The 288,358-nt window shown below is 42.5% G+C and overlaps 10 protein-coding genes and 2 pseudogenes across 12 annotated transcripts; 2 read left to right on the plus strand and 10 right to left on the minus strand.

Annotated features, from left to right (window-relative positions):
- Positions 1–10,843: 10,843 nt before the first annotated feature.
- On the minus strand, positions 10,844–203,938 carry LOC132882584 (zinc-binding protein A33-like). Of its 2 annotated transcripts, none has more exons than XM_060915679.1 (7): positions 203,826–203,938; positions 12,960–13,543; positions 12,789–12,869; positions 12,430–12,663; positions 12,187–12,334; positions 11,947–11,973; positions 10,844–11,846 (listed from the first exon to the last, which is right to left on the minus strand). In XM_060915679.1, the coding sequence occupies exons 1-7, from the start codon at positions 203,911–203,913 to the stop codon at positions 11,317–11,319; spliced, it is 1,692 nt and encodes a 563-aa protein (XP_060771662.1). In that variant the 5' UTR covers positions 203,914–203,938; the 3' UTR covers positions 10,844–11,316. The 2 variants fall into 2 exon arrangements, with proteins under 2 accessions (XP_060771662.1, XP_060771666.1); XM_060915683.1 differs by lacking the exon at positions 203,826–203,938 and adding an exon at positions 23,834–24,020.
- On the minus strand, positions 34,146–47,556 carry LOC132882600 (E3 ubiquitin-protein ligase TRIM39-like; annotated as a pseudogene).
- On the minus strand, positions 48,682–69,693 carry LOC132882544 (E3 ubiquitin-protein ligase TRIM39-like). 2 transcript variants are annotated; one of them, XM_060915647.1, is made up of 7 exons: positions 69,582–69,693; positions 61,128–61,711; positions 60,951–61,046; positions 54,814–55,047; positions 54,553–54,718; positions 54,333–54,359; positions 48,682–54,231 (listed from the first exon to the last, which is right to left on the minus strand). In XM_060915647.1, the coding sequence occupies exons 2-7, from the start codon at positions 61,707–61,709 to the stop codon at positions 53,681–53,683; spliced, it is 1,656 nt and encodes a 551-aa protein (XP_060771630.1). In that variant the 5' UTR covers positions 61,710–61,711; positions 69,582–69,693; the 3' UTR covers positions 48,682–53,680. The 2 variants fall into 2 exon arrangements, with proteins under 2 accessions (XP_060771630.1, XP_060771627.1); XM_060915644.1 differs by lacking the exon at positions 69,582–69,693 and having other exon boundaries at positions 61,128–61,727.
- Positions 75,299–84,852, plus strand: LOC132882557 (zinc finger homeobox protein 3-like). Its single transcript, XM_060915652.1, has 13 exons — positions 75,299–75,552; positions 77,511–77,535; positions 79,869–80,060; positions 80,176–80,266; positions 80,813–80,922; positions 81,176–81,286; positions 81,448–81,504; positions 81,598–81,666; positions 81,923–82,084; positions 83,007–83,063; positions 83,474–83,697; positions 84,320–84,479; positions 84,590–84,852. Exons 3-13 carry the CDS (start codon positions 79,871–79,873, stop codon positions 84,733–84,735), a joined length of 1,377 nt encoding a protein of 458 aa, XP_060771635.1. The 5' UTR covers positions 75,299–75,552; positions 77,511–77,535; positions 79,869–79,870; the 3' UTR covers positions 84,736–84,852.
- Positions 98,846–100,603, minus strand: LOC132890095 (uncharacterized). Its single transcript, XM_060926890.1, has 4 exons — positions 100,554–100,603; positions 99,746–99,932; positions 99,428–99,670; positions 98,846–99,027 (listed from the first exon to the last, which is right to left on the minus strand). The coding sequence occupies exons 1-4, from the start codon at positions 100,596–100,598 to the stop codon at positions 98,846–98,848; spliced, it is 657 nt and encodes a 218-aa protein (XP_060782873.1). The 5' UTR covers positions 100,599–100,603.
- On the minus strand, positions 123,449–144,635 carry LOC132882563 (E3 ubiquitin-protein ligase TRIM39-like). The gene is made up of 11 exons (XM_060915658.1): positions 144,518–144,635; positions 132,879–133,462; positions 132,689–132,784; positions 132,345–132,578; positions 132,132–132,249; positions 131,294–131,688; positions 129,165–129,260; positions 128,820–129,053; positions 128,574–128,724; positions 128,089–128,115; positions 123,449–124,321 (listed from the first exon to the last, which is right to left on the minus strand). The coding sequence occupies exons 2-11, from the start codon at positions 133,458–133,460 to the stop codon at positions 123,747–123,749; spliced, it is 2,508 nt and encodes an 835-aa protein (XP_060771641.1). The 5' UTR covers positions 133,461–133,462; positions 144,518–144,635; the 3' UTR covers positions 123,449–123,746.
- On the minus strand, positions 153,185–168,433 carry LOC132882570 (E3 ubiquitin-protein ligase TRIM39-like). Its single transcript, XM_060915665.1, has 7 exons — positions 168,270–168,433; positions 155,400–155,983; positions 155,194–155,289; positions 154,852–155,085; positions 154,609–154,756; positions 154,454–154,480; positions 153,185–154,352 (listed from the first exon to the last, which is right to left on the minus strand). The coding sequence occupies exons 1-7, from the start codon at positions 168,271–168,273 to the stop codon at positions 153,808–153,810; spliced, it is 1,638 nt and encodes a 545-aa protein (XP_060771648.1). The 5' UTR covers positions 168,274–168,433; the 3' UTR covers positions 153,185–153,807.
- LOC132882579 (E3 ubiquitin-protein ligase TRIM39-like) lies at positions 179,082–182,217 on the minus strand. Its single transcript, XM_060915673.1, has 6 exons — positions 181,621–182,217; positions 181,415–181,510; positions 181,073–181,306; positions 180,827–180,977; positions 180,675–180,701; positions 179,082–180,573 (listed from the first exon to the last, which is right to left on the minus strand). Exons 1-6 carry the CDS (start codon positions 182,200–182,202, stop codon positions 180,029–180,031), a joined length of 1,635 nt encoding a protein of 544 aa, XP_060771656.1. The 5' UTR covers positions 182,203–182,217; the 3' UTR covers positions 179,082–180,028.
- Positions 196,826–199,540, minus strand: LOC132889568 (E3 ubiquitin-protein ligase TRIM39-like). The gene is made up of 6 exons (XM_060926215.1): positions 198,941–199,540; positions 198,733–198,828; positions 198,392–198,625; positions 198,149–198,296; positions 197,992–198,018; positions 196,826–197,890 (listed from the first exon to the last, which is right to left on the minus strand). The coding sequence occupies exons 1-6, from the start codon at positions 199,538–199,540 to the stop codon at positions 197,346–197,348; spliced, it is 1,650 nt and encodes a 549-aa protein (XP_060782198.1). The 3' UTR covers positions 196,826–197,345.
- Positions 203,939–210,445: 6,507 nt separating the features above from the next.
- LOC132882609 (E3 ubiquitin-protein ligase TRIM39-like) lies at positions 210,446–215,291 on the minus strand. The gene is made up of 6 exons (XM_060915698.1): positions 214,692–215,291; positions 214,484–214,579; positions 214,144–214,377; positions 213,901–214,048; positions 213,749–213,775; positions 210,446–213,647 (listed from the first exon to the last, which is right to left on the minus strand). Exons 1-6 carry the CDS (start codon positions 215,289–215,291, stop codon positions 213,103–213,105), a joined length of 1,650 nt encoding a protein of 549 aa, XP_060771681.1. The 3' UTR covers positions 210,446–213,102.
- A 30,600-nt stretch (positions 215,292–245,891) lies between these two features.
- On the plus strand, positions 245,892–249,864 carry LOC132889574 (E3 ubiquitin-protein ligase TRIM39-like; annotated as a pseudogene).
- Positions 249,865–284,199: 34,335 nt separating this feature from the next.
- LOC132882614 (E3 ubiquitin-protein ligase TRIM21-like) lies at positions 284,200–287,055 on the minus strand. The gene is made up of 6 exons (XM_060915704.1): positions 286,459–287,055; positions 286,254–286,349; positions 285,912–286,145; positions 285,669–285,816; positions 285,517–285,543; positions 284,200–285,415 (listed from the first exon to the last, which is right to left on the minus strand). Exons 1-6 carry the CDS (start codon positions 287,038–287,040, stop codon positions 284,871–284,873), a joined length of 1,632 nt encoding a protein of 543 aa, XP_060771687.1. The 5' UTR covers positions 287,041–287,055; the 3' UTR covers positions 284,200–284,870.
- Between the last annotated feature and the right edge of the window lie 1,303 nt (positions 287,056–288,358).

Below are 288,358 nucleotides of genomic sequence, written 5' to 3' on the forward strand. Positions count from 1 at the left end.
GGATGAATTATAAGTGCGTGCCAAGTGTTAAAACTGCCTGGTATTGTCCTGACTGTAGAAAACTTCCCCAGTTCAAGAAAACTAAAGGTGTGAAAAATTGAACCCTGCAAGATTGCATGTATGAAATGTAATATCTTTATTCAAACCATCTGACACTTTGCACTGCATATATGTGCATCAGAAATGACCCAATATTGTTAACATTAATATATCATTCTAACATTTTGTACCTGTAAAATAAATGAACATCTTCAGTCTGTTACTTGCTGTGTTTTTTTCCTTTTAATTGAAAGGCACAACAGAACCACATAAATTTCCTAGACAACAACAGACCGTAATAATCTTGCCAATAGTTGGGATTTCATTTTCTGATGTCAACAAATAATCAATAGGTACTGTACCAGACAATATGGTGTACTTATTTCTCACTAACCCTATTACTTGCTCGACATGTATGCGAACATGAGAAATATTCCTTGTGTTTTCAACATCAAGTGCAGACAGTTGGGATCTACCCTTTGTGAAGGCAGGAATTTTAACCTGTGCACACTTTAGCCCGACACTGTCTGCAATGTCAAAACCCCTGTCTGCCAAAATTAGATCCCCAGGCAACAATTTCTCTAAAATTCCACTATTTTCAGTAATATGCTTGTCACTTGCACGCCCACCTCAGCCCTTTGACAAAAATGACACTGAACCCTGTGGTGTTACCCCAGTGAGATATTTTACAGTGTTGTGGTGTTTATATGAAGACCAGGTTTTTGCTCTTGCTGACAAATTTGATGGTCGTTCGATAAATATCTCAAAGCAATCTATAATGACACAGACTTTTACACCAAAATGTTTTCTAAACTCCATTGGCATAGATAACCGCAAATGTTCTCTCTCTGGCCAGTAAATAAAGGATTTCAATCTTTCATACATTACATGAATCACAGTGACAAAAGTCCTAGAAACAGTTGCTTGTGAAACACCAAACCTGTAACCCAAGTCTTGTACAGGAAAGTTGTGTCTTAATTTCATTAGAACCAGTAACATGTTTTGAACTTTACTTAGTGTTGATCTGGAGCTCTCTGGAATAAAAGGCGAAATAAATTCAAACAAAACAAGCAAAGTCTTAAAACTTGAAAGTCATGTGTAATAGTTCACTTTGACGTTATTGTCACGGAAAGAGTCCAGCGTTATTTTTGAATCGTCAACCATGGATTTCAGTTCTAAATTTTCGCTGAGCAGTCTTTGACACTCTGTTGCAGTTTTCTGGCAAATGTCAAGATTACATATAGAGGCTGCAGTGTCTTTTGTGCTTTCTGTACCCACATCCACTGTTTCTTCCTTGCATGTACTTGGTGTGGACTCGGCAAAGTGTTGAGGCTCTTTTATGAATGAAGCCAGCTGTAGAAGTGCACCAGCTGCTTCAAACTGCTCCTTCTTTGCTTTCCTGGCTTTAGCCCTCTCATACCTGGTGACCTTTTTCATGGTTGCTTTTGGATCTGGACTAACACTTTCTGCAGCCAGTTTTCATGAAGGTGCCCAATCAGGGTTGGTTGTGTCATACAAGTCACTTGATGTTCCTGAAAAATTAATAAATTGGTGTTAAAAAAAGAAAAGGAAAAAAAAAAAGACAATTTGCTAATCATGAGACATACTGATCTGAGCCTGTTTTTTTAATTATCAATCACTTGGCACACTCGTGTATTTTACTTACTGAAACTGTCTTACTACTATTATGAATACTGTGCAATATTACTTTGCATCTGGTGGCTGAGTAGAAGGCCTATATTTCTCTATGGTTTAATATGATTTAGCCTAACCAAACTCCAAAGCCTGAAACTGACTTCATCAAACTTTAAAGGCTGTCTGATATATACAACTTTATATATTCTAGCATTAAATAGACTGTTGAATGTTATGCAACTGTAATAAGTTGATTAAACACAAATCAGATCATACAGAATAGACCTAAAATGTTTTTCAAAAATGACCCTTGTGTGAGTGATATTAGTGTACATTACAATGTAAACGTACACTCAGCGGCTCCAGTTAGGCATTCTCTAGAGATTGTTTACACAATGTTTTGGTTTCCAAAAACAAAAAAACACAATTGATTGTTTATTTAAACAACTTACCACTTATAAAATGATCGGAGCAGACTCTGCTGTGTTTGGAAGGCTGAAAATCCTTATGGTTGATTCTCGCAAGCCATTGATTCCTCCTTTGTATGCTGAGTTTCTTTGTCTGCTCGCCTTCGTGCTCCCGTACAGTGGGAATTACATAAAAGCTCCGCTTGACTTCATCATTTGACCTATTATGACAGCCATGAATACAACAAGTTTGCACCATTGCTAGCTTTAAATAGTAGTAATGTAACTATAAATGTAAATAATATATAAATGAATGTAACTTGCGCGCTACAATGTGTGCTCAGTGACCCGTACGGTAAGCTAGCCCTCCAAGATGGCCGCCACCAGGGAATCCCCGACTCTGTGACGTCATGTGAAAACTATCTATATGTTGTTGGCACTTACAAGCATTTTCTTCTGTGTGAGGATTTCTGGAAGCTTATAGAAGAGGTTGTCATCAATTCCAGATACCTCCAAGCCTGAGACTGAGGCTACATCCACACGACAACGGCAACGAGATTTTATTTAAAAAAAATATCGCGTCCACATGGGCAACGGATCAGTAAAATATCAGGTACATATGGCAACGCAACGCTTGCTGAAAATGATGCAATACACATGCCACACCTCTACGTGCGCTGTAAGACAGTCCCATCGGAGACACCAGAACAATAGAAGTAGGACGCATGCGCATAAACCCCTTCTTCTACCCGGCGTGAAGCACTCTCAGGAACAAACACACAACAACAAGAAGAAGATGGCTGTGACTACGCGAGGAAATCGTGCCTTCTGTGTGTACAAATTAGTTTTATTAGTGTGCATAGTTTTATATAACTTAATTTTCTTATTGTGTGTGAACATTTTGAAAAGCATTTTTATATAATTTATATAACTTTTTATATTGTGTTTGAACATTTTGAAAAGCAGTCTTATCCAATAAAAAAAAGAAATTCAAGAAATGGTTCAGTTACTTGTTTATTTAAAAGAAAAGCTGTATACAAAAGTGAATGCAATGCAGTGGTTCATACAAAACAGCGAGAGTGCTGCTTGTTCTAGTCATGTGGTTGTGACGTCATCGTAAACAAATCTGTTCTACTCATCCAGACGACTTCGCAATGGCGCCGTTGCCAGATTTTTCCACTCTGGAACCCGTTCTCGTTTTGGAGCAACCAAAACACCGCTGCTGTGTGGACGCCAGGCTGAAACGATAAACAATTTTATCAGATTCACCTGAATCCGTTGCTGTGTGGACAGCCTCTGAGTATGTTGGCACTACCTTTTCCCGCTTCATGGTTTGCAAGAGAAAATGAGTTTGTCTCCCAGCAAGATTGAGCTTTCACATAAGCTGCTCTGAGCAAAATGTGGCTGAGCTTCCAGGATCTAAGAAGGCATATGTTTGAATTACTTGGTCTCTCTTCATGGACTTGACTTGAACTGGCAGGACAGGAAGCAGACAGCAATCCCTTCCAGCCTCTGTATGACCACAAGTTTTTGGAGATGCGATGAGCACTTGGGCCCTGGACTCCTTAACCAGTTCTGGAGATGCATTAGCTGTATCTCTCCTGTCGATGTGAAGTATAGTGGGATGTCTTTGCCCGCAGGTCCTACAGTTCCTACTCCTGTGCCCAGCGCATAAGCAGCCAAAGCAAAGTTCTTTCTCCTTTAGAAAACTCATCTTGTCTCCATGTTTCATCTGTTTAAATTGTTGACACTACTCCAACAAATGATCTTGAATGCAACAGACACAAGCTGGCATCGCTACAGAGTCATGTTCTAATGACACATTTCTCCATTCACTGGCATTCTCCACTGATTCCATGGGTGTAATTGTTGTAGCAAAGCTGTTTCCTTTGATTCCATTTCCTAAATATGACTTTGGTCTATTGGTAGCCTTTAATCCAGTTATTCCAGAAGTTAAGTCACTTATGTCACTGTACAAAGGATCCGATAGTATTCTAACATGTCTTTCAATGAACTTCACCATGTCTTTAAACAGGGCTCTATGTTCAGTTGTTTCCAGGATGTCAAACGCAATGGTTCTCCACCACTCTCTGAGCTTGAATGGCAGTTTAGACACGATCGCCCTCATATTGCTTGGCATATCCAACTCTTGCATGTACTGGAGCTATGCCATCGTGTTACAACAGCCACGCAAAGAGAGTAAGCCTGCAGGGTGTTGACATCTTCAGTCTTTATCACAGGCCAGGACAAGGCTCTTTCAATGTAGGCCACAGCTATCTTGTACTTACTGCAAAAATGTTCCTGCAGTAGCTGCTTTGCTTTGGCATAACCAAACTCAGGCATCATGTGTAAACAGCTATGGACCAGTTCCCTTGGCTGACCCCTATTAAACTGTTCAAGCAGTGGCAATCCTAGAGTGACTTACTCCCCGGGCGAAACCCCCTGCTGGTGCCCCCCCGCCCGTCTTGTTTTTTTTTTTCGGGGTTTTTTTGGGGGGGGACCTTTTTTTTTTTGTTTTTTTGGAACCGTTTTTTTTTTTCGCGCTCGTGCCGCCCCGCGTTGGGCTCTGTATTACCCAACAGAATGTTAACAGCTTTACATGGTCATTTAAACATTTCTCGTCGTGTGTTGTATGTCACGGGTACGGTCCGTTATAAATTTGCTGTTACCAGAATGGCAATGATCAAGTCATAATGTATTACTTAAGACTCTGTGTAATGTCATAGTAGTGTAGTACTATGGCAGTAAAGTCTTTTTGATGACTAGTACAACGTTCCGCTGGCGGGATTGTGCATATTATGGGGTTACGACAAGCACACACACTGATGATGTCACCTGCGCAACTTTGGTATTGGGCTTCCCCATCCAAAATGTTCACCCCCCCCCCCCCCCCCCCGCCCGTCTTGTTTTTTTTGGGGGGGGGATTTTTTGGGGGACCTTTTTTTTGGGGGGGACCTTTTTTTTCGCACCCGCACTCGTGCCCCCCCCCGCGATGCCGCACTGGGCGGCTGCCACCGCCCCCAGGACTGCCCCTGTGCTCAAGATAGTATAGGCAGTCACCCTTACTGGCCTTTTCCTCCACCCCTTGTTCAAAAGCTCTCATGAAGGAGATATACTGGAGAGGATTTCCATCAAACAAAGGGATCTCTCTTGCTGGCAATGATGATTTGTTGTTGTTGGATGAGGGCTGATGTTATTTAATTTTGCCTATGCATTACTGTGAAAAGGTCTCCAAATTGCCTTTGATCTATTGACTGAATGTTAGGCTGGGAAAGTTCCAGAGTCGGTGTCAATGTTTCCTGTTCCAATGCATGGTAGCTCTGTCTATTTGAATTAGTCCACTCCTTTAGTTTAGTTGCAAGGTGTTTGCTAGCTCCCTGAGGCAGCATTCCAGTTGATAATGGGTTATTGGCTTGTAGTGACAACTCCTGGGGTTTGCTCTGAGGTACAGGATTGAACTCCTTTGCCATTGGGTCCAATTTATTTATAAGTGCCAATTTTCTAATTTCTCTCTCCAAATAAGAATTAATTGCATTAGACACCTTTGACCAACTATCAGAGGCCTCTAACACTGCAAGTTTAGCTGCAGACTTGGCAATCATGGGTTCCAGTTCCTGTTTTGTCCTTTTTTCTCCTTATCTGCTGCTCTTATTCCTCCAGTGCATGCTTTTCCCTTAAAGCTGCTATACGGGCAAGCAGCACTGCCTTGTCTGCCTCCACTTTCATTCTTGCAGAGGAAGTAGTGCTTGATCTCCCACTGCAAGCACTCTTCCTGCTTGAATATTGACTGACTACATTTGAAATACTGTCCTCTGCGTAAATACCATCATTGATATTATGGTCATCAGCACCATTAATTGCATTTTGTTCAGCACCTGATACCCACAATTGCACCTTTAAAATAATTTCATTATTTTTCAACATTTTGGCTTTGAACCACACATCATGTTTCTCTTGTTCAACCTCAGGTAACATACCCATCACAGAATTTGACAAGATCATTAAAAGCACATTGAACCTGTGATTTATCTCCCTTTTGTAAGCTCGTGCATCTTTAATTTTAAATTGCTTATTTAACTTAAGGCCAATTTATGCTGACAACCCAGTCCTCGCAGATAGCGTCGCAGACAGTGTCTGCGTAGCCACTCCACCTTCGCAGACGCTCTGCGCGCACCTCCCAAAAATTGTGACCACCGCAGAAGCCTCGCAGACAGCGCCGCAGACAAGAGGGCTCTGATTGGTCCACTCTACATCCGCTGTACACGCACTTCTGCTTCCCTACTTTCCCGGTTTGGTTTGTTTTCACGACCGGCATTTTTAAAAACACAAGCGAAGATGGAGCAGCATGAAGAGCGGTTAATTGAGGAAGTGAGGAAGTACGTACATCTATACGACTCCAGTTCTAGTCATTATAAAAAAAAAAGTTCTAGTCATTATAAGTAACCGGAGGATAAACACTCCACTAACCACACCCACCAACTACTCCTAGAGACTTCGCGCCCCCTTGCGTTGTGCCGGTGAATAACATCACGCACACCTACCCGCTCAACGATAAATTACAACTGTCTGCGAAAAGCTATCTGCGAAAGCCTTGTCGCAAGAGCATGCAGAGGCCTTTAGTCCTCCCATCCTTCTGCAGTCATTCAAGTTTTTCAACAAATGCGTGAGCAGTTAATTTAACAACATATTTTTCTTTATCTTTTTGTGTATCAACACCATTTGCTGATGGCTCAGTAGGCCTTTTCAGTTTCATGCGTCTCCATACAGTTGTGGTCAGAAGTTTACATACAGTGACATGAATGTCATCTTGGATATGAATGTTGTGGCAATATTTGGGCTTTCATTAATTTCTTTGAACTGTTCTTTTTCTGTGGCATAATGTACAGCATACATCTTTATTATTATTATTATTATTATTATTATCTCATCTTATCTCATTATCTGTAGCCGCTTTATCCTGTTCTACAGGGTCGCAGGCAAGCTGGATCCTATCCCAGCTGACTATGGGCGAAAGGCGGAGTACACCCTGGACAAGTCGCCAGGTCATCACAGGGCTGACACATAGACACAGACAACCATTCACACTCACATTAACACCTACGGTCAATTTAGAGTCCCCAGTTAACCTAGCCTGCATGTCTTTGGACTGTAGGGGAAACCGGAGCACCCAGAGGAAACCCACGCGGACACGGAGAGAACATGCAAACTCTGCACAGAAAGGCCCTTGCCGGCCACGGGGCTCGAACCCGGACCTTCTTGCTGTGAGGCGACAGCACTAACCACTACACCACCATGCCGCCCAATAATAATAATAATAATAATAAAAACACTAGAATTTGGTGCATAAGTTTTAATTTTCTTTGGGTTTTCTGAAATCAACACAGGATCAAAATTATACATGCAGGGTCAGAAATTTATAGAAAGAGGATTGCAGATATACACAACTCTGGAATGTCTCTTGGAGCCATTTCTGCAAATTCCAAGATCAGTTCAAACAATTGTATCCAAGTTATTGTGAGGTGTAGTCACTTTGCCAAGCCACTTTGCTTCAAGAAAACCCAAACTGTCACCCTCAGCTGAAAAGAAATTGATTTGGATGGTCAGGAACAACCTGGGAACCACCATGGCACAGCCCTGCCATGAACTGGAAGCTGATAGATCACTGTCTACAGTTCAGATCACCATGGACTAAGAGGCTGCTTTCCAAGAAATAACCCCCTGCTCCAAAATTGACACCTTCAAGTTTAGCTAAAGGTTGAAGCTGACCACAATGACAAAGAAAAAGCCTTCTGGAAGAAAGATGTGTGGTCAGATGAGACAAAGATTGAGTTGTTTGGCCACAATGACCACCATGTACAGAGGGACAATGTACCAGCTGGTGGTGGTGGTAGGATCATCATGCTCTGGAGCTGTTTTGCTGCCAGTGGAACTTATTCATTGCACAAAGTGGATGGAATAATGAAGGACTACCTCAGAATTCTTTAGCATAAACCATCATAAACTTGAACATGACCTGGTAGTTACAACAGGACAATGAACCCAAACACACATCAGAGCTGGTTGTGGAGGATAAAGCAGGTTAATATTAAGCTTAAAACAAGTCCTGACTTCAACATTATTGAAAATATATGGACTGTGCTTTTAAGTCGAGTCCATGCCAAGAAAAAAAAAACAAATTTAATTGAGCTCTACCAATTCTATCAAGAGTCATGAAATATCCAACCAGAATTCTGCCAGAAGCTTGTTCATGGTAAACAAAAATGTTTGGTCAGGGTGAATCCTGAAAAGAGACATTTTACCCAAATATTAGGTGTGCTGTATGTATATTTTTGACCCTGTGTTGATTTCAGAAAACCCAAAGAAAATTAAAACTTGTGCACCAAATTCTAGTTTTTTTTTTGAAAGCTGTTCAATGTTAGAAGGTGGAGACTGATACAAGTGCAGACTTTTTATTTACATTCAATGAAACACAGACAAATAAAACAAGACAATAAGCAGGAACCTGAATTATATACAAGGAACAATCAATAACATTGGTGACGACCATGCAAATAAGGCATGAGGAGAGACAGCTGAGGGTGATTAGTGAGTCATGTGATGTGCTGGGATTGATGGGTAGTGCAGTTTTGCACTCTTTGACACTATCATGATAATCAAAATGTTAATTTTCAGAGCTGTCTTACAGCTGACACATGCTGTGAGTTAGGAATCAACTGAATATAACTCCTTTGCAAATGTGGATGGAATTGTTTTAGTCACATCAAACTAAACGTCATTTACAATGTGGTGCTTTTCTTATTTTGTCCGCTCCCTTTCTCTAAACAAATTCAAATATACATAATCATTTTGGAAAAAAAGAAAGATTTCAGAAACAAAATGAATGACTTGACATTATGTCCAAAAAAAACATTTTCACAATATAAAAAAACAGCCAAATAAAAACCATTTTAAATGATCAGATGAAACAGGATTTAAAACTTGGACCAACTCCATGTGATAAAATAAAATAAATGCTCAGATTAGATTTGATTAACAAGACAGATGATCCTGGGCTGCCAACTCTCATGCAATGAGCGTGAGACACACACATTTAATTGTCTTCACACGCTCACACGCCATACCTCCGATTTCTCACGCTAGAAAAAAATCTAGTTTATCTATCTGATCTAGGCTACCCATTGCGTCATGCCAACCACTTGCGATTGATCAATTACGCCTTACACACAGCTAAACAGGCAGAGAGGTGTTCCCTTCTGTACACACTTCCCTATGGTAGGTGGCACATCTAATGATGCTGCACTCGCCGGAAGTTGGATAATTGCCTACCATCAATTTAGAGGAAGAGGAGAGAGAAGGTATCCGAGTTGAAGACGGGTGTCTCAGACAGGTTTGTACATATGCATGCCAATGTGTGGTGTTACTGGCGTAATTATGAACTTATATAAAGTTTCTGAATCGTTTTAGCCTATAAGTGTTGTGAGAATATTTAATGCCATATCGAGAGCTGTGTACTAGGCATGCTAAATCATTATAGGCCTACTGCCGTGGCACAGCCTCTATCGTCCCCAACAAGCAGCACGGGAGAGCACCTCCTTAGCACATGTTTATTAAGGTGCATTTTTAGTTTGTTTACTGTATGTTATCATACTTTATGACTTTATTTGAAGCCATACTGGAAATGTTGTAAAATAAAGCAAGTAAGAGATAATATTACAAATGCAAGAAGAGCCATTAGCCACCATACTTATTGTTTATTTACAGGGTATTTATTTTTAATTATTTATGATGTATGTAATTGCTCAGTTAAAGTAAATAAAGCATGGTCACCTGTAATATCAAAGAACTTGAACTTGTGAATAATTAAAAAAAAAAGACAGAGAACAATATACTGAGAAGACAGGGTTTCAAAGAGGGCAAGACAGGTAGAGAATATTTGTCAGATAACAGGCCCTGACGAATGCTCTATTACTAATAAGAAACATAGATAAGAAATAAATTAATAAGAAATATATTAATATAGCTTATTTAAGTATGACCAAAATTTTTAAGCCCAACTTTGTGTGCACAGTCCCACGTATGGCCAAGGTTCAGCTTTTTGTGTTTCAATACTGTTCAAACTTAATCATTTTAATGTTTCTTGTAGCACATGCACATTTTGCTTACTGTTTAAGCATTTTATTTGTTCTTTTGCTGTTGATATTTTTCCCCATGACAATTTTCTGCTGAACCCAGTGGTGGGGAAAGCCCTTAAATGCATAATGAATAGTCAGTGAGGGACAATCTTATTTTTTGCAACAGTTATTAAAAACTTAACATTTAGTTTCAATTCAGAAGGTGTTTAGGCTTAGCTGATGAAATATTTTCAAACATGATCTTGCCTTTAAATCTGAAACACAGGTCTATAGGGCTACAGGAACATTGGCAGTCATCTGTAGTTTTCTAGTGTGGGGGCTTTTAAGCCAAAACTTGGTGCTTTTGTTGGCCACAAGCTGAAGGCCTGGCAAGTCAGGGTGTGCAAGAATGTAGGTATGGCACAGCAGGCCACTCCAAAAATCCACCAGAATGCAGGAACATTTACTAAATCCAAAATCTCAACCCCCCCTCCATTGTCCATCTCCAGCTGGACGACCCACAAACAAAACACCAGAATGCAGGGGGACAAGTGAATATCAAACTGAATACAAAATTCCCACTTACTGCATGGTGTGCGGAAAAAATTTTGCCGTCGACGACCCCCCCCCCCCAAAAAAAAAAATCTCACTCCAAGGAATTTCGAAAAGTTGGCCTATGATCCATAGGTGCTAAAGAAGGCAACTGAACTTGCTGGAAATCTTTGAAGATGTTTCACCTCTCATCCGAAAGGCTTCTTCTGTTCTGTCTGACCAGTGGGGAGTTTCAGGTATTTATCCTCTAGTGGACCAAAAACAACCAGAAGGAGAGTCATTGACGCCACATGGGTCATCAACCCTCTCAGTCATCCTGTAGGTTGTTCGGATCACTGGAGGCCAGGTGTGAATGGTGTTAGCAGCCTAGAGGGTTGTTAGTGTGATCTGAGGGTTACTGGTTCTCTCTGCCATCATGTGAGTCATTGAATTCAGCTGAGTCTCAGTATGAATGTATATTCAGTCTTCTGGGAAGTGTGCCAAGGACTGCATTGTAGGTGGCTGATAAGTGCTGTCTCAGACCACCTCCTCTATTCAGTCATGCTCATTCCAGGTTGACAAAAATGGCTTTTTTAGCAGATGACCAGTGGTGCTGAATTTTTGCCTCCATCATTGAGACAGGGACAGAAGTACGGATAAAGTTTCTCAGTGAAATTCTGACCAGTGAAAGAGTAGATGTGAGATTTTGCATCAACATCATAGAAGGAGATCAGACCCTCCTCATAATCCACAAACACCCCCACCTTCTTAGGAGTTTGTTTCATGGAGAGGGAGACAGGAGGAGAGTCCCAAGCTTGATATTCAGTCTCATTCCTCAGACACACACACCAGTAACCATTTTCATGACTGGCTGTAATCTCCCCTTTCCTGTTAATGGACTCTCTGGCCACTCCTAAATCCCATGCAGTCTTCCCTCTGACCTGCACCTCATAGTAAAATCTCCCTGAGAAGAATCCCTCCTTTCCCAGCACACAGACACAATGATTAAACCTTTCTGGGTTATCAGGGACATTCTGTCTCTTGTGTCCATGTTTCACTTGTTTCCGATCATCAGACAGGATGAGTTTAGAATGAGCTGTATCAGGATCCAGAGTCACATGCACTGAGAGACAGAAACACAGTGAACATGAGTTTATCATTGCACAGTGTGGAAGAGTGAAGAAATATATATTTAGTCATGTGATTAATAAGTGCTTACAAACCTGCATATTGTTGAATTCTCTTCAGTTCTGTTGGGAAAATTATTTTGGATAATGTTATTTGCTGTTACAGTTTTATTTGGTAAGATTAAATGCCTGACTATTCTAAAATTACAAGCACAAACATTGTAGTGATTTAAAAAAAAATTATTTTATCAGTGATTTTTATACATTTCTGCAACAATCTGCTGATACAATACATTCTATACCAACACAAGGATGTACTGATGGGTAAATACTGACCAGCCTCTTCAACCTTCTGCAGTTGCTCACTGAGAGTTTCCTGAAGTTGAGACAGAGCTCTCCTCAGAGTCTCCTCACTCAGATAAGACTTAATTTTGATGCCAGTCCAGTCCTGGGTGTGTGGAGGGCTGCACAGTGACGGGTAAATCTACAGTACAGCAGGAGAGAGGAGAAATCCCTCAGCATGGGGACTGCTGTCCTGTCATGTGCTGCATTGCTATTGAGAAACAGAGGGACTCTGACCTGTAGGAGATGGAAGTGATCCTCAGTGTGTGACAGCTGCTCCAACTCAGTGTTTCTCCTCTTTAGCTCAGTGATTTCCTGCTCCAGCTCTTTAACGAACTCTTCAGCCTGCATCTCTGCTGCTTTCTGCTTCTCCTTCATCACCTTAAGCAGCTCAGCCTGGCTTCTCTCAATGCAGCGCATCAGAGAACTGAAGATCTCCACCATGTCTGCTTTCTCTTTCTCTGTGTTTTTCTAACAGGAGACAAATCAAGGTAAATCATTTTATTTCATGCAATTAGATCATGATTTTCCAAATGTGTTTTTATAAAGGAGCTGTTTTGTAGGTTAGTGAAGAGACTCAGTTTATTGAGTTGTACAGAGTGTTTGATTTCCTCAATCTTCGTCAGTCGCTCCTGGGTCATGTGTTGAACTTCGGTTTGAGTCTTTCCCAACTTAGTCTGGGAAAAATATACATTATATATAAAGTGTTATAAAAAATAAAGGTCATATTTGTGTTAAATATGCATCATTCATTTTTAGTCCCTCACCTTCTTCACTCCACTCTCCTCCTCTATACGAACAGTGTTGTGAGTACTGTGTTCTATCTCAATACAGAACTTACACACACACATCTGGTCATCTCTACAGAACCATTCCAGGGGTCTCTCATGTTTCTGGCAGGTGTAGTCCTCCAGGTTCTCCACAGGATCCATCAGTTTGTGTTTCTTTAAAGAAGAAACTCTCTCATGACGTTCCAAGTGAATCTTGCAATAAGACGTCATACAGATCAGGCAGGACTTCACGGCTGCATATTTCTTCTCACAGCAGACATCACAGGGCACCAGAGATCGTGTGGGATTTTCCACAGTGCTGCTGGATTTCACCTGAACTGCCTTCTTAAACGGAGCATCAAGGGCAGAGATGAACATATTCACACATAGCTCTGGTCTTTTGGCAAAATTAGTTTTACACACTGGACACTGACAGTGTGAACTGCTGTCCCAGAACTCTTTGAGACAGATCATACAGAAGTTGTGTCCACATGGAGTCGTGACTGGATCAGTGAACACATCCAGACAGATGGAGCAATGGAGCTGATCTTCACACAGGACACTGCTGGAGGAAGCCATGACTAACACAGGAGACATGATGAGAGAGGATTTAGACCACAGAAAACTTTACACAATGTTCGTGGACATTGAATTGAACTGAATATAATCCATAACACCAGTAATGATCTCAAATCTCTCTCACTGCACTTGTGTGACATTTTCTTCAATATGTCCTTTAGTGTAAAGGCATTTTTTATATTCATCCCTTTCTTTCAAAACAACTTTAAATTTAAAATGCAAATTTCAGCAGCATTTGTAAATACTTTGAACACTATTTTAATTAACAAATAAAAATGCATTATTGTCACAGTATATTAAATGTCATGACGCACTCCACTGCCCTCCAAAATATTTGGAACCCCTTGTAAAAAGAGTTAGAAAAAAAAATCCACCCTTTGGTGAAATGAGAAAAACCCAACCATTTACTGAAATAAACTGATTCCGAGAAAAAAAAATCCATCAAGAAATAATTATTTTAAACAAAAAAACACATGTACCACTATTGCTCATACATTATATCATAGTGAACACAATGTAATTGAAGCATGTTTCTGTCAGTAACAAAGCTGAAAATTTGAGTTTAGTTCGGCATCCAAACATGGCTGCTACGGCCTACATTTTGCAAGCACCACAGCACCCCTCCTCTCCGGAAAGCATACCTGTTTTCCATCCTCCCAGTAATTAGCACCTCTACTTAAACACAGCAAACACTCACAGACATTGTGAAGTATCCTTCTTTGTCTCCATACCTGATCATACCAAGCCGTTTACTTAGTTCCTGACAGCCCGTGACTTTGACCCTGTTTTCTGTTGATTTCTGACGTGGAACTCTTATTTCTGATAATCTGTTCGCACATCAACCAACCCCTGTTCGACCCTGACTTCGTCCTTTGGCTCAAGAACTGGTTACCAGTTTGTGATGCAGCCACTCTCCCCTGCGTCTGCATCCATAAGTGCCTGCACCCTGACAGGATACTTCACCAACATGGATGCAGTAGAGGAGGCGAAGCAGACTGCTATCAATGCTCAAGGACAATTATTAGGAGAACACCAACAGAAGTTAAGTGAATTAAACACCAGAATGTCACAACTAACAGCTGTTGTCTTGCAGTCCCTTATGACACACCCTGCGTCCTCCACGATAGTACATTGACCTAAGAAGTTCTCTGGGGAGGTTTCTGAGTGTAAGGGTTTTTCTTCTGCAGTGTTTGCTATACTTCACAACACTCATAGACGCCACAGAGGAACAGAAAATATCACAGTTCATCAATCTCCTCATTGGGAAGGCTATGAAGTGGGCTTGTGCTGTTTGGGAGCATGGTGGTGAGCACACTACTTCTTATGATTGTTTCATTGAATTGTTCAAATGAGTATTTGATCATCAGCCAGAGGGAATCAAAGTGGGGGAGAGACAACTCACGACCTGGTGGGGAGAAAGGAGAGTGGCTGAATACGCCTTTGATTTCTGCTTGTTAGCGAAAGGCAGTGGGTGGACTGAACCAGCATTAAAGGCAACCTTCCGCCAGGTCCTCAGCCCTGATGTTTTCACAGGGCTGGCATGCCATGACCAACAACTCACCCTCAATTCCCTCATTGACTTAGCTATCAGACTGGATTACCTGCTCTGGAACTGGCCCTCTTTGCAGTACTCTCCAGTCCTTCCACAGTCCCCTATGCCAACAGAGATCTCCAATACTCACATGCCCCATTTCAAGAGGGACAGGAGGCATTGTGAGGGGTTGTGCTTTTACTGCGGTGAACATGGTCATGTCTTGGCAAAGTGCCCAGTTTGACCATCAAAACCCCAAAGGTAGGATCTCTCCCATAAAGAAACCAACTCCACCAGCCTGGTGAGTTCCAAACCCACTTCAGTACAACAATTTAAGATTCAAGTATGGTTAAAACTCCCAGTCTTGACCCATGTTCTTTCTGTCCTAATTGACTCCAGGGTAGAAGGCAATTTCATCAACCTCAAAGTCGTCCAGAGACTCAACCTAACCATGGAGGACCTCCAAAGACCAGCAAGTCTTAAAGCCATAGATGGCAGACCCATTGGGGAAGGGCTCATCATGGCTTGCACCTTCCCCATAGCACTTCAGGTCAGAGCCCTCCATGTTGAGCATATATTCCTGTTCATCACCTGTAGATCACACTGTAGTTCTGGGTTTCCCCTGGCTACAACTCCATGACCCACTCATTTCCTAACAGCAAAGAGAGATTTTTGAGATAGTCACAGTCATGCTTTTATGAATGTTTCTAACTTTCACAGATCACACTGGCTTCCATTTTGGTAGAGAATCCCTCAACCAGAGGTATCGAACATGTTCCTGCCTGCTACAATGAACTTGAGGAAGTGTTCAGTAAAGGTAAAGCCAGTGGTCTGCCCCCTCACTGACCCGATAATTGTGCCATTGATCTCCTCCTTGGCACAACACCACCACAAAATCGCATCTATCCACTTTCCATCACTGAACAAGCTGCCATGGAGGAATATGTCCAGGAAGCTTTGCAACAGGGATATATCCATCCATCCACATCCCCGGCATCTGCAAGCTTCTTTTTTTGTTGAGAAGAAAGGGTGGAGGAGCTCCGCCCCTGCATTGATTACAGAGGACTAAACCAGATTATGGTCAAGTATCCTTACCCACTTCCACTAGTACCCTCTGCTCTAGAGCAACTAAAAACCACTAGCATGTTTACTAAACTGGACCTCAGAAGTGCGTGCAACCTGGTTAGAATGTGTGAGGTGGACAAATGGAAGACAGCGTTCAGCATGATGTCTGGTCACTTTGAATATCTGGTGATGCCATATGGACTTTGTTGCACTCCGAGTGTCTTCCAGTGCCTCATTAATGACGTCCTCAGAGACATGCTGTGATGATATGTTATAGCATACATCAAATCAAATCAAATCAAGTTTATTTGTATAGCGCTTTTAACAATAAACATTGTCGCAAAGCAGCTTTACAGAATTTGAACGACTTAAAACATGAGCTAATTTTATCCCTAATCTATCCCCAATGAGCAAGCCTGTGGCGACGGTGGCAAGGAAAAACTCCCTCAGACGACATGAGGAAGAAACCTCGAGAGGAACCAGACTCAAAAGGGAACCCATCCTCATTTGGGCAACAACAGACAGCCTGACTATAATATTAACAGTTTTAACAGATATAACCCTCAACTGTCCTCATGGGGCCGTCCTTCACAGGAGCGGTGCGATAAAACTCCGAACAGACACAGGGCACCAGGATGGATCAAGCAGGTCCGAGGGGCAGAAGAGGCCAGCATCTCAAGCCCAGGATCAACATGTAACTCAGAGGGACAGATTGGGGGGGGGGAGAGAGAAAGAAAACACGATACATCAATGACATCTTGATTTATTCCCCCAATGAAGCCACTCATCACAAGCATGTCAAGTTGGTGTTGACCTGGCTCCTAGAGAACCACCTTTCTGTCAAGGCAGAAAAATGCGAGTTTCACATGATTTAGATTTCATTTCTTGGGTACATCATCAGTATGCAGGATGTAAGCATGGATGCCAGTAAGGTCTCTGTGGTTACCACCTGGTCCACACCAACCATTGTTAAAGGACTGTAACATTTCTGATGATTCACCAATTTCTATTGCCGTTTCAGCTGGGATTTCAGCACAATTGTCTCACCTCTCACTGCCTTGCCTAAGAAGGGTCCCAACCACCTCCAATGGAACCAAGCCATGGAGGAGGCCTTTGAAAAACTCAAGATGAATTTCACATCAGCCCCATTCTCAGGCACCCAGATCCAACCATCCCCTAGACGCCTCAGAAACCAGTGTGGGAGAGGTGTTGTCCCAGCGCTTCAGGGAAAAACCCAAATTACACCTCATGGCATTTTTTCCAAGATACTCACACCAGCTGAATAGAATTATGATATTGGAAATTGGGAACTTCTTGCCATCAAACTGGCCCTTGAGGAATGGAAACATTGGTTAGAGGGGGTAGCACATATGTTCACAATCCTTACTGATCATAAGAAGCTTGAGTACCTGAAAACCACTAAATGACTAAACCCCCAGCAAGCTAGGTGGGCACTCTTCTTCACCAGGTTCCGATTCTCCAGTTCATACTGTCCTGGTTCAAAAAACACTAAGGCCGATGCTGTCTCCAGAATTCACACCGGCTCTAATAATAATCCAGAACCCACTCCCATCCTACCTCTGGAATGCTTTGTCAAAGAATTACTTGGGACATTGACAAAGATATAGCTCAAACCCAACCACACAATCCTCCAGAAGCCTGTCCTCCCATTCTCATGTATGTTCCTTCACAGTTCAGAGGCCGACTCATTACCTGGGCTCAGTCATCCCTGGCCACAGGTCATCCCAGTAGTCAGCACACCTACGGTATCAACTCATTTGTAAAAAGTATTCATGGGAGAACATGGTCTCTGAAATTAACAAGTTTGTTTTCTCCTGTTCTACCTGTGCCAAAGCCAAAGTGCCCCAGGCTCCATCTGCTAGCAAGCTCTACTCGCTGCCTATACCCCAAAGGCCCTGGTCACATATAGCCATAGATGTCATCACAGACCTATCCAAGTCTCAAGGCAATACAGTCATTGTGGTGGAAATCAATCAATTCTCAAAAGCTTTGAAACTCATTCCCCTGCCTGTCCTACCCACAGTTTTTGAAACAGCTGAACACCTTTTCACTCATGTCTTCTGATATTATGGGATCCCAGAGAACATAGTTAGTGACCAGGGTCCCCCTTCTGTCAGTAACAACGCCGAAAATCTGAGTTCAGAGCAGCATCCAAACAGGGCCGCTATGGGTTAAATTTTCCAAGCGCCACAGCACCACTACTCTCTGGAATACTAAGGCACACCTGTTTCCCACCCTCCCAGTAATTAGCCCCTCTACTTAAGCACAGCAAACCCCCATTGCGAAATATTGGTCTCTGTCTCTGTACCTGATCATAACAAGCCGTTGACTTAGTTCCTGACTGCCCATGACTTTGACTATGTTTTCTGATGATTTCCAACCTCAAACTCTCATCTTATGTCTGATAATCTGTTCGCACATTGACTCACCCCTGCTCAACCCTAACTTTGGCTTTTGGCTCACAAATTGGATTTGGTTACCAGTTTGTGATTCACCCACTCTCTCCTACCCCTGTATCCATAATTGCTTGCACCCTGACATTTTCCCATTTAAATTGTACAGTTTTGAGTTGATTGGAGTGGAGAGGAACTTTCACACTGTAATCCATGACTTCCTGATTAACTGGGGAGCAAATATGAGGTGACACAGAGGCCAAATTCCCTTAATCATATATCAACATGGGAAAGATAACACACAAAAGTTAATTTGTCCATTTATTTTAATCATGTCGATCTGAAAACTGTGCTTCCAAGATTTGAGCAACATGTTAAGTGCTCAACCAGAGAGGAAAACACACTGGACTGTGCATATTCTAATATCACCCAAGGATACAGAGCCTCACCCCTTCTGCATCTTGGACATTGTGATCACCAGTCACTTTTGCTAACCCCAACTTACTGCCCCATCACCAACAAACAGCCGCCCACCATCAGAACAATTAAAACCTGGCCTGAGGGAGCATCTCTAGAGCTGCAGGACTGCTTTCAATGCACTGACTGCAGTCTGTTTTTCACTCAGGACCTAGAAGAATATACATCAACTGTACTCTTCTCCATCAGGAGCTGTGTTAAAACCATCACAATCAATAAAAGCATCCATGTGTTGTATACCCAAACAGGAAACCATGGATGACAAAGGAGGTCCAGCTTCTCCTGAGAGACTGTAATGCAGCCTTCACAACTGGAAACAGAGAACTGTACAGTGTTGTGAGACACAACTTCAAGAGAGGCATAAACACAGTGAAGGCTGCACCCAAAGAGAAGATTGAGGGTCACTTCACCTCCAGGGATCCAGCATGCATATGGCAGGGCATTCAGCACATGACCAACTTCAGGAGCAACAGAGACCCACTGACAGGAAACAGTGCCCCGTTTGCTGAGGAGCTGAACTGCTTCTTTGCCCGATTTGTGAAAGGACCAGACAATGTAGCTTCACCCCAGCTGGAGACTGCTGACCCCCTGCTTACCCTGCAGACACAAGAGGTTAAGCAAATCCTGAGAACTGTTAACGTCAAGAAGGCAGCAGGTCCAGATGGCATTCCAGGCAGGGTGCTCAGGGACTGTTCTCATCAGCTTGCAGAAGTTTTCACCAACATCTTTAACCTCTCCCTGGCACATGCTACTGTACCAGCCTGTCTGAAAAATGTCACTATCATTCCAGTGCCCAAACAGACCAACATCAGCTCCCTCAATGACTACAGACCAGTCGCACTCACACCTATCATATCCAAGTGCTTTGAGAAATTAGTCCTGTGGCATATCAAAGCCACCCACTCCCCATATTAGATCAGCACCAGTATGCATATAGGCCAAATACTGTAGATCCACAGAGGATGCCATGAACACAGCTCTCCAGAATACACTGACCCACCTGGAGCAGAAGGGGACATATGTAAGAATGCTTTTTGTTGATTAAAGCTCTATGTTCAGTATTATTCTACCCAGCAGACTGGTCCGCAAACTGCTGGGCCTGGGCCTCGGCAATAAACTGTTTATGCATAAAGGACTTTCTTGACAACCACTCACAGATGGTGAGACTTGGTCCTTATGTCTCCCGAGTCTCATCATTGGCACCAGAGCACCACAAGGGTGTATCCTAAGTCCCCTCCTCTACTCCCTCTACACGCATGACTGCACTCCTGTTCACCCCACAAATACAAATTTAAATTTTGCTGATGACACAACAGTCATGGGACTAATCTTTAATGGTGATGAGGCAGCTTAAAGGGATGGGTTCTGCAAGCTGACTGAATGGTGTGCAGATAACATGTCACTAAACATCAAAAAGACAAAGGAACTTCTTAAAGACTTCAGACGGCATCAGGAATAGGCCCTGCCATTCAAAATAAGAGGAGTGGAGGTGGTGAGGGTCTCCAGTTTTAAGTTTCTGGGTACCCACATCAGTGAGGACTTCAAGTGGACGGTTAACTCCAGTGCTCTGATCAAAAAGGCTCAACAAAGACGATACTTCCTAAGGAGTCTGAGGAACACCAACCTCTCTGCAAAGCTGCTGGAGTCATTCTACCACTGCTCAGTTGAGAGCATCCTGGCATATTGCATAACGGCCTGATATGGAAATTGTTCATCAGAAGACAGATCAGCTCTTCGGAGGGTTATTAATATGGCACAAAAATCATTGGACTTTTCTGCAATTACAGCTGCAAGTCTCTATTAGCTTAGCACATCTAACCACTAGGATTTTTGCCCATTCCTCAAGGCAAAACTGCTCCAACTCCTTCAACTTAGATGGGTTGTGTCGGTGTACAGCAAGTTATTCCACAGATTCTCAATTGGATTGAAGTCTGAGTTTTGATTAGGCTATTCCAAGATATTTAAATGTTTCCCTTTAAACCAATCCAGTGTAGCTTTAGCAGTATGTTTCAGGTCATTGTCTTGCTGAAATGTGAACCTTCATCCCAGTCTCAAACCTCTGGCCGACTCAAATAGGTTTTCCTCCAGAATTGTCCTGTATTTAGTGCCATCCATCTTTCCTTCAGTCCTGACCAGCTTTCCTGTTCCTGCAGATGAAAAATATCCCCACAGCATGATGCTGCCACCACCATGCTTCACTTTTGGAATGGTGTTCTCAGGGTGTTGGGTTTGTGCCACACAAGGCTTTTCCCATGATGGCCAAAAAGATCAATTTTAGTCTCGTTTGACTAGAGAATCTTTTTCCATGTGTTTGGGGAGTCTGCCACATGCTGTTGGGCAAACTCCAAATGTGTTTTCTTAAGCAATGACTTTTCTGGCCACTGTTCCATAAAACTCCACTCTGTGGAGTGTATGGCTTAAAGTGGTCCATGGGACAGATACTCCCATCTCCGCTGTGGATCTTTGCAGCTCCTTCAGTGTGATCTTTGGTATTTTTGTTGTGCCTCTGATTAATGCCCTCCTTGCCCGGTCTGTGAGTTTTGGTGGGCGGCCTTATCTTGTCAGGTTTGTAGTGGTGCCATATTTTGCTATAATGGATTTAATGGTGCTCCATGGGATATTCAAAGTTTGGGATATTTTTTATAACCCAACTCTGATCTATGCTTCTCCACAACTTTGTCTCTGACCTGTTTGGAGGCTCCTTGGTTTTCATGTTGTTTGCTTAGTAGTGTTGCAGGTTGATTTATACAGATATCATGTGACAGATCATGTGACACTTTGAACACACACATGGATTTTAATCAACTAATTATGTGACTTATGAAGTGAATTGGTTGGACCAGCTCTTATTTAGGGGTTTCATACAAAAGGGGGTGAATACCTATGCGCACTCCAGATTTCTGTTTTTTTCATCTTAATTATTGTTTGTGTCACAATAAAACAACAATTTGCACCTTTAAAGTGGTATGCATTTTGTGTAAATCAAATGGTGCTAACTCCCCAACAATCCATTTTAAAGTTAATAATCCATTTGTTTCTTGTAATACAACAAAACAATACAAAGACCAAGAGGGATGAATACTTTTGCAAGACACTGTATCAGTGAACTGAACTCGCACCCCTCCACTGCCACCACAACAACTTTACCTCAATTCCAATCATTATACACTAATGTGCAATAACTGCATAAGTCACTTTAAGTTGTTTTATATACTTTAAATTATTTTATATTCGATTTAATTTTTTGTTATTACTTAGTTAATTGATAGCTTCATTTAATGGGTGTAAGTGAGTGAATGGACTGATTAGTAGAGTGAATGGGGTACAGTTTTCCTTTGTTTTAAGACCAAATTTCATTGTATGTTAATATGCACTGATAATAAAGGGCATTCTGATTCTGAAATTTTCGATGAAATGTGGTCAGATCTTCATCTAAAACCTTAAGCTAGATCAAGAGAACAAAATTAAATAAATGATGCAAAAATATTTTCGTTCTTACATTCATTTTCTGAGCAAACATTATCTTAAATTAAATATCTTGTCTGGAAAAAAGTAGAAACCTCTAGGAGTTAATTTCATGTAGTAAATGAAGTCAGGTATTTCAGTGAAGGGGATGGTGATCAGGTGTGAGTTTGACAGGCCATCCCATGTTTCAAGAACAAAAATTTGGGTCTTCACCGTAATTCATCCAATAAAATTCTGTTAATTTTGGTGCTAATTCATCTGTAAACAGTTGGTGCGAACACTAATAAATGGAGTGACATTCCCTCTTCTGATAAAAGGCTGGAAACTGTACAACTATGCAAAGTCAATGAAAATCCCATGACAGATCTCAAAATCCAATGAAGGTCTCCAATGACACCATACAGAGGAAAATATACAAGATATTTTCAAAGACATAAAGCAATAGAAGAGAACAAGGCAAGTGACTATTCTGCACTCAAACGAACCAAATCAACAGATGTATCTGGTCACACCATCCTAATTTTGAGACACGAATCCACATCCTCAGGTTTCCTATTGATTTGCACAGGCTGTGATTTCAGCTGTGTTCTTGTTAACTGCAGTTTATTCTCATTATTGTTATTTATATGCATTTAATAGCTGTGCATATTTCATATTAGTGGACAGTTTGTAATTCAGTATTTCAGTCAGTGTTTTTTTTATTTGTTAGGCTAGGGTAAATTACACTTACTCTGGATTATGTGGATGCATTTATATAGTGGCCCATTTTCATATTAATCTGATTAATTTTGCACTTGAATAAACATGCACAAAGAATTGAATAAATTGATATTTTCCAATGAAAATACCTATGAGGTTGTTTGAAGTTGATTTTTATGAAGATGATTTATTTTCTGTTACCTGAGATTGTAAATTATTATCCAGTCTATGCAATGGATAATTATTAGTATAACATTATTATGCAAAATTAATATGCATTTCTGTGTTTTCTTCCAGGTGATAAACACCTATAGTGTAGTGTTGAGTCACGACTTAATGTCCAACATAAAATATGGGTCCTGAAGGAAAACCAGTTGAGAGCCACTGAACTAACTAGGAATGAAACCCGACAGGACTTTCCTGAACTCCTAGTGAACAGATCTTAACTAGTTGTTCAAACCTCTTTCTGAAATAATCTCCAGAAACACAGCAAAACTTCCAGGTCTTTAATGTGAGCTTAAACCCTGTTCTTTAAGATGAAAGCCCTGTGTGTGTTATCCTGAAAAGGAACTGTAATGAAACAGTAATCGAGTGGAAAAACAACACAAACAGGAAGTAGTGTCATCTGTAGCACTGCTTACCAATTTCTATTTTTCTCCTGTTTTTTCTCTTTTTCCTCTTGTTCCTGTTCTCTTAGTGTTTACCTACAGTGGCTTTAATCCTTCAAAACACAAAAGAAGCTTCAAACTGGAGATTGTGTCCTGCTGAAAGGATCAGAATAAGAATTAGAATCAGAATCACTTTATTGTCTGTCACGACAGAAAATCATCTTTGGCCTGGCTCAACAACATACAAAAACAACCAGACAACTGACATACAAAGTATATGTTCTTAAAAAACAGAATGAAAGTAGCTAGTTAAATAAATAAATAAATAAATAAAACAGGAGAATAAAATGATAATACTGATAGTACAATTTATGTGCTGATTAGCCTTGTGTTTTATATAGTAGTGGATGTTGTAGAAGCAGAGAGATGGTATTGTTTATTTAATGTTTTTATGGCAGTGGGAATGAATAAGTTACAGAAAATGTTTTTCTTGGCGAAGGGGACTTTGTAGCAGTGACCTGATGATAGCAACTGGAAAGACTTGTGCAGGGGGAGTGTGGGATCTGCTATGTGGTTAGCCTTCCTTTTAACTGCTTGTGTATGGAGTACAGATAATTGAGTTTGGTTTTCACCAGTTATTTTACTTGCTTGATTAATAATCCCCACTCTTGGTAAATTCTTTATAGGCGGCATGGTGATGTAAGTGGTTAGCACAGTTGCCTCACAGCAAGAAGGTTCTGGGTTTGAGCCCAGCGGCCGGCGGAGGCCTGTGGGGGAGTTTACATGTTCTCTCTGTGTCTGCGTGGGTTTCCTCCAGGTGCTCTGGTTTCCCCCAACATGCGGTTAGGTTAATATGGGACAGCCGTGGGCTGAGGTGCCTTTGAGCGAGGCACCTAACTCCCAACTGCTCCCCAGGCGCTGTTAGCATGGCTGCTCTGGGTATGTACGTGTTCACTGCCTCAGATGGGTTAAATGCAGAGAGGAATTTCACAAGTGTGTAATGAATAAAGTTACTTCTTTCTTTCTTTCTTTCTTTCTTTCTTTCTTTCTTTCTTTCTTTCTTTCTAATCCGAGAAAGCTTTGACTAGTTCTTAACAGAGATAAAATTGAACCAGGATAAGATATTGAAAGTAAGTACTGAATCAATGAGTGCTTTGTACATAACTGTTAAAATGTCCTTCCTGATGTTGAAGCCCCTCAATTTCCTCAGCAGGAACAGGCATGGTTGTGCCTTTTTGTACACTGAGTCGATATGTCCCCCCACAACACAACTCCTTGGTCTTGAGATGTTGAGCTCCAAAGAACTTTCCTCTATCCAGGTCATCAAGTTGTCCACCTGTTTGCGCTATGCAGAGAGAGAGTTCTCATCCATGAATGTGGACAAGCAGGGTCATGTTATCCGCATATTTAAAAAGTGAGAAGTCATTTTATTGCAAGTTATGTTGTTTTTGATCTGGTTATGTTATTATCTGGTTTTGGCCATGAAAAGTATTTGAGATTGAGTTTCGATTCACCTGAGTGACATCACAATAGATACACCCACTGTTTGGCCACGATGTCATCATGTTGTTCTCATGATGTAATTACATGTTTGAACTACTAGATGGCGGAAATTCACCCAGTGAACTCAGGTGTTTTATACTGTCTCCATCTCTGTAATAAAATCTGCACTGTAGACATTTTCAGACTGTATTTTTTATGAATGGTATTAATTTTGTCATAGGACTGTGCTGGAGAGATGTGGCGTACATTAAAATAATAATCTCACTGTTGGGCTTCACAAGAGAAGAGAAACATTTAAATTACATTCAAGCTTTTATTAGTAAAAACTTCATTAGCACTAATACAGCACGTTGGTATTTTTGTTTTATACTCTCTCATGACGGTCCTGACAAATGTTCAGTGAAAACTGCCAGAAAGCTGAAGTCCTTTTATTTAACTCACACCAACCATAATATGAGTGGAAAAAAAATGTGTTTATATTCATCCATCCATCCATTACCTGTAGCCACTTATCCTGTACAGGGTCGCAGGCAAGCTGGAGCCTATCCCAGCTGACAATGGGTGACAGCAGGGTACAGCCTGGACATCGCAGGGCTGACACATAGAAGCAAACAAACATTCACACTCATATTCACACCTACGGTCAATTTAGAGCCACCAATGAGCCTAACCTGCATGTCTTTGAACTGTTGGGGAAACCAGAGAATCCAGAGGAAACTGCAAACTCCACACAGAAAGGCCCTCGTCAGCCACTGGGCTCGAACCCAGAACCTTCTTGCTGTGAGGCAAAAGTGCAAACCACTACACCATCATATATATAAGTATTGTTCTCACAGTTAATGAGCCCATTACAATCAGACAAAATGTTTAATATAGATTGTGTATTCCAGATGTCCAGATCTGTTTCAGATGTAGATTATGCTGTTTGCCGATTGCCCAACCACTGTCTTTTTCCTGTTTCTGATGTTGCTCGACCTGTTGGATTTGTTGCACACTTTTCTAAGAAAGCTTTTATGTTCCTGCACTTCACGTTGTATTCATGTGACATTTTCTAAAACCTGCTCTGAAGTTTAAACACATTTTTATCTAATTCCTGTCTCACCAAACAACTGGGCACAACTCGAAATTCACAGTGTAAATCTCAAGATTACTCAAATTTATTTTAATTTGCATTAAAAATCCAACTCTATTTAAAGCATGATAAAGGGTTATATCTGCTTTAATGATCTCGGCAGGGAATAAAAGTCTGGTGTTGTGCTGATGTCGTGAAGCAGAGTCACTGTTACCACCCTGAAGTTTATTTTCCTATAAGAACATGTTCAGAAGTGTTTTATACCACAGCAAACAACAAATTATTACAGAGAGAATTATTAATGCTAAGGGAATGATTCATTCTTCTGTTACCATTTTTCAAAAGCCAAAACATATTTTCATTCCATATCCTTTGAGAATAGTGAACTTCATATTATAGCGTACGTGTGCCGTCTTTGGTATAACGTCTCTATACACTGACAGCCAGCTAAACTCTCTCCAAAACATCAAGACTCTGAAGACCATTTTCTGACGTCCACAGGTTTATTGGCGTGCAAGGAAAAAGTGTGAAACTGAAACATACAAAACATAGCCTAATCAGTGCTATGCTAAGTCTGGTTACGTGACAGTAACCTCATAAACTTGAATCTCATTCATGAATAAACATTACGTTTACAAAGCGTAAAGTGTCTTATATTCATTCCACTTAAACTTAAGCTTCTAAGTACATCAACTGCGCTAGCAAGTTCACGCATTGCGTATCCTCATTTAACCCGTGACATAGCAGCGTATACTTAGCATTAGCAAATGCGTATTCAAGATATCAAACTCCGTGTAAAATGACACTAAAGTCAAACTAAGAATGCATGACGGTAGATAAAGATTAGAACAGTAAATACTACATACCTACGATACTGCCTTGGGCATAAGAAATGAACAATACAGCTGGAGAATAGCTTAAACAGGAGGAGGTTCACACACGTGTGAGACTTGCTTAATGTGTTTACAATTTCGAAACTACGGATGCTGCCATAAGACAAATAGCGCATAGGAAATTAAAGTGGCCATACAGAATGGAGAAAAATCAGAGAAAAGCTTATGCACTGTTCATGAAACATAAAATTGATATTTAGTGACTTATGCAAAGTTTGTATTTTTATGTAACCTTTGACCCATTCATCCTTTTACCTTACTTAATTTTTATAACAAAACACTCCCCGCCTGACATGAATACATGTCACTCAATAAACAGTCCATGTTCACCATTTACTTTTATCTGGAGACAAAAGAAGCATGAACTCATTGATTGGTCTAAGGAAAATGGAAGTCCCTTCTGGTTTGATGATCTTTACTTCGACCTGGCGCACTCTCTCATCTTTGCTAGGGAAAGTCTGCATTACCAGTCCAAGAGGCCATTCATTTCTTTGTGCTTGGCTGTTCCTGAGCAGAACAACATGTCCTGGCTGAATGTTTGGATGCGAGGAATGCTGGAGACGGCCTCTGACTCTTAGAAGGCCCTCAGAGTCAACAAAGATATCCAGATTTCTGAGAGGACTTGTTTTTGGCATCTTCTCTTGCTTTTGGATGCACTTTATCTCTTGGCTGTAGACTTCCTGTTGTACTGCTTGGATGATCACAGCTGAAGCTTTGCTGCATTCTTCAACAGTGAATTCAGCTTTGCAGTAATGCCAGCCCTTACATGAGCTCTTCTCTTCTGGAGTTGTCTTGAAATGGCGGGCTATGTGAATGAGATGAGTGACTGCTCGTGTTAGTGGCTTCCAAGTAGAAAATTTAGCAAAGCGCTGAGAACCAAGCTGCTCAGATGAGGCTGCAGTGCTAAAGGCAGACACTAAAGGTCGGATGTCTGGGTCTGTGCTCAGGTCAACAAGGTCATAAGTGCTCTCAGAGGTGCCGGGTTCTGGTCTGGACAGGAATTCCGTCCCACTTAGCCAATTGGTGTTCTTCAGGTGACCTGCGCATACAGACTGCGTTGCATGATCTGCAGGGTTCTGGTGAGTTGGCACGTAGCGCCACTGATCTGGACGGGAGGATTTTTGGATGCGTAACACTCTGTTGCTGACATAGAAACGTCTGGTCTAATTGTAAATATAGCCTAAGACCACCTTGCTGTCTGAGAAGTAGCTTACAGCATCGAGTTGAAGATCTAGTTCTGCTGAGACCAGGTCTGCTAACTCAACAGTGAGCACTGCTGCGCAAAGTTCAAGTCTCGGCACAGTGTGCTCAGGGCGAGGAGCGAGCTTGGCTTTTCCCATTACAAATCCAATCTGCTTGTTCCCATCAGCATCTGTGACTTTTAGGTAGGACACTGCGGCAATGGCTTTGACAGACACATCACAGAAAACGCACAATTCTCTTCTTGCAGCTGCCGATGGCGAAGTTTCAGTGTAGCGTCTGAGGATGGAAAGTTCTGACAGCTCTGATAGGGAAGCTCTCCATGATGTCCAGGTGTCCTGCATTGCTTGAGGTAGTGGAGCATCCCAGTCACCATTCTCAGCGGTGAGTTCTCGCAGGATAGCCTTGCCTTGGATTGTGACAGGCGCAACATACCCAAGCGGGTCATAGAGGCTATTAATTGTGGACAAGACACCCCGTTGGGCGTATGACTTCATCTCGTCAGAGATGTTGAACAGAAAACAGTCTGTCTGGAGGTTCCAAATGAGTCCGAGGCGGTGTTGCAGCGGCACCATGTCTGCATCAAGGTAGAGGTCTTTGAGGTCACTTGTGTGGTCACTGGCTGGAAAGGCTTCCATCACCTTTTTGTTGTTGGCTGCGATCTTGTGCAGTCTCAGATTCGATTTGGAGAGAATGTCCTGTGTGTTTTTTAGCAGGCTGATGGTAGCTTCAACAGTGGGCAGGGACTTCAGCCCATCGTCAACACAGAAGTCACACATCATAAAGTGCTTCACATCTGGGTTGACATGAAACTCGCTAGTTTGGACAGACTTGTGTAGGCCATGAATAGCTACCGCTGGTGAGGGGCTATTGCCAAAAACATGGACCCTCATGCGGTAGTCCACTATGGTGTTGGAGAAGTCATTGTCCTGAAACCAAAGGAAACGTAAGAAGTTACAGTCTTCTTCTCTTACTAAGAAGCAATAGAACATCTGTTCTGTGTCAGCTGTAAAGGCAATGGCCTCTCTTCTGAAGCAGATCAATACCCCGAGCAGTGTGTTGTTTAGATCAGGTCCCATTAGCAGCACATCGTTGAGTGACACGCTGTTGTATTGGGCGCTGGAGTCGAACAGCACGTGTATCTTCTTCGGTTTCTTTGGATGATACACCCCAAATGTTGGTAAGTACCATCGTTCTTCATTCTCACTGAGAGGCGGGGATAACTCAGCATGGCCATTCTGTAACATCTTGTCCATGAAGCTGAGAAAGTGGTCTCTCATTTCAGGCTTCTTCTCAAGGTTGTGTTTAAGAGACATGAGGCGCTTCATTGCTTGTGGCCTTTTGTCTGGGAGCCGTGGGCGTGGACTCTTGAAGGGTAACGGTGCTACCCAGTTGCTGTTTGAGTCTTTTCATAGCCCTTCATCCATTATCTTCATGAATGTGGCGTCTTGAATGGAAGGGGCCACCTGGTTGTCGTCCTTGGTCCGCCTGAACACGATGCACCCCAGGTGGTCAGTTTCACAGGGAAACTGGTCTGCAGGACATGTTGAAGGATGACTAGTTATCTGGATGTCACTGAATTTCTCCTTAACATGAAACACATTGGGGCATGGAGCAAAGAGAGTGGGATGTCTCAGCTCTGTGGTGTTTGTGTGGAATGTGCGGATTGTCAGTGGTTTGTGGACATTACCTAAGCACACATTTCCAACAATGACCCAGCCCAAGTCCAATTTCTGTGCCTAGGGCTGGTTGTGAGAGCCATTTACCTGTTTGTGAACTTTATGCACTCTGATAATGTCCCGTCCCAGGAGAAGCATAATGGGGGCTTGCAGGTCAATGTCAGGGATGAGGTGTGCGACCTTAGATGAGTGTGGTGGAGAGCCACTTCAGGAGTCATAATTTCCTCTCTGTTGTTCAGAATGTCATTGCACTCTATGAGGCTTGGCAATGGGATGCAGAGAGTTCTGTCCAGAGATTCCACTTCATAGCCACTGGCCCTCCTGCCTGTGGATTCCTTTACTCCAGCACATGTCCTTAGGGTGTATGGAGTGCTTGGGCTTTTGTCACCGAACACTTCAAAGAACTGTGAGCAAACTAGTGACCTATTACTCTGCTCATCCAATATCATGTAGAGTTTCACTGCCTTTTCTCTAACGAGGCATATCTTAGAGCAGGAACGGTCCGATAGCTCCCCGCCACAGACTTCTGTGCATTTGTTGGTGACCTGAGATGGTGGCGAAGTTTCTTCCTCCTCCCCGCCGTGCTCAGGAGCAGTGGCCACCTCTTGCACCCAGGGTGCGGGTCCAGGGTGAAGTGCTGTGTTGTGCTTTTCACTTTTACATTCAGCACACTGAACATTGATATTGCAGTTCTTCACAATGCGAGATGAAGAAGAGCAACATTTAAAGCACACATTGTTTTCTTTGAGCAGTGTTTTGTGCTCTTCAATGGGCTTTTGTCTGAATGCCCGACACTTGCACAGAGGATGGGTTTTTTTATGCAACAGACATAGCTTGTCATAGTCATCTGGTCTTGTTGGGGGCTCACCAGTGTCAGAGGTGGCTCCACAAGATACTTCTGTTTTGTGGACGCCGACGGAGACCTCTTGCTTTCTGGTTGGCTTCCAAGGGGCTTTCTCAGTCTTGACAGCCATGTCTGATTGAGTCATGAAGCTGAAACTTGGATCATTCATAATGTGAGCCTGCTGGGTGACAAAATCAACAAAGAAGGCAAAGGGAGGATAAGGTACCTGGTTCTGCCACTTGTAGGATGCACCAGCTGATACCCACTTCTCCTGGAGGTGAGGCGGTAGTTTCTGAACTATTGGATTGATGCCTCTCGCTGTATCCAGGAAAGAAAGGCCAGGCAGATCGCCCTCCACTTTAGCAGACTGAAGCTCCATTAGTAGATCACTCAGTTTCATTAGCTTGGGTCCATCTCGGCCAGTTATCTTAGGAAAGCTGTCGAGGCGTTTGAACAGAGCATTTTCAATCGCTTCAGCTGATCCGTAGGTGTGCTCGAGCCTGTCCCATGCCATAGCCAGTCCTGCCTCTGGGCGATGGATGTGTATTGCTCTTATCTGTTCAACTTGCTCTTCTGACTCTTTCCCAAGCCACTTCAAAAAAAGATCCAGCTCCTCGCTTGGTGTCAGGTTTAAGCCACTGGTTGCGGTTTGGAAGGAACGTCTCCATGCTCTGTAGGTTTGAGGCTTGTCATTAAACTGGAGTAAGCCTGTAGCCACCAGCTCACAGCGAGTGAGATATCTTACAAAGTCATTCATGTGTGAGCTGGCATTATCACAGTTCGGTGACATATGATAGTGTGAAGGAGAAGGGTGCCCATCATAATTTCTAGGTGTGAACTGGTGCACAGGAATGGCATGCTCATCCTTGAACTTGATGTGAGGGGCGCAAATGTCTCTGTAATACCTTGTGACTGGCTCATGGGTACCTTCATCCGCATCAGTGCAAGGCTGCCAGGAGGTAAGATTAGGTGAAGCAGGATTATTTTGTTGTGGGACGAAAGGTCTGGTGTCAGCTTTGAGATGTGGGGGTGGTGGTGCTGACCTTTCTTGTTGCATCACTGTTTTCACTTGACTGCAGTTCTGGTTCTCTTTCTCTCAGTTGATCAATCACATATTGCTCTGCACACTGTGAAGCCACCAAGGGAAGAGAGTCTGTGTTCAGCTCACAACTGTGTGAATCGTTACTGGCATCCACAGCAGCTTCCAGTACTTCTGCTTCTGCAGTGGCTGCAGCTGCTTTAGCTGCTTCGGCTCTTGCTCTGGCTGCTGCAGACCCTGTCGATGACGCACTGGATCGTATTGAGCACCGAGCCTGAGAGTGTGTCCTTAGCGATACACTGTGCAAACATTCCTCTGAAATTACTGTCTTTACGGCACCCTCTGCTGGCCTGTCTGTCTGCAGACATTCATCACTCGCCTTTGTCTCCACAGCACACGCTGATCCTTCCCCGATCATCGTCTAGTGGCTACATGTGACAAGTTAACGGTTAGCTGCCAGCTTGTACTGCGTTATCTTGCCTGCTTGATAGCCGTAGTTTCACTGTGCCATCTTCAGTATAACGTCTCTATACACTGACAGCCAGCTAAACTCTCTCCAAAACATCAAGACTCTGAAGACCGTTTTCTGACGTCCACAAGTTTATTGACATGCAAGGAAAGTGTGAAACTGAAACATACAAAACATAGCCTAATCAGTGCTATGCTAAGTCTGGTTACGTGACAGCAACCTCATAAACTTGAATCTCATTCATGAATAAACATTACTTTGACAAAGCATAAACTGTCTTATATTCATTCCACTTAAACTTAAGCTTCTAAGTACATCAACTGCGCTAGCAAGTTCACGCATTGCGTATCCTCATTTAACCCGTGACATAGCAGCATATACTTAGCATTAGCAAATCCGTATTCAAGATATCAAACGCCGTGTAAAATGACACTAAAGTCAAACTAAGAATGCATGACGGTAGATAAAGATTAGAACAGTAAATACATACCTACGATACTGCCTTGGGCATAAGAAATGAACAATACGGCTGGAGAATAGCTTAAACAGGAGGAGGTTCACACACGTGTGAGACTTGCTTAATGTGTTTACAATTTCGAAACTACGGATGCTGCCATAAGACAAATAGTGCATAGGAAATTAAAGTGACCATACGGAATGGAGAAAAATCAGAGAAAAGCTTATGCACTGTTCATGAAACATAAAATTGATATTTAGTGACTTATGCAAAGCTTGTATTTTTATGTAACCTTTGACCCATTCATCCTTTTACTTTACTTAATTCTTATAACAAAACAATATGTATGGGTATGATTTGTGTGTTTGTGTCCATGATTAACACTGCTGTGAATTTCAAGCTCGCCTCCCTTAAAGTGGCATTCCACCATTGGATGTATTTTTTTGGCATAAAATACAATATATTTTATGACAACATGACTAGACAGAGAAATCTTTTAGCTTCAAAATGATATATCAAACATAATGTTTTGACAACGACAAGTATATTAATTTTGCGACCAAAGTCACCTACCCTTTTAATTTCCGCGCGGTAGTGAAACGTGATGTCATCGGCAGGTTCCCCTTCTTGTGTACCACGTCACATGTGACGTGGCACAGATTATCAGCAATGGCGGATAGAATGCGATTTCCACTTGCCGATTGCTGTGCCGATATTCACCATTGACCGTCTCCTTTGGGCATCACTTGCTATTTTCCTTCGCTTCTTTTCCGAAGCTGATAATCGCGTTCTATCTGCCATTGCTGATAATCTGTGCCACGTCACACGTGACGTGGTACACAAGAAGGGGAACCTGCCGATGACATCATGTTTCACTACCGCGCGGAAATTAAAAGGGTAGATGACTTTGGTCGCAAAATTAATATACTTGTCGTTGTCAAAAAATTATGTTTGATATATCATTTTGAAGCTAAAAGATTTCTCTGTCTAGTCATGTTGTCATAAAATATATTGTATTTTATGCCAAAAAATACATCCAATGGTGGAATGGCACTTTAAACCATGAAATAATTTCACAATTTTGATCACTGACAAACCTGAAATTCAGATTCCCACTGTCTGTCTGTTGCCTCATGTTGCTTTATAATCTCACAGATCAGTGTCAGATGTTAGAAGGTGGAGACTGATGCAAGTGCAGACTTTTTATTTACATTCAATGAAACACAAAGAAACAAATAAAACAAGACAAGTAACAAACCCTAACATTGATGACGACCACCAAAGCTTGACAGTGAGACACTGAAAACTAGAACTTAAACAATGATTATAAGCTTTTTAATTATAGTATTCAGGCTAGAAAATATTCAAGAGTTAAGCAATGATATTTGGAAACTTAGATGAGCATCAGCATGTACAATTTTCACAGCACGGCAAGCAAGCGTCTGATATGTTTACTTAAATAGTGGAGCTAACAATGCATTAGGAGAGACAGGTGAGAGTGATCAGTGAGTCATGTGATGTGCTGGGGCTGATGGGTAGTGTAGTTCTGCACCCTTTGGCATTATCATGATCATCAAAGTGTTAATTTTCAGAGCTGTCTTACAGCTGATACACACTGAGTCAGGAATCAACCGAATATAACTATCCTGTGCAACTGTGGATGGAATTGTTTTCGACACTTCAGACTCAAGGTCCTTTATCATGTGGTGCTTTTCTTATTTTGTCCACTTCTTTTCTCTACACAAATTCAAATATACAAGATCATTTTGAAAAAAAAAAACATTTAAGAAACAATTTTTCAGAAACACATCTTCACAAGAAAAATACAGCAAAATATAGGCCATTTAAAATGCTAAGACGAAACAGGATTCAAAGCTTGTACCAACTGCAAGACAGCATAAACACTAAAATAAAATAAAAAATACTAAGCTTAGATCTGATTAACAGGGCAGATGATCAGTGGTGCTGAATTTTTTACCTCCGGCATTATTGCAGGGACACAAGAATGGATAAAGTTTCTCAGTGAAATTCTGACCAGTGAAAGAGTAGATGTGAGATTTTGCGTCAACATCATAGAAGGAGATCAGACCCTCCTCATAATCCACAAACACCCCCACCTTCTGAGGAGCCCGTTTCAAGGAGAGGGAGACAGAGGGAGAGTCACAAGCCTCATATTCAGTCTCATTCCTCAGCCTCACACACCACTGTCTATATTTAGGACTTACTGTAATCTTCCCTTTCCTGTTAATGGACTCTCTGGCCACTCCTAAATCCCATCCAGTCTTCCCTCTGACCTGCACCTCATAGTAAAATCTCCCTGAGGAGAATCCCTCCTTTCCCAAAACATAGAAACCTTGATCAAACCTCTCTGGGTTATCAGGGAGATTCTGTCTCTTGTCTCCATGTTTCACTTGTTTCCCATCATCAGACAGGATGAGTTTACGATGAGCTGTATCAGGATCCAGAGTCACATCCACTGAGAGACAGAAACATAGTGAACATCAGTTTTATCATTGCAGTGTGGAACAGTGAAGAAATATATATTTAGTCATGTGATGAATAAGAGCTCACAAACCTGCATACTGTTGAATTCTCTTCAGTTCTGTTGGGAAAATATTTTTGGATCATGTTATTGTCTATTCAAATTTTATTTGGCTTTATTAAGGCGAGATTATTTGAAACTATAGGCACCAACACTGTAGTGATTAAAAAATTTTACTGTTACTAGAATTTGTATACATTTTTACAATAGTCTTCTGATACAATCCCTTCCACACCCAAACAATATGTACTGATGGGTAAATACTGACCAGCCTCTTCAATCTTCTTTTCAAACGTTTCCTGAAGCTGAGACAGAGTTCTCCTCAGAGTCATCACACTCAGATGAGAGTTAATCGTGATGCCAGTCCAGTCCCGGGTGTGTGGAGGGCTGCACAGTGACGGGTAAATCTACAGTACAGCAGGAGAGAGGAGAAATCCCTCAGCATGGGGACTGCTGTCCTGTCATGTGCTGCATTGCTATTGAGAAACAGAGGGACTCTGACCTGTAGGAGGTGGAGGTGATCCTCAGTGTGTGAGATCTGCTCCAGCTCAGTGTTTCTCCTCTTTAGCTCAGTGATTTCCTGCTCCAGCTCTTTAATGAACTCTTCAGCCTGCATCTCTGCTGCTTTCTGCTTCTCCTCCATCACCTTAAGCAGCTCAGCCTGACTTCTCTCAATGCAGCGCATCAGAGCACTGAAGACCTTCACACTGTCTGCTTTCTCCTTCTCTGTGTTTTTCTAACAGGAGAGAAATCGAGGTAAATGATTTTATTTCATATAATTAGATCATGATTTTCCAAATGTGTTTTTATAAAGGAGCTATTTTGTAGGCGAGTTAAGAGACTCACTTTATTGAGTTCTACAGAGTGTTCGAGTTCCTCAATCTTCTTCACTCGCTCCTGGATCATCTGCTGAACTTCTGCTTGTGTCTTTCCCAACTTAGTCTGAGAAAAATATACATCATATATCAAGTGTTATAAAAAATAAAGGTCATATTTGTGTTAAATATGCATAAAAAATTTTTAGTCCCTCACCTTCTTCTCTTCACTCTCCTCCTCTATAGGAACAGTGTTGTGAGTTTTGTGGTCTGTCTGAGTACAGAACTGACACACACACGTCTGGTCGTCTCTACAGAACAGCTCCAGGGGTCTCTCATGTTTCTGGCAGATGTAGTCCTCCAGGTTCTCCACAGGATTCATCAGTTTGTGCTTCATGAGTTTAGGTGTAGTTTTATGAGGACTCAGATGAGTGTTACAGAAAGAAACCCCACAGTCCAGACAGGACTTCAGAGCCTCCAGCTTTTCCTCAGTGCAGGAGTCACACAGAACCTTCTTAGTCTTAGTGGGAACTTGATCTGCAGCGCTGCTGGATTTCACCTGAACTGACTTCTTAAATGGAGCCGCAAGTTCAGAGATGAACGTATTCACACGTAATTCTGGACGTTTAGGGAATTCCTCCTTACACACTGGACACTGACAGTGTGAACTGCTGTCCCAGAACTCTTTGAGACAGATCATACAGAAGTTGTGTCCACATGGAGTAGAGACCGGATTAGTGAACACATCCAGACAGATGGCGCACTGGAGCTGATCTTCAGATAGGACACTGCTGGAGGAAGCCATGACTGACACAGGAGACATGATGAGAGAGGATTTAGACAACATAAAACTTTACACATTGCAATCCTTATGCACTTAATTACCAAGAATCTACGACCTGACTGTTACTGTTGTACTTTGTATGAGTATGTCAGTGAGTAGTCAGGAAAATTTGGACGTACTCCACCGCCGTCTTTCCTGACCTTTGACTCAGATACGCACATATGACAAATACACACTTATGCTGCAAAAATTTAAATACGTATTTCCGCCACAGTAGAATTGCTTCAACTGTTCCTGATTCTTACATTTGTACATCACTAGAATCACCCCTTGGATGTTGAAATAACCAGCTTCACTTCAGTCCAACATCTTCTTTCTATTTTTCCCAGGGGAATTCTGCTTCTTCATTTATTTGGGCCCAAGCTGACTTATGTGATCGAGTAGCATAGCATGTTTGCACAATAAAGATGTCATAGATCATCCAGGTCCCTTCGACTACTATTAAATCCCTACAGAGTATTTGGACTCCCTGCACTCTTTGATAGAATGTGGAGAAAAATGACACACATTATGTGTCGTACTCTAGTTTACACATGTTGTGTCAATCAGTCAGCTGTTTGACACATAGTTATGTGCAGTATGTTTAAAACACAACCTGCAAATCTGTTCACAGCTTTCAATACAGTGTATGTTGACATTGTATGATTTGCTTTACACAGCACGTCATGTGTTCATATGACACATTTACACACCGTCATGTTCACCTTCCCGATACATTTACAGTTTTAAAATCACTCAGACAGAAAATGTGTCAAACTTAACAAAAAACAACAAAAATCAGTCCCCATAAATTCTAAATCAGCAAATACTTTTGATGAAAATCAAATTTTCTTATGGACTTGTGGCTCAAGTTCATTACGGGGATTTAAAATGAAAACTTTAAGCTTTCATGGACCAGGCTGAAGACAAAGTTTTCTGTTGTCACACCATTTGATTGTTCGAGCCTGGCACATTTCGCACGGCCGCACGCCCTTGGGACAAGTGACCAGTGGTCACTGTTGCTGATTTGGAGCACAATCAGCGCATACTCATATAAGGACACTGTTTTCACAAACACTTTGCAAAGTATTGTTTCAGTAGCCGCCACTGCTGTTTGTATTATCACATTTGTCTTTAGCTCTGATTAATAACTCTGGTCTGTTTAATGATTGTTATATTTTGTTTATTTTTGTAACTCTCATCTTGAATCGTGTTTTTGAATCTGTATAGCACAATCGTAAATAAATACATCTTCCTGCACTTACATCCGCCTCACTGCCATCTACCTAACATCATAGTGCATCTACCATGGATGTAGCGGAAGAATACAGGCACCCCGTGCAGTCCCACGCAAAGGTCACGTTGTTGAAGATGGAATCTGTTATTTTACTTCAGCGGCTAAGCCTGAACATTCTGGCTTAATATGACAGGGTAGAGCAGCCACCCAATGGATTTTTCCTGCAGTGCCATTTCTTTCACGAGGGCTTGGTGGAGCCCAAACCTCTCTTTTCTTTGTACTTTTGTCAGTGAAATAAAAGGTTTGCATAAATTAACATATCACAGATTATTTTGTTTTTATTGCATTTTGGAATATATCCCAACTTTCCTGGAAATGGGGTTAGTAGAATGGCCCTCAGAGAGTGCAGACCTCTGCCAAGGACAATAGTTCAGACTCCTATGATGTGCAAATCTTTGAATGTAACCATGATATACTTCTGTATATATTTCCATTCCTTGATCTGGATCTGCTCCAAAATTTAAGTTTCTTCTTTGGCCCTTGCTGCACCTTTCGACAAACCTTTGTGGAGATCATTTGAGTAATTTAGAAGAAATTGACAAATGAAAATCCGCAAATTTGCCCGAGCTCACAATGTTAAAACGATCAAAAAACATTCTTGGATCCTATATTTCCATGTACATCTGTTGAGGTGTTTTTTGTGAAATCCAGCTGACTGACAGACAGACAAACAGACAGCAGCGAAAACACAACTGTTTTTGTGGAGGTAACGAGTAGACTTGTGTACGGCTTCTGACTAAGCATGTATGATTAAACACCTTGGTATACAATAGCTGAATAATAAATATATTGAAACAATACTTTGTCTTTAACTTAAACAGCTCCAGTGCGATGAGTGAAACAGGTGGTACCATGTTACCATGTGAGCCCATGGACACCAAACAACTCCAAAAGGCCAAGAGAAAATACATGGTTATTTTGTGCAAATAAACATTTTACAACAAACGTTTCATGCTGGCGGCACGGTGGTGTAGTGGTTAGCGCTGTCGCCTCACAGCAAGAAGGTCCGGGTTCGAGCCCCGTGGCCGGCGAGGGCCTTTCTGTGCGGAGTTTGCATGTTCTCCCCATGTCCGCGTGGGTTTTCTCCGGGTGCTCCGGTTTCCCCCACAGTCCAAAGACATGCAGGTTAGGCTAACTGGTGACTCTAAATTGACCGTAGGTGTGAATGGTTGTCTGTGTCTATGTGTCAGCCCTGTGATGACCTGGCGACTTGTCCAGGGTGTACCCCGCCTTTCGCCCGTAGTCAGCTGGGATAGGCTCCAGCTTGCCTGCGACCCTGTAGAAGGATAAAGCGGCTAGAGATAATGAGATGAGACGTTTCATGCTGTGGGGGAAAAAAAATCATTATGTTGAATTGTACCTTTGAAGTAGCCCAGTGATCGTAGAAGAATGTATTATTTGTCTGAATTTTCATTAAAATATTCATATAAAATATGCAGGGACGGCCGCCATGCCCGTAACCATGGTAACCCTTTCACAACCAGTTTGAAACACACCAATCTCTGTACTCGGCGCCATGTTCTATCTCTGCCCCTTCCTCTGACTTCCTGTAACAGTATTGGATAGAGACGATACCGGATACCAGGTACAGTGATGTCACGACTGCTTTAAAGGTCCCATGGCATGAAATTTTCACTTTCTGAGCTTTTTTAATGTTAAAATGAGTTCCTCTGACCTTCTTAAGTCACCCCAGTGGCTAGAAATTTCATAATGTGTAAACCAAACTATGCCCAATATTTGAGAATGGCGCGTCAAAACGGCGCGTTGAGAAGCTCTTCCCTTGCCGACGTCAGCAAGGGAGATGATCCCCACGCCCCCCCTCTGGATTCCCACCCACCGTATGGATTGCCCGCCCAGTTGTAGTGAGTAGACCATAGAGGACACAACAACATGGCACCACCTAAGCGAGCGAAACATGGAAGTTGTGCTGTACATGGATGTGACAACACAGAAAAGAGTCTGTTTTTACTGCCGACAGGAGAGCCCCTGAAGACGCAGTGGCTTAATTTTATTTACTTCAATAATACGCCGTCGAGTCTACCTAAGACGGTGTATGTTTGTCGGAAGCCTTTTACTGATGAATGTTTCCACAACTTGGGCAGGTTTTGCACATCAACTGTTACTGAAGCCTGGGTCTGTGCCAAGCATCCCTGCCACATCAGCCTCAAACACCGAACAAGTAAGTGTATAACTGGTCGTTTTGCCGTGTTTTAAAATCGGTGCCACGTTAGCCTAGCAATGGCTACATTAGCTGTGCAGCTAACCGCTTCCTGCAGTTAGCCAGGTACTCTGCACTACAAAACCAAAAAGCATGCAGCATGCTTTGTTAAACTGAGTTTAGTCTGGAAATTGACTGTAACTTATGAGCTTATGTTTTACCGTGTTTTAAAATCGGTGCGTTAGCCTTGCAATGGCTACATTAGCTGTGCAGCTAACTGCTTCCTGCAGTTAGCCAGGTACTCTGTGCTACAAAACCAAAAAGCATGCAGCATGCTCTGTTAAACTGAGTTTAGTCTGGAAATTGACTGTAACTTATGAGCTTATGTTTTGCCGTGTTTTAAAATCGGTGTGTTAGCCTTGCAATGGCTACATTAGCTGTGCAGCTAACCACTTCCTGCAGTTAGCCAGGTACTCTGCGCTACAAAACCAAAAAGCATGCAGCATGCTCTGTTATAATAGCCAATCAAAACAGTTTTTACAAAGACACCCACATTCTTTTTTTAAGTCACTCGTTCATTTTATTTGTTTGTTTGTTCAGTAAAAACCGAAACATTTGTTGAATTTATTTTATTTCCTCGCGTCGCACCTTAATGACGTCAGCGCGCGGTATTTTTCCCTTCGCGGTTTGTTCCTTCTCTCTCGCCATAGTAAGACACCCACATCCGCTTGTTCTGACCCACTGGAGGTAGCGTCACAGTGCTGTTAGCCAATCAGAGGTAACACGTTTACATGTCATGAATATTAATGATAAGACCCGCCCCCACCCTCTACCCTTCCCCGCCTCCTGCTTCTCATTAGCAAAACGACGCACTGGGAAAAGCGCTGAAATGGGGCTTTCTCCCAGGAGGCTATATCTACGTGCCGAGGGTTCATTTTGAGAAAGGCTGCGGATATAACATCCGGAAGCCTCCACGAGCCCGTTTAAAGCATCAACAAACCACCATGCCATGGGACCTTTAAATCAGTGAGGGAAACGAAATTTCGTCCTCTCTAGCCTTGGACTCATGCTCTAGCATGGACTCCACGCGTGAAAGAGGGAAGCCAATGCATTGATGCTACAGAAGGACGGAGAACAAAGAACCAGCTATTGATACCAGACTTTAGCCAAAGTCCAATGTGCTTGACCTTCGCGGGGTTGTAATAATAACTGAACCGGTTAGTTACTGCAGCCTACGCAGTGTTTCAAAGAGAAAAGGCAACCGAATCCCTTTTCACTTTTTCAACGTCGACAAATTCGAGCTGACGAGCTGAAGGAACAAAACCATCTTCTACAGGGAGCCGCACCCCGCGCTATCCCAGATAACAGAAAGCTCACTTCCAAAACCGTCTTCTTCCCAGATCTGCGTCCCGCGCTATCTCGGATCAGAAGGCTCACTTCCAATCACTAATAAGAGTGATCACCCCGAGTAAGGAACAAAACCGACTTCTTCCTGAATCTGCGTTCCATGCTATCTTCAGAGAAGGCACACTTCCAATCGCTAACGAGTAAGGCTAGCATCTGGGCAAAATTTGTTTGTTTTTACTTGTAGCTAGTTAATATGAATAGTGTTGTCTATTTGAATCATTTATGACTTAAATTTACACATTTTGATTCACATGAAGGTCGGTCTTAGACCGTGTGTTGTTGATTTACTTTGTTTACTATCTGTATTTAGCTAGATTGTTCATGCTCTCTCTCCCTTTCTCTCTTTTTAACCAAGGCTAGTTTAAACCACAGAGCCTTTGTTCATTTTTTGCACATTGTGTTGAACAACCCCCCCTTGGGTGCGGCTGCATTCCATTCGTTTTACACACACACACAGACACTCTGACACACATACTCTCTCTCTCACACACACACAACCACGTGATTTCCTATGCTGTAACACTGGCTATAGCTGATTACTTCTGATCACCATTAGTGCCTTAATTATCATACACACTACTGATTCTTATTTGTATATATTGTATCATTTGTATTGAATTATTCCTTGGCTGCTATTGTTGCTATATCTGATCAGCATTAGTTTGCAAATTCATGTCAGCTATTTCAATAAATGGTATCTTTTGAATAAACTGTGTCCTGTTTATTGCTACAATATTCACTGAAGTGCCAACCTCTATCAAGAAAAGAACTCTAATTTTTAGCGAGTGAGGAGCTTGAACTAGTAAAACAGTTTAAGTACCTCGGGGTGACATTGGACCCAACCCTAACATTTAAAACTTACATCAAGAAGGTCTCAAAATACCATCAAGTTTAATCTGCAGAATTTTAAACAAATTAGACCTTTCTTAACAACCGGTGCCACCAAGGCGTACCTGCACTGTATGATCTTGTCTCACATCAACTACTGCTTCTCAAATTGGTCCTTCACAGGTGTCATGACTCTCAGACCAATTGAACAACTTTACAAGAGAGCCCTAAAGGTATTTGATAAAAGAACATATTCGTACCATTATTGCAACATCCTGGAAAAATATAACTTTTTTTTTAGTTTTGACAATTTTAAGCTTTTTAAACATGTATGTGTGATCTATAAATCCCTATACGGATTGTACCCGCCTCCCCTGGAAGAGTTCAGAAAAAAACAGCCAGATAGGAGCATAGGGACCAGAGCTGTCAAAAGAGGGGACTGTGGAGGTGCAATTTAGACGCACAACATTTACCCAAAACGTTATCAGTTCAGGGATGTTTGGAATGGAATAAGCTACCCATTAATATCAGAGAGTGTCCGTCTTTTGGGACTTTTAAAGTACAACTTACAGATTGGATCTTAGACAAACAAACCTGTGAGCATCTGTAATCATGTTCAGTCTGGGATCTCCCTTGTGCAGGTAACTGTATGTTGCACACACGGGAGTTTGCTAATATGTTTTTATAACTGATATATGTGCAGTCATGTATACACATACATTATATATGTGTATGCGTCACGGGCGATTGCTCTAAGACAACGAGGGAGGCTCAGCCTCCTCTAAAAATGACAAACATCGTGTAGGATGAATTGCGCTAGGCTTATGTTATAGCCGACCTTATAACATTGCTATTTCAGATCCAGAATCATAGAAATATATGTGCTCAACCCAACTACAGTGCGAAATCATTCCGATATAACTTTCCCCAGTTCGCCTAATGTGTGCGTGAGTTTTTCCCTCTCGTGACAGCGCGATGCAGCCCAGCCTCAGTGGACTTCAGTGGCATTTGGGAGCTATGCGCTTGTCAATCTCAAAACGCAAGATGGGTATTGGACAAATACTGCGAAAATGCCCGCCCACGGAGTCCCATGGACTCCCAGCCTCAGTGGACTTCAATGGCATTTGGGAGCTATGCGCTTTTCAATCTCAAAATGCAAGACAGTTATTGGACAAATACTGCGAAAATGCCCACCCACGGACTCCCAGCCTCACAGTGGGAGGGACATGGCAAAGCTTTCCGCGAGGAGACTGGTGATTGGTGAAAGCGGCCGGATATTTTCTTTGATTGACAGCCCGTTTCAACTATAGACAGGCATCGGTGAATTTCAGTTCAGTCCCATGCGGATTCGCAAGTGCTGTGGTGTATTGTAAGAGATCAGCTTACATTTCAATTTCACTCATTACATACAGTTTCTACCAGCTTTTTTAGTTTGTATATATTTTCATTGTAAATGAAGTGTAAACATAGTGTTGTCAAGTTTGCTATCTTAGTTCCAGAAATTTCGTTTGAGTGACTGAACTTGAACTTGAGGGGGCTAGTCAGCTAGCAAGAAAGCTGCGCACGGATGCCAAGCATTGCTGATTTAATTTTGGCGAAGCCATTTGCCAGTCTTCCTTTCGAGGAAAAAATTAAAATTAAAGAGCAGGGTAGACCAACGCCTCAAATTGACTTGGTGAAAAAGGTAGGGAATAATACTCGTTCCTTTCAGCTCTCCTGGTACGAGAAAGTGAATTGGCTAACAGCAAGTGACCCACATCAACAACAGTAAATAGGCTACTTTAGTAATATGTCATGGATGGACCAAAAATATAGAATCTATTTAAAATGTTTATGCTGAGTATATTATATTGGAATATATATTTTTCTGGATATGAATTAAAAACACAGCTACAATTTGGAAAACATTTTTAAACAAAAACACAGCCGAGAACATTTCACACTACAGACCTGGATTAAAAGTGAAGGGTTATCAAAATTGTCAATAAAACGTTTCTCAGTCAAAATAAGTAAAATATAGGGAAAGTGTCATTGAATGAAATGTGTGGCACCCAGCTCTATGTTTGGCTCCCCAAGGTCAGTGCTTGTGCCTATTCCAGAACACTCTGCTGTTACTGCTGACATTCCTGACAAAGAGCTGCTTTCAATAATGATCAATTTTTAAACAACATGCCACAATTTTAAAATATAAAATGTTAAAATATACCCCCCCAACACCACCATCATGTATATTGGACAGTAGGCTAATGGGCCAAAAGAACCTGTTATTTCACAGTTTGTGACCCTGCCAACAATCAGCCAGATCAGAGGCAAGAGTATGGGCAAAATTGATGTGTTTTTTCTTTTTTCTTTTAAAATCTGGAAATATCGTAACCGACCAGCCTCCCCTGTTTGAAAGACTATCAGCCGCCACTGGTATGCATGTGTATGATTGTACATTGTACACATTTATATGGTTTTGGCTTTTTATGCCTCCGCCACCGTAAAGTGCAGGAGGCATTATGTTTTCGGGTTGTCCGTGCATGCGTGCGTCCGTCCGTCCGTCCGTCCGTCCCGAAACCTTGTGATCCATCCGTGCGTGCATGCGTCCGTCCCGAAACCTTGTGAACGCGATATCTCAAAGGCTAATGAAAGGAATTTCATCAAACTTTCAGCATTTGTGCACTTTGGGACAAACATGAACTGATTGGCTTTTGAGATCAAAAGGTCTAAGGTCAAGGTCACTGTGAGGTCAAATGTCTGTCCGGGAACCTTGTGAACACAATATCTCCAAGGCTAATACAAGTAATTTCACCAGGTCAAGATTACTGTGAGGTCAAATGTCCATCCCCAAATCACAACTTAATAAGACGTGTAGTCTACCAGGCGGAGGCATCCCCATCGACGCCATTGGCGTTGAGTTCTCATCTCATCTCGTTATCTCTAGCCGTTTTATCCTTCTACAGGGTCGCAGGCAAGCTGGAGCCTATCCCAGCTGACTATGGGCGAAAGGCGGGGTACACCCTGGACAAGTCGCCAGGTCATCACAGGGCTGACACATAGACACAGACAACCATTCACACTCACATTCACACCTACGGTCAATTTAGAGTCACCAGTTAACCTAACTTGCATGTCTTTGGACTGTGGAGGAAACCGGAGCACCCAGAGGAAACCCACGCGGACATGGGGAGAACATGCAAACTCCGCACAGAAAGGCCCTCACCGGCCACGGGGCTCGAACCCGGACCTTCTTGCTGTGAGGCGACAGCGCTAACCACTACACCACCGTGCCACCCGCGTTGAGTTCTATCTAGTTTATTTATTGGTCTATTGTGATTTTTTTTTATGAACTTGTATTGTTAAGTGTTTTATGTTTCTTGTTTGGGGACTATGGATGGAATTTAGCATTTTTGCTAATTCCAGTGTATTTACACTGCATATCTCATGTATGCAGTGTTCATTTAATATGCATTGCCTTGTCTCATCTCATCTCATTATCTCTAGCCGCTTTATCCTTCTACAGGGTCGCAGGCAAGCTGGAGCCTATCCCAGCTGACTACGGGCGAAAGGCGGGGTACACCCTGGACAAGTCGCCAGGTCATCACAGGGCTGACACATAGACACAGACAACCATTCACACTCACACCTACGGTCAATTTAGAGTCACCAGTTAACCTAACCTGCATGTCTTTGGACTGTGGGGGAAACCGGAGCACCCGGAGGAAACCCACGCGGACCCGGGGAGAACATGCAAACTCCGCACAGAAAGGCCCTCGCCGGCCCCGGGGCTTGAACCCAGGACCTTCTTGCTGTGAGGCGACAGCGCTAACCACTACACCACCATGCCGCCCATTGCCCCGTCTAAATAAACAAATAAATTAAATTAAATTGCCTTCACCCATTTTGTGATATGAATATTATAGACCTAGAGTAAATGTATTACATTAGAGCTATAATACTCACTAAAACTATAGCAACATCACTGAGTTATTCCATTGATTTAATAGTTTAGCTATAAGCTAATGGTTAATGAATTTATGAGACTGATCCCTTTTTATACGAGACTGATTTGATAAGCCCATTGCACCTCCAAATAGAAACTAAAATCCATAAACATGAGGCGTGTCTCATTCTGTGAGATCAGTTCTACATTTCAGCATTAGTTTGGAGTTGCTGAGTCACATGACTTGGAAGATTTTGTTTTACTTGTCATTGATACAGTAATTTATTGACGGTTCCTCAGTAAATCAGGTGTGTTTAAGACTGAGGGCTCAGAGGTCAGCGAACCGTCCTCTCAATATCCAACCTCAAACCATCTTCACCTCAGTGAATGAAACCTGACAGGAATTTCCTGAACTCCTAGTGAACAGATCTTAACTAGTTGTTCAAACCTCTTCCTGAAATAATCTCCAGAAACACAGCAAAACTTCCAGGTGTTTAATGTGAGCTAAAACCCTGTTCTTTAAGATGAAAGCCCTGTGTGTTTGATCCTGAAGAGGAACTGAACTGTCATGGAACAGAAATCAAGTGAAAAACAACACAAACAGGAAGTAGTGTCATCTGTAGCACTTTACTAATTTCTATTTCTCTTCTTGTTCCTGTTTTCTTAGTGTTTACCTGCAGTGGTTTTAATCCCTCGAAGAAACAGACAGAAGCTTCAAACTGGAGATTGTGTCCTGATGAAAGGGTCTGGTTTTGGTCATGAGACGGATTTGAGACCGAGTTTTGAGTCACCTGAGTGATGTCATATAAGACACACACACTGTTTGGCTTTTTCTTATGATGCAGTTACACGGTTTAACCACTAGATGGTGGAAATTCACCCAGTGAACTCCATTGTTTTAAACTGTCTCCATCTCTGTAATAAAATCTGTACTGTGGACATTTTCAGTCTGGATTTTTTGCTAATTATTACCTCCGCCAAGGAGGTTATGTTTTCGGTAGCGTTGGTTTGTTTGTTGGTTTGTCTGTTAGCAACATTAAGGAAAAAGTTATGAACGGATTGCTCTGAAATTTTTTTCCAGAGGTGTGACTGGGCACAAGTAACAATCCATTAAATTTTGGCGGTGATCCGGATCACCTTCTGGATCCAGGATTTTTTTAAAGGATTCTTTTTCATTGCGAGATGAGATGCTGGGCGGAGGTCTGCGCTCTCCAAGTGCTTTTCTAGTATTAATTTTATTATAGGAGTGTGCTGGAGAAATGTGGTGTACATTAAAATAATCTCAGTGTTGGGCTTCACGAGGAGAGAGTCACGTTTACGTTATATGAAAGTATTTATAAGTAAAATATTAATTAGCATTAATACAGAATTTTGGTCTTTTATTATATACTGTCTTATGACAGTCCTGACAGATGTTGAGTGAATAATGCCAGAAATCTGAAGAGGTTTTATTTAACTCACACCGACCATAATATGGGTGGGGGAAAGTGTTTATATTCATATTTATAAATATTATTCTCACAGGTAATGACCCCATTATAATCAGGCAAAATAAGATGTTTGCCAATTGCCCGACCACTGTCTTTTTCTTGTGTCTGATTTTGCTTGACAGATTGGATTTCTTGCACACTTTTCTAATACAGCTTTTATCTTCCTGCCCTGCACATTGTGTTTGTGTGACATTTTCTAAAACCTGATCTTCAGTTAAAACGCATTTTTTTATCCGATTCCTGTCTCACCAAACAACTGGGCACAACTCAAAATTCAAAATGCAAATCTCAGGATTATTTTAAACACTTCACATTTATTTTAATTTATATTAAAAATGCACCTCTCTATTTAAAACATGATAAAGGGTTATATCTGCTTTAATGATCTGAACAGGGAATAAAAGTCTTGGTGTTGTGCTGATGTCATGAAGCGGAGTCACTGTTACCACCCTGAAGTTTATTTTCCTATAAGAACAGGTTCAGAAATGTTTTATACCACAGCAAACACACAATTATTACATTTACAGAGAGAACTATTAATGCAAAGGGAATGATTCATTCTTCTGTTACCATTTTAAAAAAGTCAAAACATATTTTCATTCCATATCCTTTGAGAATGGTGAACTCCATATTATACTGTACGTATGGGTATGATTTGTGTCTTTGTGTCCATGATCAACACTGCCATGATTTTCAAGCCTGCCTCCCTTAAACCATAAAATAATTTCACAATTTTGATCACTGACAAACCTGAAATTCAGATTCCCACTGTCTGTCCGTTGCCTCATGTTGCTTTATAATCTCACAGATCAGTGTCAGATGTTAGAAGGTGGAGACTGATGCAAGTGCAGACTTTTTATTTACATTCAGTGAAACACAAACAACTAAAACAAGACAAGTAACAAACCCTAACATTGATGACGACCACAAAAGCTTGACAGTGAGACACTGAAAACTAGAACTTAAAGTGCACCTGACAGCAAAATTATGTTCTAAAATAGGTTTCTGTAATAAAACTACAAACACCACTGATCACTTTCATGATAGAACTAACCACCAACAGAACGAAACTTTGTGCGCAGCTGCATCAATCTGGCCAAGCACCAAGCCGCTGTCAGTGGCCGCCATATTTGTCGTGACGTCACATGCAGAACGACTGCTCGGCCTTCTATGCAGCTATGGCCGACGAAACAGAGCGATTTTCTGATCAGTCTTCAGAAACTGAGGCCCTTTTTGAGGTTGACACTGGACATGTCGGATTATTAATACAGAATAATACAGTATTATTCTGCAGCAATTTCCTGGTTGCCACTGACGGTGGGATTGGTGAGGTACACATCCCGGCTGCTGCCTGAGCGGGATTTGTTTACCTTACACATCCTGCCATCAATGGCAACGCGATAATGATTACGTAGGTCATTTCACTTGTTTGTGTTAATCACTTCCTATTAAACAGAGTTAGTATGTTGAATTCTCTCAAGATTTCTCTCAAGAGACAATACTGTGAAATATCCATGCAAGTAGTAAGATTGCCCATATCTTATATGACAACATCCTATTTGTATGCATTGGATTGGTTTTCATTGATATAATTACCAAAAATCGCCTTAGGTTTGCATACAAACCTAGCCTGGGAAATCCCATGCTGCTTTGCACAATCGTTCCGATCTGAAAAGACAGCATGGAAACTATGGTCTAAAGGCTCGCCTGAGTTAGGGAGCCAATCAGAGAGTGGGGAGGGGTGGAAAGACGGTGACGGGTACTACTCGACAACGGAAGCTTGTAGTTTATTTGGGACTGTTTACGGATCACATTTAACATGGCGGCGAGCGATACAAACCAAACTTTCGATCAAGCTTTAGACACTGTTCTGAATAGTTTAGAGAGAAAGTTTGTTTTAAAAAAAGAACAGCGTTTGGCGTTACAGTCCATTTTTGTTTTGCCTTCTCTTTCCTTCTCTTCTTCGCCTCTTCATCTTCTTTGTCGCTCTAACTACGTCACCGGGTACAACTGCCATGATTGGCCATGGGCTACGTATACGCCAAATGATAGACATTCGCAACGTCCAATAAACGGCCATTGACAATCGTAAACCACACCTCCCCTACGAGAAATTCAGTAGGCGGATTCCAGACCATATTTCACTTGTGATATGGTCTGGTGTTAACCAGACTAATACAAACCCTTCGATTCACGTCAAATTTGAAGATTCAGTAATTTGCTAACTATTGTGTTATTATGAATATTCATAATACTAAATGTTATTTTTCATTGAAAAATAGGCTGTATCTTAGGTGGTAAATGATAATAGGATAAAATACTTCTATCATATAAAATTGACAATGTTACCGCACTGATTTCCTTTTAAAAAAATATGCTCTCTTGAAAGTTCATGGTCTTTTAGATTTGGGCCGTTTTCTCACATTTTTATTTGATAAGAATAAAAACTTCTATGAACTGATGAAATTCAATTGCATGTTAGGCCTATAAGGTCCTAGCCTGGGCCCGCCCATCCTAAGTGTGACGCAACACGGGGGCCTGTTGCAAGCTTAGTCTGGCCAGGCAAGCTATCTACAGCTCTTCCAAGCTCCCGAAAAATCGGGAGCCAATCAACTTTGAGCATCTCCAACAGCCCTGGGTAGAGGTGTGTTCAAGGCAGTGACGTAGTAGAACTGCGACCGGAAGCCATAGACTGTTTACAGAATCATGCTGTATTGAAAGCATTCAACGGGAAGTTCTCATTGAAAACGGAGCAAAGAGCAGCCCTGGAGGTATTTATTGAAAGGAAGGACGTTTTCGCCTTGCTCCCGACCGGCTTCGGTAAGAGTTTAATCTACCAGTTAGCCCCGCTGGTAGCCAAATCAATGGGGCTCAGCGAGAATCCTATCGTCGCGTCACATACGTCAGAGGAAAGAGTGATGTGATTGGTTTAAGCTTCGTCACAGCCTTTTCTGGCTTTGACCAGTAGCAAACTGAGGCATTTCAGGGAGGCGGGTCAACCACGCGCTTTGGGAAACGGTTGGGCTTAATATCTTTGCCAGACCAAATGCTCGCAGAGCTTTGAAGTCGCGTTAGCCAGACTAATAAGGTCCAGCCAACACGGTATTGCAGCAGAACTGTGGCAGAACTCTGAATCATGAACAAATTCACCTATTGCTATTATTTAGTAGTAAATATCTCATTACAAGATGGAGATCCACACCGAAAAACCATCAATCAACAGCTAATCAAACAAGTGTCACAAGTCTGTCAGAGGCCCACATGTCATTGGGAGTCCACATGTCCCGTGTCCGGCGCACTTGTTTTGCCCACTCTTCGTGTCTGATGGGATCCTTGGGAAAGGTATACAGACTATACCCGGCTTCCCTGGCGTTGGAGCAAAACCCAGCCACACAACGAGCAGGCATATTCACCAAAATCCACAAGTCAGATGCAAAAATATTCACTTGCAAAAGCACTGGTGAACAACGAGAAGCTGAGAAAATGTCTGTCAGCGGTTCTGCATGTGACGTCATATCCGCCTTCTTCCTCGGCCGTGGGTTGGCTTGCCGTGATATCAATTTATCTGCGTGGCGGACCATTCAAAACGATGTTTCTTACTATTCTGTCGCGCGATGTGTGAAGTAAATCTGTCATTTTATTCAACTCAATATGGCAGAAATTTACGGAAGCCGCGAGAGGCCCTTCATATAATCTTTTTTTATTCACCTTGTTATCCCGAGATAACGACATAATTAATTCAGGATGTCGAGAAAACAACACAACTAATTCGAGATCTCGAGAAAACAAAACTTATTCCGTGATCTCGAAAAAACAAAACAATTATTTCATGATCTTGAGAAAACAGCTGAGATTTCTAGCAGAGCTGCGCCCCCCTGTGGGTCAGACAATGAAGACTTAGAAATTGGCAGACATGTAACAGAGCAGAAATGGCTTTTTACGATGCCTTGAGAGAGAGGGGGGCCAGTCTTCTGCGGAGGTGCCGTGGACTAATTTTGAAATTATCCCTTATTAAAAGACTTAATGCAATCTCTCCCTGTGTCAACCCCTGATCAAAATATTGCCTTATTAGGTGAACGATTATTCCAGACATTCTAATGACCAAAGTTGCGTCTATACAGAATGAGAAATAGCCCCAAAGTCAGCATATCACAAGTCTCTTGGCGTTCCTGAATGAATCATTTCTCAGCTGTTTACTCGAGATCATGAAATAATGGTTTTGTTTTCTCGAGATCTCGAAATTGGTGGCACGGTGGTGTAGTGGTTAGCACTGTCGCCTCACAGCAAGAAGGTTACGGGTTCGAACCTCACGGCCGACAGGGGCCTTTCTGTGTGGAGTTTGCATGTTCTCCCCGTGTCCGCATGGGTTTCCTCCGGGTGCTCCGGTTTCCCCCACAGTTTAAAGACATGCAGATTTGGTATAATGGGGCCGCTGTAATTGGCGCAAGCTGTTGTGGTTTCCCATGCCATGATGTATGTACATATATATAGATCTTCCTATGGCAAAAGCTAAATAAATAACGGTTTTGTTTTCTCGAGATCTCGAAATAACGGTTTTGTTTTCTCGAGATCTCGAATTAGTTGTGTTGTTTTCTCACGATCCTGAATTAATTATGTCATTATCTCGGAATAACGATTTTGTTTTCTCGAGATCTCGGAATAATGGTTTTGTTTTCTCGAGATCTCGAATTAGTTGTGTTGTTTTCTCGAGATCCTGAATTAATTATATCGCTTTCTCAGGATAACAAGGTGAATAAAAAAAAAGGATTATATGAAGGGCCTCCCTCGGCTTCCGTAGAAATTAACAAATTAACATGTTTTTTGGTGTCAGGTGCACTTTAAACAGTGATTATAAGCTTTTTAATGAAAGTAGTCAGGATAGAAAATATTCAAGAGTTAAGCAATGATATTTGGAAACTTAGATGAGCATCAGCATGCACAATTTTCACAGCACGGCAAGCGAGCGTCTGATATGTTTACTTAAATAGTGGAGCTAACAATGCATTAGGAGAGACAGGTGAGAGTGATTAGTGAGTCATGTGATGTGCTGGGGCTGATGGGTAGTGTAGTTCTGCACCCTTTGGCACTATCATGATCATCAAAGTGTTAATTTTCAGAGCTGTCTTACAGCTGATACACGCTGTGAGTCAGGAATCAACCGAATAGAACTATCCTGTGCAACTGTGGATGGAATTGTTTGACACTTCAGACTCAAGGTCCTTTATCATGTAGTGCTTTTCTTATTTTGTCCACTTCCTTTCTCGACACAAATTCAAATATACAAGATCATTTTGAAAAAAAAAATTAACATTTCAGAGACAATTTTTCAGAAACACATCTTCACAAGAAAAAGACAGCAAAATATAGACCATTTAAAATGCTAAGATGAAATAGGATTCAAATTTGCAAGACAGCATAAACACTAAAATAAAAAAAATACTAAGCTTGGATCTGATGAACAGGGCAGATGATCAGTGGTGCCGAATTTTTACCTCCATCACTGAGACCGGGGCTGAAGAATGGATAAAGTTTCTCAGTGAAATTCTGACCAGTGAAAGAGTAGATATGGGATTTTGCATCAACATCATAGAAGGAGATCAGGTCCTCCTCATAATCCACAAACACCCCCACCTTCTGAGGAGCCTGTTTCAAGGAGAGGGAGACACGAGGAGAGCCACAAGCTTTATATTCAGTCTCATTCCTCAGACACACACACCAGTATCCATCTTCAGGACTGACTGTAATCTTCCCTTTCCTGTTAATGGACTCTCTGGCCACTCCTAAAGTCCACTTAGTCTTCCCTCTGACCTGCACCTCATAGTAAAATCTCCCTGAGGGGAATCCCTCCTTTCCCAGCACACAGGGACAAAGATCAAACCTCTCTGGGTTATCAGGGAGATCCTGTTCTGTGTCTCCATGTTTCACTCGTTTCCCATCATCAGACAGGATGAGTGCAAGATGAGTTGTATCAGGATCCAGAGTCACATCCACTGAGAGACAGAAACACAGTGAACATCAGTTTTATCATCGCACAGTGTGGAACAGTGAAGAAATATATATTTAGTCATGTGATCAATAAAAGCTCACAAACCTGCATATTGTTGAATTCTCTTCAGTTCTGTTGGGAAAATAATTTTGGACAACATTATTTGCTGTTACGGATTTATTTGGTGAGATTAAATGCTTGATTATTATAAACTATAAGGACTAGCATAGTTTCAGTAAAAAAAAGGTTTGCGTCATCAGGATTTTTATATATTTCTGCGACAATCTTCTCCTACAATACATTCTACACCAAAACAAAGACGTACTGAAGGGTAAATACTGAACAGTCTCTTCAACCTTCCGCATTTCCTCACTGAGAGTTTCCTGAAGCTGAGACAGAGCTCTCCTCAGAGTCTCCTCACTCAGATGAGGGTTAATTGTGATGTCAGTCCAGTCCTGGGTGTGTGGAGGGCTGCACAGTGACGGGTAAATCTACAGTACAGCAGGAGAGAGGAGAAATCCCTCAGCATGGGGACTGCTGTCCTGTCATGTGCTGCATTGCTATTGAGAAACAGACGGACTCTGACCTGTAGGAGGTGGAGGTGATCCTCAGTGTGTGAGAGCTGCTCCAGCTCAGTGTTTCTCCTCTTTAGCTCAGTGATTTCCTGCTCCAGCTCTTTAATGAACTCTTCAGCCTGCATCTCTGCTGCTTTCTGCTTCTCCTCCATCACCATAAGCAGCTCAGTCTGACTTCTCTCAATGCAGCGCATCAGAGCACTGAAGACCTCCACAGTGTCTGCTTTCTCCTTCTCTGTGTTTTTCTAACAGGAGAGAAATTGAGGTAAATGATTTTATTTCATGTGATGAGATCATGATTTTCCAAATGTGTTTTTATAAAGGACCTATTTTGTAGGTGAGTTTAAGGGGAACTGAAGGCAAATTTTTTATCAAAATTCTGTTTATCTCATTTTATTAAAATATATGAATGCATTTTTATAGCTATTTTGTCACTGCTATAGCAAGTTCTGAGTATTTGAAATATGCTCTGTAATACATCAGTCCATATGTCAAAGCAATGGCTGTAAACGAGATTCGTTGAGACCTGTGCGAGACATCGTAGGATGGAAGTAAAACGTACAGCAGAAATCAAATTGACCAACATCTGCCAATGTTCCGTGTCCGAAATCGATCACTCTTTCACTGCTCCCTACTGCCTATACAGGGAGTTACTATATAGAGGACTATATAGATGGAGCAGAAGCTGAAGGAGAACAGCATGAGGGAGGTCTGGGAAGGTGTGAAAACCATCACAGGCCAGAACACAAAGACCAGAGTCGTTGAGGGGACAGTGGAGAGGGCGAATGAGCTGAATGACTTCTTCAACCAGTTCAACCAGCCCATGTCCTTCCCACCCTCCCCCTCACTGCAGCCATCTCTCCTTCCCTCAACACACCTCCCCCCAGTCATCACAGCAGCCCCCTCCTCCCCCACCTCAACACAGACTCCTCCATGCATTACTGCAGACCAGGTCAGAGGTCAACTGAGGAAGTTTCACCCCAGGAAAGCAGCAGGCCCGGACAAGGCATGTCCCCAACTACTGAAGACCTGTGCTGATGAACTGGGTGAATCACTCCAATGCATCTTCAACCTCAGCCTGCAGCTGGGGAGAGTGCCCGCCCTCTGGAAGACATCATGCATTGTTCCAGTTCCCAAGAAGAATCGGCCCAGTGAGCTGAACGACTTCCGACCGGTGGAACTTACTTCACATCTGATGAAGATGTTGGAGCGGCTCTTCCTCAGCCTCCTCAGATCCCAGGTGCAACATGCCCAGGACTGTCTGCAGTTTGCGTACCGGGCAGGTGTTGGTGTGGAAGACGCCATCCTCTACCTGCTACACCGAACCCACTCGCATCTGGATAAGGGAAATGGCACAGTGAGGATCCTCTTCTTGGACTTCTTGAGTGCGTTCAACACCATCCAGTGCCTTATGCTTCAGGACAAACTGAACAGGATGCGAGTGGACCCCTGCCTGGTCACCTGGATCTCCAGCTACCTCACCGACAGGCTGCAGTACGTCAGGCTGAAGGACATCACGTCTGACACTGTGATTAACAGCACCGGAGCACCCCAGGGCATGGTGCTGGGCCCTCTTCTCTTCACCCTTTACACCGTGGACTTCTGCTACAACTCGGAGCTGTGTCACATTCAGAAGTTCGCCGATGACACAGCCATCGTGGGGTGTATCAGGGACAACAGAGAGGAGGAGTATAGGAGTCTGGTGAGGGACTTTGCCGTTTGGTGCAACAGGAACCATATGCGGCTCAACACCTCGAAGACCAAGGAGCTGGTCATTGACTTTAGGAGGTACAGACCAAGGTCATGATCAGTTCTGATCGAGGGAGTCGAGGTGGAGGCTGTGGATTCCTACAAGTACAACCCAGATTCCAAAAAAAGTTGGGACAAAGAACAAATTGTAAATAAAAACAGAATGCAATAATTTACAAATCTCAAAAACTGATATTGTATTCACAATAGAACATAGACAACATATCAAATGTCGAAAGTGAGACATTTTGAAATTTCATGCCAAATATTGGCTCATTTGAAATGTCATGACAGCAACACATCTCAAAAAAGTTGGGACAGGGGCAATAAGTGGCTGGAAAAGTTTAAGGTACAAAAAAGGAACAGCTGAAGGACCAAATTGCAACTCATTAGGTCAATTGTCAATGGGTCATTAACATGACTGGGTATAAAAAGAGCATCTTGGAGTGGCAACAGCTCTCAGAAGTAAAGATGGGAAGAGGATCACCAATCCCCCTAATTCTGCACTGACAAATAGTGGAGCAATATCAGAAAGGAGTTCAACAGTGTAAAATTGCAAAGAGTTTGAAGATATCATCATCTACAGTGCATAATATCATCAAAAGATTCAGAGAATCTGGAAGAATCTCTGTGCGTAAGGGTCAAGGCCGGAAAACCATACTGGGTGCCCGTGATCTTCGGGCCCTTAGACGGCACTGCATCACATACAGGCATGCTTCTGTATTGGAAATCACAAAATGGGCTCAGGAATATTTCCAGAGAACATTATCTGTGAACACAATTCACCGTGCCAGCCGCCATTGCCAGCTAAAACTCTATAGTTCAAAGAAGAAGCTGTATCGAAACATGATCCAGAAGCGCAGACGTCTTCTCTGGGCCAAGGCTCATTTAAAATGGACTGTGGCAAAGTGGAAAACTGTTCTGTGGTCAGACGAGTCAAAATTTGAAGTTCTTTATGGAAATCAGGGATGCCGTGTCATTCGGACTAAGGAGGAGAAGGACGACCCAAGTTGTTATCAGCGCTCAGTTCAGAAGCCTGCATCTCTGATGGTATGGGGTTGCATTAGTGCGTGTGGCATGGGCAGCTTACACATCTGGAAAGACACCATCAATGCTGAAAGGTATATCCAGGTTCTAGAGCAACATATGCTCCCATCCAGACAACGTCTCTTTCAGGGAAGACCTTGCATTTTCCAACATGACAATGCCAAACCACATACTGCATCAATTACAGCATCATGGCTGCAGAGAAGAAGGGTCCGGGTACTGAACTGGCCAGCCTGCAGTCCAGATCTTTCACCCATAGAAAACATTTGGTGCATCATAAAATGGAAGATATGACAAAAAAAGACCCAAGACAGTTGAGCAACTAGAATCCTACATTAGACAAGAATGGGTTAACATTCCTATCCCTAAACTTGAGCAACTTGTCTCCTCAGTCCCCAGACGTTTACAGACTGTTGTAAAGAGAAAAGGGGATGTCTCACAGTGGGAAACATGGCCTTGTCCCAACTTTTTTGAGATGTGTTGTTGTCATGAAATTTAAAATCACCTAATTTTTCTCTTTAAATGATACATTTTCTCAGTTTAAACATTTGATATGTCATCTGTGTTCTATTCTGAATAAAATATGGAATTTTGAAACTTCCACATCATTGCATTCCATTTTTATTTACAATTTGTACTTTGTCCCAATTCTTTTGGAATCGGGGTTGTACCTCAGGCTGTGGCTGGACAGCAAGCTGGACTGGACTTGCAACACCAACCATATGTACAGGAAGGGACAGAGTAGGCTGTACTTCCTGAGGAGGCTGCGGTCCTTTAACATCTGCAGGAAACTCCTGTGGATGTTCTATCAGTCCATGGTTGCCAATATCCTGTTCTACACTGTGGTGTGCTGGGGGGGCAGCACATCCAAGAAGGACACATCCAGGCTGGACAAACTGATCAGGCGGGCCGGCTCTGTGGTCGGCATGAAGCTGGACTCTCTGGTGACGGTGGCAGAGAAGAGGACTATGGACAAACTACTGAGCATCATGGAGGATGCCAGTTACCCTCTGCACATCGTCATCAGCAACCAGAGGAGCCTGTTCAGTGACAGAATGCTCCTTCCCAAGAGCAGGATGAACAGACTTAAAAACTCCTTTGTCCCTCACGCCATCAGACTGTACAACTCCTCTCTGGGGGGGAGGAGGGGTAACAAGACAACAGAGGATGGGAAGGAGCAGTAGCCTAGCCTGACAAAAAGTAATACTGGACAATGTGCAATATAATGTGCAATACCTCTCCTGCTGGACTTTTTTCATATCTTTTTTTATATTTGTATATGTAAATACTTAATTTAATTTATCTAGAAGTTCTCTCTATTTTCTATTCTTTGTTTATCCTGTAATGATGCTGCTGGAATTTTAATTTCCCTGAGGGAACCCTCCCAAAGGGATCAATAAAGTTCTATCTAATCTAATCTAATCTAATCTAATCTAATCTAATCTAATCTAATCTAATCTAATCTAAGTGTATGAATCACAGACAGGGACAGCTGTAGCAGAGGAGATTGAGGGGGTCCTGGAGGAGTTTGGCGTAAAAGAGAAGGTTGTGGCAGCCACTGTGGATAATGCAGCAAATATGGATGTAGCTGTGAAAAAGCTGAATATTATCAAGTTTTCATGTTTCGCGCACACGCTAAACCTTGCAGCTCACAAGCTGTACACCTGCAGTACAATTTCCAACTGGGTGGCAAGGATTCGTTCTGTGGTTATATGGATGAAGAGATCCCACATGGCAAAAGTAGTCCCCAAGGAGAAGCAACAACTCTTCAGTAAGAGTATTTTAAATACTGTAATCAAAGCCAGCCAAAATGTAAATGAACAGATTAGGGTCAATCTAAAATTATAATGATAATTTAAATGTTGTTTATACTAATTTTATCATGTCGTTTATGTGTGTGTGTGTGTGTGTGTGTGTGTGTGTGTGTGTGTGCGCCTTTCAGAGCTGCCCCAGCACATGCTCCTCTTAGATGTGAGGACAAGATGGAACTCTCTGTTTTTGATGATGGACAGGTTCTGTGAGCAATTTTCTGCCATCCAAGCTGCAGCTATAGACCCAAGGCTAAGAAAGCCCATGGAGAAGGAGAAATTGGAAGCATTACACATCTGCACTTGCAGTCTGTAGCGAAAAAAGTCCGACCTGTGGCCGGATACCCATCATTCAGAAGCTGCACAAACATTACACAGTGCAGGCAGATGACTCTGCATTCACCAGGGGCATCAAGGAAAACATTTGGAATGATCTTTCTAAATGTTACAAGGATGATGACATCATCCTGGAGCATTCCTGGAGGAAGCAACTGTATTAGACCCCAGATTTAAATCCAGAATGGATGGGGATGAAATCTGGGACAAGATCAGGACAGCAGCAGTGGCAGCAAACACACAGGCAGCAGCAACAGAACAGCTGTCAGAGCTGGGAGAGACACAGAGGCAGGCAGAAGAAGATGAAAAAGAATATAATGTCTATATGCCACATAAAGCAGCAAAAAAAAAAAAAAAAAGACAGCCCAAGAAGAACTTTTTGCAGAAGAGGACAGCGAGCTTCTGTCCTTGCAGCAGCAGCCCTCTGTCTGCGTTGCCCAGAGAGTAGATCAAGAAGTTCAACTATATAGAAGCCTTCCTCCCATTCCAACCAAGGACAGCCCCACTCTCTGGTGGTGGATGAAGAGGGACACATTGCCAATGTTATCAGCTTTAGCTGAGAAGCATCTTTGTGTCCAAGCATCCTCTACCCCATCTGAGAGGGTGTTCTCCACAGCTGGAGATACCTTAAATCCAGAAAGATCTCGGATCCTTCCTGAGAAGGCAAACATGCTAATTTTTCTGCACAAAAATTGTTAATTTGCCACTCAGGGCCAAATGGAGCCAGCAGAGATGATGCAGAAGTCATGTTAATAATGACCCCAGACACACACACAAACACACACACACACACACACACACACACACACAGTCATGCTAATTTTTAATGTAAACAAATCCATTTCTACTATATTTTATTTCTTAACCCAATGAGAACTGATAAGAGAATTGATAAGGAATCGAATTGATAAGTGATATCAATAATGGAATCGGAATTGCTAAATTCTTATCAATTCCCATCCCTAGCTGACACATTTCGAAGTCTCGTGAAGATCGCACGGATAAGTGATGCCTGCCATGGACCAACCAAACTAAATTCAACATGGCTGAAAACGGAATAGGCCGATAAGTAGAATATTTAATTGCAATTACTTGCCAATCCAAGTAACGATGTAAGGTTACTAAAACCAAAAATGTAATTGAAGAACACGTTAATTAAGAAATAAAGCAAGTTTAAAAATGACTTCATTTCCCTTTAAGAGACTCACGTTATTGAGTTCGACAGCGTGTTTAATTTCTTCAATCTTCTTCAGTCGCTCCTGGATCATCTGCTGAACTTCGGCTTGTGTATTTCCCAACTCAGTCTGAGAAAAATATACATCATATATAAAGTTTTATAAACAATAGAGGTGATAAATATGCATCATTCATTTTCAGTCCCTCACCTTCTTCTCTCCACTCTCCTCCTCTATAGGAACAGTGTTATGAGTTCTGTGTTCTCCCTCAGTACAGAACTGACACACACACGTCTGTTCATCTCTACAGAACAGCTCCAGGGGTCTCTCATGCTTCAAGCAGATGTAGTCCTCCAGGTTCTCCACAGGATTCATCAGTTTGTGCTTCTTTAATGAAGAAACTCTCTCATGAGGTTCCAGGTGAGTCTTGCAGTAAGATGTCATACAGATCAGGCAGGACTTCACGGCTGCACATTTCTTTTCACAGCAGACGTCACAGAGCACCACAGATTGTGTGGGTTTTTCTGCAGCGCTGCTGGATTTCACCTGAACTGCCTTCTTAAATGGAGCAGCAAGTTCAGAGATGAACGTATTCACACACAACTCCGGTCTTTTGGCAAAATTCGTTTGACACACTGGACACTGACAGTGTGAACTGCTGTCCCAGTACTCTTTGAGACAGATCATACAGAAGTTGTGTCCACATGGAGTCGAGACTGGATCAGTGAACACATCCAGACAGATGGAGCACTGGAGCTGATCTTCACTCAGGACACTGCTGGAGGAAGCCATGGCTGACACAAGTGACATGATGAGAGAAGATTTAGACAACAGAAAACTTTACACAATGTTCATGGACACTGAATTGAATAGACTCCATAACACCAGTAATGATCTCAAATCTCTCTCCTGAATGATTCACTTCTCACTGCACTTGTGTGACATTTTCTTCAATATGTCCTTTAATGTAAATGCATTTTTCATATCCATCCCTTTCTTGCAAAACAACTTGAAATTTAAAATGCAGAGAGGATTTAGACAAACAGAAAACTTTACACACTGCAATCATTACGCACTTAATTACCAAGAATCTACGACCCGACTGTTACTGTAGTACTTTGTATGAGTATGTCAGCGAGTAGTAAGGAAAATTTGGACGTACTCCACTGCCGTCTTTCCTGACCTTTGACCTGGATATGCACATATGACAAATACACACTTATGCTGCAAAAATTAAAATATGTATTTCCGCCACAGCAGAATTGCTTCAACTGTTCCTGATTCTTACATTTGTACATCACTAGACTCACCCCTTGGATGCTAAAATAACCAGCTTCGCTTCAGTCCAACATCATCTTTCTATTTTTCCCAGGGGAATTCTGCTTCTTTGTTTATTAGGGCCCAAGCTGACTTATTTGATCGAGTAGTTTAGTATGTTTGCCAATACAAAGGTCATACAACCCCGATTCCAAAAAAGTTGGGACAAAGTACAAATTGTAAATAAAAATGGAATGCAATAATTTACAAATCTCAAAAACTGATATTGTATTCACAATAGAACATAGACAACATATCAAATGTCGAAAGTGAGACATTTTGAAATTTCATGCCAAATATTGGCTCATTTTTAATTTCATGACAGCAACATCTCAAAAAAGTTGGGACAGGGGCAATAAGAGGCTGGAAAAGTTAAAGGTACAAAAAAGGAACAGCCGGAGGACCAAATTGCAACTCATTAGGTCAATTGGCAATAGGTCATTAACATGACTGGGTATAAAAAGAGCATCTTGGAGTGGCAGCGGCTCTCAGAAGTAAAGATGGGAAGAGGATCACCAATCCCCCTAATTCTGCACCAACAAATAGTGGAGCAATATCAGAAAGGAGTTCGACAGTGTAAAATTGCAAAGAGTTTGAACATATTATGCACTGTAGATGATATCATGAAAAGATTCAGAGAATCTGGAAGAATCTCTGTGCGTAAGGGTCAAGGCCAGAAAACCATACCGGGTGCCCATGATCTTCGGGCCCTTAGACGGCACGGCATCACATACAGGCATGCTTCTGTATTGGAAATCACAAAATGTGCTCAGGAATATTTCCAGAGAACATTATCTGTGAACACAATTCACTGTGCCATCCGCCGTTGCCAGCTAAAACTTTATAGTTCAAAGAAGAAGCCGTATCTAAACATGATCCAGAAGCGCAGACGTCTTCTCTGGGCCAAGGCTCATTTAAAATGGACTGTGGCAAAGTGGAAAACTGTTCTGTGGTCAGACGAATCAAAATTTGAAGTTCTTTATGGAAATCAGGGACGCCGTGTCATTCGGACTAAAGAGGAGAAGGACGACCCAAGTTGTTATCAGCGCTCAGTTCAGAAGCCTGCATCTCTGATGGTATGGGGTTGCATTAGTGCATGTGGCATGGGCAGCTTACACATCTGGAAAGACACCATCAATGCTGAAAGGTATATCCAGGTTCTAGAGCAACATATGCTCCCATCCAGACGACGTCTCTTTCAGGGAAAACCTTGCATTTTCCAACATGACAATGCCAAACCACATACTGCATCAATTACAGCATCATGGCTGCGTAGAAGAAGGGTCTGGGTACTGAACTGGCCAGCCTGCAGTCCAGATCTTTCACCCATAGAAAACATTTGGCGCATCATAAAACGGAAGATATGACAAAAAAGACCCAAGACAGTTGAGCAACTAGAATCCTACATTAGACAAGAATGGGTTAACATTCCTATCCCTAAACTTGAGCAACTTGTCTCCTCAGTCCCCAGACATTTACAGACTGTTGTAAAGAGAAAAGGGGATGTCTCACAGTGGTCCTTGTCCCAACTTTTTTGAGATGTGTTATGAAATTTTAAATCACCTAATTTTTCTCTTTAAATGATACATTATCTCAGTTTAAACATTTGATATGTCATATATGTTCTATTCTGAATAAAATATGGAATTTTGAAACTTCCACATCATTGCATTCCTTTTTTATTTACAATTTGTACTTTGTCCCAACTTTTTTGGAATCGGGGTTATAGATCATCCCGGTTCCTTCGACTATTAAATCCCTACAGAGTATTTGGACTCCCTGCACTCTTTGATAGAATGTGGAGAAAAATGACACATAGTTATGTGCAGTATGTTTAAAACACAAGCTGTGAATCTGTTCACAGCTTTCAATATAGTGTATGTTGACATTGTATGATTTGCTTTACACAGCACCTCATGTGTTCATATGACACATTTACACACTGTCATGTTCACCTTCCTGATACATTTACTGTTTTAATACCACTAACACAGAAAATGTCTCAAACTTGACAAAAAAAAACAACAACAAAAATCAGTCCCCATATATTCTAAATCAGCAAATACTTTTGATGAAAATCAAATTTTCTTATGGACTTGTGGCTGAAGTTCATTGTGGAGATTTAAAATGAAAACTTTCAGCTTTCATGGACCAGGCTGAAGACAAAGTTCTCTCTTGTCACACCTTTAGTTGTTCAAGCCTGGCACATTTTGCACGGCCGCACGCCCTTGGGACAAGTGACCAGTGGACACACCTGTTGCTGATTTGGAGCACAATCAGCGAACACTCATATAAGGACACTGTTTTCACAAACACTTTGCAAAGTATTGTTTCAGTAGTTGCCATTGTTGTTTGTATTATCACATTTGTCTTTAGCTCTGATTAATAACTCTGGTCTGTTTAATGATTATGGTTTTTTTTATTTTTGTAACTCTCATCTTACCTCGTGTTTTTGAATCTGTATAGCACAATCATAAATAAATACGTCTTCCTGCACTTACATCCGCCTCACTGCCACCTACCTGACATCATAGTTCATCTACCATGGATGTAGCAGAAGAGTACAGGCACCCCATGCAGTCCCACACAAATGTCACATTGTTGAAGACGGAATCTATTATTTTACTTCAGCGGCTAAGGCTGAACATTCTGGCTCAATATGACAGGGTACAGCAGCCACCCAATGGATTTTTCCTGCAGTGCCATTTCTTTTATGAGGGCTTGGTGGAGCCCAAATCTCTGGAGTGCATGTGGGTAAACTACTGAAACTCTTTTCTTTGTACTTTTGTCAGTGAAATAAAGGTTTGCAGAAATTAACATATCACAGATTTTTTGTTGTTGTTGTTTTTATTGCATTTTGGAATATACCCCAACTTTTCTGGAAATGGGGTTAGTAGAATGGCCCTCAGAAAGTGCAGACCTCTGCCAAGGACAATAGTTTAGACTTCTATGATGTGCAAATCTTTAAATGTAACCATTATATACATTTGTATATGTCCATTCTTTGATCTGGATCTGCTCCAAAATTTAAGTTTCTTCTTTGGCCCTTGTTGCACCTTTCAACGAACCTTCATGGAGATCATTTGAGTAATTTAGAAGAAATTGACGAAGGAAAATCCGTAAATTTGCCCGAGCTCACAATGTTAACAAGATCAAAAAACATTCCTGGAGCCTAGATTTCATATACATCTGCTGAGGTGGTTTTTGTGAAATCCAGCTGTCTGCCAGACAGAGAGCACCAAAAACACAACTGCTTTTGTAGAGGTAACAAGTAGACTTGTGTACAGCTTCCGAATAAGCTTGTATGATTAAACACCTTGGTACACAATAGCTGAATAATAAATAAAATGTCTCATCTCATTATTTCTAGCTGCTTTATCCTGTTCTACAGGGTCACAGGAAGGCGGGGTACAGGTGGCCGGGTCAGGCGAAAGGCGGGATACACCCTGGACAAGTCGCCAGGTCATCACAGGGCTGACACATAGACACAGACAACCATTCACACCTACGGTCAATTTAGAGTCACCAGTTAACTTAACCTGCATGTCTTTGGACTGTGGGGGAAACTGGAGCACCCGGAGGAAACCTACGCGGACAACATGCAAACTCCGCACAGAAAGGCCCTCGCCGGCCACAAGGCTGGAACCCGGACCTTCTTGCTGTGAGGCGACAGCGCTAACCACTACACCACCGTGCCGCCCTAATAAATAAATGTAAACAATACTTTGTTTTTAACTTAAACAGCTCCAGTGCAATGAGTGAAACAGGTGGTACCATGCTTAGTGTGAGCCCATGGACACCATCTCATCTCATTATCTCTAGCCGCTTTATCCTTCTACAGGGTCGCAGGCAAGCTGGAGCCTATCCCAGCTGACTAAGGGCAAAAGGCGGGGTACACCCTGGACAAGTCGCCAGGTCATCACAGGGCTGACACAGACACAGACAACCATTCACACTCACACCTACGGTCAATTTAGAGTCACCAGTTAACCTAACCTGCATGTCTTTGGACTGTGGGGGAAACCGGAGCACCCGGAGGAAACCCACGCGGACACGGGGAGAACATGCAAACTCCACACAGAAAGGCCCTCGCCGGCCATGGGGCTCGAACCTGGACCTTCTTGCTGTGAGGCGACAGCGCTAACCACTACACCACCGTGCCGCCCCCACGGACACCAAACAACTCCAAAAGTCCAAGAGAAAAAACATGGTTATTTTGTGCAAATGAACATTTTACAACAAATGTTTCATGCTGTGGGGGAAAAAAATCATTACGTTGAATTGTACCTTTGAAGTAGCCCAGTGATCGTAGAAGAATGTATTATTTGTCTGAATTTTCATTAAAATATTCATATAAAATAGAAAGTGCACTAAAATCCATAAACATGAGGCGTGTCTCATTCTGTGAGATCAGTTCTACATTTCAGCATTAGTTTGGAGTTACTGAGTCACATGACTTGGAAGATTTTGTTTTACTTATCATTGATACAGTAATTTATTGACAGTTCCTCAGTAAAACGGGTGTGTTTAAGAGTGAGGGCTCAGAGGTGAGCGAACCATCCTTTCAGTATCCAACCTCAAACCATCTTCACCTCAGTGAATGAAACCTGACAGGACTTTCCTGCAGAGTGCGAATTACCCCACCATAATTGGGGGGTACCATCATGGTCCACTATCATATCAATCGCCGACCCCCCCCGGTCCTGTCCCGTCTCGTCTATGGAAGTCGGTGTCAGTAACTCAACACAATAACTCTGAACAATAATTTTTAATGTCATTAAGAAGCATGACAAACCATACAGTACTACCACAGAAGAAAAACAGCAGTACAACCTGATAACCTTCTTTGTCAGAACAAACTGGGTATCAACACTACAAATGTGTCACATACAGTATATACACACATGCAGAACAGTCCTGCTGAATGTCTTGCTCTCTTACGTCCTGCTGTGCCTCTCCTGTCTGCTGGGAACCCACTTTCTTTATTCACATGAACAGTGTATAAAACCTAACTGCACCTACACTTGTACTGTAATTGTCTGTAGATCTTAGTGCTAATATTTACTACTTACTCTTTTAGCACCAAAAAAATGCCTGATGTCTGGCCCTTTTCTTTTCCTCATGTTTGGCCTACTGTCTCTGTGAATAAACTCAAACAGGGTACTCAGATGAAACTATGACCATCTTAAAAATAATACAAAAGGAATGTAAGTAAAAACAATAGAAAACATCCATGTACTCGGCTATTTTGCCTAGGCTAGCCTACTACCTGGCTCTTTTTATGTTGCCCCCAGTCCCCAGAGGTTCTGATTGTAATTTTACATAGGCTTAGCTAGGCCTACATCAGAACTTCTTGTGCTTAATCACACACACAGGATGGGCCTATGTGCCAAATGAATTTCAGAAGGGCACAATTTATTCATGATAAAATGAGAATGGAAACATATGGAGTTCTTCTCCTTTGAAATGAGAATCGTTTCTATACCACACTGTAATAAGCTTGATTTAAATAGAGACTTAGCTTATCTTGCTAACTAACGTTGGTAACTAACATTAATGTCCGTCCACTGTAGCCTTCTGGCCTCAGTGGGTAAGTAATTCAATGTATAAAGATGTGACATGAGCTGAAAGAACAAATCACTTTAATAAATGAAAGTTGTAAAATAACACATTTTCAACAGGCTAAAAGTTGGTTAGCAACTAACATTACCAATGCACGTCTTCTGCTGCAAACCACAGACTGTATAAATTGCTGCAAACCCATGGACTGTATCTGATGAATCAACCGAATACGGTGTGGACTAGAAGCTATTGCTTCTAGCGCAGGGCTTTTCAAAGTGTGGGGCGAGTCTCCCCTAGGGGGCGCCAGAGTTCTTCCGGGGGGGGGGGGAGGGGGGGGTGGCACAACGTGAGGAAAAATAAACCAGAATAAGTTACTATTGCGGACATTTAGCGAACTTCAGCTAGCCTTTGCCAGAGACAAAATGGATGGATTTTTAGTACCTAAAGCTACAGTGAGTGAGGAGACAGAGTCTGGGCCAAGCAAAAAAAGAAGGAAGTATGACCACGATTATTTAAAGTTTGGATTTTCATGGACTGGATCTGAAGATGCTCCACTGCCACAGTGTGTTGTCTGCCAAGAGGTGCTAGCTAACGATGCTATGAGATGTTTAAAATGTGTAAAACAAGATGTTTAAAAAAAAAGCACAGATGTTTAAAATGTGTAAAAAAAAAAAGAGGTTTTCAAAAAGCACAGATGTTTAAAATGTGTAAAAGAAAAAAATAAAAATGTGTACAACACCCATCTCATCTCATTATCTCTAGCCGCTTTATCCTTCTACAGGGTCGCAGGCAAGCTGGAGCCTATCCCAACTGACTACAGGCGAAAGGCGGGGTACACCCTGGACACGTCGCCAGGTCATCACAGGGCTGACACATAGACACAGACAACCATTCACACTCACATTCACACCTACGGTCAATTTAGAGTCACCAGTTAACCTAACCTGCATGTCTTTGGACTGTGGGGGAAACCGGAGCACCCGGAGGAAACCCACGCGGACACGGGGAGAACATGCGAACTCCACACAGAAAGGCCCTCGCCGGCCCCGGGGCTCGAACCCAGGACCTTCTTGCTGTGAGGCGACAGCGCTAACCACTACACCACCGTGCCGCCCGTGTACAACACCCATTTTTTAAAATACAAATGGAACATTAAGTATAGCAACAACAAAAATTGTAAGGGGGGGGGGCGCTGTTGTTTATTTGCTCTCTGCGGGGGGGAGGGGGGTTTGACTCTCCCACACTTTGAGAACCCCTGCTCTAGCGCGTTCTAGCGCTGCGGTGACTAAAAATGGTACGGTCCACAATAGGGGTGTCTGTCTGAAATCTATTTACATTAAAATGTTCCTACAATAAGAATGCCGAATGGGAGTTGGTTTGAATTATATATTCCTTTTCACAATATCAGAAAAAATATCGGACCCCCCCAAAACTTATATTTTTGTCTCTTTGGGGGGTACTGGGTCTTCATTGGGGGGTATAGTACCCCCCGTAATTCGAACTATGCTTTCCTGAACTCCTAGTGAAAAGATCTTAACTAGTTGTTCAAACCTCTTCCTGAAATAATCTCCAGAAACACAGCAAAACTTCCAGGTGTTTAATGTGAGCTAAAACCCTGTTCTTTAAGATGAAAGCCCTGTGTGTTTGATCCTGAAGAGGAACTGAACTGTAATGGAACAGAAATCAAGTGAAAAACAACACAAACAGGAAGTAGAGTCATCTGTAGCACTCTTTACTAATTTCTATTTCTCTTTTCCCTCTTGTTCCTGTTTTCTTAGTGTTTACCTGCAGTGGTTTTAATCCCTTGAAGAAACAGACAGAAGCTTCGAACTGGAGATTGTGTCCTGCTGAAAGGGTCTGGTTTTGGTCATGAGACGGATTTGAGCTTGGTTTCGATTCACATGAGTGACGTCATATAAAACTGTTTGGCTTGTTCTTATGGTGCAGTTACACGGTTTAGCCACTAGATGGTGGAAATTCACCATGGTGAACTCCAGTGTTTTAAAATGCCTCCATCTCTAAAATCTGCACTGTGGACATTTTCAGTCTGGATTTTTTACTAATCTCTCTCTCTCTCTCATTATCTCTAGCCGCTTTATCCTTCTACAGGGTCGCAGGCAAGCTGGAGCCTATCCCAGCTGACTACGGGCGAAAGGCGGGGTACACCCTGGACAAGTCGCCAGGTCATCACAGGGCTGACACATAGACACAGACAACCATTCACACTCACGGTCAATTTAGAGTCACCAGTTAACCTAACCTGCATGTCTTTGGACTGTGGGGGAAACCGGAGCACCCGGAGGAAACCCACACGGACACGGAGAGAACATGCAAACTCCGCACAGAAAGGCCCTCGCCGGCCACGGGGCTCAAACCCGGACCTTCTTGCTGTGAGGCGACAGCGCTAACCACTACACCACCGTGCCACCCGGATTTTTTACTAATTATATTAATTTTATTATAGGAGTGTGCTGGAGAAATGTGGTCAAATAATAATCTCAGTGTTGACACAACGATTAAACCTCTCTAGGTTATCAGGGAGATTCTGTTCTGTGTCTCCATGTTTCACTTGTTTCCCATCATCAGATAGGATGAGTTCAGGATGAGCTGTATCAGGATCCAGAGTCACATCCACTGAGAGACAGAAACACAGTGAACATCAGTTTTATCATTGCACAGTGTGGAACAGTGAAGAATTATATATTTACTCATGTGATCAATAAGAGCTCACAAACCTGAATTCTCTTCAGGTCTGTTTGGAAAATAATTTTGGACAACATTATTTGCTGTTACAGTTTTATTTGGTGAGATTAGATGCTTGATTATTATAAACTACAAGCAGAAACATTGTGATTAAAAAAAAAAAAGGCTTCTGTTATCAGGATTTTATACATTTCTGCAACAATCTTCTGTTACACCTCATTCTACACCCAAACAATATGTACTCATGGGTAAATACTGAGCAGTCTCTTCAATCTTCTTTTCAACCTTTTCCTGAAGCTGAGACAGAGCTCTCCTCAGAGTCTCCTCACTCAGATGAGGGTTAATTGTGACGTCAGTCCAGTCCTGGGTGTGTGGAGGGCAGCACAGTGACGGGTAAATCTACAGTACAGCAGGAGAGAGGAGAAATCCCTCAGCATGGGGACTGCTGTCCTGTCATGTGCTGCATTGCTATTGAGAAACAGAGGGACTCTGACCTGTAGGAGGTGGAGGTGATCCTCAGTGTGTGAGAGCTGCTCCAGCTCAGTGTTTCTCCTCTTTAGCTCAGTGATTTCCTGCTCCAGCTCTTTAATGAACTCTTCAGCCTGCATCTCTGCTGCTTTCTGCTTCTCCTCCATCACCTTAAGCAGCTCAGCCTGACTTCTCTCAATGCAGCACATCAGAGCACTGAAGACCTTCACACTGTCTGCTTTCTCCTTCTCTCTGTTTTTCTAACAGGAGACAAATTGAGAAATTATTTTATTTCATGTGATTAGATCATTATTCTCTGAATGCATTTTTATAAAGGAGCTATTTTGTAGGTTAGTTAAGAGACTGACTTTATTGAGTTCTACAGAGTGTCTGATTTCCTCAACCTTCTTCAGTCACTTCTGGATCATCTACTGAACTCCTGCTTGTGTCTTTCCCAACTTAGTCTGAGAGAAAGATACATCATATATAAAGTGTCATAAAAAAATAAAGGTCATATTTGTGTTAAATATGCATCAAAACTTTTCAGTCCCTCACCTTCTTCTCTTCACTCTCTTCCTCTATAGGAACAGTGTTATGAGGTCTATGCTCTCCCTCAGTATAGAACTGACACATGTCTGGTCATCTCTACAGAACCGCTCCAGGGGTCTCTCATGTTTCTGGCAGATGTAGTCCTCCAGGTTCTCCACAGGATCCATCAGTTTGTGCTTCATGAGTTTAAGATTAGTTTTATGAGGCATCAGATGAGTGTTACAGAAAGAAACCCCACAGTGCAGACAGGACTTTAGAGCCTCCAGGTTTTCCTCAGTGCAGGAGTCACACAGACCTTCTTAGTCTTAGCAGGAACCTGGTCTGCAGCGCTGCTGGATTTCACCTGAACTGACTTCTTAAATGGAGCAGTCAGTCCAGAGATGAACGTATTCACACATAGTTCTGGTCGTTTAGGGAATTCCTCCTTACACATTGGACACTGGCAGTGTGAACTGCTGTCCCAGAACTCATTGAGACAGATCATACAGAAGTTGTGTCCACATGGAGTAGAGACTGGATTAGTGAACACATCCAGACAGATGGAGCACTGGAGCTGATCTTCACTCAGGACACTGCTGGAGGAAACCATGGCTGACACAGGAGACATGATGAGAGTGGACTTTGACAACAGAAAACTTTACACATTGCAATCCTTATGCACTTAATTACCAAGAATCTACGACCCGACTGTTACTGTAGTACTTTGTATGAGTATGTGAGCGAGTAGTAAGGACAATTTGGACGTACTCCACTGCCGTCTTTCCTGACCTTTGACCCATATATGCACAGATGACAAATACACACTTATGCCACAAAAATTTAAATATATTTTTCTGCCACAGAAGAATTGTTGAAACTGTTCCTAATTCTTACATTTGTACGTCACTAGAGTCACCCCTTGCATGCTGAAATAGCCAGCTTCGCTTCGGTCCAACATCTTTATTTTCCCAGGGGAATTCTGCTTCTTCATTTATTAGGGCCCATGATGACTTATGTGATCAAGTAATATCGTATGTTTGCACACAACAGATGTTGCAGATCATCCGGGTCCCTTTGATGACTATTAAATCCTTACAGAGTATTTGGACTCCCTGCACTCTGAGAAAGAAGGTGTAGAAAAATGACACAATGTGTAGTACTCCAGTTTACATATTTTGTGTCAGTATGTCAACTGTTTGACACATAGCTATGTGCAGTATGTTTAAAACACAACCTGTGAATCTGTTCATAGCTTTCAATACAACGTGTTGACATTATGTGATTTGCGTAATGTGATTTCCTTTACACAGCACATCATGTGTTCATATTACACATCTTCATGTTCACCTTCCTGATACATTTACTGTTTTACATTCACTAACACAGGCAATGTGACAAACTTAACCAAAAAAAAATATCCCCATTTCATTTAAATCAGCAAATACATTTTGATGAAAATCAGATTTTCTTATGGACTTGTGTCTGAAGTTCGTTGTTGAGATTTCAAATGAAAATTATCAGCTTTCATTGGCCAGGCTGAAGACAAAGTTGTCTGTGATTGGTTGGTGCAATCGTAACCCACACCCCTTGTAATTTTGGAGTATAAGGCACTGAGCTCTATATAAAATCTGGAGACCTCATAGGCTCGTCAGAGTGAAGCCAGCTGGCCGCCATCTTACAACTCCCATCATGGAGCGGAACTGTCATTTAGACTACTGGAAGCTACACAAAATTGGACGAGTTAAGCTAGTATCTCACTGGGCTGCGACAGTTTGCGACAAATTGCGAACGTCATTTGCGAGAGAGTTTCAAAAGTGTCTTGAAACATTCGCGGGGCTTCTCAATTTCCTCGCATGAGTCGCAACGTGTCGCTCCTTGGTCGCTGAAATTTTGAACATGTTCAAAAAATTCATGCGACAAAATTTCTCTCAAAATAGCCGCAAATATGTCGCTGGTGTCGCAAAGCCGTCGCGAGCCCTTCTCAAGTCAGTTTCCATGAGGCTTCCTCTACTTTCCTGCCTGCCAAGGGAAAGCCAGGCTGCGACAGTCTGCGACTAGTTGGAGACACAACAATTGCGGTAAAATTATGCGAATATCAATTCAGTGTGATTCCAAGTGAAAATTGTCGCTAATTCGCATATTTTATCACAATTGTTTTGTCTTCAATGAGTCGCAGGCTGTCGCAGCCCAGTGAGATACTGGCTTTATTTATGTAGTTGGTGAGAAAAATTAGAAGAAAAATGCTTACATGTGCAGCAGTGAACTGTACAAATCGTCAGGTCAAAGGTTGTGGACAGACATTTCACCTGTGAGTATTGATAGCTAGTGTGTGATCATTTTTACACATGTGTGCACAGCGCCATTTGCATGGACCCCCCCATAGCAAGAACAACAACAAAAAAATCTGTCTCATCATCTTGTCTGTTTTTGTTGAAAATCTGACACTGATATCTGGAATGAACACTGTGAATAAAAGTTGCACATTGTTAGCCAAATTATATTTCTCACTGCATTTGTTCACCACATTAAAGGCTACCCCATTTGCTAAACACTGTGTGGTCTTAAAAAGAAAAAGCATCAAAACTGAATCATTTTTGTGTCTAAAATGACAGTGAATTATGTGGCCAATAAATACTGTTAAGACATGGCTGTGAGAATTAAGTGAAAATGGCAAATAACATGAGAAAATAATCCTGTTTCAACACCTGTCCTAAATAGAAAGGAAGTATTGTACAGTGTTGATATAATAATTAAAGTGTGTATATATATATATATATATATATATATATATATATATATATATATATATATATATATATATAAAGGAAGAAGAAATATATGAAAGCGAAAGGTACACTATACAGTGGTATGCAAATGTTTGGGCACCCCTGGTCAGAATTGCTGTTACTGTGAACAGTTAAGCAAGTTGAAGATGAAATGATCTCCAAAAGGCATAAAGTTAAAGATGCCTCATTCCTTTTATATTTTAAGCAAAAACTTTTTTTTTTATTTTCATCTTATACATTTTCAAAATGACAAAAAAGGAAAAGGGCCCGAAGCAAAAGTTTGGGCACCCTGCATGGTCAGTACTTAGTAACACCCCCTCTGGCAAGTATCACAGCTTGTAAACACTTTTTATAGCCGGCTAATAATCTTTCAGTTCTTACCTGGGGGATTTTCACACATTTTGTCCTTGCAAAAGGCTTCCAGTTCTACAAGTTTCTTGGGCTGTCTTGCATGCACTGCTCTTTTGAGATCTATCCACAGATTTTCAATGATGTTTAGGGCCAGGGCAAAACCTTCAGCTTGGGCCTCTTGAGGGATTCCATTGCAGATTTTGAGGTGTGTTTTGGATCATCGTCTTATTGTAGGACCCGTCCTCTTTTTAACTTCAACTTTTTTACAGATGGTGTGATGTTTGCTTCCAGAATTTGCCAGTATTTATTCGAATCCATGCTTCCCTCGACCAATGAAATGTGCCCTGTGCCACTGGCTGCAACACAACCCCAAAGCATGATCGATCCACACCCATGCTTCAGAGTCGGAGAGGTGTTCTTTTCCTGGAATTTGGCACCCTTTTTTCTCCAAACATACCTTTACACATTGTGGCCAAAAAGTTCTATTTTGATTTCATCAGTCCACAGGACTTGTTTCCAAAATGCATCAGGCTTGCTTAGATGTTCATTTGCAAACTTCAGACGCTGAATTTTGTGGCTCGGATGCAGGAACAGTTTTCTTCTGATGAATCTTCCATGAAGGTCATATTTGTTCAGGTGTCGCTGCATAGTCCCAGCTAGCATGTATATAGTGGACCACTGGTGGCTTTTGGACGGCAAGCCGTCGGTGGTATGCCAGCCGTGGTCCGAAGTCGGGCCGCTGGCTAGCACAAATCACAGCTCGGGGCGTGAGTGGCTTTTGGTTGGCGCCCCGCGATGGTGCGCGAGGATTCGAATCCACTGCGCAAGACAGTGGCGGCTCGCCATCCTTGGACCGCTGAAGGACCGCTACCCATAGACGACAACGGACGGAAGAACCAGCCACAACTTAATAGGACTAGGTAAGTACACCATCTTCTTATCTCTTCTAAAATTATCATATACAAAAACTATAGTAAACGTAATGCTAGCCTACACTTCAAAACTTCGTGAACTGTTGTGGTATGACATTTCTGACAGCAAGACAGAGACAAACTCATTCATTAGGACTCGTTCAGAAAACGGACATGATGGCTTACCATAGTTTGACATAATTAGCCAACGAAGGATAAATAAAGTAGCCTACATATCACCCTAGTATATGCACCTGGGGTGAAGTGTTTTTATTCACATATGAGAAAGGGGGGAAATTACTTTGGCTATCCGAAAGTGTACTCGCCTGTATTAAGACACCCTCTGCCCCTTGGCTGTGCCTAGAAATTCTGTCCACGAAACTTTACTTAATTACACTAAACTTCACCTCAATAATGGTAACCTCTACCTCAGTAACTCTCCTTTACCTCAGTAAGGCTAAACTTTACCTCATTATTGCTAACCTTTATGAAATAACACTTTTTTTGCCTCAGTAACACTAACATTTACCTCAGTAATGCTGTGTTATCTTAATGCTAACTTTTATTTAATAACACTAATTTTTACCTCAGTAACACTAACCTTTACTCAATAACACCAACATTTACCTCAGTAATGCTAAGTGTTATCTTAATAATGCTAACCTTTATTTAATAACACTAATTTTTACCTCAGTAACACTAACCTTTACTCAATAACACCAACATTTACCTCAGTAATGCTTAATAATGCTAACCTTTATTTAATAACACTAACTTTTACCTCAGTAACACTAACCTTTACTCAATAACACCAACATTTACCTCAGTAATGCTAAGTGTTATCTTAATAATGCTAACCTTTATTTAATAACACTAACTTTTACCTCAGTAACACTAACCTTTACTCAATAACACCAACATTTACCTCAGTAATGCTAAGTGTTATCTTAATAATGCTAACCTTTATTTAATAACACTAATTTTTACCTCAGTAACACTAACCTTTACTCAATAACACCAACATTTACCTCAGTAACGCTAATCTCTAATTTATTAACACTAAACTTACTAATTCTTCATTACCCTAACTGACAATCAGTTTTGCATGTAGATTGATGTAGCCTTTGCTAGGCAAACCTGTCCGACTTTTTAAAAATGAAGGCAACTTTATTGGTTAATAGATGACAGATGGGGTTTAACATTTGTCCTGTGACAAAAAAAAAAGTTTCAGGTCAGCACAGCAACTTTCCTCGCCTTGGCTGTCCATGGTTGTTAGCCTAGCTATCATAGCTATCGCCCCGATATTGTTTTGTTTCTGGAGTTCATGTCTGCATCCGCTGGTGTTTTGAGGCAGCTACTGCAACTGATGTGTAGACAACATCGGGGTTCCCGCGGGGTCTTAAAAACCCTTAAAACATTGAATTGAAGCGTTTGGAAATGATACAAATGCCAGCCAGTGTCAGTGTATTGCCAGCAGTGATTTGTTCTACAGGCTACTAGACGTGAACGAGTATAAAATTATAAAGAAGGAAGAACAGGACTAGGCATGTAAACCTGTTCACTTTACCACAGAAATTTTAAGGAATAATAGGGCTGTGACTTTACTCACTCCTTACACCAACTCTTCTTCAATGTCGTGCACCGAAATATCACAGTATCACAGTATCAATATTTCAGGTAGGCCTTCTTCTACCAGCAGTTATGCAGTAAGCTGTAACCAAAACACGACATATGTATTTGACAGAATTTAAAATATACGCCACTCAACATGATCCCAAATGCTGATTCACATATTTAATGTTTATGAACGTAGTAAAAAGAAACGTATAAAAAACATTTTGTGAACCTAGGTGATGAGAGAGAGAGAGAGAGAGAGTGTGTGAGAGAGAGAGAGAGAGAGAGAGAGAATGTTGATGCAGCTTTGTAATAAGACAGATGGTGATATGTTGTCTCTTTTCCCTTTACAGGTCACCAAGAGTACAAGTCTGTAAGGTAATTTGGGGTAATTTAAGGTAATAGGCAACACTTGTGGCGCAATGTCTAGTTACTGGAGTAAGAGAAGAAGGATTGCTAAAGGCGTTGAATCAGACTTACTGAGTATAGGCCTAACTTCTTCAGCAGAGTGTGGGGGGGAAGGGGTGTCATATGAAGTGACTGAGGTCCAATTTACTCATGGGGGCAGTGGGGTAGAACCCCTACCAGGACATAGTGCCCATTCAGGACAGAGCAGTGGTGGAGTTAGTGAGCAGGTCCATTCAGGACAGAGCAGTGGTGGAGTGAGTGAGCAGGTCCATTCAGGACAGAGCAGTGGTGGAGTGAGTGAGCAGGTCCATTCAGGACAGAGCAGTGGTGGAGTGAGTGAGGATGAACAGTCCAGTGAACATGCACATGACAGTGATGGCAGTGAGGAAATCTGTTCTTCAGGCGAAGACACACGAAGTCACCTTGCTCAATGGGCAGTTAGGAGAAGGATAAGCCATGCTGCTTTGGCAGATTTATTATCTTTTCTCTCTGGAAAATTGCATGGCTTGCCAAAAAATCCTAGAACGTTACTAAAAACAAAAACCACGTATCATGTTAAAAATATTTCAGGCGGTAGCTACCATCATTTTGGCTTCGATCATGGCATTTCCTCTCATCTTGCTAACAAAAAAACTCCTTTGACTTGCCCGTCTTTAACAATCCAAGTGAACATAGATGGCCTGCCCCTCTATAAAAGCTCAAATGCACAGTTCTGGCCTATTTTAGGGCTCATTGAGTGTTTTGAGAATCGGGTACAGACAAACAGGGAGCCATTTGTTATCGGGATCTACTTTGGAAATCAGAAACCTACAACACTAGAGTTTCTAGATGAGTTTGTCAGTGACGCACGTGTTCTTGAGAGAGATGGCTTTTTTTACCAGGGTGCTTCTATCGCTATAGCATTGTCAGCAGTGGTCTGTGACGCGCCTGCACGGGCATTTATCCGAAGGTCAAAGGGACACACTGGGTTCTACAGTTGTCACAAATGCCATCAAAAGGGAGTGACATACCAAGGAAGAATGACCTTTCCACAATCAGATGCACCACCTAGACTGGACAGCGAAACATTTGATGAGTTTAGTGATGAGCAGCATTTCACAGGATTTAGTCCATTCAATCTTTTGTCAGTTGGAATAGTCACACAGTTTCCTCATGACTATATGCATGTGGTGTGCTTAGGGGTAGTGCGGAAACTGTTATACTTCTGGATGAGGAAGCCATTGCACACTCGAGTAGGTACAGCTGTCGTGCAGGAGGTGTCAACTACGCTTTTGGGTTATCGCTCATATTTCCCCATTGAATTCAACCGGAAGCCCCGAACTCTTACTGATTTTGAGAGGTGGAAAGCTACTGAGCTTCGCTCATTCCTGCTATACACTGGGCCAGCTTGCTTAAAGGGCAGAGTACCAGCAGCAATTTACAACAACTTCATGTTGCTGTCTGTGGCCATGACTATTTTACTTAGTGTATCTTTAGTGGGAGATTATGCTGACTATGCACACAGTCTACTCTTGGCATTTGTGAAACACTGCAACCAACTGTATGGTAGGGAGTACATTGGGTACAATATGCATGCCTTACTCCACCTCAGTGAGGAAACAAAGACATATGGAGCATTAGACAACATATCCTGCTTCCCTTTCGAAAATTTCCTCGGCCAGCTAAAAACAACGATCCGGAAACCCAACAAGCCCCTAGAGCAGGTCATTCGTCGCTTGTCTGAAAAAAGGTTTAAGTCCAGTGAGTGTCTAAGTATCGAGTCAGGCCTAACAATGGAACATTACAGTGGCCCTGTACCACCGCATCTTACTGCCATAAAACAATTTAAAAGAATGCATGTTCAGAGGGTCATCATTCAGGTCTCAACAAGTGACAGTTGTGTGGAGTTAGCGGGGGGAAGGATAGTGGTCATCGAAAACATCATAGTTGACAACAAGGCAGAAGTGCACATAGTGTTTAGGTCCTTCTCAAAGCTCTGCAACCTCTTTGACTACCCACTCGAGTCATCTGAAGTTGGCATCTACCATCTGTCTGCCCTGACACCTCAACTGCATCACACTCTAGCTGCACACATAGAGAGAAAATATGTCCTCCTTCCAGTTAAGGATGGCTTTGCTGGGCTACCAATGTTGCATCAGTAGGATTGCTGTTTTTTATGTTGGTGTAAGTGTTCAAATCACAATTTTGTTCAGGTGATATATTCAGGTTTCCCATCTCATTTAGGAAATGCTGTAGCTGTAGGAATTGATTATTAAGATGCCTTGGCAAGCCCACTTAAGTGTAACTATTTCTTCTTTCCACAGAAATGTATGTAGTCGTTTCCTTCCCCGCGGAGGGCTTGTTTTTTGTGGTGCCTGTTTCATGGCTCATAGAAGATAAATGTTACTGGCCTCCCTTTAAAACGCTGGACAAGGTAAAAAAGGCTGCCCTACAAAATGAAACCCCTGACCCCAACTGTTGGACACTTCATCCAGTTGAGGTGCTTAAAGTTAAAGGTAGGCTCGGTTGTATATTTAAATATCATAATGCAGCATTTTGATTTGGGAGAAAAGGAGACAATTCAACTATTTGAATTTTGCTTGTTTGCTATTGTTGTTTTTTTTTATGTAGACACATACGAAAAGGCCCACGGCCACTACCTTAAAGCAAAAAGAGGAGAGAAGCTGGAGACAGATGAGGAGACCATGAAAAGAAAAAGAAAGTAAGATAATATTTGCATCATACTAGTCACTAATATATAAACGGAGGTAGATTGACTGAATTACATAGGCAGCATGTGATCTAGACAGGTTTGACACAATCTACCAAATAACTACTGAATTACTCACAAATATATCAAAATATGCATAAATACTAAGTCAACTCAATCAATACAACAATATTTAATTACTTTGGTCATTTATGCAAAGAAATACTGGATTCGCTTAGATGAGGTAACAAACTTCTCAAAGTGAGGTGAAGCTGAATCATGGCATCTGAGTAAGTAACCAACATGCAGGAGCCTCCTGTTCGATGTTCTACATTGACCTACATTGCTTGGCAGACATGAGGTCATATCCTGAAACTAGAAATATCAACATAAGGGTTCTTCAAGGTGAACTAAGGAAGTGGACTATATAAGCCAGACTACTTGTCTGGTTTATATAGCCTTTTCTATATTTTTAACTAACCATAAATATTATTTGTACCAATGATATTGCCCTCAGTGTCACATTCTTTAACATTTTGTAACTTGTGTAATCTCTAGGCCAAACATGAAATTCATCCAATCCAGTGATGAAGAAGATGACCGTCCCTATTTCCCTCCGGCTCCAAAAATTCGGCGACTGCCAGAGAAAATTTCTGTACCAAATTCAGGTTAGTGATATCTCTGAAAAGAAATTCATTTTTCTTTTTTCATGGTCTCTGTTACTTTTCATTTTGTGTTGCCTTACATTTCATGCACCCACATTTGACACAGGCCTTCTGCATATCTTCCTTTGTTTATTTTTTATGTTGCATTTGGACAAAAGTGTCAGTTAAGTATAATGTCATACCATTGCATTAAGTGTAATCATAGCATTGTATCATCTCACTAAACACGCCTTTTCATTTCCAATCTATTCAACAGAGTTTACCAGTCAGGCACCACAGGTCCCAACCACCACCACCCTGCCTCTACCACCACCACCACAACTCCCACCTCTACCACCACTACCGCAGCGCCCACCCAGCCATGAAGGTAAATGGGTCAATGTCATTGTCAATGTCATTTATTGTGCTCTGATATCAGGTGGTACAACCACTGCTAATGCTCATAAATTAATTAGTAATTGGTAATTAATGTACTGCAATGAATATGCTTCTTAGATAACCATTTAAGTCTTAATCTCTTTCAAACAGTGTACAGTCAATCACACAGAACCCCTTCAGTCACCAGGACCAGTACTTACCCTGCAGGTAATATTGGCCACTGTGTACTTAGTACCATGATTTGGTCTTCTAATTACCATGAATACTTGTATATCATGTGTCTTTTCACTCTGTTTGCAGTGTTGTCCAACCAAGCAGCCAGTCCCCCGTTGGAAACCTCACATCTTTTTCTGACATCCAGCCATGGAGGTATACACATAATACATTGGCTATTGAAAGTCTACACCCCTGTTCAAATGCCAGGTGTTCATGATGTAAAAAAAAATGACAAAAAGAAACTATTTAACGTCATGACAACCTGGCACTTGAACAGGGGTATGTAAACTCATATGTGTACTTTATAAGTTGCTTTGGGTTTGGACAAAAGTTGCAGTAATAATCAATAATAATCATTGCCGTAATAATCTCACTAAACACGCCTTTTCATTTCCAATCTGTTCAACAGAGTTTACCAGTCAGGCACCACAGCTCCCCACCACCACCACCCTGCCTCTACCACCACCATCACCTCTACCACCACTACCACAGCTTCCAACGATTTCACCTCTGCCAGCACCACCACAGCTTCCATCGAAGTCACCTCTTTTTCGAACATCCAGCCATGGAGGTAAATACATAATACAGTGCCTATTGAAAATGTACACACCCCTGTTCAAATGCCAGGTGTTCATGATGTAAAAAAATGACAAAAAAGACAAACTATTTTATGTCATGAACCTGGCATTTGAACAGGGGTATGTAAACTTATCATACCCACTGTACACTGCGTTCCAAATTATTATGCAAATGACATTTTTCACTGGTTTTCCTAAATAAATAACTAGATGACAAGTCATCATAATTTTCAAGTCATCAACCGTTAGAGTACAAAGCAAATATTTTTGAACGAACCTTCCAATGATAACGGTATTTTTTTAAAAATTGAAAAACTGAAAATGCACTGTTCCAAATTATTATGCAAAGCAGAGTTTCAAAAGATGTTGTTCTTGTAAAGAACTGAAAATGGCCATTTATGAAATTTGAAGCATTAGCAGGTGATAATTACTGGAATCAAAACCTAGTTCAATCAAAAAATCTTACAGTTCAAGTTGCATTACTGGATGTGTAGCTGATTCAGAGCGCACACAGGTTTGTGCAGATAAAGGCACATTAAGAAAGGTTCTTCCAGATAAATACATCAGAACAAGAGAGTAAATGATAAAATACTATTACAAAGCAACAAACAAGTCACTTTTGAAGCTGCGAGTTGGAAGGTTCGTTCAAAAACATTTGCTTTGTACTCTAACGGTTGATGACTTGGAAAATTATGATGACTTGTCATTTAGTTATTTATTTTGGAAAACCAGTGAAAAATGTCATTTGCATAATAATTTGGAACGCAGTGTATGTTACTTTGTTCATTTTCTATTTTATAAGTTGCTTTGGACAAAAGTATCAGTTAAGTATAATGCCATAACATTGCATTCAGTGTAATCATAGCATTGCACCATCTCACTATTTACTAACCACATTTCCAATCTGTTCAACAGAGTTTACCAGTCAGGCACAGCATCATCCATCAAATCAGCAAATCAGCATCCAGCAAGGTAGAACTGAATTATCATTCATCTGGCACCAATATTAAAGGAGAAGCAGACTAACCCCTTAAGATACAGCCCCTGTTATAAATTAGCTGAATAGCTGTTACCAGAATGGCAATGACCAAGTCGTAATGTATTACTAAAGGCCCTATGCACTGTCATAGTGGTACTATGGCAGTAAAGTTTTTCTCAGTGGCCATTACAGCGTCCTTTTGGTGGAATGGCGTGTGTTAAGGGGCTATGAAAGTTTTGTTTGTTTTTGTTTTGAGAAGGACACCATACATTCATCCTTGATTATGTCAATTTCAGTAACACCGATGTTGATGTTGTTTGAAAGCTGTGTAAATGGAAACTAAGTATCTGAATTACTACATCTATACTTATACCATTTCTAATCTGTTGTCTTTGATTCATAGATTTTTGCAGACTTGTTCTGCAGCACCTCCGGACGATTGAGGAGGAGGTTAAGGAGGTTAAGCAGCAGGTGGCTGCAAATACGGCCATTCTGCAGAAGCTAGGGGGTGCTGGTGTGGCAGACCTTTGCCTCGTCCAGGAAACCAACATGCCCCTCAGTAACCTGGAGGAACTGGAGGAGCTGGAGAGGCAGCTTGGGTCTGACATTGACCTGAAAAACCAACTGGTAAGTCTGGGTTTTAAAATGTTGCAATATGAATTTGAAGGCATACAAGTCTTAACCTGGCTCTCGTGATGAATGTTGCTCTGAGTTGCTCCACAAACATTTATCTGTAACTATGGCCGTAGTGCGCTTAGCCAAAGTTCCTGTCTTAAAATACCGTCTCTGGCTTAGCTCTCCAAATGTTTTATTAAAAATCCTTGCACATGATTGGAAAAAACACTTGTCTGACAATTAAAGCACTACTGTAACATTTCTGGAAATTAGTTCATTTTACACCTCTCCCTGAATTAAGTGATTTGTCGACAATGTTACATCTATGAAAGCCCTGCGAGCCGGATTGGTCAGGCTGCCTGGGTAAATCTGAAAATCCACCCAGATCCACGAGTAGCTCATAAAGCTGTGCGGAAACACACAGATCTGGCGAGAGCCAGGTGATCCCACTGATTGAGCATTGCTAAAATTGATCCCATTCCCAAGGGGAGCGATGTGTGCACAATAAATCATATATATGTTTCCAATTTTCAACATCATACCCACTGTATTTGAAGGTTACAGATGAACTATCAAACAGCTAAGATGTTTGACTGAATGTTATGCCATTGTAATTTTGGTCTTTGTATTCCAGGTGAACATACTTGCTGTTTTGGGGGGGAAAACCACCAAAGACGCGGTGAAGAGGATGTTGGGCCGTATTTTGAGGAAGTCCCTGGCGCTTCAAATAAATTGGACTGGTGCTGGAGGAAAGGTGGCGTTCAAGTCTTTACACCTGAAGAATGTGTTACACAGTAAGCTAAAAAAAAAACCTTTTTTTTTTACATTTTGAATCATTATTGTGAAGTATTTACAACCCCTGGCAAAAGCATTTTTTTCTTACTTGCTCCTTGTTTTACAACAGGAGCTGTTAGGAGAGTGGTGCACACAGCAACAGAAGAGGACCTGCAAAAAGAAGTTGCGAAGTACCTAAAGGGGGCAGCTGACCGAGAGGGAGGGAGAAAAGACAGGCAGAAAAAAGTGGGCAATGGGGAGATGGGGAATATTTGAACTAGTCATTTTATATTTATGTATTATATATTTATTATAAATTGTTCATATTTATTTATTTACTTACTTCAAACTGTAAAAACATAAAAAAAATATTGAACCTGGCTGATCTTTAAATGTGATGTTGTTAATTGTTATTTATTTGTTTGTTTATTTATTTATTTAAAACCGTAGACACATTGAAAAAACAAAAATGTATTGAACCTGGCTGGTCTTTAAATGTGATATTATAAATTATTAATTGTTATTTAGTTATTTATTTATTCATATAAAAACCGTTAACACATTAAAAATAAACAAAATGTATTGAACCTTATGTGTGGTCAGTCTGTGGGATAATATGTTTACATGTATACATTTATATTAATTTAGATCATAAATTGAATTCCATTTATATTCATTTTAATGCCTTGTTTGAATTATATGGCCATAATAAGGCTATTAAAAAAATGGTGGGTAACAATCGGTAAAAAGGCGGCCCTTTATCTGAAACCGCTTTTGAGCCGCCGGCGGACCGCCAAAGAACCGATGAGCAAAACGCCAGTGGGCCACTGGTGGGAGCCGCCGTTGGACCGACAACTCTGCCACTGGTGGGCCGCCAGTGGGCCACTGACCTATTGCTATCTGGGGTAGAACAGTGCACCACCACTCCAGGGTCTGCTAAATCTTTCTGAAGGTCTTTTGCAGTCAAACGGGTTTTTATTTGCCTTTCTAGCAATCCAACGAGCAGTTCTTTCAGAAAGTTTTCTTCATCTTCCAGACCTCACCTTGATCTCCACTGTTTCTGTTAACTGCCATTTCTTAATAACATTACAATCTGAGGAAACAGCTACCTGAAAACACTTTGCTACATTCTTGTAGCCTTCTCCTGCTTTGTGAGTATCAATTATTTTATTATTCAGAATGCAAGGGAGTTGCTTAGAGGAGCCCATGGCTGTTGATTTTAGGGACAGGTTTGAGGAGTCAGAGAATTTATACAGCTTTGAAATCTGCATCATCTGACCTTTCCTAATGAAGAATTTGAACAAGCCACAGCTCAATAAGCTAATTAAGGTCTGGAACCTTGGGAAAAGTTACCTGAGAACTGAAATGTATTGGGGTGCCCAAACTTTCGCATGGTGTTCCTTTTCTTTTTTCACTCTCCAATTGTACAAAACAAAAATAATACACAAATCTTGAAGAAAACACTGAAAAGAAATGTGTTGTCTTTACCTTGATGCCTTTTGGTGATCAGTTCATCTTCTGCTCACTTCACTATTCACAGTAACAGACATTTTCATTAAGGGTGCCCAAACTTTTGCATACCACTGTATAAGAGAAAAACTTAAATAATCTCCATAAAAATAATTATAGTAGAGTGGCGGCTACAATTATCGACTGTCCATAATTATCAACACCTTTTCAGATTTACCAATAAAAAACAATTTTACAAAGGCAAGTTTCAGTTACAACTGTTATTGGTTAATTAATCAACTGGAAGACACCCCCCCGCCCCGCTCTTTGATCTTGTCATCTGATGACACAGATCATTACCTAAGATGGAAATTTTTTTAGCACGATCAGCAATCTGAGGAAAACCCGGATGTTATCATCGCAGGTAAGCATGGTGGAAAGATCATGGACATGTTTTTACTGATCAAATTCAACAATATTTCATGATCTCCTTGTCGAAACCTACTTTGTTTCTTACTCTTATTTGAGAGTCACCATTTTGTATCTAAACGCACGTTTGAGAAGTCACGTGAGGTGTCGATAATAGTGATCACTTTCACTGGTGTCCACCATTATCGACACCCTGTGGAATTAAGGGACATATACAACCATTATGGATCGATCTTTGTGTCACATTGTTGAAGATGAAGTACTTTAAAAAAAATAAAAGTCCTGTGATTTATAATTTTTTTTCTGATTCATAACAGAATGGAATGATTATAGAGTATTTGGAATCTGATTGCAATAAATAGAATTAGACCAGAATTAAATTCCTAGCGCATAAAAAAATGACATGCTTGAAATATTCAGATTTTTCTATTCCATTCAGAAATATATGTTTGCAGTTTGCTGTAAATATCTACCACATATTACAATATCAGTAGACATTTTATATTTTGGTTCGAGGAATGACATGCAACCTTTGACTTGGATTTTCATGTGGTTAATGTCAGTTGCCTGTTGACATTTATTGGTAAACTACAAAAGTAGAAATTAATACAAACAACAACGAATGATTAACAAAATGTGATCTACGAAAATACTTCGAAAGTGGGTAGAAAGTGGAACAAAGATTTTCTGACACAGGTTCAGCATTATCATTTCATTTGTTTACAAACATTAGAATTACTTCCTCATTTATGTAAACACCGACATCAATATATTTATATAAAATATATTTTGTACTACATATAAGTCTCATCTCATTATCTCTAGCCGCTTTATCCTGTTCTATAGGGTCGCAGGCAAGCTGGAGCCTATCCCAGCTGACTACGGGTGAAAGGCGGGGTACACCCTGGACAAGTCGCCAGGTCATCACAGGGCTGACACATAGACACAGACAACCATTCACACTCACATTCACACCTACGCTCAATTTAGAGCCACCAGTTAACCTAACCTGCATGTCTTTGGACTGTGGGGGAAACCGGAGCACCCAGAGGAAACCCACGCGGACACGGGGAGAACATGCAAACTCCGCACAGAAAGGCCCTCGCCGGCCACGGGGCTCAAACCCAGACCTTCTTGCTGTGAGGTGACAGCGCTAACCACTACACCACCATGCCGCCCTACATATAAGTCTATGTAAAACAAATTAACTTAATACCACATACCGATTATTTAAAAAAAATTTTAATAAATAATCATCTGGGTGTCAATTGTGGAACAGTGCCGATAACTGTGGACAAAGGTGTCGATAATTGTGGAATGGTGTCATGTGATATGATACTCTAAGTAATTGGGAATCAACTCATTTTTTTCCAGTGGAAGTTTGAGTAATTATTCATGCACAATTTATGTATTGAAAGTCTTTTCTACTTTTGCAATGGCCAAAAGATCGTTAATTGTAGCTGCCGCTCTAGTAAAAAAAAAAAGAGCTATTCAAAAAAAAAAAAAAAGATCAGAGATTGAACTGGAAAAGGAAAAAACTAACAGTGAAAGGAAGTGCTGTAAAGATATGTAAGGCATGTGGGTAAAGTTGAGAAAATAAGAGGAGGTAATGAAATAGGGAGCATATGTAACCTACTTTGCAAAATTTGCCAAGTCTGGTTTCTCAGTATTAACCCTTTATTTACATCCAAAACAAATTATTTTTACTTGTTGTAATGTCAGCAATCACCATTTTCACAAAAAAGGTAAATGCTAAATATCATATGTAAAAACCATATATACGTATCACTTAAGTCCATTATAACATCTGTATTTTTTTAATTACGTTTACTGGGGGACTTCAATGCTCACGTGGGCGATGACAGTGACACCTGGAGGGGCGTGGTTGGGAGGAACGGCCTCCCCGATCTGAACCCGAGTGGTGTTTTGTTATTGGACTTCTGTGCTAGTCACAGTTTGTCCATAACGAACACCATGTTCGAGCATAGGGGTGTCCATAAGTGCACGTGGCACCAGGACACCTTAGGTCGGAGGTCGATGATCGACTTTGTAGTCGTGTCATCTGATCTCCGACCCTATGTCTTGGACACTCGGGTGAAGAGAGGGGCTGAGTTGTCAACTGATCACCACCTGGTGGTGAGTTGGATCCGCTGGCGGAGGAGGAAGCTGGACAGACCTGGCAGGCCCAAACGTATGGTGAGGGTCTGCTGGGAACGTCTGGCCGAGCACTCTGTTGGGGAGGTCTTTAACTCCCACCTCCGGGAGAGCTTTACCCAGCTTCCGAGGGAGGCGGGGGACATTGAGTCTGAGTGGACCATGTTCTCTACCTCCATTGTGGACGCAGCTGTTCGGAGCTGTGGCCGCAAGGTCTCCGGTGCCTGTCGTGGCGGCAATCCCCGAACCCGGTGGTGGACACCGGAAGTAAGGGATGCCGTCAAGCTGAAGAAGGAGTCCTATCGGGCCATGTTGACCTCCGGGACTCCTGAGGCAGCCGACGGGTATCGGCAGGCCAGGCGTGCTGCAGCTCGGGCAGTTGCGGAGGCAAAAACTCGGAACTGGGAGGAGTTCGGGGAGGCCATGGAGAAGGACTATCGGTCGGCCTCGAAGAAATTCTGGCAAACCGTCCGGCGCCTCAGGAGGGGGAAGCAGTACTCTGCCAACACTGTTTACAGTGCGGGTGGGGAGCTGTTGACCTCGACTGGGGACATTGTCGGGCGGTGGAAGGAATACTTTGAGGATCTCCTCAATCCCACCGTCATGTCTTCCACTGAGGAGACTGAGGCTGATGACTCAGAGGTGGACTCGTCCATTACCCAAGCCGAAGTCACTGAGGTGGTTTGCAAGCTCCTCGGTGGCAAGGCACCGGGGGTGGATGAGATCCGCCCTGAGTATCTCAAGTCTCTGGATGTTGTGGGGCTGTCTTGGTTGACACGCCTCTGCAACATCGCGTGGCGGTCGGGGACAGTGCCTCTGGAGTGGCAGACTGGGGTGGTGGTCCCTCTTTTTAAGAAAGGGGACCGGAGAGTGTGCTCCAATTATAGGGGAATCACACTTCTCAGCCTCCCAGGGAAAGTTTACTCCAGGGTACTGGAGAGGAGAATTCGACCGATAGTCGAACCTCGGATCCAGGAGGAACAATGCGGTTTTCGTCCTGGTCGCGGAACACTGGACCAGCTCTATACCCTTCATAGGGTGCTCGAGGGTTCATGGGAGTTTGCCCAACCAGTCCACATGTGCTTTGTGGATCTGGAGAAGGCATTCGACCGTGTCCCCCGTGGTATTCTGTGGGGGGTGCTTCGGGAGTATGGGGTTCGGGGCTCTTTGCTAAGGGCTGTCCGGTCCCTGTACGAACGGAGCAGGAGTCTGGTTCGCATTGCCGGCAGTAAGTCAGACCTGTTCCCAGTGCATGTTGGACTCCGTCAGGGCTGCCCTTTGTCACCGGTTCTGTTCATAATTTTTATGGACAGAATTTCTAGGCGCAGCCAGGGGCCGGAAGGAATCCTGTTTGGGAACCACAGGATTTCATCTCTGCTTTTTGCGGATGATGTTGTCCTGTTGGCTTCTTCAAACCAGGACCTTCAGCATGCACTGGGGCGGTTTGCAGTCGAGTGTGAAGCGGCTGGGATGAGAATCAGCACCTCCAAGTCCGAGGCCATGGTTCTCGACCGGAAAAGGGTGGCTTGCCCTCTCCAGGTTGGTGGAGAAGTCCTGCCTCAAGTGGAGGAGTTTAAGTATCTCGGGATCTTGTTCACGAGTGAGGGAAGGAGGGAGCGTGAGATCGACAGGCGGATCGGTGCAGCCTCCGCAGTGATGCGGTCGCTTTACCGGTCCGTCGTGGTGAAGAAGGAGCTGAGCCAAAAGGCGAAGCTCTCAATTTACCGGTCGATCTACGTTCCGACTCTCACCTATGGTCATGAGCTTTGGGTAATGACAGAAAGAACAAGATCGCGGATACAAGCGGCTGAAATGAGTTTCCTTCGCAGGGTGGCTGGGCGCTCCCTTAGAGATAGGGTGAGAAGCACAGTCACTCGGGAGGAGCTCGGAGTAGAGCCGCTGCTCCTCCACATCGAGAGGAACCAGCTGAGGTGGCTCGGGCATCTTTTTCGGATGCCTCCTGGACGCCTCCCTGGGGAGGTGTTCCAGGCATGTCCCCCCGGGAGGAGGCCCCGGGGAAGACCCAGGACACGCTGGAGGGACTATGTCTCTCGGCTGGCCTGGGAACGCCTCGGTGTTCTTCCCGAGGAGCTGGCCGAGGTGTCTGGGGAAAGGGAAGTTTGGGCTTCCATGCTTAGACTGCTGCCTCCGCGACCCGGTCCTGGATAAGCGGAAGAAGACGAGACGAGACGAGACGAGACGTTTACTAACTTTGTGAATAGAAATCATATATTTACATGATATTATCAAGTTAAGTTTAAAATGAGACTTTTAAGTACATAGAGAACATAAAAAAGCCAGAAATATTTTACACTATTGCTACAGAACCTGAGAATATTTATAACTTATCTACATTCCAGAACTCAGCTCACAATCTCTCATTTCAGAAATTTCTGAGATACATTTATTACTAAGCTGCTAGCAGTGTCTGGTTTGTTTTTTTGTTTGGTTTTTTTTATGTCCAAACTACATCAAGAAGTAACACTTTGCCTAAGGATTCAAACACAAAACATGAAGATAAAAGCAGTTATTGGTAACACATTATGACCAGAACAGCCACTGGACTATTTTCAAAAGTAAACAATGTCACTTTCACAACTAGACAATGTCAGTTTCCTCTGTATCTGCTGGACTGTCTGTTGTTCTGTATGGACAGTGCATGGACAGATAAGCATCAGACATTTCAGTAACTCTATAACTAACAGGTTCACTAGTTATCTACAATTTATAAGAAAGAGTTATATTCTTAATTATGGCAGACATCTGAGACAAGCATGCAAACATACAGATAGGCTAAGATAGACACACAAAGAAGCAACTACTGTAACTTGCTGAAATATTTTTGCAACAAATCTCAGAGTTATGGGACCCCAACAGAAAATCAGTCACCTTGTTCAACACTTTTTTCATCAATCTTGAAACAAACATCCATCTATCCATTATCTCTAGCCGCTTTATCCTGTTCTACAGGGTCGCAGGCAAGCTGGAGCCTATCCCAGCTGACTACGGGCGAAAGGCGGGATACACCCTGGACAAGTCACCAGGTCATCACAGGGCTGACACATAGACACAGACAACCATTCACACTCAATTTAGAGCCAACAATTAGCCTAACCTGCATGCCTTTGGGAGCACCCGGAGGAAATCCACGTGGACAACATGCAAACTCCACACAGAAAGGCCCTCGTCGGCCACGGGGCTCGAACCCAGAACCTTCTTGCTGTGAGGCAACAGTGCTAACCACTACACCACTGTGCCGCCCACTGAAAGAAACATACTTTTAGATAAAGAGTAACAAACTCCTAAAAGCAAAATGTTATGTCAGTTGAATAGACTGAGCGCACACCACCTCTGAGGTTCTAACTGATCCCACTCAGTAGTTTAGGTCCTTTTAGGGTTAAATGGGTATCTAATGCATGAACTGGGGTGGCATGGTGGTGTAGTGGTTAGCACTGTTGCGTCACAGCAAGAAGGTCCTGGGTTCGAGCCCAGCGGCCGGCCTTTCTGTGTGGAGTTTGCATGCTGTCCACATGGGTTTCCTCCGGGTGCTCCAGTTTCCTCCAAAGGCATGCAGGTGAGGCTAATTGGTGTCTCTAAACTGACCATGAGTGTGAATGGTTGTCTATGTGTTAGCCCTGCGATGACCTGGTGACTTGTCCAGGGTGTACCCCACCTCTCACCCATAGTCAGCTGGGCTAGGCTCCAGCTTGCCTGTGACCCTGTAAGACAGGATAAGTGTCTACAGATAATGGATGGATGGATGGATGAACCATGCTTTTGACCTGAGTAAAAAGGTTGTGTGCCACAAATAACACATATTATGGATATAATAACTGCATATTAATGAAGTAATACTTTTATACCAATTTCCTATATGTGGTTCAGGCCTGGTGGCATGGTGGTGTAGTGGTTAGCGCTGTCGCCTCACAGCAAGAAGGTCCGGGTTCGAGCCCCGTGGCCGGCGAGGGCCTTTCTGTGCGGAGTTTGCATGTTCTCCCCGTGTCCGCGTGGGTTTCCTCTGGGTGCTTTGGTTTCCCCCACAGTCCAAAGACATGCAGGTTAGGTTAACTGGTGACTCTAAATTGACCGTAGGTGTGAATGTGAGTGTGAATGGTTGTCTGTGTCTATGTGTCAGCCCTGTGATGACCTGGCGACTTGTCCAGGGTGTACCCCGCCTTTCGCCCATAGTCAGCTGGGATAGGCTCCAGCTTGCCTGCGACCCTGTAGAACAGGATAAAGCGGCTAGAGATAATGAGAGGAGATGAGATGGTTCAGGCCTGGAATTTCATCATTTTAGGGGCAAAGCCACTTGGCCTTTTGTGCTGTCAATTTTTTGAGGGCACGAAGGCCAAAAACCAGGGCACCAAGGCCATAAAATAAAACAAACAATGAATTTAAGTTCACGTCTATAATGAATTTAATTTAAGGACTAATGACTCTTCTGAGGAAGATTGGAGTCTCAGTCAAAACTATCAAGCAGGTAAAGAAACATCTACACTATTATGTCTGAAGATAAGAAAATATTGAACACATCTAAACTTATCAATCCATCACTCACTTCAAAAATTGTAAAAAAAAAAAAAATAAAAAAAAAAAAACCTTATTAAACCTATATCCTCCCATAATTTTTGTTCAATTGACACCAAATGTGCAAGAGCATCTTCAGACTGTACTACTACGCAGATTTTTGATTAATCAAAATTGAGCCTGGAGTCCATCAAAATGTTTGACTGTAAATGGAACATATACTAGCATGCAGGCTACTGATTAACCCATAAGAGCCCAGACCGATTTCTCAATCAAGGAAAATTATTGAGGAAATAAAATGAACTAAATAGACGACAAAGAAAACATTTCTGACCTTTTATTTTTTAAAATAGCACTTTCATGTCTCAAGATCTGAAATATTAAATTGCAAATTTGCAGAACACTGCAACACAACTTGTCTTGGGTTTTGAGCCGATCACAGCAGGGCAGCACTGTGGCCTGAGGTAAAACATGATAGTTTAAGTTTGTTTAAATTACAAAAATGAGTACATCCAATGACTGTTAACTCGAAAGTTCATTCTATGCAAACAGTTTGAGTGAATACCACTTTTAAAGATTAGTTTTATTGCATTATTTAAACAGTATGAGTATATGAAGAGTATATGAGACAGTCATTGGGTTACTCATTTCTGTAATTTAAACAAACTTAAACTATCCTGTTTTACCTCAGGCCACAGTGCTGCCCTGCTGTGATTGGCTCAAAACTCAAGACAAGTTGAGTTGACGGCTACAGAGGAAGTTGCGCCATTTTCTAATTTACACAGAGCAATTTAAGGTGTATGCACTTTTGACAGCAAGCTAATTAGCATGTTAGCGGCTACAATCGGTACTCGGCACGTTAAAAGTGGGTCAGTAACGACATAACGTTACTGTACAAGCAATGCTTATTTAACGGTAACAAACTTAAGCCCTATATGTTGAAATTCCTCTCTTATTCGCTCGTTAATTTATCACACAGTCTTACCTCAGTCAACTTCTTCCCTCCTTCTGTGAAAATTCAACGTCTCAGACGCGGACACAAGTGGGCGGTGGATGCGTTTGATTAAGTCTCCTGATTGGCTGGTGATAGATTGGTGGGCGGGGGATGCGTTTGATTAAGTCTCCTGGTTGGCTGGTGATAGATTGGTGTCATTATAGCACGTCGGAGCGGTTCATGCCAGGCTCGAGTCCGATCCACCACTGATGAGTTGCCCAATAAGAATCCAGAATGTCATCAAAAGACGTAATTTTTTCTCAATAGACACAGGTGATGTTAAAGTAGTTCTAGAATTTTAGAACCCACAATTGATGAAAATGTAGTATAAGGGTATATATTCAATGTATGCAAATTAAAAATAAAAAATTTCCCCATCAAAGGGGTGTATTTGAGCGACAAAACCGAGCTTCTGGGAAGCATTTCCTGGAAATCCCAGTTGGGAGTCACGTGATCGATGACGTAGTAAATTGACCAGGATGGCAGCATCCAGTATAAACACAAGCGAAATGAGTGAATTAGTCCGGGAGCCATGGGGTCGGACCCGGAATTTTTGGTTAAAGTTTTTTTTTTTTTTTGCTTTATCTTATAGATTTGAGGTAGCTCTTCAAGATTTAAGAGGGTGCCCGGTGATATCCCTTGGGCAATTTAATATATTAACCCTTTAATGCCCTATATGCCCAAATAATGGAAGAAAATACAAAAAAAAAATAATATCAGTGTAAATACTGATATTAAATGCACCAAGTTGGCTGTATCTGATAGGTATTCACATTTTTTTCTATATTTGTCATTCAAATACATCAAATGTGGATTAATTAACCCTTTCATAACTTTTCCAAATTAGCGATTTTTATACAAGTATTACATAAACTCTACAGTTAATACAAAATAATGATCAATATCTATGTAAGAACTATACAGCATGCAAAAGAACTATATACAGCATGCACACACACACACACACTAATGACCAATAACTATGTAAAAGAACTATATACAGCATGCATACACTCACACCAATGATCCACTATGTAAACGAACTATATACAGCATGCATACACTCACACCAATGATCCACTATGTAAACGAACTATATACAGCATGTATACACTCACACCAGTGATCCACTATGTAAAAGAACTACAGCATGCAATAGAACTATATACAGCATGCATACACTCACACCAGTGATCCACTATGTAAAAGAACTACTGTATATACAGCATGAAATAGAAATATATACAGCATGCATATACATTCACACCAGTGATCCACTATGTAAAACTACAGTATGCAATATATCAAGCATGCAAAATGGCATATACAGCATGCGCACACACACACAAGAATAGCAAAAGATACTGATTTTCAATTAACCAAATTGGCTGTACAGTATTCACGCTTTACTGTCATTCAAATTAGTCAAACGTGTAATTGACCCTTTCATAAATTTGCAAAATTAACAATTTTGATACAAGAACTACAGTACATAAAGCATGTACGTGCATGCATGCATGCACACGCACACACATACACACGCACACACACTAATGAGCAATAATTATGTAAAATAATTACATACAGTATGCAAACACACACACAAAACACAAAAACTATTTAAGGAAATAACTAAGAGTTCAGATGAAAAAAAAACCCTCTAAACCCTTTTTCTGAAATTCTGTGGTGCTAAATCTCTACTCTGGAGCATCCTACTTGAAAGCAAGCACAAAAAAATTGTGCAAGACACACTATTGACAGAACAACTGCATTTAGAGTTGCAGGGATTTTTACTCTTGCAGCTACATCTGATCATCTTCAAAATGTAATCCGGTGCCAGTTTGATATTTCCAGGTACACTTGTTGGGATCAGTGCTTTGTTCTGTGTGTCTTTAGTCCATCCAAATTCCTCAGGATTTAGTTCAAGTGGATGATTATCCAGAGTTCTCCATAATATTGCTTGAAAATGTGCTCTTTTCACATTTTCAAGAAATGCCTCTGTTGCTGGTGGAAGAGCAGCCAGGTTTGGTGAGGATAAATAACCTTTTCCATTCTTTTTCCCCCATACCACCAACCTTGTGTGTGACATGCTGTTACTGCCTCGAATGCCATAACACGCTGAGACAAAGTCAGTGGCTTCAATAGCGACTTGCTGGAATGGCACATTAATGTTTCCAATTGACGATAAATGATGACAATGGAGTGTATGCCTAATAATTTAAGGCTCGCATTAACAACCAAAGTAATAGAGTAATAAAGGGCTTTTTGGTATAAGCCCCGCCCCCAATTGCATGGCCACACCCCCAACCATGGCTGGAACCCCACCCCCAGGCCTTAAACTCATCCTATTATGTTAACAAACACAAAAATAAGTATGATATATAGACTTTGGTGAACATAAAGTGAAGAATGTCAAAATGTCAGAATTTAGGCTATGACTGCAGCACATCCAACAATAAAGGGCCAATATCCGGAATTGCCCAAGGGATATCACCGGGCACCCTCTCTTATCTTAATGAGTAGACCTTGGACAACAACAAACAGCAAAAAAAAAAACTTTAACCGACGAAGCCAGGTTCAGCCAAATTTGGGCCTTTGGCTCCCGGACTAAATCAGACAGCGATTATTCAGACGAAATTGCGTCTGAAGACGAAAGTGAATCGTGTTCCAGTCGAGGTGAGTCGATGCACAACATTTTTTCTACTAAATCAGAGGTCTGGGCCGAAATGTGCGTCGTGATCGGCAGTATATTTGGGGCGAACCGATGGCGTTCAAGCGGCCTTTCCAACAACACGGAAATGACTGCAGCTGTCAATTTTCGTGGGTTGAAACGTCAACAAATTCACTGTTACATCCAACAATATACTATATGGACACATCGAATGCCAACTGCCTCTATTAATATCGTATTTTGAAACAATGGACGCGTTATAAGTGTGCCAACACGATCTAAAGTCGGTAGAAACAGTGTCCCGCTGTGAGTGAGTGCTGTTTGTTTGTATGTATAATAGGGCCTATAATAGGCTAGATTATGATGGATGGAGACTGGTAGTGGTAATAATGTATACATGGTAGGCCTTTAGGCCTATGTGAAATAATAGCTCACGTGACTCAGACAATGACATTTTTGGCTAGGGCCTACTCTCCTAGGCCTTTCTTTTGCATCAACAGATTTTAGTGAAGATGAGATGGATCTGATTCTGAACGAGTTGAACCCTTATGCACTGGAACCATTGGCAGATCCCACAGCATCCCCACAACAAGACAACCATCCAGAAAAGCACGAGTATGCCCACAGAGTTGGAAATACAGACTGGTAATATACTGTTATTTAGGGTTTCAGTTATCCTTTTTTAATTCAAAAAATGATGATAAGGATTAAATAAGCAGACAAATTATATCATTTTTAATGTGGGCCTAACTAAATTTATAGGCCATAAACAGTGCTTTTAAAGACTAATAAATCTCAACCAAATAGAATAATGAAAGACAATATACATATATGTTAACTATATCAATTTCAATAAGGGTATACAACAATACACATAATTTTCAGGTGTACATGTACCCATTGTGCAGCAATGGAGGACCCAGATGAATGTTGTTGCTGCCAAGAATTAAATAGAGTATTTGACAAACTGGAGGAGCATGCATCAGAAAATAATATCGAGCCTCCTACATGCATATTAAACCACCCTGGCTTTGAAGGTATATGCCTTGACCCCTGGTCTCTGGAACAGTCATACAGATACTACAAGAAGGACGATTATATAGAGCCAGATTCATCACAGCCTGAGTGAGTAATTATGTACATAAATGTAATTTTCACAATTCAGGTTAGAAGATATTAGCCCTGAATATTGAAAGGTGGATAATTATTAATAGTATATCGAGAAAAAAAATTAAATGTGGATTATTGAAAAATTTAAATTTCAAGATTCAATGCTCATAATTATTTGCTTTGACACAGATGTAACAATACTCGTCATTTCAGCAAAACAGTTGCATGTAGATACATAAGCAATACACTGACTTGGCAAATAAATTTACTTTCAGAAAATATAGGTATACAAGTTATCGACGCTTCACGGAATGGATCCATGGCAAGCTAGGAAAAGGTAATAGGGTGCCAATACCATCGTGTGCCGTATCAAAAATAAGGGCTACCTATCCTGATGCTGGAAACATGTATAAGGGATTCAAGCTTCCACACCTTCCATAAAACAAGAATATTATTCATGGCAAAATTGACTGTATATATCTGTGTATAAAGTATGATTAATTTTCAACTGATGTTTCATTTATCATAAATCTTGTCTTGTGTTGCTTGACTGCATCTTCTTTAGAAATTCTGATGGCTGTGCTTGACAAAGGTGGTGGCTTTGATGGATCTTCTAAGTATTTATTGTCATTGATGGCACGTTTATGGACTGCATTCATTAGTCGAGTGACATAACCTGAAATTCAAAATGCATGATTATTTCAATAATATTGAAATTTCATAAATCAGTGATATTTTCATTTTTATTTACCGTAGGTTGCTTTCTCAAACACTTTACATAGTGTGTGACTGCCTTTTTTGAATTTGGGGTAGACAATGTTGTACCTGTCATCACCACCTTTGGTCTTGGCTTGAACTCTAGCTGAATTCTCATTGTGATGAAGAATAGCTATTTGGTACCTGTGTGAATTCAAATTAAAATTTTGTGTAAAGCTGAAAAGGATTTTAAGTTGGAAACAAAGCTACACAGGCCAAACAAGGGCACATTTTCCGAATGATTATTTTTGATATTGTCAGTCCAAGACATCAGGCATGATATCGACACCACAAAATTATACTAACCTAGCACGAATAGCATGATAGCTGAACTGTAACATCTTGGGAGCCATATGATTGAGTAATGAATGAAATGATTCAACTCCAGAGGTGATACTGTTAGGGGTCAGTTGTCTGATATCCTTCATCATATTTTTTGAGAAAGCTATCTCTTTCAACTTGGTGTAGGCCTTTGTACCTGGAATGAAACACTTATATCTCACTTATCGAATACAGAGAAATTGATCATTCTATTTGGTTGACAGGTAGAGAGTTAACAGAAGAGACAAGCTGATTATAAAATTTACAGGAATAACAAGAGTTATCACATACAGTGTGCATCCCTCCTGAAAGCACCAGAAAAGCAAGATCGTGACCCAGTGAAGAAAGCAGGACAATATAAAAAAGTGCACAGACACCAGAAGCTAGAATTAAAGTGGTTATAAAGCATATATACATGTAATGAATAGGCATGATATCACACAGATTACCGTAATATGTCAGGTATCTTCACACTATCCTGTAATAGACAGTAAATCAACAGTTTATGACAATTATGAATAGATAACCATATGCAATGTAACCATGTTATTACTTACTAGGTTTGAACCATTCTCTCTCCTCTATCTCCCCATGGAGACATTTGTCAAACTTTGGATCATCATGGGTGTGGATGTTTATCACATGGTTTTCCAAAGCCTTCCATGCTGCCACTGAGACATCAGGGTCCCCCTTACCCTTGTTGACACACCAGTATAGATGCTTGGAAATGGCTGGCTTCCATTTTTTAACCAAGTCACACCCTCTCTCCTTTCCAAGTGCTGTCAGCTTTTTGCCCATTCCTGAAAATATTGCTATATCTATGAGAGAATATTCTGGCATCTCTTTGACGAACTGCACTGAAATCAAATACATACCTTTATCGATGTGCCATATGTCAACACTGTGTCTAATAGTTGGATGGTGATCTCTCATCATCTTTCTTATAGACACATGTCTATCAGTTACAAGTTCCTTGACTGCGACACCCTCTTCTTCTAATTGGGCTAATGCTCGGGTGAGGCCTTCCTTCTCCATTGCCGTGCTCGATCCAGCTTCGTTTGACTGAAATTACGATAAGTGATGATGAAAATATTGACTTAATAAATCAACTTTTCAGAAGCTCGAAGCTTACCTGTACTAGCTGTGACGCAACAATTTTGCGTGTTGACTTTTCGATTATTGTATAGGTTCCATATTTTGCTGAATGCCCTGAAGTGCAAGAGATATAGTAAATAATATCTCATCTCATCTCATGATCTCTAGCCGCTTTATCCTTCTACAGGGTCGCAGGCAAGCTGGAGCCTATCCCAGCTGACTACGGGTGAAAGGCGGGGTACACCCTGGACAAGTCGCCAGGTCATCACAGGGCTGACACATAGACACAGACAACCATTCACACCTACGGTCAATTTAGAGTCACCAGTTAACCTAACCTGCATGTCTTTGGACTGTGGGGGAAACCGGAGCACCCGGAGGAAACCCATGCGGACACGGGGAGAACATGCAAACTCCACACAGAAAGGCCCTTGCCGGCCACGGGGCTCGAACCCAGGACCTTGCTGTGAGGCGACAGCGCTAACCACTACACCACCGTGCCGCCCTATATTAAGATATTATTTTAGAATAACATACTTGTTGCCACTTTTTGTTTATGCCTGTAATCAACAATTTGATCCCACTTACCAGGACTGTCTGCTCGACCATCACCCATCGCAATAATTTCACCATTCTTCTTTTTTATTTCTTTGACAATCTCTTCATGCTCTTTCGTCATCACATCATTGACAGCAGGTACGAGATACTTCGACTGGTGTTTCATATATGTGTCGTAAGAAATATTCTGGACATTCATGTGGTTCAAAAACCTCAGTGCCTTGGAAGGTGAAAGTCCAGCAAAAAGTAATGCAGCGCTAAGGGTGATGTTACCGGCTTTGACATTTCCAATGGACGGCTGGCTGGACCAAGTTCGTCTGTACCCACAGAAAACAGATTGACAGTCTTGCCTCACTGTAATGGCGGTACCATTTACACTTATAGATTGTTCAGATTCTGTGAGGCACATAGGGCACTGTTTGAATAAGGACAATAAATTACTTTCGCTGACTAGATAAAACTTTTCTCCAATGCTACTTGGTCCTATATCCATCTCGTCTCTGAAAATATAAAACAGTCGAAAATAATTTATATGTAGGCCCTATTATGAGGAACAAAATTGCAATATTTTCTGATTTGGATTTTGCTAATCTCGAATTAGGAAACGTATAGTCCTACTTACATATCTTCATGATCATCATCTGTGCTTGGTTGATAATTAGGATCAATTGTTGGATCATCTAATAAAATTTCATCTTCAATATCACTTTGCAACAGTCATGGATTGCTACAAAACTCCGATCCAATGACTCTTTCAGGGAGGATTGTCGTGTTTGAGTCGCAACATCTCTCACTCATGGCTTGGCTGTCAAACCAAAACATTGAAAATAGTGAATTTTTAGAATTTTTCTGGGTACCTCAGTTTTTATTATAGGCCTACCTAAAAACTGTGAAACATTAATACCCTAAGGCGTACCTTTACTTCGCTTGTAGACCCTTGTCCTGGCTGGCTTGAAATTAACTTGTGATGAAAAATCAGCAGTGGACGACAAAGGCTCTTCCTCAATGCCAGCAGAGGAACTTGTGCTTGGAGTTTGCACATTTTCTTCTTGAGATGGAGAAATTAGCGAGTTGATGAGCTAGAAAATAAAAGAAATTTGAAGAAAATAAGCACTAGTGTCTAGACACAATGCTAGAAAGCTTTTGTGGCACAATTTGAATTGAAATTGACAAATTCTGACAGATCATGACAGCGGTAGAAATCGGCACAAAAACAATTGACTTCGTAAACTGATGACCAAATATTAATAACAGAACAAAAGTAGAAAGAAAGACTAACCTTACGACGATTGATTTTCTCGATGGCACTTCTTTTTTTTTAGGGTCTTGTTGACGTTGTCACCGGCGACTGGTGAGTGGTGGTGGAGCTCGGACTGTCATCATCAAGTCTCCGCTTGAAAACGGTGGGAATCGCACCATCCTTTAAAATCCCTTTCTTTTTGTATCCCAAGGCAATGGCAACAGAGTTTTTTGGCTCAAAACTCTCAGACGTGAAGTGGTCTGAACATAACACAGCGGAATTCCAAGCAGGAGTATCGTACCGACTGAGTGGTTCTCGCCAGTCTGCCCTCGTCCGCTTTACTTGCCGGTTCCACTCAGCGAGATCGTATCCATTATTCTTATCAGGATCAGGGAACTGATGCAGAGATACTCCGTCTTTGTTGGTTTTAGAACAGCCGTACGCGACACACTCTTTTACCATCGTATACAGTGGAAATAATCCGTAGATCCGCGATTTGTCACTCACAGTCACAGTATGTACAGGAAGTGAGCTGTCTAGCTTGTCAATTTACTACGTCATCGGTCACGTGATCGCGGCGCGATGTTTTGCTCGTGGGCTATCGCAGAAAATCCTCTATAAAATCATTACGGATAAACATTTTTTAGTGATTTTTTTGTAATATACTACAAATATTAGTATTCATCATTACATGCAAAGGCGATTTTCAAATTCTAAAACTACTTTAAAGCCTATTGGCAGTCACGAGGCAGACTACAAAACCGCAGGGCATCAAGGCCACTGTGGCCTTACGGCAGATTTTTTTTCCAAGGGCACAAGGCCAAATTGAGAGGGCACAAGGGCCATGGCCCTCATGGCCTTTGTGAAATTCCTGCCCTGGGTTCCCCTGCATAATCAACTATGAAACAGCAGCCGACAAACATTACAACAAGTCCAGATTTATGAATTTATATCTGAACTTGTATATTATTACCAAAAACAAGACTTGGCAAATTTTGCAAAGTAGCCTCCAAATATAAACAAATACCGCCTGACTAAAAAAAAAGGGGGAGGAGTCAGGAGATACTTTTCTTGGGGCACATTTGATCGAATACCATGGTTTAACACATAAGCCAAATACACACGATGGGAGTGGTAATATGGCAGCCAGATGGCCAGTGGGGAATAGACCTTGTGCACCTATGTCATACAGTGGTGCTTGAAAGTTTGTGAACCCTTTAGAATTTTCTATATTTCTGCATAAATATGACCTAAAACATCATCAGATTTTCACACAAGTCCTAAAAGTAGATAAAGAGAACCCAGTTAAACAAATGAGACAAAAATATTATACTTAGTCATTTATTTATTGTGGAAAATGATCCAATATTACACATCTGTGAGTGGCAAAAGTATGTGAACCTTTGCTTTCAGTATCTGGTGTGACCCCCTTGTGCAGCAATAACTGCAACTAAACATTTGCGGTAACTGTTGATCAGTCCTGCACACCGGCTTGGAGGGATTTTAGCCCATTCCTCCGTACAGAACAGCTTCAACTCTGGGATGTTGGTGGGGTTCCTCACATGAACTGCTCGCTTCAGGTCCATCCACAACATTTCGATTGGATTAAGGTCAGGACTTTAACTTGGCCATTCCAAAACATTAACTTTATTCTTCTTTAACCATTCTTTGGTAGAATGACTTGTGTGCTTAGGGTCGTTGTCTTGCTGCATGACCCACCTTCTCTTGAGATTCAGTTCATGGACAGATGTCCTGACATTTTCCTTTAGAATTCGCTGGTATAATTCAGAATTCATTGTTCCATCAATGATGGCAAGCCGTCCTGGCCCAGATGCAGCAAAACAGGCCCAAACCATGATACTACCACCACCATGTTTCACAGATGGGATAAGGTTCTTATGCTGGAATGCAGTGTTTTCCTTTCTCCAAACATCACGCTTCTCATTTAAACCAAAAATTCTATTTTAGTCTCATCCATCCACAAAACATTTTTCCAATAGCCTTCTGGCTTGTCCACGTGATCTTTAGCAAACTGCAGACGAGCAGCAATGTTCTTTTTGGAGAGCAGTGGCTTTCTCCTTGCAACCCTGCCATGCACACCATTGTTGTTCAGTGTTCTCCTGATGGTAGGCTCATGAACATTAATATTAGCCAATGTGAGAGAGGCCTTCAGTTGCTTAGAAGTTACCCTGGGGTCCTTTGTGACCTCGCCGACTATTACACACCTTGCTCTTGGAGTGATCTTTGTTGGTGGACCACTCCTGGGGAGGGTAACAATGGTCTTGAATTTCCTCCATTTGTACACAATCTGTCTGACTGTGGATTGGTGGAGTCCAAACTCTTTAGAGATGGTTTTGTAACCTTTTCCAGCCTGATGAGCATCAACAACGCTTTTTCTGAGGTCCTCAGAAATCTCCTTTGTTCGTGCCATGATACATTTCCACAAACGTGTTGTGAAGATCAGACTTTGATAGAACCTTGTTCTTTAAATAAAACAGGGTGCCCACTCACACCTGATTGTCATCCCATTGATTGAAAACACCTGATTCTAATTTCACCTTCAAATTAACTGCTAATCCTAGAGGTTCACATACTTTTGCCACTCACAGATATGTAATATTGGATCATTTTCCTCAATACATAAATAACCAAGTATAATATTTTGTCTCATTTGTTTAACTGGGTTCTCTTGATCTACTTTTAGGACTTGGGTGAAAATCTGATGATGTTTTAGGTCATATTTATGCAGAAATATAGAAAATTCTAAAGGGTTCACAAACTTTCAAGCACCACTGTAGGTCAGAGGTCAAGTTTGTTTATCCGCCATATTGGGTATCAAGCCGCGGCTCACTTCACACGCAGAAATTTTTGGAGAGTGATTAACATTTTCAGTCAGAATGGCTTGTTGTGTGGCAGTAGGGTGCTCTAACAGAAAAAGCACGAAGGGTTTATCGTTTTACCGGTTCCCCGCTGATCAAGATCAAGACTGATCAATTTTTATGTTTCCTAAATCACTGACTCGTGGCATTCTACATTGCCATTACTAAAACTAGTAGTAGATCTAGTAATATCTATACATAATAGTTAGTACTACTACTAATTAAAAAACAGTATCATGCTACCAGTTCATTTTTACCACTATAAATAAATTTTATATATGTGTGTGTGTGTGTGTGTGTGTGTGTGTGTGTGTGTGTGAGATCCAATTACATGAAATATAATTCCTCAAAATTTGATTTAAATAGTTGAAAATTAATATTAGAAACACTAAAGCTGTGCCATACTCAAAAGGAAATAGCTTACAAGTTTCAACAGCAAAAAGTGTTGCTGCTACGTTTGAGCAGACTTCTCCCAGACCTGCCATACATGTGCAGTAGGGTGGTCCCCAAAAACAAACTTCAACTTTTTAAAGGTGCTACTTCATTTTCTTGTTCCACTTGGGGAAAAAATAAATTGGGTAAAATTTCAAGTGATTTGAATAATATTAACCACTGCCACATGAGCCCTGTTTTTTGCATGCCAGGTGGATGGCACATGTCATCTATGCAATCAAGATGTTTTTGTTTAGAAACCAGTTTCAGTTATCTACTGAGGAACTCTCTGGCCTGAAACACTTCACAGCTTTCACTGGAGCACTGTATGTCAAGGCCTGGTTCAGTGCTCCATCTGCAAATCGCTGCTCCAGCTGGTGATTTGTCATTCCTGAAGGGACTGGTCTCCTATCCTGATTCTGATATTGCGAAAGCCACCAGCAAGAAGTTTCCCAGACACCTCTGGTATCTGAGTGAGGACCTAGCCGAACTTGCCCTATTTGACAGCAGCATCACAGATGATGAAAAGTGTGGGATCGTGGCTGCTCTGAAAGATGAAGCAGATGATGATCAGCCATGTGCAACAGTGGACACAGAGGCGAAGGAAGCCATTGCAAACAAAACTGTGGCAGATTTTGTTACATCTGCCTCGGGTCACATTTTTGAGGCATTCAACATTGACACCGACTTCCTTGTCAAGGACCCTTCAGAGTGGGAGGAGAACCCATCATTCCAGTCATCAAAGAAGGCCCTGCATGGTATTGCTGTGGTCAATGACTTTGCTGAGAGAGGAGTGACACTAATCCAGGACTATAATCAAATCCTGACAAAAGATGAGCAGCAGCGGCAATACCTGTTGCAAGTAGTGGAATGGCATCGGCGTCAGTTCCCGGAAGCCAAGAAATAGTAACAAAATACCACCCATTATGACTGTTTGATCTAAACAAATATGTGAACAGTGGCACATAATATTGTTTTTATTTGTCTTGGACTCCTGTTTGTCATTTTTCAATATGTATTGCTTAGGTGAACATGCACATAGCTTTTTGTTGGTTTTCGCAAATATGCTCAAATAGTACAAATTTCAACCCATGCATGTGTAACCGGTCGTTTATTGCTCTGCATTGTGATTGGTCTGGGGTGGGTATAAAAAGTGATGCCGACACAGCTGATTCCTTTCGTGCACTTTACTGCAAAACCAACATGTACACACACGGCATGGGTGAGCTCCTTCCCCAACTCCTCTTCCCCAGGGTGACAGAGACAGGGAACGTAATCCAAGCACTATATTTACACAGTATAAAGTAAAATAAACCCAAACAAATACATTACAGGCTTCCCAGATAATTTGCAACACTTTAGGGAGCAACCAAAGCTAAATAAATGTCCAGGGATCGCCTAGCCTCCCATTCAAATACAGTGGGAGTTAGCTAGCTAATCTAGCTAACTCCGTTAGCATTAGTGCTAGCGGGACCTAGCATAAGAAAAATTAGCTAACATGCTAAGGGTCACAACAGTAATTTATAGTAGGGCTGTGCGATATGGGAAAAAATGAATATCCCGATACATTTTCTCCATTTCACGATATACGATATATATCTCGATATATTTAAGTCTCCTCTAAAGGACCCCATGAAATCTAACCTTTACTCTTTACTGTTTTCACTACAATCCCTGCAGATTAAATAACATTCTTGGTTAACTTTACAGGTGGTTTTCAACAACACATTTTAAATTTTCATGTTGGTGATTAATCACAATTGAGTTGAAATAAGACTATTTTTATTCAACAAAGATGTGGCACAAACTGCAAGAACAATCTTGAAAATTGAAACAAAGGGGCAACACAATACAGAGCTGCTCAGAGCTCAAATCAATAAAGTGCAAGCTCAACACTGAGAAAGACATTTAGCCTAAATAAGAAAAGTGCTCATTCATTAAATTATTTTAAAAAATAGATCTCCAAGCTATTAACCTGACTACTGAGAACCACTGGAACATTCACAATAGAGAGAGAGAGATTGAGGGAGAGAAGAGAGAGATCTGCAAAGCATCATTTTTCTCTTTGCACACTTTTGAACTGAATGTTTTCTGGCTCTGCCTCTCAGATGTGTATAATTCCGGTATTGCCTTCTCTGTAAAATGTCTGCAACCAGGCAACTCATGTTTGGGATCGAGTGTGTTTAGTAATTTTTGGAAGCCTGGTTTTTCCACTATACTAACTGGGATCATGTCTTCAGCAATGAAGTTAGTGACTGCATCCGTTATAGCTCTCCATCTCTAACTCGGTTTCTCATATGGGGGGCTTTGGAGAACGAGGCCGCTATGGTCGTTTGTTTAGCTTGTGGGGGGTTTTAGCTCATGGGCAAGTAGTTCGGAGTTTAAGAGACTTCATACTGTACCGGGTGAGTTTCAGGTGATGGAACATATTTGTAGTGCTGCTGCCTTTCGTGATGACAGGTTTGGGGTTTTTTTTCACACTTTACAAACTGCCATTTGCTGTTCCACGTCCTCCTCGCGATATCCAAAAAATGCCAGATGACTGACCCCTTGCTAGTTCTTTTAGGAAGTAATCTGTCGCTGAAATTGCCAGAGTTTACACGGTAGCCTATGCAACACCAGCGATTGCACGAACTGAGTCAGCGCTGTAAACCGGAACCAAGAAATCTTCCCGCCAGCAGTGTTGCCAGATACTGCTAACGTTTTCCAGCTCAAAATATGTTCAAAACCCGCCAAAATGCACTTAAAACCGCTCAATCTGGAAACACAACCGAAACTAGAAAATCTTCCCGGAAGTTCCTTTCAGCACCGAGATGTCGCCCGGGATTGGTTGGCGAGTGCGTGACGTTATTGTTTTCTTTACCCTTAGGCAGCCTCTCACATTACTGCCTGAGGGACAGGGAGAAAACCACCGGGAAATGTTTTAAACAAACACGAAACAAACGCAAGTCGGAAGATGACCATAAAATACTCGATAGTTACGATATAATAATTTTATGTATCGCACACAGAATTTTCGCGATATATCGAGTATATTCGATATATCGCACAGCCCTAATTTATAGACGATAAAATTCACAAAACAATCGAAAATAATGACACACCTGCAAAACCAAAATGTGCACACACAGCATGGGTGAGCTCCTTCCCCAACTCCTATAAAGAGTAAAAAAGAAAACACTAAATAATCGCGATTGCTAATTGCTAATCAGTGGAATTACACAGTCAGTAGGTAGGCTAGTTAATTAGTCACAGGCGCATGTTACACCATGTAATGAAGGAACAACAAAATACATGAAAACAGACAAGATATCACTACAATACATTAAGGGGGTGTACAGAAATAAATAATATACAGAATCATAGTTATAAAAGTAGTGGATGGCAGTACAGAAAGGAGATAGTTATAAGATGAAGAAAAGTGACTCAGACAGAAAACACACCTCTTCCCCAGGGTGACAGAGACAGGGAAGAGGTGAAGGGGGCGGGGCAATATGAATAAGGAAAAAGGAAATATTAGAGGGGGGTAGAAGGAGGGGGCAGGAAGCTCCATAGGCACCCAGAAGAAAAAGAAGAAGAAAATACTGTATGTACATGCTGTTAGGGTTTTGCTGGGATTCGAACCTGGTTCGTTGGTGTGATGATCCAGCAAACCCCCACTAGGCCACCAGGGGAATGACTCAAATGCAGAGGCGTGAGGCGGAAGTAGAAAAAGTAACAAAAGGTTTATTTATACTATGTACACTATATACAATCCAGGGCAAAACAAAAAAACAAAAACAAAGAGTATAATTCAAAAAGAAAAAGGCAAAAATGCAAAAGCTCAGAAGATCCACAAAACACAGTACAAAGGAAACTGGAGATAAACATAACAGCACAAAGACTCCGTGACAAGAGGACTGAACTCAGGGGTATAAATACACAAACTAATTAAGGACACAGGTGAAGATAATTAGGACTAACAGGCAATTAACAAAAACACAAAACACAGGAACAGTGGCGGCCTCTAGAGGCCAAAATAAACAAGACACGAAAAGGAAATAACAGCGGCCTCTAGAGGCCAAAACAGTCCAAGTCCTAACAGGACCCCCCCCCTCTAGGAGCGTCTCCTGACGTTCCCAGGGCGATCCGGATGGGCCGAATGGAAGTCCCGACACAGTTCTTTATCTAGGACATCCCGAGCAGGAACCCAGCAGCGCTCCTCAGGACCATAGCCCTCCCAGTCCACCAGATATTGTAACCCGCCGCGGACCCGGCGGGAGTCAAGCAGGCGATGCACAGTGAACACAGTCTGCCCCTGGAAGATGCGGGGGGGTGGGGGGTTCCTAGGGGCAGGGGCATACGTAGACGTCAGTACAGGCCGCAACAGGGAAACATGGAAAGTGGGGTTGATCCTCAGAGTCCGGGGCAACTGGAGCCGGTAGGAGACAGGGTTCACCCTTCGCACCACCTTGAAGGGGCCAATGTAGCGAGGAGCAAGCTTGCGGTTCTCCACCCGCAGCGGAAGGTCCTTAGTGGACAGCCAAACCCGCTGCCCAGGGCGGAAAGTGTGTGCAGGTCTTCTATGGCGGTTGGCCTGAGTCTGGTTGGTTCTGGAGGTCTGTATGAGGGTCTTCCTGACCTTGCTCCAGGTCTTGCGACACCGTCTCACATATTGGTTGACCGAGGGCACCCCCGCGTCCTCCTCCTGGTCCGGGAACAGAGGTGGCTGGAACCCGAATTGGCACTGGAATGGCGACAGCTTGGTGGCCGATGACTGCAGGGTGTTGTGGGCGTACTCTGCCCATGGCAGCCAGGTGCTCCATGATGTCGGGTTATCCATAGCCAGGCCTCGCAGGGTGGTTTCCAGGTCCTGGTTGAGCCTCTCCGTCTGACCATTGGACTGTGGGTGAAACCCAGAGGAGAGGCTGGCAGTGGCTCCGATGACCTTGCAGAACCCGTGCCACACTCGGGAGGAGAACTGGGGCCCTCGGTCTGAGACGATGTCCTGTGGAAGACCAAAGACTCGGAAGACATGATTAAATATAAGTTTCGCTGTTTCAAGAGCAGAGGGGAGTTTGCACAGAGGTATGAAGCGGCAGGCCTTGGAGAATCTGTCAACAATGACCAAAATGACCATGTTACCTTGTGACTCAGGGAGACCCGTGATGAAGTCGACTGCCACGTGGGACCAGGGACGCCGGGGAATGGTCAGAGGATGCAGGAGACCCTGGGGACGCTGTCGTGGGTTCTTGGTTCTGGTGCAAACCTCACAGGACAGGACAAATGACCTTACTTCCTGCTCCATGTTAGGCCACCAGAAGCGTCTTTTCAGGAAGTCCAGGGTCCTCCGAGCTCCCGGGTGGGCGGTGAGAGGGGAAGAGTGACCCCACTGGAGAACCTTGGCCCGGGCTTGATGTGGGACGTACAAGAGGCCCGGTGGCCCCATCCCAGGACCGGGGTCCTGGCGTTGGGCTCGTCGAACAGCCTCCTCAATACCCCAGTGGACAGGGGCCACAATCCGGGACACCGGGATAATAGGCCCGACTTCATTCTCCCTGTTAGTGGCAGAGAACAGCCTGGACAGTGCGTCAGGTTTGGTGTTCTTGGAGCCGGGACGGTACGAGAGGGTGAAGTCAAACCGACTGAAAAACAGGGCCCACCTAGCCTGTCGAGGGTTCAGTCTCTTGGCTTGCTGGAGGTACTCCAGGTTCTTGTGGTCAGTCCAAACCAGGAATGGATGTTGCACTCCCTCCAGCCAGTGCCTCCACTCCTCAAGGGCCAGTTTGACCGCTAGCAGTTCTCGATCCCCCACATCGTACCGGGACTCCGCAGGACTCAGGCGGTGGGAGAAGTAAGCGCAGGGGTGCAGCTTTCCTTCCGAACGTTGAGAGAGTACCGCGCCGACACCACTGTCCGAGGCGTCCACCTCCACGATGAATGGTTGGGAGGTGTCCGGGAGGACCAGAATGGGTGCCGTGCAGAAGCGGGCCTTGAGGTCTTTGAACGCCTTTTCTGCCTGAGGAGACCAGCCATAAGATCCACCTGTCCCTTTGGTGAGGTCTGACATGGGTGCTGCCACAGAACTGAAGTTCCTGATGAACTTGCGGTAGAAGTTAGCGAATCCTAAGAACCGCTGAACCTCCTTAACGGACTTGGGAGTAGGCCAGTCCCGGACGGCCAGGGTCTTGGCAGGGTCCATTTGGAGTTGGCCTGTCCGTACAATAAATCCCAGAAAGGAGACCTCGGGAACATGAAATTCGCATTTCTGGGCCTTGGCGAACAGATTGTTCTGTAGCAGCCTCTGGAGAACCTGGCGGACATGGTGGCGGTGCTCCTGCATGGTCTTGGAAAAGATAAGGATGTCATCGAGGTAGACAAAGACGTACAGGTTAATCATGTCCCTTAAGACGTCATTGATTAGGGCCTGAAAAACAGCTGGTGCGTTGGTGAGTCCGAAGGGCATCACCTGGTATTCGTAGTGCCCAGACGGGGTGTTAAAGGCAGTCTTCCACTCGTCTCCCTGTCGGATACGGATGAGGTGGTATGTGTTCCGTAGGTCCAACTTGGTGAAGACGGTGGCGCCTTGGAGCAGGTCGAAAGCAGTGGACATCAGCGGAAGGGGATATCGGTTAAGCACAGTGATCTTGTTCAGGCCCCTGTAGTCAATACATGGTCGAAGCCCCCCATCCTTCTTGCCGACAAAGAAGAAGCCAGCACCAGCAGGTGAGGTGGAGGGTCGAATGAACCCAGAGACCAGGGCGTCTTTGAGGTATTCCTCCATAGCCTTGCATTCTGGCTGAGAGAGGGAAAACAGTCTGCCACGAGGAGGGGTAGTCCCAGGGAGCAAGTCGATGGCACAGTCGTAGGCCCGGTGCGGAGGAAGAACGGCGGCCCTGCTCTTGCTGAATACTTCCTTGAGATCCCAGTACTCTGTGGGAACTTGAGATAACTCGGTGAGATCAGGGGGCTCGGCAGGAGACACAGGAGAGCTAGAGAGCAGACAAGAGGCATGGCATGCAGGGCCCCATTCCACAACCTGGCTTGTTACCCAGTCTATGCGAGGGTTGTGGCGAATAAGCCAAGGAAGGCCTAGAATAACTGGGAACTCAGGTGAAGGAATCAGGTGCAGGGATATTTCTTCCTTGTGACCTTGAGACTGGAGGAAGACTGGAGAAGTAACTTGGGTGACTCTTCCATCACCTAACGCTTGGCCATCGAGGGCAGACACAGACAGAGGGACTTCAAGAGGTGCAGTAGGTATATTGATGCTTTGGGCGAAGTGAATATCCATAAAGTTCCCAGCCGCCCCTGAGTCTATCAAAGCTTGACAAGAGTGGACAGACTCACCCCAGGAGATGGAGACCGGGATGTAGATTCCTTGACCAGGGAGTCCGGGAGAGAGGGTAGGCCCCGTCACAACCCTCCCTCGGCTGGACGGGGCAGTCCTTTTCCCAAGAGTTCGGGACATGATGCTCGGAAGTGACCAGGCTTGCCACAGTAGATGCAGCACTTGTCCCTCCTTCTGCGCTCCCTCTCAGATGCGGAGAGGCGAGTACGACCCACTTGCATGGGTTCTGGACAGTCACTGAAGGAGGTAGATGGTCTCCAGGTAGAGGTAGGGAGGCTGGGGGGGCTCAAGGCTTGGTGGCGTTCTCTCATCCTGTTGTCCAGACGAATAGCATGTGAGATGAGGGTTTCGAGGTCACTTGGGCATCCAATAGGGGCCAGACCGTCCTTGATGGGGTCAGACAGACCATGGTGGAAGGCTGACACCAGGGCAGTCTCGTTCCATCCACTTACTGCTGCGAGTGTTCGGAACGAGATGGCGTAATCTGCGACGCTTCCTCCTTGCCGGATGGACATGAGCTTTCGGGCTGCGTCGGTACTGATGTCTGCCTGATCGAAGACCCGAAGCATCTCTTCAGAAAACAGCTGGAAATCAAAGCACTCAGGTCCCTGTCTTTGCCAGATAGCAGTAGCCCAGGCTCGCGCCTTACCAGCTAATAAGGTGATCACAAAGGCAATCTTGCGGCGATCCGTAGTGTAGGTGGTAGGCTGAAGCTCCAAGGTGAGTTGACACTGGGTAAGGAACTCTCGGCACTCACTGTGCTTGCTGTCATACCTCTGTGGTGCAGGAAGGCTGGGTTCGCGAGGTGAAGAAGGCAGCATGGCAGGAGGCACTGGAGCAGGAGTGGGAGTTGGATCAGGAGCAGGAACTGGATCAGGAGATGCAGGCAGAGATGTCAGCTGTGCCAGGGTTTTCCCAATTTGCTGAAGCAGTTCCTCGTGGCGAGCAAGGGCCTCACGTTGGCTGGTGAGCGTACGTCCATGAGCGTCCATGGTCGCTCCGAAGCGTGTCAAATCTGCCATAATTCCCTGAAGGTTGGCCGGGTAGACAGTTGAAGCAGCCTCTGCTGAGTCGGTCATGACGGAGTCTTTCTGTTAGGGTTTTGCTGGGATTCGAACCTGGTTCGTTGGTGTGATGATCCAGCAAACCCCCACTAGGCCACCAGGGGAATGACTCAAATGCAGAGGCGTGAGGCGGAAGTAGAAAAAGTAACAAAAGGTTTATTTATACTATGTACACTATATACAATCCAGGGCAAAACAAAAAAACAAAAACAAAGAGTATAATTCAAAAAGAAAAAGGCAAAAATGCAAAAGCTCAGAAGATCCACAAAACACAGTACAAAGGAAACTGGAGATAAACATAACAGCACAAAGACTCCGTGACAAGAGGACTGAACTCAGGGGTATAAATACACAAACTAATTAAGGACACAGGTGAAGATAATTAGGACTAACAGGCAATTAACAAAAACACAAAACACAGGAACAGTGGCGGCCTCTAGAGGCCAAAATAAACAAGACACGAAAAGGAAATAACAGCGGCCTCTAGAGGCCAAAACAGTCCAAGTCCTAACACATGCAGGGTGTGTTAAAATAAAAACATCTTTGTGTAATTATAAATACTAGAGTAAATGTAGTCTATACAAAATGCACACTGTTACACTCAACCCCCCCCCCCCCCCCAGAATTACACAAAGATTTAAAAAAAAAAACATGTCAAAGATAACAATACCTATGAATTCTGTCCAACAGCCATTACAAATGCCAGCGCGGCAGCTACCTAAAAAGGTCAGGCGTGAACCGGGGTTGATCAAGTCCCAGAACACCCACTGGGTAGGCGAGGTGCCATATACACCTCAGCAGTAAGGCTAAGATGAACCAGACTATGACAGGTAAGCAAGAACTTCAATAAATCCAAGAACAGTCTGCTTTTAACAAGGTTCAAAATTCCCTTGTAGGACTTAAGTTGGTGCTAAATGCTAAAAAAAACTAAATTCATGGTCTTCACACGTTCACACACACTTTGTAATGACACTATTTGTACTATGAATGGAACACAGTTAGAAAAAAGTATCCTATAAATACCTAGGAATATGGTTGGATGATAAACTGTCGTTTAGTACACATATTGAGTGTCTCTTAAAAAAACTCAGACCCAAATTAGGATTTTATTTTAGACAAAGAAAGTGTTTTCCATATAAAGCAAAAAAAAGGTTGGTAGAGAGCACCTTCTTATCAGTATTAGACTATGGTGATATGATTTATATGCATTCCTCACAATTGCTATTGAAAAAATTGGATGTTTTATATCATTCTGCCTTGCGTTTTATCACAGGAACAGCAAATAGGACTCACCACTGCTTGCTATATGAAATGGTTTAATGGTCCTCTCTCTCTCTCAGGAGAAAGTTTCACTTGTTGATTTTTACTTTGAAAGCATTAATGGGTAAATTACCACAGTACATCTCAAATCTGCTTTCTTATCACACTAGTATTTATAGTACAAGGTCTACAAATAAGATACTATTAATCACACCCTCAAGAAGAACTGAATTGGGCAAGACCTCTTTTTCGTACTATGCATCATACGTTTGGAACGAACTTCAGAACACTGTGCTCCTCAATTTTCCCAACTTGAAAGAACAGGACTTGCTCCACAAGTGTCAAACCCTAAGTGCTGCCCTGACCCACGACAGCCAGCAGGACTTTAATGGCACAGAACTTGCAAAGGAAATGCAGAATTTCCCACCATTGCCCTCAAAGAATATGACAAACATGGAACTTTTGACCTTCCTGCAAGAGAAGAAGCTGGCAGAAATTTACCCCAACATGTGGGTTGCTTTGAGAATCTCTGCCACTCTTCCTGTTACTGTGGCTGCTGCTGAAAGAAGCTTCTCTAAGCTCAAACTAATAAAAACTTATCTGAGATCTATGATGCAAGACCACCTCAGTGGACTTGCCATTATAAGCATCAACCATGTGGTCTCAAATCAGTTATCATATGATGTTGTAGATGACTTTGCTGCAAGAAAGACTAGGAGGGTAAAGCTGTAGCAGGTTATGTGAGATTGAGGACGCGCTGGTGTTGTTCAAGTTCAACTTTTATTGTCAATTTCCTCACCTGCACCAGTCATACAAAGGAGCTGAAATTACATTTTTCCACTCTCCCATACGTGAACAGAGACAGGACAGACATCAAAGTGCTGAGAAAAAAAATAGGAAAGCAGCACAACATAACATATAGTAAACTAGTATTTCCCTTGTACTATATTCAATATCAACATATACACATATAGTTACATATCAACAGTTTTTTCCCTCTGTTCTACATTTAATTTTTCAATAGTTGAAGTTGAAGGCAGTACCAAAAAACACCACTAGAGGTCTTTTTAATATCACAACTTTATATTTTTTTATTTTTATTTAAATCCTTGCATTTTTCATGCACACTGGTTTCTTTAATATCTTATTTTGTGCAATGACTTATTTATATTGCATTTACGAATTAAAACACTTGTTTACATTTTTTATTTTGGGAGTACTGTAAATGTAATACTTTATGTAAGCCATTATATTATGTTTCATATATCTCATCTCATCTCATTATCTCTAGCCGCTTAATCCTTCTACAGGGTCGCAGGCAAGCTGGAGCCTATCCCAGCTGACTACGGGCGAAAGGCGGGGTACACCCTGGACAAGTCGCCAGGTCATCACAGGGCTGACACATAGACACAGACAACCATTCACACTCACATTCACACCTACGGTCAATTTAGAGTCACCAGTTAACCTAACCTGCATGTCTTTGGACTGTGGGGGAAACCGGAGCACCCGGAGGAAACCCACGCGGACACGGGGAGAACATGCAAACTCCACACAGAAAGGCCCTCGCCGGCCCCGGGGCTCGAACCCAGGACCTTCTTGCTGTGAGGCGACAGCGCTAACCACTACACCACCGTGCCGCCTGTTTCATATATTCAGTTCATATTTTGTATTTGTTTCTTTAATTCAGTATTAAATATTTTGAATGTGCAATTTCTTTATTTAATGCCTTTAATTAAGTATTTTGAACGTGCAATTTTTTTTTTGTTTAAATAAAAGAATGTTTTAAGACAAAGCTATTCCATTTCTTGTTAGTATAGATACACTATCAGTGGCTTTAACTGGTGTTGGGGTAGTCTGAGAAATCCCATGCTGCTTTGCACAATCGTTCCGATTTGAAAAGACAGCACGGAAACTATGGTCTAAAGGCCCGGTCCCACTGGCCGATGGACACAAAACGTATGCAAAAAGGACACAGCGGACGAGCAAAATTTCGGGGGTGGCTCTATCCGTTTTCATCCGCTCCAGAAATGGACAAAATTGGCGAAAATTTGCGAAAACAGAACGGAAAAGAACGGACGTGGGTAGTATATAGCGGGGATGTTAAACGCATGTTCATAGGAAGCCTAGCGGATGAAAGCGGATGGAAGTGGATGACAGCTCTGAAGGGGTTACCGGTGATAACTGAGAAGCGGACGCATAGCAGAAAGAGCGGATGCATAGCGGATGAAGGGGATGCATCACGTACGCCTAACGGAAACAAAGGGGATGTTGCGCGGATGTATATCGGATGCAGACCGTTCACTGCGCATGCGGGGGTTATGAATTGCGTCTGTTCCGCGGATATAAAGGGATGCAGCACGCACGCCGTCAGCATAAAGCGGAAAGACGTGCTGGCGGCTACATCGATACATCCCTACTACTAGATGATTTTCTCCCCCTTTTTATACAAAATATCGATTGTCCGCTAGGTGTCCTTCTACATACTCTAAACATACTCCAGACATCCTAAATATACGAGATACATCCCAGATATAAACGCTTTGTCTGTTTTGAATACTTTATATACGAGATGCATACGCTTACATCCTTTCTATTTCCGTGCTACTAACGATGAATAGACGTTTCATGTACCTTATCTTTCCTCCCTCTTTCCGTTTTCAGCTGCAGCGGATGCGAGTTGCGAGGATGCCCAGAGGATGCAGAGAGGATACAGCAGACGTTTAACAGATGATGATGGACATAGAACGTTTGTTGCTCGTATATGTCGCGGATTTACATCGTACACGGCGGAAAGTTCATCCGTTCTAAAAGTTTTGTGCAGCTCAAAACTTTTTGCGCAGATGAAATCACAGTGGACGGATGCTCGATGGATAGAGCGTATGAAGCACGTATGCAATGAGTACACAACGGATGCATAGCGTTTTCCAACGGATGGCAAAGATTTTTTTACGTTTTACATCCTCTTTGCATCCGTAAGTGCAGTGGGACCGGGCCTTAAAGGCTCGCCTGAGTTAGGGAGCCAATCAGAGAGTGGGGAGGGGTGGAAAGACGGTGACGCGTACTACTCGACAAACGGAAGCTTGTAGTTTATTTGGGACTGTTTACGGATCACATTTAACATGGAGGCGAGCGATACGAACCAAACTTTCGATCAAGCTTTAGACACTGTTCTGAATAGTTTAGAGCGAAAGTTTGTTTTTAAAAAAAAGAACAGCGTTTGGCGTTACAGTCTTTCGTTGACACGAAGACAGATGCCTTTGCCTTGCTCCCGACAGGGTTTGGTAAAAGTCTCATTTACCAGCTAGCCCAGTTAGTAGCTAAGCAGATGGGGTTTAGCCAAAGTCTCGCCACTGACTGCCTTGGTGGAAGACCAGGTAAAGGAGGCAGGCGATCTCGGGATTTCTGCGGCACAGCTTGGTCCAGAGCAGGAAAATGCTATCAAGAGTTTCTTCTTCGTCGCTCTAACTACGTCACCGGGTACAACTGCCATGATTGGCCATGGGCTACATATACGCCAAATGATAGACATTCGCAACGTCCAATAAACGGCCGTTGACAATCGTAAACCACACCTCCCCTACGAGAAATTCAATAGGCGGATTCCAGACCATATATCACTTGTGATATGGTCTGGTGTTAACCAAACTAGTGTTGGGGAGGGGGCGCCACCTAAAATCTTGCCTAGGGTGTCAAACTGGTAAGGGCCGGGCCTGTAGTTAGCTAGCTAATCTAGCTAACTCCTTTAGCATTAATGCTAGCGGGACCTAGCATAAGAAAAATTAGCTAACATGCTAAGGGTCACAACAGTAATTTATAGACGATAAAATTCAGAAAATAATGGCATACCTGCAAAACCAACATGTACACACACAGCATGGGTGAGCTCCTTCCCCAACTCCTATAAAGAGAAGAAAACACTAAATAATCGCGATTGCTAATCGCTAACCAGTGTAATTACACAGTCAGTAGGTAGGCTAGTTAATTAGTCACAGGCGCATGTTACACCATGTAATGAAGGAACAACAAAATACATGAAAACAGACAAGATATCACTACAATACATTAAGGGGGTGTACAGAAATAAATAATATACAGAATCATAGTTATAAAAGTAGTGGATGGCAGTACAGAAAGGAGATAGTTATAAGATGAAGAAAAGTGACTCAGACAGAAAACACACCTCTTCCCCAGGGTGACAGAGACAGGGAAGAGGTGAAGGGGGCGGGGCAATATGAATAAGGAAAAAGGAAATATTAGAGGGGGGTAGAAGGAGGGGGGCAGGAAGCTCCATAGGCACCCAGAAGAAAAAGAAAATACTGTATGTACATGCATGGTGTGTTAAAATAAAAATATCTTTGTGTAATTATAAATACTAGAGTAAATGTAGTCTATACAAAATGCACACTGTTACACTCAGACAGAGTGTGTTGGTAAACTGGGATGTATGGATGCTGTCAGTCCCCCACTCGCTTGCTCACTGGAGTTTGTTGACGGTGTAGTGGCTGCTGCTTTATGTCCCAGGGCTCCCTCATGCCTGTGTTACCTTCTGGCTCTCCCGTTTTAGTTATGCTGTCATAGTTAGTTGCTGGAATCCCTGGTTAAGGTTTTTTTATTTGCTATTTGTGCATAAACCAACAGTTCAGACACATTGGAATTTTTGTGCAGGGCTCTCTCAGTCAACAGATTAGAAAATAAAACACTGTAATAAAAATATAAAATATAGAAACACTGTAGTGGTTAGCGCTGTCGCCTCACAGCAAGAAGGTCCTGGGTTCAAGCCCCGGGGCCGGCGAGGGCCTTTCTGTGCGGAGTTTGCATGTTCTCCCCGTGTCCGCATGGGTTTCCTCCGGGTGCTCCGGTTTCCCCCACAGTCCAAAGACATGCAGGTTAGGTTAACTGGTGACTCTAAATTGAGCGTAGGTGTGAATGTGAGTGTGAATGGTTGTCTGTGTCTATGTGTCAGCCCTGTGATGACCTGGCGACTTGTCCAGGGTGTACCCCGCCTTTCGCCCGTAGTCAGCTGGGATAGGCTCCAGCTTGCCTGCAACCCTGTAGAAGGATAAAGCGGCTAGAGATAATGAGATGAGATGAGATGAGATATAGAAACACTATACAATACGTTGGGGGGGGAGAAAGAAAAAAGTTATATGCACAAAATTTTAAGGGCGGCACGGTGGTGTAGTGGTTAGCGCTGTCGCCTCACAGCAAGAAGGTCTGGGTTCGAGCCCTTTGGCCGGCGAGGGCCTTTCTGTGCGGAGTTTGCATGTTGTCCACGTGGGTTTCCTCCGGGTGCTCCGGTTTCCCCCACAGTCCAAAGACATGCAGGTTAGGTTAACTGGCGACTCTAAAGTGAGTGTGAATGGTTATCTGTGTCTATGTGTCAGCCCTGTGATGACCTGGCAACTTGTCCAGGGTGAACCCCGCCTTTTGCCTGTAGTCAGCTGGGATAGGTTCCAGCTTGCCTGCAACCCTGTAGGACAGGATAAAGCGGCTAGAGATGACGAAATGAGTATTAAGTAGGAGAGGGCAAATGTTAAATAACAGTAATAAAATAAAAGGCTAGTCCTGAGTGCTGTTCCTGGATTATTAAAAGAAGGGAAAGTTATATGGAGATATTGCACATTTTGGGATGGAAAAGAAAGTTATGTGGGGATATTGCACAGTTAAAATTTTGCACATTCATCAAAGGGTATGACACATAATCCTGTTTCACAGATAATATATCACATATTGCATATGACAAGTGAAGTGAGGTAGTAATGGTTATTGTTGCACTTATTCAATAATTTTGTTTTGCCATCAGTCTGGCTGTGGCAGGGAAGAAGCTGTTGAAGAACCGTGTTCTATGAGTGATGATGCTGTCCGATCTGCTGTCTCTCAGGTTGTACGTGCAGTGCAGTGTTTGTGTCTGAGCAGAGAGTGAGCTGGGTGGAGTGAGTCTCTGATGATTCCCTCTGCTCTTTTCTGACAGCACTGCACATACATAGTCCATGGAAGGAAGTTTTGTCTCTATGATCCTCTCCGCAGTCTTTATGATTCTTTGCAGAGCCTTCCTCTCTGCCTGTGCAGTGTTACCACACCAGACAGTGATGCCTGCGGTGAAGATGCTCTCTATCAGTCCTCTGTAGGCCAGAGTGAGAGGGCGATGGTTCAGACCAGCTTGTACTCAGTGCAATACATATACTGGTCCTACTTATTCAGAGGACATTGGGCATACCTAACAACCTGTGTCTTCTCTCTCTCTCCCATGTCACATTTATTTTAATTTGTATGAAAAATGCAACTCTCTATTTAAAACACGATAAAGGGTTATATCTGCTTTAATGATCTCAGCAGGGAACAAAACACTTGGTGTTGTGCTGATGTCATGAAGCATAGTCACTGTTACCACCCTGAAGTTTATTTTCCTATTAGAACATGTTCAGAAATGTTTTATACCACAGCAAACAACCAATTATTACCTTTACAGAGAGAACTATTAAATGTTAAGAGACTTATTCTTCTGTGACCATTTTTCAAAAGTCAAAACATATTTTCATTCCATATCCTTTGAGAATGGTGAACTCCATATTATACTGTATGTATGGGTATGATTTGCGTCTTTGTGTCCATGATTAAAGGTCCCATGGCATGGTGGTTTGTTGATGCTTTAAACGGGCTCGTGGAGGTTTCCGGATGTTATATCCGCAGCCTTTCTCGAAATGAACCCTCGGCACGTAAATATAGCCTCCTGGGAGAAAGCCCCATTTCAGCGCTTTTCCCAGTGCATCGTTTTGCTAATGAGAAGCAGGAGGCGAGGAAGGGTAGAGGGTGGGGGCGGGCCATGGGGGGAGGGGGAGGGGCTTGACCAAGCTGCGCACACATACTCGCTGCTATCAGCGCCTGTAGCCACGCTGCTAAGACAAAACCCCGTTCTCCCTCGGACTCCTTTCGTAAACTCAACGTGACACAGAGAACTGAGAGAGTGTTCGGAGTGGTAGTTTACGAACGTATAATACCCTAGGCTTGAACACGCACTCCATAACCAAAGAGGATAGAAGCAGCAACTACAGCAACATATCGCTTATCCAACAGAAGACATGCATTGCGGAGCAATAGTCAAACATAAGCTCATAAGTTAGTCAATTTCCAGACTAAACTCAGTTTAACAGAGCATGCTGCATGCTCTTTAGTTTTGTAGCGCAGATTACCTGGCTAACTGCAGGAAGCGGTTAGCTGCACAGCTAATGTAGCCATTGCTAGGCTAACGCACCGATTTTAAAACATGGCAAAACGACCAGTTATACACTTACTTGTTCGGTGTTTGTTGCTGATGCAGCAGGGATGCTTGGTACGGACCCAGGCTTCAGTGACAGTTGATGTGCAAAACCTGCCCTGTACTGTCCCAAGTTGTGGAAACATTCCTCAGGAAAATGCTTCCGACAAACATACACCGTCTTAGGTAGACTCGACGGCGTATTATTGAAGTAAATAAAATTAAGCCACTGCGTCTTCAGGGGCTCTCCCATCGGCAGTAAAAACAGACTCTTTTCTGTGTTGTCACATCCATGTACAGCGCAATTTCCATGTTTCGCTCGCTTAGGTGATGCCATGTTGTTGTGTCCTCTATGGTCTCCTCACTACAACTGGGCGGGCAATCCATACAGTGGGTGGGAATCCAGAGGGGGGGCGTGGGGATCATCTCCCTTGCTGACGTAGTAAAGGGAAGAGCTTATCAACGCGCCGTTTTGACGCGCCATTCTCAAATGTTGGGCATAGTTTGGTTTACACATTATGAAATTTCTAGCCACTGGGACGACTTAAGAAGGTCAGAGGAACTCATTTTAACGTTAAAAAACCTCAGAAAGTGAAAATTTCATGCCATGGGACCTTTAACACTGCCATGATTTTTAAGACGGTCTCCCTTAAATCATGAAATAATTTGACAATTTTTAATCCCTGATGCATCTGAAATTCAGATTCTCACTGAAGCAACAAAACAAACAAACAAGGTGCTTTATAATCTCACAGATCAATGTCAGATGGTGTCAATGTCAAAAGGTGGAGACTGATGCAAGTACAGACTTTTTATTTTACACTCAATGAAACACAAACAAAATAAGCAGGACCTGAACTTGACACAAGGAACAACCCATAACATTGCTGACAACCACTCTAACAAGGCTTTAGGACAGACAGGTGAGGGTGATTAGTGAGGCATGTGATGTTCTAGGGCTGATGGGTAGTGTAGTTCTGGATCCTTTGGCACTACCATGATCATCAAAGTGTTAATCTTCAGAGCTGTCTTACAGCTGATACACTCTTTGAGTTAGGAATCAACCAAATACAACTATCCTGTGCAACTGTGGATGGAATTGTTTTAGTCACATTAAACTCACAGTCCTTTATCATGGGGTGCTTTTCTTATTGTGCCCCCTCTCTTTCTCTACACTGATTCAAATATACAAGATCATTTTGAAGAAAAAACATTTCAGAAACAAAATGAATGGCCTGCCATTATGCCCAACATAATATTTTCGCAATATAAAAAGACAGCAAAATATACACCATTTAAAACGATCAGATGAAACAGGATTTAAAAAAAAAAGATTAAATTTGATTAACAAGACAGATGACCCATAGGTGCTAAAGAAGGCAACTGAACTTGCTTGAAATCCTTGAAAACGTTTCACCTCTCATCCAGAAGGCTTCTTCTGTTCTGTCTTACTAGTGGGGAGTTCCAGGTATTTATCCTCTAGTGGCCCAGAAGTAACCGTAAGGAGTCGTTGAGGTCACATGGGTCTTTGACCCTCTCAGTCATCCTGTAGGTTGTTTGGGTCACTGGAGGCCGGGTCTGAATGGCGTGAGCAGCCTAGAGGGTCGTTAGGGTGATCTGTGGGTTATTGGTTCTCTTTGCAATCATGTGAGTCATTGAATTCAGCTGAGTTTTGGTGTGGATGTGTATTCAGTTTTCTGAGAAACGTGCCAAGAACTGCATTGTAGGTGGCTAATAAGTGGTGTCTCAGACCACCTCCTCTATTCAGTCATGGTCATTCCAGGTTCACAAATATGGTTTCTTTGACAGATGACCAGTGGTGCTGAATTTTTGCCTCCATCATTGTGACAGGGACAGAAGTATGGATAAAGTTTCTCAGTAAAATTCTGACCAGTGAATGAGTAGATATGAGATTTTGCATCAACATCATAGAAGGAGATCAGACCCTCCTCATAATCCACAAACACCCCCACCTTCTGAGGAATTTGTTTCATGGAGAGGGAGACAGGAGGAGAGTCCCAAGCTTGATATTTAGTCTCAGTCCTCAGACACACACACCAGTAACCATTTTCATGACTGGCTGTGATCTCCCCTTTCCTGTTAATGGACTCTTTGGCCACTCCTAAATCCCATGCAGTCTTCCCTCTGACCTGCACCTCATAGTAAAATCTCCCTGAGGAGAATCCCTCCTTTCCCAACACACAGATACAATGATTAAACCTCTCTGGGTTATCATCAGGGACAGTCTGGTTATTGTTTCCATGTTTCACTTGTTTCCCATCATCAGACAGCATGAGTTTAGGATGAGCTGTATCAGGATCCAGAGTCACATCCACTGAGAGACAGAAACACAGTGAACATCAGTTTTATCATTGCACAGTGTGGAACAGTGAAGAATTATATATTTACAGTGGTGCTTGAAAGTTTGTGAACCCTTTAGAATTTTCTGTATTTCTGCCTAAATATGGCCTAAAACAACATCAGATTTTTACACAAGTCCTAAAAGTAAATAAAGAGAACCCAGTTAAACAAATGAGACAAAAATATTATACTTGGTCATTTATTTATTGAAGAAAATGATCCAACATTACACATCTATGAATGGCAAAAGTATGTGAACCTTTGCTTTTAGTATCTGGTGTGACCCCCTTGTGCAGCAATAACTGCAACTAAGGCCCTGTCCACACGGCAACGGATTCAGGTGACTCCGATACAATTGCTTATCGTTTAGGCCTGGCGTCCACACGGCGCCGGCGTTTTGGGTGCCCAAAACGCAATCTTTTTGAGAACGGGTTCCAGAGTGGAAAGATCTGGCAACGTTGCCGTTGTGAAGTCGTCTGGATGAGTAAAACGGATTTGTTTACGATGACGTCACAACCACATGACTGAATGCTTCACGCCGGGTAGAAGTGTAACGAATATCACCAGGAAAAAGCCTTACAGAGCACTAGTGAGAGTGAAACACGAGCTTGGATATTATTATTATTATTATTATTATGTTCAGTGTTAGTTCACAGTAGTAATGCAAGAAGCAGAATAGTGACAGTAATAGTGAAGCAAAAACATGCAATTGTACAAACACTGCAGCTCTACAGCAAAATATTCATTTATGAAATGGTCTGATTCTTAACACCAGTAGTGCCAATGATCTCATTGCGATGCGATGCGAGTTGTCAAGAAATCCTATAACTTGGTTCATGAAACGCGCTTACAAAATATTTTCACTGTGAATATTTATTGTGTAATGCCTGGTGCAAAGTGAGAGAGAGAGAGAATAGCCCTTAGGGCAGAGTCAATCCCGCCAGCAAAAATAAGGGGAAAAAAGGAGCGATCTCACCTCTTCAGATGATGGTTTAAGTCCTACAGTACATTCCTCAAAAAAGGGCGTAGAAAAGCAAATTAATCCATCAACGTGTATCATTCAATTTATTCCGGACAATTAAAGACGCCGCCTTCCGCGTACGTCATCCTCGTCGCCATTTTGGAAAGGTCAAAGCGGAGAATAAAGATTAGCTGCGTTTAACTGTACCAACAGGTTTACCGTCCAAAGGAGATCACATGGGATTACCTTTCACAGGTGAGAAACAGCAAATTAATCCATCAACGTGTAGTATTCAATTTATTCCGGACCATTAAAGACGCCGCCTTCCGCGTACGTCATCCTCGCCGCCATATTGGAAAGGTCAAAGCGGAGAATAAAGATTAGCTGCGTTTAACTGTACCAACAGGTTTACCGTCCAAACGAGATCACATGGGATTACCTTTCACAGGTGAGACTGGAAAAATACTTTTCATTGTATTTGGTCATTATAATGTAATTTTACGAACAGATTTTCCTGACTTTGTGGCTAATATGAAGTCTCGCGCATAATAGTTTATGCGCATGCGTCCTTACTTCTATTCCCATACGAAAAAGAACAGTAAAGAACTTATAAGAGTTTACCACTGTCTTAGTAGTAAATCCTTATAAATATAAGGATAAATCCTTATAAGGATTTATAAATAAATATATATGCCATGTATGATTTACTCCTGAAAGTGGCCCATTTTGCATTTTCCTCATACAAATTTTTTATGAAAATCTAGTATGTATGAAGTGAACATTGTGCATGGTTTTTACAGATAATGTGTATGATGAATTACACCGTCTTTGTATGCTTCATGTAATGTTTGTAGTTTTAAATTATATTTTACAGTTTAAAATGTATATGCCTTTTATATGTAAATCCACATATGTTTGTGTTGGATTTACATATAAAAGGCATGTACATTTTAAACTGTAAAATATAATTTAAAACTACAAACATTACATGAAGCATACAAAGACAGTGTAATTCATCATACACATTATCTGTAAAAACCATGCACAATGTTCACTTCATACATACTAGATTTTCATAAAAAATTTGTATGAGGAAAATGCAAAATGGGCCACTTTCAGGAGTAAATCATACATGGCATATATATTTATTTATATTTATAAGGATTTACTACTAAGACAGTGGTAAACTCTTAAGTTCTTTACTGTTCTTTTTCGTATGGGTTGTTCTGGTGTGTCCGAAGGGACCGTCTTACAGCGCCCCTAGAGGTGTGGCATGTGTATTGCATCGTTTTCAGCAAGCGTTGCGTTGCCATATGGACCTGATTTCTACTGATCGTTGCCCATTTGGAGGCGATATTTTTTTTAAATAACATCACGTTGCCGTTGTCGTGTGGATGTGGCCTAAATGTTTGTGGTAACTGTTGATCAGTCCTGCACACCGGCTTGGAGGAATTTTAGCCCGTTCCTCCGTACAGAACAGCTTCAACTCTGGGATGTTGGTGGGTTTCCTCACATGAACTGCTCACTTCAGGTCCTTCTACAACATTTTGATTGGATTAAGGTCAGGACTTTGACTTGGCCATTCCAAAACATTAACTTTATTCTTCTTTAACCATTCTTTGGTAGAACGACTTGTGTGCTTAGGGTCGTTGTCTTGCTGCATGATCCACCTTCTCTTGAGATTCAGTACACGGACAGATGTCCTGACGTTTTCCTTTAGAATTCGCTGGTATAATTCAGAATTCATTGTTCCATCAATGACGGCGAGCCGTCCTGGCCCAGATGCAGCAAAACAGGCCCAAACCATGATACTACCACCACCATGTTTCACAGATGGGATAAGGTTCTTATGCTGGAATGCAGTGTTTTCCTTCCTCCAAACATAACACTTCTCATTTAAACCAAAAAGTTCTATTTTGGTCTCATCTGTCCACAAAACATTTTTCTAATAGCCTTCTGGCTTGTCCACATGATCTTTAGCAAACTGCAGACGAGCAGCAATGTTCTTTTTGGAGAGCCGTGGCTTTCTCCTTGCAACCCTGCCATGCACACCATTGTTGTTCAGTGTTCTCCTGGTGGTGGACTCATGAACATTAACATTAGCCAGTGTGAGAGAGGCCTTCAGTTGCTTAGAAGTTACCCTGGGGTCCTTTGTGACCTCGCCGACTATTACACGCCTTGCTGTTGGAGTGATCTTTGTTGGTCGACCACTCCTGGGGAGGGTAACAATGGTCTTGAATTTCCTCCATTTGTACACAATCTGTCTGACTGTGGATTGGTGGAGTCCAAACTCTTTAGAGATGGTTTTGTAACCTTTTCCAGCCTGATGAGCATCAACAACGCTTTTTCTGAGGTCCTCAGAAATCTCCTTTGTTCGTGCCATGATGCACTTCCACAAACATGTGTTGTGAAGATCAGACTTTGATAGATCCCTATTCTTTAAATAAAACAGGGTGCCCACTCACACCTGATTGTCATCCCATTGATTGAAAACACCTGACTCTAATTTCACCTTCAAATTAACTGCTAATCCTAGAGGTTCACATACTTTTGCCACTCACAGATATGTAATATTGGATCATTTTCCTCAATAAATAAATGACTAAGTACAATATTTTTGTCTCATTTGTTTAACTGGGTTCTCTTTATCTACTTTTAGGACGTGTGTGAAAATCTGATGATGTTTTAGGTCATATTTATGCAGAAATATAGAAAATTCTAAAGGGTTCACAAACTTTCAAGCACCACTGTAGTCATGTGATTAATAAAAGCTCACAAACCTGCATATTGTTGAATTCTCTTCAGTTCTGTTGGGAAAATAATTTTGGACAAGGTTATTTGCTGTTAGGTTTTTTTTTTCTGAGATTAAATGCTTATTATTATAAAACTACAAGCACAGTCATTTAAAAAAATGTTTCTATTTTCAGCATTTTTAGCGGAGCTCCTGCATGGGCTGAGCCCCATAGGCAGAAGAGTCTGGATACATAAAGAAACCCATCAAGTTGTTTTTTGATGGTTTCGGTCCTGTGTGTGCCTGCCTGCCACTATACCAGTCATACACAGCACTTAGTGGCCAGTGTTAGCTGGTAAAGAAATAAAACAAAAGAGGCTGGAGAGTACATGAGAAAATTCTACAACCCAGAAACAGATGGGAGCTCCGCTTTTAGGCAGTGCCTAAATCTATATATTATACATTTCTGTGACAATCTGCTGATACAATACATTCTACAGCCAAACAAGGATATACTGATGGGTAAATACTGACCTATCTCTTCAGCTTTCTGTATTTCCTTACTGAAAGTTTCTTGAAGCTGAGACAGAGCTCTCCTCAGAGTCTCCAAACTCAGATGAGCGTTAATTGTGACATCGTCAGTCCAGTCCTGGATGTGTGGAGGGCTGCACATTGACGGGTAAATCTACAGTACAGCAGGAGAGAGGAGAAATCCCTCAGCATGGGAACTGCTGTCCTGTCATGTGCTGCATTGCTATTGAGAAACAGAGGGACTCTGACCTGTAGGAAGTGGAGGTGATCCTCAGTGCATGAGAGCTGCTCCAGCTCAGTGTTTCTCCTCTTTAGCTCAGTAATTTCCTGCTCTAACTTTTTAATTAACACTTCCGCCTGCCTCTCTGCTGCTTTCTGCTTCTCCTCCATCACCTTAAGCAGCTCAGTCTCGCTTCTCTCAATGCAGCGCATCAGAACACTGAAGATCTCCACAATGTCTGCTTTCTCCTTCTCTGTGTTTTTCTAACAAGAGACAAATTGAGAAATTATTTTATTTCATGTGATTAGATCATGATTTTCCGAATGTGTTTTTATCAAGGAGCTATTTTTTTGTAGGCGAGTTAAGAGGCTCACTTTATTGAGTTCTACAGCATGTTTGATTTCCTCAATCTTCTTCACTCGCTCCTGGATCATCTGCTGAACTTCCACTTGTGCCTTTCTCAACTCAGTCTGCGGGGGGGAGAAGAGACATCATAAACAGTGTCTTGCAAAAATATTTAACTCCCTTTGTGTTTGTCCTGTTTTGTCGCATTACAAGCTGGAGCTAAAATGGATTTTTGGAGGGATGTATTAAGCTAATAGAGGCATACCCCAAGAGACTTGCAGCTGTAATTGCAGAAAAAGTTGGCTCAACAAAGTATTGACTTCGGGGGGTGAATACCTATGCACACTCCAGATTTCTGTTTGTTCATCTTAATTATTGTTTGTGTCACAATAAGTCAGTGTTCACCTTTAAAAATTGGTAGGCATGGTAAATCAAATGGTGCTATCTAGCCACTGGGATTTTTGCCCATTCCTCAAGGCAAAACTGCTCCAACTCCTTCAAGTTAAATGGGTTGCACTGGTGTACAGCAATCTTCAAGTTATGCCACAGATTCTCAGTTGGATTGAGGTCTGGCCTTTGATTCGGCTATTCCAAGACATTTAATTGTTTCCCTTTAAACCACTCTAGTGTAGCTTTAGCAGTAGATTGAGGGTCATTGTCCTGCTGGAACGTGAACCTTCATCCCAGTCTCAAAACTCTGGCTCACTCAAACAGGTTTTCCTCCAGAATTGCCCTGTATTTAGTGCCATCCATCTTTCCTTCAGTCCTGACCAGCTTTCCTGTCCCTGCAGATGAAAAATATCCCCACAGCATGATGCTGCCACCACCATGCTTCACTATAGGAATGGTGTTTTCAGGGTGATGGATTTGCACCACACATGTAATTTCCCATGATGGCTAAAAAGATCAATCATAGTCTCATTTGGCCAGCGAATCTTCTTCCACGTGTTTGGGGAGTCTGCCACATGCTGTTGGGCAAACTCCAAACGTGTTTTCTTAAGCAATGTTTTTTTTCTGGCCACTCTTCCATAAAGCCCCACTCTGTGGAGTGTATGGCTTAAAGTAGTCCTATGGACAGCTACTCCCATCTCTGCTGTGGATCTCTGCAGCTCCTTCAGTGTCGTCTTTGTTGCATCTCTGATTAATGCTCTCCTTACCCCGTCTGTGAGTTTTGGTGGGCGGGGCCTTCTCTAGACAGGTTTGTAATAGTGCCATATTCTTTCCATTTTGCTATAATGGATTTAATGGTGGGTGGCAAGGTGGTGTAGTGGTTAGCACTGTCGCCTCACAGCAAGAAGGTCCTGAGTTTGAGCCCAGCAGCTGACAACGGCCTTTCTGCGTGGAGTTTGCATGTTCTCCCTGTGTCTGCGTGGGTTTCCCCCACAGTCCAAAGACATGCAGGTTAGGCTAATTGGTGGCTCTAAATTGACTGTAGGTGTGAATGTGAGTGGTTGTTTGTTTCTGTGTCAGCCCTGCAATAACCTGGCGACTTGTCCAGGGTGTACCCCACCTCTCGCCCATAGTCAGCTGGGATAGGCTCCAGCTTGCCTCCAACCCTACACAGGATAAGCGATTACAGATAATGGATGGATGGATTTAATGGTGCTCTGTGGGATATTCAAAATTTAGGATATTTTTTATAACCTAACCCTGATCTATACTTTTCCACAACCATGACCTGTTTGGAGGCTCCTTGGTTTCTGTATTGCTTGCTTAATAGTGTTGCAGAGTCAGGGTCCTTCTAAAACAGGTTGATTTATACAGAGATCATGTGACACCTTGATTGCACACAGGTGGATCTTAATCAACTAATTATGTGACTTATGAAATGAATTGGTTGGACCAGCTCTTATTTAGGGGTTTCATACGAAAGGGGGTGAAAACCAGAAGTCTGGAATGTGCATAGGTATTTTTCATCTTGATTATTGTTTGTGTCACAATAAAAAAAAAATTTTCACCTGTAAAGTGGCAGGCATGTTGTGTAACTTAAAAATGGTACTAACCCCCCAAAATCTATTTTAATTCCAGCTTGTTATGTGACAAAACAGGACAAACACCAAAGGGGATGAATACTTTTGCAAGACACTGTATAAAGTCTTATTAAAAAAAAAAAAAGTAATTTGTTTTAAGTATGCATCATTCATTTTTAGTCCCTCACCTTCTTCTCTCCACTCTCCTTCTCTATATGAACAGTGTCATGAGTTTTGTGCTCTCCCTCAAGACAGAACTGACACACACACATCTGGTCGTCTCTACAGTACAGCTCCAGGGGTCTCTCATGCTTCAGGCAGATGTACTCCTCCAGGTTCTCTACAGGATCCACCAGTTTGTGTTTCTTTAATAAAGAAACCCTCTCATGAAGTTCCAGGTGAATCTTGCAGTAAGACGTCATGCAGATCAAGCAGGTTTTCACGGCCGCACGTTTCTTCTCACTGCAGACATCACAGGGCACCAGAGACTGTGTGGGTTCTTTTGCAGTGCTGCTGGATTTCGCTGTGGCCTCTGGGTCATGACAATAAGGACTCACTCTATCAGGATCCAGATTCACATCCACTGAGAGACAGAAACAGTGTGTACATCAGTTTTATCATTGCACACTGTGGAACAAGGAAAGGATTTAGCTCATTTACCTTCATCCAAATGCATTAATCGTCAAGATGTAATGCAGTCAATATCTGTATCCATTGTTTCGTGTTTCAGATATTTGTAACTGCAAACCCAAAGTGGGTGTGGCCTAAACTTTGAAAATTAAATATAAACCCTACCAATGAGAAACAATTAAACTGAGAATAATATAAGTGTTGGGCTTCACAAGAGAATAATTATTAATGCTAAGAGAATGATTAATTTTCAGTTCTCGCTTTTCAAAACATAATTTCATTCCATATCCTTTGAGAAAGATTAACTCCATATTATACTGTATATATGGCTATGTTTTGTGTGTTTGTGTCTATGATCAACATTCCCATGATTTTGAACTTTCTGCATTTCCTCACTGAGAGTTTCCTGAAGCTGAGACAGAGCTCTCCTCAGAGTCTCCTCACTCAGATGAGGGTCAATTATAATGTCAGTCCAGTCCTGGGTGTGTGGAGGGCTGCACAGTGACGGGTAAATCTACAAAACAACAGGAGAGAAGAGAAATCCCTCAGCATGGGGACTGCTGTCCTGTCATGTGCTGCATTGCTATTGAGAAACAGAGGGACTCTGACCTGTAGGAAGTAGAGGTGGTCCTCAGTGCGTGAGAGCTGCTCCAGCTCAGTGTTTCTCCTCTTTAGCTCAGTGATTTCCTGCTCCAGCTCTTTAATGAACTCTTCAGCCTGCATCCATGCCGTTTTCTGCTTCTCCTTCATCATTTTAAGCAGCTCAGTCTGGCTTTTCTCAATGCAGCACATCAGAGCACTGAAGGTCTCCATAACGTCTGCTTTCTCCTTTTCTGTGTTTTTCTAACAGGAGACAAGTCAAGGTAAATTATTTTATTTCATGTGATTAGATCATGATTCTCTGGATGTGTTTTTATCAAGGAAATATGTTGTAGGAGAGTTAAGAGACTCACTTTATTGAGCTCAACAGTGTCTTTGATTTCCTCAATCCTCTTCACTCGCTCCTGGGTCATCTGCTGAACTTCAGTTTGTATCTTTCCCAACTCAGTCTGAGAAAAATATACATCATGCATAATGTCTTATTTAAAAAAAAATAAAAAATCATGTGTGTTAAATATGCATCATTCATTTTTGGTCCCTCACCTTCTTGTCTTCACTCTCCTCCTTTATAGAAACAGTGTTGTGAGTGTTGTGGTTTGTCTCAGTACAGAACTGACACACACACGTCTGTTCATCTCTACAGAACAGCTCCAGGGGTCTCTCATGTTTCTGGCAGATGTAGTACTCCAGGTTCTCCACAGGATCCATCAGTTTGTGTTTCTTTAATGAAGAAACTCTTTCGTGACGTTCCAGGTGAGTCTTGCAATAAGACGTCATACAGATCAGGCAGGACTTCACGGCTACAAGTTTCTTCTCACAGCAGATGTCACAGAGCACCACAGATTGTGTGGGGTTTTCTGCAGCACTGCTGGATTTCACCTGAACTGCCTTCTTAAATGGAGCATCAAGGGCAGAGATGGACGTATTCACACATATCTCCGGTCTTTCGGCAAAATTCGTTTTACATGCTGGACACTGACATTGTGAACTGCTGTCCCAGAACTCTGTGAGACAGATCATACAGAAGTTGTGTCCACATGGAGTCGTGACTGGATCAGTGAACGCCTCCAGACAGATGGAACACTGGAGCTGATCTTCACACAGTAGACTGCTGGAGGAAGCCATGACTGACACAGGAGACATGATAAGAGAGGATTTAGACAACAGAAAACTTTACACAATGTTCATGGACACTGAATATAATCCACAACACCAGTAATGATCTCAAATCTCTCTAACTGTAACTGTGTGACATTTTCTTCAATATGTCCTTTAGTGTAAATGCATTTTTCATATTCATCCCTTTCTTCCGAAACAACTTGAAATTTAAAATGCAGTTTTCAAGAGCATTTGTAAATACTTTAAACACTATTTTAATTAACAAATAAAAATGCATTATTGTCACAGTGTCATTAAGCACTACAGTTTGTGGCACCCTTTGTAAAGATTTATAAAAAGAGTTCGAGAAAAACAAAAACACCTTTTAGAGAAATGAGAAAAACCCAACCTTTAACAAATGTTGCCAGGCAAAACAAACCTCACCCGGTAGCACTTATGATGAATATGAAGATATAAAATAAATAAATTTTTTTATTTATATATCCATCCATCCCCTATAGGTCCATGTGGCTACTGCTTATAAATATAGTTTTCTGACCCCATGTCCATCCAGTAAATATCACATATACATTTTTTTTTACTCGATGAGGCAGTAGCCACAAAAATTAAGTCTCATCTCATTCCGCTTTATCCTTCTACAGGGTCGCAGGCAAGCTGGAGCCTATCCCAGCTGACTACAGGCGAAAGGCGGGGTACACCCTGGACAAGTCGCCAGGTCATCACAGGGCTGACACATAGACACAGACAACCATTCACACTCACATTCACGGTCAATTTAGAGTCACCAGTTAACCTAACCTGCATGTCTTTGGACTGGGGGAAACCAGAGTACCCGGAGGAAACCCACGCGGACAACATGCAAACTCCACACAGAAAGGCCCTCGCCGGCCACGGGGCTTGAACCCAGACCTTCTTGCTGTGAGGCGACAGCGCTAACCACTACACCACCGTGCCGCCCACAAAAATTAAGTGTAATCCAAAAATGAACAATTTAAAATTCACAGAAGTAAAATATACCAAGTGTCTGTTCTTTATATTATTCTACCTCTTACAGTTTTCAAAACTGAAACCTCCAAACCGAGGCTGACATTTACACGCTGTCACCATGATCCAAACTCTTCTTTCCTGGAAATGGCCTGGTGCTATAGCTCAGTGGAAAATAAACACCACTTACTCAGTGTTGGGAGTAACGCGTTACAAAAGTAACGAATTACTGTAATGCATTGCTTTTTGCAGTAACGCGGTAATGTAAGGCATTACAGAAAAAAATTGGTAATATTTTACTCGGTACAAATGTCAGTAAAGCGCGTTACAATGCATTTTTAACCTGGAATGAAGTGGTGGGCTTTTTTTTTTCCTTCATACAAATTCGCCAAAATCACGCGAGATCAGCAGATGTGAAACGTCCGCGCAAAATGTTTCACTTCCTTTTCCTTTAGGCTAGTCAGACAGAAGAGAGAGAGATGAGTGAACCTGCAGCTGATCTAACGTCGGATAGCACATTCTCCAGATGGGCATACGCCCATTACTTTAAGTTTGTGAAAAATAAGGATGTGAAGAACATCGTAGTCAAATGCACTTTGTGTGCTAAACCTGAAGAACTGTCCACTTCCCGAAATAGCACCAGTAATTTAACTAAACATTTACAGAGGTGCCATCGTAACATGAAGTTAGCAAGGAAGCAAGCGGAGGATGAGAGTGGCGATAAAATCACAAAGCAGCCAAAATTAACGTTCTGCCGCTCTGAGATGCTCCTTCAGCCTCAAGAGGTTAGGAGACTTGTGGCGGAGTATGGTGTTGAAGATATGCTGACAGTTTGTTTATATTTTTGTCCTGTATAACTGAGTTTTTTTTCTGGTCGGAAGTCAGACTAAAGTGATTGAGCTGCCTTTCCTTCGAGGGCTAATAGGCCTAAGCACTTCAATATCATTAAAAGCACTTTGATTTTGTTATTTCTAATTCCGTTTTTCGAAATGTGACTGGGTCGCCTCATATAGCTAATAGGCATTGTCTAGCCGTGATTTAAAAGGCTTGTGGGTTTTTTTTTTTTCAGGCCAGTTTTATTGTAGGCTACGATTTGCCATAATATGTTCATTTTTGTTAAATTTCTGAAATGGAGTCATATCCCTTAGGGCTAATCTTTTTTTTTTTTTATGAAGCATAAACTATGCTTAATGCTGTAAACTTAAACAATAAAGGCATAGAAATGCTAATTTTGTATCCTGTCATATCTTTAGACATTACAATACAATACAGTTCAATTAATGTTCATATGAATAGGCCTAAAGTTACAGTATTTCTATCACAATTTGCCAGACTTTCACCTTTCGTCTGTTCTTGCAATGATTGTTCCTCGTATTGTGCCATGAGCCGTCACTGTGGCTATTATATTCTAGTGTTTTTAACCATAAGCCGAGCTCAGTCAGATACCGCATCACCTTCCACTGGATGTGTGATGAGCTAATTGAGCGTCTTGAGCTACATTTAGATTGCCAAATCCATACTTCCAGTTATTTTGGTGAGAGTAACTTAAAAGTAATGCAATAGTAGTGTAATGCCTTACATTTTAAATACAGTAATATTGTAATGTAACTAACTACTTTAAAATGACAGTAACAAGTAATAAATAATGCAAAACAGTTTTGAAGTAACTTGCCCAACACTGCACTTACTTGATATCGAATCAGTGGCCTTGACAAACCATGAAGTGAATTTCGTTTATCTTTTTATCTGCCGATTATCTTCCGATACTACGAAGTTATAATGAGGTTTCTCTTATTTCATTTCTAGTTCTGAAGTTTATTAAGAAATAGAACAGGTAATTGAACTTGATCAGGGTAGGTGCTCATTGGTTACAAACGCTGTGTACTAAATCACTCTTGTTCACTACACCCTACTTACTATCTAGGGAATTACTATAATTATAAAACTTTTGTTACGGTCTTTTTTTTTCTTCTTTGCCACGGCACTACTTTTCGTGATGCATTGTGAGATGCTTTGAGTGCACTATATAGGATGTAATAATGCTCAGTATACATTTGGACAGCACTAAAAAATGGCGACCTGACTATATAGTCCACTATGTAGCGAGTAGGGAGTGATTTGGGACACGGGAACTTTCGCTATTGTTACACTCATTCTTATACTCATTTTTCTGTACCATTATAATACTTATGTAATAACTGTAATACTTATGCGCATGCGCAGTGTGCTATTGTTACACTCATTCTTACAACACAATGAGAACGCGAGATTAACTGTTCATATTGTGAAATCACGATTCACCGTTCTGGTGATGTGCATGCGCAGTGCGCGATTGTTACACACTCACCATACATTTGGAGCAGTAGCCACAAAAACCTTGACCAGATGACCCCCAAATGTTGGAGGTTCTATTTGAGACCAATGCCCATCTATCCTGAAAGTTTCATGAAGATTGATCTAGCCGTTTTCCTGTAATATCGTTTACAATAAAACAAAGGAACAAAGAAAACCGACTGAAAACAATACCTTGCCCCGTGGTGGACTCCACCCCAGGGCGAGGTAATTAAAATAAACTCATTCCGGAAAAAACAAATCCATCAAGAAATAATTCATTTCAACAAAACACACATGTGCCACTATTCCTCGCACCCCTGTACATTACATTATAGTGAACATAATGTAATTGATACATGTTTGTCAGGAACAATGCTGAAAATCTGAGTTCGGAGCAGCATCCAAACATGGCCACTACGGACTACATTTCTTTATGATGCGCAGGCGATCATATATTCATGCAGCCTGCGCACTATAAATATAAAATTATTCTTATACTTATTATTATTCCCAAGTGCCACAGCGACCCCCCTCTCCAGATTACACACCTGTTTCCCCATCCTCCTACCAATTAGCACCTCTACTTAAACACACTTGCTTGACCCTGGCTTTGTCTTTTGGCTCACGAATTGGGTTTAGTTACCAGTTTGCGAAGCACCCACTCTCCCCTGTGCCTGCGTCCATAAGTGCCTGCACCCTGACAGGATACTTCAACATGGATGCAGCAGAGGAGGTGAAGCAGACTGCTCTCAATGTTCAGGAACAATTGCTAGGAGAACACCAAAAGATGTTAAGTGAATTAAACACCAGGATGTCCCACTCTAACCCGCGCCTGCACCCTGACACTTTTTAGAAATTGTACAGTTTTGAGTTGATTGGAGTGTATAGGAACTTTCCCGTTGTAATCCATGACTTCCTGATTAACTGGGGAACAAATATGAGGTGACACAGAGGCCAAATTCCCTTAGTCATCCATCAACATGGGAAAGATAAGAGAACACACTAACCAAATGAGGGAAAAGTGTGTTGACTTTCAGAAGTCAGGGAATGGTTATTTAAAAAAAAAAAGCTACTGGCCTGAAAATGTCCATTTCTACTGTTAGGGCAATAATAAAAAGAAAAAAAAAAGTGGAAACCAACTTGAACTGTTACAAACTTGACTGGAAGAGGACCCAAGTTTATTTTGCCCCCACATACAGTGAGGAGAGTAGGAGAGGCAAAAAAAATCCCCAAGGATCACTGCTGGTGAATTACAAGAAAAAGTAAATTCTTGGGGTTTCCAAGTCTCCAAAACCATCATCGGATGCCACTTCCATGTCAGCAGAGTATCTGGAAGGTCTACCAGAGGGGGAAGGGCGGGGGAGGGGAAAAAAGCCTTTTCTGCCAGTTAACCACAAATGTAAGCACCTGGAGTTTGCAAAATGCTACTACAACTTTGACTGGAACCATGTTCTGTGGTCTGATGGAACAAAAGGTTTTGGTAATAAACACTCTGCCAGGAAACTAAAACTGGGCCATCGCTGGATCTTCCAGCAGGACAATGGTCCATTTGTCCAAATCAACACAAAAATGGTTCACTGAGCACAGAATCAAGCTTCTGTCATGGCCATCTCAGTCCCATGACCTGAACCCCATTGAAAACCTGTGGGATGAGCTGAAGAGGAGAGAGCACAAGAGAGGGCTGAGGACCTGAGATGATCTGGAGAGACTGTGTGAAGAGGCATCGTCTCAGATATTCTGCCCTGTATCTCCAACCTTATAAAATGTTATAGGAGAAAACTCAGTGCTGCTTTACTGTCAAAATGAGCTTCTACAAAGTATTGTGTGTGTGTGTGGGGGGGACATGAAGGCACATAAAACGTGATCCACTAGTCACTGATACAAATCGGGACCATGCAGGGAAAAAAATCGATATGGGTGCATTTCAGCATCCCTTTCTGATTCCAGTGCAAGACCATCGGGGTCTCCGTAGATCATCGTAACAGGCAGCATGTCGGAGGTGGAGAAGAGAGCGGAAACAAAAGCGAGGATGCCGTGCAGGTGTGCTTGCTTGACTAAAGAAGAACCCCCATAGGCCACAGCCCTCCAGTCTCTTCCTCCCCAATGTTAGGTCTCTAAAGAACAAAATGGATGAGCTGAGACTTTGCTTATCATCACGGGCACACATCCAGGACAGTTGTGTGATGATCACCACTGAGACCTGGCTATATCCAAGAATCCTGGACATGGCTATTGAGCTAGCAGGCCTCTCAACTCACTGCAGCAACAGAAACAAGGACTCTGGTAAGAGTCATGAAGGTGGACTGTGTCTTTATATGAACAATAACTGGTACATGAACACTGCTGTCATTGACAGACACTGCTCACCTGACCTAGAGTTTCTATCAGTTATGTGCAGACCTTTTTATCTGCCACTGGAGTTTCCTGCTACTGTTGTTACAGCTGTGTATATTCCACCAGATGCCAATGCTAACATAGCACTCAGCCACATGCTATCAGCAATAAACAAACAACAGCATGCATGTCCCAAAGGGGTTTTTATTGTGGCCGTTGATTTTAATCATGTCAATCTGAAAACTGTGCTTCCAAGGTTTGAGCAACATGTTAAGTGCTCAACCAGAGAGGAAAACACACTGGACTGTGCATATTCTAATATCACCCAATGATACAGAGCCTCACCCCTTCTGCATCTTGGGCATTGTGATCACCAGTCACTTTTTCTAACCATAACTTACTGCCCCATCACCAAGAAACAGCCGCCCACCATCAGAACAATTAAAACCTGGCCTGAGGGACCATCTCTACAGCTGCAGGACTGCTTTCAATGCACTGACTGCAGTCTGTTTTTCACTCAGAACCTAGAAGAATATACATCAACTGTACTCTTCTCCATCAGGAGCTGTGTTGAATCCATCACAATCAATAAAAGCATCCATGTACTGTATAACCAAACAGGAAACCATGGATGACAAAGGAGGTCCAGCTTCTCCTGAGAAACTGTAATGCAGCCTTCACAACTGGAAACAAAGAACTGTACAGTGTTCCGAGATACAGCCTCAAGACTGTAGGGATCTGGCATGTATGTGGCAGGGCATTCAGCACATGACCAATTTCAGGAGCAAAAGAGACCCACTGACAGGAAACAGTGCCTCGTTGACTGAGGAGCTGACTGCTTCTTTGCCTGATTTGAGAAAGGACCAGACAATGTAGCTTTACCACAGGTGGACACTGCTGACCCCCTGCTTACCCTGCAGACACAAGAGGTTAAGCGAAACCTGAGAACTGTTAATGTCAAGAAAGCAGCAGGTCCAGATGGGATTCCAAGCAGGGTGCTCAGGGACTGTGCTGATCAACCTGCAGAAGTTTTCACCAACATCTTTAACCTCTCCCTGGCACATGCTACTGTACCAGCCTGTCTGTAAGCCGCCACTATCATTCCAGTGCCCAAACAGACCAACATCAGCTCCCTCAATGACTACAGACCAGTCACACTCACCCATCATATCCAAGTACTTCGAGAAACTAGTTCTGTGGCATGCCAAAACCACCCTCTCCCCTACATTAGATTAGCACCAGTATGCATATAGGCCAAATAGATCCACAGAAGATGCCATAAACACAGCTCTCCACACAACACTGACCCACCTGGAGCAGAAGGGGACATATGTAAGAATGCTTTTTGGTGATTACAGCTCTGCATTCAATACTATTGTACCCAGCAGACTGGTCAGCAAACTGTGTTTATGGATCAAGGACTTTCTTAACAACAGAACACCACAAGGGTGTGTGCTCTCCCCCCCCCCCCTTTACTCCCTCTACACACATGACTGCACTCCTGTTCACCCCATAAATACAATTATAAAATTTGCTGACAACACAATAGTAGTGGGACTGATCTTTAATGGTGATGAGACAGCTTATAGAGATGAGGTCTGCAAGCTGACCAAATGTCGTGCAAATAACCTGGCAGTAAACATCAAAAAGACAAAGGAGCTTCTTATAGACTTCAGACAGCATCAGTAGGAGCCCCTGACACTGGAAATAAGGGAAGAAGGTGGAGAGGGTCTCCAGTTTTAAGTTCCTGGGTACTCACATCAGTGAGGACCTCAGGTGGACAGTTAACTCCAGTGCTCTGGTCAAAAAGATTCAACAAAGACTACACTTCCTGAGGACTCTGAGGAACACCAACCTCTGCTAAGCTACTCGAGTCATTCTACCACTGCTCGGTCAAGAACATATGGACAGATTGCGTAATGGCCCGGTATGGAAATTGTTCAGTAGCAAATAGAGCAGCTCTTCAGAGGGTTATTGATATGGCACAAAAAAAAAAATAAAAATAAATAAATAAAAACCATCGGCCTCCCCTTGCTCCCTCCAGAGGACATCCACAGATCTCACTGCCTCAGCAGAGCCTGCAACATCAGTAATAACAATACACATCCATGTCATGATCTGTTCTCACTACTGCCATCTGAAAGATGCTACAGAGCCTTAAAGGCCCACACTTCCAGATTCAGGAACACCTTCTACCCAACAGCTATCAGTGAACTGAACTTGCATCCCTCCACTGCCACCACAACATCTTTATTATACCTTAATTGCAATCATAATACACTAACGTGCAATAACTGCATAAGTCACTCTCAGTTGTTTTACATACTTTAAATTATTTTATATTCTATTTAAATTTTATTTTTTAGTTATTACTTAGTTAATTGATAGCTTCTTTTAACGTGTGTGAGTGAATGGACTGATGAATTCAGTGAATGGGGTACAGTTTTCCTTTGTTACCTCACCCAGGACGGAGTCCACTAGGGGGCGAGGTATTGTTTTCAGTCGGGTTTCTTTGTTTGTTGACAATATTATGGGAAAATGGCTGGACCAATCTTCATGAAACTTTCAGGATAGATGGACATTGGTCTCAAATAGAACCTCCAACATTTTGAGGGTCATCCAGTCAAGGTCACCAAAAAGGTCAAAATTGTTTTTGTTGTGGCTACTGCCTCATATAGAGGTGCTAGCCACTATGCTATCGTGCTGTAAGAATGTAAGAGTGGAACAATCGCGCACTGTGCATGCGCATCCAGGTGTTCCTATTAAAATGGCCGGTGAGGGTATACAATTCGGTTCACCATTCAAAATAAATGGACTAGATTAAAGAAAATCACCTTCAGACATGTTTATGCTTATTACAGAGGGAAAGTGCGTTCCACTGAGCTCTAGCGACGGGCCATTTCCGGGAAATAAGAGTTTGGGTCATGGTGACAGCGTGTGTATGTCAGCCTCGGTTCGGAGGTTTCAGTTTCAAAAACCCTAAGAGGTAAGAGTCGAATAATATAAAGTACAGACACTTGGTATATTTTACTTCTGTGATGTTTAAAATTGTTCATTTTTGGATTACGCTTCATTTTTGTGGCTACTGATTCACAGAGTAAATGCTGTATTTACTGTATGGACATGGGATCAGAAAACTATTTTATTTATTTATAAGCAGTAGCCACATGGACCCACAGGATACCTATTTTTTTCACAATATCTTCCTTCATATTCATCATAAGTGCTACCAGGCGAGGTTTGTTTTGCCTGGCAACACTTGTTTTATGAGAGACACCAAGTTTCATTGAATGGTAATATGCAATGACACTAAAGGGCATTCTGATTCTGATTCTGATTCTGAAATTTTCAATGAAATGTGGTCAGATCTTCATCTAAACCCTTCATCTAGATCAAGAGAACCGAATTAAACAAAGGATGCAAAAACATAGTTGTTATATTCATTTACTGAGCAAACATTCTCAAATTAAATCTCTTTTCTGAGAAAAAAAATTATAAACCTATAGGAGTTAATTTAATGTAGTAAATTAAGTCAGGTGTATCAGTGAAGGGGATGGTGATCAGGTGTGAGTTTAACAAGCCATCCCATATTTCAAGAACAAAAATTTGGGTCTTCACCAGACTTTGTTGCTTTTAGAGTGACAATCAATCATGTCCTATAGCACATGACCCAATTTGAGAATTATTTTAATTAATAATTAAAATGCATTATTGTCCTACATTGGGGGAAAAATCCACATTGCTCAATGCAAATGATAAAGCATAAAACAGTGTGGAAATTATAATAAAGAGAATTATTGTTTAAAAAAAAAAGTCAAAAGGAATGCTCTCCATAGCCCATGAAAAATTCGGTTATGTCATGCTGTACATCCAATGAAATTCTGTCAATTTTGGTGCTAATTCATCTGTAAAAGGTTGGTGAGAACATTGATAAATGGAGTGACATTCCCTTTTCTGATAAAAGGCTGGAAACTGTACAACTATGCAGTCAATGAAAATCCCATGACAGATCTCAAAATCCAATGAAGGTCTCCAATGACACCATACATAGGAAAATATACAAGATACTTTCAAAGATATAAAGCAACAGAAGAGAACACACATTAAAGCAAGTGACTATTCTGCACTCAAACTAACTGAATCAACAGATGTACTGTATCTGATCACACCGTCCTGATTTTGAGACACAAGCCCACATCCTCAGGTTTCCCATTGATTTGCACAGGCTGCGATTTCAGCTCTGTTCTTGTTAGCTGCAGTTTCTCATCTCATTATCTCTAGCCGCTTTATCCTGTTCTACAGGGTCGCGCAAGCTGGAGCCTTTCCCAGCTGACTACGGGCGAAAGGCGGGGTACACCCTGGACAAGTCGCCAGGTCATCACAGGGCTGACATATAGACACAGACAACCATTCACACTCACAGTCAATTTAGAGTCACCAGTTAACCTAACCTGCATGTCTTTGGACTGTGGGGGAAACCGGAGCACCCGGAGGAAACCCACGCGGACATGGGGAGAACATGCAAACTCCGCACAGAAAGGCCCTTGCCGGCCACAGGGCTCGAACCCGGACCTTCTTGCTGTGAGGCAACAGCGCTAACCACTACACCACCATGCCGCCTCAGTTTATTCTCATTATTGTTATTTATATGCATTTAATAGTTGTGCATATTTCATATTAGTGGACAGTTTGTAATTCAGTATTTGTTAGACTAGGGTAAATTACATTTACTTTGGATTGTATGGATGCATTTATATAGTGGCTCATTTTCACATTAGTCAAGTCAAGTTTATTTGCACTGCACTTTTAACAATAAACACTGTCGCAAAGCAGCTTTACAGAATTTGAACAACTTAAAACATGAGCCAATTTTATCCCTAATCTATCCCCAATGAGCAAGACGGTGGCAAGGAAAAACTCCCTCCTTCAGATGACATGAGGAAGAAACCTAGAGAGGAACCAGACTCAAAAGGGAACCCATCCTCATTTGGGCAACAACAGACAACATGACTATAACATTAACAGTCCTAACATAAAGTCAACTTCGTTGATGTTATAAACTTTTCATGGATGGAAACTTGAGTGCAAAATTAATCTGATTGATTAACTTTGCACTTGAATAAACATGCACTGGACTGAATAAATCAAATTTATTAATCCAATAATAAATTATTATTATCCAGCTTTATAAGGCCAATGCAACTGATAATTATTAGTATAATAACATTATTATGTAAAATTAATATGCATTTCTCTGTTTACTTCCAGGTGTTTAATGTGAACTAAAACCCTGTTCTTTAAGATGAAAGCCCTGTGTGTTTGATCCTGAAGAGGAACTGAACTGTAATGTAACATAAATCAAGTGAAAAACAACACAAACAGGAAGTAGTGTCATCTGTAGTACTGCTTACCAATTTCTCTTTCCTTCCTGTTTGCCTCTTGTTCCAGGTCTATTAGTGTTTACCTGCAGTAGTTTTAAAACCTCAAAGAAAGTCAGAAGCTTCAAATTGTGTCCTACTGAAAGGATCTGGCTTATGCAAAGGATTCGCACTTAAGTGGCAAGTTCCTGAGTGACGTCATAATGGATACGCCCACTGTTTGGCTTTTTCTCATGATGTAATTACAGGATTGAGTCACTAGATGGAGGAAATTCACCCAGTGCCATCTCTGCAATAAAATCTTCACTGTGTATTTTCAGTGGGGAAGCCATGGTATAATGGTTAGAGAAGTAGCTTTGGCAGTAAAAGAGTGCTGGTTCAATTCCCTAGACTAGTAGGAATAGCATGTCACGATGGCTGGATTTTCAGACTGTATTTTTTTTTTACTAATGATATTAATTTTGTCATCGGAGTGTGCTGGAGATATGTGGTGTACATTAAAATACTAATGGGCGGCACGGTGGTGTAGTGGTTAGTGCTGTCGCCTCACAGCAAGAAGGTCCGGGTTCGAGCCCCGTGGCCGGTGAGGGCCTTTCTGTGTGGAGTTTGCATGTTCTCCCCGTGTCTGCGTGGGTTTCCTCCGGGTGCTCCGGTTTCCCCCACAGTCCAAAGACATGCAGGTTAGGTTAACTGGTGACTCTAAATTGACCATAGGTGTGAATGTGAGTGTGAATGGTTGTCTGTGTCTATGTGTCAGCCCTGTGATGACCTGGCGACTTGTCCAGGGTGTACCCCACCTTTCGCCCGTAGTCAGCTGGGATAGGCTCCAGCTTGCCTGCGACCCTGTAGAACAGGATAAAGCGGCTAGAGATAATGAGATGAGATGAGATCTTAATTAAGGAACGAGCACATCAGAGGGACAGCACATGTGGAGAGCTTGGGAATGAAGCTAAGAGAGATGGGACTGAGATGGTATGGGCACATCCTGAGAAGAGATGCAGAACATGTTGGAAGGAGAATGTTGAGGATGGAGCTGCCAGGCAAACGAAAATGAGGAAGGCCAAAGAGGAGATACATGGATGTGGTGAGAGAGGATGTGAAAGTGGCAGGTGTGGTAGAGAAGGATGCAGAAGACAGGAAACAATGGAGATGAAAGATCCGCTGTGGCGACCCCTAATCGGGAGCAGCCAGAAGAAGAAGAAGAAGATTGTTAAAATCTTAATAAGCATTCAGACAACATGTTGGTATTTTTCTTTGATACTATCTCTCTCAAGGGGCGGCACGGTGGTGTAGTGGTTAGCACGGTCACCTCACAGCAAGAAGGTCCTGGGTTCACGGCAGGCGAGGGCCTTTCTGTGTGGAGTTTGCATGCTCTCCCCGTGTCCGTGTGGGTTTCCTCCGGGTGCTCCGGTTTCCCCCAAAGGCATGTAGGTTAGGCTAATTGGTGGCTCTAAATTGACCATAGGTGTGAATCTGAGCCTGAATCTTGTCTATGTGTTAGCCCTGCAATGACCTGGCGACTTGTCCAGGGTGTACCCCGCCTTTCGCCCATAGTCAGCTGGGATAGGCTCCAGCTTGCCTATGACCCTGTAGGACAGGGTAAGTGGCTACAGATAATGGCTGGATGGACTATCTTTCTCATGACAATCCTGACAGATGTTCAGTGAAAAATGTCAGAAAACTGAAGGTGTTTTATTTAGGGCGGCACGGTGGTGTAAGTGGTTAGCACGGTTGCCTCACAGCAAGAAGGTTCTGGGTTCACGGCAGGTGAGGGCCTTTCTGTGTGGAGTTTGCATGTTCTCCCCGTGTCTGCGTGGGTTTCTGGCGGGTGCTCTGGTTTCCCCTACAGTTCAAAGACATGCAGTTAGGTTAATATGGGATGGCCTTGGGCTGAGGTGCCCTTGAGTGAGGCACCTAACTCCCAATTGCTCCCCGGGCGCTGTTAGCATGGCTGCCCACTGCGCTGGGTGTGTGTGTGCTCATTGCTCACGTGTGTATGCATGTGTGTGTTCACTGCTTCAGATGGGTTAAATGCAGAGAGGAATTTCACAAGCATGTGATGAATAAAGTTGTGCTGCTTCTTCTTCTTCTTCTTCTTAACTCAGACTGATCATAATATAGGTTGGAAAACATTTATTTATTTTCATATTCTTGCAGTTAATGACCCCATTATAATCAGACAAAATAAGATATTTAAAATAAATTGTGTATTCCAGATGTCCAGATCTTTTTCAGATGTAGTTTATGCTGTTTACTGATTGCCTGACCATTTTCTGTTTCCTGTTTCTGATTTTGCTCTACTGATAGGATTTGTTGCAGACTTTTCTAATAATAATTGCTGGTCACTGTATTAGACACGCTGAGCTCACTGTATCAGCACTTGTGCTCTGGCAACCATCAAAGTGTAGGGGTAGAGGTAGACCTCCAACCAACCATATTGACAAATTGTGCAGAGACACAGGTCTTCAGGAGGTTACAGAAATAAGGGCGGCAATGCAAGAAAGGATGCAGTGGAGTAAGCAGTCAAGATTGGTTTGAGCGGGAGCTCAGGCTAAGTAAGTAAGTTTTCTAATAAAGCTTTTGTTGGGAAGCATGTCAGTCAGGGAAAGCTGCACATACTGACAACTGGGCAGGCTGGAGGAGCATCAGCTGATTAGTGGATGTGTGTGACGCAGCTCTTTGACAAGGGCGGTGTTCTTTTTGATGTGAGTTTTCCTTACAGCAGAAAATCACTAACGTGGACCAAATGTGTCTCACTGATGGCCAAAAATTGACCTTGTCCTCTCCAGCAGAAACCTACGGTATATTGCCACAAATTATGTCTAATATATACCTGTAAAATTTTTCTCACTAATCTTCAACAGCAAAAAAAGTTACATACATACACTTTGCTTTTTCATGCCTGCTTTGACATTCTGTCTGTATCTTCTCATTTTCAGAGGTTTTTTTTTTTTGGACACCAACTCTGGTGCTTGGTGCACCACACTTCCTTCTCTGCTCCTTTTCATCTTTTAATTATACTTCATGTGCTAAACTTTGGAAAAAAGAATATTCGATTCATAGTGATACGTATTTGTAGTGTCCGTAGGCCCTTCATACTCTAACAATAAATGAATGTGAAAAGACATTGCTTTTTATTCAAGGATGCTTTCATGTTCTGATTTTTGAATGAATTTATTTTTTATTTCAAACATGTATAAAAAAAACATATGTAACTATTTGTACATACAAAAGAAAGAAAATGAGAAATTAAAAAAAATAATAAATAAAATAACATAAAGAGCTAAGACATTACAAAACACCGCACATTGTTCGAAAAAGGAGTGGGAAGAAGTACAATACTTTTTTAATTTCCCACCCCTTTTTAACTACCCCAAAATCCAAACTACATTAATACACCTATAAAAATATATACCATATATATACACTTCATGAATATCTATATAAATATATCTCATCTCATTATCTCTAGCCGCTTTATCCTTCTACAGGGTCACAGGCAAGCTGGAGCCTATCCCAGCTGACTACGGGCGAAAGGCGGGGTACACCCTGGACAAGTCGCCAGGTCATCACAGGGCTGACACATAGACACAGACAACCATTCACATATATAAATATATAATTACAAAAATAAATATATACTACATACCATATATACACTTCATAAATATCTATATAAATATATAATTACAAAAATAAATATCTATTACATACCTATCCCTGTAAATATAAATATATAAACTATCCCCATAAATAAATATAAACCATATATACCATATACTAAGTTAGTTCTAATATAACAATCAACCCTATTCTATTTATCCCTCATCATCCTCCGTTAACATACTTCCTCTTCTATATACTTGTTTAAAAATATTTTTTGTACCTTTTTTTAAACAGATTTATATTTGCACTTTGTTTTATTTCTGTCTCCAGTCTGTTCCATAAAGTCACCCCACAGCTCGATACGCACGTTTTTCATATTTGTTCGAATTGATTAACTAACAATATTCAGGTCGACAATGTTTAAAAGCAGTACTATCCCAATACTTTGTACAGTACTAGCAAGATCAGAATTCTCGGCCTGTGGTGTTTTGAACTGTAATTAAATCTTCCAAATATAATGAAAAAAGTTCCTTGTGTATTTGTTTCTGTGTCACATACAGAGAAAATGAACGATTTTTCCTGATTACTTCAATAAATTGCCTATAGGGGCGGCACGGTGGTGTAGTGGTTAGCGCTGTCGCCTCACAGCAAGAAGGTCCTGGGTTCGAGCCCCGGGGCCGGCGAGGGCCCTTCTGTGTGGAGTTTGCATGTTCTCCCCGTGTCCGCATGGGTTTCCTCCGGGTGCTCCGGTTTCCCCCACAGTCCAAAGACATGCAGGTTAGGTTAACTGGTGACTCTAAATTGACCGTAGGTGTGAATGTGAGTGTGAATGGTTGTCTGTGTCTATGTGTCAGCCCTGTGATGACCTGGCGACTTGTCCAGGGTGTACCCCGCCTTTCGCCCGTAGTCAGCTGGGATAGGCTCCAGCTTACCTGCGACCCTGTAGAAGGATAAAGCGGCTAGAGATAATGAGATGAATGAGATGAAATTGCCTATAGCTTTTTATGTAATTGACGCTTTGTATGAGATAACACGGGGCCTACGGACACTACAGGCGGCTTACAGACACTACAAGTGAGTTAACTGTCCTGCATTTTGCAATTCAGCAAGACATTCCAAGTACCATATAGACAAATTGTGTTGTTACTAAAGACCCTTCATAGTTATTGTACTGAGCTCATTGTGTCTCTCAGCATTGTGTACACAGGGGGGCCTATGGAGATTTTTTGTCATTTTGACATACCATTTTGAATCATACCTCAGTAGTATTAGGAAGTTATAGTGTGAACATGTTTGTTTTTTTTTCCCATCTGGATAGGTTGTAGATGAGAAATTCATTATAAACTAAATATTAAATGCAAATTTGACATCATGAGCTTGATAAATTTGACAGAAAATATCTCAACAGTAAATCTGTCACATTGCAGACATTTCATGCGTGGTCCAACAAGATGTACACTACCGTTCAAAAGTTTGGGGTCACCCAGACAATTTTGTGTTTTCCATGAAAAGTCACACTTTTATTTACCACCATAAGTTGTAAAATGAATAGAAAATATAGTCAAGACATTTTTCTGGCCATTTTGAGCATTTAATCGACCCCACAAATGTGATGCTCCAGAAACTCAATCTGCTCAAAGGAAGGTCAGTTTTATAGCTTCTCTAAAGAGCTAAACTGTTTTCAGCTGTGCTAACATGATTGTACAAGGGTTTTCTAATCATCCATTAGCCTTCTGAGGCAATGAGCAAACACATTGTACCATTAGAACACTGGAGTGAGAGTTGCTGGAAATGGGCCTCTATACACCTATGGAGATATTGCACCAAAAACCAGACATTTGCAGCTAGAATAGTCATTTACCACATTAGCAATGTATAGAGTGGATTTCTGATTAGTTTAAAGTGATCTTCATTGAAAAGAACAGTGCTTTTCTTTCAAAAATAAGGACATTTCAAAGTGACCCCAACAAAATGCAACAAAATGGTGTACTTCAGCCTAAAAGATGAATAAATATGATACACTAGCCCAAACAGTGCATCCAAGAAGTTGAAATCATATTATATTACAATACAGAAGATGTACAACTTTCCTCATTGAAAAAATGAGACAAAAAAATGAATGAAAGTTAGCAATTTTGACACACATTCATTGCCATAAAATTTTTATTATTGCAGATATCAATGTGCGGTTTTCGACATCTGATAGTCCTTGCGTTACTTTATCTGAAAACACTCAAACACAACAGTTATTCTGTTTCTATAATTCTGAAATGCGTGCATAACATTATCAAACAGGAAATGGCTGACATTAGTGATTTTCTGCTGTTAGCTGACTGCATGCATCTAGAAGTAGCCTCTGAGGACTTTGGTTTGTCTTGGACCTTTTTGTTTTGGATTATCATCGTCTTCACAAATTAAACTTGAACGGTGAGAACCACTGGAGCTTTGTCTGGCCACTCTTGAGAGAGAGGACTGGGCTGTCCCAGAGCACGTTTGCGGTAAGCTGCTCTCCTGTGGCTTTCACAACTTTAGTGGGAAACATCACGACACACATTCCTGATATAGATTCAAGTTCATGTTTAACGCAGACATGAGAGGGAAAGTTACATCCAGGTCCGAGCTAAAAATCCTTCAACTTTGATAGGTAGGTTAGCTTTGTATCCCTTTGTTTTTGAAGCGTCTCGGTCGGTGTTTAGTATTCCGGGGATGATCTGGCTATGTAACACTTATGTTCCTGCATTTCACATTGTGTTCGTGTGACATTTTCAAAAACCTGTTCTTCAGTTAAAATATTTTTTTTATCTGATTCCTGTCTCACCAAACAACTGCGGACAACTCGGAACTCAACATGCAAATCTCAGGATTATTTTAAAGACTTCATTTATTTAATTCACATTGAAAATGCAGCTCTCAATTAAAAACATAATAAAGAATTATATCTGCTTTAATGATCTAAGCAGGGAATAAAACACTTGGTGTTGTGCTGATGTCATGAAGCGGAGTCACTGTTACCACCCTGAAGTTTATTTTCAAATAAGAACATGTTCAGAAGCGTTTTATCCAACAGCAAACAACCAATTACTGCATTTAGAGAGAATTATTAACGCTAAGATTATGATTCATGCTTCTGTGAACATTGTTCAAAAGTCAAAACATATTTTCATTCCATATCCTTTGAGAAAGATTAACTCCATATTATACTGTATGTATGGGTATGATTTGTGTCTTTGTGTCCATGATTAACACTGCCATGATTTTCAAGACTGTCTCCTTTAAACCATGAGATAATTTAAAAAAAAATGCAACAGAAATATTTCAGAAATAAAATGTATGGCCTGCCATGATGCCCAACATAATATTTTGGCAGAAAAACCCCCCCCAGCAAAATATATACCATTTGAAATGAGGAGATCTAAGAGCATTTAAAGCTTGGAACAATTCCATCTGATGCAAGACAGCATGAACACTAAAATAAAACTAGACAGGGACACTCTAACGAGTGCAAACCCCGCCTTTTCCCTATTAAAATACATTGGGTGAAAATTTCGAAGTTCTGCCATGACCTTGACCTTTGACCTCCAAAATTTAGTGGTTTCCTTCCTGGGTGATTGGCAACACATGTACAAAATTTGGTCCAAATTGATCCATTGGTTCTTGAGATATCTTGCAGACACACAGACAGACAGACACACACACACAGACTGACGCAGGTGAAAATAATAACCCCTCCGACTACTGTCAGCGGGGTTAACAAGTGTTGCCAGGCAAAACAAACCTCGCCCGGTAGCATTTATGATAAATATGAAGGAAGAGCTCATCTCATCTCCTCTAGCCGCTTTATCCTTCTACAGGGTCGCAGGCAAGCTGGAGCCTATCCCAGCTGACTACGGGCGAAAGGCGGGGTACACCCTGGACAAGTCGCCAGGTCATCACAGGGCTGACACATAGACACAGACAACCATTCACACTCACATTCACACCTACGGTCAATTTAGAGTCACCAGTTAACCTAACCTGCATGTCTTTGGACTATGGGGGAAACCGGAGCACCCGGAGGAAACCCACGCGGACACGGGGAGAACATGCAAACTCCGCACAGAAAGGCCCTCGCCGGCCACGGGGCTCAAACCCGGACCTTCTTGCTGTGAGGCGACAGCGCTAACCACTACACCACCGTGCCGCCCATGAAGGAAGATCTCATCTCATCTCATTATCTCTAGCCGCTTTATCCTGTTCTACAGGGTCGCAGGCAAGCTGGAGCCTATCCCAGCTGACTACGGGCGAAAGGCGGGGTACACCCTGGACAAGTCGCCAGGTCATCACAGGGCTGACACAGACACAGACAACCATTCGCACTCACATTCACACCTACGGTCAATTTAGAGTCACCAGTTAACCTAACCTGCATGTCTTTGGACTGTGGGGGAAACCGAAGCACCCGGAGGAAACCCACACGGACACGGGGAGAACATGCAAACTCGGCACAGAAAGGCCCTCGCCGGCCACGGGGCTCGAACTCAGGACCTTCTTGCTGTGAGGCGACAGCGCTAACCACTACACCACCGTGCCGCCCATGAAGGAAGATATCATGAAAAAAATAGGTCCCCTATGGGTCCATGTGGCTCCTGCTTATAAATAAAACAGTTTTCTGATCCCATGTCCATACAGTAAATACAGCAATATATTTACTCTGGGCGGCACGGTGGTGTGGTGGTTAGCGCTCTCGCCTCACAGCAAGAAGGTCCGGGTTCAAGCCCCGTGGCTGGCGAGGGGCTTTCTGTGCGGAGTTTGCATGTTCACCCCGTGTCCGTGTGGGTTTCCTCCGGGTGCTCCGGTTTCCCCCACAGTCCAAAGACATGCAGGTTAGGTTAACTGGTGACTCTAAATTGACCGTAGGTGTGAATGTGAGTGCGAATGGTTGTCTGTGTCTATGTGTCAGCCCTGTGATGACCTGGCGACTTGTCCAGGGTGTACCCCGCCTTTCGCCCGTAGTCAGCTGGGATAGGCTCCAGCTTGCCTGCGACCCTGTAGGACAGGATAAAGCGGCTACAGATAATGAGATGAGATGAGATATTTACTCTGTGAATCAGTAGCCACAAAAATGAAGCGTAATCCAAAAATGAACAATTTAAAAATCACAAAAGTAAAATATACCAAGTGTCTGTACTTTATATTATTCTACTCTTACAGTTTTCAAAACTGAAACCTCTGAACCGAGGCTGACATACACACGCTGTCACCATGACCCAAACTCTTATGAGCTAGAGCTCAGTGTAACACACTTTCCCTCTGTAATAAGCATAAACATGTCTGAAAGCGTTTTCTTTAGTCTCGTCCATTTATTTTGAATGGTGAACCGAATTGTATACACTCACCGGACATTTTAATAGGAACACGTGTATGCGCATGTACAGTACAGTGCGTGACTATTACACTCACATTCTTACAGCACGATGGCGTAGTGGCTAGCGCCTCTATATGAGGCAGTAGACACAACAAAAACAATTTTGACCTTTTTGGTGACCTTGACCAGATGACCCTCAAAATGTTGGAGGTTCTATTTGAAACCAATGTCCATCTATCCTGAAAGTTTCATGAAGATTGATCCAGCCATTTTCCCATAATATTGTGAACAAAAAAAACAAAAGAAACACGACCGAAAACGATACCTCGCCCCCTGGAGGAATCCGTCCCAGGCGAGGTAATAAAAGCGATGATTAGATCTGATGAACAGGGCAGATGATCAGTGGTGCTGAATTTTTACCTCCATCATTGAGACTGGGGCTGAATAATGGATAAAGTTTCTCAGTGAAATTCTGACCGGTGAAAGAGTAGATGTGAGATTTTGCATCAACATCATAGAAGGAGATCAGACCCTCCTCATAATCCACAAACACCCCCACCTTCTGAGGAGCCTGTTTCAAGGAGCGGGGGACAGAGGGAGAGTCCAGAGCCTCATATTCAGTCTCATTCCTCAGCCACACACTCCAGTACCCATCTTTAGGACTGACTGTAAGATCCCCTTTCCTGTTAATGGACTCTCTGGCCACTCCTAAATCCCACTCAGTCTTCCCTCTGACCTGCACCTCATAGTAAAATCTCCCTGAGGAGAATCCCTCCTTTCCCAGCACACAGACACAACGATCAAACCTCTCTGGGTTATCAGGGAGATTCTGTCTCTTGTCTCCATGTTTCACTTGTTTCCCATCATCAGACAGGATGAGTTCAGGATGAGCTGTATCAGGATCCAGAGTCACATCCACTGAGAGACAGAAACACAGTGAACATCAGTTTTATCATTGCACAGTGTGGAACAGTGAAGAAATATATATTTAGTCATGTGACCAATAAGAGCTCACAAACCTGCATATTGTTGAATTCTCTTCAGGTCTGTTTGGAAAATAATTTGACAATATTTGTGAGTAAATGTTGAGAGATTTAATTAAATATTTTGCTTTTTATAAATTAAAACAAAATACTGGAAATATATGGAATGTGTCTGTGTAATAAACACTTACTAATCTCTTCAACCTTCTCCATTTCCTCACTGAGAGTTTCCTGAAGCTGAGACAGAGCTCTCCTCAGAGTCTCCTCACTCAGATGAGGGTTAATTGTGATGTCAGTCCAGTCCTGGGTGTGTGGAGGGCTGCACAGTGACGGGTAAATCTGCAGTACAGCAGGAGAGAGGAGAAATCCCTCAGCATGGGGACTGCTGTCCTGTCATGTGCTGCATTGCTATTGAGAAACAGAGGGACTCTGACCTGTAGGAGGTGGAGGTGATCCTCAGTGTGTGAGAGCTGCTCCAGCTCAGTGTTTCTCCTCTTTAGCTCAGTGATTTCCTGCTCCAGCTCTTTAACGAACTCTTCAGCCTGCATCTCTGCTGCTTTCTGCTTCTCCTCCATCACCTTAAGCAGCTCAGCCTGACTTCTCTCAATGCAGCGCATCAGAGCACTGAAGACCTTCACACTGTCTGCTTTCTCCTTCTCTGTGTTTTTCTAACAGGAGACAAATTGAGAAATTATTTTATTTCATGTGATTAGATCATTATTCTCAGAATGTGTTTTTATAAAGGAGCTATTCTGTAGGTGAGTTAAGAGACTGACTTTATTGAGTTCTACAGTGTGTTTGATTTCCTCGATCTTCTTCACTCGCTCCTGGATCATCTGCTGAACTTCTGCTTGTGTCTTTCCCAACTCAGTCTGAGAGAAAGATACACACAATGCATCAACTTTTTTTTAAGGTTCATATTTCATGCATGAAATTAATTTGCAAACTTTATACAATACATCAAAACTTTTCAGTCCCTCACTTTCTTCTCTTCACTCTCCTCCTCTATAGGAACAGTGTTGTGAGTTTTGTGGTTGGTCTCAGTACAGAACTGACACACACATGTCTGGTCATCTCTACAGAACAGCTCCAGGGGTCTCTCATGCTTCAGGCAGATGTAGTCCTCCAGGTTCTCCACAGGATCCATCAGTTTGTGCTTCTTTAATGAAGAAACTCTCTCATGAGGTTCCAGGTGAGTCTTGCAGTAAGACGTCATACAGATCAGGCAGGACTTCAAGGCTGCACATTTCTTTTCACAGCAGACGTCACAGAGCACCACAGATTGTGTGGGTTTTTCTGCAGCACTGCTGGATTTCACCTGAACTGCCTTCTTAAATGGAGCAGCAAGTTCAGAGATGAACGTATTCACACATAACTCCGGTCTTTTGGCAAAATTAGTTTGACACACTGGACACTGACAGTGTGAACTGCTGTCCCAGAACTCTGTGAGACAGATCATACAGAAGTTGTGTCCACATGGAGTCGTGACTGGATCAGTGAACACATCCAGACAGATGGAGCACTGGAGCTGATCTTCACTCAGGACACTGCTGGAGGAAGCCATGACTGACACAGGAGACATGATGAGAGTGGATTTAGACAACACAAAACTTTACACAGTGTTCATGGACACTGAATTGAATATAATCCATAACACCAGTAATGATCTCAAATCTCTCTCCTGAATGATTCACTTCTCACTGCACTTGTGTGACATTTTCTTCAGTATGTCCTTTAGTGTAAATGCATTTTTCATATTCATCCCTTTCTCCTGAAACCACTTGAAATTCAAAATGCAAATTTCAATAATATTTTGAACACTTAATATTAATTTTAATTAGTAATTAAAATGCATTATTGTCACGGTGTATTAAATGTCCTTAAGCACGAAGTACATTTTAATTCTCCAAGCAGGAGACAGTACAGTCAGTGTCATGCTGTTATTGGAAATAATCAGTGGGGAAGTGGAGTTACTGTTCATGTAACAGTGTGCTACTCTAGTATTTATAATTACACAAAGATGTTTTTATTTTAACACACCATGCATGTACATACAGTATTTTCTTCTTCTTTTTCTTCTGGGTGCCTATGGAGCTTCCTGCCCCCCTCCTTCAACCCCCTCTAATATTTCCTTTTTCCTTATTCATATTGCCCCGCCCCCTTCACCTCTTCCCTGTCTCTGCCACCCTGGGGAAGAGGTGTGTTTTCTGTCTGAGTCACTTTTCTTCATCTTATAACTCTCTCCTTTCTGTACTGCCATCCACTACTTTTATAACTATGATTCTGTATATTATTTATTTCTGTACACCCCCTTAATGTATTGTAGTGATATCTTGTCTGTTTTCATGTATTTTGTTGTTCCTTCGTTACATGGTGTAACATGCGCCTGTGACTAATTAACTAGCCTACCTACTGACTGTGTAATTACACTGGTTAGCGATTAGCAATCGCGATTATTTAGTGTTTTCTTTTCTACTCTTTATCGGAGTTGGGGAAGGAGCTCACCCATGCTGTGTGTGTACATGTTGGTTTTGCAGGTGTGCCATTATTTTCGATTGTTTTGTTAATTTTATCATCTATAAATTACTGTTGTGACCCTTAGCATGTTAGCTAATTTTTCTTATGCTAGGTCCTGTTAGCATTAATGCTAACGGAGTTAGCGACAGTGGTGCTTGAAAGTTTGTGAACCCTTTAGAATTTTCTATATTTCTGCATAAATATGACCTAAAGCATCATCAGATTTTCACACAAGTCCTAAAAGTAGATAAAGAGAAACCAGTTAAACAAATGAGACAAAAAATATTATACTTGGTCATTTATTTATTGAGGAAAATGATCCAATATTACATAGCTGAGTGGCAAAAGTATGTGAACCTCTAGGATTAGCAGTTAATTTGAAGGTGAAATTAGAGTCCGGTGTTTTCAATCAATGGGATGACAATCAGGTGTGAGTGGGCACCCTGTTTTATTTAAAGAACAGGGATCTATCAAAGTCTGATCTTCACAACACATGTTTGTGGAAGTGTATCATGGCATGAACAAAGGAGATTTCTGAGGACCTCAGAAAAAGCGTTGTTGATGCTCATCAGGCTGGAAAAGGTTACAAAACCATCTCTAAAGAGTTTGGACTCCACCAATCCACAGTCAGACAGATTGTGTACAAATGGAGGAAATTCAAGACCATTGTTACCCTCCCCAGGAGTGGTCGACCAACAAAGATTACTCCAAGAGCAAGGCATGTAATAGTCACCAAGGTCACAAAGGACCCCAGGATAACTTCTAAGCAACTGAAGGTCTCTCTCACATTGGCTAATGTTAATGTTCATGAGTCCACCATCAGGAGAACACTGAACAACAATGGTGTGCATGGTAGGGTTGCAAGGAGAAAGCCACTGCTCTCCAAAAAGAACACTGCTGCTCGTCTGCAGTTTGCTAAAGATCTTGTGGACAAGCTAGAACGCTACTGGAAAAATGTTTTGTGGATGGATGAGACCAAAATAGAACTCTTTTAGACTAGGTCAGAATTGCAAAAAGGGGCTTAAATAAGGAGTTGCAGGCATTTGTGAGTAAAAGTTGGCAAACAAACTTTTCTAAAGGTATTTTTTGCGCTGAATCCATTTTTGCTGTTTGCCAAGCTGTATCTCATACGTGGAGCCCAGTAGAGGGCACATTTGCATATAATTTGCATATTTCGAGTATTTCAATATAAAACTCTTCAATGTTGTACAGTATGAAAAAAGTAAAATAGCAGAAAGTTGCATATTCCTCTTGGCTAAATAAGTACCAAATTTGGCTTCAATTGGGTGAAAGGAACTCTCAAAAACAGACTTTAGGTAGTGTGTGTGGTCCAAATTACCATATTAAATTATAAAATTCGTGGTCTTGAGTTTATAGACTATATAATAGACTATATAAAGGGTAATTCTTTCTGCTGAATCCATTTAGGCAGTCTTTTTATTTGTAACTCAGTAGAGTGGCAGTCTCATAGGCTAAAAAAATAAACAAATTTCTCAGCTCTGGCTCAAAAATAAAATCTTAAATTCCGACAGAAGATTTATTGGGTACAGAAAACAAACATAGGCTAATATTTAAAATACATAATATTTATCTCAGAATATTTTTGGTGAACACTGAACTTTTTATCCATTTTTTTAATACATATATATATATATATATTTTTTGGTCTTTTTTGCCTTTATGTAGGACATTTAGAGGGCGAGAGGAAATGATTGGGAGAGAGAGATGGGGAAGGATCGGGAAATGACCTTGGGTCAGACTCAAACCTGGGTCCCCGGATTTATGTTACGGCATCCCAGCCAACCAAGCCACGGCGCCTCCAGAACTTTTTTTTTTTTTTTACTTGAATGCATCCATATAGGAACATCAAAATCATATGTACATAAATGATCTGTAACTATGTAATGTAACTAGGGTGATGGTTTAACATATAAACATATATTAATATAAAACTATAAACAACAACATGACAAGATTCTCCAATATGACTAATTTTCACAAAACAGCAAAAATACCACAGCCTTTTTCTGTCTTCTGCAGCTGCTTTTAATGTGAGAAGGCCCTGTTCAGTTGCTTTGAATACCTGATCTCTCTTGGACTCTTTGCATATAATGCAGGTATCCAATGGTATTGACTGGTCTAGCTTCAAGCTACACACAGCTTCCATAATGATGTTCTTACAATCTGACAGACTTCATGGATGATCTTACCGACAGAAATATTTCAAATGCTACCAGAAATGTTGGCTTTGGATAGAGTTTTATGGTGATGAACTAGGGCTGGGCGATATAGAGGAAAAACATATCTCGATTTCTTCTATATCTCGATATACGATATATATCTCGATATTTTCAAATCCCCCTAAATAAATAAAAAATAAGTAAAACTTCTGCTAGTAGGGACAGAACTGTATCAGTTTTTAAACTGCTGTGGGACAAAACTGTCTGTGCTGCTGCTCCGCAGTAAGATGTTTGCCTACTGCAGCATGGGCGATCGAAGCACAGGCAGTCTGAGTGAAGTCGCTGGAGTAGCCAACCGAAGGCATGCAGTGGAAATATGTGAAAACGCAATCAAGTAAATGCTACTGCACAATATTAAATGCTACTTATCTTTCAACTAACAGTGTTTTGAGGTGTTACAGAGTGATAGGGTGACCAAACCTCTGTAATTCCAAAAAGTAATTTTTTTTCTCGATTAATTCGACATCTCAAAATCCATATCGAGATACTTGTCCATCTCGATACATCTTAAATATCAATATATTGCCCAGCCCTATGATTAGCAATATTTAAACACTGTATGGAAATAGAAATGATGGCAAAAAGTGATTTTATTTTGAATTAAAGTTCTTGTGGATAAGTTTGAAGTTAATTTACAAACTCTGATGTGATGGCAACAGTTTCCTTGCATCCTCAATGAAATGACTCAGGAATGTAAGATTTTCTATTTGTCTGCTTGAAATATAGGGATAAAAGAAGACATATTCAGGACAACAATAAGAAATGAAAGTGCAATTGTCCTTGTCACATACAAGTACCATAATTCTCACTACAAATAAACCTCCTAGACTTGATCATTATTGTTGTACATGATGTAAAATAAAAAAAAACGGAATTTACTGAAATTTTAGAGGTTGTCTTAGATTTTGTGCTCTACAGACTTCCACATAAGAGATACAGCTTGGCAAACAGCAAAAATGGATTCAGCACAAAAAATACTTTTAGAAAAGTTTGTTTGCCAACTTTTACTCAAAAATGCCTGGGGGTGTCACATTATCTGAAAATCGACCTAGTCTATTTGGTTTAAATGAGATGCGTTATGTTTGGAGAAAGGAAAACACTGCATTCCAGCATAAGAACCTTATCCCATCTGTGAAACATGGTGGTGGTAGTATCATGGTTTGGGCCTGTTTTGCTGCATCTGGGCCAGGATGGCTTACCATCATCGATGGAACAATGAATTCTGAATTATACCAGCGAATTCTAAAGGAAAATGTCAGGACATCTGTCCATGAACTGAATCTCAAGAGAAGGTGGGTCATGCAGCAAGACAACGACCCTAAGCACACAAGTCATTCTACCAAAGAATGGTAAAAGAAGAATAAATTTAATGTTTTGGAATGGCCAAGTCAAAGTCCTGACCTTAACCCAATCGAAATGTTGTGGAAGGACCTGAAGCGAGCAGTTCATGTGAGGAAACCCAGCAACATCCCAGAGTTGAAGCTGTTCTGTACGGAGGAATGGGCTAAAATTCCTCCAAGCTGGTGTGCAGGACTGATCAACAGTTACCAGAAATGTTTAGTTGCAGTTATTGCTGCACAAGGGGGTCACACCAGATACTGAAAGCAAAGGTTCACATACTTTTGCCACTCACAGATATGTAATATTGGATCATTTTCCTCAATAAATAAAAGACCAAGTATAATATTTTTGTCTCATTTGCTTAACTGGGTTCTCTTTATCTACTTTTAGGACTTGTGTGAAAATCTGATTATGTTTTAGGTCATATTTCTGCAGAAATATAGAAAATTCTAAGGGGTTCACAAACTTTCAAGCACCACTGTAGATTAGCTAGCTAACTCCCACTGTATTTGAATGGGAGGCTGGGCGATCCCTGGACATTTATTTAGCTTCGGTTGCTCCCTAAAGTGTTGCAAATTATCTGGGAAGCCTGTAATGTATTTGTTTGGGTTTATTTTACTTTATACTGTGTAAATATAGTGCTTGGGTTACGTTCCCTGTCTCTGTCACCCTGGGGAAGAGGAGTTGGGGAAGGAGCTCACCCATGCCGTGTCGGTGTCACTTTTTATACCCACCCCAGACCAATCATAGACATATAAACATAGACGCCGCCTTCTGCGTAGAATCATACGTCATCCTCGCCGCCATATTGGACGTGGCAAAGTGGAGATTCTTCAGCCGTCTCTGGTACTGAGGTATTTCACCTACGTGACCAAGTCATGTGATTCTGTCATTTTGGACGGCACGGCTCGAATCAGTTTGAATGCGAGGAAGCCGACAAACGAAAAACATAAAAGAAAAAGGAGCGAGATGCAGAAAACACCTTCACTATCCAGCGACATAGGGCATTTACAGGGCGAGCAGAGGGAGAGGTATTTGCAAAAATTGAGGTGAGCAGGCTTAGAGAACGACGTTTACCTGCTTCCACCAGGATTGTTCACTGACGTACGGAAGTACACGAAGCCCTCGTCTTTACCTGACTTCGGCCCACATGATCTGTATACCTCGTCTCGTCTCATCTCGTCTTCTTCCGCTTATCCAGGACCGGGTCGCGGAGGCAGCAGTCTAAGCATGGAAGCCCAAACTTCCCTTTCCCCAGACACCTCGGCCAGCTCCTCGGGAAGAACACCGAGGCGTTCCCAGGCCAGCCGAGAGACATAGTCCCTCCAGCGTGTCCTGGGTCTTCCCCGGGGCCTCCTCCCGGGTGCACATGCCTGGAACACCTCCCCAGGGAGGCGTCCAGGAGGCATCCGAAAAAGATGCCCGAGCCACCTCAGCTGGTTCCTCTCGATGTGGAGGAGCAGCGGCTCTACTCCGAGCTCCTCCCGAGTGACTGTGCTTCTCACCCTATCTCTAAGGGAGCGCCCAGCCACCCTGCGAAGGAAACTCATTTCAGCCGCTTGTATCCGCGATCTTGTTCTTTCTGTCATTACCCAAAGCTCATGACTTAAACTCCTCCACTTGAGGCAGGACTTCTCCACCAACCTGGAGAGGGCAAGCCACCCTTTTCCGGTCGAGAACCATGGCCTTGGACTTGGAGGTGCTGATTCTCATCTCAGCCGCTTCACACTCGACTGCAAACCGCCCCAGTGCATGCTGAAGGTCCTGGTTTGAAGAAGCCAACAGGACAACATCATCCGCAAAAAGCAGAGATGAAATCATGTGGTTCCCAAACAGGATTCCTTCCGGCCCCTGGCTGCGCCTAGAAATTCTGTCCATAAAAATTATGAACAGAACCGGTGACAAAGGGCAGCCCTGACGGAGTCCAACATGCACTGGGAACAGGTCTGACTTACTGCCGGCAATGCGAACCAGACTCCTGCTCTGTTCGTACAGGGACCGGACAGCCCTTAGCAAAGAGCCCCGAACCCCATACTCCCGAAGCACCCCCCACAGAATACCACGGGGGACACGGTCGAATGCCTTCTCCAGATCCACAAAGCACATGTGGACTGGTTGGGCAAACTCCCATGAACCCTCGAGCACCCTATGAAGGGTATAGAGCTGGTCCAGTGTTCCGCGACCAGGACGAAAACCGCATTGTTCCTCCTGGATCCGAGGTTCGACTATTGGTCGAATTCTCCTCTCCAGTACCCTGGAGTAAACTTTCCCTGGGAGGCTGAGAAGTGTGATTCCCCTATAATTGGAGCACACTCTCCGGTCCCCTTTCTTAAAAAGAGGGACCACCACCCCAGTCTGCCACTCCAGAGGCACTGTCCCCGACCGCCATGCGATGTTGCAGAGGCGTGTCAACCAAGACAGCCCCACAACATCCAGAGACTTGAGATACTCAGGGCGGATCTCATCCACCCCCGGTGCCTTGCCACCGAGGAGCTTGCAAACCACCTCAGTGACTTCGGCTTGGGTAATGGACGAGTCCACCTCTGAGTCATCAGCCTCAGTCTCCTCAGTGGAAGACATGACGGTGGGATTGAGGAGATCCTCAAAGTATTCCTTCCACCGCCCGACAATGTCCCCAGTCGAGGTCAACAGCTCCCCACCCGCACTGTAAACAGTGTTGGCAGAGTACTGCTTCCCCCTCCTGAGGCGCCGGACGGTTTGCCAGAATTTCTTCGAGGCCGACCGATAGTCCTTCTCCATGGCCTCCCCGAACTCCTCCCAGTTCCGAGTTTTTGCCTCCGCAACTGCCCGAGCTGCAGCACGCCTAGCCTGCCGATACCCGTCGGCTGCCTCAGGAGTCCCGGAGGTCAACATGGCCCGATAGGACTCCTTCTTCAGCTTGACGGCATCCCTTACTTCCGGTGTCCACCACCGGGTTCGGGGATTGCCGCCACGACAGGCACCGGAGACCTTGCGGCCACAGCTCCGAACAGCTGCGTCCACAATGGAGGTAGAGAACATGGTCCACTCAGACTCAATGTCCCCCGCCTCCCTCGGAAGCTGGGAAAAGCTCTCCCGGAGGTGGGAGTTAAAGACCTCCCCAACAGAGTGCTCGGCCAGACGTTCCCAGCAGACCCTCACCATACGTTTGGGCCTGCCAGGTCTGTCCAGCTTCCTCCTCCGCCAGCGGATCCAACTCACCACCAGGTGGTGATCAGTTGACAACTCAGCCCCTCTCTTCACCCGAGTGTCCAAGACATAGGGTCGGAGATCAGATGACACGACTACAAAGTCGATCATCGACCTCCGACCTAAGGTGTCCTGGTGCCACGTGCACTTATGGACACCCCTATGCTCGAACATGGTGTTCGTTATGGACAAACTGTGACTAGCACAGAAGTCCAATAACAAAACACCACTCGGGTTCAGATCGGGGAGGCCGTTCCTCCCAACCACGCCCCTCCAGGTGTCACTGTCATCGCCCACGTGAGCACTGAAGTCCCCCCGTAGCACAGAGGTAGCAGTAGGGGTTTGGTGCAGTGTGGATTGGGATCTGTATACCTATGTCGTTAAAAACCCATTACCATACACAGGTATTGATCTGAACGCGTAGAAGAGTTTGGATGCCTAAAAATATTTTGTGTCAGGCTGGGTAACATGCCTACATCAGCGGGTCGTCCCTGGAGCCGGTGGTCGCCATCTTATTACAGCTAAGGTTTGTTCACATTTTCATTTACTTTCGGTCCTCAGGATAAACAAAATGTTATTAAATGTCATTGAAATAACTTCTTAGTCTGTTGAGACATGGTCCGTTATAAATTTGCTGTTACCAGGCAATGACCAAGAACTGTATTATTAGGGTCGGTGTAGTTGTAGCAGTGCACTAGCAGCTAGCTGTTAGCACTAGCTAATGTCAACAACAGTAGCTGGCATGTTACTGTAGCAATGTTTACGTTCAGTCATTTGGATGACTGTTAAAACCTTTCATTCTCAAGTTTTTACTTTACTGGATTTACTAGTTTACTGAGCTAGCGTGCTCGGGCAAGCTGGGAGCTAGCGCGCTCGGGCAAGCTGGGAGCTAGCGCGCTCGGGCAAGCTGGGAGCTAGCGCGCTCGGGCAAGCTGGGAGCTAGCGCGCTCGGGCAAGCTGGGAGCTAGCGCGCTCGGGCAAGCTGGGAGCTAGCGCGCTCGGGCAAGCTGGGAGCTAGCGCGCTCGGGCACGCTGGGAGCTAGCGCGCGCTAGCTCCCCGGTGGCCAGCACACGCTAGCTGGCCGGCGCACGCTAGCTGGCCGGTGCACGCTAGCTCCCCGGTGGCCGGCGCGCGCTAGCTCAGTAAACTAATAAATCCAGTAAAGGAAAAACTTGAGACTGAAAGGTTTTAACAGTCATCCAAATGACTGAACGTAAACATTGCTACAGTAACATACTAGCTACTGTTGTTGACATTAACTAGCTTGACGTTCAAAATGGCGGACACCGGGGCGTCACGTGACCCTGTGATGTCAGGTGAAATACCTCAATAGCGTCTAGACAGTAGCCGAGAATAAAGATGCCTCATTCATGTGCTGCGTTTAACTGTACCAACAGGTTTACCGTCCAAACGAGATCACATGGGATTACCTTTCACAGGTGAGACTGGAAAAATGCTTTTCATTGTATTTGGTCATTATAACACAATTTTCCGACCAGATTTTTCTGACTTTGTGGCTAATGTGAAGTCTCGCGCATAACAGCCACTCGGTGAAACCTGTCTCCAAACAACGAAGTATTTCCTTCGTAACTACGCTGATTGTTGTTAGTTGCTTAGCTAACTTTTCACATACTATGTAGGTTTCCCAAAAATAAAGCCATGAAAAAGCAGTGGGAGACAGCTGTGCAACGGAAAGGGTTTTCTGCTACTCCGTCATCCATGCTCTGCAGTGAACACTTCAGAACGGAGGATTTGGACAGAACAGGTCAGACAGTCAGGATCAGAGAGGGAGCTGTTCCTTCAGTCTTCAGTTTCCCAGCTCATCTCCACCGGGGAGGTGTAGAGTTATAAGCAGTGAGAATTAGATAATACAGTGCCACACTATGATGAACGTTTTTGAACGCATGATGAATGTTTTTAACCTTTCTGAATGTGAAGGAATCATCTCATCTCATCTCATTATCTCTAGCCGCTTTATCCTTCTACAGGGTCGCAGGCAAGCTGGAGCCTATCCCAGCTGACTACGGGCGAAAGGCAGGGTACACCCTGGACAAGTCGCCAGGTCATCACAGGGCTGACACATAGACACAGACAACCATTCACACTCACATTCACACCTACGGTCAATTTAGAGTCACCAGTTAACCTAACCTGCATGTCTTTGGACTGTGGGGGAAACCGGAGCACCCGGAGGAAACCCACGCGGACACGGGGAGAACATGCAAACTCCACACAGAAAGGCCCTCGCCGGCCCCGGGGCTCGAACCCAGGACCTTCTTGCTGTGAGGCGACAGCGCTAACCACTACACCACCGTGCCGCCCCGTGAAAGAATCAGTGATGCATTTTGTTTTGGTATGACATTAGAACCTGGCCGAACTCAGTTTGGCGCTCATTCAGATCACTTTATTCAACAAGAGTAGGTCTGTGTGGTGACTCAATAAATAAAACAGTAAATTTTTATTTTCATTCACTATTTCCAGTTTTTCCACTATTTCCATCATTTATCATATTCAGTCTTGTAGGTTGGTTATTGTGGCCTCAGGTTTTGGTAGCTTGCTACGGTATGCTGACTGATTAGCTTACCTGAGCTATCTATCGCGTATCTGTCGCTAGTTTGCAGTGTACAGGGTATTTCGCACACTATTTATAACCATCACATTAAAAGTTATATATGTTGTTTTGATGCTTGTTTGTTTCCCAAATATATATGTGTGTCTCTTAATGGGTGAATAAAAGGCATCGAGTTAAATATTCTTGTAGAAAGGGGCTTTTATGAAGTTCAGTCCATTTACTTGCATTGGTTTACGGGGAAGATTTGCCACATCCAATACGGCGGACACTCTGACGTATCCCAGCAACTGGCCACCCAGCTCAATGCGGTGTCTATGTTTATATGTCTATGGGACCAATCACAACACAGAGCAATAAACGACCGGTTACCAGTCCCCCCAGGATTCCGCGGGCCTTTTTTGTGATTGTTGCGGGCTAAAATGTCTGATGTTGCGGGGGGTTTCCAAAAAATTGCGATGAAAGTTGCGGTGTTTTTTAGGTTTTTGTTGCGATTACATTGCGGGAGGAAGTGAAAGTTGCAAGAAATTGTTGCGATTTTCTCTTTTTGTGATTAAAATTGAGTGATATGTTAAATATTAAGTTATTACTGAAAAACTATTGATTAAAAAAGCAAAGACACTGAGAAATGGTTCTATAAACAACTTTACCAATATAAAAGATTACCAGGACTACAAAAATGCAGAAAAATAGGCTTTACTTATCCAAATGCACCTGTTGGTTCAAAAGTTAAAGTGCATAGAACCTCACAGCACAACATGAAGTTACCTTAAAATATAATATAAATGCCTCAGCTTTCATGTAAGAAAAAAAAAAAACTATTAATACTAGTACTGTGTGCAGGCAGTCTCTCCTGAAGACTAAATTAAACAATAATTATAAACTAATAAAATAAATGGCTTCATAGAAGAAAAAAAAAACAATTTGAACAGAATCTCACAGTATGATGCTGAAGCTGCCTACCCTGGTGAAAAAAAAAAAGTACTTTATTGTATTTAAAGTATATTCATATTTTCAATAGTATATTGAAAATGTACTGACACAAATTTACTTTTTGTAAAAAGTATACTAACATCACACATTCACGCTAACACTTAACACACTTTAAAATAATTATACTATTACACTTTATAGAAATATATTATACTAAAAATACACTAAGTGAAAGTTATGTGCAATTTCTAAAGTGTATTTAGTGTACTAATTTCTAAAGTGTACTATAATACATGCAAAGTCCACTTTAATTTGACTAATTAAGCATACATTAGTACATATAAAGTCATATACTTAAAGTATAGAAAACATACTTTAAGTTGTTCCACTTTAGCACATAAAAGTACACTAAATACACTTCAAGTTGCACTTTTCTACAATTTAATTACAATTAAAATATATTTAGTACAAAATTAGTTGTTCCAAAATAGCATGCCTCAAGTTAACTAATCATAAATACACTTGAAGTATATTGATGATTAGTGTGGCTTCAAGTACACAAAAGTATGCTAAACTTTAGTACACTTAGCACATTTATTTATCACCAGGGTAAACAATGGAAAATAAAATACCATTTTGGCAAAAATGTTGGGATCCATTAATTTCTTGTATTAAGTAAAAAATAAAGTGCACACAGTCCTTCACTGTAAACATAACACACTTTCAAAAACAGAATTTAAGCCGACATAAACACTGACTCGCACATCATGCAGCACCGCCCTGAATTCGCGGGTATTGGCTGAATTTGCAAATCGCAACATCCTGAAGGGTCTGGGGTACAGTCGCACCAAATGTTGATTATTTTTCAATAACAGCATGTCCCAAAGTGTTTTATTCCACTAACAATTTGGTAAAGATTTACATTTTATTATTAAAGAATGACATCAAACTTTTTTATTCTTTTATTGTTACATTTAATGATCTGTGAAACTGAACTGTAATGTCACAGAAATCAAGTGAAAAACAACACAAACAGGAAGTAGAATCTGTTGCACTGCTTACCCATTTCTATTTCTCTTTTCCCTCTTGTTCCTGTTCTCTTAGTGTTTACCTGCAGTGGTTTTAATCCCTTGAAGAAACAGAGAGAAGCTTCAAACTGGAGATTGTGTCCTGCTGAAAGGGTCAAAGGGTTTTGGTCATGAAAAGGATTTGAGCTTGAGTTTCGATTCACCTGAGTGACGTCATGTGAGACACGCCCACTGTGACTTTTTTCTCATGATGCAGTTACACTTTTTAACCACTAGATGGAGTAAATTCACTCAGTGAACTCCAAGGTTTCATTGTGTCTCCATCTCTGTAATAAAATCTGCACTGTGTACATTTTAGGAAGTTTTTTTTTTTTTACTCATGATATTAATTTTGTCATCAGAGTGTGCTGGAGAAATGTGTACATGAAAATAATAATCTCAGTGTTGGGCTTCACAAGAGAAGAGAAACATATTTACATGATATGAAAGCATTTACAACCCCGATTCCAAAAAAGTTGGGACAAAGTACAAATTGTAAATAAAAACGGAAGGCAACTGATATTGTATTCGCAATAGAACATAGACAACCAGTGGCATAGCCAGGATTTTTTACATGGGGTGGCCAAAGGGGAGCCAAGGATATACAAGGGGTGGCCATGCTGTGACTAAATAAGTGTTGCCGGGAAATGATGTACACAGAACAACAAATGCATTTCAAGGGTTTTATCTGATAGAAAGTAAATGTAAGTGTATCTTTAGTAAGAGTAAAAAATAGAAAATAAAGAGCACCACACTTGTGACTCAGAAGATCAACAAGAATTACAATTGGAAATAAAATTGACAAGGTTGCTTTTGGTCAGAGTAAAATGTTCCCAGTTCGTGTTACAGTACAACTGCCTCAAAATACCCAAGAGGCTAATCTCAAAACAAAATTGTTAAGTACTACGAGATAAAGCAGCCAAACTGATAGAACATTGAATAAGCTTATGACCCCAAATAAGTCAGAACAAACGGTAGTGGTGATAACAATACACACGACGCCACACCAGCACGTGCTCACTGATCTTCACAGGACACCGAGTCTCCATCAGCTAACATTTTAACTCTATATCCTCTTGTAGCGGCACTACGTTGAGTCACAGTATACCATACTAGTGAGGCAGCAAATCTGCAGGTAAATCTACATTCATAACGTTGCTTAGTGCAGATTATTTCTCGTCTCGCTTGGTTTTCAGTCTGGGTTCGTGAACCGTTTCCCCAACCGGAAAACCCCGATCCTCCTCATAGCATATCCCGCCTACAACCTGAAGTCACTTCACACTTCACAGCTTCTCTGAACAACACTGCCCCTAGGTTTGCAAATATCTGAGAGATTACAGCTGAAGAACTGGGATCTAAAACTGACTTTGGCTCATGGTGAGGGTTGGAGTGATGGCCTGCTGTTGACCTTTGACTCCTGCGGGGAAAGGAAGCAGGTTCAGGCCTGGCCTCATCTTCTGTATCAGAATGTGCTTCCTGTGATTCTACCTCAGATTCTGGTTCGGGAAATTCTTCATCCCGTTCAGACTCACCATTGATACTACCTTCGGCGCTATTCTCACTGCTAGGGAGCCTGACCTGGCCTGGATCTTCAGTGCGAGCTGGAATATGGACTGGACAAGGAACCCTCACTTCTTCCAAAACTAAACCATCGGTAGTGTCCTCTGAATCTATACAGTCCTCGTGCGGGGACGCTAGGGGCTTTCTAAGACACCTGCTACTGGTTCGTGACCTGGGGACAGGCGGGGACACACATGGTCTGATGTCAACTCTGTTAACTCTTTTTGTAGGCCCCCCTTCTACTGGTTCGACTGTGTATGTGGTTCCTTGAATCTGCACCACGCGGTGGGGAATGGGTTTCCAAGCATCTTGAATTTTGTTTCTGCCTGGGGGCCGATTTCTGACATACACAATCTGACCTAGCTCAATGGGAGGACAGTACACCTTCTCATTATGCATGGAAATGCGTTCAGCAGCTTTCTGTTCACAGTACTCTTTGGCCCTGGCATGAGCATCGTTCAGACGCCGCTGATGTATCGCCAGCCAGTCGTGACTGGGTTCTACAGTGGACTCCTGTCCTAAAAGGGCATCAACAGGAAGGTGTGGGTCCACACCGAAAAGAAGGTAGTAGGGGGAGTAGCCTGTCGTTGAATGTGGGGTAACATTGTACGCATAGACTAACTCTGGCAAATGCTCTGGCCATCTGCGTTTTTTCTCAGGCGGGAGGGTGCGCACGAGTTCATGCAGCGTCCTATTAAAGCGCTCACATTGAGCATTGCCGGTAGGATGATGGGGGGTTGTATGACTTTTCTTCACACCATACAACTTGCAGAGCTCTGAAATCACTTCGCTTTCAAAATTCCGGCCCTGGTCCGAATGCAACCGTTCAGGGACACCATACTTGAGAAACCACTCTCTTAGCAGAACCTTGGCTGTTGTGTCAGCTTTTTGATCACGTGTTGGGAAAGCCTGTGTGAACTTCGTAAAAACATCAGTGATCACTAGTACATTTTCCCTACCGTCGCTAGCGGGTTCTAGAAGAGTAAAATCCACTGCGACTACTTCTAATGGCCTACTAGCTAGAAATGACTTCATAGGGGGCTGAATCTTAGGATTCGGCATTTTTGTTAACACACAGCGGTCACATTTCTTTATCCACTGTTTGGCATCCTCATGAATCCCCACCCAAAAACACCTTTGTCGTAGCAATTCAAGAGTCCGCTCAATGCCTTGGTGCCCCATTGAGTCATGCACACTCTCTAGCACTTGGGACTTCAAACAGCCTGGCACGAGTAGTTGAAAACATTCCCCATACCTCACATCCTCAATCACCCGATACAGCAGTCCCTCCTTCTCCCTAATATCTGGCCAATGTTTCAAAAGGGATAGCACTGGTTTTTCAAGATTTTTCCTCTCCTGAAAGTTAGGCTTACTCTTGCTGTCCCAAAACCTTCTAAAAACCCCCAGTACTGGATCCTGCCCCTGAAATTCTTTCAACTCATCTTTTGAATAGCCAGGTAAGGTTGGAGTATTTCCCTGTGCTCCAAAACCGGAACCATCTCCCTTTTCGTTTGCCCGCATCTGCCTAATTTTATAACTCTCAATACCAGCGGTTGTTAGCTCAGCGGCAAGTGCTGTCCCTTTCTGGATAACATTGCAGATAGCCACACACCCATCATACTCCATGTCAGCCGGCATAGGTTCATGCTCCCCTGCAAATGGGTGCCTAGATAATGCATCGGCAGCCCGGTTGGACCGGCCAGGCCTATACTGCACATCAAAATCAAACACTGCTAACTGAGCCATCCATCGCTGTTCAAGTGCTCCTAATCTGGCAGTGTTAAGATGACACAGCGGATTGTTATCAGTAAGGACAGTGAATTTAGAACCTAGCAGGTAGCCTCTAAATTTTTCTGATATTGCCCATTTCAGAGCTAGAAGTTCTACTTTCATACTGCTATAATTTCTGTCATTCCTCTCTGCATTTCTGAGCCTACGGCTTGCATACGCAATAACTCTTTTTTCCCCCTTTTGTTGTTGATACAATACTGCTCCCAACCCTTGGTTACTGGCATCAGTCTCAACAACAAAAGGACGAGTAAAATCAGCATACCCTAGTACTGGGGCACTAGTGAGTTTCTGCTTCAGAACATCAAACGAGTTTTGACATTGCGGCGTCCATAGACTACACATCCACTGATTCACCTTGGAGGGAGGCCCTGCATTCAAGCAGAGATTCACTAGGTCATGGAGCGGGCTAGCAATCTGGGAAAAGTGCTCAACAAATCGCCTATAATAACCACAAAACCCTAGGAACGAGCGCAACTCCTTCAGTGTGGTAGGCACAGGCCATTGTTTCACTGCCTCTATTTTACCTGGGTCCGTTTCAATTCCCTCTGTTGAAATTTGGTGACCTAAGAACTTAACCTTCTGCTGCAGAAAGTGGCATTTCTCTAGTTTGACTTTAAGACCGGTATCCTGTAGTCGTTTCAAGACTATGTCAACTCTTTCTAGGTGCTCCGTGAAGGTCTTGGAAAACAGCAAAATGTCATCCAAAAACACCAGCATGATTTGGAATATCAAATCATTCATTGCAGTTTGCATTAATCTTTGAAACGTTGCTGGACCATTACAGACACCCATCGGCATTCGCAAGTATTCATAAAGTCCAAAAGGGGTTGTGAAAGCGGTTTTATGTTGGTCATGCTCTTTTACTGCCACCTGGTGGTACCCACTTGCTAAGTCAATTGTTGAGAAGAACTTCGCGCCCTGCAAAGCATCAAAACTCTCATCAATTCTTGGCAGCGGAAAAGCATCTTTTCGAGTCTTCTGGTTAAGTTTACGGAAATCCACACATAGCCGTATACTACCGTCAGTTTTTCTCACTACCACCACAGGAGATGCATAAGAGCTACAACTCTCCTTGATTATACCCTTCTTCAACAGCTTGGATATATGCTCTTTCACCTCTGTATACTGGTTAGGTGGAATTCGCCGATAAGGCAGGTTCACAGGCACATCATCCACTAGGTTTATGTCATGTTTGACTCTGTCAGTGTACCCCAAGTCATCATCATCAACGGCAAAAACATTAACATACTTAGCTAGCACAGTTTTCAATTGTTCCTTTTGCTCTTTACTCCCTCCAATATCTAATTTGTCCAAGGCAGATGAGGTGCTGGCACCCAGGGCACTGGGCTGATCAACTGAGACATGTTCGATACGTGCTGAAACACGGTTAAACTTTACTTTAACTGGGGGTTCGTCACTTAAGCACTCCACAGGGGAAAATACCCCAAGCCGGGTCCTAGCATTTAGCCACACATCCTCCGATGAAAGATTCACTACCTGCACTGGGACAGTATTACTGCTAGCCTCAACCAAAGTGGGTAGGACAACAAGACCACTTGGAAAAGTGATGTTCCCCAGCTCTAGTAACCTCAAGCTGTCACCATCTTGTATCTTTGAAGGCCCTTTTGCCATGACCGTAACTACTGATGCTGCGGGAATGTGGGCTCCACAACTACCTACCAGCCTCGCTACACTTCGCCTAGTGACTGTATATTTCTGAACTTGCTGAAAGGCACTTCTCCAGTCTGAATCAAGTTTTCCCCCTAGGACAGTATCAAACTCAGCATGCACCAGTTGACGGCAGCGGCTAATGATATTCATGCCAACAATCCCTGCAGTTTCTGAATTTGGCGGATCTTTCACAACGAGAAAGCCACAATCAGGTATTTTCAGTCCCATGGTCTCGATCTCTAACTCAAGATATCCTAAATATGGAATTTCTAATCCATTAGCAGCAGTCAACCTTAACCACCCCGCTGTAGCCACCATGTCATCATCCTCCCCACACAAATGCTGACGGAAAAACTGTTCAGTTATGGTGCTGACTTGGCTGCCCGTATCTAGTAAGCACCGAGTTACCACACCACGTATGTTAATCTCTACAGTGGGACATGTTCCTACTGCACGGGCCAGTAACTGATCCTGAATAATCTGTGCTTTAACTGAGTCTGAAGTGTTCCCCTTAATCGCTTGACTCACAGCGACCGGGGCCTCTAGTTTCCCTGAATCCGACTGCTTTGCTGTGCATTTGGTTTCTGTGGGCAGTTCTTGGCTATATGCCCTTCCCCCTGACATTTAAGACAGATGGGTTTTCCATCATCTGTAAATTTCAACTGGGCTCGACGGCGGGTATTGGTCTGTCCACTTGAATTTGTTCTCTGCATAGTTAGGGTCTTAACAGCAGCAGTCAACTCACTGATCTGTCTCCCTTGCTCTGCTACTACTTTGAAGAGATCACGTACAGTTCCCACTTGCTGTTCCTGAGCCATTACAGCACTGCACTGAGTCTCTCTATCTCCACTGTCTCCTTTACTTCGGCTTTTAGCAGATTTTGAATGGCTACCATCCTCCACTGACCACAAATAGGCTTCTTCTCGAACCTGTATCATAGTGGAGTCTGGTTTCTCCCTTGTAAACTTCCTCAGTTCTCTCTTAAGGAGTGGATCATGAAGGCCTTCAATGAACTGATCTCTAAGAACTTTCTGCTCATTAGCTAGGGCATTTGAGTCATGCTTCAAGATCGTTCTTAGAATCTGACACAAGGCATGTGAGTAACCAAGAATATCCTCACAATCTTTTTGTTTTCGGCTGTATAAGTCATGTAAGAGCTGAGCAGTGGATCTTTTATCTCTGAAGGCTTCTCTGAGGTACTTGAACAGATCAGCAACAGGTAGTGACCCCCCCCCACTACGAAATCGCATCTCCTCTAGAGCCGCACCCTTTAGAAGTGACATTACGAAGTCATACCCGTCATTGGCTGATTGGTATCGAGAATGCACCACACGCTCAACCTCTTCAATAAACTCATCAACCAAACGGCCATCCTTATCATAAATCACCACTGAAAGGGGTTATTTGCCGTTCTCTAGGTACATAGACATAAGATCTCTGTGGTTCCTGCCTCAAAGAAGCGATAGCTGCCATGGCTTCATTTTGTTTACGTTTCAGTTCAGAAACCTGTTCTAAAATGTCTCTGTTTTCAGGCAATTCCTCAGCGCCCCCATGTGCAGCGCCACCCACTGCGCTCTCCTCCATGTTTAAAAGTCTCTCTTACAAGTAGTCAAGGATATTGCATTGAACAGTCCAAGCCCCGAGCCGGTCTGATGAACCCCCGGGAAATGCAGTCTCTTGGCCAAGAGTCCTCTCAGCTGATCCACGGTCTACGATCACTCCTGCCGGTCTCTCCGTCTGCACCCCGTCAGGCTCCAACCGTCCAGCCACACACGTCTGCTTCGTATCACCACTACCGTTTACTGTACTCCGCCGCAGGACACCAACCCACTTTAAACTATCAGAAAATTGACCCCACTCCTGGTACCAAAATTTGTTGCCGGGAAATGATGTACACAGAACAACAAATGCATTTCAAGGGTTTTATCTGATAGAAAGTAAATGTAAGTGTATCTTTAGTAAGAGTAAAAAATAGAAAATAAAGAGCACCACACTTGTGACTCAGAAGATCAACAAGAATTACAATTGGAAATAAAATTGACAAGGTTGCTTTTGGTCAGAGTAAAATGTTCCCAGTTCGTGTTACAGTACAACTGCCTCAAAATACCCAAGAGGCTAATCTCAAAACAAAATTGTTAAGTACTACGAGATAAAGCAGCCAAACTGATAGAACATTGAATAAGCTTATGACCCCAAATAAGTCAGAACAAACGGTAGTGGTGATAACAATACACACGACGCCACACCAGCACGTGCTCACTGATCTTCACAGGACACCGAGTCTCCATCAGCTAACATTTTAACTCTATATCCTCTTGTAGCGGCACTACGTTGAGTCACAGTATACCATACTAGTGAGGCAGCAAATCTGCAGGTAAATCTACATTCATAACGTTGCTTAGTGCAGATTATTTCTCGTCTCGCTTGGTTTTCAGTCTGGGTTCGTGAACCGTTTCCCCAACCGGAAAACCCCGATCCTCCTCATGGCATATCCCGCCTACAACCTGAAGTCACTTCCTGTTTTGAGTCAATTTCAAACCAGGGTAGTTAAACCCAAAATTAAATAATCAAAAATCCATAAATATGACCCGGTTACATAAGCTTGATTTGATTTCCTGTATTCTGATGTATCTGGTGCCTAACTCATGAACAAAACCCATGTGAGCCAAGAGGTCAGAAATTAATGTATTAATTTATGTAACATAAAGCATCTGCAAAACAAAGAAACCATCCAACTTGTTTACTCTAGTTAAGCATCAGGATTTTAATGATCACTACTAAAATGCAAAAGTCAAAACTAAAAGATCACCTGTCCCAGGCACCTGGGAAGTAGTAAGGATATTAGTCAGGCTTGAATAAAGAGTGCTTTGCTCAGGAAAAGGAAAATACTTGTATACTTAACTCATACATACAACATATGTAAACACAACATGATGTGATACTGTCCATTGTAAGTACTGTACAAACTGTGTTGAGCTACAAAATGTGTGTGTGTGAGTGAGTGAATGTGTTACACTGATGTAACACATGCCATAGATGAGGTGTAGTGCATGAGTGGTGTGTGTGAGAGAGAGAGAGAGAGAGAGAGAGAGAGGGGGGGAAAGTATGTGCACTGCATGTACTGTAGATATAGATGAGCTGTAGTATACGAAGTGTGTGTGTGTGTGTGTGTGTGTGTGTGTGTGTGTGTGAGAAGATATGTTACATGTAAATACAAAAATGAAGTGCATAAGTTGTGTGTGAGAGAGAGAGAGAGAGAGAGAGAGAGAGTGTATGTTCAGACTGCATGAGTGTTGTGTGTTATATGTGAATATAGAAATGTAGTGCATGGGTGGTGAGTGTGTGGGTAAGTGTGTGTTGAGAGTGCACGAGTGTTGTGTATACCAGTGAGTGTGTTACATGTAAATATAGAAATGTAGTGCACAAATTGTGTGTGAGAGAGTGAGATAGACAGTGTGTAAAGAGAGTGCATAAGTGTTGTGTATGAGTGAGTGTGTTCCATGTAAATATAGAAATGTGGTGCATGAGTGGTGTGCGTGTGTGTGTGTGTGTGTGTGTGTGTGTGTGTGTGTGTGAGAGAGAGAGGGGTAGGGGGAGAGTGTGCATTACACACACACAACAACACACAACCTATCACATTTTAACATCCACTCGCCCTATTACTTCTGATCACCATTATTGCCTCAATTATCATACACACTATTGATTCTTATATGTATATATTTTGTATATATTGTATCATCATTTCTACTGAATTATTCCTTGGCTGCTATTGTTGCTATATCTGATCAGTATTAGTTTGCTAATTCCTGTCAGCTATTTCAATAAATGATATCTTTGGAATAAACTGTGTCCTGTTTATTGTTACAATATTCACTGAAGTGCCAACCTCTGCCAAGAAAAGAACTCTAATTGCCTATTTTGTTCATGAATTTATGAGACTGATTTGATTTATTGATTAATGAATTTATGAGACTGATAACTTTTTACATGAGACTGATTTGGTAAGCCCATTTGCTCCTACATATTTTGGTGCCCCGTGTGAGGCTTGGTATTGTTGGCTTCAGTGATTTTTGTTGCAATAACAGATAAATTTAGTGTTGAGCCATTCCAGGCCTCTACTCAGTAATAGGCTAGTCAAGTGGAATTGCCAAGGCTATACCAGAGTGTATTTTGGGCGAATGGCAGTGTAGTGACAGCGTTGTTTAACTAACAGTCATACCGTAAACACAACTAGTAGGGAGTAAGTGACCGTACCACCAGTAGCCATTGGTAGAAACACATACAGTTGCCATAATTAGTTGGCATATTTCGAGAGAGAACAGTAGTAAACAAAACCCCACAGGTTAGGAGCACCTGTATGTTTTCTTATTGTCACTGTCTGAGCACAGCCTATACCGTCGTCGCCTCATAGCCACGGCATTATTTTATATTAAAGAGGGTAGGCCGAGAAATAGTGCCCACATCATTAGCTCGTCAGGTCTGCATAGACCAGCCGGCTGTCAGCAGGGAGCTGCTGCGAGCGAGCTGCGGCTCACCAGTTAGGAGCGGGAGGAGGCGTGCAGCGTGCTGCTCCAGCGGCCACCCCCACTCCTCGACTGTTTGCTCAAAGAGAGCAAGGAATGCTTCTGGATCGTCCTGCGGTCCCATCTTCGCGAGGGTGGCGGCAGCGGCGGCCGGCAGCCCTGCTGACGTGAGCCAGTGCCGGAACGCCTGGCGATATTCCTGCTGGGTCAGCATCAAGGCTTCGAAGTGCTGCTGCTGCTCCTTCCGGAGGGTGATCAGCTCTTGATGCTGGTTCTGCTGGGCATTAGCGAGGGCAAGGATGAGCTCTTTGAACGGGGATGACTCCATGGGGCGGTTCCCTTCTGTGCGTCCTGGGTTTCGGCACCACTGTAGTAAACCCCGATGTGGGTGGAGCACAGAAGCACGGCAGGCGAGAGTCTGTGTTTACACACACGCACTTCATTCGGCTTTTCAGCTTGCTTGCTTGCTTTCTTTCTTACTCACTCAAGTGTTGTGGTCGGGGAGCCATTCTTCTCTCCTCTCCCCCTCCCTTTATTCTCCATCCCTGCAACAAACACACCCACCCACACACACACACATTGAAATCAGGTGTAATAACCTAGCCACTTACCTTCCCCGACCCCGCCCTCCATTCACAGACTGCTGCTTGGCCACGCCCCTTCTGCCACAGTGACATTTTCAAAAACCTGTTCTTCAGGAAAAATACATTTTTTAAAATCTTATTCCTGTCTCACCAAACAACTGCGGACAACTCGAAACTCAAAATGAAAATCTCAGGATGATTTTAAACACTTCATTTATTTAATTCACATTAAAAATGCAACTCTGAATTTAAAACAAAATAAAACATTATATCTGCTTTAATGATCTAAGCAGGGAATAAAACACTTGGTGTTGTGCTGATGTCATGAAGCGGAGTCACTGTTACCACCCTGAAGTTTATTTTCCAATAAGAACATGGTCAGAAGTGTTTTATCCCACAGCAAACAACCAATTATTACATTTAGAGAGAGAACTATTAATGCTAAGAGAATGATTCATGCTTCTGTTAGCATTTTTCAAAAGTCAAAACATATTTTCATTCCATATCCTTTGAGAAAGATTAACTCCATATTATACTGTATGTATGGGTATGATTTGTGTCTTTGTGCCCATGATTAACACTGCCATGATTTTCAAGACTGTCTCCTTTAAACCATGAGATAATTTTCAAAAAAAGGCAATAGGACGATTTCAGAAATAAAATGAATGACCTGCTATGATGCCCAACATAATATTTTGACAGGAAAAAGACAGCAAAATATAGACCATTTAAAATGATGAGATGTAAGAGCATTTAAAGCTTGGAACAACTCCATGTGATGCAAGACAGCATGAACACTAAAATAAAACAAGTGTTGCCAGGCAAAACAAACCTCGCCCGGTGGAATTTATGGTAAATATGAAGGAAGATATGATGAAAAAAAAATAGGTCCCCTATGGGTCCATGTGGCTCCTGCTCGTAAATAAAACAGTTTTCTGATCCCATGTCCATACAGTAAATACAGCAATATATTTCCTCTGTGAATCAGTAGCCACAAAAATGAAGCGTAATCCAAAAATGAAAAATTTAAAAATCACAGAAGTAAAATATACCAAGTGTCTGTACTTTATATTATTCTACTCCTACCTCTTACAGTTTTCAAAACTGAAACTTCTGAACCGAGGCTGACATACACACGCTGTCACCATGACCCAAACTCTTATGAGCTAGAGCTCAGTGTAACACACTTTCCCTCTGTAATAAGCATAAACATGTCTGAAAGCGATTTCTTTAGTCTCGTCCATTTATTTTGAATGGTGAACCGAATTGTATACACTCACCGGACATTTTAATAGGAACACGTGTATGCGCATGTACAGTACAGTGCGTGACTATTACACTCACATTCTTACAGCACGATGGCGTAGTGGCTAGCGCCTCTATATGAGGCAGTAGACACAACAAAAACAATTTTGACCTTTTTGGTGACCTTGACCAGATGACCCTCAAAATGTTGGAGGTTCTATTTGAAACCAATGTCCATCTGTCCTGAAAGTTTCATGAAGATTGATCAAGCCATTTTCCCATAATATTGTGAACAATAAAACCATAAGAAACACGACCGAAAACGATACCTCGCCCCCTGGAGGAATCCGTCCCAGGCGAGGTAATAAAAGCGATGATTAGATCTGATGAACAGGGCAGATGATCAGTGGTGCTGAATTTTTACCTTCATCATTGAGACCGGGGCTGAATAATGGATAAAGTTTCTCAATGAAATTCTGACCGGTGAAAGAGTAGATGTCAGATTTTGCATCAACATCATAGAAGGAGATCAGACCCTCCTCATAATCCACAAACACCCCCACCTTCTGAGGAGCCTGTTTCAAGGAGAGGGAGACAGAGGGAGAATCACAAGCTCTATATTCAGTCTCATTCCTCAGCCACACACTCCAGTACCCATCTTCAGGTCTGGCTGTAATCTCCCCTTTCCTGCTAATGGACTCTCTGGTCACTCCTAAATCCCACGCAGTCTTCCCTCTGACCTGCACCTCATAGTAAAATCTCCCTGAGGAGAATCCCTCCTTTCCCAGCACACAGACACAAAGATCAAACCTCTCTGGGTTATCAGGGAGATTCTGTGTCTTGTCTCCATGTTTCACTTGTTTCCCATCATCAGACAGGATGAGATACGGATGAGCTGTATCAGGATCCAGAGTCACATCCACTGAGAGACAGAAACACAGTGAACATCAGTTTTTTCATTGCACAGTGTGGAACAGGGAAGAATTATATATTTAGTCATGTGATCAATAAGAGCTCACAAACCTGCATATTGTTGAATTCTCTTCAGGTCTGTTTGGAAAATAATTTTGGACAATATTTGTGAGTAAATGTTGAGAGATTTAATTAAATGTTTGCTTTTTATTAATTAAAACAAAATACTGGAAATGTAATGTGTCTGTGTAGTAAACACTTACTAATTTCTTCAAACTTCTCCATTTCCTCACTGAGAGTTTCCTGAAGCTGAGACAGAGCTCTCCTCAGAGTCTCCTCACTCAGATGAGAGTTAATTGTGACATCGTCAGTCCAGTCCTGGGTGTGTGGAGGGCTGCACAGTGACGGGTAAATCTACAGTACAGCAGGAGAGAGGAGAAATCCCTCAGCATGGGGACTGCTGTCCTGTCATGTGCTGCATTGCTATTGAGAAACAGAGGGACTCTGACCTGTAGGAGGTGGAGGTGATCCTCAGTGTGTGAGAGCTGCTCCAGCTCAGTGTTTCTCCTCTTTAGCTCAGTGATTTCCTGCTCCAGCTCTTTAATGAACTCTTCAGCCTGCATCTCTGCTGCTTTCTGCTTCTCCTCCATCACCTTAAGCAGCTCAGTCTGACTTCTCTTAATGCAGCGCATCAGAGCCCTGAAGACCTTCACAGTGTCTGCTTTCTCCTTCTCTGTGTTTTTCTAACAGGAGACAAATTGAGAAATTGTTTTATTTCATGTGATTAGATCATTATTCTCTGAATGTGTTTTTATAAAGGAGCTATTTTGTAGGTGAGTTAAGAGACTGACTTTATTGAGTTCTACAGAGTGTCTGATTTCCTCGATCTTCTTCACTCGCTCCTGGATCATCTGCTGAACTTCTGCTTGTGTCTTTCCCAACTCAGTCTGAGAGAAAGATGCACACAATGCATCAACTTTTTTTTAAGGTTCATATTTCATGCATGAAATTAATTTGCAAACTTTATACAATACATCAAAACTTTTCAGTCCCTCACCTTCTTCTCTTCACTCTCCTCCTCTATAGGAACAGTGTTGTGAGTTTTGTGGTTGGTCTCAGTACAGAACTGACACACACACGTCTGGTCGTCTCTACAGAACAGCTCCAGGGGTCTCTCATGCTTCAGGCAGATGTAGTCCTCCAGGTTCTCCACAGGATCCATCAGTTTGTGCTTCTTTAATGAAGAAACTCTCTCATGAGGTTCCAGGTGAATCTTGCAGTAAGACGTCATGCAGATCAGGCAGGACTTCACGGCTGCACATTTCTTTTCACAGCAGACATCACAGAGCACCACAGATTGTGTGGGTTTTTCTGCAGCGCTGCTGGATTTCACCTGAACTGCCTTCTTAAATGGAGCAGCAAGTTCAGAGATGAACGTATTCACATATAACTCCGGTCTTTTGGCAAAATTAGTTTGACACACTGGACACTGACAGTGTGAACTGCTGTCCCAGAACTCTGTGAGACAGATCATACAGAAGTTGTGTCCACATGGAGTCGTGACTGGATCAGTGAACACATCCAGACAGATGGAGCACTGGAGCTGATCTTCACTCAGGACACTGCTGGAGGAAGCCATGACTGACACAGGAGACATGATGAGAGAGGATTTAGACAACAGAAAACTTTACACAATGTTCATGGACACTGAACTGAATATAATCCATAACACCAGTAATGGGGGCGGCACGGTGGTGTAGTGGTTAGCGCTGTCGCCTCACAGCAAGAAGGTCCTGGGTTTGAGCCCCGGGGCTGGTGAGGGCCTTTCTGTGCGGAGTTTGCATGTTCTCCCCGTGTCTGCGTGGGTTTCCTCCGGGTGCTCCGGTTTCCCCCACAGTCCAAAGACATGCAGGTTAGGTTAACTGGTGACTCTAAATTGACCGTAGGTGTGAATGTGAGTGTGAATGGTTGTCTGTGTCTATGTGTCAGCCCTGTGATGACCTGGCGACTTGTCCAGGGTGTACCCCGCCTTTCGCCCGTAGTCAGCTGGGATAGGCTCCAGCTTGCCTGTGACCCTGTAGAAGGATAAAGCGGCTAGAGACAATGAGATGAGATGAGACACCAGTAATGATCTCAAATCTCTCTCCTGAATGATTCACTTCTCACTGCACTTCTGTGACATTTTCTTCAGTATGTCCTTTAGTGTAAATGCATTTTTCATATTGATCCCTTTCTCCTGAAACCACTTGAAATTCAAAATGCAAATTTCAGGAGTATTTTAAACACTTCATATTAATTTTAATTAGTAATTAAAAATGCATTATTGTCACGGTGTATTAAATGTCCTTAAGCATGAAGTACATTTTAATTCTCCAAGCAGGAGACAGTACAGTCAGTGTCATGCTGTTATTGGAAATAATCAGTGGGGAAGTGGAGTTACTGTTCACACCCAAATGTTGATTATTTTTCAATAACAGCATGTCCCAAAGTGTTTTATTCCACTACACCCACAGCAATTTGGTAAAGATTTACATTTTATTATGAAGTAATGACGTCATATTTTATTCTTTTGTTGTTACATTTAATGATCTGTGAAACTAAACTGTAATGTCACAGAAATCAAGTGAAAAACAACAACACAAACAGGAAGTAGAGTCATCTGTAGCACTCTTCTATTCCTCTTTCTATTTCTCTTTTCCCTCTTGTTCCTGTTCTCTTAGTGTTTACCTGCAGTGGTTTTAATCCCTTGAAGAAACAGAGAGAAGCTTCAAACTGGAGATTGTGTCTTGCTGAAAGGGTCAAAGGGTTTGGGTTATGAAAAGGATTTGACCTTGTGTTTCGATTCACCTGAGTGACGCCACATGAGACACGCCCACTGTTTGACTTTTTTCTCATGAGGCAGTTACACGTTTTAACCACTAGATGGAGTAAACTCACTCAGTGAACTCCAGGGTTTCATTCTGTCTCCATCTCTGGAATAAAATCTGCACTGTGTACATTTTTAAGAATTATGTTTTTTTTTTTTACTAATGATATTAATTTTGTCATCGGAGTGTGCTGGAGCAATGTGTACATTAAAATAATAATAATAATAATAATAATCTTCTTCTGGCTGCTCCCGATTAGGGGTTGCCACAGCGGATCTTTCGTCTCCATTGCTCCCTGTCTTCTGCATCCTTCTCTACCACACCTGCCACTTTCATGTCCTCTCTCACCACATCCATGTATCTCCTCTTTGGCCTTCCTCGTTTTCGTTTGCCTGGCAGCTCCATCCTCAACATTCTCCTTCCAACATGCTCTGCATCTCTTCTCAGGATGTGCCCATACCATCTCAGTCTCATCTCTCTTAGCTTCATTCCCAAGCTCTCCACATGTGCGGTCCCTCTGATGTGCTCGTTCCTTATCTTGTCCAACCTTGTCGCTCCTATAGCAAACCTTAACATCCTCAACTCCGCCACCTCCAACTTTGCCTATAATAATATTAATAATATAGTACTTTTGCACTACTCCTTCACTGCCTATCTTTTTCTCTTTATATATTTTGCTGCTGTAACAATGTAAATTTCCCCTTGTGGGATAATAAAAAGCTAAGTATAAAGAAAGGATATATATAAAAGAAATAAACTACAAATTTAGAGATGAAAAAAATTCACAAATTTGCATAAATTAACAGGTTTGCAGATAGTTAACATAAGTGTATTGCAAAGGTGGTATTGCACGTGTAAGTATTGCACAGGTATTATTACCAGTATTACCCAGGTAGTATTGCACAAGTAAGTCGGTATATTGCACAAGAGCCATTTTAACCATGTGTAGCGAGCAGTTCGCTGTAAAGTACTGATGCTGATAGTCAGTGCACACAGTATACGTTATAGCAGAGGGGTTTCTATGGATGTAGAAGTGATCTGGACAGTATTGTTGATTATTGTGAGGAGCGTCTGGTGCTGTGCTTGGTGAGGTGCTGGTTGTACAGTCTCACAGCAGTAGCGAGGAAGGAGCTGCTGTATCTCTCCTTAACACACCGCAGATGGAGGAGCCGGTCACTGAACTTTACACAATGTTCATGGACACTGAACTGAATATAATCCATAACCAGAGGTGGAAAAACTGGATTGACAAAGTAAAAGTCCTGCTTAGGTTTTCCTTCTGCCTGTGCTCTCAACACAGGTGAGTTCACCAATTAGCTCATCAACCTGGCTTAGGGGATGTGGTAATTAGGATCAGCTGGTTCAATGAATTGGCTGGAGCAAAAATGTGGCAGGGTTTTTACTTTCTGCACCCGGGTTTTTCCACCTCTGTCCATAACACCAGTAATGATCTCAAATCTCTCTCCTGAATGATTCACTTCTCACTGCACTTGTGTGACATTTTCTTCATTATGTCCTTTAGTGTAAATGCATTTTTCATATTTATCCCTTTCTCCTGAAACCATTTGAAATTCAAAATGCAAATTTCAGGAGTATTTTGAACACTTCATATTAATTTTAATTAGTAATTAAAAATGCAGGCGGCATGGTGGTGTAGTGGTTAGTGCTGATGCCTCACAGCAAGAAGGTCCGGGTTCGAGCCCTGTGGCCGGCGAGGGCCTTTCTGTGTGGAGTTTGCATGTTCTCCCCGTGTCCGCGTGGGTTTCCTCCGGGTGCTCCGGTTTCCCCACAGTCCAAAGACATGCAGGTTAGGTTAACTGGTGACTCTAAATTGAGCGTAGGTGTGAGTGTGAGTGTGAATGGTTGTCTGTGTCTATGTGTCAGCCCTGTGATGACCTGGCGACTTGTCCAGGGTGTACCCCGCCTTTCACCCGTAGTCAGGGCCGTCGACAGGGGGGGACAACCGGGTATTTTGTCCCGGGCCCAGGCATGAGGGGGGCCCAGAACTGGTCCTGCATGAAGATGCCATTAATCATTCTGTTTCATTTCAAAATGTGTTGATTTGAGGGAGAAAAATATATTTGCATTCAATGAATGATTTCTGGTTCTTTTGCCTTTATTGTCTTCGAAAATAGATTCAAGAACCCACCTACCACCCCTAATGCAGAAATGGTTTGGTCTTTGATTAAGGCGCCAAATAACACGGCACTATTCCATCATAACGCTTCGACAATAAGCGTGCGAGCCCGTTTGCCAACATGCACAAGGCAGGAGCAAAGAAAAGAAAAGAGAAAAAGAGATGAAGAAGCCAAGAGCCTCAGGGGCTCACTGCAGACCCGGCGCCAGACACGGACTGACGGACGGGCCTTGAATTGCTTTGGGGGGGGGGCACACATTTTATACGCCAAGCCAGGGCAACACAACTGTTTCTAGCAACCCAGGAGAGCAGCACAGACGTGACGAGTTAAATATTCTAAGAAACCTATAAAGCAACCAAAACAACTTTCCAAAATGTATCAAACATTGCTCAGCATATTAAAAGGTTTTTTTTTTTTTTTTTTTTTTTTGCTCCGCTGGCCTCACAACACACAAAGCTGATTTCGGGTATCTACCGGAAGATGTCGTGATATGATCCCGTCCAGCAATAAAATGTGATTGGCTGAGACAGCTGCTCATTTACCCAGATACCATCTGAAGAAAAAATGCGATTGGTCGGTTGGTTCATTCCATTCCATTAACCCATTGGTTCCCAAGAAATATTAGTCCCGTTTATAGCAATGATCCAGAAATTATTACTAGTGTTTCTGTACTCACGGAAAAGATAGTATGCCGCAAAATGGAGCTGGTTTATTGAAAAATTAAATTGTAAAAGTAATATCTACAACTCTGGCGATAATAACAGTCTATAACTACATTGCAAGCTTAGGCTACACAATTTCCGTTTAACCCGGATAATAATGAATGAACCGATCAGCCGATTTCGAATAGTTTCAACACATTTTAAATTGAGCACATTTTTCTTTATTATTGTTATACTGAAAAACTTTGACTTGTAGTTTACGTTTTGTTTTGTTTTTTGAGGGGGGAAAAAAAACAAAGAATTAGAAGCTGTGACGGGCTCCTATCAGGCCAAGTGCGGTCACTCGCCGGCCACTTTCAGGCATCTTTTTCGGATTAGTGAGACCAGACCCTCTGAACATGAATGGGAAGATATCAATACTGGACTCTGTGAAAACTAACGGTCGCGAAGAGCATATGATTGAAATCGCCATGAAAAGTTGATTATACTTGAGTGTTAGGTTGGTTCTCATGACTCAGAAAAAGCCTTAAAATCCACTTTTCTCGTGGATTATTTTGACACTGCGCAGGCGCAGTACTTCTATAACGGCAGGAGAGGGACAGCGGAGCATGAAGCTGCAAGATGATTGGAAAGCTGTTGGTTCAGATCGACATATGATTGGTTGTTGGCAGCGGAACAGGCGGGATATTTGCAGACCCGTACTGCCGTCAGAGACGGTTGATTAGAATGTTTGCTGCCGTTACGAACTGTCCCCGTTCATTTCTATGGACGATTTCTTCAGTGACCTGTCTCCTATGAAAAAAAAGTCTCTGCTCTGGGTTCCAGGGCGGGCCCACATGAGTCTCAGGGCGGGCACGGCCCCCTAAGGCCCGCCCATGGTGCCGGGCCTGTCACTGCATAGATATTTTAGAAAAGATTCAGATGATGCAGCAGGTGGTGAAGGCAGTGGGGCAGCTGAGCCAGGTAAGACACAGATAACTTTTTTCCAGCCCCGTAATGTAACCCCAGCACGCGCGACGCGCCATTCATAATTATAAAGTAGGGGATAGCAGGGTACACTGAGTGAACACTGAAATGCACAGGGCATTGAATTATTTCATAAACATATCGGTTTAATAACACTGTGTTGCATATATCTCAATGAAGCAAAGAATAGCGCTTTGGCCCGCAATCATATCCAAATGTTTTAGGCACGCTTGCTGAGCTGCGCTGAGCTGGACTCCGGTTAGCTGAAAGCCCGTGGAACGCTGCCTCTTGTTAATTAAACCTTATTTTGTTGGAAATCATCCCATGTAGATACGACGGCATGTGAAATTGCCAGCTAGATAGAGTTTAATGTAATGAATGGGCTATAAATGGGGTGTTTTGAGGTTAGTCTGTTGCAAAACATTAAACTTTCGCTTAGACTGGATACTCTTCAAACAATTCCCTTGCTCAAGTGAAAAATGATAGGCCTGTATGAAAAGCGCAATTAATGAAAGTAGCCTAATAAGCCCTAAATGAATAAAACAACCTCTGTTTTATTGTTGTTGCTTACACGTTAAGATTTTGAAATCTTCTCGGTCCAGTTCTATATCCAGGGAACGTTGTAATCCTTTTGGTTTATCCGTAATAAATGTGTCAGCCCCCAGGTCAGATAGGCTAATGTTACGTGGTTGGGAGGGTGTCAATTTTTTTTGTAACATTCTAAATCGAGTACGGAAAGGACGTTTATGAAAAACAAGACAAAAAAATACACTGAAAAACTCACTGTACACATCACTAGTGGTGATGCTTCTATGTTCAGATTTTGGGAAAGCCATAACTCCATTCTCATTGAGGCCCAGTTCCATCCCATAAACAATCATTTTGGTTTATCAACTACCTGCGCTCAAACATGTCACAGGAGAGGCTCAATGGGCTGGCTATGCTCTCTATAGAGCGCAAACTTGCAAAAAAGCTGGACTTCAATGACCTTATTGACGACTTTGCCACAGCAAAAGTCCGGCGCATTGCATTTCGCACCTGAATAGTTGCTGACTAAGGAAATGTTCAAACTGTAAATATGTTGAAATGTTGAAATAAAATGGTTGACTGTTATAATGGTCTTGGAATACCTGTTATTTAAGGGTTGGAGTGAATGGAGACTGTGAAAAGAGGGGTTGGGTGTGGGTGGTTGCTGTGTGGCGATGTGCGTGCGCGCGTATGTGTGTGTGTGTGTGGGGGGCACTCAGATTATTGGGGGGGGGCCCACTCAGATTATTTTGTCCCGGGCCCAGCCAAAGCTGTCAACGGCCCTGCTAATCACCAAACCGCTCTCACGATGCGCTCACTGGATGCGACCCAGCGCACGGAAAGGTGTTGTTCAACGCGCTGCGCACAGCTGCTCAGCTTGCGCTGATTTTTTGGCGGCACGTGATAAAGGCTGTACAGCTTGTTGAAGAAGATCTTAAAGTTGTTCATGCCATTGATCTGCTTTAAAACATCCCCAACTGCTAATTCAAGCCTGTGGTTGAGGCAGTGCCAGACAAACAAATGGGTAAACTTCGCACACAACTGCGCTGCCACTCCGGTGAAAATAAAGAAGTGCAGGAACGCAGTTCCGGTGCGTTCCGTTCCACTTCAAGCCCTGCCTGAGGAAAGAATTACGACCATCTTTTAGTTTTGTGAGAAGTTCCGAGCGGTGACCTTGGTCAGACTAGCGCTATGGTTCTGACAGTCTTCTTCACAGACATGCAATTAAAATCAATGTGTAATTACTTGACTGCCACCTGCTGTACTGGAGAGGGCGGGGACGTGAATTCATGGCCCGACTTCCTGCTGTAAACTCCTGTCAGAGGCACATCATGAATTCTGGACCTACCGACTTTTTTATATTGTGAAAATACGGGATATTTTCGGGAAAATAAAAAAAAATGGGAAGACAGCGGGAAATAAGTCAAAATAAGGGATTTCCCGGGAAAAACAGGAGGGTTGACAGGTATGCAGTAGAGCATGTAATACTTCACTGTAAGAAATATGAACGTGAAAGAATTCTCTCAGAATGGTTCATCACAATTTCACTTTACCTGGTTTATTAGGGAGAGCATCAAGTCAGATGTATTATATTATCAAATTTCTGAAAGATTCAGAATTAGCTCAAATAATAAAATTTGTCCCCCCCCCATATCTCCTTTTCCACACTCTAGCCCAATCAGTGGTGGTAATGCACCTTGAAGTTGGTTTGCCAACCGGCATAAAACCTTAAAGAAGTAGTTGCATCATGAAGTATACATGTTAAGTATGGATTACCAAGCCTTTCTACCCATGTTCTTGTTTTCCTGGTTTCTTGATTCTTGTGCCTGCTTCTTGTTATTGTTCTCACCTAGCCTTTGATGTACTCTTTGCGTCTTGACCGACCTTTTGCCTGTTGTCATGTTTTTGATCTTGCTTGCTGTTTTGGATTGTTTGCCTGTGTATATATTTTCTCTCTGTATATGTATTCTGCAAATTATTAAACTGAGAACTTCTGCACTTACATCCACCTCCCTTGCGTACCTGACAGAATACTTCACCTTACAATGGATGTAGCAGACATGTTTCAGTATGCGATTCCACGCTGCTTCTGGGTTTTCCTGTCCCTGCCGCTAGCCTCATATTTCCGCCGGTGTACCAATGCTTATACTCCTACACCATATGATGGAGAGTATCTCCCATGTGTATTCCGCATCCAGTTTGGCATCCTCTGTGATGACTTCCAAGAGCCCAAGCCACCCGAACCCATCTGGGTAAGCTTCATCCTAACATTCATTACTGGATGAGTATGAAGATGGGTGGACTACCTGATTAGTGTCGAGCACCCGTGACTTTGAAGCTCACTGAATTTCTTTGCCATGCTCAAGTTCATTTTCGAATCATTAGAAAGGAAGAACCCCATGAACATTCTTGAGGAGGGGCAATCATGCCAGTGGTCGACTCAGCAGAGGAGGCCATCACTCTAGAGTGCCTCCTAAAGGCAGCCATTCCAGTGGCTAACTTAGCTGAGGAGACTGTCGCTCCAGAGCTCCCCCCAGTGGCTGATATAGAGACAGCAGAGGAGGCTGTTGTTCCTGAGCCCCTCTTGGAGGCTGTCTCCCCTGAGCTGGTTTCTCGGCCAGAACCAGCACCTGAATTAATGCATGAACCAGTGTCTGTATCAGAACCCATGTCTGTTCCAGTGCCAGCATCTGTGCCAGTGTCAGCATCTGCTCCAGAGCCAGAGTTGGAGCCAAAGTCAGTGGCAGTGTCTGCTCCAGAACCAGTGCCAGTGTCAGCTCCAGAACCAGTGCCAGAGCCTGTGCCAGTGTCTACTCCAGAACCTATGCCAGCTCCAGCATCAGCTCCAACATCAGAGCCAGCGTCAGAGCCAGCACCAGAGCCAGCTTCAGTGCTGATACCAGAGTTAAGGCCAGAACCTGAGCCTGTTCCTGAACCTGTATCAGAGGACGTTATAATGACCTCTGCCTCAGCCAGCCATGAAGATGTCTGCATCTTCCCATCGCCAGGTCCTAACCAGGACCAAAGCAATGCACTGACAGAGCTTGAGCTTGTACCTGAGCCAAGTCCAGAGTCTGAAAGAGAGCCAAGTCCAGAGTCCAAAAGAGAGCCAAGTCCAGAACTTGAGTCATCCCCAGAGCCCGAGTCCTCTCCTGAGCCCGAATACAGCCTGGAGCCTGAGTCAAACCTTGGTTACTGCTCTGAGCCCATACCAGTTCCAGAACTCCAGTGTGAGTCATCTCCTGAGCTGGAGCTAGAGTCCAGCCCAAAGCTCAAATCATCTACAGAGCTCGAATCCAGCCTGGAAGTTGAGGCCATCTTCAGTCCTGGATCCAAGCCTAGTCCAAGATCCAAGTCAGGTCCGGAGTTTAAGCATGATTCCAGCCCAGAACCCAAGTCAAGTCCCCAGCTCAAGCCCACTCCTAGTCAAGAACCCAAGTCGTGTCCTGAGCCTGAGCCCGAACCCCCACCGGTGCCGAGTATGATAGATTTTCACTCCCGGAGGGAGCTCTTTGGGAGGGGGTTCTGTCAGTCCTGTACCCTGTGGCGCATGCACCTGAAAGTGCGCCTCAGGCTGCGCGTGCACCGAGTGGACTCCAGCACGCACGCCATGAACAAGGCGCACCGAGCTCAATTAAGGAACTATGTGTTTGCCTATTTAAGGACTGTGCTGATGCAGTTGCATCGTGAAGTATACACTATGTTAAGTGCACATTACTGAGCCTTTCTACCCGTGTTCTTGTTTTCCTGGTTTCTTGATTCTTGTGCCTGCTTCTCGTTATTGTTTTCGCTTAGCCTTTGATGTACTGTTTGCACCTCGACCGACCTTTTGCCTGTTATCACGTTTTTGACCTTGCTTGCTGTTTTGGATTGTTTGCCTGTGTACTGTATATATTTTCTATGTATATATTCTGCATGTTATTAAACTGAAAACTTCTGCGCTTACATCCGCCTCCCTCGTGTACCTGACAATTATATTAAAGCATTTATTATAAAAAACTTAAGCATGAATACATGTTGGGATTTCTTTTATACTCTCTCATGACAATCCTGACAGATGCTTAGTGAAAAATGAGAGAAAGCTGAAGACGTTTTATTTAACTCAGACCGACCATAACACATAAGACCAATGTATGGGTTGGAAAAAAAATATTTATTTTCATGTTTATAAATATCATTCTTGCAGTTCATAACCCCATTATAATCAGACAAAATAAGATATTTGAAATAAATTGTGTATTCCAGATGTCCAGATCTGTTTCAGATGTAGTTTATGCTGTTTGCTGATCGCCTGACCATTTTCTGTTTCCTGTTTCTGATTTTCTCTATATATTGGATTTGTTGCAGACTTTTCAAATAAAGCTTTTGTTAGGAAGCATGTCAGTCAGGGGAAGATGCACATACTGATGACTGGGAAGGCTGTGGGAACATCAGCTGATTAGTGGGCGTGTGTGACGCACCTCTTTGAAAAGGAAACAGGTGATCATACCAGGCGGCGTTCTCTTTGATGTGAGTTTTCCTTAGCTGACTGCATGCATCTAGAAGTAGCCCCTGAGGACTTTGGTTTGTCTGGGACCTTTTTGTTTTGGATTATCGTCGTCTTCACAAATAAAACTTGAACGGTGAGAACCACTGGAGCTTTGGTTGGCCGCTCTTGAGAGAGAGGATTGGGCTGTCCCAGAGCACGTTTGCGGTAAGCTGCTCTCCTGTGGCTTTCACAACTTTAGTGGGAAACATCACAACACACATTCCTGATATAGATACAAGTTCATATTTAACGCAGACATGAGAGGGAAAGTTACATCCAGGTCTGAGCTAACTATTGGTTTAAAAATCCCTCAACTTTGATAGGTAGGTTAGCTTTGTACCCCTTTGTTTTTGTCGCATCTCGGTCGACGTTTGGTGTTCCGGGGATGATCTGGTGATGTAACACTTATGTTCCTGCATTTCACATGGTGTTCGTGTGACATTTTCAAAAACCAGTTCTTCACTGAAAATAATTTTTTTATCTGATTCCTGTCTCACCAAACAACTGCGGACAACTCGAAACTCAAAATGCAAATCACAGGATTATTTTAAACACTTCATTTATTTAATTCACATTAAAAAATGTAGCTCTCAATTAAAAACATCATAAAGCATTATATCTGCTTTAATTATCTACGCAGGGAATAAAACACTTGGTGTTGTGCTGATGTAACGAAGCGGAGTCACTGTTACCACCCTGAAGTTTATTTTCCAATAAGAACATGTTCAGAAGTGTTTTATCCCACAGCAAACAACCAATTACTGAGTTTAGAGAGAATTATTGATGCTAAGAGAATGATTCATGCTTCTGTTAGCATTTTTCAAAAATCAAAACATATTTTCATTCCATATCCTTTGAGAAAGATTAACTCCATATTATACTGTATGTATGGGTATGATTTGTGTCTTTGTGTCCATGATTAACACTGCCATGATTTTCGAGACTGTCTCCTTTAAACCATGAGATAATTTTCAAAAAAATGCAATAGAAAGATTTCAGAAATAAAATGAATGACCTGCCATAATGCCCAACATAATATTTTGGCAGGATAAAAAACAGCAAAATATATTCCATTTGAAATGAGGAGCTGTAAGAGCGTTTAAAGCTTGGAACAACTCCATCTGATGCAAGACAGCATGAACACTAAAATAAAACAAGTGCTGCCAAGCAAAACAAACCTCGACCGGTAGCATTTATGATAAATATGAATAAGATATCATGAAAAAAAATATAGGTCCCCTATGGGTCCATGTGGCTCCTGCTTATAAATAAAATAGTTTTCTGATCCCATGTCCATACAGTAAATATAGCATATATATATATATATATATATATATACACACACACACACACACACACACTCTATGAGGTAGTAACCAGAAAAATGAAGCATAATCCAAAAATGAACAATTTAAAAACCACAGAAGTAAAATATACCAAGTGTCTGCACTTTGTATTATTCTACTCTTAAGTCAAGTCAAGTTTATTTGTATAGCGCTTTTAACAATAAACATTGTCGCAAAGCAGCTTTACAGAATTTGAATGACTTGAAATATGAGCTAATTTTATCCCCAATCTATCGCCAACGAGCACGCCTGTGGCGACGGTGGCAAGGAAAAACTCCCTCAGATGACACAAGGAAGAAACCTCGAGAGGAACCAGACTCAAAAGGGAACCCATCCCCATCCGGGCAACAACAGACAACATGACTATAACATTAACAGTCCTAACAAAGTCAGCTTCATTGATGCTATAAACCCCCCACCAATGGAAACCCAAGTGCAAAACCGTTCATGACAACTGCAGTCCCAAAGTCAGCAAGTCAACTGCAGTCCCCAGCCACAAAAACACCACTGCAAGAGTCCAGAGCACCCTCCAGGCACGACCCCCAACTGTCCACATGGGGCCGCCCTCTACAGGAGTGATGTGATGAGACTCCAACCAGACACAGGGAACCAGGATGGACCAGGCAGGTCAGAGGACAGAAGAGGCCAGCATCTCAATCCCAGGACCGACATGTAACTCAGAGGAACAGATTTGGGGGGGGGAGAAGAGAGAGAAAACACAGGTGGTTAGGTATGCCCAATGTCACCTGAATAAGTATCGTAGGAACAGTATACATATTGCACTGAGTACAAGCAGGGACTCCGGCAACTAACTATGACAGCATAACTAAAAGGGGAGAGCCAGAAGGTGACACAGGCATGAGGGAGCCCCAGGACATAAAGCAGCCAGCCACTACACCGTCAACAAACTCGAGTGAGCAAGTGAGTGGGGACTGACAGCATCCATACATCCCAGTTTACCAAAACACTCTATGTCTGAGGACCCTCCAGATCTAAACCTTTACCTCAAACACTATTAACAAAAGGCTCTTACAGTTTTCAAAACTGAAACCTCCAAACCGAAGCTGACACACACACTGTCGCCATGACCCAAACTCTTATAAGCCAGAGCTCAGTGGAATGCACTTTCCCTCTGTAATAAGCATAAACATGTCTGAAAGCGATTTCTTTTGTCTCGTCCATTTATTTTGAATGGTGAACCGAATTGTATACACTCACCGGCCATCTTGAACGGAACACGTGTATGCGCATGAGCAGTGCGCGATTGTTACACTCTTACATCTTACAGCATGATGGCGTAGTGGCTAGTGCCTCTATATGAAGCAATAGACACAACAAAAACAATTTTGACCTTTTTGGTGACCTTGACCAGATGACCCTCAAAATGTTGGCGGTCCTATTTGAGACCAATGTCCATCTACCCTGAAAGTTTCATGAAGATTGATCCAGCCATTTTCCCATAATATTGTGAACAAAAAAACAAAAGAAACATGACCGAAAACGATACCTCACCTCCTGGTGAACTCCGTCCAAGGCGAGGTAATAAAAGCAATGATTAGATCTTATTAACAGGGCAGATGATCAGTGGTGCTGAATTTTTACCTCCATCATCGGGACAGGGGCTGAAGAATGGGTTCTCTTTATCTACTTTTAGGCCTTGTGTGAAAATCTGATGATGTTTTAGGTCATATTTATGCAGAAATATATAAAATTCTAAAGGGTTCACAAACTTTCAAGCACCATTGTCAGTCCTACGCGCCTTGGCACCACCGTCAGTCCTGCACCTCAGGCTGCGAGCATGCCTGATGATATTCGGCGTGCACGCCATGAACAAGGCAAACCTGTTCTCATTAGTGAACGAAGTGTTGGGCTATTTAAGGACTGCGCTGATGGTAATGTGACGCAAAGTATTACGCCACGTTCAGTGTGCATGACCTTGCCTTGTTTCCTGTGTTTGTGGTGTTCCTGGTTTCTCGACTCCTGTCCCCGATTCTAGTTCTCATCCTGGTTTTTGCCTCCAATATCCTTTTTGCGCCTCGACTGACCATTTGCCTGCTTTCGGGTTTTTGACCTTGCCTGCCGATTTGGACTGTTTGCTGTTGTGTGTGTTTCATGCACTTCTTGTTTTGATCGCACTGTATTATAATAAACACTTCTGCACTTACATCCACCTCTCTGGTGCACCTGACAACCACTGTATGGGTTGAAAAAAAATTATTTATTTTCATATTTTTAAATATCATCCTGGCAGTTCATAACCCCATAATAATCAGACAAAATAAGATGTTTAAAATAAATTGTGTATTCCAGATGTCCAGATCTGTTTCAGATGTAGTTTATGCTGTTTGCTGATCGCCTGACCATTTTCTGTTTCTGATTTTCTCGATATATTGGATTTGCTGCAGACTTTTCTAATAAAGCTTTTATTAGGAAGCATGTCAGTCAGGGAAAGATGCACATACTGATGACTGGGAAGGCTGTGGGAGCATCAGGTGCTTAGTGGACATGTGTGATGCACCTCTTCGAAAAGGAAACAGGTGATCATACCGGGCGGCGTTCTCTTTGATGTGAGTTTTCCTTAGCTGACTGCATGCATCTAGAAGTAGCCCCTGAGGACTTTGGTTTGTCTGGGACCTTTTTGTTTTGGATTATCGTCGTCTTCACAAATAAAACTTGAACGGTGAGAACCACTGGAGCTTTGGCTGGCCGCTCTTCAGAGAGAGGATTGGGCTGTCCCAGAGCACATTTGCGGTAAGCTGCTCTCCTCTGGCCTTCACAACTTTCGTGGGAAACATCACAACACACATTCCTGATATAGATACAAGTTCATGTTTAACGCAGACATGAGAGGGAAAGTGACATCCAGGTCCGAGCTAACTATTCATTTAAAAATCCCTCATGGGGATAGATAGGTTAGCTTTGTATCCCTTTGTTTTTGTAGCGTCTCGGTCGACGTTTAGTATTCTGGGGATGATCTGGCTATGTAACACTTATGTTCCTGCATTTCACATTGTGTTCGTGTGACATTTTCAAAAAACAGTTCTTCAGTGAAAATACATTTTTTTATCTGATTCCTGTCTCACCAAACAACTGCGGACAACTCGAAACTCAAAATGCAAATCTCAGGATGATTTTAAACACTTCATTTATTTAATTCACATTGAAAATGCAGCTCTCAATTAAAAACATCATAAAGCATTATATCTGCATTAATGATCTACGCAGGGAATAAAACACTTGGTGTTGAGCTGATGTCATGAAGCGGAGTCACTGTTACCACCCTGAAGTTTATTTTCCAATAAGAACATGTTCAGAAGCATTTTATCCCACAGCAAACAACCAATTACTGCGTTTAGAGAGAATTATTAATGCTAAGAGAATGAGTCATGCTTCTGTGAACATTTTTCAAAAGTCAAAACATATTTTCATTCCATATCATTTGAGAAAGATTAACTCCATATTGTACTGTATGTATGGGTATGATTTGTGTCTTTGGGTCCATGATTAACACTGTCATGATTTTCAAGACTGTCTCCTTTAAACTATGAGAGAATTTTCAAAAAAACATGCAACAGAAAGATTTCAGAAATAAAATTAATTTCCTGCCATGATACCCAACATAATACTTTGACATGAAAAAGACAGCAAAATATATTCCATTTAAAATGAGATGTAAGAGCATTTAAAGCTTGCAATAACTCCATCTGATGCAAGACAGCATGAACACTAAAATAAAATGAAAGAAGATTAGATCTGATGAACAGGGCAGATGATCAGTGCTGCTGAATTTTTACCTCCATCATTGAAACAGGGGTTGAAGAATGGATAAAGTTTCTCAGTGAAATTCTGACCAGTGAAAGAGTAGATGTGAGATTTTGCATCAACATCATAGAAGGAGATCAGACCCTCCTTATAATCCACAAACACCCCCACCTTCTGAGGAGCCTGTTTCAAGGAGAGGGGGACACGAGGAGAGTCACAAGCCTCATATTCAGTCTCATTCCTCAGAAACACACACCAGTATCCATCTTCAGGACTGGCTGTAATCTTCCCTTTCCTGTTAATGGACTCTCTGGCCACTCCTAAAGTCCACTTAGTCTTCCCTCTGACCTGCACCCCATAGTAAAATCTCCCTGAGGAGAATCCCTCCTTTCCCAAAACATAGACATAGTCATTAAACCTCTTTGGGTTATCAGGGAGATTCTGTCTCTTGTCTCCATGTTTCACTTGTTTCCCATCATCAGACAGGATGAGATACGGATTTGCTGTTTCAGGATCCAGAGTCACATCCACTGAGAGACAGAAACACAGTGAACATCAGTTTTATCATTGCACAGTGTGGAACAGTGAAGAATTATATATTTAGTCATGTGATCAATAAATGCTCACAAACCTGCATATTGTTGAATTCTCTTCAGGTCTGTTTGGAAAATAATTTTGGACAATATTTGTGAGTAAATGTTGAGAGATTTAATTAAATGTTTTGCTTTTTATAAATTAAAACAAAATACTGGAAATATATGTAATGTGTCTGTGTAATAAACACTTACTAATCTCTTCAACCTTCTGCATTTCCTCACTGAGAGTTTCCTGAAGCTGAGACAGAGCTCTCCTCAGAGTCTCCTCACTCAGATGAGGGTTAATCGTGATGCCAGTCCAGTCCTGGGTGTGTGGAGGGCTGCACAGTGACGGGTAAATCTACAGTACAGCAGGAGAGAGGAGAAATCCCTCAGCATGGGGACTGCTGTCCTGTCATGTGCTGCATTGCTATTGAGAAACAGAGGGACTCTGACCTGTAGGAGGTGGAGGTGATCCTCAGTGTGTGAGATCTGCTCCAGCTCAGTGTTTCTCCTCTTTAGCTCAGTGATTTCCTGCTCCAGCTCTTTAATGAACTCTTCAGCCTGCATCTCTGCTGCTTTCTGCTTCTCCTTCATCACCTTAAGCAGCTCAGCCTGACTTCTCTCAATGCAGCGCATCAGAGCACTGAAGACCTTCACACTGTCTGCTTTCTCCTTCTCTGTGTTTTTCTAACAGGAGACAAATTGAGAAATTGTTTTATTCCATGTGATTAGATCATGATCTCTGAGTGCGTTTTTATAAAGGAGCTATTTTGTAGGTGAGTTAAGAGACTGACTTTATTGAGTTCTACAGAGTGTCTGATTTCCTCAATCTTCTTCACTCGCTCCTGGATCATCTGCTGAACTTCTGCTTGTGTCTTTCCCAACTCAGTCTGAGAGAAAGATACACACAATGCATCAACTTTTTTTTTTAAGGTTCATATTTCATGCATGAAATTCATTTGCAAACTTTATACAATACATCAAAACTTTTCAGTCCCTCACCTTCTTCTCTCCACTCTCCTCCTCTATAGGAACAGTGTTGTGAGTTTTGTGTTCTCCCTCAGTACAGAACTGACACACACACGTCTGGTCGTCTCTACAGAACAGCTCCAGGGGTCTCTCATGCTTCAGGCAGATGTAGTCCTCCAGGTTCTCCACAGGATCCATCAGTCTGTGCTTCATAAAAGAAGAAACTCTCTCATGAGGTTCCAGGTGAGTCTTGCAGTAAGAGGCCATACAGATCAGGCAGGACTTCATGGCTGCACATTTCTTTTCACAGCAGACGTCACAGAGCACCACAGATTGTGTGGGTTTTTCTGCAGCGCTGCTGGATTTCACCTGAACTGCCTTCTTAAATGGAGCAGCAAGTTCAGAGATGAACGTATTCACACACAACTCCGGTCTTTTGGCAAAATTAGTTTGACACACTGGACACTGACAGTGTGAACTGTTGTCCCAGAACTCTGTGAGACAGATCTTACAGAAGTTGTGTCCACATGGAGTCGTGACTGGATCAGTGAACACATCCAGACAGATGGAGCACTGGAGCTGATCTTCACTCAGGACACCGCTGGAGGAAGCCATGACTGACGCAGGAGACATGATGAGAGTGGATTTAGACAACACAAAACTTTACACAATGTTCATGGACACTGAACTGAATATAATCCATAACACCAGTAATGATCTCAAATCTCTCTCCTGAATGATTCACTTCTCACTGCACTTGTGTGACATTTTCTTCAGTATGTCCTTTAGTGTAAATGCATTTTTCATATTCATCCCTTTCTCCTGAAAGCACTTGAAATTCAAAATGCAAATTTCAGGAGTATTTTAAACACTTCATATTAATTTTAATTAGTAATTAAAAATGCATTATTGTCACGGTGTATTACATGTCCTTAAGCACGAAGTACATTTTAATTCTCCAAGCAGGAGACAGTACAGTACAGTCAGTGTCATGCTGTTATTGGAAATAATCACTGGGGAAGTGGAGTTACTGTTCATACCCAAATGTTGATTATTTTTCAATAACAGCATGTCCCAAAGTGTTTTATTCCACTAAACCCACAGCAATTTGGTAAATATTTACATTTTAATATGAAGTAATGACGTCATATTTTATTCTTTTGTTGTTACATTTAATGATCTGTGAAACTGAACTGTAATGTCACAGAAATCAAGTGAAAAACAACACCACAAACAGGAAGTAGAGTCATCTGTAGCACTCTTCTATTCCTCTTTCTATTTCTCTTTTCCCTCTTGTTCCTGTTCTCTTAGTGTTTACCTGCAGTGGTTTTAATCCCTTGAAGAAACAGAGAGAAGCTTCAAACTGGAGATTGTGTCCTGCTGAAAGGGTCTGGTTTTGGTCAGGGAAAGGATTTGAGCTCCAGTTTCGATTCAGCCTACTGACGTCATATGAGACACGCCCACTGTTTTACTTTTTTCTCATGAGGCAGTTACACTTTTTAACCACTAGATGGAGTAAATTCACTCAGTGAACTCCAGGGTTTCATTCTGTCTCCATCTCTGGAATAAAATCTGCACTGTGTACATTTTTAGGAAGTATGTTTTTTTTTTTTTTTACTAATGATATTAATTTTGTCATCGGAGTGTGCTGGAGCAATGTGTACATTAAAATAATAATAATAATCTTCTTTTGGCTGCTCCCGATTAGGGGTCGCCACAGCAGATCTTTCGTCTCCATTGCTCCCTGTCTTCAGCATCCTTCTCTACCACACCTGCCACTGTCATGTCCTCTCTCACTACATCCATGTATCTCCTCTTTGGTCTTCCTCGTTTTTGTGTGCCTGGCAGCTCCATCCTCAACATTCTCCTTCCCACATGCTCTGCATCTCTTCTCAGGATGTGCCCATACCATCTAAGTCTCATCTCTTTTAGCTTCATTCCCAAACTCTCCACATGTGCTGTCCCTCTGATGTGCTCGTTCCTTATCTTGTCCAACCTTGTCACTCCCATCGCAAACCTTAACATCCTCAACTCCGCCACCTCCAACTTTGCCTATAATAATAATTATAAGATTAATAATAAGATAGCTTTTTATTATCCCACAAGGGGAAATTTACATTGTTACAGCAGCCAAATATATAAAGAGAAAAAGATAGGCAGTGAAGGAGTAGTGCAAAAGTACCAAGTATAAAGAAAGGATATATATAAAAGAAATAAACTACAAATTTAGAGATTAAAAAATTAACAAATTTGCATAAATTAACAGGTTTGCAGATAGTTAACATAAGTGTATTGCAAAGGTGGTATTGCATGTGTAAGTATTGCACAGGTATTATTACCAGTATTCATGGGCGCCGCCAGGGGGGAAAAGGTTAGAACAATTCTAGGGGCCCAGCACTGCCATGGGGCCCTTTAAGGGGCTGATAATATGCTTTGAATGATTTTAATAAGACTTTTGAAATAACAACAATGCAATATTCCATCTGGTAAAATGAGCTAATTGAACAAGGTTGTCTATTTCTTGAGTTCTTCAACATATTGTCATTTAACCCTCCCCCTTTTGCGAAATGGTACGGTCCAGTTCTGGTAGAAGTGCGACGCGTTAAATCTGTGTGCTGATCAGTGCAACGCTACTTGCTGCTGTGTCGCGGTGCAGCAGCCAGCCAGCAGTGGAGTGCGTACAGTCTATGATCGCTAAATATAAAGAGTGGCTGTCAAAAACGTAAAGAAAGGCAGCTGAAAGCTGAGAGGGACCAGAGAGGCAGGCAACTGGTCACTCAGTTTTTCCCAAAGAAAGGTAGCTGTCGCTCACATGTGTGTTCAAAATATTAGTGAATGGTAAATGAACAGTATGAACGTGGTTGGATTAGCCTATCAAGAGAACACTTTTACAGTTTGTACAGTGACATTTTTTTCCATTTTAATAACTGAACTGACTTGTGTGATAAACAAGATGAAATATTACGTTATGCTGGTGCTAATAACTAGTGCTAATAACCAGTTTCATAACTAATGGGGTGCCCTAAATATGCACAGATTCAGCCTCAGGGGGACCTCCGCCCTACCAAACCACTGAACCCCCCTTTGGAGAAGGAGGTAAGCAGCAATACAACCCATAAAAGCTTTAGGATTTAAGTTTTTAATGAGCGAGCGCCATATACAGTTTGCTAGATTAAAGTGTTGATAATAACAGACACCAGTCAAGTGTCTGACATGGTTACGTGTGTGGAATGTTCACACGTTCTAAACCATTGGTTTCAAACATATTCCCTTTTTGCAGAACAGTACACACAGCTTTCTACCTAACACATAACAATCCATGGGATTTCCATAGGTATTTTGATGCTGGGTAGAAAACTTTTTCTATGATTTATTAGCAGTCACATCACACATTTCACTACCAATTGTCCTAGCACAAGAAGGCATGTGGCAAAATCTTGAATTTTCATTTGTGATTGTAAATGCACCAGAATTAGTCACTGATCAGTTTTCATCTAGTCCCTGGTAGGTTAATACATAAAATGTAATAACAAAGTCACAAACTCAAGGTTCATGGGCTATCAAAAGTCAAATAATGACAACAGTGCAATTGTGACGAGGGTGGGCAAAGTTGGGGGGCCCAAAATTCCAATCTTTCATGGGACCCAAAAATTCTGGCGGCACCCCTGCCAGTATTACCCAGGTAGTATTGCACAAGTAAGTCGGTATATTGCACAAGAGCCATTTTAACCATGTGTAGCGAGCAGTTCACTGTAAAGTACTGATGCTGGTAGTCAGTGCACACAGTATACGTTATAGCAGAGGGGTTTCTATGGATGTAGAAGTGATCTGGACAGTGTTGTTGATTATTGTGAGGAGCGTCTGGTGCTGTGCTTGGTGAGGTGCTGGTTGTACAGTCTCACAGCAGTAGCGAGGAAGGAGCTGCTGTATCTCTCCTTAACACACCGCAGATGGAGGAGCCGGTCACTGAACTTTACACAATGTTCATGGACACTGAACTGAATATAATCCATAACACCAGTAATGATCTCAAATCTCTCTCCTGAATGATTCACTTCTCACTGCACTTGTGTGACATTTTCTTCAATGTCCTTTAGTGTAAATGCATTTTTCATATTCATCCCTTTCTTCTGAAACCACTTGAAATTCAAAATGCAAATTTCAGGAGTATTTTGAACACTTAATATTAATTTTAATTAGTAATTAAAAATGCAGGTGGCACGGTGGTCTAGTGGTTAGCGCTGTCGCCTCACAGCAAGAAAGTCCGGGTTCGAGCCCCATGGCCGGCGAGGGCCTTTCTGTGTGGAGTTTACATGTTCCCTCCGGGTGCTCCGGTTTCCCCCACAGTCCAAAGACATGCAGGTTAGGTTAACGGGTGACTCTAAATTGACCGTAGATGTGAATGGTTGTCTGTGTCTATGTGTCAGCCCTGTGATGACCTGGCGACTTGTCCAGGGTGTACCCCGCCTTTTGCCCGTAGTCAGCGGGGATAGGCTCCAGCTTGCCTGCGACCCTGTAGAACAGGATAAAGCGGCTAGAGATAATGAGATGAGAATTAAAAATGCATTATTGTCACGGTGTATTAAATGTCCTTAAGCACGAAGTACATTTTAACTCTCCAAGCAGGAGACAGTACAGTCAGTGTCATGCTGTTATTGGAAATAATCAGTGGGGAAGTGGAGTTACTGTTCACACACAAATGGGGATTATTTTTCAATAACAGCATGTCCCAAAGTGTTTTATTCCACTAAACCCACAGCAAGTTGGCAAATATTTACATTTTATTATTAAGTAATGACATCATTTTTTATTCTTTTGTTGTTACATTTAATGATCTGTGAAACTGAACTGTAATGTCACAGAAATCAAGTGAAAAACAACACAAACAGGAAGTAGAGTCATCTGTAGCACTGCTTACTGTGAAATGATCGAGGGTCGGCTTCCTCCTTTACATTAACTTTATTTGTCTGCTCGAACGTGCAACCATCAGGAACAACACACAGCATGAACGTGTTTTCTATCTGCCTCCAAAACATCCAGTCCGCTGCCATAAAGCGTCTTCTTCTTTTTTAATGGCGGTTGGCAAACAACTTTTGGAAGCATTACCGACACCTACCGAAATGGAGTGAGAGTCTGGATATCCAAGTAATACAAAAAAATAAATGAACCCTAAATTCTTCTAATCAGACCAGATTCTTCCAAAAAGTGAAACAAAAACCCAAAGCAAACTTCACCTGAATTTTTCTGAAGAATTCTATTTATTCTTAAAGGCACACTTTCTGCCTCTCGCTCTTGGATAAGTTGCTGCCTCTCCTGGTCAAACTCCCTACAGTCTTCTAGAACATGCTCTACGGTCTCAGCAGCATCGCATACACTACACTTTCCATCAGCATGCTTTTTAAAATAAATAGAGTACTGTCCAAACCAGTGCACCCAAACCTCATCCTCGAGATAATATCTTCCTCGTGAGTGGATCTAGCAGTTGGTCTTGCACCGCCCACAAACCTTTGAATACTGTAATATTTCCTACCAGTGTTAGCATTATTCCAGTCACTTTGCCATTTTCCCTTGGACTTTGACTTGACTATCGTTTTAATTTCAGGCTTACTATTATGAATATCTATAGTGATCTAAGGAGATCCACATGCCTTCTTAGCATTCTTATCAGCTGGTTCATTACCTCGTACTCCTAAATGAGCTGGGACCCATAAAAAACTGACATTTGTATCAGAGTTTAATAGTCTACTTATCATCTGTACAATTTCTAAAACAATGTCTGTCTGGACTGAGACATAGCACTCTGGATGCTCATCAATGCAGATGCATTTATGAGTCTGACGCAATTAGCACCCCATTCCTTGGCCTGTTGCTCTCAACCCAGGACAGGGCAATAAGAATAGCTACTAGCTCAGCTGTCTAAACTGCAAGATCATTACTCAATCATTCTTTTTTACAGATCTTGAGGCTAGGTATTACAAATGCAACACCAACTTTACCTTCTATTGACTTTGATGCATCTGTAAATACCACAAGTTTATCTTCATACACATCTGTAATACATACCTGTCAACCCTCCCGTTTTTCCCAGGAAACTCCCTTATTTTGACTTATTTCCCGCTGTCTTCCTGTTTTTTTTTATTTTCCCAAAAATATCCCGTATTTTCACAATATAAAAAAGTCAGTAGATGCAGAATTCATGACGCGCCTCTGACAGGAGTTTACAGCAGGATGTCGGGCCATGAATTCACGTCCCCGCCCTCTCCAGTACAGCAGGTGGCAGTCTAGTAATTACACATTGATTTTAATTGCATGTCTGTGAAGAAGACTGTCAGATCCATAGCGCTAGTCTGACCAAGGTCACTGCTCGGAACTTCTCACAAAACTAAAAGATGGTCGTAATTCTTTCCTCAGGGAGGGAGTTTCAGTAGACGGCGAGACTAGAGACATGAATAAAGATTGATAAAATTATATAATAAAAGTAATAAAATTATGACCACTAACAGAATGTCACTTGAGCCAAGCACTGCATGTGCATTATTATCCTGTAAACTTAACCACTCTGCTGAGGCTCACCAGTACAGGCCATCCCAGAAAGTTCTGAGACATGCAAAGTCAGCCACTTACATTTACAATAGCACTCATGCCACAGCTACTGAAAATTAAATATCAGTCAACTAGGGAGGCAACCCACCCCGTGCTCTCACACACGCACACACTGAGAGATGTACCATATTTTTTCCTCATGAATATCCAACTTGAGTGTTAAATTTGAAAATGAGATTTACTGTATTTGTTCTCAAATAAATGAAATGACTCAACTCATCCCTTTGTCTGACCTTTCTTATTTTAACATAAGATACATATTTTAGCCCTTAATTTGGGAAATAACTGGTACCACTGAAAGCAAATAAAAATAAATGTATAGTTTATTCACAAATGCACTCTATAAACCATAAGCATATTGAGTTTGGGTCTTGGCTATCACGAACATGCACCAGAGTACAGGAAATCACAAATACTAGATAGAAAATTGCCCCCCATTCAACTACACACCCACTTTTGGTGAAGAGTATGACTTTCCGAAATTTTCCCTTATTTTGAGTTAAAAATCTGGGAAAAATCTTTTTTTTTTCAAACCTCAAAGTTGACAGGTATGCTCTAATATGATACTCAACTATGTATATCTCTGTTGATTTCCTCATTCATTTTCAATTCTAACAGGTCTAGGTCAACGAGAGGTTCTCTCAATAGCCACAATGGAAGAGCTGGATAAGACACTGATGGACACACATTAAGCAACTGGAGGCCCATTTCACTTGCTTTCTGAGATATAATCCACCCAAAGCTTCTAACTTGAGACTTATCTCTCTCTTGGCAGTGAATTAAAGAAGAATAACTTATGTGATCTTCCTTTTGCCCTCTAAGGTTAGCCCAATAAACCAGAGTTAACTGATCCCTCCTGATATGAAGAGGCATTTCACCCATCTCAACCGGAATTGCATTAACTGGAGTAGTTTTCATAGCACCACAACATAACCTCAAAGCTTTATGTTGAATAACATCCAACTGAATTAAGAGTGACTTAGATGCAGATCTGTAAGCCACACACCCATAGTCAAATGCAGATCTAATGAGGCTAATGTAAATAGTTTTCATGGCTGGCCTATTTGCACCCAAATCCACCCCACGCAAACATTGCATCACATTTAAAACTTTTTTACATTTCTCAATCATCTTCTGTATATGTACAGACAATGTTAGCCTCTTATCAAACCACAGGCCTAAATATTTGAAGCAATCGACTCTTTCTAGCTCTGTGCCAGATATCTTCAACTTGAAGTCTAGAGGAATAATCCTCCTGGTAAAAAATACTGTTTTAGTCTTATCTATAGAAATTCTAAATCCCCATTCAAGGGCCCACTTTTGGACAGCATACACTGACCGCTGCATCTTATTCACAATAAAGTTAACATTTCTACCCCTCTTCCACATAGCCCCATCATCTGCAAACAATGTAACATTAACTGATCTCTGTAAATCTTTAAAAACATCATTGATCATAATCAAGAATAGTACTGGGCTGATAATACTACCTTGGGCCGTACCATTCTCAACTATATACTCATTACTAAATTCTTCATTAATTTTAACTATAACTCTCCTACCAGATAAGAAGTCTCTAACTCACTGGAACATTCTTCCTTTAATTCCCATCTGTTTCAACTTAATAAGAAGTCACCTTCTCTCCAGACCATGTCATAGGCCTTTTCAACATCAAAAAATATGGCCAAAATGGTCTCTTTATTAACCTGAGCTTTCCTTATTGAGTCCTCCAGGGCAACTATTGGATCCATAGTCCCCCTTCCCTTCCTAAAACCACTCTGGTAGCTATATAATAGATTTCTAGTTTCTAACCAGTAGACCAGCCTGTCATTAACCATTCTTTCCATTACTTTACCCATTTGAGAAGTTAATGCTATAGGTCTGTAGTTACTTGGGTACTTTGCATCTTTCCCAGGTTTCCTAATAGGGATGATAACAGACTGCTTCCATTCTGCTGGGATGACTCCTTCTGTCCACACCTTATTGAATAAGGTCAACACCATCTCCTTCACTTTATCAGTCAAATTCTCCAACATTGCGTAACAGATCATATCCTTCCCTGGGGTAGACTTTCCAACTTTCTTTAATGCACTATTAAGTTCTTGTAAGTTGAAAGGTGTATTTAAAATTTCCCCATCTCCTGTCTCTTCAAGTAAAACATCCCTGTGCTTTCCTATTGTCATTTCTCTTCCTCTTTTCTCCTCATGAGTGAGGTTCTCTGAGCTATGCACCTTTACCAATGCCTTCGCTATGGCCTCAGCTTTATCTTTACTATTTGTAATAACTCTTTGATCATTAATCATTACTGGATACTCAAAATCCCTCCCATTGCCTCTCGTTTTCTTAATCATGTTCCATACACTTTGAATTGGAGTTGTTCTTTCGATTGAATCACAAAACTTTTTCCAATACTCCCTTTTTGTATTCTTGACTGTTTGCCTCACCACAGCTTGACACTGTTTGTATTTCATCAAGTTTCCAAAATTTAGAGTTTGCTTTTAAGTTCTAAATGCTTTATTACGGTCCCTGACAGCCCTACTACATTCCTCAGACCACCAAGGAACAATCCTTCCCTTTCTACCTGACTTTGACTTGGGAATGGTTAGTTCAGCAGCCCTAATTATGCTATTTGTAACAGAAAAGCACATGGAGTCAACACTGGCATTAGCTCCAATACCCATTAGACTGCTCTCACTGATGACTGAAAAGGTTTCCCAATCTGCTTCCCTTAAAATCCATATCCCCTTTCTTCCCACCTGATCTCTTATTAGTTCTATCTCAAACTGAACCACAACAGGATAGTGATCACTACCCAGTGTACTGTAATTTAATACGTCGAAATACAAGAGCGGCAATGCAAGAAAGGATGCAGTGGAGTAAGCAGTCAAGATTGGTTTTAGCGGGAGCTCAGGCTAAGTAAGTAAGTTTTCTAATAAAGCTTTTGCTGGGAAGCATGTCAGTCAGGGAAAGCTGCACATACTGATGACTGGGCAGGCTGGAGGAGCATCAGTTGATTAGTGGATGTGTGTGACGCAGCTCTTTGACAAGGGCAGCGTTCTTTTTGATGTGAGTTTTCCTTACAGCGGAAAATCACTAACGTGTACCAAATGTGTCTCACTGATGGCCAAAAATTGACCATGTCCTCTCCAGCAGAAACCTACGGTATATTGGCACAAATTATGTCTAATATATACCTGTAAAATTTTTCTCACTTAGCTTCAACGGCAAAAAAGTTACATACATACACTTTGCTTTTTCATGCCTGCTTTGACATTCTGTCTGTATCTTCTCATTTTCAGAGATTTTTTTTTTTTTTTGGACACCAGCTCTGGTGCTTGGTGCACCACACTTCCTTCTCTGCTCTTTTTCATCTTTTAATTATACTTCATGTGCTAAACTTTGGAAAAAAGAATATTCGATTCATAGTGATACGTATTTGTAGTGTCCGTAGGCCCTTCATACTCTAACAATAAATGAATGTGAAAAGATATTGCTTTTTATTCAAGGATGCTTTCATGTTCTGATTAACTAACAATATTCAGGTCAACAATGTTTAAAAGCAATACTATCCCAATACTTTGTACAGTACTAGCAAGATCAGAATTCTCAGCCTGTGGTGTTTTGAACTGTAATTAAATCTTCCAAATATCATGAAAAAGTTCCTTGTGTATTTGTTTCTGTGTCACATACAGAGAAAATGAACGATTTTTCCTGATTACTTCAATAAATTGCCTATAGCTTTTTATGTAATTGACTCTTTGTATGAGATAACACAGGGCCTATGGACACTACAAGTGAGTTAATTGTTCTGCATTTTGCAATTCAGCAAGACATTCCAAGTACCATATAGACAAACTGTGTTGTTACTAAAGACCCTTCATAATTATTGTACTGAGCTCATTGTGTCTCTCAGCATTGTGTACACAGGGGGGCCTATGGAGATTTTTTTGTCATTTTGACATCCCATTTTGAATCATACCTCAGTAGTATTAGGAAGTTATGGTGTGAACATGTTTGGTTTTTTTCCCATCTGGATAGGTTGTAGATGAGAAATTCATTATAAACTAAATATTAAATGCAAATTTGAAATCATGAGCTTGATAAATTTGACAGAAAGTATCTCAACAGTAAATCTATCACACTGCAGACATTTCATGCGTGGTCCAACAAGATGTACACTACCGTTCAAAAGTTTGGGGTCACCCAGACAATTTTGTGTTTTCCATGAAAAGTCACACTTTTATTTACCACCATAAGTTGTAAAATGAATAGAAAATATAGTCAAGACATTTTTCTGGCCATTTTGAGCATTTAATCGACCCCACAAATGTGATGCTCCAGAAACTCAATCTGCTCAAAGGAAGGTCAGTTTTATAGCTTCTCTAAAGAGCTAAACTATTTTCAGCTGGGCTAACATGATTGTACAAGGGTTTTCTAATCATCCATTAGCCTTCTGAGGCAATGAGCAAACACATTGCACCATTAGAACACTGGAGTGATAGTTGCTGGAAATGGGCCTCTATACACCTATGGAGATATTGCACCAAAAACCAGACATTTGCAGCTAGAATAGTCATTTACCACATTAGCAATGTATAGAGTGGATTTCTGATTAGTTTAAAGTGATCTTCATTGAAAAGAACAGTGCTTTTCTTTCAAAAATAAGGACATTTCAAAGTGACCCCAAACTTTTGAACGGTAGTGTATATTTTGCAACAAAATGGTGTACTTCAGCCTAAAAGATGAAGAAATATGATACACTAGCCCAAACAGTGCATCCAAGAAGTTGAAATCATATTATATTACAATACAGAAGATGTACAACTATCCTCATTGAAAAAATGAGATAAAAAAATGAATGAAATTGTAGCAATTTTGATACACATTCATTGCCATAAATTTTTTATTATTGCAGATATCAATGTGCGGTTTTCGACATCTGATAGTCCTTGCGTTACTTTATCTTAAAACACTCAAACACAACAGTTATTCTGTTTCTATAATTCTGAAATGCGTGCATAACATTATCAAACATGAAATGGCTGACATTAGTGATTTTCTGCTGTTAGCTGACTGCATGCATCTAGAAGTAGCCTCTGAGGACTTTGGTTTGTCTTGGACCTTTTTGTTTTGGATTATCGTCGTCTTCATAAATAAAACTTGAACGGTGAGAACCACTGGAGCTTTGTCTGGCCACTCTTGAGAGAGAGGACTGGGCTGTCCCAGAGCACGTTTGCGGTAAGCTGCTCTCCTGTGGCTTTCACAACTTTAGTGGGAAACATCACGACACACATTCCTGATATAGATACAAGTTCATGTTTAACGCAGACATGAGAGGGAAAGTTACATCCAGGTCCGAGCTAAAAATCCTTCAACTTTGATAGGTAGGTTAGCTTTGTATCCCTTTGTTTTTGTCGCGTCTCGGTCGGCATTTGGTATTCTGGGGATGATCTGGCTATGTAACACTTATGTTCCTGCATTTCACATTGTGTTCGTGTGACATTTTCAAAAACCTGTTCTTCAGTTAAAATAAATTTTTTTATCTGATTCCTGTCTCACCAAACAACTGCGGACAACTCGGAACTCAACATGCAAATCTCAGGATTATTTTAAAGACTTCATTTATTTAATTCACATTGAAAATGCAGCTCTCAATTAAAAACATAATAAAGAATTATATCTGCTTTAATGATCTAAGCAGGGAATAAAACACTTGGTGTTGAGCTGATGTCATGAAGCGGAGCCACTGTTACCACCCTGAAGTTTATTTTCCAATAAGAACATGTGTTTTATCCCACAGCAAACAAACAATTACTGCGTTTAGAGAGAATTATTAATGCTAAGAGAATGATTCATGCTTCTGTGAAGATTGTTCAAAAGTCAAAACATATTTTCATTCCATATCCTTTGAGAAAGGTTAACTCCATATTATACTGTATGTATGGGTATGATTTGTGTCTTTGTGTCCATGATTAACACTGCCATGATGTTCAAAACTGTCTCCTTTAAACCATGAGATAATTAAAAAAAAAATGCAACAGAAAGATTTCAGAAATAAAATGAATGGCCTGCCATGATGCCCAACAGAATATTTTGGCAGGAAAAAACCCCCCCAGCAAAATATATACCATTTGAAATGAGATGTAACAGCATTTAAAGCTTGGAACAATTCCATCTGATGCAAGACAGCATGAACACTAAAATAAAACAAGTGTTGCCAGGCAAAACAAACCTCGCCCGGTAGCATTTATGATAAATATGAAGGAAGAGCTCATCTCATCTCATTATCTCTAGCCGCTTTATCCTGTTCTACAGGGTCGCAGGCAAGCTGGATCCTATCCCAGCTGACTACGGGCGAAAGGCGGGGTACACCCTGGACAAGTTGCCAGGTCATCACAGGGCTGAAACATAGACACAGACAACCATTCACACTCACATTCACACCTACCTCTCATCATCTCATTATCTCTAGCCGCTTTATCCTTCTACAGGGTCACAGGCAAGCTGGAGCCTATCCCAGCTGACTACGGGCGAAAGGCGGGGTACACCCTGGACAAGTCGCCAGGTCATCACAGGGCTGACACATAGACACAGACAACCATTCACACTCACATTCACACCTACCTGTACGGTCAATTTAGAGTCACCAGTTAACCTAACCTGCATGTCTTTGGACTGTGGGGGAAACCGGAGCACCCGGAGGAAACCCACGCGGACACGGGGAGAACATGCAAACTCCGCACAGAAAGGCCCTCGCCGGCCACAGGGCTCGAACCCGGACCTTCTTGCTGTGAGGCAACAGCGCTAACCACTACACCACCGTGCCGCCCATGAAGGAAGATATCATGAAAAAAAATAGGTCCCCTATGGGTCCATGTGGCTCCTGCTTATAAATAAAACAGTTTTCTGATCCCATGTCCATACAGTAAATACAGCAATATATTTACTCTGTGAATCAGTAGCCACAAAAATGAAGCGTAATCCAAAAATGAACAATTTAAAAATCACAGAAGTAAAATATACCAAGTGTCTGTACTTTATATTATTCTACTCTTACCTCTTACAGTTTTCAAAACTGAAACCTCTGAACCGAGGCTGACATACACACGCTGTCACCATGACCCAAACTCTTATGAGCTAGAGCTCAGTGGAATGCACTTTCCCTCTGTAATAAGCATAAACATGTCTGAAAGCAATTTCTTTAGTCTCGTCCATTTATTTTGAATGGTGAACCGAATTGTATACACTCACCGGACATTTTAATAGGAACACATGCATGCGCATGTACAGTACAGTGCACGACTATTACACTCACATTCTTACAGCACGATGGCGTAGTGGCTAGCGCCTCTATATGAGGCAGTAGACACAACAAAAACAATTTTGACCTTTTTGGTGACCTTGACCAGATGACCCTCAAAATGTTGGAGGTTCTATTTGAAACCAATGTCCATCTATCCTGAAAGTTTCATGAAGATTGATCCAGCCATTTTCCCATAATATTGTGAACAAAAAAACAAAAGAAACACGACCGAAAACGATACCTCGCCCCCTGGAGGAATCCGTCCCAGGCGAGGTAATAAAAGCGATGATTAGATCTTATTAACAGGGCAGATGATCAGTGGTGCTGAATTTTTACCTCCATAATTCAGACTGGGGCAGAAGAATGGATAAAGTTTCTCAGTGAAATTCTGATCGGTGAAAGAGTAGATGTGAGATTTTGCATCAACATCATAGAAGGAGATCAGACCCTCCTCATAATCCACAAACACCCCCACCTTCTGAGGAGCCTGTTTCAAGGAGAGGGGGACAGAGGGAGAGTCCAGAGCCTCATATTCAGTCTCATTCTTCAGCCACACACACCAGTACCCATCTTTAGGACTGGCTGTAATCTCCCCTTTCCTGTTAATGGACTCTCTGGCCACTCCTAAATCCCACTCAGTCTTCCCTCTGACCTGCACCTCATAGTAAAATCTCCCTGAGGAGAATCCCTCCTTTCCCAGCACACAGACACAACGATCAAACCTCTCTGGGTTATCAGGGAGATTCTGTCTCTTGTCTCCATGTTTCACTTGTTTCCCATCATCAGACAGGATGAGTTTAGGATGAGCTGTATCAGGATCCAGAGTCACATCCACTGAGAGACAGAAACACAGTGAACATCAGTTTTATCATTGCACAGTGTGGAAAAGGGAAGAATTATATATTTAGTCATGTGACCAATAAGAGCTCACAAACCTGCATATTGTTGAATTCTCTTCAGTTCTGTTGGGAAAATAATTTTGGACAATATTTGTGAGTAAATGTTGAGAGATTTAATTAAATGTTTGCTTTTTATTAATTAAAACAAAATACTGGAAATGGAATGTGTCTGTGTAATAAACACTTACTAATCTCTTCAACCTTCTGCATTTCCTCACTGAGAGTTTCCTGAAGCTGAGACAGAGCTCTCCTCAGAGTCTCCTCACTCAGATGAGGGTTAATTGTGACGTCAGTCCAGTCCCGGGTGTGTGGAGGGCTGCACAGTGACGGGTAAATCTACAGTACAGCAGGAGAGAGGAGAAATCCCTCAGCATGGGGACTGCTGTCCTGTCATGTGCTGCATTGCTATTGAGAAACAGAGGGACTCTGACCTGTAGGAGGTGGAGGTGATCCTCAGTGTGTGAGAGCTGCTCCAGCTCAGTGTTTCTCCTCTTTAGCTCAGTGATTTCCTGCTCCAGCTCTTTAATGAACTCTTCAGCCTGCATCTCTGCTGCTTTCTGCTTCTCCTCCATCACCATAAGCAGCTCAGCCTGACTTCTCTCAATGCAGCACATCAGAGCACTGAAGACCTTCACACTGTCTGCTTTCTCCTTCTCTGTGTTTTTCTCACAGCAGACAATGAGAAATTGTTTTATTTCATGTGATTAGATCATTATTCTCTGAGTGTGTTTTTATAAAGGAGCGATTTTGTAGGTGAGTTAAGAGACTGACTTTATTGAGTTCTACAGAGTGTCTGATTTCCTCAATTTTCTTCAGTCGCTCCTGGATCATCTGCTGAACTTCTGCTTGTGTCTTTCCCAACTCAGTCTGAGAGAAAGTTACACACAATGCATCAACTTTTTTTTTTAAGGTTCATATTTCATGCATGAAATTCATTTGCAAACTTTATACAATACATCAAAACTTTTCAGTCCCTCACCTTCTTCTCTTCACTCTCCTCCTCTATAGGAACAGTGTTATGGGTTCTGTGGTCTCCCTCAGTACAGAACTGACACACACATGTCTGGTCGTCTCTACAGAACAGCTCCAGGGGTCTCTCATGCTTCAGGCAGATGTAGTCCTCCAGGTTCTCCACAGGATCCATCAGTTTGTGCTTCTTTAATGAAGAAACTCTCTCATGAGGTTCTAGGTGAATCTTGCAGTAAGACGTCATACAGATCAGGCAGGACTTCACGGCTGCACATTTCTTTTCACAGCAGACGTCACAGAGCACCACAGATTGTGTGGGTTTTTCTGCAGCACTGCTGGATTTCACCTGAACTGCCTTCTTAAATGGAGCAGCAAGTTCAGAGATGAACGTATTCACACGTAGTTGAGGTCGTTTAGGGAATTCCTCTTTACACACTGGACACTGACAGTGTGAACTGCTGTCCCAGAACTCTGTGAGACAGATCATACAGAAGTTGTGTCCACATGGAGTCGAGACTGGATCAGTGAACACATCCAGACAGATGGAGCACTGGAGCTGATCTTCACTCAGGACACTGCTGGAGGAAGCCATGGCTGACACAAGAGACATGATGAGAGAAGATTTAGGCAACAGAAAACTTTACACAATGTTCATGGACACTGAACTGAATATAATCCATAACACCAGTAATGATCTCAAATCTCTCTCCTGAATGATTCACTTCTCACTGCACTTGTGTGACATTTTCTTCAGTATGTCCTTTAGTGTAAATGCATTTTTCATATTCATCCCTTTCTTCTGAAACCACTTGAAATTCAAAATGCAAATTTCAGGAGTATTTTAAACACTTCATATTAATTTTAATTAGTAATTAAAAATGCATTATTGTCACGGTGTATTAAATGTCCTTAAGCACGAAGTACATTTTAATTCTCCAAGCAGGAGACAGTACAGTCAGTGTCATGCTGTTATTGGAAATAATCAGTGGGGAAGTGGAGTTACTGTTCACACCCAAATGTTGATTATTTTTCAATAACAGCATGTCCCAAAGTGTTTTATTCCACTACACCCACAGCAATTTGGTAAAGATTTACATATTATTATGAAGTAATGACGTCATATTTTATTCTTTTGTTGTTACATTTAATAATCTGTGAAACTGAACTGTAATGTCACAGAAGTGAAAAACAACAACACAAACAGGAAGTAGAGTCATCTATAGCACTCTTCTATTCCTCTTTCTATTTCTCTTTTCCCTCTTGTTCCTGTTCTCTTAGTGTTTACCTGCAGTGGTTTTAATCCCTTGAAGAAACAGAGAGAAGCTTCAAACTGGAGATTGTGTCCTGCTGAAAGGGTCTGGTTTTGGTCAGGGAAAGGATTTGAGCTCCAGTTTCGATTCAGCCTATTGACGTCATATGAGACACGCCCGCTGTTTGACTTTTTTCTCATGAGGCAGTTACACGTTTTAACCACTAGATGGAGTAAATTCACGCAGTGAACTCCAGGGTTTCATTCTGTCTCCATCTCTGGAATAAAATCTGCACTGTGTACATTTTTAGGAAGTATGTTTTTTTTTTACTAATGATATTAATTTTGTCATCGGAGTGTGCTGGAGCAATGTGTACATTAAAATAATAATAATAATAATCTTCTTTTGGCTGCTCCCGATTAGGGGTCGCCACAGCAGATCTTTCGTCTCCATTGCTCACTGTCTTCTGCATCCTTCTCTACCACACCTGCCACTTTCATGTCCTCTCTCACCACATCCATGTATCTCCTCTTTGGCCTTCCTCGTTTTTGTGTGCCTGGCAGCTCCATCCTCAACATTCTCCTTCCAACATGCTCTGCATCTCTTCTCAGGATGTGCCCATACCATCTCAGTCTCATCTCTCTTAGCTTCATTCCCAAGCTCTCCACATGTGCTGTCCCTCTGATGTGCTCGTTCCTTATCCTGTCCAACCTTGTCACCCCCATAGCAAACCTTAACATCCTCAACTCCGCCACCTCCAACTTTGCCTATAATAATAATAATAATATAGTACTTTTGCACTACTCCTTCACTGCCTATCTTTTTCTCTTTATATATTTTGCTGCTGTAACAATGTAAATTTCCCCTTGTGGGATAATAAAAAGCTAAGTATAAAGAAAGGATATATATAAAATAAATAAACTACAAATTTAGAGATTAAAAAAATTTAATTTGCATAAATTAACAGGTTTGCAGATAGATAACATAAGTGTATTGCAAAGGTCGTATTGCATGTGTAAGTATTGCACAGGTATTATTACCAGTATTACCCAGGTAGTATTGCACAAGTAAGTCGGTATATTGCACAAGACCCATTTTAACCATGTGTTGCGAGCAGTTCGCTGTAAAGTACTGATGCTGATAGTCAGTGCACACAGTATACGTTATAGCAGAGGGGTTTCTATGGATGTAGAAGTGATCTGGACAGTGTTGTTGATTATTGTGAGGAGCGTCTGGTGCTGTGCTTGGTGAGGTGCTGGCTGTACAGTCTCACAGCAGTAGGGAGGAAGGAGCTGCTGTATCTCTCCTTAACACACCGCAGATGGAGGAGCCAGTCACTGAACTTTACACAATGTTCATGGACACTGAACTGAATATAATCCATAACACCAGTAATGATCTCAAATCTCTCTCCTGAATGATTCACTTCTCACTGCACTTGTATGACCTTTTCTTCATTATGTCCTTTAGTGTAAATGCATTTTTCATATTCATCCCTTTCTCCTGAAACCACTTGAAATTCAAAATGCAAATTTCAGGAGTATTTTAAACACTTCATATTAATTTTAATTAGTAATTAAAAATGCAGGCGGCATGGTGGTGTAGTGGTTAGCGCTGTCGCCTCACGGCAAAAAGGTCTGGGTTCGAGCCCCGTGGCCGGCGAGGGCCTCTCTGTGCGGAGTTTGCATGTTGTCCGCGTGGGTTTCCTCCGGGTGCTCCGGTTTCCCCCGCAGTCCAAAGACATGCACGTTAGGTTAACTCTTTACTCTAAATTGACCGTAGGTGTGAACGTGAGTGGTTGTCTGTGTCTATGTGTCAGCCCTGTGATGACCTGGCGACTTGTCCAGGGTGTACCCTGCCTTTTGCCCGTAGTCAGCTGGGATAGGCTCCAGCTTGCCTGCGACCCTGTAGAACACAATAAAGCAGCTAGAGATAATGAGATGAGATGAGAATTAAAAATGCATTATTGTCACGGTGTATTAAATGTCCTTAAGCACGAAGTACATTTTAATTCTCCAAGCAGGAGACAGTACAGTCAGTGTCAGGCTGTTCACACCCAAATGTTGATTATTTTTCAATAACAGCATGTCCCAAAGTGTTTTATTCCACTAAACCCACAGCAAGTTGGCAAATATTTACATTTTATTATTAAGTAATGACATCATTTTTTATTCATTTGTTGTTACATTTAATGATCTGTGAAACTGAACTGTAATGTCACAGAAATCAAGTGAAAAACAACACAAACAGGAAGTAGAGTCATCTGTAGCACTGCTTACTGTGAAATGATGGAGGGTCGGCTTCCTCTTTTACATTAACTTTATTTGTCTGCTCGAACGTGCAACCATCAGGAACAACACACAGCATGAACGTGTTTTCTATCTGCTTCCAAAACATCCGGTCCGCTGCCATAAAGCGTCTTCTTTTTTAATGGCGGTTGGCAAACAACTTTTGGAAGCATTACCGTCACCTACCGAAATGGAGTGAGAGTCTGGATATCTGAGTAATACTAACAAATAAATAAATAAATAAACCCTAAATTCTTTTAATCAGACCAGGTCCTTCCAAGAAGTGAAACAAAAACCTAAAGCAAACTTCGCCTGAATTTTTCTGAAGAATTCAATTTATTTTTAAAGGCACAGATGAGTAGCATGCTATAGATGCACAATGGTGTAACATAGGGAAAAAAAATTAAATTCAGGTTTTGATTTTATGTACTGAAATAACTATTAGGTACAATTTTTACAATATCTATATAAATTAGTTGTTTTTACCCATTTTGACCTTGAAATCAGCATTTTAATGATTACCCATAATGCATTGTTTATCGCGCTAAAACAAGCAAAAACGTCATAAGACAGTGGAAATACTACCTTTACTACCTTCACGTGGCGTCTTTCTCGATCGTACATGCCTAGAAGCATACCTTCTAGAACATTCCTGGGTGGTCATGGACTGTCACGTAGCCTAGTTCGGTTGTGAAACTCGCTAGGATGAAGTATTTTCGTGAGTTTAGTGGCAAACTTTTGTGCTACAATTTCTCTGTTCTCGAAATTTGTAACCTGAAACCCTACAAGAAATGTTTCATAATGTTTGGGATTTTGAAAAATGCTTCTAGAAAGTTTATTTCGCTGTATTTTTCCGTGAAACTTGGCATAAATCATCCTTCAGTGATGAGCGTGACATTGTTATTTTGGTATGGGTCATGGAGTTGGTTGGAAGCGGGAGAAATGAGAGTTTCTCAACTACAGCAGCACTTCTCACCATAGATGGCTGGCGTGTTTCACAGCGTTTGGGATTTACTAAATCGACTAAATCTCTAGATCTACTGAAGCTATGAGGATATAAGTCACCAGGATTCTAATTTACTGGGTGAGAAGTATTATATATTTTTTGAAAGGTTTATTCGCGCTACAAGTCCATGAAAGTTGGAATTGTTCGTGAAGGGGTTAGTTAGATTTTGGTAGCGTGACGCACACAACAAGCAAAAGAAAAAAAAAATTCTTCCGAATTTCCTTGCTTTATCAAAATTATTTTTTGATACATTAAAAGACTGTGTGTTTATAATATTTAAGCGATTTTTTATTATAGAGAATATTTGATCAAAACTTTCAAAACAGCATTCAAAGTGATTTTTCACGGGTGTAAATGTTACGCGTGACGTCCATAATTACGTTAAATTTTAAGAACTAAAATTCTGTTAAAAATTCTAGATTTGTGCTATCATTCTGGGGTTTTGCTGAATAATACTTTAGGGAGTTCTCTTACAATGCTGAAAATTCAGTGAGTTTTGGTGAAATTCTAGAAAAGTTATTTACATTTTAACGCGCCTGATAGCGATTGTGCTCACACAGCGTGCTACTCATAACACTTTCTGCCTCTCGCTCTTGGATAAGTTGCTGCCTCTCCTGGTCAAACTCCCTACAGTCTTCTAGAACATGCTCTACTGTCTCAGCAGCATCACATACACTACACTTTCCATCAGCATGCTTTTTTAAAAGAAATAAAGTACTGTCCAAACCAGTGCGCCCAAACCTCATCCTCGAGATAATATCTTCCTCGTGAGTGGATCTACTGTAGCAGTTGGTCTTGCACCGCCCACAGACCTTTGAATACTGTAATATTTCCTACCAGTGTGTGGCAGCGGGGGCGTGGTCAAGCGCCGGTCTGTGACAGGAGGGCGGAGTCAGGGAAGGTAAGTGGCAGAATCACTACACCTGAGAGCAATTAACCTGTGTTTGTGTGTCTTCCCAGTGACCGCGCCCTATATGAGGAGGGAGAGTGGAAGGAGCTCCTCCCTGAACCAGACGCCGGTTGTGTGTGTGTGTCTGTGCAAGATTGATTATTGTTAGACTGAAAAGTGTGGCAATAAAGCCAAGTGATAAACCTGATCTCTGTCCTGCCGTCCTCTGTGCTCCACCCACACATAGGGAGTCCTACAGTGGCGCTGAAACCCGGGAAAGTGGAGCACCAACCCAGCAGCCCCATGGAATCCTCCCCGTTCGCCGACCTGGTCCACGCCCTCGCCACGGCTCAGCAAAGCCAGCACCAGGCGCTCGTCACACTCCGAAAGGAACAAGAGCGGTGCTTGACCACGCCCCCGCTGCCACACAGTGTTAGCATTATTCCAGTCACTTTGCCATTTTCCCTTGGACTTTGACTTGACTATCATTTTAATTTCAGGTTTACTATTATGAATATCTATAGTGATCTCAGGAGATTCGCATGCCTTCTTAGCGTTCTTATCAGCTGGTTCATTACCTCGTACTCCTAAATGAGCTGGGACCCATAAAAACTGACATTTGTATCAGAGTTTAATAGTCTACTTATCATCTGTACAATTTCTAAAACAATGTCTTGTCTGGACTGTGACATAGCACTCTGGATGCTCATCAATGCAGATGCATTTATGGGTCTGACGCGATTAGCACCCCATTCCTTGGCCTGTTGCTCTCAACCCAGGACAGGGCAATAAGAATAGCTACTAGCTCAGCTGTGTAAACTGCAAGATCATTACTCAATCTTTCTTTTTTATAGATCTTGAGGCTAGGTATTACAAATGAAACACCAACTTTACCTTCTATTGACCTTGATGCATCTGTAAATACCACAAGTTTATCTTCATACACATCTCTAATATGATCCTCAACTATATCTCTGTTGATTTCCTCATTCATTTTCAATTCTAACAGGTCTAGGTCAACGAGAGGTTCTCTCAATAGCCACAATGGAAGAGCTGGATAAGACACTGATGGACACACATTAAGCAACTGGAGGCCCATTTCACTTGCTTTCTGAGATATAATCCACCCAAAGCTTCTAACTTGAGACTTATCTCTCTCTTGGCAGTGAATTAAAGAAGAATAACTTATGTGATCCTCCTTTTGCCCTCTAAGGTTAGCCCAATAAACCAGAGTTAACTGATCCCTCCTGATATGAAGAGGCATTTCACCCATCTCAACCTGAATTGCATTAACTGGGGTAGTTTTCATAGCACCACAACATAACCTCAAAGCTTTATGTTGAATAGCATCCAACTTAATTAAGAGTGACTTAGATGCAGATCTGTAAGCCACACACCCATAGTCAAATGCAGATCTCATGAGGCTAATGTAAATAGTTTTCATGGCTGGCCTACTTGCACCCCAATCCACCCCACACAAACATCACATCACATTTAAAACGTTTTTAAAACGTCCCCCCCCCCCCCCCCCATCTGTCCCTCTGAGTTACATGTTGATCCTGGGATTGAGATCCTGGCCTCTTCTGCCCCTCGGACCTGCTTGATCCATCCTGGTGCCCTGTGTCTGGTCGGAGTTTTATCGCCCCACTCCTGTGAAGGACGGCCCCATGAGGACAGTTGAGGATTATACCTGTTAAAACTGTTAATATTATAGTCAGGCTGTCTGTTGTTGCCCAAATGAGGATGGGTTCCCTTTTGAGTCTGGTTCCTCTCGAGGTTTCTTCCTCATGTCGTCTGAGGGAGTTTTTCCTTGCCACCATCCCCACAGGCTTGCTCATTGGGGATAGATTAGGGATAAAATTAGCTCATGTTTTAAGTCGTTCAAATTCTGTAAAGCTGCTTTGCGACAATGTTTATTGTTAAAAGCGCTGTACAAATAAACTTGATTGATTGATTTTACATTTCTCAACCATCTTCTGTATATGCACAGACCAGGTTAGCCTCTTATCAAACCATAGGCCTAAATATTTGAAGCAATCGACTCTTTCTAGCTCTTTCTTATCTATAGAAATTCTAAATCCCCATTCAAGGGCCCACTTTTGGACAGCATCCACTGACTGCTGCATCTTATTCACAATAAAGTTAACATTTCTACCCCTCTTCTACATAGCCCCATCATCTGCAAACAATGTAACATTAACTGATCTCTGTAAATCTTTAAAAACATCATTGATCATAATCAGGAATAGTACTGGGCTGATAATACTACCTTGGGGCGTACCATTCTCAACTATATACTCATTACTAAATTCTTCATTAATTTTAACTATAACTCTCCTACCAGATAAGAAGTCTCTAACCCACTGGAACATTCTTCCTTTAATTCCCATCTGTTACAACTTAATAAGAAGACCCTCTCTCCAGACCATGTCATAGGCCTTTTCAACATCAAAAAATATGGCCCAAAACGGTCTCTTTATTAACCTGAGCTTTCCTTATTGAGTCCTCCAGGGCAACTATTGGATCCATAGTCCCCCTTCCCTTCCTAAAACCACTCTGGTAGCTATATAATAGATTTCTAGTTTCTAACCAGTAGACCAGCCTGTCATTAACTATTCTTTCCATTACTTTACTCATTTGAGAAGTTAATGCTATAGGTCAGAGGTGGGGACTTGAGACTTGGGGACTTGGACTCGAGTCGACTCGAGTCACTGTTTTCATGACTTGTGACTTGACTTGACAAAACATGAAAATACTTGAGACTTGACTCGGACTTGGAAGTTTAAGACTCAGGACTTGACTTGACTTGACTTGACACACGATGACTTGAGTGACTTGAGTGTTATTTCCATCGTGTTTTTATTGTGAAAATAAAATGTAATATGCACATACTTCAGTAATTTTGATTGCACTGCCGTTGCGTTGTCACCGCCCTGTCCATCAGGCACGCTGTCTGCATGGGCTATATACCATGCCCCATGCCACGATGTGTTCACAGATTTCACATCATATCATCAGGTCAGGCTACCAGGCCACCAAAACAATGGTTTGAATGACTACAATTTAGAGAGCACAACTCTGTAACTGAACAGGTGCATTGGATATTTCCCAGTGAGGTAATTTAAAAAGTCTCTGGGTAATTGTTCAAGGAAGGATGAATCCCGCGCACTGTCCTTTCCGTATTGTTCCCGAAACGTTGCACTTGTGGTAAGGAGGACAGTGCGTTAGCCACGACCGAAATGTTGTGAGCAAAGTTCCTGTGGAAAGGAATGCGCGAGATGCATATTTCATTTAACATTTATTTTCGTAACAATCTATTATAGCGGGAACCAAGACTCCTGCGCCAAAGTTGTACGTCCCCGCTCCGCACAGGCTGAGGCAGCCTCGGAGAGCAAGAGAGCGCTTTTGCACACACCTCTGTAGCTTGTCATATGGGGTAAGATGATGTCACTTTTGCATGGGCGAACAGGTCTTCTTTTTGAGACGTAAATTATGTCTGACACATTTCTCTATCCTTTGTTTTTTTTTTACTGGCGCAAACATACATCGAAGTCACTTCAGATTTCTCCACGTGTATCTTCACACATCACATCACATTATCTCTAGCCGCTTTATCCTTCTACAGGGTCGCAGGCAAGCTGGAGCCTATCCCAGCTGACTACGGGCGAAAGGCGGGGTACACCCTGGACAAGTCGCCAGGTCATCACAGGGCTGACACATAGACACAGACAACCATTCACACTCACATTCACACCTACGGTCAATTTAGAGTCACCAGTTAACCTAACCTGCATGTCTTTGGACTGTGGGGGAAACCGGAGCACCCGGAGGAAACCCACGCGGACACGGGGAGAACATGCAAACTCCACACAGAAAGGCCCTCGCCGGCCCCGGGGCTCGAACCCAGGACCTTCTTGCTGTGAGGCGACAGCGCTAACCACTACACCACCGTGCCACCCCCCACGTGTATCTTATTAATAATAATCATCTCATCTGACGTGATTAGAGATTGGAGGAGCTCATGCCCCTGTTAACCCAAGGTGTCGTCTTACCCTCTATACGCACATAAGAGAATGCCAATTTTCTGTTTATTTTTCTTGTTGGCTGATGACAATGTGAGAAACTTAGTTGGCTTTCAATCTTGCAATCAATTTTGCCATCAATAAATAACTTTGGGACATTATTACTGTTTTGTTTTATTCCATGATGTATTTTACAGAACATGAGTATTTAAAATGCAAATATTTAACAGGTTGGGCACATGTGCCAGGGATGTTTACTGACATTTACTTATGTATTGCCTTTTCAATGTATTAAATTCATATTCTGCTGCTAAAATTACGCCAATACACCTAAGGTGACTTGACTTGGACTTGACTTATTATAGGACTTGACTTGACATAGCCTGTGACTTGACTTGACTTGCCCAAGACAAAAAAGACTTGGGACTTACTTGGGACTTGAAGGTTAAGACTTGAGACTTACTTGAGACTTGCACATGTGTGACTTGGTCCCATCTCTGCTATAGGTCTGTAGTTACTTGGGTACTTTGCATCTTTCCCAGGTTGCCTAATAGGGATGATAACAGACTGCTTCCATTCTGCTGGGATGACTCCTTCTGTCCACACCTTATTGAATAAGGTCAACACCACCTCCTTCCCTTTATCAGTCAAATTCTCCAACATTGCATAACAGATCATATCCTTCCCTGGGGTAGACTTTCCAACTTTCTTTAATGCACTATTCAGACATGCCAACCATTACGGTTTGCCCGTAATCATTACGGTTTCGGTGGTCCAATTACGCTATTATGACTTTGAAGTCGATTATTACGGTTTTTGCTCATAATTGATATTTTCAAATTTGCCGCCAGAATTCCCACACTTGCGATTTCCCAGTCTCCCGGCAGAGGCAGGGTTCCCGCGGGTCCTTAAAAAGTCTTAAATACAACTTTCGGTTTTCAAGGCCTAAAAACGTCTTAAATTGCTTGGAATGAGTGGAATTTTTGAAAGGGAGGTATTAAATTAATATTGGACCGAACAAGTGAAATGTCTCCATCCGGTTTGGGGTATTTTTTTAACCGTAATTTTAAAAGTGACCAGCGTACCTTTTGGGGGCAGCATTGGTTCTGTGCATTCTGTCCATTCCGTAGATCAAGAGCTAATGCTAGGAGGCTACTGGAGGCGGTGTGGTGTGATGCGGTGGGTATGGTTGGTGTGGTGTGGTGTGGTGGTTGTGAAGAGTGAGAGATGCGCAGGTAGCTTACGCGGGGGCTAGAAAGCACCCCCAAAATAAGGAGAAGACTCGTTTGCGATAAAAAGCGCTGGATTGCACAAATGTGTGTGTGGCAGCGGGGGCGTGGTCAAGCACCGGTCTGTGACAGGAGGGCAGAGTCAGGGAAGGTAAGTGGCAGAATCACTACACCTGAGAGCCATTAACCTGTGTTTCTGTGTCTTCCCAGGGACTGCGCCCTATATGAGGAGGGAGAGCGAGAGCAGAAGGAGCTCATCCCTGAACCAGACGCTGGTTGTGTGTGTGTCTGCGTTAGATTGTTTATTGTTAGACTGAAAAGTGTGGCAATAAAGCCAAGTTAAAAACCTGATCTCTGTCCTGCCGTCCTCTGTGCTCCACCCATGCATAGGGAGTCCTACAGTGGTGCCGAAACCCGGGAAAGTGGAGCACCAACCCAGCAGCCCCATGGAATCCTCCCCGTTCGCTGACCTGGTCCACGCCCTCGCCACGGCTCAGCAAAGCCAGCACAAGGCGCTCGTCACACTCCGAAAGGAACAAGAGCAGCGCTTCGAAGCCCTGGTGCTGGCCCAGCAGGAAGATCGCAAGGCGTTCCGGCATCTCCTCGCGTCGGCAGGGCCCACCAGCACTCCGGCCGCGGGCCCGTCTCCCCTCACTGTCACCAACATGGGCCCGCAGGATGACCCCGAGGCGTTCCTCACGTTGTTTGAACAGGTCGCTGAAGCCTCGGGGTGGCCGATGGAGCAGCGCGCGGTGCGCCTCCTCCCCCTGCTCACGGGAGAGGCACAGCTGGCCGCGCTACAGCTCCCCGCCGACCGCCGGCTGGCATACGCGGACCTCCGCCGGGCCGTCCTCCAGCGCGTGGGGTGCACACTGGAACAACAGCACCAGCGCTTCCGCGCGCTGCAATTGGAGGAAGTCGGCCGGCCGTTCGTGTTTGGCCAGCAGCTCCGGGACGCCTGCTGGCGGTGGCTGAGGGCTGACGATCGCGACGCTGAGGGAATCATCGACCAGGTGGTACTGGAACAGTTAATCGCCCGCTTACCAGCAGGAACCGCGGAGTGGGTCCAGTGCCACTGCCCGGCGTCACTGGATCAGGCAGTCGAGCTGGCGGAGGATCATCTGGCGGCTGTCCCGGTGGCAGGACGGCAGATGACATCATCTCTTCTCTCCTCTTCTCTCTCTCTCTCTCCCCCTCCTCCTGTGTCCCGTCCTCGCCCCGTTCCCCCAACGCAGAGGCGGGGGCCGGCACCACCCCTGCCGGCCCGCCGCACCTGCGGTGCCCTCCCATTTCTCCCTTCTGTGTCTGTCTCTCCCCCACCTCAGGTGAGTGAGCCCCAGATCACCGGTGCAGAGGGAAAGCCCGGGCCGGTTTGCTGGCGCTGCGGGGAACCGGGCCACCTTCAACAGCAGTGCACAGCAATGGAAGTGGGCGCGGTGGTTCGGATCCCCGACGCGCCAGAGGCCGCCCTCGATCGGGCCGGAGTGTATCGCATACCGGTGAGTATCCAAGGGGCTACATATCAGGCGTTGGTGGATTCTGGTTGTAATCAGACCTCAATTCGCCAAAGCCTGGTTCAAAACGAGGCATTGGGGGGAGCACAAGGGGTGAAGGTGTTGTGTGTGCACGGGGATGTTCACTGCTACCCTTTGGTGTCGGTCCACATTATTTTCAGAGGGGAAAAATTTATAGTGAAGGCGGCGGTTAATCCTCGCTTTACCCACTCTTTAATTTTGGGGACTGATTGGCCGGGATTTCGGGGTTTAATGACACGCCTAGTAGAGAGTGGGTCCTGCCAGTTGACAGGGGGAGGTCCCGGTGTCGCTTTGGCAGGAGCAGCTGTCACGGAGCCGTCTACGTCATCTCCGCATCAGAGTGAGGAGCCGCCGGCTCCTCCTCTCTCTATTGGGGAAGCCCTCGCGGATTTCCCATTAGAGCAGTCTCGAGACAAGACTCTGCTCCATGCGTTTGACCAAGTGAGAGTAATCGATGGTCAAACGCTCCTGCCGAACGCCACCCCCGTCCTTCCCCTACTTCGCGATTGTGAAAGATAGATTATACCGAGTGACGCAGGACACTCAAACTAAAGAGCGAGTCACGCAGCTTTTGATTCCAAAGAGCCGCTGGGAATTGGTATTCCAGGCAGCTCACTTTAATCCCATGGCTGGACACTTAGGGCAGGATAAAACACTAGCCCGAATAATGGCCCGATTCTAGTGGCCAGGGATTCGCGGCGATGTCCGTAGGTGGTGTACGGCATGCCGCGAATGCCTGTTAGTAAATCCAGCGGCCATTCCAAAAGCGCCTTTGCTCCCTCTACCGTTAATCGAGACCCCGTTTGAGAGAATTGGGATGGATCTCGTCGGGCCATTCGATTGGTCAGCACGAGGGTACCGCTTTATATTAGTTCTGGTGGACTATGCAACGCGATACCCGGAAGCAGTGCCTCTGCGCAATATCTCAGCATGCAGTATTGCAGAGGCACTCTTCCGCATCATCTCCCGAGTTGGAATCCCGAAAGAGATTCTGACTGATCAAGGCACTACGTTTATGTCACGAACACTGCGCGAACTGTATGGGTTATTGGGGATTAAGCCGATCCACACCAGTGTTTATCACCCACAAACGGACGGTTTAGTGGAACGGTTCAACCGCACCCTCAAAAATATTATTAAGAAATTCGTAAGTGAGGACGCACGTAATTGGGATAAGTGGCTCGAACCCTTGCTGTTCTCAGTGCAAGAGGTCCCCCAAGCCTCCACGGGGTTCTCCCCATTCGAATTATTATATGGGCGTAAGCCGCGCGGCATCCTGGACGTGCTGCGGGAAAATTGGGAGGAGGGACCTTCACAAAGTAAGAACGAAATTCAGTACGTTATGGACCTGCGTGCAAAACTCCACACGCTCACCCACCTAACTCAGGAGAATTTGCGGCAGGCCCAGGAACGGCAAGCCCCCCTGTACAACAAGGGTACGCGCCTTAGAGAGTTCACACCGGGAGATAAAGTACTCGTACTGTTGCCCACGTCGAGCTCCAAATTGATCGCCAAGTGGCAAGGACCCTTTGAGGTCACACAGCGAGTCGGGGATGTCGACTATGAGGTGAGGCGAACAGACAGGGGTGGGGCGCTACAGATTTACCACCTCAATCTACTTAAACTCTGGAACGAGGAGGTCCCCGTGGCATTGGTGTCGGTGGTTCTGGAGAAGGCGGAGCTGGGGCCGGAGGTTCAAAAAGGGACATTGGCATCATGTACCTCTCCGGTCCCCTGTAGAGACCACCTCTCCCCGACCCAACTCACGGAGGTCGCCCAGTTGCAGACCGAGTTTTCGGATGTGTTCTCGCCGCTGCCCGGTCGCACTAACCTCATAGAGCACCACATAGAGACGCCCCCGGGGGTGGTAGTGCGTAGCCGCCCTTACAGGCTACCCGAACACAAAAAAAAGGTGGTTCGGGAAGAACTTCAGTCCATGCTCGAAATGGGCATCGTCGAGGAGTCCCACAGTGACTGGAGCAGCCCGGTGGTCTTGGTACCGGGTCTGTCCGGTTCTGTGTGGACTATAGAAAAGTCAATGCGGTGTCTAAATTCGACGTGTACCCAATGCCTCGTATTGATGAGTTGCTCGACCGACTCGGCACTGCGCGCTTTTATTCGACACTGGATTTGACAAAGGGATATTGGCAGATCCCCTTGACTCCACTATCCCGAGAAAAAATGGCCTTTTCCACACCGTTTGGTTTACACCAATTCGTCACCCTTCCGTTTGGGCTGTTTGGGGCGCCCGCTACGTTTCAGCGGCTGATGGACAGAGTCCTCCGCCCTCACGCCACTTATGCAGCCGCGTATTTGGATGACATCATCATCTATAGTAATGACTGGCAGCGGCACCTCGAACATCTGAGGGCCGTCCTTAGGTCGCTGAGGCGAGCGGGGCTCACAGCCAACCCAAAGAAGTGTGCGATTGGGTGGGTGGAAGTACGGTATCTGGGCTTCCACTTGGGCAACGGGCAGGTGCGTCTCCAAATTAATAAGACGGCAGCAATTGCGGCCTGCCCGAGGCCCACGACCAAAAAGGGGGTGAGACAGTTCCTGGGGCTGGCTGGCTATTATCGTAGGTTTATACCTAATTATTCGGACGTCACCAGCCCGCTGACTGATCTCACTAAAAAGAGGGCACCAGATCCGGTCCAGTGGACGGAGCAATGCCAGCGGGCTTTCTCAGAGGTAAAGGCTGCACTGTGTGAGGGGCCACTTCTACACTCCCCTGACTTTTCTCTCCCTTTTATGTTGCAGACTGATGCGTCGGACAGAGGGCTGGGGGCGGTTTTGTCCCAGGAGGTGGAGGGGGAGGACCGCCCGGTCCTGTATATCAGCAGGAAGCTGTCAGTGCATGAGGGGCGCTACAGCACAATAGAGAAAGAGTGTTTGGCCATCAAGTGGGCGGTTCTCGCCCTCCGGTACTACCTGCTGGGGCGCCCTTTCACCCTCTGTTCGGACCACGCGCCCCTCCAGTGGCTCCACCGCATGAAAGATGCCAACGCGCGGATCACCCGTTGGTATCTGGTGCTCCAACCCTTTAATTTCAAGGTGGTCCACAGGCCGGGGACGTAGATGGTCGTGGCGGACTTCCTCTCCCGTCAAGGGGGGGGGGGGGGGGGAGTCGGCTGCAGGCCGGACGGGCGCCCGGCCTGAGTCGGGCGGTGGGGGTATGTGGCAGCGGGGGCGTGGTCAAGCGCTAGTCTGTGACAGGAGGGCGGAGTCAGGGAAGGTAAGTGGCAGAATCACTACACCTGAGAGCAATTAACCTGTGTTTGTGTGTCTTCCCAGGGACCGCGCCCTATATGAGGAGGGAGAGCGAGAGCAGAAGGAGCTCATCCCTGAACCAGACGCTGGTTGTGTGTGTGTCTGCGTTAGATTGTTTATTGTTAGACTGAAAAGTGTGGCAATAAAGCCAAGTTAAAAACCTGATCTCTGTCCTGCCGTCCTCTGTGCTCCACGCACACATAGGGAGTCCTACAGTGTGTAAAGCCAGTACCGCAGAGCTGGGGACACGGCGGACTGGGAAACTGGTTTTTCACGGACACGAGGCGCGCGCGCGTGTGTTATAGGTCAAGCACTCCGGAGTGAAACGCAGGGGGGTTCGCGCATGTGCACAAGAGTCAGGTTGAAAATGGGGCTAAAAGAAAATACTACTACTAATAATAATAATGATTAGCATCATTTTTTACATAATTAACATTGTTTATTGTACTAAGTTTAATATAAATATATAAACAGCCTTTATTTCAAAACTCAATTAAAAAGAACTACAGAAAATACAAGAATTCTAAATATAATACAATATAAATAATTTGTATAAAACATTTTTTAGTTTTATTACCTATCGTCTACAACAGTGTTTTTAATATAATAATAATAACAACAACAACAACCACGGGTGGCACGGTGGTGTAGTGGTTAGCGCTGTCGCCTCACAGCAAGAAAGTCCGGGTTCGAGCCCCGGGGCCGGCAAGGGCCTTTCTGTGTGGAGTTTGCATGTTCTCGCCGTGTCCGCGTGGGTTTCCTCCGGGTGCTCCGTTTTCCCCCACAGTCCAAAGACATGCAGGTTAGGATAATCGGTGACTCTAAATTGACCGTAGGTGTGAATGTGAGTGTGAATGGTTGTCTGTGTCTGTGTGTCAGCCCTGTGATGACCTGGCGACTTGCCCAGTGTGTACCCCGCCTTTCGCCCGTAGTCAGCTGGGATAGGCTCCAGCTCGCCTGCGACCCTGTAGAACAGGATAAAGTGGCTACAGATAATGAGATGAGATGAATAAAAACCACTAATAATTAGTAGTAGTAATTATTATTGATTATTAATCATTACTACTTATGAATTAGTGATTAATAAGTACTAGGGATTATTAAATGTTATAAAATTAAGTTATTAAAAATTATTACAAATAATTATTAAAAAGTAGTAATTGGTAGAATACAAACAAATTAAATAGTGAACATTGATATAAAATAACTCTACTACTACTACTACTACTACTAATAATAATAATAATAATAATAATAATAATAAACACTACTAGAAATACTTGTTGTTAATGTTATTATTATTATCAGTACAATTGTTATCAATGTTCACTATTAAAAACAAATTATCTATAATCCATGAATAATTGTTTGTATCACTACTACTACTAATAATAATAATAACTACTTTTTAATAATAATTTTAACTAATCTTATCACTCAATTTTATAGCATTTTAATAATCACAACTTAATTTTTAGTATAATTTAGTAGTTGATAATTACAACTTATTAATTATTAAATTACATTTTGATAATCACTGCTTATTAATTAAGTAGTAATTAATAATACTGAATTATAATAATTGCTACTCTTATTAATATAGCTAATAAGTAGTGATTATTAAAATGTTATAAAATTGAGTTAATTTTTTATTATTAAAAAAGTAGTTAGTAGTAGTAGTAGTAGTAGTAGTAATACAAACAATTATTCATGGATTATAGATAATAATTAATGATTATTTTTGAATAATGAACATTGATATAACAATTGCACTGATGATAATTAGTTTAGTTATTACAACACATTGATTAATATTGATGATAATGGTTATGAAAGGTGACAGTTGTTTTTCTGTGTTTAATGTAACGCTCTGATGATTGTATGACTGCATAAACAGGTTTATGCTGTTACCTGCTATAATGCAGAAGATACTCGAGAACTTCCTCAGCCAGCTGTATACAGTACGACACTCAGACTGATTTTGCTGTTGGACACAAAATCACACAAAGATATAATTATCTTTATTATTATTATTATTATTATTATTATTATTATTATTATGTGATCTTTGGGGATTGAAACAATGCTGGCTAAGGTTGTTCAGCTGGTTCTACTTGCCGTTTTATTGTTTTCGTTTTTGAAATGATTCATGGTGTTTTCTCCAGTAAACACCAGTCTTCTCCTTGCTGCTACAGTAGTTCTGCAGGCCCAGAACACACGACTTTGCTTCAGCTGTTTGCATGTCTAACAGTTGCCATTGATGCACCCTGTTGTTCACCAATTGTGTGCATTCTTCTTAAAGTTAGTAAAAAAAAAAACTATTGCAGAAAAGTTTTAAGTTGTCGTATTTATCATTTTCTTTGCCATGGTACAGTCTTAATTTTTCCATTTAGAGGTCTTGAAAAGGTCTTAAAAGTCTTTAAATTTGTACTTGAAAAATGTGCAGGTACCCTGAGAGGGCGCTATTACTAAAATGTCAGCCAATGCTTTAGAAACACGGTCTCTGATTGGTTAACCTCAGCAATTTTATCAAATTTCGACCAATAAGAGCCCCGCGCACATTTTGTACTTTAGAAGAAGCAAAAAATGGCTGACAGTTCAGCCGATCCGTCTGACCCGCCGCCGAAAAAAGCAAGAAAAACGATCGGCAAAACTAAGACCGTGTACCAAAAATTTAAAGAGGAATACAGTACCTTGTATCCAGTTATCACAAAATCAGGAAAATCCGCGAGTCATGCGTTGTGCACCGTATGTAATGTCCATTTCTCTGTAGCACATTCCGGTGTTTACGATGTCAGACAACACGTGAGTTCTGTCTCGCATCAAACTTTGGCCAAATCTGGAAGTGCTAACCAGACAATCACCTCGATGTTCGTTGATCGATCCTTGATTGACAGCGTGACAAAAGCTGAAGTTTTATTCACAAATTTTCTCGTGGAACACAACCTGCCAATCGCTGCAGCTGATCACAGTGGGCCTCTCTTTAAAGCCATGTTTCCCAACTCCAAAATCGCTTCGAAGGTAAGTCTGTAGATCTCTAGTCTATTATGTGATCAAGTTATGGAATAGTAAATCAGTTGTTAGCGACTCGTATTTTCGTTGCTTTAGCAAAATTCTTAGTATTTGCCTACAACTTACAAGATGTATGAATATTAAAGAAACGTTGATAAAATCACGTTTTAAATGTTTCTTCTTTTGTGTAAATTACACACACACACACACACATATATATATATATATATATATATATATATATATATATATATATATATATATATATATATATATATATATAGGCGCACCCCCCTTTGGAAACCCCCCATGCATGCTCTGCGTGCATTATGTCTGCCGTTGGCAGACATGGACAAATATCTCAAAACAACCATTACTGTTTGCTATCATACAGGGTTGGCATGTCTGACTATTAAGTTCTTGTAAGTTGAAAGGTGTATTTAAAATTTCCCCATCTCCTGTCTCTTCAAGTAAAACATCCCTGTGCTTTCCTATTGTCATTTCTCTTCCTCTTTTCTCCTCATGAGTGAGGTTCTCTGAGCTATGCACCTTTACCAATGCCTTCGCTATAGCCTCAGCTTTATCTTTACTATCTGTAATAACTAGTGCTGTCAAAAATGTCGCGTTATTAACGTGTTAACTTGACTCAATTTTAACGGCGATAATTTTTTTATCGCGAGATTAACGCTCTGTGACATGATGCCACGCCCCGCATAGCCAGAGTCCTCTGCCCTCCCCCGAAGAGCCACGGTGCTCGGCTTAGGTTTCGTTTTCCCATCGGCGGCTCCAGCCCCACTTTGCAGTGGCTGTGACAAGACGTGTTATGCTCTGCAATAAAAAAACATAAACATTGGTACAACCAGTGTTCGAACTATGCCGATATTTTCAGGGGGGGTCCCTTATTTTCCCTTGGGGGGGGTGCTTGCGCTTGTCTCAGAGCGCGGCTCTCCATCGCGCGCTCACTTCGGATATGCAAATGCTTCCCATTACACACGATTGCTATGTCAATAAACATCATTTTGCCAATATTTTAGAGACCCCCCCAACATTTCCCAAATCATGTTTTCAAGGGATCTCATGTCTGTTTCAGGGGATCTCGGATCCCCCGAGTACCCCCGTAGTTCGAACGGTGAGCAAGCCCATTCACTTTTTTATGCTGATAAGAGAATTACAATGGTTTTTCATGTGACAAAAATGTGCGATTAAATTGCGATTAATCGCGAGTTAACTATGACAGTCGCGACATTAATTGCGATTAAATATTTTAATCGCTTGACAGCACTAGTAATAACTCTTTGATCATCAATCATTACTGGATACTCAAAATCCCTCCCATTGCCTCTCGTTTTCTTAATCATGTTCCATACACTTTGAATTGGAGTTGTTCTTTCGATTGAATCACAAAACTTTTTCCAATACTCCCTTTTTGTTTTCTTGACTGTTTGCCTCACCACAGCTTGACACTGTTTGTATTTCATCAAGTTTCCAAAATTTAGAGTTTGCTTTTAAGTTCTAAATGCTTTATTACGGTCCCTGACAGCCCTACTACATTCCTCAGACCACCAAGGAACAATCCTTCCCTTTCTACCTGACTTTGACTTGGGAATGGTTAGTTCAGCAGCCCTAATTATGTTATTTGTAACAGAAAAGCACATGGAGTCAACACTGGCATTAGCTCCAATACCCATTAGACTGCTCTCACTGATGACTGAAAAGGTTTCCCAATCTGCTTCCCTTAAAATCCATCTCCCCTTTCTTACCACGTGATCTCTTATTAGTTCTATCTCAAACTGAACCACAACAGGATAGTGATCACTACCCAGTGTACTGTAATTTAATACCTCCCAACTACATCTGCCAGCTAAAGTTTGAGAAACTATTGTGAGGTCTATAGCTGACTCATTACCTCTTGCTACATCTATTCTCATATACGAACCATCATTCAAACATACAAGCTCTTTTTCATCTAAAATCTCTTCAATTATACTACCATTTATATCATTTTTATCTCCCCAGAGTGAACTGTGAGCATTAAAATCCCCACACCAAATGATCTTTTCACCCAAACCCCTCCAAATTTCTTCTAAGTGCTCTAACTCAATCTGGTTACATGGATTATAAAAATTTATCACACTCACACTCCCTTCTTTCGTCCATACCTCAACAACTTCTTCTTCTTCTTCTTTAGGGTTTTATGGCGGTTGGCAACCAACTTAAAGGAGCATTACTGCCACCAACTGGGCTGGAGTGTGGAACAGGTAGATATGGGATTAAATAAAAAAAAAAACACCTTATATCCTCTGGGCTAGCCCAGTTTCTTTGAGAAATCTGAGAAGAAAATGATATATATGGCTAGATGCCTTACCCAAGATGCCAGGTAGATTAAAACTGCTGTGTTTCACTGTGCTTAATGACTGACAAAGGTTGTTTCTTTCTTCCTCATACTGTTTGCAGTGAAATAAAACATGCTCTACTGTTTCCAGCTGGCTACAGTAATCACAGTTTCCTGTGTGATGTTTACCCATTATTTTTAGTGTACCGTTAAGCCCTGTGTGACCAATTCTTAGATGGGTTATCATGCTCTCATCTTTCCTACTTCTACCTTCCATTCTTCCTTTGTCCACCTGTTTTTGGATGTTGTACAGATGTCTGCCCTTTTCATTATCATCCCAGTATTCCTGCCAGATTGATTTGGCATGATTCTTTATAAGGACCTTAGCTTCCGCCCTACTCACAGGGATTAGTAAATTTACCTCTTTATGCTTGAGTGTTTGTTTGGCTAACTTGTCCACCTGCTCATTACCCTCAACACCAGCATGTGCCGGTACCCAAAGGAAATGAGTTACTATTCCTACTGCTTCTAGATGGAATAATGTACTGTATATTTCATTGATGAGGTCGCCTCTGAATGATCTACCTGACTGTATGCTTTGTAGAGCTGAATAACTATCTGAGATGATGACAGTATTGCGAATTTTGTTTTCTTTTATCCATTCCAGGGCCAACCAGATCGCTACTAACTCTGTAGTGTAAACAGATAAGTTGCCATCTATTCTTTTCAAAATGCTCACATCATTTGCTGGAATGTGTACTGCTGAACCAGCACACTCTCTTTCTGGATCTTTTGATCCATCTGTGAATATGAATGTATGGCATGGAAAATGTAACTCTAAATAATTCTGCACTATGGCTTCTACTGTCACCTCTTTTGGTTTCTTTTTCATTTCTAAGTGAATGCCCAGGTCTACAGAAGGTAATGGGGAAAACTATGGCTGAATAGAGGATAAAGGTACAACAGGATTGTACTGCAACTGATGCAGCGCTAAACTCTCTGCTTTAGCATCACTTATCCACCCAAAGCTTCTAAAGTTGGACTTGTTATGCTCCCAACAGTCATTTAAAATATTTTTGGCTGGATGATCAGCATATTGCCCTCTAAGGTTAACCCAGTACATCAGCATAAGTTGTATTCTTCTAATCCTTAGCGGCATCTCGCCCATTTCCACCTGCATTGCAGGTACAGGGGATGTTTTAAAGGATCCACTACAGATCCTCAAAGCCTGAGCTTGCAGTACATCTAAGACCTTTATGTTAGATTCAGCTGAAGACATATATGCTATGCAGCCATAATCAAAGACAGACCTCATAAGTGCCAGGTATACATTAAGCAAAGCTGCTCTGCTGGCTCCCCAGGACTGTCCTGATAAACAGTGAAGGATGTTAATAACCTTTTTACACTTGTTTCCTACCTTACTCATGTGTACTTTCCATGTTAACTTTTCGTCAAACCATACCCCAAGAAATCGGATAGCTTTGACTTGCTCAAGAGGATGTTCATAAAGTTTTAAAGAAAAAGGAGTGATTTTGCGCCTTATTGAAAAACATATTACTTGAGTCTTTGACACTGATAGCCTAAAACCCTTAAACAATAATGGGCTACACACACTACCTTGCGGTGTACCATTCTCCACTGAATATATTTCAGAATACTCTGTACCTACTTTTACCTGTATCTTCCTGTCAAATAGAAAATCCAAACTCCAGTTGTATGCCTTACCACCTATTCCCATGGACTCTAACTTAATTAGCAGACCCTCCTTCCAGAACATGTCATATGCTTTTTCTATGTCAAAGAATACTGCTATTACTATCTCCTTATTGGTCTGAGTCTTCCTAATGTCAGACTCTAAACATAAGACTGAATCCACTGTGTTATGGCCTTTACGGAAACCACTCTGATAAGGAGAGAAGAGTCCTTTACTTTCCATATGGTAGGTTATTCTTTCTGTGACTATCCTCTCTATAACTTTGCCTAGTTGTGATGTTAACGCTATAGGCCTATAACTACCAGGATCAGAGGGTTCTTTCTCTGACTAAAGTACAGGAACTATTATTGAATGCTTCCATATTCATGGAAGATGCCCAGAATCCCATATGCTGTTAAATAATCTCAGTACTATCCTTAGTGTATCGTCTGTCATATTTGCTAATATTTTGTAGCATACCATGTCTTTCCCTGGAGTAGTCTGTTTAGCAGATATGGCTTTCCTCAACTCAAACATAGTAAGAGGCAGATCCAATGAGTTTTCTGAGCTTTCCTTCCTTATTAAGACATTTGGATGCTTTCTTAAAATGTTGCCTCTAACTGCCCTAGCCTCTTTAGTTAGGTTTTCAGAGCTGTGCACCTTCCTAAATGTTTGTGTTAAAAGTTCAGCTTTTTCCAGATTATTAATGGCTACTATATTTCCACTATTCAAGACTGGTAACTCATGATTCCTTCTAATCCCTCCCATTCTTCTTATCATGCCCCATACATCAGACAGCTTCACAGTCCTTCCTATACTATTATAGTATTCCCTCCAAAAGGTACGCTTTCTTGCTTTGTTTTCCTAACAGCTGCCTGAGCTCTCTTATATTCAATCAAAGCATGCTGAGAATGACACTTTTTAAGATCCTTAAAAGCTTTATTTCTTGGCTTGACTGCTTTACTGCAATCCTTATTCCACCATGGAACATTCTTACTTCTCCCATTTCTTTTAACTTTCTGTATAGATTCCTCAGCTGATATTATTATTTCATCAACCCAGAATCCCATATGCTGTTAAATAATCTCAGTACTATCCTTAGTGTATCGTCTGTCATATTTGCTAACATTTTGTAGCATACCATGTCTTTCCCTGGAGTAGTCTATCCCTGGAGTAATCTTTCCCTGGAGTTCACTATTAAATTCATTAACATCTATTTCTTTCACCTCCCTTAGCTTAAGGCATCTTAATGCACATAATACTTGAAAGTTTTCCCAGTTTGCATTTTCCATCTTGGTGTTCTTTAAATCTTTTCACAGCACACTTCTAATCCTATTTTAGTTAATACTGGATAATGATCACTGCCAATTGTAGTTTTCTTTACTACCTTCCATGAACTAGTACCTGCTAGCTTGCTAGATAAGAATGTCAAATCAATGACAGATTCTGTGTTGCTGATACCACTGTATCGTGTACCCTCCCCATTGTTAATGCATACCAAACATTTATTATCAATAAACTCTTCAATTATATAACCATTTGAGTCTGTGTGATCACTGCCCCAAAGCAGATGGTGTGAATTAAAATCTCCACACCAAACCATATTACCTTGTACTGGCTCCAAAATGTTTTCCAGAATATTTTCATCTAGCTTCCCACAGGGATTATAATAGTTCACTATATTCACTGGGCCTCTTTTAGTCCATACCTTAGTCACAATTGACTCATGATTCTTGTTGACCCCAAGAACTTTATAGCTGATTCCATTTTGGATAAAAGTTGCAACTCCTCCTCCTCTACCATTTCCTCTATCCCTTCTAATTGCAGTATATCCCTTAATGATAAAATCTAATTCAGGCTTCAACCAAGTTTCCTGCACACAAATTATGTTAGGTTTTTCCTTTAATTTATCAATGTACTTCTTGAACTCTTGACCATTAGTAATCAAGCTTCTGGCATTCCACTGTAATATTATTAACAGCATTAAACTAATCATAGCTTGACATAACTTGAGAAGATTGACTATCCGTGTTTAGATTATCTCTGACTGTCTTCCAGAGTAATCCTTTGATACCCAGATACTTTTCAGCCGACCTCACAATTATCTTTATCCTTTCCGTTCGACTCTGAGTCTGAGCTGAACAATTAATAATCTCTGCCATAAAGAGCACAAAGTCGCTCTTATTGATAGCTAGACCCTTTCCCTTTCCAATTTATTACATCCCTCACAGTTATTAGTGGACTTGTCATTATTATTTTTTTAACTTTATTTTTAAGTGCAAACTTTCAGTGTCTATTACAGTACACAGACAAACAAGACATATGAACCAAACAAGTCAGAACATACAGGTCACCGAGGGAAATCAATCATTTTGTCTCAGAAAAAAAAAAGCACTACAAAATAGGGCCACAATAATCCACAGGTGAGAGGTTAAGAGGAAGGGGGCCTATGTGGAGCCACCACAGTCCAACCGGTCAGAGGAGGGAGTCCCTCCAGAGTAAGTCCATCAAAACATCAGTCACAGCACCAAGGACAAACAATGCAATATGAAAAGAGGAGAAAGGAACTGCTCTATTCTGTTTTCTCATTTACATACAAGAGCCATTTCGACCAATACTTTTGGGCTTTATTACGGTTCATTCTTAGAGAAAAAGTCAACATCTCCATTTCATGTATAGGACTTGCCATTATTGACTTCTCTACGTTCATTTTGTTTTAGTAACGGTGAGATTCTAGGGACTTTCTTTATGGCTTCTGAATAACTAATACCTTGGGAAGCTTTAACTTTCTGCACCTCTTTAGCTCGCTTGCTAAATTCGTAACCTTGATAGGCTGCACCTAGGGCGTAATTTTGGGTAGGGACACGTCCCTACCAATATTCAGCTGCTACTGTGTAATCACAATCAATAAAACCGATGTCCTAACCTGAGCAATGATTATATGGCACACAAAGGGTTAAATGTATGACACTGCTAATAATCCCCCCTCTAACGTAGATATCATTCTCTGATTAGCTACGTGTTTCTCGCTAACTTACATGGTTGGCTATCCCAGCTGTCACTCCATCTGCTGTAAAAGCAGCACACTTCCCACAGCAGCCGTGACTACCCGCCCATTAGGGTTGCCAACTCCCTGAACCCCAAAAGAGGGACACTTTCAATCCAAATGCAGGACTTTTTTTCCCAGGCCTATCCGCACTGCCCCACGACGGAAATCATAACGTTTCCTTATCCAGACCACAATCCTACTAATTTCAGTATAATTTTGGTAAATTAATACTGCACGAGCAAAACTGTATTGTGTTTAAGTAATAGTCAAAACAATCATTAGGCCTACAAGTGTCTCTCAAATTTCTCAAACTCTGAAAAGCTTTAGGCCTAAACCAACCATTGTCATAGTTATTCTATTTGAGGGGCATATCTTGAAGGAAAAGCAAAGACAGAAATGTATGCAAGTTTTTTAAACTATTTATTAAAACTTTAGAGAATACGTTGTTGGTCTGCATCTTTTCAATATGGCATGGGCCTCCTCTTATCCTGCAATAAATAAGAGAAAGAAAGGATATTTAGATTGAGAAATAGCCTACTGCCATCCCATGAACTTATGTGTGTGTAATAAGATGTTTATATGGACATTCAAATGAAGGCTCACCAGTTACTTCTTCCATGGCTATTCCAGATTCCAGCATCTCCTCATCCTTCTGCACAGCCCAAACTATTTACAGAACAGTGGCATGGACATCCTCTTATCCTGCAGTAAATAAGAAAAACAAAAAAACAAACAAATGATATTTAGCTTGAGAAGTACTGCCACCCCATGAACTTATGTGTGTGTGTGTGTGTGTGTGTGTGTGTGTGTGTGTGTGTGTGTGTGTGTGTTGCATAAACAAGATACATAGACAAATTAAAATGATATTTAGATTGAGAAATACTGCCACCCCATGAAGTTATATGTGTGTGGGTTGCATAAACAAGATACAACATAGACAAATTAAAATTATATTTACATTGAGAAATACTGCCACCCCAAGTGTGTGGGTTGCATAAATAAGATATATAGACAAATTCAAATGAAGACTTACCAGTAAGGCCTACACCTTCCAGGGATATTTCCTGCTGCTCCTGACCGATTCAAGCATCTTCTTGTCCTTCTGCACTGCCAGGTAGAATTCCTTGCACTCGAGTCTTGAAATAAGGTCCCATTTAATTTCACTGTACAGTCCGCGCTGTTATAGCTATGGGCGTGTTTGATGGTGTGATACACATAGGCGACCTCGCTTGCAGAAATTTTGTCGATTTCAGAAGTAGATGCGACGAAGAATGTACTGATGTTGCTAGCTCCTTTCGATAGCACAGCCCTTTTGTGCGAGTCTGTGTCTTCATGTCGGGATAAGTCATGCTCGCCACCATGGCCAATAGATATCTCTCAGCAGCATAATGTACAAAATGCTCTCCTAACGTCTGTGGTGGCTTTAACCCACGACCTTTTTGCTTCCCATTCCTTGTTGTAGCTGCAAAGCCTCTTTTTCTTAGCAGGTTCATCCATTTTCACTGACTTGTTCATGAGCAGAGAACCACTGACTGAACTGAACTCAACAACCGTCTCCCACAGCAACGTTTGCATGAGTTTTGGCGCCTTATCACAGTAGCCTATCAAAGATCCCTGTTCAGAATGTGTCATCAATCACCAGTCTGCTACTATTGGACAAAATATTTCATCCATATTTCATCAAAAACTGCGACTGCGATTGGAATACGGGACAGGAGCTGTTCCTCGCGGGACAAATTAAATTCACCTAAAATTCGGGATGTCCCAGGCAAATCAGGACGGTTGGCAACCCCTGCCGCCCATCAACCCCCCGTATCTCACACGTACACACCTGACCTACCCCACGCACCCCCCACTCTCTGTCAGCCTACAAATTGAGCTGGACTTCGATGTTCATGCATACTTGCCCTACGACTCGCATGCTGACTTGAGTATCATGGATGACGGCCCCCCTCCCAAGAAACGAGACATTTGTTCATTCTTCTTCAAAGTCAAGAATGTAAGTGCAGGGTTTCCGTCAAGCTTTAAAAACTCAACAAAATCCTTTTGATGTATGGAAACCCTTCATAAAAGTATTGCTGTGGCTCCTTAGGCAGGTTTAGCAACGTGACAGGATGCATCAGAGCTCGGCTACTGCATAGCTGCAGAGAAAAAGAATACTGACCTGACAGAAATCTGCCAGCAGTTGGTCTCTGTTACAGACAGGCATAGGCATGTGTTTGGTTCTTTCAAATAGGAGCAACCAGTGTAAACTAATTTGCTTGTGTTTATGTATCCCTTAACATCCTGCATGAGTAAAGCTGAGAACTCTGAAGTTGCCTCCTTGACTTTCCTTACATGACGTTACATTACATTTAGCTGACGCTTTTATCCAAAGCGACTTACTGTTACTATTTTGGTACAGGGTATTGGTTACAGTCCCTGGAGTGCCTTGCTCAAGGGCACTTCAGCCATGGATGGAGATGTAGGGAGAGGTAAGGGTGGGATTTGAACCTGCAACCCTGGGATCCAAAGACCAACTCCCTAACCATTAGGCCACAGCTGCCCTCGTTAACCTATAAGATCTGCATGACATAAAATTATGATTGCTAATGAAAAAAAAAACACCTTTCGTAAGCTCTGCCTTGGATCACTTTTGTGTCCCCACCAATGTCAAAATCAAAGTTACTCCCTTGGGCTGCACTGTGTTCACCACTGCAGTTACAGCATCGTTTGTAATCTTTGTCACAGTTCTCGTACTCGTGTTCTCCACCACATTTGCTACATCTCTTCTTGCCCTTGCATACAGCTGCTACATGCCCAAACCTTTGGCATTTATAACACCAGAGTGGTGGTGGGATGTATAGTTTAACATCATAACACATGAATCCAACAAACACTTTATCCGGTAGTTCTTTCTCCTCAAATGTAATCATTACAGACAGGCTATCACAGATTCCACCATTTCTCTTGGTCTTAAGATGCTTAATTGCATTCACTTTAACTTTCTTGATGTTTTCTTTCAGCATTTCTGCAGTTATATCAATTGGAATTCCTGTAATGACACCTCTGCTGAGCTTTTGATCATTAGCCCTTGAACACTGTACAGACTTTCCATTGATCTTTTGTACCTTTAAAGCTTTCTCATATTGCTCGGCATTATTACACAATACTAACAATTGTCCACTCTGCAAAACCTTTGTACTCAGGTACGTTGGAAATCAGACAACAGTGAGGAAATCAGACAATGGTGACAGCTGTTCAAAGCCCCACAAAGCTGCCCGATATGATTGAAGTGGTGGGCAAAGCTGTCGGCACTCAGACTGTGGCAGAACTTGAACCACAACATGGTTGTCATCTTGGAGACGCTTTCGGCTTTGCAAGGAATAAGTATTTTGGAGACCAAATGGAATTGAATTGAACAGAATGGATGAAATGGACAGATATGGACGAGTGGTGTGGATGTGTAAAGACTGCGTCTGTTTGAAAGACCAAACAATCTCTATCTTATCGATATTCGGCTCCCTGAACAGCACCGGCCTCAATCAAGGCTGTTGCTGGGGAAACATTTCCCCCAGAAGGTCACTGCTGGGAGACACTCTCGAAATCTTTGCATTCCTTCCCCAATTTTCTGCAGTCGCTGTTTTTCAGTGTGACGAGCAGGTGTGTGACCAGCACCGCTTGCATGGCTGCAGGAGCGGGCGGCTGCTTGCTTGCGCTGGGTTACCTCTACACCCTTCCCCCCCACCCCTGATTGCCCCCTCCTTCTCCCCCCAAGTCCCATGTTTTAAAGTGTACTTGTGTTATTGTGTGCTTGTGCGGAGGTTTTTAAATGCTCCCACACTGTACTCCTGATAGGAGCATAGTGGGGGGGGGGTGTTCTTTTTTCCCCTCATCTTTCCTCATGTGACTACTGTGTTTCTTTTTCTTTTATCCCTGTCTTCCTGTCCTGTTCCCCCTCTGTAAGGACAGGTTGATGGTCAATTTCACTGGTAACAGTGAAAATAAAGGGTTCATTCATTCATTCGTTCATTCATTCATTCATACTCCTTATCTCTCCTATTTCCTTGTTTAGACCCTTCCTGAGTTGGATTGGATTCCACTCTTTAAAAGTGGAATCCGTCTGCATCAACTTAATAAAAACCTTATGACTTTCCCTTTCATACCTTTCTGAATCAGATCTAGAGTCCACAGTATCTGGCTTTTTCTTCTTTTTATTTCGATAGAATTTCCACACCTCGCTCTGTTGAGCATTGGAGCCACCAAACTCAAACACTCCTCTCTCACTTCCTGCATCATCACTTCCATCCTCCATCTCCTGACCAGCCACAACCCAGCTGTTGCCAACCGCCTCCCAACAAACAAAACTCGGCTTCCCAGTCGTCCGCCCTCTCCAAAAGCCCAGGAAATGTGCTGAATGTTAGTGGTGTGTCGTTCACGAACGAACCGTTCTTTTTGAACGAGTCTTCGAAGTGAACGACTAGAACTAGTTCGCGCTGCCTCTCGTTCTCGGTCGTTCGCGAATCAGCAGTCTCTGCTCGCTGGCAGCAGGGCGGTCGCTGAATCTCGGTCGTTGGCGAATCAGCAGGATCTGTTCAGTAGCAGAAGGGCGTCCAACTTGCATTTTGATCTGTGCAGAGCAGCGCCACTTTACTTCTTTAAGGGCTATCTGAGCCCTATTATCAGAGCGTTGACACATGCCAGGTCTTTAGTTTACAATTTAGAGCTCTCACTCAGCAATACATTTCAGTTCACAGCGAACGAGCTCAGCAGTTCGCGAACGAACGAACGAACAGCCAGCAGCCAGCCTGCCTGCTGTTCGCTGAATACGATGACTTGTAAAGTTGTTTATTCTCTGAAATGAGTGTTGCTGTTAAATAAGCAATTTTTTTTTTTTTTTTGCTTAATGGGTTTGAGAGAACAACTGCATAGCCGGCAGACCATGGCTCTACTAAAATAAATATAATAAATATAAAAACAGCTTTATTCTCATCTACATTTAATTAACTTTCAGAGCTTTGTTTATGTAGTCTTTTTCAGATAATGCTAGGATAATGTTTTTCTTCCATCTTTTTCTCAAGCACATTGTAATGTATGAAAATCTATTGTGGATGGCACCTCTGCCGCCTCTCGTTCACTCAAGATGAACTAAACTTCGGACGACAGCCATTGTTGTGCCGCTTTGGTGTGACGTCATCAAAATGAACGAGTGAACGAACGAATTTCTTTGCTGAACTGACCGACATGAACGAACTGGCGGAAATGAATCGCCATGTCCCACCAATACTGAATGTTCCGCTTAATAATCAGCAGAAAGGCGTTAGCAGTGCTCCAGACTGTCTCCTCAAAACAAACAACAGTGTGCGTATTGCTCGACTCCCGGAAAACCCCATACCTCAACACCGACATGTCTGGTTTATATAGGGCGGAACTAATGTTAAGGCAGTGTTGCAACAGGGACACTTTATTCTGAATAAGCATCACTCTACACATCACACATGTAACTCATTAGTATTAAGGGGAAAGTGAAACTCTGGCTCAGAAGCAGTAGACAGTAGGGGGCGAAAATGCGCCTAAAAAGTTGTGCGCCACCCGCCCATTAAACAACGAAGAAGAAGAAGAAGAAGGGACACTTTATGGCAGCGGATTGGATGTTTTGGAGGCAGATAGAAAACACGTTCATGCTGTGTGTTGTTCCTGATGGTTGCACGTTCGAGCAGACAAATAAAGTTAATGTAAAGGAGGAAGCCGACCCTCCATCATTTCACAGTAAGCAGTGTTACAGATGACTCTACTTCCTGTTTGTGTTGTTTTTCACTTAATTTCTGTGACATTACAGTTCAGTTTCACAGATCATTAAATGTAACAACAAAAGAATAAAAAAAAATATGACGTCATTCTTTCATAATAAAATGTAAATATTTGCCAACTTGCTGTGGGTTTAGTGGAATAAAAACACTTTGGGACATGCTGTTATTGAAAAATAATCAACATTTGGGTGTGAACAGTAACTCCACTTCCCCACTGATTATTTCCAATAACAGCATGACACTGACTGTACTGTCTCCTGCTTGGAGAATTAAAATGTACTTCGTGCTTAAGGACATTTAATACACCGTGACAGTAATCATGCATTTTTAATTACTAATTAAAATTAATATGAAGTGTTTTAAAATACTCCTGAAATTTGCATTTTGAATTTCAAGTGGTTTCAGGAGAAAGGGATGAATATGAAAAATGCATTTACACTAAAGGACATATTGAAGAAAATGTCACACAAGTGCAGTGAGAAGTGAATCATTCAGGAGAGAGATTTGAGATCGTTACTGGTGTTATGGATTATATTCAGTTCAGTGTCCATGAACATTGTGTAAAGTTTTGTGTTGTCTAAATCCTCTCTCATCATGTCTCCTGTGTCAGTCATGGCTTCCTCCAGCAGTGTCCTGAGTGAAGATCAGCTCCAGTGCTCCATCTGTCTGGATGTGTTCACTGATCCAGTCACGACTCCATGTGGACACAACTTCTGTATGATCTGTCTCAAAGAGTTCTGGGATAGCAGTTCACACTGTCAGTGTCCGGTGTGTAAAGAGGAATTCCCTAAACGACCTCAACTACGTGTGAATACGTTCATCTCTGAACTTGCTGCTCCATTTAAGAAGGCAGTTCAGGTGAAATCCAGCAGCGCTGCAGAAAAACCCACACAATCTGTGGTGCTCTGTGACGTCTGCTGTGAAAAGAAATGTGCAGCCGTGAAGTCCTGCCTGATCTGTATGGCTTCTTACTGCAAGACTCACCTGGAACCTCATGAGAGAATTTCTTCTTTTATGAAGCACAGACTGATGGATCCTGTGGAGAACCTGGAGGACTACATCTGCCTGAAGCATGAGAGACCCCTGGAGCTGTTCTGTAGAGACGACCAGACGTGTGTGTGTCAGTTTTGTACTGAGGGAGAACACAGAACTCATAACACTGTTCCTATAGAGGAGGAGAGTGAAGAGAAGAAGGTGAGGGACTGAAAAGTTTTGATGTATTGTATAAAGTTTGCAAATGAATTTCATGTATGAAATATGAACCTTTTTTTTTTTTAAAGTTGATGCATTGTGTGTATCTTTCTCTCAGACTGAGTTGGGAAAGACACAAGTGGAAGTTCAGCAGATGATCCAGGAGCGAGTGAAGAACATTGAGGAAATCAGACACTCTGTAGAACTCAATAAAGTCAGTCTCTTAACTCACCTACAAAATAGCTCCTTTATAAAAACACATTCAGAGAATAATGATCTAATCACATGAAATAAAACAACTTCTCAATTTGTCTCCTGTTAGAAAAACACAGAGAAGGAGAAAGCAGACAGTGTGAAGGTCTTCAGTGCTCTGATGTGCTGCATTGAGAGAAGCCAGGCTGAGCTGCTTAAGGTGATGGAGGAGAAGCAGAAAGCAGCAGAGATGCAGGCTGAAGAGTTCATTAAAGAGCTGGAGCAGGAAATCACTGAGCTAAAGAGGAGAAACACTGAGCTGGAGCAGCTCTCACACACTGAGGATCACCTCCACCTCCTACAGGTCAGAGTCCCTCTGTTTCTCAATAGCAATGCAGCACATGACAGGACAGCAGTCCCCATGCTGAGGGATTTCTCCTCTCTCCTGCTGTACTGTAGATTTACCCGTCACTGTGCAGCCCTCCACACACCCAGGACTGGACTGACATCACAATTAACCCTCATCTGAGTGAGGAGACTCTGAGGAGAGCTCTGTTTCAGCTTCAGGAAACTCTCAGTGAGGAAATGCAGAAGGTTGAAGAGATTAGTAAGTGTTTATTACACAGACACACACTGTAAAAAAAAAAAAAAAATCCGTTGTTTTTACAGAAAAATACTGGCAGCTGTGGTTGCCAGAATAATCCTGTTAAAAATACAGTGAAATGTAAACTACATTACAGAATAACTTGTACATTTCAGTGGGATTCCATGTACAATTAATAATAACTAAATGTAAATTTTACAGGTATTCAATGTCCAATAATCAATACATAACTGTTAATTTTACGGATATTCATTGTACAATAAAAAAGCATCTAGGAATGAATTGTGAGTGTTCTCGATTATTGGTTTTTGTGGCTCCAAAATGATGGTTACAAGCAATGATCTACTAGACAGATATTTTATTTGATTTAGAGTTTTACGAAATGTGCCGGAGAGCCTCTACTGACATTTTTTTATTTTTTTAACAGGGCAATGATGTAATTTTAACTAGCACATTCTGTTTTAGTATTACAGTTTGTCTGTGTTTAAACTACAACAATTTATAAATTCTACAAAAAATATGATCAATTCAACATATTCTTACTGTTAAATTAACAGTGGTATTTGGTTAGGAGTTTTACAGTATATTGATGTAAATTACACACTGCTTCATTGTTTTTGTATTTACAGTTTTTTTATGTCATGATTTTACGTAAATTCACTGTTAATTCTACGGACATTTTTTTACAGTGCATTACACTTATTTCCGGGATTTTGTTTTAATTTATAAAAATAAAAACATTTAATTAAATCTCTCAACATTTACTCACAAATATTCTCAAATTATTTTCCAAACAGAACTGAAGAGAATTCAACAATATGCAGGTTTGTGAGCTCTTATTGGTCACATGACTAAATATATAATTCTTCACTGTTCCACACTGTGCAATGATAAAACTGATGTTCACTGTGTTTCTGTCTCTCAGTGGATGTGACTCTGGATCCTGATACAGCTCATCCGTATCTCATCCTGTCTGATGATGGGAAACAAGTGAAACATGGAGACAAGAGACAGAATCTCCCTGATAACCCAGAGAGGTTTAATTGCTATGTCTATGTTTTGGGAAAGGAGGGATTCTCCTCAAGGAGATTTTACTATGAGGTGCAGGTCAGAGGGAAGACTAAGTGGATTTTAGGAGTGGCCAGAGAGTCCATTAACAGGAAAGGGGAGATTACAGCCAGTCCTGATGCTGGATGCTGGAGTGTGTCTGAGGAATGAGACTGAATATAAAGCTTATGACTCTCCTCGTGTCTCCCTCTCCTTGAAACGGGCTCCTCAGAAGGTGGGGGTGTTTGTGGATTATGAGGAGGGTCTGATCTCCTTCTATGATGTTGATGCAAAATCTCACATCTACTCTTTCACTGGTCAGAATTTCACTGAAAAACTTTATCCATACTTCAGCCCCTGTCTTAATGATGGAGGTAAAAATTCAGCATCACTGATCATCTGCCCTGTTCAGCAGATCTAATCTTCACTTTTATTTTATTTTAGTTTTCATGCTGTCTTGCATCAGATGGAGTTGTTGCAAGCTTTAAATGCTCTTACATCTCATTTCAAATGGAATATATTTTGCTGTCTTTTTCCTGTCAAAGTATTCTGTTGGGCATCATGGCATGAAATTAATTTTATTTCTGAAATCTTTCTATTGCATTTTTTTTTTAAAATTATCTCATGGTTTAAGGGACACAGTCTTGAAAATCATGACCGTGATCATGGACACAGACACATCATACCCATACATACAGTATAATATGGAGTTAATCTTTCTCAAAGGATATGGAATGAAAATATGTTTTGACTTTTGAACAATGTTCACAGAAGCATGACTCATTCTCTGAGCATTAATAATTCTCTTTAACGCAGTAATTGTTTGTTTGCTGTGGGATAAAACGCTTCTGAACATGTTCTTATTGGAAAATAAACTTCAGGATGGTAACAGTGACTCCGCTTTGTGACATCAGCACAACACCAAGTGTTTTATTCCCTGCATAGATCATTAATGCAGATATAATGCTTTACGATGTTTTTAATTGAGAGCTGCATTTTCAATGTGAATTAAATAAATGAAGTGTTTAAAATAATCCTGAGATTTGCATTTTGAGTTCCGAGTTGTCCGCAGTTGTTTGGTGAGATGGGAATTAGATAAATGTATTTTAACTGAAGAACAGGTTTTTGAAAATGTCACACGAACACAATGTGAAATGCAGGAACATAAGTGTTCCATAGCCAGATTATCCCCAGAATACCAAACGCCGACCGAGACGCTACAAAAACAAAGGGATACAAAGCTAACCTATCTATCCCTATGGGGGATTTTTAAACGAATAGTTAGCTCGGACCTGGATGTCACTTTCCCTGTCATGTCTGCGTTAAACATGAACTTGTATCTATATCAGGAATGTGTGTCATGTTTCCCACTAAAGTTGTGAAGGCCAGAGGTGAGCAGCTTACCGCAAATGTGCTCTGGGACAGCCCAATCCTCTCTCTGAAGAGCGGCCAGCCAAAGCTCCAGTGGTTCTCACCGTTCAAGTTTTATTTGTGTAGAAGACGATAATCCAAAACAAAAAGGTCCCAGACAAAACAAAGTCCTCAGGGGCTACTTCTAGATGCATGCAGTCAGCTAAGGAAAACTCACATCAAAGAGAACGTCGCCCGGTATGATCACCTGTTTCCTTTTCAAAGAGGTGCGTTACACACATCCACTAATCAGCTGATACTCCCAGAGCCTTCCCAGTCATCAGTATGTACATCTTTCCCTGACTGACATGCTTCCTAACAAAAGCTTTATTAGAAAAATCTGCAACAAATCAAATATATAGAGAAAATCAGAAACAGGAAACAGAAAATGGTCAGGCGATCAGGAAACAGCATAAACTACATCTGAAACAGATCTGGACATCTGGAATACACAATTTATTTTAAATATCTTATTTGGCTGATTATAATGGGGTCATTAACCGCAAGGATCTCATGTCATCTCATTATCTCTAGCTGCTTTATCCTGTTCTACAGGGTCACAGGCAAGCTGGAGCCTATCCCAGCTGAATACAGGCGAAAGGCGGGGTACACCCTGGACAAGTTGCCAGGTCATCACAGGGCTGACATATAGACACAGACAACCATTCACACTCACATTCACACCTACGGTCAATTTAGAGTCACCAGTTAACCTAACCTGCATGTCTTTGGACTGTGGGGAAAACCGGAGCACCCGGAGGAAACCCATGCAGACATGGGGAGAACATGCAAACTCCACACAGAAAGGCCCTCGGCGGCCGCTGGGACCTTCTTGCTGTGAGGCGACAGTGCTAACCAGTACACCACCATGCCGCTCCATCCAAAACTTAGGAAATTAAATTCATAGTGTTCCCAACAATCTTTTGTTTAATTTTAGCAGGATGGTTGTCATAATGCCCCTGAAGATTGACCCAATATGTCATCAATTGTAGCCTTCTGATCTTTAATGGCATTTCCCCCATTTCCACCTGCACTGAAGACACTGGGGATGTTTTAAAAGACCCACTGCAAATTCTTAAAGCCTGAGCTTGTACTACATCTAATGCTTTCATGTTTGATTCTACTGCAGACAGATAAGCTAAACATCCATAATCAAACACAGATCTCATAAGCGCCCAATATATGTTTAAGGACGCTCTGCTTGCTCCCCAAGTTTGCCCTGTCAAACACCGGAGAATATTGAGTATCTTTTTGCATTTATTTTTGACCTTATTGAAGGGAATCTTCCATGTTAGCTTTTCATCAAACCAAACTCCTCAGAATCTTACTACCTTGACTTGCTCAAGAGGATGACCATATAATTTTATAGAAATAGGTCAGATTTTATGCCTTCTTGTAAAACGTTACTTGTGTTTTGGAAACTGATAATCTAAATTCACATTTATTTGCCCATTTTTCTACTTCATTTATTGTGGTTTTCATTTTTGTTTTTTCATATGATATATTGCGACCTCTCATCCATAAGGCCCCATCATCTGCATGGAGAGATTTACCTATACCTTGTTCACCAGTAGAGAAGATATCATTAATCATAATGTTAAATAATAGCGGGCTACACACTCACGACCTTGTGGAGTTCCATTTTCTATTGTGTATACTTTGGAATATTCCGCACCTACCCTTACCTGTATCCTTCTATCAAATAAAAAATCCAGAATCCAATTATATGCCCTGCCACCTATTCCCAGATTATCTAATTTAATTAAAAAAAACCTCTTTCCAAAGCATATCATACGCTTTCTCTATATATATAAAAAAAATACCGCGACTACTTACCCTATTGGTCTGTGCTTTTCTGATATCTGACGCTAAACATCATACTGAGTCCATTGTATTACGGCCCTTACGGAATCCACTCTGATGTGGAGAAAAGAGATCACGGGTTTTGAGAAAGTAATTTAATCTGAGGGTGATTATTCGTTCCATGGTTTTGCATAATTGGGAAGTGAACGCAATTGATCTATAACTAGCAGGGTCCAATGGATCTTTCCCTGGTTTTAGTACAGGCACTATTGTTGCATGTTTGCATGCTGTTGGAAGTTGACCAGCATCCCAGATCTTGTGAAATACATTTAGTACTTTTTCCAGTGTATTATCCGACATATTTGCGAACATTTTATAACATATCATATCTATCCCTGGGGTAGACTGTTTAGTGGAATTAATGGCTTTTTTTCAACACAAACATATTAATAAGTAAATCCAATGGATTTCCTGAACTCTCCTTCTGTTCTAAAACTGTTGGATAACTTTCTAAAACTTTACTTCTGTTTTTCTCAGCCTCCTTGGTGAGATTTACTGAGCTGTATACTTTCCTGAATGTCTGGGCTAAGAGTTCAGCCTTTTCTGAATTATTTATTGCCACTTTATATCCATTGATTAATACTGGTAACTCATATTTCCCTTGAATCCCTCCCATTCTTCTTATCATACCCCAGACTTCTGGTAGTTGCACAGTCCTTCCAATACTATTGCAGTATTCTCTCCAAAAGGTTCGTTTTTGTTTCCTGATTGTTTTCCTGACAACTGCCTGTGATCTTTTATAATCTGTCAGTGCATCTTGAGAATGGGATTTTTTGAGAAGTTTAAATGCTTTACTCCTTGCTTTTCCCACTTTACTACATTCGTTATTCCACCACGGTGCATTCTTATTGCTTCTAATTTCTGTACTTTTAGACATTGTTTCCTCAGCAGATCTTCTTATTTCATTCACTAATGTACTGTTATATTCATTTATTTCCATTTCTTGAGCTTTTTGAAGAAGTAGAAGAAGAAACCTGTCACATGCACATTTCAAGCACAGTGAGATTCATCCTCTGCATTTAACCCATCTGAAGCAGTGAATACATGCGCACACACACACCCAGAGCAGTGGGCAGCCATACTACAGCACCCGGGGAGCAGTCACTGGTTAGGTACCTTGCTCAAGGGCACTTCAGCCCAAGGCTGCCCCATGTTAACCTGACAGCATGTCTTTGAACTGTGGGGGAAACCAGAGCACCCAGAGGAAATTTAATTCTGTTTTTCTCTGTCTTTAAAAGATGTCCCTTCTTGTATTAGTTTTATAAACACCTTATATTTTTCCCTTCCCCTCATTCCTAGAGGTGACCAGAGGTTTAAGCTGTGACACGTGGAATGTGGGGTGGATGCGTCGCATGGTGAGTGGTAGTGCCAGTCTGACGGAACATGGGTTGATTACCTTTTTGATGAGGAAGGGTCCTAGGTACCTGGGAGCCAGCTTGGAGGAGATGGTTCTGAGTGGCAGATGGCGTGTGGAGAGCATGACTTGTTGCCCCACCCGGTAAGTGGGCGCCTTAGAGCGGCGTTTGTCAGCCTGCCTCTTGGATGCTAGGGCGGAAGGAACGAGTTTTCTCTGGGCCAATGTCCACGTCCTCCTGCAGCGGTGTATGAAGATCTGGGCAGAGGGTACGGTGACCTCCTCCTCTTGGTTGGGGAAGAGTGGTGGTTGGTAACCTAGGGAGTACTGGAAGGGTGAGAGACCTGTGGCAGATGAAGGAAGAGTGTTATGAGCATACTCGATCCAGGGTAGGTACTTACTCCAAGAACTGGCATCCCTGGACACCATGCACCTGAGTGCAACCTCCAAAGCCTGGTTTGCCCGTTCTGCCTGGCCGTTGGTCTGTGGGTGGAAGCCTGAGGAGAGACTACAGGTGGCCCCGATGAGTTTGCAGAAGGCCCTCCAGAATTGCGCAGTGAACTGAGGACCCCCATCAGAAACGATGTCAGTGGGCAGTCCATGTAGACGGAAAATGTGCTGGATGAGTAGTTCAGCGGTTTCTTTGGATGAGGGGAGCTTGGGCAGAGGGATGAAATGAACGGTCTTGGAGAAACTGTCAATGACCATGAGAATGAATGTGTTGCCACCTGAGTTGGGGAGTCCTGTGACGAAGTCCAGGGCGATGTGAGACCAAGGTCGATGTGGAGTTGGGAGGGGTCTGAGTAAGCCGGCAGGGGTTCGATTGGCTGTCTTGTTCTGGGAGCATGTGTCGCAGGCTGCCACGAACTCCTGGACGTCCTCCTTGATGGATGGCCACCAAAAGCACTGCTGGATGAATACCAGGGTTCGGGTGGCTCCTGAACGACATGGACTCTCTAAAATAATAAAAAAAAAAGAGAATGACATGAGAGACATGTATTGTGATTGCTTTTCTTGAAATTTTGTGATTTGATATTGAAAATAATATTACAGTTAAGTTTAAGAGTGACATAAATGTAGTAATATTTGATTAGGCCAAGGCTGAGTCAAGCAATTGCATTTTGAGTCTTGAAAAATAAATGATGACAGTTTATTGCACTTTGAGTTTGTTTGAATTACCTCAGTTACAGGAGAATGTTTACAAGGTAAATGTGTTTACAAGAGAAGTAACATTTACAGCATGTTAAGGATACATTTTATGTTTGAAAAGAAATAAGAAACCTTTATTTGTCACATGCACACTTCAAGCACAATGAAATTCATCCTCTCCATTTAACCCATCTGAAGCAGTGAACACATGTGTGCGCGCGCACACACACACACACACACCCAGAGCAGTGGGCAGCCACACCAGAGCGCCCGGGGAGCAGTCAGGGGTTTGGTACCTTGCTCAAGGGCACCTCAGCCCAAGGCCGCCCCACATCAACCTAACTGCATGTCTTTGGATTGTGGGGGAAACCGGAGCACCCGGAGGAAACCCACGCAGACACGGGGAGAACATGCAAACTCCATACAGAAAGGCCCTCGCCGGCCGCTGGGTTCGAACAACAAGGTCTGCGTCAATGCATGAACCAGGGCAAACTGATGAGAAATGGGCTACTGGAACAAGACATCGATGGACGAGGACAGAAAATACGGATTTGCTGGAATGCTACTATACAAGCAATCCCAGAGAGAGGGGATACATGCAGTGAATGTTCCTCGCACAACACATGGTGGGGTTGGGGTATGGTTTGCTTGCAGCTTTGTCCCCCCCAGTTCAAAAAACGTATACTTCGAAACTCACAATCAAGGCTAACAAAGAAACAGCTATTAGCCCAGTGTTCCAACATCCGTAATCGAAATCTACTATTACAACTAGAGAAATACAACAACGATGCTATGGCAAGGGGGAGCCAGGAAGACAATCACAAGAACCATCACTGAGACCAACAAGCTGATACACAGTACAGCAACAGTAATCATGGAGATGCTTGGACACAAGGTGGGCTCGGGACATAACAAACAGTATCCACCATGGAAGAGACGATTAGAGGCCAAGATAAAGGCAGCATGGAGAGAAGTTACTGCTAAACAGTGACTCACAGCTCTGGCCACCCGGTTGAAGAGATCAGAGTATATTCCTCGCACAACACATGGTCGGGTTGGGGTTGGTTTGCTGGCAGCTTTGTCCCCCCCAGTTCAAAAAACGTATCTGCGCCCCTGCCTACCCTGGATCGAGTATGCTCATAACACTCTTCCTTCATCTGCCACAGGTCTCTCACCCTTCCAGTGCTCCCTAGGTTACCAACCACCACTCTTCCCCAACCAAGAGGAGGAGGTCGCCATACCCTCTGCCCAGATCTTCATACGCCACTGCAGGAGGACGTGGGCATTGGCCCGGAGAAAACTCATTCACTCCACTCTAGCATCCAAGAGGCAAGCCAACAAACGCCGCTCTAAGGCGCCCACTTACCGGGTGGGGCAATGAGTCATGCTCTCCACACGCCATCTGCCACTTAGAACCATCTCCCGCAAGCTGGCTCCCAGGTACCCAAGACCCTTCCTCATCAAAAAGGTAATCAACCCATGTTCCGTCAGACTGGCACTACCACTCACCATGCGATGCATCCACCCCACATTCCATGTGTCACAGCTTAAACCTCTGGTCGCCTCTAGAAATGAGGGGAAGGGAAAAATATAAGGTGTTGATAAAACTAATAAAAGAAGGGACATCTTTTAAAGACAGAGAAAAACAGAATTAAGTTTCCTCCGGGTGCTCTGGTTTCCCCCACAGTTCAAAGACATGCTGTCAGGTTAACATGGGGCGGCCTTGGGCTGAAGTGCCCTTGAGCAAGGTACCTAACCCCTGACTGCTCCCTGGGTGCTGTAGTATGGCTGCCCACTGCTCTGGGTGTGTGTGCGTGTGTGTTCACTGCTTCAGATGGGTTAAATGCAGAGGATGAATCTCACTGTGCTTGAAATGTGCATGTGACAGGTTTCTTCTTCTTCTTTTTCTACTTCTTCAAAAAGCTCAAGAAATGGAAATAAATGAATATAACAGTACATTAGTGAATGAAATAAGAAGATCTGCTGAGGAAACAATGTCTAAAAGTACAGAAATTAGAAGCAATGAGAATGCACCGTGGTGGAATAATGAATGTAGTAAAGTGGGAAAAGCAAGGAATAAAGCGTTTAAACTTCTCAAAAAATCCCATTCTCAAGATGCACTGACAGATTATAAAAGATCACAGGCAGTTGTCAGGAAAACAATCAGGAAACAAAAACGAACCTTTTGGAGAGAATACTGCAATAGTATTGGAAGGACTGTGCAACTACCAGAAGTATGGGGCATGATAAGAAGAATGGGAGGGATTCGAGGGAAATATGAGTTACCAGTATTAATCAATGGATATAAAGTGGCAATAAATAATTCAGAAAAGACTGAACTCTTAGCCCAGACATTCAGGAAAGTACACAGCTCTGTAAATCTCACCAAGGAGGCTGAGAAAAACAGAAGTAAAGTTTTAGAAAGTTATCCCGCAGTTTTAGAACAGAAGGAGAGTTCAGGAAATCCATTGGATTTACTTATTAATATGTTTGAGTTGAAAAAAAGCCATTAATTCCGCTAAACAGTCGACTCCAGGGATAGATATGATATGTTATAAAATGTTCGCAAATATGTCGGATAATACACTGGAAAAAGTACTAAAACTATTTCACAAGATCTGGGATGCTGGTCAACTTCCAACAGCATGCAAACATGCAACAATAGTGCTTGTACTAAAACCAGGGAAAGAGCCATCAGACCCTGAGAGTTACAGACCAATTGCGTTCACTTCCCAATTATGCAAAACCATGGAATGAATAATCACACTAAGATAAATTACTTTCTCGAAATCCGTGATCTCTCTTCTCCACATCAGAGTGGATTCCGTAAGGGCTGTAATACAATGGACTCAGTATGATGGTTAGAGTCAGATATCAGAAAAGCACAGACCAATAGGGAAGTAGTAGTCGCGGTATTTTTTTGATATAGAGAAAGCCTATGCTATGCTTTGGAAAGAGGTTTTTTTAATTAAATTCGATAATCTGGGAATAGGTGGCAGGGCATATAATTGGATTCTGGATTTTTTATTTGATAGAAGGATACAGGAAAGGGTAGGTGCGGGATATTCCAAAGAATATACAATAGAAAATGGAAGTCCACAAGGTCGTGAGTGTGTAGCCCGCTATTATTTAACATTATGATTAATGATATCTTCTCTACTGGTGAACAAGTTATAGGTAAATCTCTCCATGCAGATGATGGGGCCTTATGGATTAGAGGCCGCAATATATCATATGTCAAAACAAAAATGCAAACCGCAATAAACGAAGTAGAAAAATGGGCAAATAAATGTGAATTTAGATTATCAGTTTCCAAAACACAAGTAACATGTTTTACAAGAAGGCATAAAATCTCACCTATTTCTATAAAATTATATGGTCATCCTCTTGAGCAAGTCAAGGTAGTAAGATTCTGAGGAGTTTGGTTTGATGAAAAGCTAACATGGAAGATTCCCTTTGATAAGGTCAAAAATAAATGCAAAAAGATACTCAATATTCTCCGGTGTTTGACAGGGCAAACTTGGGGAGCAAGCAGAGCGTCCTTAAACATATATTGGGCGCTTATGAGGTCTGTGTTTGATTATGGATGTTTAGCTTATATGTCTGCAACAGAATCAAACATGAAAGCATTAGATGTACTACAACCTCAGGCTTTAAGAATTTGCAGTGGGTCTTTTAAAACATCCCCAGTGTCTTCAATGCAGGTGGAAATGGGGGAAATGCCATTAAAGATCAGAAGGCTACAATTGATGACATACTGGGTCAATCTTCAGGGACATAGTCAAGTCAAGTCAACTTTATTTTCAGATATGCTATACATGCTCAACATACAGCACAGATGAAATTTCAGTCCTCTCTGACCCACGGTGCAAACAGGCAATGCAATAAATAAAAATAGAATAACTGAAATAAACAATATAAACAGTATAAACGTATAAACACTCTAGATAAGAAATAGACATAGGCTAAAGACTCACAGGTATATACATAGACACACACACACATACATATATATCTTCTCCTTCTCACCCCCGGCGGGGGGGGGGGGGGGGGGGGGGGGGGTATCCATGTCATCCTCAAGCTTGGGTCCTCTACCAGAGGCCTGGGAGTTTGAGGGTTCTGCGCAGTATCTTCGATGTTCCTAGTACTGCGCTCTTCTGGACTGAGGCTTCAGATGTTGTTCCTGGGATTTGCTGGAGCCACTCTCCCAGTTTGGGGGTTACTGCCCCAAGTGCCCCCACTACCACGGGGACCACGCAACCCTTGACCTTCCACATCCGTTCCAGCTGCTCTTTCAACCCTTGATACTTCTGAAGTTTCTCATGTTCCTTCTTCCTGATGTTGGCGTCAGCTGGGATCACCACATCTATCACCACCACCCTCTTCTGCTCTTTGTCCACCACCACTATGTCCGGTTGGTTAGCCAGGATCTGTTTGTCAGTCTGGAAGCTGAAGTCCCACAGAACCTTGGCCCTGTTGTTCTCAGCCACCTTCTGTGGTATGGCCCATTGGGACTTGGGTACTTCTATTCCATACTGGTTGCAGATGTTCCTGTATACTATCCCAGCCACTTGGTTGTGCCTCTCCATGTACGCTAGCATCTTACACCCTGCTACTATGTGCTGGACTGTTTCAGGGGCTTCTTTGCACAGTCTGCATCTTGGGTCTGATCTACTCTGGTAGATCCTGGCCTCTATGGCTCTTGTGCTTATGGCCTGTTCTTGTGCTGCCATGATTAGTGCCTCTGTGCTGTCTGTCAGTCCTGCATTATCCAGCCACTGGTAGGATTTCTTGATATCAGCCACTTCCTCTATCTGACGGTGGTACATGCCATGTAGGGGTTTGTCCCTCCAGGTTGTCTGTTCCTCCTCCTCCTCTGCGCTCTCATCAGGGTTCTGCTGCCTGAGACATTCACTTAGCAGTTCATCCTTTGGGGCCATCTTTCTGATGTATTCTCGGATTTTCGATGTTTCATCCTGGACCATGGTCTTGACGCTCACTAGCCCTCGGCCTCCCTCTTTCCGCTTAGTGTATAGTCTCTGGGTGCTGGACTTGGGGTGGAACCCTCCATGCATGGTGAGGAGCTTTCTAGTCTTGATATCTGTGGCTTCTATCTCCTCCTTTGGCCAGTTTATGATACCAGCGGGGTATCTGATGACTGGTAGTGCGTATATGTTGATGGCTCGGACCTTGTTCTTACCATTCAGCTGACTTTTCAGGACCTGCCTTACTCTCTGGAGGTATTTGGCTGTGGTTGACTTCCTTGTGGCCTCTTCATGGTTTCCATTAGCCTGTGGGATGCCAAGGTACTTGTAGCTGTCTTGGATATCACCTATGTTGCCCTCTGGTAGGTCAATCCCCTCAGTCTGGACCATCTTGCCTCTCTTTGAGACCATCCGGCCACACTTGTCCAATCTGAATGACATCCCTATGTCATCGCTGTATATCCGGGTGGTGTGGATCAGTGAGTCTATTTCTCGCTCGTTCCTGGCATACAGCTTGATGTCATCCATGTAGAGCAGGGGTGTCAAACCTGATCCATAAAGGGCCTTGTGGCTGCAGGTTTTCATTCCAGCCATGCAGCAGCACACCTGACTTGGCTCATTCAATCAACTGAACTGTCTTCACACAGTCAAATACTTGCAGCCACACCCACCCTTGATTAAAGGGTGGGTGTGTCAGTTGATTGAATAAGCCAAATCAGGGTGCTGCTGCATGGCTGGAATGAAAACCTGCAGCCACACGGCCCTTTATGGATCAGGTTTGACACCCCTGATGTAGAGCAGGTGGCTGATTGTTGCCCCTCTACGGAATCGGTACCCGTAGCCGCTCTTCGTGATGATCCGACTGAGGGGGTTCAGGCCTATGCAGAACAGCAGTGGTGATAGCGCATCTCCTTGGTATATGCCGCACTTGATGTTGACTTGGGCAATGGGTTTTGAGTTGGCCTCTAGGGTTGTCTTCCACATTTCCATTGAGTTCTGGATGAAGGTCCTTAGGTTCCTGTTGATCTTATACAGTTCCAGACATTCCAGTATCCATGCATGTGGCATTGAGTCGTAGGCTTTCTTGTAGTCAATCCAGGCAGTGCACAGGTTGGTCTGTCTCTTCTTACAGTCTCGGGCGACTGTTCTATCGACCAGTAGCTGGTGCTTGGCTCCTCTGGTGTTACTGCCAATCCCTTTCTGTGCCTCGCTTATGTATTGAGCCACATGCTTACTCATTTTTGCCACAATGATGCCTGACAGGGCCTTCCATGTTGTGCAGAGACAGGTAATTGGCCAGTAGTTGGATGGGATGGGTCCCTTCTGGGGGTCCTTCATGATTAGGACTGTCCTGCCTTGGGTTAGCCATTCTGGGTGGGTCTCATCCCTCAGCAGCTGGTTCATCTGTGCTGCTAGGCATTCATGGAGTGCAGTTAGCTTCTTCAGCCAGTACGTATGGATCATATCGGGGCCTGGTGCTGTCCAGCTCTTCATCTTTGACACTCTTTCTTGGACGTCTGCCATTGAGATGGTTACTGGTTCTTGTTCTGTTCTGGGAGGTTGCTGTGGTCAGCTCTTAGGTCCACTAACCATTGGGCATCAGTGTTGTGTGATGCCTTTCTTTCCCATATGTCTTTCCAGTATTTTTCCACCTCAGCACTTGGTGGGTCTGACCGGTTGTTGTTCCCCTGCCACCGAGAGTACACCTTGGCTGGTTCAGTGGAGAACAGCTTGTTTATTCTCCTGGCCTCTCCCTCCTTGGTGTATCTCCTCAACCGGGTGGCCAGAGCTGTTAGTCGCTGTTTGGCAGTTTCGAGTGCCTCTGGTATGGAGAGTGAGTTGTACTTCCTGGGTGCCCCTTTATTCACCATGTTCCTTTTCTGTAGTTCAGCTAGCTGGCTAACTTCTCTCCATGCTGCCTTTATCTTGGCCCATGGTGGATACTGTTTGTTATGTCCCGAGCCCACCTTGTGTCCAAGCATCTCCATGATTACTGTTGCTGTACTGTGTATCAGCTTGTTGGTCTCAGTGGTGGAGATTGTCTTCAGAGCAGCATTCACATCTACTAGTAGATCTTCTGAAGGTACTTGGCAACTCAGCTTCGGTATTTGTCGGGGGTTTCCAGTTGGGTCACGATCTTCCTTCTCAGGTCAGCAGCTCTTGTGTTGAGGCTGTTAGGGCCTGGTACCCAATCTCTGGTTGTGGGGATGATGATGACATCTCCCCGCTGACCTGTCTTCCTGGCTCCCCCTTGCCGTAGCATTCCAGCAAATCCGTATTTTCTGTCCTTGTCCATCTTGTTCCAGTAGCCCATTTCTCATCAGTTTGCCCTGGTTCCCTAGCAACTGACGCAGACCTTGTTGACCCAGGCGACGTCTGAGCCAGTATGACTCTATCAGTTATGTCTTCACTCATTCCTGATATATCATGAGGGGTCTTGCCTAAGGGCCCTTACTGGATTATTTTTTGCCCCGACCAGGATTCGAACCCTGATCTCCCGCATCATAGTCAGTGAGCATTACCATTGTACTATCCAGATATATATATATATAAATTGGAGCAAAAAGACAAAAAATAAACAGTCAAGGGCACTTGAGGTATAGCAGGTAAACATGAAATAAGCAGTATAAACAAACTAATAGCTGTTAAGGTGAGGTAGTGCGGAATAGTGCAAATGAGCGAGGTAAAGTGAAATGTGCAGTCCCTGAGTTCAGTGTGTGAATGAACGTTGAGAGTATGTGTGTGTGTGTTGGGGGGGGACTGTGAGGGTGACATGATGTCAGATGCTGAATGGGGGGCAGGGGGGTGTGCGGGCAAAATCTGTGGAGGTGGCAGAGGGGGGGGAGGAGGGGCAGAACAGGGAGGGAGTTGAGCCTCCTGACCGCCTGGTGAAAGAAACTGTCCTTGAGCCTGCTGGTTTTGGCCCAGAGACTCTGCAGTCTCCTCCCCAATGGCAGCAGGCTGAAGAGGCTGTGAGATGGGTGGGTGGGGTCACCTGCAGTCCTGATGGCTTTGCGGGTGAGGTGGGAGTTATAGATATCCATAAGAGAAGGGAGTGAGACACCAATGATCCTCTCAGCTGCTCTCACAATGTGCTGCAGAGTCTTGCAGCAGGACACGGTACAGGCGCCGTACCACACGGTGATGCAGCTGGTTAGGATGTTCTCGATGGTGCCTCTGTAGAATGTGTGCATGATGGGGGGTGGGGCTCTTGCTCTCCTCAGTTTGCAGAGGAAGTACAGATGCTGTTGGGCTTTTTTGGCCAGTGATACGGTGTTGATGCTCCAGGACAGATCTTCAGAGAAGTGCACACCCAGAAACTTGGTGCTGCTCAACCTCTCCACTGCAGCACCGTCAATATTTAGTGGAGCATGCTGGGTGTGCACTCTCCTGAAGTCCACAACAATCTCCTTTGTCTTCTCCACGTTCAGGCGGAGACTGTTGTCCTTGCACCACATGGCCAAGCGGCTCACCTCACTCCTGTAGATTGTCTCATTGCCATTGTTGATGAGACCCACCACAGTCATGTCGTCCGCAAACTTAATGAAGAGATTAGAACTGGATGTTGGTGTGCAGTCGTGGGTCAGCAGAGTGAAGAGGAGGGGGCTCAGCACATATCCCTGGGGGGCCCCCATGTTCAATGTGATGCTGCTGGAGGAGTTGCTGCCGACCCGTACAGCCTGTGGTCTCCCGGTCAGGAAGGCCAGCAGCCAGTTGCACAGGGAGGTGTTGAGTCCCAGCTGGTCCAGTTTATGAATGAGCTGCTGAGGAATGATTGTGTTGAATGCTGAGCTGAAATCTATGAACAGCATTCTGACGTACGAGTCTTTTGTCTCCAGGTGGGTGAGGGCTAAGTGGAGGGCAGTGGAGATGGTGTCATCAGTCAAACGGTTGGACTGATATGCAAACTGAAAAGGGTCCAGGGTGGGGGGGAGGGCAGACTTGATATGCCACATGACTAGCCGCTCGAAGCACTTCATGAGGATGGGAGTGAATGCGACCGGGTGGTAGTCATTGAAGCAGGAGGGAGATGGCTTCTTCAGGACTGGGATGATGGTGGTGGCTTTGAGGCATGTGGGGACAACAGCCTGACTCAATGAGATGTTGAAGATGTCAGTAAAGACATCTGTGAGCTCCTCAGCACAGTCTCTCAGGACATGACCAGGAATGTTATCAGGATCCAGGGCTTTCCATGCATTTGTCATCCTGAGAGCTCTCCTCACGCTGTCTAGGGATAGCGTCAACACCTGGTCGCTGGGAGGTGGTGGGGTCTTCTGTGCCATGGTGCTGTTGTCTGCCTCAAAGTGAGCGAAGAAGTCATTCAACTGATTCAGCAGAGAGGTGGAGTTGTCACAGGTCTGCGGCGAGGGCTTGTAGTCTGTGATGGTCTGAATCCCCCACCACAGGTTCCTGGTGTCTCTGCTGTCATTGAAGTAGTCAGCAATGTTCCTGGAATACTGTCTCTTGGCCACCCTGATGCCTCGTGACAGGTTGGCCCTAGCTGTCCTCAGGCCCACCTCGTCCCCAGCTCTGAAGGTGGTGTTCCAAGCCCTCAGGAGCCTGTGAACTTCCCCTGTCAGCCATGGCTTCTGATTGGCCCGAATGGAGATGGTTCTGGTGACTGTAATGTCGTCTATGCACTTCCTCATATAGGCAGTGATGGTCTCCGTGTACTCCTGGAGATCTGTGGTGTTGTTGTAGGTGGCCACCTGTCTGAACATGCTCCAGTCAGTGGGGGAAAAACAGTCTTGGAGTGCCTCTGAGGACACCTCTGGCCACACACGTACCTGCTTTGTAGCTGGTTTGGTGACTTTAACCAGCGGCCTGTATACTGCCATTAGCATAACACTGAAGTGATCTGAGGCCCCAAGGTGGGGGAGGGGGAGGGCTTTGTAGGCACCTTTACGCATGGTGTAACCATTGTCCAGAGTATTGTTTCCACGTGTGGGAAAGTTGATATGTCCATAGAGTTTTGGAAATACGCTCTTGGGGTTTGCATGGTTGAAATCCCCAGCCAGGATGAGGAAAGCATCTGGGTGGGCTGTCTGCTGCTCACTGATGTGCTGCTGGAGTTCATTCAGTGCTTCACTCCTGTTGTTACTGGAGCCGGGAGGGATGTATATTGCTACCAGCAATATGGCTGTAAATTCCCTCGGCAGGTAGAATGGCCGGCACTTAATAATTATAAACTCCACCAGTGGTGAGCAGTGTTTGCAGACCACAACAGCATCGCGGCACCAGGCATCACTGATGTAAACAGAGTCCTCCGCCACGAGTCCCCCCCCCGACTAGCGCTCTGTCTGACCGGTAGCATGTTAGCCGGGCTAGCTGAATGGCACAGTCCGGGACGCTGTCGTTAAGCCATGTTTCCACAAACACAAGAACACAACACTCACTCACAGACTTAGAAGATGAGCGGAGTAGGCAGACATAATCCAGCTTGTTGTCCAGCGAGCGTATGTTGGCCAGAGTGATGGTAGGGATAGCCGGCCGGTGAGGGCTAGCCACTAGCCTAACCCAGATACTGCCGCGCTTGCCCCCTTCTGCTTCCGCATGTTCCGCCTGTGGCACCTCCACTGGGCTAGATGCAGGAGTGGGGGTTGGTGGTTGAGCAGGCCTCTGGAGCAAACCGTAGTCTCATAGCACTTCCGCGTCCGCTGGTTTTATATCTGTGAATATGGTTCTGCGGATGTCGAGCAGAAACTCATGGGAGTATGTGCGCCTTAAGACTGATGGACGCGACAAAGATGAATAGATACATGCTGTTTTAAAACACAAAAAATATGAAAACACCATTCTGTCGGGACGGAGAGGAGCCGCTGCGTGTGTATGCGCCGCCATTTTGCAGAGTCAATAGATTTGATATGTTATAAAATGTTCGCAAATATGTTGGATAATACACTGGAAAAAGTACTAAAACTATTTCACAAGATCTGGGTTGCTGGTCAACTTCCAACAGCATGCAAACATGCAACAATAGTGCCTGTACTAAAACCAGGGAAAGGTCCATCAGACCCTGAGAGTTATAGACCAATTGCGTTCACTTCCCAATTATGCAAAAATGAATAATCACGCTAATATTAAATTACTTTCTCGAAATCTATGATCCCTTTTCTCCACATCAGAGTGGATTCCGTAAGGACCGTAATACAATGGACTCAGTATGATGTTTAGAGTCAGATATCAGAAAAGCACAGACTAATAGGGAAGTGATAGTCGTGGTATTTTTTTGATATAGAGAAAGCCTATGATATGCTTTGGAAAGAGGTTTTTTTTATTAAATTCGATAATCTGGGAATAGGTGGCAGGGCATATAATTGGATTCTGGATTTTTTATTTGATAGAAGGATACAGGTAAGGGTAGGTGCGGAATATTCCAAAGAATACACAATAGAAAATGGAACTCCACAAGGTCGTGAGTGTGTAGCCCGCTATTATTTAACATTATGATTGATATCTTCTCTACAAGGGCGGCACGGTGGTGTAGTGGTTAGCGCTGTCGCCTCACAGCAAGAAGGTCCTGGGTTCGAGCCCCGGGGCCGGCGAGGGCCTTTCTGTGTGGAGTTTGCATGTTCTCCCCGTGTCCGCGTGGGTTTCCTCTGGGTGCTCCGGTTTCCCCCACAGTCCAAAGACATGCAGGTTAGGTTAACTGGTGACTCTAAATTGACCGTAGGTGTGAATGTGAGTGTGAATGGTTGTCTGTGTCTATGTGTCAGCCCTGTGATGACCTGGCGACTTGTCCAGGGTGTACCCCGCCTTTCGCCCGTAGTCAGCTGGGATAGGCTCCAGCTTGCTTGCGACCCTGTAGAAGGATAAAGCGGCTAGAGATAATGAGATGAGATGAGATCTTCTCTACAGGTGAACAAGGTATAGGTAAATCTCTCCATGCAGATGATGGGGCCTTATGGATTAGAGGCCGCAATATATATGTCAAAACAAAAATGAAAACTGCAATAAATGAAGTAGAAAAATGCGCAAATGTGGATTTAGATTATCAGTTTCCAAAGCACAAGTAACATGTTTTACAAGAAGGCATAAAATCTCACCTATTTCTATAAAATTATATGGTCATCCTCTTGAGCAAGTCAAGGTAGTAAGTGTAACCCAGGTGACAAATGCATAATGTAAAGGTACAATAAATAGTTGATAAATAGTTGATTAAAAAGCATAAATAGCACAAATAGTAAAATGGGATAATAAATAGTGATAATTCTGATAATACAATTCATGAATGATGGGTTGTTATTGTAAAAACATGGTTTACATGTACTGTTATGTCAAGTACTTTTACTGTGACGATTATGATTGGGTACTTTTATTTTGACACGCTGTTTTGCAAGCAGTCTGCTTACTGCGTAACCATTTCCAGTCAGTCGAGCTGAGGGAAACCAAGGAGTTGAAAACTTCGTTCGTTTGAAGACTTTGCGGACGGCAAACCGAGAGCTGTTTTTCGGAAGAAGAAGAGGATGGCTGAGAGGAGTGGAGGACGTGGTGGCGTGCAGGCGGTTGGTGGCAACTGGGCTGGGAATGGTCAGGAGGTAGGAAGTGACGCGTCAGGCAGTGAGGTGGAAGATGAGGGTATGGATGTTAGCAGGAGGTTTGAAACTGACAGTTTGGTAAATCTGGAAGGTCCATGGAGTACACTAGGAACTAAACGCAAAATCGAGAAGGGGCACAGTACTGCTGATGGTGAGAAAAAGGCGAAAGTTGATAGTAAAGTTGTGGAGTACAAAGTACTTGTGAAGTTGCTAAAGGAAGGTGCCAACTTCGACGAATGGAGTCCATCTCTGCTTACCAGCGCGTTACAAAAGGAGTTTGGGGAGGTGAGTGCAAAGAAAATAAGAAGCGGGCTACTAATCATGTGCAAAAATGAAGAACAGCAAAAGCGCGCAGTCACGGTAAAAAAGTTAAATGGCCATAGAGTTCAGTGTACGGTGGCACATGATAAGATGCTGGTGAGAGGGGTAATCTCAGGTATCCCATTAGCCGAATCTGTGGATATTATCAAATCTAGTATCAGAAATGTCAAGATTAAGGAGGCTAAGAGGTTGAAAACCAAGCGAGATGGAGCGCTTACGGATAGTCTATCTATAGTGTTAACTTTTGATGAACCCCTACTCCCCAGGAGGGTGTTTATTGGATTCATGAGCTACGAAGTGAGGTTGTATGTCCTACCTCCCCTCAGATGTTTTAAATGTCAGCGATTTGGGCATGTTGCGGCGGTTTGCAAAGGGAAACAGAGGTGCAGTAAATGTAGTGAAGAACACGAGTATGGCCAATGTAAGAAGGATGCAAAACTGAAGTGTTGTAACTGTGGGGGTGAACACAGTTCAGCCTACGGTGGGTGTGAAGTGAATAAAAGGATGTGAGAGGTACAGAGAGTTAAAGTCACTCATGGCATTACTTACGCAGAAGCGACGAAGGCTGTCAGGAAGGTGGAAACAGAACCAGTTGAGAGAACCAGAGTAAGTGAGCAATGTAGGAAATGCGAAGTTATCAAGGAAGAGACGCTTATTGTACCTAAAAACGACTTTGTGCTATTTATGGCTTATGCTATCAACTGTGCAGCCCAAACTGATAGCCGAACTAAGAAAATCCAATACGTAATTAAAGGAGCTAGTAAGTTCCTAGGTATTCATATGCAGTGGGAAGCGGTCAGAGATGCTCTAAATCTGACTGATGACATACCTAGATCTCAAGGATGTGGTGGTACTGGATAATGGGTATTGTCATTCTGCAATGGAATGCACGGAGTCTAATACAAAATGGACAAGAGTTTAAGAAATATGTTGATGAGCTTAGTGTGAAACCCAGTGTTATTTGCGTCCAAGAAACATGGCTGATTCCTAAGCTTGACTTCTGTATTAAAGGATACTCGTCAGTTAGGAGAGACAGAGATTATGGTAGGGGTGGGGGAGTTATGACATTTATACGAACAGACACTCAGTATAGGGAGGTCAAAAGAGGGAAAGAACTAGAATATGTGATGATAGAGGTCTGGATAGGGAAAGAATCTATAGAAATTATTAATTTCTACAACCCATGTCAGAAATTACGATTGAGTCAGTTGGAGAAAATTTGGGAGGGTACAAAAGGGAGAGTGATATGGTGTGGTGACTTTAATGCACACAGCTCATTATGGGGAGATAAGAGTGATGGTAATGGGGATGTAATTCTAGAATTTATGGATGGGGAAGAATTGGTATGTCTAAATGATGGGTCAGGCACTAGAATGGATATAGCAAGAGGGACAGAGTCTGCAATTGACTTAACGCTGGTTACAGCAACATTGGCAGACAAGTGTGGGTGGGAAGTGCTGAGAGTTAATGCAGTGGGCAGTGACCACTTCCCAATTAAAATTGAAGTGGGAATGAATTATACAGCAGAGCAAGTGGTTCACAATGAGAGGTGGATTCTGGGAAAAGCTGACTGGAAAAAATTTAAAGAGGTCAGTGATGCTCTACTGTCCCTAGTAGATATAAATGGAGATGTAGAAGAGTTGTGTTTACAGATTAGTGCTGGCATAGTTGGAGGAGCTACAGCAGCAATCCCTAAAACTAAACCTGGGAGCCTAGGTAGGATTGTCCCTTGGTGGACTAACGAATGTAGAATGGCAATTAAAGCGCGAAATAAAGCATTTAGAGTGTTGAAGAGAACTCATAATTTTCAGAATCTGGTTTTGTTTAAAAAGGCCCAGGCAAATGTGAGGAGAACCATCAAACAGGCCAAGAAAGATTGTTGGAGAAAGTTCTGCGATTCGATAGGGCGGGATACGCCAATGGGGAAAGTATGGGGTATGATAAAGAGGATGAAGGGGAGTGGGAAGCAATATGGATACCCTGGATTGTTAGATGGGGATACTGTAATTACAACCGACATTGGAAAAGCAGAGATTATAGCCCAAACGCTGAGCAAAGTTCATAGCTCTGAAAACCTCTCCCAACAGGAAAGGATGGCAAGAGATGAGACGGTACAGAATCATCAGCAGGAAAGTGTGAGAACAGAGGACAGTACAGATGTGATAGGATGGGAAATGAATGCACTGTTCACTATTACTGAACTGAATAATGTTCTCAGGAAGTTAGGCAACTCCTCTCCTGGGGGGGATAGGATATGCTACTCCATGTTGAGAAATCTAACAGATAAGGGAAAATAAGTGCTATTGGCGCTATATAATAAGATTTGGACAGAGGGAGTAATTCCAAAAGCATGGAAAGAGTCCATCATTATTCCTATTAGGAAACCTGGCAAAGACCCGCAAGTCCCAGGTAATTATAGGCCGATAGCTCTAACCTCACAGATGGGAAAGACTATGGAGAAAATGATGAATGACAGAATGAACTATATAATTGAGTCGAAAGGTTTGATACAGGGCTACCAGAGTGGATTCAGAAGGGGCAGAGGCACAATGGACCCATTAGTGGTCCTAGAGGACGCTATACGGAGAGCGCAGGCAAACAGGGAGAATGTTGTAGCTGTGTTCTTTGATATTGAGAGAGCCTACGACATGTTGTGGAAAGAGGGACTGCTGATTAAGCTGAAAAAAATGGGGTTTAAGGGGAGAATGTTTATTTGGATCAGGGAGTTCCTAACAGCCAGAACCATTAAGGTTAGGATAAATGGTTTATTTAGTCAGAGCTATGCAATTGAAAATGGCATTCCACAAGGAAGCATAGTCAGCCCCCTGTTGTTTGCCATAATGATAAATGGGATTTTTAGCGAAGTAGAGAACCATGTGGAGGTTGCCCTATATGCTGACGATGGTGCCCTGTGGAAAAGAGGGAGAAATCTTGACTTTGTGGGCAGGAAAATTCAGCAGGCAGTCACTGCGGTGGAGACATGGGCCATTCGATGGGGCTTCAGAATCTCTGTGCAAAAAACAAAAACAATGATCTTTACTAGAAAGAAGGTGGTGGAAGACATTAAAATCGCAATATCTGGTCTAGAACTGGAAAGGGTTAACTCTTTTAAGTATTTGGGCATGTGGCTAGACCAAAAGTTGTCATGGGCACTGCATATTGATAGTATGTTGGAAAGATGCAAAAAAGTCCTTAATGTGATGCGATGCCTACGTGGTACAGATTGGGGAGCAAATAGACATGCCTTGAGGTCAATATACACTGGCCTAATAAGGTCTGTACTGGATTATGGTAGTTTCATTTATGGCTCAGCAGCCAATACGTTACTGAAGAAACTGGATGTGGTCCAGAACCAAGCATTAAGGCTGTGTTGTGGTGCCATGAACACCACCCCTGTGGCGGCCATACAAGTTGAGATGGAGGACATGCCCCTTCATCTCAGAAGGGATCAGCTTGCCTCTGTATTTTGGGTAAATCTGAAAGGACATAGAGTTGACCACATAAGCCAGTGTGTATTACAGCCATGTCAAGAAAGGTTGCAGGCACACTCCAGGAGTTATGGTTGGACGATTGGTGAAAGGGTGAAAAGTATGGCTATTGGGGACCTGAAAATCAGCCCTACTGTGTTTATTCCACCTACTCCGCCTTGGGTTATGGAAGGGGTGCCCACTGATTTCCTGCTGCTGGAAGAAAAACAAGGTGAAGAACTGGATAAATACAGAGTGCAAGAGTATTTAAATGAGAAATATTGGGATGAGGTTAAAATATTTACAGATGCCTCCAAACAAACAGATGGATCAGTTGGGGTTGCATTTGTCATCCCTGAACACAGCACTGAAGTAGGCATGAGAGTCACGGATGACTTGGCTGTCTACACGGCTGAATTAGTTGCTGTGTGGATTGCACTTCAGTGGGTGGAGCGGAATAGGCCTGACAAGGTAGTTATTGCCTCAGACTCCAGTTCTGCGCTGATCAGCATTGATACCTGGCAGTCAAAATCAAGGCAGGATGTAGTGTCCAATATATCACAAGTCTGCAACACCTTGCTAAAAAACGGAGTAAAACTTTCTTTTGTATGGGTACCTGCTCACATAGGAGTAGCAGGCAATGAAATGGCTGATAGCTGTGCCAAAAAAGCTGCCAGCAACAGCAATGTTGAGTTAGAAGTGGACTACAGCAAGGCTGAAGTCAAAAGCATAATAAAAAGAAAAACTAGAGAATCATGGCAGTCTCTATGGGACAGTGGACGTACTGGAAGGCATTTATACAGCATACAAAATAGTATAGGTCGATGTAGATCCTCAAACAGGAGTAAGGGAGAAGAAGACATTCTTTCAAGGATGAGATTTGGGCACACTAGGCTGAACGTCACCCTAGCACTTATGGGTAAGCATGTAGATGGAAGATGTGAGTTTTGTGGTAGCCCAGAATCTGTACAACATGTCATGTGTGAATGTCCTGAATATCAAGCAGAAAGGAATGTTTTAATGGAACAGCTGAGAAAAGAAAAACTAAGTTTGAGTATACAGGAACTTTTGAAAGTAAGCTCAGGCCATGTCTGCTATAATTATGTTTTTAAGTTTCTGAGGGATACAGGGCTTATTCAAAGGATCTAGTGTCACCAATCTTTTTTTTTTTTTTAATCACCCAGGTTAGTTGTAGAATAGGCTCTTGAACCATACCCCTGTCCAGCAGGTGGCGGTAATGCACCTCATACGTTAAGTTGCCAACCGCCATAAAAATCCAAGAAGAAGAAGAAGAAACCAAGGAGTTGGAGACTCCGTTTTTCTCTGCTCCACCTGCGAGCTAGAAACTTTGGAAAGAAAATATTTCTAAGTGTTTAGGACGTGTAAGTTCCTTTCTGTTTACCGAGCGACCAGCTCCGTGACCTGATGTATGTTTTGATGACCAGAAGCTTCGTTTCGTCGAGTTTTTCTTTTGTTGAATTGTCTCTGTAAGGAAATTTGTCTATTTTTCCCTTACTGTTGAAACAGCTGTTAATTTGCTTAATACTTCGGTAAAAACTTGAGAATTGTATTTTCTTTTGTTAATATTTGTTGTGAGGAATCTGAGAGGGTGCATTTTGGTTGATAAGAGTAAGTTTATGGCTCGGAGTGAGCTGAATGTTTTCACTTACTGTGATCACGCACCAAGCGCCTGAAAGGACTGAACGTGTCCTCATGAGAAGCCACTGTACTCGGTAATGTTGTGTAATTGCCGCGGTTTCAGTACAGTGTTGTTTATTTCATAGTATTCATCCTGTTTACTTGATAATGGTAATTTAACTGAATAGTATGCAATGCTTTTCAGTATGAAAGAAGTGTATGCAGTTTGCATAGCTTTTACTTTGAGATGATTGAGTTAAATGTTGTACTTGAAGTTTAAACTGATTATATTTGACATTTGGCCTGATGTGTATATCATAGCTTAATGAAGGGTATGGTTACACAGGTCAAGTTTTTGGGTTGGATCCGAATTCTGCGGAAGATCCGATGTCTTCATTTGATGGCGAGCCACCCGTTCGAGTGATTCCTGTTTGTCATTCCCTATGGCAAAATCTGGTAGGATTGTGGCCGGCACGTGTCACATCATCTGACTATGACTGACTTGACTTATTGACTGTTACGCTTAACAAACTGAACTAAGGATTAACGCCGTGAACTGAACCTACCTGGAAAGAACTCTTTTTCTTTTTTGAAGAACAACTTAAAGGACACAACTTAAAGGAACTCCATTGAACTGTCTTCTGCATTTAGTTAAAGGACTACTACCCAGCTTTTTCAAAGGACAATTATTATTTTTTTATTTTATTCCTAAAGGGTCAAATTTTTGGGGGGGTTATTGTAAATACTTTTCAATTCTACTACTAAAAGAAAGAAAAAACGTATATCCCTGTGTGGTGTCTTTTACTTGCACTGTTTTTTCTCTCTCTCCAGAGCCTAGAGTCTCAAATCTTGTATATTAAGAAACTGGCCTGTCATCGACGTGTACATACCCAGTAGTGGGTTACATAAGATTCTGAGGAGTTTGGTTTGATGAAAAGCTAATGTGGCAGGATGGACTGGGTGAATATAGTTTGTTTACCTTATGTCCGTTGGTTCTCTCTCTCGCTACTCTGATCATGTTGATCATGATTGGCCCCCAACTTTTCTGCTTTGGTTTTGGTTGACTCTCTGCGTTGCTCTGATAGCCAATCACCTGGTTCCTGGTTGGCTCTGTGCTTTCCCTTGGCGGCCAATCGCGTCACCAGCGGGATATTATAGTTTGTACACGGCCCTAATTCAGTGCGCAGTATCAGAGGCTTGTGTCGTTGGGTTCACCTGGTCGCCGGTTGTGTCACAGAATTCCTTGCTGCACTGCGGCTACTACATCTTCCATCAGATTACGCTGGTTAATGCACCATCGTTCGGCTCACCTGCTACATCTTGCCGTGGGCTCCTTGTATCTTCAAGTTGTTGTTCAGGTATGTTGGTTCCAATTGAGTCGCGTTATGGGGTTATCAGGCTGGCTGTTTAGTAAGCCCACTGTTGTGTGTGTTTCATCATTATCGCATCGTTACTTGACTTGCATGCTACACTTTGCTACGAGCTCCGTGCATTAATCAGTGTCACTCAGGTAGGTTGTTTCAATTAGAGTTGCGTGGTGAAGTTACTGGGCTGGCTGTTTACTGGAAATCCATTGGGGTGTCCCCGCGCAGGTTCAAATCCTGCTGACTATGCCAAATTGTAGCAGATGCTACTAGGGGAGTTCCCCTAGTATCTACCTAGGGGTGGCATAGTCGGACTACCCTAGTAGCATCTGCTACACTAACATGGAAGATTCCCTTCGATAAGGTCAAAAATAAATGCAAAAAGATACTCAATATTCTCCGATGTTTGACAGGGCAAACTTGGGGAGCAAGCAGAGCGTCCTTAAACAAATATTGGGCGCTTATGAGGTCTCTGTTTGATTAGGCCAAAAAAAAAAGTGTTTCCGGTTACGTAGATTTCAAAACTAGGGTCGGTAGGCAGGCTTTTTTTTTTTTTTTGAAATTTTTTTTTCAAGATGGCTGCCATAACCTATATTTAGACAGGAATAATTTCACAAAATATAATGAATTTCTTTGCAGGTCACCTGAGTTACCACCTTCTGATGAATCTGATGCAGCATGAGACACCTTTTAACATGAATTTTTCTGTAAATATAACAGCTCAATACAACGAGAGAGAGAGAGAGAGAGAGAGAGAGAGAGCAGCCCCGCCCCGCCCCTCTCTGCTCCCTGAGTGGAGCTTGTCGCCTTGGTAACGGTGCAGGGAAAAGACACAATATAACAAGCAAAGAGCGCTTTTTCTCAGAGTTCCCTCTCCTCGAACAACACTGATTTACACGGAAACGAAAGGAGCTATTCACAAAATTCTTTCACATTGAGTGCTACAAGGCTCCCATGAACACATAAATGTAATTTTTATGTCCCTAGTGTAAAAAATGTGGCCACTAGAGCGAGTTAAAAACAAGTGACTTTTCTGATTTTGCAGTAAAAGCACTGCCAGGTTTATAATGTGATTCTATGGAAGAGTGCGGCTGTCCTCTCCTTACTTTCAGGCTTCTCATTCAAAAACTGTAAATCCTATCGCTCAGGGAGACACTTGTCTTGATTCACACAATGTGTGACTACAACTTTTGAGAAAGTTGTGTGTGTGGAGTGAAAATTGTGGCTGAGAAAACAGTTTAAATGAGAAAGTTGGAGCTTTTTTTTTTCAAGCTGCCTACACTCTAAACTCCTGAGCGCCACTGGTGTGTAACGCCATAGACACCCATTATAAAGTCTGAATTTCTCCAGATGTGCTCATGGTGTTTGATCTGTGACTGATCAAAAAGTAGAGAACCTAGCAAAAAAGTTGAATGCCAGATCCACACAGGAGAATTTTGTCTCCGTTTTAGAGTTTGAATCATGTCTCTAGGTGAAAGAGAACGCTTATTTTGTCTGCTTCTGTTCCCTCCGACACACTAATGCCTCCGCCGAGTGCGCGCACACACTGCATGTCTGGGCCGCGGATGAGTTACTCTCCCCTGATCAACGAAGTCTGCGGGGAATTTGTAGTTATTATCAGTACAAACAGCGCGAATCACAACTTAAATGAGTGTGGTTCAGTTTGACATTATTGTCAGTCCGTTAGATAAACATTTAATTTTATTAAAATCGAAAATTAATATTTAGAGCCTGTGGGCTACAAAAATAAGTCATTAAAGTAGCCGGCTGGACTTAATTGTGTAGTCGGCTGTATGGCCGGCAGCCGGCGCTTGTGGAAAGCCCTGATTTTCCCAGTGAGTGACAAAAACTTCCGGTTCACGTGGTTGGGTTATATGTAAAAGTTGCGACTGGGAAAAAAACGAAAAAAAAGTTTAGGGTCGGGTGGTACGGATTAGGGTCGGTCGGGTAACCGGAAACACACACACTTTTTTTTTTTTTTGGCCTTATGGATGTTTAGCTTATATGTCTGCAGCAGAATCAAACATGAAAGCATTAGATGCACTACAAGCTCAGGCTTTAAGAATTTGCAGTGGGTCTTTTAAAACATCCCCAGTGTCTTCAATGCAGGTGGAAATGCCATTAAAGATCAGAAGGCTACAATTGATGACATATTGGGTCAATCTTCAGGGGCATTATGACAACCATCCTGCTAAAAGTATAACAAAAGATTGTTGGGAACACTATGAATTTAATTTCCTAAGTTTTGGATGGAGCGGCAGGGTGGTGTACTGGTTAGCACTGTCGCCTCACAGCAAGAAGGTCCCAGCGGCCGGCGAGGGCCTTTCTGTGTGGAGTTTGCATGTTCTCCCCGTGTCCACGTGGGTTTCCTCCGGGTGCTCCGGTTTCCCCCACAGTCCAAAGACATGCAGGTTAGGTTAACTGGTGACTCTAAATTGACCGTAGGTGTGAATGTGAGTGTGAATGGTTGTCTGTGTCTATGTGTCAGCCCTGTGATGACCTGGCGACTTGTCCAGGGTGTACCCCGCCTTTCGCCCGTATTCAGCTGGGATAGGCTCCAGCTTGCCTGCGACCCTGTAGAACAGGATAAAGCGGCTAGAGATAATGAGATGAGATGAGACTTTTCTAATAAAGCTTTTATTAGGAAGCATGTCAGTCAGGGAAAGATGTACATACTGATGACTGGGAAGGCTGTGGGAGTATCAGCTGATTAGTGGATGTGTGTAACGCACCTCTTTGAAAAGGAAACAGGTGATCATACCGGGTGGCGTTCTCTTTGATGTGAGTTTTCCTTAGCTGACTGCATGCATCTAGAAGTAGCCTCTGAGGACTTTGTTTTGTCTGGGACCTTTTTGTTTTGGATTATCGTCGTCTTCACACATAAAACTTGAACGGTGAGAATCACTGGAGCTTTGGCTGGCTGCTCTTCAGAGCGAGGATTGGGCTGTCCCAGAGCACATTTGCGGTAAGCTGCTCTCCTCTGGCCTTCACAACTTTAGTGGGAAACATGACACACGTTCCTGATATAGATACAAGTTCATGTTTAACGCAGACATGACAGGGAAAGTTACATCCAGGTCTGAGCTAACTATTGGTTTAAAAATCCCTCATAGGGATAGATAGGTTAGCTTTGTATCCCTTTGTTTTTGTAGCGTCTCGGTCGGCATTTGGTATTCTGGGGATGATCTGGCTATGTAACACTTATGTTCCTGCATTTCACATTGTGTTCATGTGACATTTTCAAAAACCTGTTCTTCAGTTAAAATACATTTGATCTGATTCCTGTCTCACCAAACAACTGCGGACAACTCGAAACTCAAAATGCAAATCTCAGGATGATTTTAAACACTTCATTTATTTAATTCACATTGAAAATGCAACTCTCAATTAAAAACAACGTAAAGCATTATATCTGCATTAATGATCTAAGCAGGGAATAAAACACTTGGTGTTGTGCTGATGTAACAAAGCGGAGTCACTGTTACCACCCTGATGTTTATTTTCCAATAAGAACATGTTCAGAAGTGTTTTATCCCACAGCAAACAACCAATTACTGCATTTAGAGAGAATTATTAATGCTAAGAGAATTAGTCATGCTTCTGTGACCATTTTTCAAAAGTCAAAACATATTTTCATTCCATATCCTTTGAGAAAGATTAACTCCATGTTATACTGCATGTATGGGTATGATTTGTGTCTTTGTGTCCATGATTAACACTGCCATGATTTTCAAGACTGTCTCCCTTTAACCATGAGATAATTTAAAAAAATGCAATAGAAAGATGTCAGAAATAAAATTAAATGTCCTGCCATGATGCCCAACATGGGCGGCACGGTGGTGTAGTGGTTAGCGCTGTCGCCTCACAGCAAGAAGGTCCTGGGTTCGAGCCCCGGGGCCGGCGAGGGCCTTTCTGTGTGGAGTTTGCATGTTCTCCCCGTGTCCGCGTGGGTTTCCTCCGGGTGCTCCGGTTTCCCCCACAGTCCAAAGACATGCAGGTTAGGTTAACTGGTGACTCTAAATTGACCGTAGGTGTGAATGTGAGTGTGAATGGTTGTCTGTGTCTATGTGTCAGCCCTGTGATGACCTGGCGACTTGTCCAGGGTGTACCCCGCCTTTCGCCCGTAGTCAGCTGGGATAGGCTCCAGCTTGCCTGCGACCCTGTAGAAGGATAAAGCGGCTAGAGATAATGAGATGAGATGAGATATTAATTTTGTCATCAGAGTGTGCTGGAGAAATGTGTACATGAAAATAATAATCTCAGTGTTGGGCTTCACAAGAGAAGAGAAACATATTTACATTATATGAAAGCATTTACAACCCCGATTCCAAAAAAGTTGGGACAAAGTACAAATTGTAAATAAAAACGGAATGCAATAATTTACAAATCTCAAAAACTGATATTGTATTCGTAATAGAACATAGACAACCAGTGGCATAGCCAGGATTTTTTTTTTTTACATGAGGTGGCTAAAGGGGGGGGGGGCAAGGATATACAAGGGGTGGCCATGCTGTGACTAAATACTCCCCTGGGAAATTTTGAATTAGCTAGATTTGATTTCCTGTATTCTGATGTATCTGGTGGCATATCTGGTGCCTAACTCATGAACAAAACCCATGTGAGCCAAGAGGTCAGAAATTAATGTATTAATTTATTTATGTAACATAAAACATCTGCAAAACAAAGAAACCATCCAACTTGTTTACTCTAGTTAAGCATCATGATTTTAACGATCACTACTAAAATGCAAAAGTAAAAACTAAAAGATCGCCTGTCCCAGGCACCTGGGAAGTAGTAAGGATATTAGTCAGGCTTGAATAAAGAGTGCTTTGCTCAGGAAAAGGAAAATACTTGTATACTTAACTCATACATACAACATATGTAAACACTTACATGTTGTGATATTGTCCATTGTAAGTACTGTACAAACTAAATGTGCTGAGTTACAAAATGAGTGTGTGTGAGTGAATGTGTTACACTGATGTAACACATGACATAGATGAGGTGTAGTGCATGAGTGGTGTGTGTGTGTGTGTGTGTGTGTGAGAGAGAGAGAGAGAGAGAGAGAGGGGGGGAAAGTATGTGCACTGCATGTAGATATAGATGAGCTGTAGTATATGAAGTATGTGTGTGTGTGTGAAGATATGTTACATGTAAATACAAAAATGAAGTGCATAAGTTGTGTGTGTGTGTGCGTGTGTGTGAGAGAGAGTGTATGTTCAGAGTGCATGAGTGTTGTGTGTGTTATATGTGAATATAGAAATGTAGTGCATGGGTGGTTTGTAGGTGAGTGTGTGTTCACAGTGCATGAGTGGTGTGTGTGTGTTGAGAGTGCACGAGTGTTGTGTATACCCAGGGCCGGCTCTAGGTCTTTGGCTGCCCTAGGCGAGATTGAGTTTTGGCCCCCCCCCCCCAAAAAAAAAAAAAACAACCTCTTATAACATCTAAATAACACTTTAATCTAATCACTCTATTCTATTACTATTAAACAATGTACGGTGCATGGACAATAAACAAGAAGTCATTTTTATCTTTTTCATGATTGTTATTATTGTTATCATGATTAACAAAGTGTCACAAAGTAAAATGACCACACAAATACAATACATATCTCCATATAATGGGCAAAAACTCTTCCGCACCCTGTTCAAAGTATAGTGCATGGACAATAAACAAGAAATTATTTTTAGTTTCTTTTTTGCTATTAAAAGTTAAGTCATCTCTGAAGAATTAACAAATTAAATGAATAAAAAAATTCTACATTTCTAAATTGTGCAAACTTAAGCACCCTGTTAGGACATCAATGGGCTGTATTTTCAAACAAAAGTGCTATTATGGGTACTTTGTTATTGAAGTCTATTGCTGTTTGCATCTAGTTAGCTAGGCAGACATTGATTCAGGCGTCTAAAATATTAATTTGCCACTATAATGGTTGATATGAGAGATTAGATCAGACTTACGACTTCGCTCTATTTGTTTCTTCCTGTAGCCTTCGTTTGCGCCCTTGCGCACCCGAGAGTTTGGATTTCTTCATTTAAGCACTTGTAGTCTGGGCTACTTTTTGCAGTGGATAGCCATTCTCATTCCCCAATGAACACCGCTCCCCCCGCCCCCTCTTATAACCTATCATTGTGCATTTTTAGTAGGCATAAGGAAATCACTGACCACTACTGCGTAGGCTACACTTGTTTTTCAACCTTTTTGAGCCAGGGTGCACTTTTTTCAATGAAAAAATCTCAAGGCACATCACCAATAGAAAATGTTGACTGAAACTAAAACGCTGTTGCCAATATTTACAATATACAGTCATTCTATAATTTTCCACGGTACACTTGGTGAGCTCTCACGGCACACTAGTGTTCCGCGGTACTAGAGTTCGGCAGCACAGTGGTTGAAAACACTGTACACCACTGATGCACTTGGTAACATCTCCATTCAATAACTCCATCCCTCCTTGTTGGTGGGGTTTTGGTCGCCCTTGGCGCCCCTGGGCACACTTTGCACTTAGGCTATTACATGGCCAAAACAGAGAATAGCCGCGGATGCGCACTTGTGTGCCCGACGACACACTATAGACAGGGCGAACCACTGTTGAGCTCTTATTGTTTCATGATTAACAACCACCACCACACCCAACCCCGCTTTTTTTGACAAATCGCACTGTGACTACATGCTTTGCTGTACAATTAAATTAGGCTAAGACATTATAATGCTGACTCATTTTCAGAATAGTGGAAGTCATAATTTTTCTCCCCCTGTTTCTGCGCCCCTGGATGGACGCAGCGCCCTTAGCATTTGCCTATATTGCCTATGCCACGGGCCGGCTTTGTGTATACCAGTGAGTGTGTTACATGTAAACATAGAAATGTAGTGCATCATGCATGAGTGGTGTGTGTGTGTGTAAGACAGGGTGTGTGTTGAGAGTGCATGAGTTGTATTTTATAGTGAGTGAGAGAAAGACATGTGTGTTAAGAGAGTGAAGTACGTGTTCATATGAGAGAGAGTTTTAAGACAGTGCATGAGTGTTACATTTACTGTAAATATAAAAATTTAGTGCATGAGTTGTGTCTGTGTTGAGAGTATGAATGTTACATGTAAATATAGAAATGTAGTGCACAAATTGTGTGTGTGAGTGTGTGAGAGTGAGATAGACAGTGTGTTAAGAGAGTGCATAAGTGTTGTGTATGAGTGAGTGTGTTACATGTAAATATAGAAATGTGGTGCATGAGTGGTGTGTGTGTATGAGAGAGGGGTAGGGGGAGAGTGTGCATTACACACACAACCATGTGATTTTCCCCATCACATTTTAACATCCACTCGCCCTATTACTTCTGATCACCATTATTGCCTCAATTATCATACACACTACTGATTCTTATATGTATATATTTTGTATATATTGTATCATCATTTCTATTGAATTATTCCTTGGCTGCTATTGTTGCTATATCTGATCAGTATTAGTTTGCTAATTCCTGTCAGCTATTTCAATAAATGATATCTTTGGAATAAACTGTGTCCTGTTTATTGTTACAATATTCACTGAAGTGCCAACCTCTGCCAAGAAAAGAACTCTAATTGCCTTCACCCATTTTGTTAATGAATTTATGAGACTGATTCCTTTTTATGAGACTGATTTGATTTACTGATTTAATTAATTTATGAGACTGATAACTTTTTACATGAGACTGATTTGGTAAGCCCATTTGCTCCGACATATTTTGGTGCCCCGTGTGAGGCGTGCTATTGTGGGCTTCAGTGTTTTTGTAGCAATAACAGATAAATTTAGTGTTGAGCCATTCCAGGCCTCTACTCAGTAATAGGCTAGTCAAGTGGAATTGCCAAGGCTATCCCAGAGTGTATTTTGGGCTAATTGCAGAGAGAGAGCAGTAGTAAACAAAACCCCACAGGTTAGGAGTACCTGTGCACGTAAACAAAACCCCACAGGTTAGGAGCACCTGTATGTTTTCTTATTGTCACTGTCTGAGCACAGCCTATACCGTCGTCGCCTCGTACCCACGGCATTATTTTATATTAAAGAGGGTAGGCCGAGAAATAGTGCCCACGTCACTAGCTCGTCAGGTCTGCCTAGACCAGCCAGCTGTCAGCAGGGAGCTGCTGCACGGCGAGCTGCGCCTCACCAGTTAGGAGCAGGAGGAGGCGCGCAGCGCGCTGCTCCAGCGGCCACCCCCATTCCTTGGCTGTTGGGTCAAAGAGAGCGAGGAACGCTTCCGGATCGTCCTGCGGTCCCATCTTCGCGAGGGTGGCGGCAGCGGCGGCCGGCGGCTCTGCTGACGTGAGCCGGTGACGGAACGCCTGGCGAGCTTCCTGCTGGGTCAGCATCAAGGCTTCGAAGCGCTGCTGCTGCTCCTTCCGGAGGGTGATCAGCTCTTGATGCTGGTTCTGCTTGGCGGTAGCGAGGGCAAGGATGAGCTCTTTGAACGGGGAGGACTCCATGGGGCAGTTCCCTTCTGTGCGTCCCGGGTTTCGGCACCACTGTAGTAAACCCCGATGTCGGTGGAGCACAGAAGCACGGCAGGCGAGAGTTTGTGTTTACACACACACACTTTATTCGGCTTTTCTGCTTTCTTTCTGTCTGTCTCACTCACTCAAGTGTTGTGGTCGGGGAGCCATTCTTCTCTCCTCTCCCCCTCCTTTTATGCTCCATCCCTGCAACAAACACACCCACCCACACACACACATTGACATCAGGTGTAATAACCTAGCCACTTACCTTCCCCGACCCCGCCCTCCATTCACAGACTGCTGCTTGGCCACGCCCCCGCTGCCACAGTGACATTTTCAAAAACCTGTTCTTCAGTAAAAATACATTTATCTGATTCCTGTCTCACCAAACAACTGCAGACAACTCGAAACTCAAAATGCAAATCTCAGGATGATTTTAAACACTTCATTTATTTAATTCACATTAAAAATTCAGCTCTCAATTTAAAATATCATAAAACATTATATCTGCTTTAATGATCTAAGCAGGGAATAAAATACTTGGTGTTGAGCTGATATCATGAAGCGGAGTCACTGTTACCACCCTGAAGTTTATTTTCCAATAAGAACATGTTCAGAAGTGTTTTATCCCACAGCAAACAACCGATTATTACATTTACAGAGAGAACTATTAATGCAAAAGGAATGATTCAAGCTTCTGTTAGCATTTTTCAAAAATCAAAATATATTTTCATTCCATATCCTTTGAGAAAGATTAACTCCATATTATACTGTATGTATGGGTATGATTTGTGTCTTTGTGTCCATGATTAACACTTCCATGATTTTCAAGACTGTCTCCTTTAAACCATGAGAATTTTCAAAAAAATGCAATAGGAAGATTTCAGAAATAAAATGAATGAACTATGCCCAACATAATATTTTGGCAGGAAAAAAAACCCCAGCAAAATATAGACCATGTAAAATGAGATGTAAGAGCATTTAAAGCTTGGAACAACTCCATGTAATGCAAGACAGCATGAACACTAAAATAAAACAAGTGTTGCCAGGCAAAACAAACCTCGCCCGGTAGCATTTATGATAAATATGAAGGAAGATATCATGAAAAAAAAAAAAGGTCCCCTATGGGTCCATGTGGCTCCTGCTTATAAATAAAACAGTTTTCTGATCCCATGTCCATACAGTAAATACAGCAATATATTTACTCTGTGAATCAGTAGCCACAAAAATGAAGCGTAATCCAAAAATGAACAATTTAAAAATCTCATCTCATCTCATCTCATTATCTCTAGCCGCTTTATCCTTCTACAGGGTCGCAGGCAAGCTGGAGCCTATCCCAGCTGACTACGGGCGAAAGGCGGGGTACACCCTGGACAAGTCGCCAGGTCATCACAGGGCTGACACATAGACAACCATTCACACTCACATTCACACCTACGGTCAATTTAGAGTCACCAGTTAACCTAACCTGCATGTCTTTGGACTGTGGGGGAAACCGGAGCACCCGGAGGAAACCCACGCGGACACGGGGAGAACATGCAAACTCCACACAGAAAGGCCCTCGCCGGCCCCGGGGCTCGAACCCAGGACCTTCTTGCTGTGAGGCGACAGCGCTAACCACTACACCACCGTGCCGCCCGTCAATTTAAAAATCACAGAAGTAAAATATACCAAGTGTCTGTACTTTATATTATTCTACTCCTACCTCTTACAGTTTTCAAAACTGAAACCTCTGAACCGAGGTTGACATACACATGCTGTCACCACGACCCAAACTCTTATGAGCTAGAGCTCAGTGAAACACACTTTCCCTCTGTAATAAGCATAAACATGTCTGAAAGCGATTTCTTTAGTCTCGTCCATTTATTCTGAATGGTGAACCGAATTGTATACACTCACCGGACATTTTAATAGGAACACGTGTATGCGCATGTACAGTGCGCGACTATTACACTCACATTCTTACAGCACGATGGCGTAGTGGCTAGCGCCTCTATATGAGGCAGTAGACACAACAAAAACAATTTTGACCTTTTTGGTGACCTTGACCAGATGACCCTCAAAATGTTGGAGGTTCTATTTGAAACCAATGTCCATCTATCCTGAAAGTTTCATGAAGATTGATCCAGCCATTTTCCCATAATATTGTGAACAAAAAAAACAAAAGAAACACGACCGAAAACGATACCTCGCCCCCTGGAGGAATCCGTCCCAGGCGAGGTAATAAAAGCGATGATTAGATCTTATTAACAGGGCAGATGATCAGTGGTGCTGAATTTTTACCTCCATCATTGACACAGGGACTAAGGTCTGGATAAAGTTTCTCAGTGAAATTTTGACCAGTGAAAGAGTAGATGTGAGATTTTGCATCAACATCATAGAAGGAGATCAGACCCTCCTCATAATCCACAAACACCCCCACCTTCTGAGGAGCCCGTTTCAAGGAGAGGGGGACACGAGGAGAGTCCAGAGCCTCATATTCAGTCTCATTCCTCAGACACACACTCCAGTATCCATCTTGAGGACTGGCTCTAATCTTCCCTTTCCTGTTAATGGACTCTCTGGCCACTCCTAAATCCCACTCAGTCTTCCCTCTGACCTGCACCTCATAGTAAAATCTCCCTGAGGAGAATCCCTCCTTTCCCAGCACATCGACACAACGATCAAACCTCTCTGGGTTATCAGGGAGATTCTGTCTCTTGTCTCCATGTTTCACTTGTTTCCCATCATCAGACAGGATGAGATAAGGATTCGCTGTATCAGGATCCAGAGTCACATCCACTGAGAGACAGAAACACAGTTAACATCAGTTTTATCATTGCACAGTGTGGAACAGGGAAGAAATATATATTTACTCATGTGATCAATAAAAGCTCACAAACCTGCATATTGTTGAATTCTCTTCAGGTCTGTTTGGAAAATAATTTTGGACAATATTTGTGAGTAAATGTTGAGAGATTTAATTAAATGTTTGCTTTTTATTAATTAAAACAAAATACTGGAAATGTAATGTGTCTGTGTAATAAACACTTACTAATCTCTTCAACCTTCTGCATTTCCTCACTGAGAGCTTCCTGAAGCTGAGACAGAGCTCTCCTCAGAGTCTCCTCACTCAGATGAGAGTTAATTGTGACGTCAGTCCAGTCCTGGGTGTGTGGAGGGCTGCACAGTGACGGGTAAATCTACAGTACAGCAGGAGAGAGGAGAAATCCCTCAGCATGGGGACTGCTGTCCTGTCATGTGCTGCATTGCTATTGAGAAACAGAGGGACTCTGACCTGTAGGAGGTGGAGGTGATCCTCAGTGTGTGAGATCTGCTCCAGCTCAGTGTTTCTCCTCTTTAGCTCAGTGATTTCCTGCTCCAGCTCGTTAACGAACTCTTCAGCCTGCATCTCTGCTGCTTTCTGCTTCTCCTCCATCACCTTAAGCAGCTCAGCCTGACTTCTCTCAATGCAGCACATCAGAGCACTGAAGACCTTCACACTGTCTGCTTTCTCCTTCTCTGTGTTTTTCTAACAGGAGACAAATTGAGAAGTTGTTTTATTTCATGTGATTAGATCATTATTCTCTGAATGTGTTTTTATAAAGGAGCTATTTTGTAGGTGAGTTAAGAGACTGACTTTATTGAGTTCTACAGAGTGTCTGATTTCCTCAATCTTCTTCACTCGCTCCTGGATCATCTGCTGAAGTTCTGCTTGTGTCTTTCCCAACTCAGTCTGAGAGAAAGATACACACAATGCATCAACTTTTTTTATGGTTCATATTTCATGCATGAAATTAATTTGCAAACTTTATACAATACATCAAAACTTTTCAGTCCCTCACCTTCTTCTCTTCACTCTCGTCCTCTATAGGAACAGTGGTGTGAGTTTTGTGTTCTCCCTCAGTACAGAACTGACACACACACGTCTGGTCGTCTTTACAGAACAGCTCCAGGGGTCTCTCATGCTTCAGGCAGATGTAGTCCTCCAGGTTCTCCACAGGATCCATCAGTTTGTGCTTCATAAAAGAAGAAATTCTCTCATGAGGTTCCAGGTGAATCTTGCAGTAAGAGGCCATACAGATCAGGCAGGACTTCACGGCTGCACATTTCTTTTCACAGCAGGCGTCACAGAGCACCACAGATTGTGTGGGTTTTTCTGCAGCGCTGCTGGATTTCACCTGAACTGCCTTCTTAAATGGAGCAGCAAGTTCAGAGATGAACGTATTCACACATAACTCCGGTCTTTTGGCAAAATTAGTTTGACACACTGGACACTGACAGTGTGAACTGCTGTCCCAGAACTCTCTGAGACAGATCATACAGAAGTTGTGTCCACATGGAGTCGTAACTGGATCAGTGAACACATCCAGACAGATGGAGCACTGGAGCTGATCTTCACTCAGGACACTGCTGGAGGAAGCCATGACTGACACAGGAGACATGATGAGAGTGGATTTAGACAACAGAAAACTACACAATGTTCATGGACACTGAACTGAATATAATCCATAACACCAGTAATGATCTCAAATCTCTCTCCTGAATGATTCACTTCTCACTGCACTTGTGTGACATTTTCTTCAGTATGTCCTTTAGTGTAAATGCATTTTTCATATTCATCCCTTTCTCCTGAAACCACTTGAAATTCAAAATGCAAATTTCAGGAGTATTTTAAAACACTTCATATTAATTTTAATTAGTAATTAAAAATGAATTATTGTCACGGTGTATTAAATGTCCTTAAGCACGAAGTACATTTTAATTCTCCAAGCAGGAGACAGTACAGTCAGTGTCATGCTGTTATTGGAAATAATCAGGGGCGAAGTGGAGTTACTGTTCACACCCAAATGTTGATTATTTTTCAATAACAGCATGTCCCAAAGTGTTTTATTCCACTAAACCCACAGCAATTTGGTAAAGATTTACATATTATTATGAAGTAATGACGTCATATTTTATTCTTTTGTTGTTACATTTAATGATCTGTGAAACTGAACTGTAATGTCACAGAAGTGAAAAACAACACAAACAGGAAGTAGAGTCATCTGTAGCACTCTTCTATTCCTCTTTCTATTTCTCTTTTCCCTCTTGTTCCTGTTCTCTTAGTGTTTACCTGCAGTGGTTTTAATCCCTTGAAGAAACAGAGAGAAGCTTCAAACTGGAGATTGTGTCCTGCTGAAAGGGTCAGGTTTTGGTCAGGGAAAGGATTTGAGCTCCAGTTTCGATTCAGCCTATTGACGTCATATGAGACACGCCCACTGTTTGACTTTTTTCTCATGAGGCAGTTACACGTTTTAACCACTAGATGGAGTAAATTCACTCAGTGAACTCCCAGGTTTCATTCTGTCTCCATCTCTTTAATAAAATCTGCACTGTGTACATTTTTAAGAAGTATGTTTTTTTTTTTTTACTAGTGATATTAATTTTGTCATCGGAGTGTGCTGGAGCAATGTGTACATTAAAATAATAATAATCTTCTTCTGGCTGCTCCCGATTAGGGGTTGCCACAGCGGATCTTTCATCTCCATTGCTCCCTGTCTTCTGCATCCTTCTCTACCACACCTGCCACTTTCATGTCCTCTCTCACCACATCCATGTATCTCCTCTTTGGCCTTCCTTGTTTTCGTGTGCCTGGCAGCTCCATCCTCAACATTCTCCTTCCCACATGCTCTGCATCTCTTCTCAGGATGTGCCCATACCATCTCAGTCTCATCTCTCTTAGCTTCATTCCCAAGCTCTCCA

This window comes from Neoarius graeffei, chromosome 1 (assembly GCF_027579695.1).
Source record: "Neoarius graeffei isolate fNeoGra1 chromosome 1, fNeoGra1.pri, whole genome shotgun sequence".
NCBI lineage: Eukaryota > Metazoa > Chordata > Actinopteri > Siluriformes > Ariidae > Neoarius > Neoarius graeffei.

What these genes read in the sequence shown, in the direction of transcription:
- LOC132882609 (XM_060915698.1), bottom strand. Translation starts at nt 215,291, where the DNA reads ATGTCTCTTGTGTCAGCCATGGCTTCCTCCAGCAGTGTCCTGAGTGAA. An exon ending in ATCACCTCCACCTCCTACAG is followed by an intron (nt 214,049 to 214,143) that starts GTCAGAGTCCCT and finishes GCTGTACTGTAG; the next exon opens with ATTTACCCGTCACTGTGCAG. An exon ending in GAGAATTCAACAATATGCAG is followed by an intron (nt 213,648 to 213,748) that starts GTTTGTGAGCTC and finishes TCTGTCTCTCAG; the next exon opens with TGGATGTGACTCTGGATCCT.
- LOC132882570 (XM_060915665.1), bottom strand. An exon ending in GGAGAAGGTTGAAGAGATTA is followed by an intron (nt 154,481 to 154,608) that starts GTAAGTGTTTAT and finishes TTTTCCAAACAG; the next exon opens with ACCTGAAGAGAATTCAACAA. An exon ending in GAGAATTCAACAATATGCAG is followed by an intron (nt 154,353 to 154,453) that starts GTTTGTGAGCTC and finishes TCTGTCTCTCAG; the next exon opens with TGGATGTGACTCTGGATCCT.
- LOC132882579 (XM_060915673.1), bottom strand. Translation starts at nt 182,202, where the DNA reads ATGGCTTCCTCCAGCAGTGTCCTGAGTGAAGATCAGCTCCAGTGCTCC. An exon ending in ACTCTGTAGAACTCAATAAA is followed by an intron (nt 181,307 to 181,414) that starts GTCAGTCTCTTA and finishes GTCTCCTGTTAG; the next exon opens with AAAAACACAGAGAAGGAGAA. An exon ending in GGAGAAGTTTGAAGAAATTA is followed by an intron (nt 180,702 to 180,826) that starts GTAAGTGTTTAC and finishes TTTTCCAAACAG; the next exon opens with ACCTGAAGAGAATTCAACAA.
- LOC132882563 (XM_060915658.1), bottom strand. Translation starts at nt 133,460, where the DNA reads ATGGCTTCCTCCAGCAGTCTACTGTGTGAAGATCAGCTCCAGTGTTCC. An exon ending in AGGAGAGTGAAGACAAGAAG is followed by an intron (nt 132,785 to 132,878) that starts GTGAGGGACCAA and finishes TATTTTTCTCAG; the next exon opens with ACTGAGTTGGGAAAGATACA. An exon ending in AGGAGAGTGGAGAGAAGAAG is followed by an intron (nt 129,261 to 131,293) that starts GTGAGGGACTAA and finishes TCCCCCCCGCAG; the next exon opens with ACTGAGTTGAGAAAGGCACA.
- LOC132882557 (XM_060915652.1), top strand. Translation starts at nt 79,871, where the DNA reads ATGTATGTAGTCGTTTCCTTCCCCGCGGAGGGCTTGTTTTTTGTGGTG. An exon ending in TTGACCTGAAAAACCAACTG is followed by an intron (nt 83,698 to 84,319) that starts GTAAGTCTGGGT and finishes TTTGTATTCCAG; the next exon opens with GTGAACATACTTGCTGTTTT. An exon ending in CCTGAAGAATGTGTTACACA is followed by an intron (nt 84,480 to 84,589) that starts GTAAGCTAAAAA and finishes GTTTTACAACAG; the next exon opens with GAGCTGTTAGGAGAGTGGTG.
- LOC132882544 (XM_060915644.1), bottom strand. Translation starts at nt 61,727, where the DNA reads ATGTCACTTGTGTCAGCCATGGCTTCCTCCAGCAGTGTCCTGAGTGAA. An exon ending in ACGCTGTCGAACTCAATAAC is followed by an intron (nt 55,048 to 60,950) that starts GTGAGTCTCTTA and finishes CTCTCCTGTTAG; the next exon opens with AAAAACACAGAGAAGGAGAA. An exon ending in GAGAATTCAACAATATGCAG is followed by an intron (nt 54,232 to 54,332) that starts GTTTGTGAGCTT and finishes TCTGTCTCTCAG; the next exon opens with TGGATGTGACTCTGGATCCT.
- LOC132890095 (XM_060926890.1), bottom strand. Translation starts at nt 100,598, where the DNA reads ATGGTGAAATTATTGCGATGGGTGATGGTCGAGCAGACAGTCCTG. An exon ending in CATATGGCACATCGATAAAG is followed by an intron (nt 99,671 to 99,745) that starts GTATGTATTTGA and finishes CAATATTTTCAG; the next exon opens with GAATGGGCAAAAAGCTGACA. An exon ending in GAGAGAATGGTTCAAACCTA is followed by an intron (nt 99,028 to 99,427) that starts GTAAGTAATAAC and finishes GTTTCATTCCAG; the next exon opens with GTACAAAGGCCTACACCAAG.
- LOC132889568 (XM_060926215.1), bottom strand. Translation starts at nt 199,540, where the DNA reads ATGTCTCCTGCGTCAGTCATGGCTTCCTCCAGCGGTGTCCTGAGTGAA. An exon ending in ACTCTGTAGAACTCAATAAA is followed by an intron (nt 198,626 to 198,732) that starts GTCAGTCTCTTA and finishes GTCTCCTGTTAG; the next exon opens with AAAAACACAGAGAAGGAGAA. An exon ending in ATCACCTCCACCTCCTACAG is followed by an intron (nt 198,297 to 198,391) that starts GTCAGAGTCCCT and finishes GCTGTACTGTAG; the next exon opens with ATTTACCCGTCACTGTGCAG.
- LOC132882614 (XM_060915704.1), bottom strand. Translation starts at nt 287,040, where the DNA reads ATGGCTTCCTCCAGCAGTGTCCTGAGTGAAGATCAGCTCCAGTGCTCC. An exon ending in ACGAGAGTGAAGAGAAGAAG is followed by an intron (nt 286,350 to 286,458) that starts GTGAGGGACTGA and finishes TCTTTCTCTCAG; the next exon opens with ACTGAGTTGGGAAAGACACA. An exon ending in ACTCTGTAGAACTCAATAAA is followed by an intron (nt 286,146 to 286,253) that starts GTCAGTCTCTTA and finishes GTCTCCTGTTAG; the next exon opens with AAAAACACAGAGAAGGAGAA.
- LOC132882584 (XM_060915679.1), bottom strand. Translation starts at nt 203,913, where the DNA reads ATGCTGTGTGTTGTTCCTGATGGTTGCACGTTCGAGCAGACAAATAAA. An exon ending in CGACCCTCGATCATTTCACA is followed by an intron (nt 13,544 to 203,825) that starts GTAAGCAGTGCT and finishes CTCCTGTGTTAG; the next exon opens with TCATGGCTTCCTCCAGCAGT. An exon ending in TTGAGGAAATCAAACACTCT is followed by an intron (nt 12,664 to 12,788) that starts GTACAACTCAAT and finishes GTCTCCTGTTAG; the next exon opens with AAAAACACAGAGAAAGAGAA.